Below are 288,358 nucleotides of genomic sequence, written 5' to 3' on the forward strand. Positions count from 1 at the left end.
GTTTATTCTGACATTCTCAGTTAACTTTCAACATGCACGTCCCTTCTTAATAGCTCCTCATAATGTTAAAGAAAAGATGTCAGAAGCACCACTGCATGACTATTTGATTGTTTTCATCTAGGTGTTTCCTTGGACCTCAGTAATCCTAAATTGCCAAATCTGGACCAATAATTAAATGTGAGAGATCTCATTTACACAGCTGAAAAGGATTGATCTCTTCAAGCAGTAGTGCAGTATGCACACCTGCAGCTACCCTTTCAGCAGGGAGCCAGATCTACACTTTAGACAGCTGAAAGAAGAGCTCGTGCCTAAATTCCGTGTGTAGGTAGTTCTGCTGTTCACAAAATTACTTTTTGACTGATGCTTTTATACCCGTTCCTTGCTGAAACAGGTATAAATCTAAACTCCTGATTGTCCTGGTGGGTATTACAGCCAGCAGCCTACATTGTCCACTTACATGGAGCAGCAGCGTGTCTGTGCCCAGGCTGTAACTGTTCGAAGTGGAAGATCTCCTCAGCACACCATCATGTGCTCCAAGTGCGTCCGGGTGCTTTGAACTGGGTATAATTTGCCTAAAGCAAGGAGACTGAGTTAGCAAAAAAAAAAAAAAAAAAGAAAAAAAGAAATGAAAGAAAAAAATAAAAAGAACTAAAAGCAAAAAGGCCCTTACATGACTGCCGCTATCACATATTGGACTTGAAAGTATAAAAAAAATCTTTATTGAAAAATGGTTGTTATTGACCTGCTTCATTGTCCCAGTGATTAATAATATCCCTTCCAAATTGGTACCCAGGGCAGACAAAGCGCTCATTTAATATGACACAGTCACACGAGGTAATGAACCTTGTCTGAGAAAAGTCAAGAGTTAAATCCAGTTAACATTTCAAAGGCGGGATTCTTGGCCTTCTGCCACCGCTACAGCTTTCTGCCATAGCAACTGGTCTCCAGATAGCAATAGCGTGATTCACTAGTAGCGAGAGGTGATTGTTGAATTTGAATATTTGCATTTATAGATCTACTCCAAGCGATGCATTTGCAATCTCGGTGATTTGTGTCCCTCTTCCTGTGGTCTCCCACTGCCCTTCTCATTTGGTGGCACGCTGTGCAGAGAGGGCTGCTGGGCTATTCGTGCCCGTGATTAGATGTGTAATAGATTATTGATTGCTTTATCCTGTAAGGTACTAAATCAAGTCTTCTGTATTGAACTGTTTACAGATTCTGTTGTTTACTTCTGTACATTTACAGCAGCTGGTTAAAATCAAAGACTCAAAGTCTGCCACAGAAATAATGTGTCAGTAATGTCCAATATAAGAGAAGAGAAACCTTTGTTCAACTTCACGCCTTTCTTAAACTGTAATCTGGGACAGTTAAAAATTACCTACCCCTCCTACTGCAAAACGGGGCGGGGGGGGGGGGGGGAAGCATAGAAAGAAGAAACCGAAGGTCTGTGGTGGCAGAACCAGAGCAGAAGACTAGGGAGGTGCAAAATTGGTCCCTCGGGGTTTTTATCGAAAGAAAGTAGTAACAATGACAGAGCCATCATGAGAGACCAAAAATAAATAGCTAAATGGGAGAGAACAAGTACTGAAGAAACAAAAATGACAGAGATATAATTCTGGTTCTTTTTTTAGTGTTACGTTGTGAACAGCAACCATTAAATACTAGATATCATTAAGGGATTATGTAATCTCCCATTAAATTGGGATTAAACAAGCAGGAGGCATTTTAAAAAGACCTTTAGTTGATAAAATCATCCTTCCCTGCACGTGGCATGGGAGCGCACTCCTCAGCATTCAGGTGGATGCTGACACACCATCACCTCTTTGATGAACACACAGACTATTGCAGAGTCGGCTTCACAAGGTGCTGTGGGACCTGAGCGTGCAAACAGGTACCAACGGCCCCGCTTGCCTTGCGATGGGCATTCTCCACCATGCTGGGACCATCTCAGCTTGGATGCAGCTGCCACCCCTGGGGCGCATCCCCGCCTGTGAGCCCTCAGACTGCGACGAGGATGCAGACAGAAACGCGGGCTCTGTTCTGGGCTGCCCTATCTCAGCCTCCCTGGCCCGTGGATCGCTGTGGGGAGCGGGGGGCCAACACCAGCTCCGGAGCATGGTGCAGCAACCCCTGCCTGGCAGCCAATCCAGCAGGTACAGCTCTCTGCAAAGCTGCTAGCTCGGAGCAGCATACCTGTAGCAGTACAGGATTGTGTCAGCAGTCAGAGCCCCGAAACCCGGCGTTTGCACAAACTAGAGCAGTTCCAAGAGGAGACACCGAGGCAAAGCCTCGCCGCAGCCTCTGCAGCCTGGGTCTGCATCAGCAAAAGATCTGACAGGAATTCGACTCGAGCTCCATCAAGTGACTGCTCTGTCTCCTCAGCTGCAGGCTAGGAAAGGTTTTACTCTCTCTCTCTTTTGCAGGTGGCAACACTGAACACCAGGAGAGGACCCACAACCAGAGGCCAGGGGCAGCAATAGCCAGCTCCCTTTTTTGGGGCCACTTAGCCACTTTTTCCCTCTCCTTTCCACTCCTGACTACTTTTCCCACTTGAATGGTTCTCAGGAGCGATAGCCTGCCCGTGGGAGACTTTTCACACACTCTCTGTGGCTGCAGATGGGACAGACCTTACTGATTCCCAGACTGCTTCTTGGGTACATCACCAGCCCTTGCTAGACGTTAGTGCCCCTGTCTGTCCTTTGAGCTGCTCGGGACAGTGCTCCCTCACCCAATCCAACCGTAAGGAGCTGGGGTAGGTTTAAGTGCTTAAAAAGCAGATTCCTGGCAACTCAGGAACCTGCTTTTTGACAGCACGTGTCCAGCGAGCGCTCCCGTGAGCAACCTGTCTGTCAGCTCTGAAGGCTTAATGAATATCTGGCAGCACAGCACCAGACAGCTGCAAGGGGGCAGGCAGGGGACGGGACCCCCAGCCCCATCCCAGCTGCTGCTAGAAGAGGACACACGGACAAGCTCCGGGAAATGGGCGCTGGGGTACGGAGCAGACCCTGCTGCAGCTGCACAGCCCATCCCGTTCCCCTTGGAGCGACGAAGCTGATACTGCACAGCCATTGGTTTTCCTTTGATCCCTGCCATGCTGCGAGCAGATGTGTTCCCCCACACTGCTAACCCCTTCGCCTGGAGAATGGGTTCTGCCGCCTTAGTCTTCACTTGCACTCCCTGACTGACGGCAGCCCCTGGCAGCAGCATCAGTAACAGCCTCTGAAAAAAAATTGCATCCGTCCTATTTCTTCAAAATCCTTATTTTCAGAGGATTCGCAAGCTCTGGGCAGTTGCTCCAACCACCTTCCTTTTGGCAATTAGAAACATCCAGGTACGGATCCGAGCAGGTATCAAGGGTCTCTCAACAAACAAGGCTGAATATTCCCCTCCTTACATTTCTTTCTCTGATGATTCAATAGATGCACTTGCAGACACAGGATAGCTGAGGGCCCCAACAGACAGGTTGTTTCCATTTTCCATCCCCACCATTTTAGTGCCTTTAATGACAGAGTGTTTGTTATTGCAAAACCTGTGTTGTTTAAATACAATATTTCATGGAATTATCACTCCAAGAAAAGCTTCAAAAATTATCTCCCTTCAGTGCTGCATTTTAGCCACCTCCACTCCTCTGCGAGGCATTTTCTTCACCACAATTTTAAAATCTCAGCACAAGACTCCCTGGGGTCCCCCGCATCGCTCCCATGGAGCAAGACCCCACGCTCGGTGATGTATTATCACAGCTTGATTTTGCTTTTCAGTACTAGCCAGAAATAACTCCAGCAAACTGCCCAAGATTTCTAACCTCACGAGAAAGCAGCACGCAGCCCTGGTGTTGATATGCTGGTGTAGCTTTAGCACTGTCCCTTTGTGCCCAGCAAACGGCGTAGGCTGAATTTTCCCGGTGGCTTTTTGGCAACTGCTAAAACCAGTTGCAAGCATCACCAGCAGGACACGTGGCCAACACGTGGAGGGATGCAGGGGACCATCAAACAGCCCAGCCTGGGGGCTGCCCTCGCTCACTGAGCCCTGGAGAGGGATGTATCTTCTGGGTTTTAAAAGCACAAAGAAGTTACCAATGCTCCCTAATGGGACAGGTGTTGCCCACCAGCCAGCATCGTTTGCTGGCCAGCGGGATTCCTGGCAGTAATTCAGGGGTGATTAATTAGAAGAAGACATTAGGATGACTCCTTTGCTTCCCTATACTTTGTTCTCTGCATGGCTGCTGCTGCTCCAGCGCTGGCCGGGAGGAGTTTCAGTGCCAATGATTCACCTTTGGATGAATCAGAGGTAGAAAGCAGTGACCCAGCCCTTGTCCCCCCTTGCAGGGAGAGCCCAGCTTTGGGAGCAACTGAATACACCTGGGGTCCCAGGCGGCTCCTCCTGCAGGTCACTCTCTGTAGATGTCTCTGATGGAGATCTCTAAGGTCACACGGAAACGTTACAACCCTAAATCCCAGGGGTTTTCAGGCCAGGCTTGGATGACTCTTTGGTTTTTGAAACCTTCCACTGACTTGCCACATCTCTGCAGCTTGCAAAATCTGGGCGTGTGAGGGTCTCCAGAGGACCCTGCAAGCATGGGGTACAGCCAGCCCGGCTCCCACAGCCGCGGCAAGGCTGACTTCACACCCCCCCGCAACAGGGAGACATTTTTGGGATCACTGGGGCCAAGTGGCCACGGTGCCCTCTGCCACAAGGCCTGAGCAGGTCCCACAGGGGCAAACTGAAGGGGTTCACGTGGCTGCAGCCACACGTGGCCGTCACCCCCGTGTTCAGGCTAAACAAAAATCCTGCTGGAGCCCCTGCCGCCACCCACGTCAACTCCCAGCACTGGCACGGTCAGTGACACCTCTAAGGAGGAGTTTAACAGGAGTCTGCTGGCAAAATAGCCTCCCAACACACATGGGAGCAATTACTTTTGCATTTTCCCCCAAAAATTTAGTAGTCCTTATACTCTATATAAATTTCATTAGCTGGATTTATGCGGTCACTAAACTGCTTGATACAGTATTATATTCACAGCGGGAGATGATCTGCCATTCTGGTGAAAATGAGCATTTCCGAGTTTTGTCAGCACAGAGAATCACATTATCAGGGAAATAATAACCAGCTGAACTGAAGGAGGGTTTCATTCATGGTAATTACTGACTAGATGCAGATTACTTTGTGGCTTTAATTCTTTGGTCTCCCGCTGTTTGCTTGCTAAAATTCTTAAAAAAAAAAAAAAAGGGAGCGAGCGTATGAGCGTTTTGTTTGTAAGGTAAATTACAGAACCTAATTTGTTGATTACATGAAAGGAAGCAGAGCTCTGCACAGACCGGGATGGCATCGGGAAGGAGCCGGCAGCGAGCCACGAGTGGGTCCATCGCTGCCTGCTGCCACTTCTGTGCTGCTCTTCAGCACCCAGTTCACATCCCCACAACTGCAGCCCTCACCTGCACTTGCGGCTGCCTTTACTGGGGTCGCAGCAGGGGCTGGGCCCAATAAAACACCCGTGAGCACAAGCGGGGGCATGTGGAGGTGGCTCCTTGCTCCTCCAGCTCACAGCCCCCTCAGTCTGCCCCTTTTCCGCTTTCACCCCCGTCCGTCAGATGGAGGTAAGTGGATGTATTGATTCATTTGTGCTCAAAATGCCCCTAAAAGCACTTCTTCCCATTAAGTGCAACAAAAGGTCCTTGCAAAGCTTCAGTTTTAACGAGCATCACGCTTTAAAACATTCAAAGCTGGTTAGCAAACCCCAGGCTGCCTTTGACAGAAAGGTATCAAAAAACTGAGCAGCGCATCGCCACTGTTTCTCAGCCACTCAAGCCTTTCCAAAACAGCTCTTCTCTTCTTTCCTACAGCAAACCTTCAGCAGACTCACAATCCCTGGAGACGAAACAGGCCTTTTGATCATATGTATTATTCTTAGCATTGCTGGAGTGAAATTTCAGCCCCTGCTCTCTCTGTAATGGAGAGATGGGGAGCCGGGCCGTGCTCCTGCTGTCCCCGGCTGCCTCCCTGCCTGGCTGGAGAGCACGGCCATCCCCATTGTGCCTGGGCAGCATGCTGACTGCTCGCTGCATTTATTCTTAAAATACATTTCTACACCCTCTTAAGTGAGAAGCAGGTTGCTGGGGTTTGCATCCAAAAATATCACCCTGTGTCGGAGCAGGCTCAGAAGCGTGGCCGGCGGCTCGGTGCTCCGCGTCTGCCACCGCTCCCACAGGTGCTGGCTGGGATCTTCCAGCTGCAATCACTTTATCTAATAGATGAAAGGGAGAGAGAGGGAAAGCGCTGTAATTATCAGCACAAATGACAGCCCTCTGCACCAGCCCTGCCTGCCCGTGGCCCCTGGGGAAGGCAGCACAGAGAAGCAGGGGCAAGCAGCACCCACCAAATCCATCAAGGATGGTTCAGGGTGGTACTTGCAGTGCATATGAGCATTGTCCCCATCATGGGATAGTGCAGGGCTGCATCCAGGCTCTGGGATGGAGGGTTGGCACCACCAGCACCCCATGGGAGCCTGCAGAAAAGCACTGTGTCCCCTTGGTCGGTACCAGCAATGGTGGCTCCCCCAGCCCGACCATAGGGCAATGCTGTACCTTCAGTCCACATTTTCGCCCTTGCTAGTAGAGATCCCCCTCCCAGATGCAAAATCAGATCCTCGGCTGTTCCCAAGTGCCCCAGCAGATGAAACACCCTGACTCCGTGCCCCACTCGCTGCAATGAGCAGCCCCACTCCTGGGAAGGTGTCTTCAGAACTGGTCCCCATTCCTGCCATAACGTCAGCGGGGATGTTTTAGCCTTTCTGTTTTGCACAGGGAGAGCTGAAGGCGGGCAGGTGGACCCACCAGCAGACTTTTACCTGCCTGTGCAGCATGGCCACCCTTTGGATTTCTGAACTTTTCCTTCTCCCTTTGCAGGTCATAAGCCTTTAGAAGAACGATATACGCCGCTTTGCACTGACCAGTAAGAGCTATTCATCGCCACATCTACCACCTTATTTCTCTGCCTTCCTTCGGTGCAAGAATAATAATTAAAATGTAATCATCATGAAATAAATATAATTAAAAATGCTGCTTTCCTTTTCGCTGTTTGCTATGGAAAGGCTGCTTCTTCCCTGTCTGCCGCTGTTGTTCCACTCACACCCACCATCAGATAACGTTGATCAGTCACTGTACATCAGCAGAATGCAGATCACGTACAATTTCTGTGCCGTTGGTGCCTGGAGACGGCGTGTGCGGCTTTGCTTTACCCCCGCGCTGGCTGCCCCCGCGGCCAACCATAAACCCCTCCAGGCCGTGCTGAAAGCCACCTGGGTGACGGTGTTTCCCACGCACCAAACAAACCCCGATGCCTCAAGCGCTCCCCCGATCCTTGCCGGGCGGCAGCCGCCGGAGCTGCGCCGGGAGGTGGCGGCGTCTCCCCGCGGTGCGGAGCCCGGCAGCGGCGGCGGCGGCGGCGGGGCCGGGCCGGGCAGAGCTGCCCCTCACCCAGCCCAAGTGCTCTTTTCAAGAGAAAAGAAGCAATTTGTATTACTTTTGCTTTCAAGGCCCACGTTTGGCGTCTCATACTTTCCATTCGCCACTTATTCCTATTTTTAGCTCTCCCCTTCTTTTCTTTCCCTTTTTTTTTCTTTATTTTTTTTTTAAAGACGGGAAGGAGATAAAAGAGGTAGCAAAACAGCAGCAAATTGCCTGCAGCAGCCGGAGCAGCATCCCAGGGTCTCACCCGAGCTGTGCTGGTCACCCCAGCCCCAGCGAACATGCACACCAAAGGAGAAGGCTCCCAAGTCACCCGTGTCACCTGTGGGATGCTCGCTGCAGGACCAGGGACCTGCCTGCTCGAGGGGATGGGGGCTGGATGCCCCAAGCGGGGGCTGTGGTGGGGGTCCCCCCAGCCTCCTGCCCACCTGGGGATGGGGGAACAAGCCCCGCAGGAGTCCTGCAAGAGCCCCCAAAGCGAGGGAGAAATCCCTGTCCTCTGGTCATCTTGGAAAGGGGAGGGGGCACTGCCACCACTCTGTGAGCAGCTCTGCGCCAAGGGTGGCACGAAGCCCAGGGGACCCCCGAGAAGGGACCCGCAGGGGGCTCAGCACAGCAATCAGACCCACATCCCCCAATCCATGCACCCCCCGGGCCCGCTGCAACGCAGGCTGGGGTGGGTGAACCTGCTTTGGTGGGGGGTTGAACTAGATGATCTCCAGAGGTTCCTTACAACCCAAACCATTCTGTGGGTGTCACAGCCCCGCCATCCCGGTCTCCTTCAACTACTGGGAAGGCCAGAAACCACAGGAAAAACAGTGAGAACGTAAATCCAGGCTGGTTCCTGTAACAAGAGCTCTCACCACCTTTCCTTTACAGGAGGCAGCAGCCTGATGTAGGAGTGACGCCCGTCTGCTCTTCCTTGATGCAGAGATATTGCTCCTTTGGGGGATTTAATCAATCAGCCCATGTCCTGTTATCTGCACAAAATGCTCCTAAACCCCAAAGCATTTCCTCACCCTCAAAGTGCCACCTTCAGCCTCCTGCAGGCCACAGATCAGTTCAGCTCCAAGGGATCCTGAGAGCACTTAAAAAAAAAAGCACCCAGATGACTTTGGATAACCTGAGATCTCTTTTCCAAAAGGAACCACAGCACTTTGGAGCCCAAGGGGTCATTGGGAACTGCCAGTGCCATTTCTGCTGGTGGGGCATAGCTGGTTAGAGAGTATTTCCTCTTGCTTGCAGAAAGTTCCTGAGTGGAAAACCACCCAGCTCTGCTGTGGGAAGGGGCACAAGCAGCCATGCTGCTACCCCACAGCCAAGGTCAGGTGTTGGTGGGCACTGGCCAAAGCCACTCTCCTCCAGCACCACTGAAAAACAATAGGAAACAGACTCGTCTCTTATTTCAAGAATCTTCTGAGACATTTCCAAAGGCTTTCATGAAAAACTGTGAACATGGCCCTTTTGGTAGACATAGCCCAGCACTGTTAATCTCTAGGATTCAGGTATTCATATTCCTATGAAGCCAGGTGGGGTGGTGCCAGCATTTAAATGCACAAGAGCAACAGAGCCAGAGGCCACACCTTGACGTAAACTGGTCAGAGAGCTGCTGGTCCCAGCAGAGCAGCCTTCAGGTACAGGAAAAGGCACTGGGAATTCACCCAAGTGCTAATTACTGAATAATGTAGATCGGCCAGAAACGGCAGAAGGCACGTGGTGTAGGGTAAGTGAGCTGTTCCCTGAGGTTGAGCGGAGCACTGCTCACACACAGCTACTCCTCTGCACCGAAATGGTGTATCTGCAGAGGCCCTTACCTGCCGTAAAGCTGTGACCTTCGCAGCACAGTCGAGGGGGCCTTAAGGAAGGTTTAATCCCAAATAGGTTGGTATCATCTTTTTATAAATACTTAAAGACAGGGTTTCCATCTCATGGAGTTTCACTTACACCTGGCAAGTAACATAATTGCCAGTCACACATTTGTGAATTCATTACATCCAGCCTTGCTGCGCAGGGCTTTACTTACACATCCTCACCATGGCCTCAGGTTGGTAGGGAAGCGAAGTGGGGGGGATGGCAGCCATCAGAGCTCACCTCCAAGTATGCATCTTTGCTAGGTATCAGGTGTTACGTAGAGCATACGTGTGCTGCACACACTTACACGCTCCTACCAACACGCGGATTGTTTTACGGTGTGCTGGATCGTTACCATCACATAAGTGTTTGTATTGGGGGCAGGAAATGGGATCCTGGTCCCCCACTGCATTAGGCACAACACAGCCATGAACAAAAATAGTCCTGCCTGGAGATATCCAAAGTGGAGCTCCTAGGTCCTAGTTTAAGCACATAAATAGAGGAGCTGATGATGTGACAAGCAGAATGCCAGCACCTCCCACAGATTTCAGAGGAGCAGCCTGGGAAATGGCTTTTATTTTCCTGTGGAAACGCTGGAAAGCAGGAAAGCTGGAAACACTTGCAATACTCAAGAAAACTAAAGTCTACAAATGAATTTTTGAATAACTGCTTCATCTGTAGGCAGGAGACATTGAAAGAAATCATGTCTTTTTAATCAGGTCTTTGAGGACAGGTGGGCTGCCATAGGGGCATTTCCCGAGAGCGTCACTCAGGTTAAAACAACGAGCATCCTACAGGCAAGCACACCAAGAAATCCACAGGCTTTTACTCATCACTGCCATACCCATCTCCTAACGCATGCCTGGGGCTGGGGAGGAGCATCCCGCACAGAGTGGCTCTTTCCACCGTGGGAAGGAGATGGGGAATGGCAGGGATGAAACCAAGACCTCTCTGCATCTCAGATTCTCAGGACAAGCCCCGACCTCCATCCAGGTGAAGCTGCTTGTCCGTGGTGACCGGCTCACAGAGGCACTTCCCCACGCGGAGCTGGGCACGTGGGCAGAATGGGCTATTTCACAGAAGGAAACCAGTGAGTGTGTATAAATTCGGAGCCTGCTGCCCCACAAGGCAGCCCACGTGCCGGTGTTACTCCCCAGTTTGTGCCTGTCCTGCCCCTTTCCGTGAACCAGGGCGAGCGGCAGCAGGGCTGAGCTGCAGCACGGGGCCGCGTGGCTGCAGCCGAGCAGGCGGCCTGCTCAGAAATAGACATGGCTGGCACGGCAAACAGCCCCCTGCGTCCCTCTAAACGGATTAACTGATCCCGCTCTCATAAACGTTTTCATGCAAACAGCAGCAGCCGTACCTTTGTCAGCAGCCGGATATTGAGGTATCGGTGCCTGTGATTTCGGCAGCTTGTTTGAGCACAGATTTTCCTTTTATGGGCTGCAATAGATCAGGCCGATGATGTTGGCTAAATTACTAGTTTTCTTTTGGCTGGTTGTCTGCGGATTAGAGTTTTACTGTCGCTGGTAACTGCACATATTCCTGTGTCACATACCTTTCTAACACGAACATTTTTAATAGTACGGAAAGAAAATGCTGTAAGAGTCTCCCCTCCCCTTCTTCTCAAGGCAAAGCCAACATGAAGAGCCAGCTATAAAGCGATAAGAACTCTTATTGCAATCACGTGGTTGTGCTAAACGTCTTTATTAACCTGATGTTCACAGAAAAGTAAATGCTCTGGGAAAATATCAACCAGGGTAACTGGGAAAATATCAACGAGGGTAACATATTTTATTTGGCAGCTGATCACACATGACCACTACGTGCTTTGCCGTGACCATTTTAAAGCCAGTTACCAATAGCACTGGGTACGTGCAGCAGAGATGGCACAGAGCGAGGGCATTACAGATGTGTGCTGACGGAAATGAAAGGCCAGCGAGTCGAGTCCATAACCCTAACCCAAACCCTGGCCATGGAGCAGGACCATGTATGAGGGACTTGGTCAACCTACTATTGCTGAGGACGCAACACTTGGAGTCCTGCGGCAAACCCGGCACTGTGAACCTTGTATCCAGCCGCACCCATGGCAGAAATGTCCTTTTCGGGTAACAGCCATGTCTGCGCAGGCACTTGCTGCCGCACGCTGCCCTGCCTGCCCCAGATCAAGTGTCTCCGTGACCCTCCTCACACCATTTCCACTGCCCAGGGACCCTTCTGCCTTTTCTTCCTTCATTCAGTACCTGCATCTCTTTGCCCAGTTTGTCCATGGGATGGTCCTGGGGCTCTCATGTCCTTAGAAAGGTGTACCCAAGTGATGCTGGTCTTAGTGAACTTACTCTGTCACACAGATCTTCTAAGCCATATAAAGGCTTTTACTCAACAATTATTTAGGGCAGTGAATGAGCAGGGTTTGGGGGGCGGGGGGTGATCTGTGCACCACACAGCTCTGTGGGTGTGGGACAGCATCTGGCTCCTGATCCTTATTCAAAATGTGTCCTGGCAGCATCCCTCAGAGGGTGCAGAAAACTGAATTCTTGGCTTTTCTTTAATTAACAAAGTTAGTTTACCTAATTCAAACTCAGCAGCATGAGCATCTGAACAGATTGCCTCCCCCCAGGTTTTCTATAGGGTTCTTTGTCGAAAGTTACTAGAATTTAGACAAATGTCTACTGTCATCACCAAGCTTATAGCTTTGACAAAGGCACCTATTGATTTTGTCTGATGTGATCTATCCCCTATGAACACATGCAGCTTCTCACTCGTCAGCTTGTTATTTGCTACATTATTACGTATTGATTCTCTTATTTACTTTGTATTTACCAGCTGCAGAAGTTGGTTGAGTTGTTTGGCAATTTTGGGGACCAACTTTCATGAAGACTCTCTGCTTTACTCTGGTTTTCTCATAGCAGAACTTTTCCAAAGTTTGTCAGAGGGATGGCATTATTTTCTGCTGGTTTCCACAGGTTCCCTGGATGGCTTGAGCAGAAAGGGAACCCTGTGATCCCTTAAGATCCTTCCTACCCTGACCTTTCTGTCAAAGCCATAAGGTCTGTCCTCTGAGGTTGCAGACACTGACTTGTGCACGTATGCACATGCACACCTACCTTAATTCTGCTGTCAGACACCATTACACTACAATTACCATTAATTAAAATTAATGGCTGTCTCCTAATGACATGGACTAGAATTTGACCCCATTTGTGCATCCACATCATTATGATTTAATTTGCAGTCCATAGTGCTATGCCAGCGGCTACAGGGCACGTACAACAGACCTGAGCATCTCAAGGAGATTTCCTTCCACCCCCTGCTATTTTTGCTAGCACCAGCCCCTGCTCACTGGAGGCCCTTCGCTCTGCCTGGCTCATACCGTATCAATGGGAAAGGCTCAGATTAGCAGCAGCGAACAGGGGCTGGCAGTCAGGTCCTAGGAGTTCACAGTGGTTCAATAACCCTTCCCTACTAGCAGTTGTAGGTAACTTGGAATAAAGAACACCTCCATGGAAATCACTTTACTTGGGACATTTTTCCTGGACTGTGATTTTTTTGTCACCAGTTTCCAAACCCAGGTTTAGCTAAAGAGGAAAGATGGTTTACTCCATAATCTTTTTGCACAGTGTCTCAAAGAATAGCGCTACATCTTGTACCTGCACATACAGCTGTCCTCAGACGACTTCAGTCATTTCTCTATAACAACTTGGAGGTCAGCTGGGTGTAATCATTATAGGAAATGTACCAAAGCACCTCCTACCATGAGGCAGTATTTATAGCACTCCCTCCTAGCAATGGGCTTGCAGGCAAGGAAGTCAAATAAAAGAAAACTTGATTTAAAAAGATGTGTATATATATATACACATGCAAACTCAGAGTTCAATGCTTGATTTAGAAGATGCTGACACTCTGCAGGAAATATTTTAGGGAAAAAGCCCGCTGTATTTACTCATAAACAATTCTGCTCGTACAGGCTCCATTTTGGTGTCTAGACATTGTATGAATCGGGAGAAGAATTGCTGGCCCTGGGAGGCCAGCAATACATAACAGAGTAATCACAAAGTCTGGCCTAAACAGAAGGTAGAGAACTGTAGCATCTGACTACCTGCTACTCAAGTAGTTGCAAACACCAAATTAAAGAAGTACATGTGACTATGACATACTAAATATGTGACATACTAAATGGCGTTGAAGAGACCTCAAGGGTTTATTCAACTTGTCACTCTGTGTGGAGACAGCCTTGTTCTCCCATGTTGTTCCGGTGGATGTTTGCGACTTGCTGTAAGAGGTTTCCAGTGATGGAGGTCCCCACAACCTCTTTACACAAATTGTTCCAGTGCTCCTTTGTGGCTGGCAATTTTCCAGTGTCAAGCCTGACCTTTCCTTGCTGTCATTTAAGCCCGTCATTCGTTGTTCTACAAACCGTGGATGCCGGATGCACAAGATTTCCTTCCACTCTTACAGCAGCTTGCACAGACTAGAGTTGCTCCCCTGACCCTTCACAAATGGTGAGTTGATGCTGTTGACCAAGCCCAGGTCATGATATTCCTCCATGTGTTTGCTACATGGCTGCTCACTCCCCATCCTGGATTTGCACTGCTGATTTTCCTGCTGAGCTGCTGTGCTCTCCTTTTTTTTCCCAGACTCTCTTTCAGACTTGATAAGATCATGTTGAACATCAAGTTGGTCCTCCAAGGTAACTGCAGCCCCTCCCAGCTGCCTGACAGCTACACACTGAGTAAGTACTGTCCCTGCTCCATCACCCGAGTCATTTATGAAAAAATTGAATCACACTTTGGCTGAGACAGATACCTGTGAGACATGACTCAGTACATGCTCCTGCTCGGGCAGCACACCTCCAGTGATTGCTCTCACAGGGGACTTTACAGCAAAATTTCACCAAACCACGCTCTCCTCCCTTGCCTATGGGACTAGCTCAATGCTCTTGAGATGTTATACAGAAGAATTAGGGTTTGTGTCAGGCTTTCTTCCTCCACCGTAGTTATGAAGGACATCTGTATAAAGCAGCTGTCATATTTGTAGAAAGAAAAAGAAACAAAATCAACTCAACAATGGGAGAAGAGGCACAAACAAGCAATAAAAATGCTCTCAGGCTCTGCAGATCCACTGGTAACGCTGCCTGCATCATCAGCTCCAAGTCTGCTTTATCTACAGACCTTAACAATTAAAAGCAGAAGAAGAGTAATACAAAACATAAAGGTTTCCACTGTGTGTCTCTACAAAGGAACATTTTCAAAAGTTAGAAACCACCACTATCGGGGTCACCACATAGAGGATCTTGTAGAAAGACAGACAATCGTCTATGATGTGACGGATGAGGTGTGCGAGCAGCTCTTCAAATGCAGCTTGATGGGAAACTGTGCTGAGCAATAGTTCTCTCTCCTTTGCTTGGGGTGAACTGGGGAGATGGACCCAGTTAACCACAGCACAGTGAGCACATCTCAGCCAATCGATAGCCCGAAGTGCTGGAACTGCCGAGAAGTTGTTGCTATGGATTTATATGGTTATAAATTTTAAAGGGAGGTCGCCTGAGAGTAATCTTAAGAAACAGGAGCAGCAACTTCTCTTCTATGTGGCAGCAAACAGAGGTGATACCGGGACAGACAAAGCTGTAAATGTCTTATTAAGGCACTTGGGGATGGAGCGAAGGGAAGCTGATGTAAAAGCTGGCTTAGGTTGTTTAAAAGATACTTTTATTGCCTGTGGGTGTTATGTTCAAGGAGGTAAAGTCTCTGCTTCTGATTAAGACAGCCAGCAAATTACAGACCGTGAATGGAGCCTCTATGACAGGCAGCAAGACAGAGTGAGCCATCCTCCCACCCCCGCTGCCTGCCCCTGCCCGCACTGGTGTCTCCGTGGGCAGGGAGTCCCTGAGCAGCACGGCACCAGCCACCAACCACCTCCTGCCCCAGACTCAGGGTTTGTGTCACCCAAGTGGGAGAGACAAGACACCCTCCTCCCCGAGGGACCTGTGGAAGGGCTTGTGGCAGAGCTGGCTGCCCGGAGATGGGTTACCCTCCCCGTCCTGCCCGATTTGCCCCCTCCCCTCTGCCTCCTGAAAAAGCAGCTGGGCAGCCGATTAATATTAAGAGGGAGCTGTCAGCAGAAGTGCTGCTACAAGGGGAGAGCATTTACCTCCACCAAAGGGTCTGACTGACCCCTCCAATATGTGCAAAAGCAGCTCGTGGTGTGTTTTTAGACCAACCTGAATGTGCCCGCGTGTTGGCTGTGCTCTGTAAGCAGGACTCCACGAGTTCACGTGCATTCATCTGTTCTGATCCTACCCTGGCACCTGGAAAAAATGATCCACAGGGCATTGCCCTGCCTATCACACCCCGAAGGCAGATCTTGAAGATCTCCTTCAGGTAGCCCAATGACACAGCATGCGCTTTAGGATTATCCTGGCCGCAAATCAGCATGTAACGGTGAGGCGGGCTAAGCCTTCAGTGCTTGCTCTGAAGACCTTAAGGATGTAACATGCTGGGTATTGTGCAAAATACCACTCCTGTTGTGTCTTTTCACCTCTGGTGGTAGGTGACTTTCAAGAGACAGAGAATAGACTCCACCAGTAACTTAGAGATCTTTCTGAGGAGCACTAGGAGACAAAGCAAGCTGCAGATCTGACAGTCTGGCATGTTTGTTTGCATCTTCGCCAGACTGGCCCACAGATTCCTCTCAGTTGCGGTTTTCCTGGGTGTAGCAAGAGTAGAAGCGGCACAGAAGTGTTAGAGGGAGCAGTCCCCTCCAAGGTGACATCCACCCAACTCCTTACACGTGAAACCCCTCCGAGAGAAGTGGTAGCACTATCCGAAAAGAGAGGAAAATGGAGATGAGTTTGAGGAAAGGTAGTTCATACTAAGAGCAGGAAACCTGACATTTTCACAGTGCCTTCAGGGAAGTGAGAAGGAAAGGCAACCTCTGGGACAGAAATGAAGGTGAAAGGGGTGTCAGAGCAAGAAGAGAGGGCAATAGGGATAACAGACACATCTGGATGCTCCCAAAATGGGAACAGAAGACGTGCATCCTATCCATGTATTGCACGCAAACACCTCATTCAAGGAGCAAAATGACTTTTCTGGTGTTCTTTGGTAGCTCCCAAGCAAATTTCACTGCTACGTCATTTTCTCATATCATCATTTTCTGCCTTGCACAAGAGGAGGATTACAAAGCACAGATTTTCATACAGGTATCCAGCTCTCACCTGTTACTATGCAAGGATGCTTCACAGAGTGGGATAAGACACCTTCCATGTCTTGAACTGTCCAGTGGTATGCCATACTCATGAGAAGCGGGGAGAACCCACAGCACCGAGTGCCACCAACACACTCCTCAGTTTGTGGTAGGGATAAAATGGGGACTGGGGGTCAGGGGGCTCGTGCCCTGCTCAGCACTGGCTGAGGCACCAGGGAATCACTGGAGAGGTGGAAACACAGCCACGTAGCTTGGCTGGCAAATGGGATAAGCAACTGGTTGGGCAGAATACCAGTTCTGCTGCCTGCATGATGGAGAAGTTGCATTGACGTTGCCAAGTCAAGAATCAGACACATTCAGCATGTTTCTGCCTGTTCAGAGTAACAAGTGCCCATTTCAGACCAAGCATGGCAGGATGAAAGAGTATTATTAGAAAGCTTTTATGGATCTGACCAATACTATGGACATGCTCCGGTTGGGTAAAAGGTCCCAGTTTTAATGATGATGAAGGCAGAGCCAGAGCCTTTCCTAACTTCTAAAAATGTCTTATGAAAGAAGAAAGTCAGAGATGTTCTCAGTGACACAATAAACGCTGCGTACTGCTAACGTAGTGCTGGGTTTCAGCAGATAAGCTAGCAGCCGGGGTACTTACCTAAATAGGGCTGGGAGAGTTGTGGTTCTTCACAGAGTCTTTATTTCCCGCAAATGCATCTCCTGTGGAACTGATGCTGTCTGACAGCACAGAACTACAGCAAAGTGTGCTAATCTCTCCAATTTCATTTCAAATGAACATATTGCAATTAGCTGTTCTCGTTCATGAGTAGGCAGCATCTGATTACTCTTAGGGCTCACTATTCCAGTGTTCTAAGCGAGGCCTCATGCAATGGATTGCTCTGCAAATGCCTGTCTCCCATGTGACGGTCTTTGACTGCCACGGAGCAGCTCAGATCCCCAGGACAAAGGAGTCCATCTTCAGCCATGTCAAGTTGGAAAGCTGCTCAAAGCCTTGGGTTTATGCTTGGCGCGCAGATCACACCTCATCCCCAAACTCTCCCCGCAAAAGGCTTTCTGGCGTGTTTATTTTGACAGCGTAATTCAATCAATCATCAACTTTATTATTTTCTTTGAGCCATTTATAGAGCAGCAAGTGTACAGAAAGATGGAGCCCGCAACTTATTTGTCTCCCATTTTCCGTATTTGCCACTGCACAATGACATTTAAAACCCAATACACCACTGCTTGGAAAAATGATAAACACTTTAGAAAAACCTAACTTCCTACTGATTAAGAAAAATCAGCACAGTATCAAAAGTCAGAGACTGATATTTGGAAGCAGCAATGTCCCCATATTTACTGATACATTCAATTTCCAACAGAAGAGACTTCTTTTGACAACATCTTAGTATTACCTAGATGCACTTCTTTCTATAAAATCAGCAACAACTAGAAGCGACAAATTATATCTGCCTGCAGGTATACAATCACATTATCTCACTGTGATGCAAAGGATAACGTGTCACTGAAGGTGATGATTAAAAAAAATCAGTCATTCAAAGTGTGTCATAGATCTAATTACATATTATAGGAGACTCAACCTTTATTTAAACTATCTCCATCTTGGAGAATGTTTCCAGAGCCTCTCCTTCTGCCTTGGTTTTAAATGTCATTATTAATCTGCATGCCATCATCTTGTCTGTGAGGAAATGAGTACTGATCCATACAAAATACATCGTATCTCAAAAAAAGACAGAAGGTTCAAGCTGATTTTTAAAATTTTTACAAACTTTCCCCCCAAAAATCTCAGTCTTTCAGTTAAGGTACAAACTGAAGCAACCACACAACAAGCAGGCCACTTGGAGAAAATATTTCCCAGGAAAAACAACTTTGTTTTAAACCAGCCAGGAGTTAGACAGTGAGTAGCAGGAAAAAAGCATGAGAATATTCCCCCAGCTCAGAATTTCTTTCCTTCCTCCAGAGCCAATTTGCCTCCTCCTGACCCCATCCAGCCCCTGTGCCTGAAGCATCGCAGCCAGCCTGCCCCTGCTGTCCCTTTGTCATTGAGCCAAAACGCTCTGTGTTAGAGAAACAAGTGTTTTCAACAGTGCTGATAAACCTTCGTTGTATAAAAAAACCCTCTCTGCCAATATCCTGGGCTCAGCCCCTTCCTCTGCTGGAGCAAATGTAAGCCTGTGGAAACACTGGCCAGCGCAGAGACAAAAACCCTGGATTGTTCTTATCCCACATGGTGTTCCCGTGCTTTCCTACCAAACGGAGCCATGTGGGAAACACAGGTGTAAGGGCACAGAGCTCCTCAGTCCCCACCAAGTTTAGGGGCAAAAAGCAGCTTCCCAGGCTGCTTGGGCTGTGGGAAAGCAAAGTACCCTGTGTACATGCTGCTGCTCGGCTATCATGGCAAGGAGGATAAAAATGTAAAGCAGCCGCTTGATTTGGTAGTTGTAGGTCCAGTCAGTAAGCAAGATTGCTGAGGGGCCCACCTTTAGGAATATGGGTGCTTAAGTCCTTTTCCTAATTCAGATCCTAAGCATCTAATTCTCACTTTTAAGTGCTGACACATCTTTAAAAATCTGCCATCATACGGATTTTACACACTAACCAAGGAAAATGAGGAATCCTCTTTCCTTTCTGAGTAAAGCTGGAGAGGTGGATAAACTCAGAATCAGAAGCTCAGTTCACACAGTATTGCTTCTTTTTCTTGATTACAGAACTGTAATTCCTATTTACTTACATATAAAGAAATGTATGTGTAGAGAAATACAGCTCCACTTGGAAAAAAGTTCCCTTAGCAGTTACTCAGATTTGCTGGTTCCATTCAACATCTTCTGTAATGCCTGTGGGCACCAGCAACTGGTAAAATCTGGGAACCAAAGTGCAGTCAAATGTTGGCAGATATTTTCCCAGGTATTTTCCTCATCAGCCAGGTTCTGACGCTGTGCCCAGCTGTGAGTAAGACTGAGCAAGCTCGTGTCATCTCACTCTGCTGTAGGAAACAGCACCTTCAGGAGATGCTCCAGTAACCGAAAGACGCACAACAAGGTGCAGCTTTCCGGAGACCTGGAGGCATGAACCAGAGCTTGTGTCAGGTAACACAGTAGTGCAGCGGTCCATTGGTGTGGGTGACATAAAGCACACGGAAAGACAAGGAAAAAACAGCAAACGAATAGGATGTAGAAAAGACATTGATGATGTCTTGGCTTCTGTACCATTAGGACATTATAATTTTTCTTTCTTTTTTTAATGGTTTTGGTCTTTTTCATGCGTCTAATGCACCATAACTGGATGCTAAATATTCCTGCTCTGGACCCAAACATGCATGATTGATAGAAACACAGGCTCCTTTGTTTGAAAATGAAGGAAAGCATGTGCTTTTTAAGGAAAACAGCAAGGAGCATGGAGTAACCGAGGCTGGCTGTGCTCAGGTGCAGGGGGCGATGGTGGGTGCAGCACCCAGCTCCCGCTCTGGTCCTGTCTGGGTGAAGAGAAAGCCGGTGCTGCAGGGGAAGGCGCAAGGGACAGTGCAAAGATGCTCTGACCCAGCACCTTGTGTCAGGGGCACAGAGGGCAGCAGGGGATGAAAGAGGCATGTTGGCTTGCAGCTAGAAGTTTAATTGTGTTCAAAAGTAGGGTGGGAAGGTGGATCTGGACTATCTTTTATTCCCTCACAAGGCTGTGCGGTAGGTTGGGCAGCTCAAGGGATCTGCCTGCACTTGCAGTTGTCCACCTGAGGGGTCTAGGATTGGTGATAACAAACCATACTGCAATGAAGAAATGTTTTAAGTCTTTTTTCTTGTGTGCAGCACCAATCCATTGCTGGAAGGGCGCAGCACATTCAGCTGATGTATCCGAGGTACCTGCTGGAGGAGCTGTTTCCATGTTGTGCCTGCCACCTTGAACCACTGCGCTCTTCCCCTAATGCAGTTATTTCTCTTGCTCTTTCTCTCCCACCACTTGTATTATGATGCCAACAAAGTGGAGTGATAAAAAAAGAATAGGATTCTGCTGGGAATCTGCTGGAAAACCCCCTTCACTATCCGGCTTTGCTGTAATGTGTGGACCCTGCACAGAGACCACACCGTTGCTTCAGCTCATAGAATCATAGAATGGTTTGGGTTGGAAGGGACCTTAAAGATCATCAGGTTCCAAACCCCCTGCCACAGGCAGGGACACCTTTCCACTAGACCAGGTTGCTCAGAGCCCCATCCAACCTGGCCTTGAACACTGCCAGAGAGGGGGCATCCACAGCTTCTCTGGGCAACCTGTGCCAGTGTCTCACCACCCTCACAGTAAAGAATTTCTTCCTAATATCTAATCTAAATCTACCCTCTTGCAGTTTAAAACCATTACCCCTCGTCCTATCACTACATGCCCTTGTAAAAAGTCCCTCTCCAGCTTTTCTGTAGGCCCCCTTCAGGTACTGGAAGGCTGCTAGAAGGTCTCCCCAGAGCTTTCTCTTCTCCGGGCTGAACAACCCCAACTCTCTCAGCCTGTCTTCATAGGAGAGGTGCTCCAGCCCGCTGATCATTTTCATGGCCCTCCTCTGGACTCGCTCCAACAGCTCCATGTCTTTCTTATGTTAGGGGCCCCAGAGCTGGATGCAGTACTCCAGGTAGGGTCTCACGAGAGCAGAGTAAAGGGGTAGAATCACCTCCCTCGACCTGCTGGCCATGCTGCTTTTGATGCAGCCCAGGATATGCTTGGCCTTCTGGGCTGCAAGTGCACACTGCCGGCTCATGTTGAGCTTCTCATCAACGATCACCCCCAAATCCTTCTCCTCAGGGCTGCTCTCAATCCATTCTCCACCCAGCCTGTATTTGTGCTTGGGATTGCCTCAACACAGGTGCAGGACCTTGCACTTGGCCTTGTTGAACTTCATGCGGTTCACACAGGCCCAGCTCCTGCTGCCTTCTGTCATTTCTTTGCGGCAGACGGAGCTGACACGAGCAGACCTGTCTCCGCTGAACCAGTTGCCCCATCTACTGTTAGTGCTGAGTCAGAGCTTACAGATCTCCAGGTGCCCCAGCAGCAGCTGGATTATTTCCATGCTGAGTTACTGCCCTCGATAAATGAAACCGCCCCTGGGGGAATGTTTTCCCTCGGAGAGCTTTCTGTAGTCAGAGGAAAGAGCTTAAACATCAAGTGGGCAGCGAAAGGCATGTCAGTTTTCTGCCCAGGGGAGTCGTATGTGGCACTCCTGAGCAAAACACAGCAGCTCAGGAGCTGCTCCATCAGCTTCCAGCTGCAGCAGGTCCCAGGGAGGAGTTCACTCTATAAGGACCAGGCAGTGGGGAGACACCTCACAACTCGGGAGCATCCCTCAAACAAGCAAACCCAGCAGGGGTTCAGGTGAGCTTCAGATGTGCTCATCCTCCACGCAGAGCTGAGTCTCACCCGCTCGGTCATTCCTTGCCCTCCGAGTCGTGTGTCTCCCTCATGAGAAGGAGAAAATACGTGTTTTTGTTTCCCCCTTGTCTTTTTTTCTTTTTAAATCACTACCACCAAAGCCAGCTGAAGAGCTTAGGAGCAGCTGCACTACCAGAAATTATTTTTGCCTCATTAAAAAAATTCACCCTTTTAAAATGAGAGCGGCAGAATGGAGATTAGAGCTTGTAGTGCTTCGCTGGGTGTTACTTAGTGCCTGTGGATCATTACATTGATAAAAATATGTACAGACTCACTTTTCAGGTTTAAAAGTGTTTTGTCCTTTTGTTTGCTTAGCTAAATAAAGAGGTTTTGTTTGACCTGTGATTTTGAATCCAGCTGGCTTTTTAATATACAGTGACTCATACAAAGCGGCCTGCGGGGTCGGTCTCGTTTCCACTGTTACACTACTGATTTCGGCAGAAACCCCACAGAAAATCAAGCAGGGGTGTAGGGGGGCTTTCAGCCCGGCTCCCGACCAGGCCTTCCTCGCCAGAGCTGTGCTCTTTGCTCTGTAATTGCCCCTGCCGAAATGAGGGAGCTCATCACAGAGAGAGGTACTTCACGCAAGCCGAATTGCCAGGATCCGGCTTTTCGAGGCCCTGCAAGTCCCGTAAGGTTTTCAAGGTTAGTAATAAACCCTCAGTTTCTAATGAAAATTGGAGCTGAGGCCAAGGACTTCCTGCCTCAAAATGGTAATTTTTTATAATGAGATACTGTCATTATCTTGGCTGATGTGCGATAGAGCATCACCGGCTTCAGTGGGAGCAGGCTGGGAGCTCTTTAGACCAAGACTGGCATTATTTTATCTACCTCAGAATAAGCCAAAGATTTTTTAAGGGTGGTAAAGCAGGAAATCTTATTTCTATTTTCAGTAAAGGCTACATGTAATATATCATTCCCAAACACCGGGCCTGATCCTTGCACCTAACTCAGTGTGTGTTTTCTCCCCTCACAGACTGCACCACTGGCGTGAGAACATAAGAGCCATTGAGCACATGGGCATGCAGGGACAACGAAAGATCCGTGCTCACCAGTGGTAATGGTAGTTTCTGTTGCAGTTCTGCAGTTCCTAGGCAGGCAAAGTTGCCCGTTGACTTTTGGAAATACAAGATCAGACACAGTACATGATTGTCCTCCTAGCTGGCCCCCCATTGGGACTGCATGGGCGTCACGGTGATGCACTACCCAGCGACTGGCAATGGGGCCTCCAGGAATTTTTGTCTTCCACAAATCATTCCATGACTAAGGTAAAAGTGTCATCGTCTGGCAACAGGAGGAGTTTGTGGGTCCAGATGCTGCAAATCTTACAACATTTTCTTAAATAAATATCTGCTGTTTCGATAAAAAACTCAGCAAGGAAAATATTAGCATCATGCTATACACTGTTCCTGGACTTCCTCTGTCAGGAACTGCAGCTCTTTTCCTAAAGTGAGATGTTATTTGGGGAGACAAGACATTGTGTAGCCTGCTTGATGTTATTCTGCTCAGGTATCCCTGCAGATCAGATCTCGCTTTGAAAATGAAAGGTCATATTATACTGCAAGTGGGTTGACATCAATTTCACTCTCAAGGCTAACCAAAAACCATCAAAATACTCTCTCCTCTTTTGCCTTAGTCTTTCCCAGAAATTGTGAGTCAGCAAAATCTTTCTGAATGTGGTATGTAGAAAAAAACCCACACATATATATTGTCCCAACAAAATGAATGGATAAGACCACTGTAACCCAGATTTTCTTCCTAGAAGAGGGGAAGAATGCTCAGAGAAATACCTTAAAAGTGTCGCATTTTTAACAGGAGAGATCCAGCTTTATTTTGTAGGTACACTAAATCACTGGGGAAAGTGCTAAACTGAAAATGCCGTCATACAGTAAAAAAAAAGAAACAAAGCAAGTAACATGTTGGGCTAAAAATGGAAAAGTAACTCGCCTAAGTCCTTTTCTCTCCTGGATTAAGTGGTTTACTACAGAAGTGGGATTCTATCCATCTAAGTTTTCTATATCTAACTTTTATACAGGCTGTCACTGCTTAATGAATTTATGCTGAAAATCCCTGATGCTCAGTTCCCAACAGAGTTATGGAGGGAGGTGGGCATCAGTGATGGTCTGTAGCAGACTTGGCCTCCCAAACTTCAGGGTCTAAAAGTAGACACGAGAAATTGCCCCTAGCAGCTTTTACAGCCCAAACTGGTCTTCAGAGCCTGTACAGGGCTCCCAGGAGCCCACTCAGTTCCTACTCAGCATCTCAGACCTGGGTGCAAGTTCAGTGCTGGGGTGTGAGGACCTGCGTCCCTCCATGGAGCGCTGCCTGCAGGAAACACTCAGTAAGGGAACCGAGGGCAATCCTGCCCTGCGGCTTTACTGCAGTTCACGCAGGAATGACAAAGATTTACAAGATAAGGCCTAGCAGATGGCAAGTTTTCCAGTTTTACCAGAAAGTTTTCACAGATTTCACCGGACAAGGCACTCGCTGGTCTTTTCTCTCAGCAGTTACTACTGTGGGTGATGCAGCCTCTTTGGCTGGGCCTTTGCAGGTTACTAGAGCAGGGCCAAGATGCTCCAGCCAGCAGTTTGGTCCCTGGCTTTGCAGGGGGAAAGGAGCTTAGGCATACTCTGTGCCACCTGACCACGGGGCTCGAGGGCAGGCCTTGCCCTCTTTTATTTACTAGCTTAGATGTAGTGTATGAGAGGAAAAATTCTCAGCTCGTACTGTTTCAGAGGGCTTAAAAGAGGGAAAAAAATAATCTTTCTCACTAGCAACTTTAGAGCTCTTAATCCGAGCAGCATTTTGACCTATCATAAGATCTGGTTTAAATCATATTTGTACCATCACTGCAACAGTACCCTGATGAATACCCACATGCCTGAAGGTATTAATCAATTACAACGTCACGTTTGTGATTATTAGAATTGATAAAAATTATGGGGCTACCAGAGTCTGGAATACAGTTTTCTGGTCAGATAGCACTTAAAATGAAATATCTTTGTATTATCAGTGAAATGATACTGGTTTTAATAATACTTGTACTCACATAAATACAGCATTACTGAGTCACAGCCTTGCTGAGTCTCGTTGGATCCTTGTGGCCCAAGCTGCTCCAGCAGGCAAATGCTTGATGCATTGCCCAGTCATAAGCTGGGAAACACGTTAGTCCAAACTTTTCATATGGTACTATGCACATGAAAGTCATCTGTTTCAGCCCTTAAATACAAATTGAAATGATAGTGATAAACTATAACATAACCAGAATGTAAATGTAGCATAGCTACAAGTAAACAAGCAGCAGCACTGCTTTTGAAATCTTCTCTGTGTGGTATTGCTCTAAATAAATCAGTCGCTGGTGAATCTGAACCTGAGTGAAGAAGTGTTTCTGAACTCTAAACAACATTGACCTCTGATGGGCACTTTGAAGCCACTAAACTGTGGGATTATCAGAAAACTGTATACTGCTCCGAGACCAGCAGACAGCAAAGATGCACTTAAATGATTTTTCTACAGCACACAGTCCAAAAAAAGGAACGGGGAGAAACAATTCAGGTTCCCCTCAGAACTGCAGATGATAAGGAAAGTCAATTTATTGTGGCATTTTACAGGCTTTTAGGAAAGAAGACTGTCAGTTTTTCTTTTTTTTCCCCTCCAGTGTTAGATTAAAAGAGGAAAAAAAAGAGCTGAGTTTAGAGCCTGATTTTTCCCCCCAGTCTGATTGATAACTTTTTAATGGAACATTATCATCAAGGGCTAACTTAAAACTTGAAGGTGAAAGGTACTGGAAACCTGGCGAATAACTGTAATTAGCAGCCTATTTGACTGGGCTTTTTGTTTCTTTGGTTGCTGGAGAAAGAAAAGGAGTTTGTGCTCTTCATTACTCTCTCTTTGCCAGAAGACAAAAGAAGAGTAAAGAAGAGAGCAAACAAACAAGCAAGCAAGAAGGTGCCTTTCTTGGTGCACTATTTCATCTCCATAGTGAATGATGATCTCTTTAGGCAGAATTACACGGGGAGATTTCAAAAGCAAACAAAGGGACTTTGCTCAATTGGCAAATTTGCCAGCTCTCTTATTTCTAAAAGCGTCTAAACACACAAACTTATGTTACATCTTAAATGTTTTTATTTGTATACAAAATGTTATAATTTATCAATATTGTGCAGCAAAGTATAGATACACACAGACAGACACACATACATACGTACATACATACCCCCCCCCGCAACACACACACACTTACAAATACAACACAAATACCACTTTCCTTCTCTCTGCCCTTCAGAAAGGCAACACTGTTTTGGCAGATCAGCAGCTAGAAATAAGGTGCTATAATTAAGCAGTATCGGAATGTCTTCACTTTACAAATGTGATGTGCAAATTTATATACAACCACTTTGTTGTTGTTGTTGTTGTCACGGAACCCAAAACTCCATACCCCAAACCACTTTCAGAGATACAAGCATGTATAAAGTGCTAATACTTAGGCATGTTTCCAAAGACTTCACGATGTAGTTTGAAGTTTAGAACAGGCACTGTAATAGTACACTGGGTAGATTGTCACTTGGTGTGGTACGACAGAGAGAAAAGTCCCTCAGACATCGCTGGGGGACCGGGAGCGAAAAGACACTTTAGACTGAAAGCAGCCACAGAGTAGCACCCACATGGACCTCTGGATTTCCTGGTTTCTGTAGGCGTAAATGATGGGGTTGATCATTGAGTTGTAGGTAGCAGGTAGAAGCGTGGCGTACGTGTACACGGAAGGGTAGTTGGGATCCCCCACTACACAGTAGATGGCAAAAGGCAGCCAGCTGGCCCCGAAAGTCCCCAGGATTATAGCGAGGGTAGAGACTCCCTTTTTGGTGGCGACATAGTGCGAAGCAGTCAGAAAGTGCTGCTGGAGAGCTATCTGGTGGGCATGTCTGCAAACGATCTTGCAGATCTCGATGTAGAGATGGAGCATGATGAGGAAAATGAGAAAGAAAGAGGCAGACAGCAGCGTCACGTTGCTCTTGGTCAAGGGTCTGACAACGCTGCAGGAGGCACGGTCATCGAGGCAGTTCCAGCCCAGGACGGGCAGCAGCCCCAGGCAGAGGGAGACCCCCCAGGCGCCCGCCAGCATGGTGTGGATGCAGAGAACTGTCCTCTCCGAGTAGTAGGTGAGGGCGTTGTAGAGGGAGAGGTAGCGATCGACCGTGATGGCCAGCAAGCTGCTCACGGAGGCGGCAAAGGAGGCGACGAGGAAGCCCACCGTGAGCAGGCTGACTGTCTCGGAGCGGATCACGTACTGGAAAACGAAGTTGAGGATGAGGCCGAGGCCGGCCAGGAGGTCGGCTGTGGCCAGGCTGCCCACCAGCACGAACATGGGGGTGCGCAGGGTGGGCGAGTAGCAGATGATGGCCACCACCAGGGCGTTCTCGCAGGCGATGGCGGTGCCGGAGACGCAGAGCATCACGTCCCAGGGGTTGAGGGCGGCGGGCGCGGGGGGCCGCGACGACAGCTCCAGCGAAGCGTTGCCGCCGCCGCCGGCCGGCAGCCGGGGGGCGACCGCCGCGCTCTCGTTCAGGGCCGCCGCTATTTCCATGGCCGCCCGGGACGCGGTGGCTGTGCGGGGGCAGAGGCGGTGAGCGGGGGCGGCGGGGCGGTGGGGCGGCGGGGCGCGCATACCGGGCGGCGGCGCCGCGCCCGCCCTGTCTGTGGTGCTGAACCCGCAGAAGTTTCCCGCCGGCCCGGCCGCCCTCCGGCCCCGCCCCGCCCCGCCCACCCCCGCCGCCCCGCCCCGCCCCGCCCGCTGCCCGGCTCGGCTTTGGCGGGAGCGGGCGGCCGCCGGGGGCGGGGTGGGCCGCGCGGCGCTGACGTCAGCGGCGGGCCGCCGCGGGAGGCAGGGCACGAGCTGCCGGCGAGGGGGGCGCGCAGGCCGCCGTGGGGCGGGGAGGGGGAGCCGGGGCGGGGGGTCTGCGGCGGGTTGGGCAGGGGCGGTGGGTTGTTCCATCGAGCTGAGGCAAGAGGGTCGCCACCGACCGGCGCTCCTCGCCCGTCTCCCGCTGTGCTCCGGGGCAAGCCCGGGGCGCAGCACGGCCCCGGAGCCGGCGGGTTTGCTCGGGGGCAGGAGCAGAGGAGCGAGCGAAGGCCCCTTGCAGGTGCCGGGCGGGGGGCGCGCTCGGCCGCCCCTCTCTCCTCTCCCGCTGCTGCTGTTCCCCGCCCTGCAGCAGGTTTTTCCGCTTCGGATGCCAACGGCGGCGCGTTTGTGGGGAGAATATGGCGAGTCTGGGGTTCGTACAGCGCTCGCTGTAGTGGCTGTGAGCGCAGCGGGGAGCTTGGTGCACCGCCGAGGGTGAAGGTTTCCAAGTAGCACTGTGAATTGCTGTGGAAAAGCCTGCTTCACACTTATCCTCTCCGAACAATGTGTACTCGAGGGTTAACAATCTGTTTACCAGCGAAAGCGCCTGTTTCCCGAGGTCCCCCAAACTGATAAGGTCAAACCAGAGAGGACCCAATCGCATGCGCATAAAAAATACCAGCTCTCTCCTTGTCTCACCCTCTGTGTCTCGCCATGAACCGGCAGCCGATGCATTTCCTCTCTAAAGCACGTGGATCGATGAAGCCAAGGAAAACTGCCGCATGACAATCACTACCAAACCCGGTATCAAACAGTCGCGGGCAGCAGGGAGTTTCCATCTGCAGCAACGTGGCTTTCCTGGCACTGAGGGGACAAGCCAAAAGGTGCCATCCCCAGTCTGGGAGAGCGCGTTTGCTCTGTAACTGCTGATCAAAAGAACGTGGAAATAAAATGACCTCTCAGTTATGGGAACAGCGTGCAAACCATTTAGACACAATTTAGAAAAATTCGTTAGAAGAAAATGTGTTCACTGTCTTGGACAGTAAATGACAAAGGCACGCAGGCCATGCCACGGTAAGAGGTGGGCACATTCAAAGGGAATTAGAGTGTCAGCGTTCATTACATCCATCCCCGTCCGTGTCCTGCAGGCTAAACACCATTATCAAGACAAGCTGCGGACACTTTGTATTTCTGTAAACAACCAAAGCCGTTGTTTCACAGGGTTTCTGAAGCACCATGTTCAGAACAGTTGAATTTGGAAGGGACCCATAGAGGTCAGGTCTGGGGCATCTCTCTGGTCCCACCACCGGCTCAGAGCAGGGACAGCATCAACTCTGCAAAGGTTTTCCTCAGGGTCTCGTTCAGTCAAGTCTGAGTATCTCCACAGAAGGAGATCGTACAGCCTCTTGGGGCAACCTGCACCTGTTCTTCATCCTCAACTGTAAAGATTTTTTCCCTTTTTTTCTAGTTGGACTTCCCTTCACTGCAACTTGTCCCCTCAGCCCCTTGTCCTGCGTGGTGCCCCACTGCCCATATATTCTCCCATGAGTATCCAGGCATTACAATAGCAATTATATCTGCAGCAAAACCAGTTGCAAGAAGGTTTAAGAAGGGTTTGCAAGTTGACATGGCTTAAGCACTTGGTCATGTACTCCCACTATAGTTCAGACAATGCAGTGTTATCTTATTCCCTTTGCCAAATAGAGAACGGCTTGGGTATGGTCCGCATTAACTTGGATTAAGACTAAGACTGAGACCACAAGAATCCCAATGCAGAAATGGGTGCTACAGACGAAGGCAAAAGAAGGTAAGGTAAAATCTAAGGTAAAGTTAAATTTTGGACTTCCCCAGAGGAAATCCTGCAATCTAGCTGCCAAACAGAGGTGGCTTATTTCAACATTAATTAAAATGGCTGTGACAGAATAAATTATTCCAAACATTTTTCAAAATGGATTAAAAATGGTGCCACTCAAATTTAGCAAGTCAGATTTACAAACATGAACGAGCTGGGCTTCACAATGAAACTGTAAGATCTGCAGTATTTTTGTGGCACCTATAAAGAGTGTAGAGAAACATGTAATTCGTCTGCTTTTCAGTAATGCAATGTGGTGTGAAAGGTCTCGATTGTGGGTGATTTGTCACATCTTTGACCAACCTGTTATCTCCAGGAAACAAGTATGTGGCAGGTCTTTTCTATAATAGCACGTATATCATAAGGCAATGTGTGCTTCTTATATTCTAGATATACATCATTTTAAACCTCTGTGTTCTTGAATACTTTTTCCTTAACTGAAAGCATTGAGATCCCATGCTGTCAAGGCAGAAGTCATCTCATTTGTGGTGAAACCTTGTGAGAGCATTAGGATCTCAGAGTAAGATACAGGAAGAGTTTTTAAGCTATGAGCCAGTCCAGTCTCATATCCCATACCTGTTGTCACGCATTTCACTCCGTCGTTAGAACAAGCTGATTGCTGTAGTACTAAAGTGAGCATCTGTGTACTAGTTATTTCTTGAGATGCAATTTATAAATTCGAATTACAAGCAGAAAGAATTGTTCAAGCATTGCAGTGTGTATCTGAGAGGGAGATGCATGTGTCCAGCTTGACTTTGCTCCTTGTTCTGAGTTCTTCTGGCTCTGTAGTCCCTGCATTTCCCTGGACTTTCACCCTTTCAAGAGCGGGATGCTCTTGCAGGTTCTTACTGTGCTCAGTGAGCAGCACTCTGCATCTCCCTCATCTCCCTCATGTTGCTGAGTATCAGTTGGCAGGGTTAGTGACCAAATCCACACTTATTAAAATGTTTAGACCTCCTTGGGAACTGTTGATATTTCCAGAACTATCGTTAAAGGCCTTTTATCTTCTTAGTACAGCTTCTTGCATCAGTCATTCCAACAAAAGGTGAGCCATTTCTCTTGATTTTAACTGATATTGTGGGAAAAAGAGGATTCAAAGAGTAGATGAAGCTGGCATCTGACAGCCACATTCATTTACCACGGCACCACAGGGAGCAGCAGAGGGAGAAGTCTGGCCAGACCTCCTGCACTGCCATCAAGATGTTTTCATCTTGGCTTCTTAGCTGAGACTGGATCCGCAGATCTCACAGGAGGACATAAAAATAAAAAGCTATGTATGTTTCAGCAGTGCATACCTAAGCACAGCATATGATATAGCTCAGTAATTATCTTAGCAAATTTCTGAAAATTAAGCAGCAACAAAATTAAAAAGTTGCTGAAATAAACGATCTGAAAACTCCCTGCCTGACTTCTCCATCTGTTCTGAATGCTGAGCAATATTGCTGTGTAATTTTAATATGAGATTACTTAATTTCGGTTAACTATGGATTATTTTGATAGATGGTATTCTTTAATGACTAATAAGTAGGCTGAGTAAATGTTAAGTATTATTAAATGTGCTTTACATAGCATGAGTTGGAACCAAAAAAAAAACCACTTCAAAATGTATCTATGTATCTTTACAATAACACGCCGAAAACATTGAAGAGTCATTTTTCTTCTGGCAACATAAAGAAGCCTTAAAATAAAGGCAGGAGGAGGGGAAGGGAGAGGGGGATAACACAGATGGTGAGCTAACCAGCGCTGACATTTCAGAGATTTCTATGCAGCTGGCGTGAAAAGATGTTTTAAACACTTAGCGATCCATTTAGGCGCCTCTTCAAGTTTATCATTTCCCTGACTTGGTGAACTCAGCCTTATCACTTGGTGTCACCGATGACTAGGTCCTCATTAACAATACCTCCTGGCTGATCCTTCTGATTTAGATAGGAATTCACCTGCAAACATGCTGTATTGCAAAACCTATTGATGACATAAACCTCAGAGGGGTTCGGGCGCCATTTAGAATTCCAATCGCATCCTACACAGTCCTGTTTCTCCGCCACACATTGTGTTTCCCACGCGGTCCTTGACTGTGCTTCTTGATGGAGCGCTCACGCTGCCATCAGTCCCCTTGGGATGAGTGTTCAGCTGCTTGGCTGCTCTGTCCCTCATGCAGATACAGTCCAGAAAACAGCCTGCACGCCTGTAAAATCTATTTTACTGGCACAGTAGTGCTATGTGTGAGCGCATAAACACATGAACACAGCTATCCCACTTTTTCTAGCACGTGCTTGGGATGAAAATCCTGGGTTACTCTGCTGCATTCACAAAGCTGCAATTCTCCAATGGATTTTATGGGTGCTTTGGAAAGCGGTACTATGTCTTATTTGGTCTCTGAATCACTAGCAGAAAGTACAGGAAGAAACTTCACATAAGCAGGTGAAAATCTGCTTTCAACAGTGTAACAAATACTTATCAGGGATGAATTCAGACTGAACCTTAGGTTGAAACCCACAGAACTTGAGCTATCATGCATTTCTGTTTCAGTGAGAAGAAAATGTAAATGCAGGTATGTACAGAAAAACAGACAAAAGCATAGCAAACACTATTTTGAGCTTTCACTTATGGCTCTCAAAGGACTTTGCAACAATTTAAAGTGAGAGCCTTCCTCCACCCCTTTTTCTTTGTGGGGTAGGATTCCCCCCCAGCCTCCCCTCTCCCTGCCCCATCCCATGTTTCAGCAGCTGCCAGTTCTGCCCGTGGCTGACAGTGGCACGGTCCCAGCATATGAGCCCTTCTCCTCCTACCGCTCTCACTTCAGATGGGATGAGTCTTTGATGCATCTTTGACCTCTTAAGCTTAGTCAGGCAGGGACTCTTGCCTGGGAAACACCTCTTCTGAGTGCTCACTACCCAGAGATGTTTATTTTTTTCAGGTGCTTGAGCTTTCACATCATCTTTTGGTAGGGACCCACAAGGGCGATCTATACATCTGCTTAGCAATCTCCACATCTGTCAGACCACTTCCACCAGCCAGCCAGACTAAGCCAGAGGACCTGGCTTAGCTTCCAAAGGAATAACATTTGCCAGCAATGCTTGGATGCTAAAAGAGCTGCACGTGGGTCTCTATAGAGTTCACTAGGAAAGGCACGGTCATTGCCTACCTTTATTAAAAAAGACAGCCTCTGTTTATTTCTAGAGATTACTGATGAATTTACTGAAGGTAAATACATGTATTTTGCAGCTTTTCCTTCCTTGCCCTGCTTGTTCTGTTGATGGAAAGAAATCAGCAGCAGCAAAGGTCATTCATCATTAGATGTGTCATCAAGTGCTATGGAACAAGGTTTTTTATTGTTTTCATTCTTTTAAACTTTTCCAAAACCTTTTTTGCTCAAGTTTTTAAATGGCTTTAAACTAGCCTTTAAATTGTTCAAGGGCTTTTCTGCACATCTAAGTGAGTAAGTCAGTCCTGACCAATGCCTTTTGCAGCTGTGTAAAAAGAAGCTGCATATTTATTTCACTAAAATATTTGTGTTGTTTCACGTGATCCTATAAGTTGCTGATTAGTTACTACACAGAAGGGTGTAGATATATTTTTTTTATTAAATCTGATGGTAAGTTTGAGAACAATTTTTCCAGATACTAGAAAGCAAGCTAAAAATAAATTCCATTGTGGAAAAAGCACCGTGCCCATCTTCCTGTCTGCAATTGCTCTCTAAGAAATTGCAAGAAGACAGCCCCATTGTCACCCACGAGCAATTTCCCTGCCTGCAACACAGAACTGGCTCTGCGGGCCAGTCCCTATAAAGGGCTTGGGGAACTACAATAAGGTACGTGCCTCCCACAAAATAGGAAAAAAATCTATTTCTAAGCCAGGAAACCCAATGCTGAGGATCGCTTGAGCAGGGAGAGCTCAGAATAGGATCCAAATGGAAAAAGCAATAAGCTCAGCCTTGACTTCTGTGGAGCTGGCCAGAGGGACTTGCTGAGGGAGCAGAGCTGCATCAGTGACCAAGAAGGCTCTGCACTAGAACTCTCTCCCCAAAACTGGTGGCCATGTCCTTGCTTTTAGAAACCTGAGCAGGGGTTATTCATCCATTTTTTTAAAATCTAGGACAGAATGTTAGTCCAGACACAGCCCTCTAGGTACTCACCTAATGACTGAACAAGTACCTGTGGAAATAAAGGGGGAGGTCTGATTCCCTATTCCACATCTCCCATGGGAATGAATTAACTACATGCCCTATGAAGAATTTGGGCTAACACCTATACGGCATTAAGCGGTCACTGTCTGTAATATAGAAACACCCTCTTTGAGACAGGACCAAAATCCCCATCTTCACTCACCCTATGAGGCTGTAGTCAGACTTTCTTCCCTGTGCTTGCTCCGGTCTGTCCCCACACAGCTTCAGCACAAAGTCAACTATACTTAAGCTATCCCTGATAGATGGGTTTCCAATTTGCCCTTAAAAACCCCTTTAAATTACGCTTCAAACTCCAGAGATGGAGTTATCTCATCTCTACAGGCAATCTCTTCTAGAGCTCAGCTAACCTCCATAATTACAAGGTGATAGCCAAGAAACACTGGATGGGCTTGGCTCACTAAACTATAAGAAATCATAGAATCATTTAGGTTGGAAAAGACCTTTAAGATCATCAAGTCCAACTGTTAACCTGGTACTGCCAAGTCCACCATTAAACCATGTCCCTAAGCACCACATCCACACATATTTTAAATACCTCCAGGGACGGTGACTCCACCACTTCCCTGGGCAGCCTGTTCCAATGCTTGACAAACCTTTCAGTGAAGACATTTTTCCTAATATCCAATCTAAACCTCCTCTGGTGCAACTTGAGGCCGTTTCCTCTCATCCTGTCACTTGTTACTTGGGAGAAGAGATCAACACCTGCCTCGCTACAACCTCCTTTCAGGTAGTTGTAGAGAGCGATAAGGTCTCCCCTGAACCTCCTTTTCTCCAGACTAAACAACCCCAGTTCCCTCAGCTGCTCCTCATAAGACTTGCTCTCTAGACCCTTCACAAGCTCCGTTGCCCTTCTTTGGACTCTCTCCAGCACCTCAATGTCTTTCTTGTAGTGAGGGACATCCTAGACATCAGAGAAGACTGCGTACTAAAAAGACACAGAAGAGAAGACAGGATCTTGTTTGTTACTGGTGAGAAAGTGGGTGAAGAGCTACTGCAAAGAGGAAGGCTATACCTTCAGTAGTGGGGAACAGCATGGAAAGAAAGCAAGCTCACTGCCCACCAGTGGGAATGCTGGGTATACATACATACATATACACACATATATGCTGGGTATATATATATACACATATATATATACCCTGATTATTATAACGGTTAGTGCTTTATGTATTTTATTTGAGTCTTCCGGGTATGAATATAGTTTCAGATTTCTTTACACGTCAGCTTGGCAACACTTAGCAAAGACATTTCTTCTAAGAGAACAAATTAAGGCAACTTCAAAACAAGCCTGTTATTGCTCCACGGCCTGGGTCCCTGCCAGCAAGAAAAAAATTGATGATTATTGAGCTGTGGCAGTAAAAGAGAATTGTAAATTCTCAGAAAACTTTTTTTTCTTTTTTTTTTTTTTCTGGTGGTGTCAGCTTTAATATAAAAGTAAACTGAAGGTAAATGTGGCAAGGTTGAAGTTATTAGCACCACAGGGTGCTTAGAGGTCAGAGCGTAGGGGCTGGGATGGTTACATCTCCCAAGACAGCAGGAAAGGCTGGGAAAAATCCACAGGCAGAGCAATGCTCAGGTGCCAGCAGCAAGCAAAGCCCATGGACCTCCCATGGGCACCCAGCCTGCTCCCCACCTCCTCGCCCCACAGGGGAGCACACGCTCGGCTCGGCAGCAGCAAGCACAGGGGCAGGGCCCAGTGGTGTAATATCCATGAGTCTGGACCCCCCCAGAAAAATGTTCATACTCGTGTAGGTCACAAATGAGTAGTTTTGCAGGCAGAAGGACGGTTGTTTAATCTCTGTATCCCTGCAGGGGGGCCTGTTTCCTGATGTGACGGCCAGAGTGACCTTTTAATATGCACTATCAGGTTTTCACTATTATTTCCAATAAGTCCTATGAGATAGCAGGATGGGTTTGAAACACAGTGCTAGAATATAGAGAGCTTTAAACCAAAAGTTTAGAAGTTCATGAAGAAATGAGGGAGTATGAAGAGCTGGGGGTAGCAAAGTGTTCTGGGGAGGGAGGGAAGGAGCAAAATGCGAGTTGAGTGTCAGTACTTTACTAAGCTGTTGATACATGTGCTAATTGCTAACATCCACTTTTTATCTAATCAAGGAAGTGTGTATATATGCCATAAAAAATAAAAATCGATTGCTCCCTGCTGTGGCCACAAACACAGTGGCACGGTGTGCAGCAGCTGAGCTGAGTCTTTGGTTCCTCTTCTTGGGAATCCTGGAGTAGGGGGGCAGCCTCCCTAAGAGACTGCTCCCCTCAAGAACATCAGTATTTCTACCAGGAGAAAACGCAGCAAACATCACTTCCCACCAATAATAATGGCTTTCAGTGTCTAAAAATATCAAGAAGGCCTTTTTTAATCCAGAAAGTGCTATATTCAGCTAGAGCTAATTTGATGGTAAATTACGTTCTTACAAAGAAGAGTTAATCACTGACCTCAAAATTAGCTGTTGCCTAGGTACCCCTGGTCAGGCTCTGTTGACATTTACTTTGTGCAAACAGAACGCAATGCCAAACACTCAAATGTATATTTCGGGCTTTAAAATGGTCAGTTTTCCAAAGTGTAATGCAATGGCTGGGAACATCAGTTTAATGGTGGACATGTTGATGCCACCTGGACATCGTACCAATCATTCTGTGGGTGCTCTTGCAGATACAGGTCCAGAAACGTTGTAAAAAGCTCAACCCCCACTCACCCCCCAATATGTTTTCTTGGGGAGAAGCCATCCTGGTTAAAAGAAGATGCACGAATAGCTCTATCAACTAAGTATTATATGCTGCAAACCCAGCTAACGTGGTTAGCGTGACTTCTCAGAAGGCAGCTCACATGACGCAACCTTTCCTTTCCCTCTGTGGTGGGATTAGACCCCCCTTTTGATGGAATAAATGCCTCTATGCCAAAAAATACACTTGGATTTCTCCAAAGTGTTTGACTTGGTACTGCATGACATTGTGATGTTAAATATTTGCATAATGTGGTGTTAACAAGGCATACGGCGTAGGGATTAAAACCTGACTCGCTGTCAGATGGCAGCAAGTAATGCAAAGTGGTGGGAGGAGGGAACCAAAGGCTCTTGCCTTCACTGATGTCTCCTAGTAATTATTATTTTTTCCTAAATAATCCAGTATCAACAAACCAGAAAATTAGTAAAAAAAACCCAACCATGACTGGTAAAGTTCAGAGACAGCACAAAGATTAGTGGTGGTGTAAGGAGCAAGAGGACAAGCTACCGCTCTGGGAAGAGCGGCATCCTCTGGTGGAAGGATTGCAACCTGAGCAGATGCGTTTCAGTTACGATTAAAGGCCAGGTGAGCCTTTTGGGAACAACTCCCAGAAAGTCGCCTGGAACGTGGAGCCCTGTCTACGAAAGCTGTGACTCAAAGGAAGAGCTGGCAGTTGAGATGGATAACCAGTCTTACATCTAACTTTTGAATCAGAAATTGCTTTGTTAAAATGGAAATCAGTAGTAATTATAAAGGTATGTGATAAGCCAGGCTCTGAGGAGCGTGGAGGGATGGGTAGGATTAAATTGGATGAGTGTGGCTGTCTGCATTGGGGTGGAGGGTCCTTCCAGCTCTTGAGTTGCTTCATGCCTTTCCTGCAGGGCTCTGTGTTTCTGCATTAGGGCAATGCTCTTCAGACCTCATGCTTTCAGGCTTCAGCTGCCTGCCTGCGAACGATACAGCAGGTTTCTTTCCTCCAAAACAGAGTCTTAAGGAATTGTTTTCCCTACTGCACAGCTGGCTTTTTTTTTTTAATTATTATAACTGTTAGCAAGGTGGTTTTTCACCTTCCTCTCAAGTATCTAAGCTATTGGCCAGCTGTGTCCTCTGAGGTGACATAGCAAAGGTCACCTTCTCTTCCTTTTCACCCCCAAAATGTGGTCCTGACCAGCAGCTCTGGTCTGGCACAGCCTCACAGCTGCTTGTAAGGAGGGATATGGTTCACATACTGGGTTCATCTTCCGTTGTCAATCCCCTGCCATTATAAGGGACCAAGGGACGTGTGGAGCTCGTGGAGGCCACCACCACTTACCTCTGCTGAGGGCTGAGCTCCTCAGGCTCACTATGGGGTGCAGCACACCGGGGAGCTCAGACTGCTGGTCCCTCCATGTCCAAAGTGCTATGGACATGAGAAAAAGCAAAGCAAAACAAAGCAAGATGGGAGCCAGAGGCGAAATGTGTCACACCTTGTTGGCCTGAGACTGACCCCGGGGTTAACTACATTTTGTGAGGTTTGTGGCCACACTATTGTTTCATTCATGTTACCTCTGCGTTCAAGCTGTTGGTTACCCCTGGAAGCATGCTCCTGGGGGGCTTGCAAGGCAAGGCTCTGTGCCAGCACAGTTGCTAAGGTTGTAAGGAGAGCAGTAAACCCAATGTGATGAAACAATTTTGAAAAGCAAGTGATGAAGTTTTGCAGTGGGTTCAATTACACTTTTTTTTAGCTGTTGACTCGATTTGATGCTATGAATGTATGTTTATTAATAACGAATTGTTCAAACGCAGCTTGCACTTACAAAGAGACGCTTGACACATTTGACATTTTTTATTTGCTTCCCTAAAACCCCTGAGCCTCTTCTGACCATGCTGGCTAATACCTTCTCAACACGCTGTAGCGGGGACAGGCAGAGCAGGGAAAACCCTTCAAAACAAAGCTGTCCCCGCAGATACCCCACAGCAGGCAGAGTGGTGGTCAGTGTCCCTGGCTCCATCTCAGGCTGCCTGTCTGAGGTGGGGGAGCTGCTTGCCAGACATGAGCTGCACAGTGCTCAGATTTGGACTAGAAATCAAAAGAAAGAAAAAAAAAGTCCTTCTTGTTAGAGGACTCATAGTCTTGCTGGGACCATGGAAGGGAAGAAAATGTCCCTGAGGTGACCTGCCCATCTCAGCACGAGGGCTATAAACCGTGCAGCACAGGGAGACAGCTGTATGGCCCTGCCAGTGGAGGTATGGGTGCTTTCTGTACTGCAAACGGGGCAGGAGGAAGCTGAGGTTGTTGCTGTGAGACCTCTCAGACCTTTTGGACCATGATGCCTCCAAAACGGTGCCCATCGGTGGGGGACAGTTGTGTGCACATTTGCCGTCCAGCGTGGGGACACTGATTTGAGAGCACCGATAGCCCAGGAGCAAACCCCGCCTGGTGTGGAGAAGCATGACTTTGGGATCCTTAGCCACCCTGCAAGCTTCTGCTCCTTGGGTGGCTTTTAGGGATGGGGTTTTTTCTACCCCAGCCTGATGAATCCCAGAGGTGTTGAAAGGGTAGATGCTTTGTGCTGCCTCCTCCTGCCAGCCTGCCAGCCCGCCACTCATCTCCTTGGAAACCAGCCCCAGGTGCAGGCTCGCATGCCAGCTGTGGCTTCCTAATATTAGGTGTGAAGACTGGTTCATTTGCAAGTTGGGAAAAGATCGCTGATTCCTGATTTGCACCTCCGTGCTTCAGGCACTCCAATACAATTTTTTCCCTGCTCTGCTTTGAAAAAGGAAACGTGTTAGAAGATAAGCCCAAAGATCTGCTCCCTTGTTGGCCTTATCACCTACCTCTGCTCTATATGCTTGATGCAATAGTAAGTGTGAGTTCCCATAGCAACAAGATGAATTCATTTAATGATATTATTAGGCTCTATCTATATGCATGCACACACACTCGCACACGTGCGCACTGTGCACACAGAGACATACACACACACAGAGGGAAATGAGCAAGTCGTACTCTTCAAGAAGATCCCTATGAGAAGTCAGTCCTGTACATGAGGTTCATGACGACCGCAAGATCCTGATTTTTTTTCACTACACAGGCGCGAACCCAAAAGCCGACCGACCAGCCAAAGTAAATTCATCAGCACAGCCCTATGACAATGGTGTCCAGCCCTGTGGCAGCGCTATAGCCGGGAGCGGAACCCCGTCAGCCGGAGCCTGGAGGAGCCCCCTCTCGCTGCCCACCCCGCGGTGCCACCTCTCCCCGTGCAGGTGGTGCCAGGCAGGAGGCAAAGCCCCGCTCTCCATGTGCTACCTGCGGAGGAGGGGATTAGCAGCAGCATTTCGGTCCCGTCCGAGTTTGCTCTGGAGGATGCTGAGTTCTGAGATTTGTAGTGTTTTGTCTACTTCATCCCAATGCCAGTGGCTTTTGGACAACCTTTGTATCATCAAACATGAGTCAGAGATTTCCATGAGCCCCAAAGCACTTCTTGTTTATTGCCCTTCTGCTATTCACCGTCTGTATTACCGGTTAGCCAAATAAACTTCAGGTAGAGCCCAGCCTCTTTATGCATGTTAAAACACTGAACATTACAATATCTCACAAGGAGCTATTCCTTGACACTAAGGACAACACCATTTACTCTCAGATACCTTCTCTGAGCAAATTGTTTGGTAAATTTGGTGTCTAAACAGAATGTCACAGAATCACAGAATGTTAGGGATTGGAAGGCACCTCGAAAGATCATCTAGTCCAATCCCCCTGCCGGAGCAGGATTACCTAGACCATATCACACAGGAACGCGTCCAGGCGGGTTTTGAATGTCTCCAGAGAAGGAGACTCCACAACCTCTCTGGGCAGCCTGTTCCAGTGTTCGGTCACCCTCACCGTAAAGAAGTTTTTCCTCATATTTATGTGGAACCTCCTGTGTTCCAGCTTGCACCCGTTGCCCCTTGTCCTGTCAAGGGATGTCACTGAGAAGAGCCTGGCTCCATCCTCATGACACTTGCCCTTTACATATTTATAAACATTAATGAGGTCACCCCTCAGTCTCTTCTTCTCCAAGCTAAAGAGACCCAGCTCCCTCAGCCTCTCCTCATAAGGGAGATGTTCCACCCCCTTAATCATCTTCGTGGCTCTGCGCTGGACTCTCTCTAGCAGTTCCCTGTCCTTCTTGAACTGAGGGGCCCAGAACTGGACACAATATTCCAGATGCGGCCTCACCAGGGCAGAGTAGAGGGGGAGGAGAACCTCTCTCGACCTGCTAACCATACCCCTTCTAATACACCCCAGGATGCCATTGGCCTTCTTGGCCACAAGGGCACACTGCTGGCTCATGGTCATCCTGCTGTCCACTAGGACCCCCAGGTCCCTTTCCCCTACACTGCTCTCCAACAGGTCTGCCCCCAACTTGTACTCATACATGGAGTTGTTCTTGCCCAGATGCAGGACTCTACACTTGCCCTTGTTATATTTCATTAAATTTCTCCCCGCCCAACGCTCCAGCCTGTCCAGGTCTCTCTGAATGGCTGCGCAGCCTTCCGGTGTGTCAGCCACTCCTCCCAGTTTTGTGTCATCAGCGAACTTGCTGACAGTGCACTCTATTCCCTCATCCAAGTCATTAATGAATATATTGAATAGTGCTGGTCCCAGTACCGACCCTTGAGGGACTCCGCTAGACACAGGCCTCCAACTGGACTCTGTCCCATTGACCACCACTCTCTGGCTTCTTTCCTTCAGCCAGTTCACAATCCACCTCACTACCCGATCATCCAGACCACACTTCCTCAGTTTAGCTGCGAGGATGCTGTGGGAGACCGTGTCAAACGCTTTACTGAAATCAAGATAGACCAAATCTACAGTTTTACCATCATCTATCCACCGGGTTACGTCCTCATAAAAGGCTATCAAGTTGGTTAAGCATTATTTCCCCTTGGTGAAGCCATGTTGACTGCCCCTAATGATCCCCCTATCCTTGATGTGCCTAGAGACAGCACCAAGAACAAGTTGTTCCATCACCTTTCCGGGGATGGAGGTGAGGCTGACCGGTCTATAGTTACCCGGGTCCTCCTTCTTGCCCTTTTTGAAGACTGGAGTGACATTTGCTTTCCTCCAGTCCTCAGGCACCTCTCCCGTTGCCCACAACTTAGCAAAGATGATGGAGAGTGGCCTAGCAATGACTTCCGCCAGCTCCCTCAGCACCCGCGGGTGCATCCCATCAGGGCCCATGGATTTATGGACGTCCAGATTGCTTAATTGGTCCCTGACCCAGCCCTCATCTACCAAGACAGATTCCTCCTCTATCCTGACTTCTTCTGGGGCCTCAGGGGTCCGGGGCTCCTCAGGACAGCCTCCAGCAGTATAGACAGAGGCAAAGAAGGCATTCAGTAACTCCGCCTTCTTTTTATCCTCTGTCTTCAGGGCCCCCACCTCATTCATCAGTGGGCCTACATTGCCTCTAGTGTTGGTTTTACCTGCAATGTATTTGAAGAAGCCCTTTCTGTTGTCCTTGACCTCTCTTGCAAGGTTTAATTCCAAGGAGGCCTTAGCTTTCCTAGTTGCCTCCCTACATCCTCTGACAACAGACTTCTATTCCTCCCAAGTGGCCAGCCCCTCCTTCCATGATCTGTACACCCTCTTCTTCCACTTGAGTTTGCCCAGCAGTTCCCTGTTCAACCATGCAGGTCTCCTGGTACCCTTCCTTGACTTCCTACCTGCTGGGATGCTCTGATCTTGAGCTCGGAAGAAGCAGTCCTTGAATGCTAACCAACTATCTTGGGCCCCCTTACCTTCTAGTACCCTGTCCCATGGGATTTCCCCTAGCAATTGCTTGAAAAGGCCAAAGTTGGCCCTACTGAAGTCCAGGGTTGTAATTCTGCTAGATATTCTGTTCCTGCCACATGAGATCCTGAACTCTACCATCTCATGGTCACTACAACCAAGGCTGCCCTCAACCTTCACCGCTTCAACCAGACCCTCCTTGTTAGTGAGGATAAGATCCAGCAGCGCTCCTCTCCTAGTTGGCTCATCCACCATTTGCATCAGAAAGTTATCATCAATGCACTGGAGGAACCTCCTGGACTGAGGATGGCTGGCTGAGTAGGCCTCCCAGCAAATATCAGGGTAGTTGAAATCCCCCATGACAGCCAGGCCCTGTAATTGCGAGACTGCTCTCAGCTGCCTGTAGAAGGCCTCATCACCCTCCTCATCCTGATCCGGTGGCCTGTAATAGACACCCACAACAGTATCACCCCTGCCAGCCTGCCCCTTAATTCGCACCCACAAACTCTCAACTCGCTCCTGATCCGCCCCTGGCCAGAACTCAATACATTCTAGCTGCTCACTCACATAAAGAGCAACTCCACCACCTCTCCTTAGTGGCCTGTCTTTCCTGAACAGGACATAGCCATCCATGACTACATTCCAGTCATGCGAGGCGTCCCACCAAGTCTCTGTAATTGCCACTAAATTGTTCAGAAAGCCTTGTTGTGAATTCCTAGTGGGAGTCAAAAGATACGAAAACCAGCTACTTTGTAAGAGCTCTCCAAAAATAATGCTTACCTATCTTTTTGACATTTAAAATGCTAACATGGCTTTCTTTGTGTTCATTGTCTGAGGGCATACAAATGTTTATTTTAAAGTGTCCAGAAGGTCAGAGCTCATCTCTAGTTAAAGACATTTGTAGATCATCAAGATCAGACAACTTTCTAAATTAGTTTGCACTCCCAAGGTGAAAAAAAAAATCTTCATTAATTTATCTGAAAGTATCCCAGTACAATTTTAGATATGAGCCCCTCCTGCATTCCCACACAACCCCGTGCCATGCCCAGCTGCTGCCCGACTATGGGAATGGGGTAGATTTCAGGTCTGGTTTGAAAAAGACGTAAAGTTCATTTTCAGGGAAGCATCCCTTAGTGTGTTTGTAATGACCTCCTTGTTGCTGGTTTTGAGTTCACGTGCACTGCCAAAATCAAGCACAAGTTTTTTTGTGTGTGTGTATGTGGCACTCATATACTTCTGACAGTGTTTTCTTTATTGGTTATCTCACATCTCTCTCCAACAATACTCAAAGTTAAAACACAATTTTTTTTACTCTACTCAATAAGTGATCTAATTGATCTGATCTCTGGTAGTGGGGATATGCACCTCTATTATGTATCTGAATATTATCAGAGTTGCTGGTCCATCGATGCTCTCATGGGTTGCATTAGATGCCTCCATTTCTAAGTGCCCAAATTTGCTTTTATTCCTTTCTTGTGCAGCACCAAGTACCTTTAAAAAGTACTGAAAGTGAGCAGTGGAGTGACTGGAGAGGGAAACACAGTTGCTGAGCAAGGGAAGGAATGTGATGCAAAGATGACTGGCACACAAAAACCTTCTGCTTCCTTGGGAATGTGTTCTTTTCCCCCCTCGGGCCTCTCCAACTGCAGGAGCTGCTGCTTGGCAGCCTGTTGCAGATGGACAACCAGTGCCAGAAGTACACAGGGATTTCATCCTTTGCTCATACCGCATTGCTTTTGTATGTACCAGAGGAGAGGAAAGAGCAACAGCAGCCACTGGATCTGGGGTTTTCTCCCCCACCGCCTTCGCCGTGGCAGGGGGAGCCTGTGCTGCCCCTGTGTTTTCAAGGAATTGCCTGAAATTCCTGTACGGGGGTGACTTGATCTCCACCCAGGTGGCAGCGAGCCGGGAGACAGCAACGCCCCCGCTAGCAGCTCTCGGCAGGGCAGAGGCAGGTAGATGACAAAAATTGCAGCTATAGCTGCAGTGAGTGGGATGGCAAGATAAGATGGGGAGGGTGCACGCCCTTTGCAAGCCTCTGGCCTGGTGGCTGAGATTTGGCACAAATAAGTCTGGGATTTTATTTGTAGGATGTAGTCTCATGGACAGAAGGGAGCACAGGAAGTTGATTTTTGCATTGAAATCTGTCTGGGTAGGTCCTTTCTCTGGATCACAGCCCCATGTCAGTGCACTAGCAACAGAGCTGGCATGCCTGTGGCTCGCATGTGTGACATGCAATGACTGATACCAAGAGAGATCGTAAATAAAGGGCATTTAACTGAGGGACTGGGCATTTCAGTGAACAAGACATGGCCTGGCAGGCTATAGCTCCCGACAAATGGCACTAACAAGCCAAAAATCCCTTGGCACTGGGCTGAGCGGAGGCAGACAGGGCTGGGCGCTGTGCTGGCCATGGCAGGCCTCCACCTGCAGAGCAGGCAGGCTGCGTCTCTCATGGCTGCAAGATGAGTTACAACAACGAGGAACAGCTCGCTCCTGCCCACGGAAAGTAAAATGCTGAGAAGAAAATGTGTGAGAAAGACCTCTCTGCACTTATGTCACTGGGAGGATTGTAAAGGAGGGCCCTATGGATTTTGGGTGCCCTACGATCTCTTTAAAACCACACCTCCCTGCAGCAGTGAGCTGCCCCAGTGCCCTGTGGTACCAGAGGACCCGGGTGGCAAAGGCAGTCCTCCCGTGCCTGCAGCAAAGGCAGCCCTTCCGCTGCCGCTCCCCACCTCGCGTGGCTCCCGAGGGTCACCGGGCTCCCATGGATCACTCCTCGGCTGTTCACAAAGCTCTGCAGAAGAGCAAGATTCGGAAGCTTTGCAGCTCAAGAAATCCAGATTATTTGTGATCACGTGGGGATCGTGGGAGAGGAAGGAGAGATGTGGGTGAATCTGAACGCCCAAGGGACTTCATAAAATAACTCTCTGCCGTACCAGTAGGACCCCACACAGGTACCATTGCCTTAATCATACTGTGATGGCGTGGAGTCTCAGTCTCTGAACCACTTAGGGTTTTAGAACTTCAGCCCCCCAATTGCAGACCAAGAAGCATGAGTAAACTCTGTGTCCCTGGTGAGTGGAAATAATGGTCATATATTTTTAAATGCAGAAGCAGACACAGGATCATCAGTCTTGTGGGTCTGCACCATGGATGCCAGCTATCCAAGCAACTACACGAAGGCACAGGGAATAGAGATTTGGGGCTGTAGCTATTCCAGTGCAGCTTTTCAGTGGGCTTGAGTCTTGCTGCATGATGTGGTCCCTGAGTAGGGCAGCACAGGCTGCACTGGGAGGAGAGAGCCACAAATCCTCACTCAACAGCACATGAGAAAAAGCAGCCTTCCCAGCCATGGCTGCTACACCCTTCTCTCGTGAGAGCAGGGAGTCAAGATGCTGAGGCAGAAAAGAAGGAACCATCTTCATCAAAGCAGCCAATATAAATTTGCCTTTATTTTGGTCACTTCCCCAGCCTGCTGTTATCGCTTTTGTCCTGTCTAAATTGAGATTTCATACTTGGAATTCATCCATGCTCCAAAAATATCCAGATACAGACAGAAAGGCACTGGATGAGTCACCAAAAATCCAAGCTGAAGAATTTAAGAAAGCATTTTAATTATGTTTAACATTAATTTAATGCTACCTACAATGCCTTTCATTACAAAGTCATTTATTTTTAGCACCAAAATGAAACAAAATATACTTCCCTTTATTTTGGAGTACTTGACTGTTAGCATATGCAAGATTCAAAAGGGAGACCCAACTGTAACCATCATGATATAGTTTATGATATTATCGTTTCCCAAATTCTGTTGGGTCTTGCAAGGTCACAGTTGGGACACTTGAAAACCCCAAACAATTACTTTGAAGAGTAATGGCAGAAAACAGCAAGGATTGAGGACGTCAATGCTCAGAAATGAACTTGGTTCCTCACCCTGCTGAATATGAGGCAGCATACAGAGAAAAGGCAAAGCTGCTGAGTTTTAAAAAGCTGTTTGCAGGTCACTTTTAAAAAGCAGCTCTGGTCATGCCTATTTCCAAAAATCTACTTTTGAACCTGATGGCTTAGCAAATAATCATCTTGTATCAAATATCCCTTTCAAAGCCTTAATGGTGGAACATGCAGTGCTGATATGGCTGAATATAAGCACTTAAATAAAGGTTATTATTTCCAGGTCTGTGGAAAAAAAATGCAGCAATCGGGCAGCTGTGTTCAAAAGATGCTGAATAAACTTATTAAATGCTGATTCGGGTCATCTGTTCCCCTCTATTAGATTGCTGCAAGTCCATGAATCACTCCCTGCTCCAACAGTGCTGACAGCACCTTCCTTGACGGCCCTTCAGAGGCAACCGTGCCCCATTCCCAGGGATGCCAGAGCACCCCATTCTCTGCTTAGAGTACCAGGACAGTGCTATAAGCACCCGGTGTCAAAACCCATTCACATAGTCAGCTCGGAGAAATCAAACTTTTGTGGTCTAGTCTCTCACTTCAATCATAGAATTGTAGAATTGTTTAGGTTGGAAAGGACCTTTAAGATCATTGAGCCCAATCATTAACATAACACTGCCAAGTCCACCACTAAACCATGTCCCTAAGGATAATGCAGATGTTTGATCCCCGATTAGGAAATAAAAAAAAAAAAAAGAAAAAGTCCTGATATTGTCCTTTTGTGTGTTCACTGCAGCAGAAGCAGCTGCAGAGGGTTTTTGATGCTTCTGTTGTTTCAAGCTATTGCTGTACACTGTACGTTGCATTAAACACCTTTGACATCTGCACATGGCAGGTCTCTTTTCTCTCTCTCTGTCTGGGAAATCACTCCCAGAAATACATGCGTGGTGTGCAGGGAACCCAACCCGTGCCTAACGCAGCTGCTGTGTGGCCTGGACATTTCTTCTGATGGCCAAATAGCCAAATTCCCTTCTTCCATCTAAACAAGATTCAAGGCAGGGTATGAAGAAAAAGGTATGTCCACTGGCCCAGTCATCAGGCCTGTAGTGTGGATCTTCAGGGTTCAGGTGGATTTTGGACTTCTCTGTAGTCATCTTCAAGTTACTTTCAGTCAGTTCATACCATAGCTCTTTACCTACCCTATGAATAATCTATGAGTGTATGCACTGCTTTTAGTCACGGCCACAGTCTGCTAAATATATGCCACAGAGCAGCCTACTCCATTGAAATCAATATAATTGCTAGGACGTAAAGATGGTCAGAGGAGGATAAAGGTGATAGAAGTCACCATTCAAGGTCTTCCCATTGCCTGTCAGTTGGTTTGGTTTCATTCTCTCCACTCCCTTGCTTTTTTTTAAATCGTAGTGACTGAAGGATATAGCTGAACCCCATTCCTCCCAGCGCCGTGCTTGGCAGAGTGGAGAGGGAGAGGGCTCAGCCTAGCAAGCTGCCAAGTGCTCTGGCCCTCCATCAGCAAAGCACTTAAGCACATGCTTGTTTGTGAGCATTTAAGCAGCGCTATTGACAGAAAACCCATAGCACAGAGCCCTCAGGATCCTAACCAAGGCTAAACGACACGTGCAAGATCTTAAAATGCCGGTTTTATTCTTCCCAGCGATGATGCAAGAATTGCCCAAATGAACAAATAAAACTGCCCTATTGAAAGGCTGCCCATCTGGCTCGGCTCCCAGGTGTGCCAGGGCAAACAATACGGCTTATCTGGTTTGGGTTATAATTATATAAATATATTATATAATTTATAATTATATAAATTATATCTTATCTTATCATATCATATCGTATCATATTATAATTACATTACAAGTAATATATAAATAATATATAGTATATAACATATAACATGTAATATATATAACATGTAACATATAACATATATCATACACTATATAATCTATAATCTATAATATGTAATACATAATATATACACAAAGAGTGGACCCTGTCTTCCTTGTAGCAGACAGTAACATACATCGAAGGGATGGCATGAAACCAACAGCAGCTCCAAGTTTCTTGCTGCCCTGCCATGAAAAATTTCAGCCTGAACAGTGAAGTTCAGCAAAGGCACAGCAACCAAAACCAGGATTCTGGAAATGGTCAGGGAAGCGTAGTGGACGTCACTGCCACCTATGCTGCCACTGCGAAGAAAAGGTGGAAACAGAACCACAGTCTGAGATGCACGTGCCTCTAAGTGTTCCATAAATGTGCACGATTCCTGGGATGCATTTCAGAGGAAAATGCATAGGGGCTGTGGCGGGTTGCATGCTCTGGTAATTACTATGCCTGTGCGCACCGTGTATGATGTACGATGGATAATGTGTCACAGATTCTGCAGGATAAACACTCTAAATTAGGCACATTTTCAACTCAAAAGAAGTGAAAGGTAAGCCAAACCACTCAAAATTCAAACCAAATGCAAGCCAGTGCTTTTCTATTGAGTAATCTGAAAAATAAATGTCATTTCTGTCATTAACTCTTGATGATTCATCCTTAACCTGGACTATTTCATCCTGGGTTTTACTGACATTTTCCACAATGGCCTTTGTCTGGTTGTGGCAAGGTCAACAATGCCTGTGTTCTTTGAAACTATTTGTTAAACTATTGACCAGACCCTGTCTTCTCTGTGATTTCAAAGTCACTAGAAGTGAATTTATCTAAGCAGACCGGCCTTCAGTGGTAATTGAACTAACTCCAGTTCAGAAAAATATTCCTCCTCTTTTCCTGAAGTTAATGATTTTCTTCTCAGATCACTGTATGGTTTATTGAACTCTCTGCTTTGAGAGCAAGTTAAGTTCCTTATTGCTTAAGCAGAAAGTTATTTATTTCATGCCTGATAAGACTGAGCCTTGACTCATTCAACTCAAAAAGTACAGTGTTCCTGTAGTGTTATAGTTAATGGTTGGGTGGGAAGAAATCAGAAATTCCTCTTGCAAATCCATCCTGGAGTCTCCATCAATCTAAATACACAAGCCATCAGCAATGGCCACCTAAACCTAAACCACCTAACTATGAGCCAGAGACCACGCTACTGGTCACCTTTCTCTGTGCCCTCTTACAGCCCAGATACGTCAGTGTGCCCCAACGTCTGCCTACCCTGCCAGCATGCCCCGGTGGGGGATACAAGGGCTGGCATCACTTCATTGAGTTGTAGAAAACAGCAGGGAGATGTTAGGACAAAAGACTCTGAATATGTGAGTGAAAGCAAGTGGGTTGTTAACAACAGGCAGATGGGAGGAAGCAGTGGTGAAAAGAGGATGGAGAGAACAATTACACCACATTCCCACCAGAACCAGAAATAAACACAGGATTCCCCAGACTTGTGCCAGAGGATATCAGGAAAACATCTATTTCACACTCTTCTTGTGGTTAGGTGGCACAGAAAGTCACAACTTGCAGCGCTGTTGGTTGCTGTGTGGTCTGAAGTGGTAAAGGCTGAGGCCGTGAATCCACTGACTCAGTGCTGGCCATGGACCACCTGAACAGCGTGTCAAAATTGCACTGTTTGAGAGTCGACAAAATTGTCAATTGAAGGAGAATGTGAGCAAAAGCACAGAACAAGAGCTGAGGTGTTTACAAGAGAAGCAGCAGGTGGGACTTTGGCCCACGTAGAAATCGGTGCACACCACCCACCTCCTGGCACTTGCAGGTCCCTAAGCAGTAACCCAAGGCATGCAGAAGTTGTCAGCTTCCTTATACATATGTGAATTAGTCCCCTACCATACACAGAGTCTTTCATACAGCGGGCAGTGGGCTGGGGTTTCCAGATGGCCAGGAGCACTGTAAAATGCTGTTTATTTCACAATAAAATGCTGCTTATCTCCACCAGCATTGCTGCAGGCTTGATGCTGTGCTACATCCCAACCATCATCATGAAAGGCAGCTTCTAGAGAGCTGCTTTGTACATGCACACAGAGCAGGATCCATGTTTCGTACCAGCAGACACTCCTTATTTATTTTTCCAGGTCATTTGCAGCCTCTTTGTACAAGCACTTACAGAGATTCCATCTTTTCCGCATGCCAAAACACTATTTACAAATGCGGAAATTTATACAAAGCAATTTTATCCATTCCTGTGAATCAGCCAGCATGGGCACTAAGAACCAGAGAGAGAAGATCCTCAAGTCCTGCCCCAGAACCATCGCTGGACCACACTGTGCCTGACAGGAATCCCAGCTCAATAAAACTGACATTAAAGTCTCCGTGTTGCCTACTGGCACTAAAATAAAATACTGGCTGAACACATAATAGATGCTGGAGCACTTTATCATATCAATAGGTAAGCAATGGTGCAGGCTTCATTTCATCCCCCATGAAATACAGTGCCTGCAAACACAGCACTGGGACTCTGGGCAACTGCTTTTGCTTCCCTCTGGTTCCCACACAGGCTTTCTTCCCTGCCTACATCCCACCTAGAAATGACGGCTTCATTATCTAGCCCTATGCTCTGCCCACAGGTGAGCGTAGCGAAGAAATCATTTTCAGATGGTGAGGTAGGAAGAGAGGAAGAACAAGGTGGGAAAAAGAACTGCACAGAAAGCAATTATGAGAGAGCCAGGGGTCTGGCCAGGGAAGAGTCCACTTCTTCTACAAAGACCTTTCCGAGGCAAATTGATTTTGTTGGTTGTATTTTCTAGAGTACTAAGTAAATGAAAGATAAGATTAACAATGTATTCTTTCAGTTATTCTTGCCTAACATAGGTTGAAAAATCAATGCTTTTACAGCCGACAAAAGACATCTATAGTCCGGGGAATCTGCAGGATGTCACTGGAGTTATGCCTCTGGTTAAACCGTAACCTCGCTGCTGTTAAATGTGGTGCTGCTGGGAATGTGAGGAAAATACTACCTGTATACAGTATCATTCTACCCATGGGCATAATTCTGCCCATGTACCACAGGTTTTAGAAGGTTTTTATGCTCACATTTTAGGGCTGATGCTGTTCCCACTGAATTCAAAGCAGTATTCCCACAAAGCTCCATGTGAGAAAGACTTAGCCCTAGATATCAATGTCCTTAAAAATGAGTTCTTATCAATGAAGCAGAGACAAAGCTACGTGTACACTTTCCTTCTACCATCCCGTTTCCAGAGTTGAAACACCACCATAGTCTTTGTAGCTGAAGCAACAACTGCCTCCCTTCATGTTGGTGTCATTTGAAATGATGTTTTGTCCAGACTGAAGTGCGAGCAACAGCTTTTAGGCACATTAAAGTGAGTAGCAAATCTCCAAAACCCCCTTGAGGTTATTGGAAGACTGTCTGAGGCAGAGTCCATGGAGTGTGGCATCCCAGCATGAATAAACCACTGCAAAGGAGAGGAGGGGAAAGGGAGAGAGCGAAGAAGAGAGCGTGAGAGGAAGCTTACCAGCCGTGTTGGCAAAGAGCAGACTGTCAGCAAAGAGGATGTTTACAGTCTGGAAGTTAGGGTTCAAAGAGCAAGTGCCTGGCATGAGTGTGCACTACAGCCCCTCGAAGCAGGCTAAGGCTGAGAACACAAAACCCTGGGACCAGTTCTTGGCATAGATGAGAACTGGAGACTTCCTACTTGTGCTCCCGGCCATACAGCTGTTGAGTTACAGCCAGGTCAATGTGCAAAATGACCCTAAGCCAAGTGCAAACGTGTGCTCTAAAATCACAGCACTTACAAGAAAAGCATTGGGGAATCTTTTTTTTCTGCCAGTAAAAAGAAAGGATCTGAGATAGAGAAATATTCATTACAGCCAAATATCAAAGCACATTAATTTCTTTATAGGGGTGCTTGTGATTGCTCCATAATTAGAAGCTGAAAAGCATCTTATGCTTATGAAGAATGTGTGTGTATCCTTCCCAAAGTCAGAGCACTTACATTGAGGATAAACATTTTTCAGAGGATTTGCAGACTGATCTAATAATCAGCTCAAGTTAAACGGTTCCTTTGAGAAAATTCATACTGTACCAAACACTTTGTAGTACTGATGGTGTTTTAATGATATTTTTATTTTGTACTGGAAAACTTATCCTCTAACAAAAACAACACCATTCAGCTTCAGGGGATTCTGTGGAAAAACCAACGCTCTTTCAAAATGCCTCCCGCCTCCTGCTGTGATCAAAACACAAGCCCGCCCAAGCTGGCCCTTCTCCGTTGCCTGTGCCCGCACACTGACATACAGCCATGCAGAGACCCAGCGATGCTCAGTGTGAACCACATTCATACAGTTGAGAAGACAGGTGGGATCTGGGAACGTTTTCATCTTCTGCAGTAGCGGACAAGCGGACCCACCTGTGTGTGCACCAAGGTGCAGAGCTGTCGGAGATCTCAGCTGGCAGTAGGAGAGAGCTGAGGCAATTGTGAGAGACGAGCCTTTGATGAAGTTCAAGTGGGAAAAGAGACATTTTGTGTTTATGTCTCCTCAGGCTTTTTCTGAATAGCCTATTCTCTTACGAGGATGTGATGAAGTGTCCCCAGAAGGGTATTTCGAGACCGCACCCTCGGCATTTGGACCATGCTGCAATTTCAGTCAGTGACAACCTGTTGAGAGCATGGAAAGGGTGCTACCTGCCTTTATGAACTGCAGCCTCTATTTCTCCAGGCACAGATAATAGCAAAATCACTGAGCTTCTGCTGAGGAAAAGAAAAAGTTAAACAGAAGGAAAATATTAGGGGATACAAAAAGAGACATCTAGTTCCAACTCAGCCCAAATCTGCAGTCCAGAAACAACAACAAAGAAGCAAACTAGTACCTAGAGTAAGAATTAGCAAGAAACACATTCTTAACTAAACTTCCCAGCTTCACATCTGCAACTACAGGCCTGGAAAGGTGAAGGGCACTTTTGTGATTGCTGGGAGCGAGAATTGTGACCCTGTGCTCAGACCCATGATACTTGAGATGTGCAGAAGGATTTATAAAATCAGCAATGGCAAAGATATGTAGAATGAAAGCAGGCAAAAAAAAGATGCCTGTAAGTCAGAAGCTGTAAGAAAAAAATGTAAAGGGCCCATCTGGGAAACAACTGAACCAATGCACTATTTGTGCTAACACAGAATGCTCTGCAGCCAACATTTACTAAATGGGAGCACAGAGGCGATGAGTGGTGATGATTAAAACAGACCAGCACATTCAGTGATCTGTTGGGCACATACAGTATTGAACATCTGAAAGCAGGGTACATGAAGTAGATGAGGGGTCAGGTAGCATTTGTATGACAGTTAAGTGAAGATTCCCAATTGTGACCAATTACTTCTGACCAAAAAAACAGGTAGCCTCATCTTCAGGCTGTGGACACTTCCCTGTGCTTTGGGCAGAGTGAAGCTTACCCAGGGGAGTGTGTGGCTTTTGCTCAGCAGGCTGAGGTGCAAACTAACGCTATCCAAACCCAGACTTTGGAGGAAAAGCATTTAATGAGTGGGAAGTGGATGGGTCTGTGGACTCTCTAATGGTATAAATGTTACTGGAAAAGCTGTTCCGTAATGTTCATCAGAGATCCAAGCCAAGGCAGCAGATGGAGAACACGCTGGCAGCAGGCAGTGGAGAAGCAGAGTTAAGCTTTGCAAGTCTCAGGGGAGTCAGGGAGAGCTGGTCCCTGGATGAGGCTCCTGGCATGGGCAGAGAGGTGACCACAATTGATCAGCGATGGAGACACAGACAAGTCCTGTTTTGGTCAAAGCTACTGATGATTGACAAGCTCTGCTGACCCTGAGCAGCCCATTCTCTGCTCTGGCTGGTGACAGATCAGAAGTCCCATCTACTCCTGACAACATGGGGTAGCCCTGAAGTGGCATATGCCCTTATTTTAGAGAAGCATTGTACCAGAGGTGTGCCTACTTGTGTCTGGAGTGGTTGAGACAGAGGTTAAAGCCAAAAAATCATTTTGTAAGGGACCCTTTGTGGACTGTAATGTTATAGCTCTGGTCACTTATCTCACAGCTTCGCCAGGTTTTATAAAGGCTACCAAGGGACTCATCTAACTTCAGTTTTTTTAAATGCAAGTGTCTTGGCTAAGCCAGTTGTGTAGGTTCCTCCGAGATGGCACAATGGGGAGAAATAAGCACTGGCAGAGCGGTGACTTATCCTACCTTAAGACAGGTGAGCTGACTTGCCTCTGGACGCCCTCCTCTCTGTTTACAGCCCACCTAGCTTTGATGCCACTTCTACCAGGTAAGATGGACTTCAATCAGGTGGTGCTACAGACCAACCTACACCTCCAGAGAGCTGCTCTATGGGTTTCATGCAACACCCAGCAAGATATGCCTGCTAGGTCAAAATCTGGTCACCTACATAGCATGTCTGGTACACAGCCCCCTTTCCTACAACACCCTTACACAGCCCCCTCTCCTACGACACCCCTCAAGCGGAGAGCAGAGTAGATGAGCCCGAGGCCTCGGTGGTAGCCCTGTGCCACACTGTTCGGTTACACAGCATGTCCTCAGGCCGCTGCACAGGACCAGCTGGAGACACTTGTTAATGAGAACGCTGGTACACCGAGAATGACAAATGTGACCTTTGGAAATTCAAATTAGTCTTGGCACATGTATCTTCCAAATGACTGCTGTGACTCCTGTCAGGGTTCATGTGGATATGGGGTATGTCTCAGCTGCAGGCTTGCTGCTTGTTTTACACGTGCTGCGACCCAGCCTCCTCCCCGCCACAGCAGCACCAGCCCTTCGCTGCACATGTCTCTGCGCGTGTTGGACCCACGCTCACACGCTCAGCTGGGGCTCGGTGGCACGGTGTGCTCCAGCTTTGTAATGTCAACCTACCCACTTGCCTGACAACATGAAAGCAAACGATGTGCATCTGCCCAGGCTCATGCACAGCTCTTCTGCAGTTCCTAGCAACTAAATTATGGCCTTCCCACCAATCTACTCTTCCCTGTACCTCAGCTTGCTTGTTCAAATACACCTCACTGGGGTCTAACCCTCTGTTTTCACCTGGACAACTCTAGCTCTTCCCTTATTTGCCTTTTTCCTTTTCCCCTTGCCTCACTGAGATGCATGCTAGCTCTTGCTCACCCATAGTATTAAGTCCACTGTAAGGGACTGTGATTTATGGGGAGAGAAGGGAGATCAAAAGGAAAAATACCTAAAAAGCTCACTTAGGCCCTTGCTGTGGAAAGGTTATGAGAGTTTTGGGGAAAAAGGATTCTTTACCAGATGACAGGCCTAACTCCTCCTTAAAATCCTGCCTCTGTTAGGAGAGGTTTCATGGAGTTGTCCCTCTCTTGCTGAGCAGGGAGTTCATGATCCTACAAAATGCTCTTGTAAGCTGTGGAGGAGGAAAACAAAACCTCTCAAAACAGAGTGCAGAGCCTTAAGCCCAGAATCAGGCTTCATAGCCTGGACTTGTGAGCGTCTGACTATTATCCAATAGTTCGATCAGGAAAAACCTGGGAAGAGAGTGGCACAAAACATTTATCGTTATTATGGGAGAAGTTATTATGGGGGAAGTTATTATGTGATTTCTGGGCTGTGGAGAATGTCTGCATGCAATGAAATGGGTTTAAGTTTGACTGACAGTCAAAATCTTACCATTTTCTTTAGTTTCTCCTTTTCCTTTCCCTTCCTTCTTACACTGTATTTCTAGGGAACTATGTGGAAAGCTAAACAAATTAAGAAAAATTAAACTGACTCATTGATGGCAACTCTGAATACATCAGTAATAAAATGAGCAAGACAAAGTATTAGAAATACAGACTAGACAAAAAATGTGCCTATACTGCTCTCTTAGCACCTTTGTCATACTATTAGAATAACACCGAGTTCGGTTTTTACCACAGTTGAATCATTGTGTTGGGCCACCTGAATCAGAAATCCCAGGAAAGGTGGAAAGGGCCTTTGTGGCACTTCAGATACCATCTGTTCCTAGGCTGGTGACAAAAAGCATGTCTGCTGTTAGAAACCTGCACCTATGTGTCCAGCATCCTGACCATGCCCATCTAACCTTTCTCCCATTCTGGGCTGCTAATGCTTGAGTTTTTCAGTTGTTGTTGTTGTTGGTTTTTTTTTTCAATCATGCAGAGAAAAATGCAAGATGGGCAAATTTTAGAATCATAGAATCGTTTGGGTTGGAAGGGACCTTAAAGAGAATCTAATTCCAACCCCCCTGCCACGGGCAGGGACACCTTTCCACTAGACCAGGTTGCTCAAAGCCTCATCCAGCCTGGCCTTAAACACTGCCAGGGAGGGGGCAGCCACAGCTTCTCTGGGCAACCTGTGCCAGTGTCTCACCACCCTCACAGTCAAGAATTTCTTCCTAATATCTAATCTAAATCTACCCTCTTGCAGTTTAAAACCGTTCCCCCTCATGCTATCACTACATGCCCTTGTAAAAAGTTCCTCTCCAGCTTTTCTGGAGGCCCCCTTCAGGTACTGGAAGGCTGCTAGAAGGTCTCCCCGAAGCCTTCTCTTCTCCAGGCTGAAGAGCCCCAACTCTCTCAGCCTGTCTTCATAGGAGAGGTGCTCCAGCCCTCTGATCATCTTTGTGGCCCTCCTCTGGACTCGTTCCAATAGCTCCATGTCCTTCTTATGTTGGGGCCCCCAGAGCTGGATGCAGTACTCCAGGTGGGGTCTCACAAGAGCAGAGTAGAAGGGCAGAATCACCTCCCTTGACCTGCTGGTCACGCTGCTTTTGATGCAGCCCAGGATATGATTTGCTTTCTGGGCTGCAAGTGCACATTGCCAGCTCATGTTGAGCTTCTCATCAACCATCATGTTGCCATGCTCTATTCTTACTCTTCATCTCTATAAGAACTGCTTAATCATCCTAGGAAGTCTGTAGCCCTGTCAGGGTTTTGGTTTGTTGTGGGTTTTTTCCCTGAAATTGAAGCACCAAGTGATGCTAGTACTTTGGACACAACAGGATTCTGCATCCTCTTCAAGTTTAAATTCTTGAACTCATCATTCTAGGCAACCTTGGTAGAAAATTTCCATATTTCTCAAGTTTGTTTTTCTAAAATTCCAACTGAATTGAACCCCTGACTTACTTAGCTGAAGTTTCCTATTACTTTTGCAAGGTTTTCTGTCACTAAAAATAAAACCAGCATATTTTGTTGTTATGATTTCACTGTTTGATAAAGGAATATTTTTTTTATCATATCAAGGAATGTGATTGGGATTGAGAGAGTGGGTATCATTAGGCAATGACATAATCAGCATTCGTTGTTTTCCTTCATTGAGAAACAACGGCATCTTCCCCCTGTGTAACCGGCACAGCCAGAAGGGCCGTCGTGGTGTGCAGGTGCGCAGGCCCCCCCCCGGCCCGGAGCTGTACGTGGTGCTGCGGGGGCAGAGCCCGCACTCGAGCTGATCCCTGCGGCCCAGTTAGTGCCGGTTTTAGCACAGTAACAGCCATAGGAGGCGGCAATGTGAGTCCCAGCTCTCTGCATCCCTGAGCCCATTGTTAATGCCGAGGGAGAGGCACTGGGAGTGAATAGAGGCATCAGAACTGAAAGGGTAAAAACCCCCAAGGGGCCTGAGCCAGGCTTGTCGCTGCAACATCTCTCACCGGACATGCCAGTGAACTTCGGCATGTGCCAACACCAGCTTACTCAAATGGGCTGGATCCACTTTCTTGGGAGTACGAGCAAAAAAATGCCTTCCTCCCCTGTGGACAATTCCACGCAGTAGGATGCAGAGTGCTGCTATAGCAAGACTAGAGACAATCAAAGGGGACCACTTTAAATGCTCTCCTACTTTCTTAATCACAGCTGAGCTGGACTTTCTCTAGAGGAAAATATTTTAAGTGCTGTCTACAATCTGTTCTAGCACTAACATCCTGTACCCAAGCACAGCACTTCTGAAGAATATGTTACCAAGTCCCAGAGAACCCAAGAGAGACAATACACACGTCTGTCGCCACCACAGGAGGCAGAAAATCAGGCAGGGCAGATGATGGCACAGCCTGCATCTACAAAAAGGAGAGAGATGGATTGCTGAAGAAAGCATTAAGGTTTTTCAATAAAAGGATAACATTTTCCAGAATTTTCCTACAAGAACTGAAAGCTCCAAAAGGATTTGGATATAGCGGGCAAACTGCAACTTGTGGCACAGTTCTGGGTAGGAGAAAGGATTCTGAATCACAGGTGGTGAAGAAAGGGGAAGGGAAATCAAACAAACTACCAAAAAATCAGAAAAAAAAGAAGGAAAAGAAGATAACAAAAGGTAATTCTTAACAAAAAAAAAAGGAGTACTTGAGCTGTCAGCGAATACAAAACAACAGTGCTCTGTCAAGGCCTAGGGATTTTGAGAGGATTTGGAGGTTGCAGTGTGCACACTATCTTGTACATGCTGCATGCTAAACATGGGAAGACGACCACAAATCCATACTCTGCAGCTATTGTAACACCTAAAAAACACACCGGGCTTTAGTGCCAGCAGCACAGCTACACCTAGAACAGGAAAATGCAAATGGACCATCCAAGATGGTTCCTGACATGCTGCTTGCCTGTTCTACCTTTGTTATGCTATGTCTTTATTCTTCATAGATGAATATATTCAAAAGCATGGAATTTAAATGTTATATGCAAACCTTGGATCAGCTATGGCAAAAAGCATGTATTGCTCCTCCAGAAACAGACAGTAATGCTAAACATTGTTTTCCATGCCTTTTGTCAGTACTCTTTTACTTGATTCTAGCAGACATCAGCAGCTGTAATGTTTTCTTTGTAGCATATAGATAGATTCAAGAAGTCCATTAGGGAACTGCTGAATATCAATATTTGCAAGGGTTGCAATTTCAATGTATGATTTTTTTTCATGAATATTTTCTAATGTATTGCACTAGTTCCACATTACTTTTAAATCACCATCAAAAGTGACAACTTTAATTAGATTTTTTAAATATATAGAAGACAGAGGGAGGCATCTGGGAGCCAAGCACATTGTATCTTCTCCATATCAGCCTCTAGGTGATCACTTGGATTCAAACCATGCCAGCAAATGGAACAACACCATATACATACCTCAACACCCATGCAACTGTTGATTTGCATATGCACCATTTTATCCTCAGTGAACTGGACTTGTATGTGTAATTATTCAGGGAGTACTGATAGGGTGAATCTCCTATAGAGAATGAAATGATCTCCCGAGTGAAGCTGGTATTTCCTCTTACTGTAAAGCATGACTATTTGACAGGTCACATGCTTTTTCAGGTTTACAGAAGTGAAGGCTGGCCTGAGTCTGTGAAAACCAACAGAACCTTCCTGGGATCCTGCACAAAAATCTCAAAAAACTCAGTAACAAAACAAAGAGGTGCCATAAATGTCATCCCAGAACTATGTACAGCTCTTTCACTTTCTCTCCTCTGGTAGCTGCAGCTGTGTGCACATTAAAAGGATCCTATTTCAGGGCCACACCTGAGTCTCTCTGGAAAGGAATGAGAGTGAGAGAACAAAAAGTCAGTGGGCTTTGCAAGCAGAAGCAAAACTCACAAGGAGGTGAAACTACCAATGAAAGTGTTGGGGAATAACTGCTCCTAAGGGCACCAGGATCACTCTGAAGAGCATCATAGAACAAAGCTTAAGCTGTTGGACTGGCATCAAAGAACTACTGGCTCAGAAATGACAGAGTCCTAATCCGATGTCCGTGCTTCCTGATTCCACAAGAAAAGAACCCAAAGCCATCATTCTCCAGGCGTACATTTTGGTATTGTATTTCAATGTAACCTTCAAACACACTGAAACAAGCTAAATATATTTTGGAGGAAAACCAACACATTTCTCATAAATATTTTATTTGTCCAAATCAAAAAGAGCACCATGTTAGTCTTCAGAGCCAACACAGCCCATTCTTTTTCTGTTTGTACTTATTTTACACACTTTTCCCTCAGCTTCTGAAAAGGAAATATATGCATCTATTCAGAACTTCTAACATGGTTGAGAACTGAACCTTATTATCACAAGAACAGAATAAAGTAGGTAGATACAGAGGCAGCATCTCTGGAGACCTTTGTACAACTGAACTTGTTAGATGGGTGATGAGCGTATTTTCTTTTTAAATTAACCCTTTACATGCATTAAGCAGGAGATCTATTCAGACTGTTGAAAGTTTATAATTCAGGTACTGTTAAGCTGCGAGTCTTGGTTTGTGCGTCGTTTTATTTTTTTAAACAAATGTAATAAGCAGTTGACATTAGCACCCTGAAGTATTCCTAGCAGCTGCTAAGAGTACGATGACAATAGACCATGCAAGCTGTCACCTGAATATTAACACCCAAGCATCTTACCATATGAAGTAATGCACATGGTTTAAACCCCTATAAGCAGCTATGAGAAACAAGCAGCAGTTATGCATACTAAAAGATGCACGAGGATGCCACAGCAGGACTGTCATGGCACACATTTAGAGAGACACTGAACAGCCTGGCATTATATCACAGATAATGGACTGAGATGTCATTCATCTCTCAGAACTGTAAAACCAAAATCCTCTAATCCCCTTTTCCTGAGGAGTGTGTTAATTACTGAAGGCTGAATATATTTTCTCTTGGAGCTGTAAAATTATTACAATTTTAAAAAAGGAAGCATCATCTTTTGCCTTATCTGTTGTTGAGTTGTACGCTTTCACGGCAACTTTTATCAATTACCAGTACCTATGAACAACAAAAGTATAAGGATTGTGATAGTCTAGAAAACATTCTTTGCAATGGTTTAAGGGCAGTAAGAAAAGCATGCATTTGCCTCATTTGGACAAGGACTCTAGCTCTACATTTTTCCAAAGCAAGCATTTATTCCTTCAAATTATTTTTCATATTGGACAAAAGAATTCAGTACAGGGTTTTTTTCCAAAGAAAAAACCATTGACAGTTGCAATGAAATATTATCTAAAGTGACATTTCATTCTTGCACGTCCTAAAATACATCCGTTTCTCTCAAAACTATTAATCAATCAACAAAAGCAAATGGACACCAAAATGTTTTGGTAGCTTGAGATACCATGTTCTTTCACCGACTGCATACAAGTCACTCCCTGAAAACACACAAACTTCTGTCACAAGAAACTTTCTATCTTTTCCCTTTACCAACTGCATCTTTTCTGACATTGAATTACTCATGAAAGTGCAACTTACTGCATAAAATATTCAAACATATTCAGAATATGTTTGCAGCATGCAGCCAAGAATCTGCAGTAGCTGCCTGCAAGTGATTTACTACAAACACAAACATGTTCTCTGTCTAGTACATGCAGCTGGCTGACATCCTCAAAACAGTTATTCAGTTATTCCAGAAAATTTGGAAATATGGTCTGTACAAGCTTGCAGAATAACATGGTTTGTCAAGGATGCTGCTGATACTGTCAGTATTCTTCAAGGCAAAAGGCTAGAAAGCAGTGTTGGGAATTTTAGTTTGTAATTAAGCTTCCCCCCCGCTTTTTTTTTTTTAATTTGAGAAATGTTTTAATCACAAGCCCAAATTAAGCAACCTATTTCAGATACCTGCTGCCTCTCTGTTCTTACCTAGCGCTGGGCATGATGTTCAGTCTCGCCTCACCCATCTACTGCTTCGTCTTGCATGACCACCCCAGCTGATCCAGTCCCTATATGTCACTTACTGATACTGATTTCTTGGGAGGCTGTAGGCTTGAACCTGAAAGCATCTCACAGGAGCACAAACACAGGGATGGAAAGAGTACGCTGCAAAAAGGATAATGCCTGTCATAAAGGAAAATGACAGGATGGTTTTGCACCCTCTGAGAGTCTAAACCCAGTAAAGTGAGGAGCATTCCTTCATTTGCAGACGCAGTCAGTAAGTGGTACAGCTCAGATTCCTACTAGAAGCCCATGGTAATTAGTCACAAGCCATTTTCACCCTGCATATGGCACAGATTCTGTAGCTACTTGCACCAGTGAGATTAGTTTTGACACAAATTAGGGTTACAAAGTTTGTTAGTCAATGTAAATTTTGATTTTGACATAAGCCATAGATTTTTCACTTTTGCTTAAGAAAGCAGCAAATTACAAGCAGTCATTTTAGCACTCAGTTTGCTAAAAATCTCAAGAAATATCAGAAAACATTCTGCTGTAAAAAGGATTGTTTGCTGTTATGGAACAAAGAGGAAGAAAACTATTCTCTTCTGATTCTTACGTATGAATCACTTCAGCTTTATGAGCAAACATAACAATGTAAGAAATTCATATAAAAACATAAAGATGCAATATTTTCTTTCCCATAAATTGCCGCATACTCTTCAGTGACTGTATGTGCTCTGATTATTCACTTAGACTCTTAAGATACACTTTCTCTTTCAGCAGAAGAGCAGATATTAAATAACTTTTTTCCTGTAAAGCACAATACTGTAAATGGAGAATAGTAAAGAATAATAACTAGAAATGTTAGATAATAAATTTATTACTGCAAAATAACAAAACTAGATTTCCTTTCTAAATTTATTTTTATGACCTATCAGTACAGTAGACTTGGCAGGAGAATCCAGCTTGTATTTACATGTATCTGTTTCGAATGTACTCTCTGTACATGAGGAAGTCATCTTTTCCCAGGGGCTGCATGTTTCCTCTTCCAGCCTGAATGTGGGCATGAAAAATCTCTATTGATTTCCTATCAGCTCTTGGAGGCTGGACTTCATAAATATTGTCTTGAGAAAAGGAGGAGATGGGTATTCTGGAAAAAAACAAACATGCAGAATATTTGGAACTTTAGGTAAAAATTTTCCACAGAGAGAGAAGAGTATTTTTTTTCCTTGAAATATATATGAGAGTCAATGAAAGGGCAACTTCCCACTCGATAATTCATTTACCTAGATTTTTATCACTACTGCAGACCTGAAAAGACCCAGCTTTCCAAGTAGGGTAATTAGGTAAGTTGTCACTAATCCCATTACAGAATACTTTCTCACTTCCCTCCACTCTGTCCTCATTTCTTCATCCTTCCTCAGATCTGCTACACTCAGTAAGTACCCAAGCTGAAACAGATCTGTGCCATGCATTATAGCAGATTATAGGAAAACTTTATTGAGCTATTCACTTAGTAGCAATTATAACAAGTGATTATACTTTGAACCAACATAAAGAAAGGATTTATTAGATAAGAAATTTCCATCTAATTATCAGGAAACTTACTACCAGCAACAGCACTCTGTACATTGAGACTGCTGATATTTTATGAAAATATTTTTTTAAATAGCTTCATACAATAAATACTATCTTTGAATCCTAATATTTAAAACTACTCATGAGAAATACATGAAGTTTGAAAGTTTACAAGAACCCGAGTTTGTCAGACCTTTTCTAAGCACTATTGTCAATCAGACTCACTCATAAGGTAGAAGCAGGTTTTTTAACTGTAACTCTTGAAAACTGCATAGCCAGCAGGTCAAGGAAAGTGATTGTTTCCCTCTATTCAGGGCTTGAGAGACCATATCTGGAGCATGGTGCCCACTTTTGGGCTCTCCACTACACAGCAGACAATGAAATACTTGGCTGAGTCCAGCAAAGGTCACCAGGATGATTACAGAGCTGAAGCACATGGCATACGAAGAGACACTGCAAGCGCTGGGTTTGGCCAGCCCGGAGAAGAGAGGCTAGAGGGGACCTTATTGCGATCTGCAACCACCTAACGGGAGGGTGTCTGTGTGGAGCCAGACTCTTCTTGGAGTGCGTGATGAAAGGACAGATTCCAAAAAGGGAATGCAAATTGCAACATGGGATATTCTGATCAGACACAAGGGAACTTTTTTCCACTGTGAGGGTTGTCAATCACTGTTGCTGCTCAGAGAGGCTGTGGAACCTCCCTCCCTAAGGATATTCACAGTCAAGTGTATGTAGCCCTGAGTAACCTCATCTAATTTGGTCCTCCTCTGAGCAGGGGACTGGATCAGATGACCTCCAGGGTCCTTTCCAGTGTTTAATATTCTACGGTTCTAAGCCAAACTCTTCAGTAGCAATGTGTTCTCCACAACCAACTGCAAGGAAGCAACAAAACTATTTATACTCCATACATAATAAATGAATAAACAGTAAAAGTACCTGTGTAGTAAGTAATTTTCATTTTAAAGCACTTCAGCTATTGTGAAAGCTGTATTCATAAATACACTATGTATATTTCCCAGCAATATTTTAGTAATTTATTTATAAAATACTCCCAGAGTTGAACAGTACAGATGTTTTACCTGTGTGATAGCAGATCAGTTTGGATTCCACAACAGAACATTCAATGACTAATACATTGCCATCTGAAGGTAACTATGCATTAACTTTTCCTTCTGTCAATACTATTTGATTTAGAGGAAATCAAAGTTTGAAATTAACTCCAAGAAAAAATACTGACAGAACTATGATTCTTATATGATTCTTCTATGATATGATCCACTGCTAACAGTGGATACAATGCACCTACAAATGCTAAACAGGAGAAATAAATTATTTCTCAGTTACGAAAAAAATGACATACATATTTTAAAGAGTTCTCTAAATCATCAGTTTCATACATTTTTAGCTCGTATTTCAGCTGGAGAAGCTAATTTACTTTCTAGATAGCTATTAAAATACTGCTGCTTCATAAATACTCTATATAAACAAAGCTGCCCAGGTATTCAGTATAACACAAAGATTCCAGTGCTGGCAGACTCACTTTCCTACCACCACATACACTGAACACTTTTCTACATCAGATCATTACTTACAGGTGGACCCAAAATTTCATGGGACCCAGTAGCCTGTCTCATGGAGTAACTAGCAGCAAAGTTTGAGGACAGATTATTAAAAGAGAACAGGTACTGAACGATCCCCTCTCCAGTATATCCTCCCGTATTCCAGAATCCAGGATTTAGGACCTACCCGATGCCAAATTTGAAACTGGACTACTGTTTCATGGAAACTGATTTCCATAGGTCTTCACTATTTTTTCTCATATCTCTGAGACCTACAGAATCCTGTGGGAATAAGTTCCATTCCTTAATTGTGTCTGACGTGACACTCCTTTCATCTGTTATCAGGGGCCTTGGTTGCTCATAATTCTTGCATTGGGAGAAATGGTGAACAGTCATTCTCTGTCTCCTCCACACCACTATCAGACAACCAAGTGCATTTCATTTCTCCTCACACACTAGTTATTTTCTGATCAGTCTTGTTACCTTGCCATTGATGCAGAGTTCCAAGGTCTACTCCATCCTCTTTGATAATGCAGTGAGGACTAAAACTGTGTTTCATACCTGAGATTTTTTTCACTAGCTTTTGATTCGTCATCTACTATTTTAGTGACTGAAGACAAATTTTCTAGATACTTTACGTAATAGCATATTGGAATAGTAGCCAGTGCCAGTGGCTGAAAAACAGTCAGAATGCTATTGTTAAATATTGTGTTGGCATATGCACATATTTTGGGGCTCAAAACTTCTCAGGTAAGAAATTACAGCAACAACTTACTGTCAAAGCTCACTATTTCCAAAAGTGAATATTGACCAGCCCAAATGCAATGAAGATTCGGATATTAGCATCGTTGCCATATTCCACAGAAGCCACAGTCATGATTCACTATCTGAGTGCTCTTCAAGAGACAAGAAGTTATTTTTAGGTCTATAATCTCCTCTCTTAAAGGGAAAAAACAAGGAAGAACTGCAACACTCAAACAATGGCAGAGCCCGTCTATAAATGAAACACAGTAAAAATCTTCTAGTTGCATTATAAGCACAAACTAATGTTTGACACTGCTTCTAAACCAGGATCTCTATTAAAACTGTCAAAAAACTTGCTCCCTCATTTTTTAGCCTTTTATTTTATTAAAATATGTTGGATTTTGGATGTTTCATCACGTAATGGTTCGTTAGTCTTATAAAATGCCTGCAATGTGTCATGTAGTATAGTATGCCTAATATTCCATTACAACTGGAATATGGTATAGAAAATAAGAAGGTTTCCACATTAAAGTAATATTTTTCAATTTCATATTTAAATTTTTATTTTTCCATTTTACATAGCAATAATTCAGTTAATTATACTTTTGACTGAAATTATAGAATTACTATACAGGTATACTATCGAATTTGAGACAATAAAATCACTGGTCACCCACCACTTAAAACCAAGTTACATTTTACCAGGATGTAGACAGAATTTGCCAGGTTATGTCATAGAAACATTTGGCCATTCTAGAATTAGAGAAAAAAGTAAAGCTAAAGAGTTTACAAAAAGTGAAGCCTTACCGCATAGAATATATTTTTATTTTTCTTTATTTTAGATTTTATTACAATTCCTGTTCAGGCTTCTTCACCTTAGAATTCGGTGGCACTACAGTGGAATGTAAACAAATACTAAAAATGTGGCAAGTTACCTGCCTGTATGATTAGGATAAAATTTCCAAAATGCTTGCCATTTTTCTGCTTTTCTTAAACCAAAACTCTTATTTCAAAAGAGTTGAAGCTCTTCTGAAAAGTCCAACCTCTGCTATTATGCTCTCACTAAATCAGCATTTTATTTTCACATTTTTTTTTGGTAAACTGTATGAATAATACTATGGAAATTCTATCATACTTAACCTTTTCTTTCTATTTTTTTCCCCAACAGAGCGATAGTTTCTTCTCATTATGACTTCTTCTAGTTTATTGTAAAACATTAAGGTGGGTGTTTTCAGAACTGGTACCAAATATTAGTATATCTAACTTTATATCTAGATGCTTTAAAAGTAGATTGCTTTTCAAGGCACGCGTAGCTTCTGCAGATACTTATTTATCTAGTTTAAAGCATTCAAGCTGAGACTCAAGCAATGGTATTTGACACTAGCACACTGTACTAAATTACCATTGTCACTATCTAACACCAAAAGATGTCACTTACTCAAATGTAGCTGGTCGGTCTAGTCCACTAGCAAGTGAACAATTAAGTAGAAGAACAAAACAAAGCCATAACATTAATTTGATGCCTTCTCTATTTATTGATTTGTTTCTAAAGACATGGCATTTCTGAAGCACTAATGAGTCAAAAGTCATTTCCTTAGGCACAATGGAAGCTGGAGAGCAAAGTGTATTTCATTTTGAGTACTTAGTAACTAAATCTAAATTTTCCACCTACTTGCTTCAACATGGTAAAAATATATTGAAAGAACCGCATGTTCATGCATGCCAATTTTGATTAATAACCCTGTATTAAGCTGTAACTATTTGTAGAGTGCTTGTATTATCCAGTCATTTAATTAAAGTCATTTCTCTAACACTATTCATGTAAAACTCTAACTTACTTAATAAGTTTAATATCCTACAATAGAGTCATGAAGGAGAGCACATTATTTATGACTTGGCTATCAGATATCCCTAGAGACCTGTAGCTCTATGGCCTTCCAGCGAAAATTCCATACAGAGGAACATAAACACAATGTCATGAAGACAGCACCTTGACATGCAAAGCGCAATTACTTTCATCCCACTTGTGAGCAGGCTTCATGGTGTTATGGTTTCACCAAGAGTAGCATTGTCTCTACAGTAGAAGAAGACACAGCTAAAATCTTCAGTTACAATGAGGATGTGCCGTACTTGGAAGGAAAAGTGCACGGTGATATGCTTAGCTCTCAGAAATACAGCAGTCACCAGAAAGCCACCACATTTGTTTCAACATTGATTAGTTCTCCTCAAGTCTCTAAAGTATATCTAAAGAAGGAGACAAAATGTACTCTGTTGTCTTGCTTGAATCCTAAGCAAATATATCTGACCCACAAAACCTGGGTAAATCACTGAATCACAAAATGGTTAGGGTTGGAAGGGACCTCTGGAGATCATCTAGTCCAACCCCCTGCCAAAGCAGGTCTCCCTAGAGCACGTTGCACAGGGTCACGTCCAAGCGGATTTTGAATGTCTCCAGAGACGGAGACTCCACAAGCTCCCTGGGCAGCCTGTTCCAGTGCTCTGTCACCCTCAAAGAATTTTTTCCTCATTTTCAGATGTTTTTGTTTGTTCCCCCCGCCTCTACCCCTAAATGGTATCCATTTAAATTGCTTGCTGTGCTCTCAAAAAAACCTTCGACAGAATTTTCCTTCCTTAGACACCAACACCTCCACACAACAAAGTTTCCGCCACATTCTTTGCGAGTGGAGAGGACTGAATAACAGGAAAGCTTCTCTGTCCAATAATACTGCAACTTGGGTCTTACAGAACCAACCAGCAGCAAAACCTGGACTGCATCCAGGTCCCACAACAATCACCTGAAACTCCAACTGCATGTACAATTTCAAAGGTTAGAGAAAGAAGAGACTCTCTTTACACAGGTATGCATCTAAATGAGCATTTTACAATCCAAATTAGAAGCAGCTTCTCTACAGCACAGACAGAAGGAATATGAGAAAAGGTCAGAACATCTGATACAGAAAGGTGATCTCTGAGGAAAAATAAATCTTTTAAGTGGGGATGATTTATGCTGACCACAAACTAATTCAAAATTTAAAGACCGAACACACAAAGGAACCTAGGGGTAGTACAGGACAAAACAAAACAAGTATCAAAAGAACTCACAAAAAAAAAAAAAGATGAATTTGCGTTTCTTTTTGGAAAGAAAAAGCTTAGACTTACTTTTTCAGATAGGATTACTTGAGGAATACAGTTCTCTTAAATTGATGAATAGAAATCTATCACTTCACAGAGAAGACAGAGGGACCGGTTGAAGAAGGGTCCCAAGAATTTTCACTAAAAAGTCTAAAAGTAGATGGGGTAAGGTGGTATATAGTTTAGTTCTTTCTAGTTTTCGCTAGAGACTGTTAATACTACAAAATCCCAAATTCAACAAAACCATAACATACAATATAGAAATAACTAGATTTACTGTCATATTTCACAGGAATTTGTTACGGTCACATTTTTAGAGGACATGATTTCAACGCTGCTGACGTTAGGATCAAAATGACATTTCATATGCAAAAGTTAAGAAATGCCAGCCCACTAACCTCAAAATAAAATTAAAAAAAAAAACCCCAAGCTTCAAGCCACAGAACTTCTGAAGCATTTTAACAGTGATCACTGTACTAATAGATACAATAGTTCTTTATTTAAAATTTGGAAAAAGGCAAATTTAATAGCAGAACAGAATGTATTTTGATACATTTAAAAAAAAAGAATCTAAGACCAGTTATAAAACTCAAAATTTTTTTTTTTCTAGCCTTGTGAGACTACTGCATTATCTTTTTAATACATGACACACAGAAATGCTAAACAAGGTGGACAGTAGATACAGATAATCTAAATTTTTATGTGTGCTGCAGTAACAACAAGGTCCCTGTCAAGACAGAATTGCGCTGAACTATTGTTTTATAGCTCAAAGTATTTTTTTCAGGTCAAAAAAAAGCCCTTGGGTTTTGAAAAATGATGGCTAAATTTCATCACAACTCATGTATCATTCTGAAGGTATGAATGCCACTGTTGCAGGCTTTTTTTTTACATCAATGGATGGTATGAGATTTGACATGCAGATTTTTATTCAGGATTCAGTGTAGATAGGAAGGAAATATGGAAGATCCAGAGATTCAGTGGAACATTCAGATATTAAAAACGTATTTTTTTAAAATTTGAAACAGACATCAATAAATATAAATTATTATCTAAATCAGTATGAGGCTGATAAATGCTAATAGTCTTATTGTTAAAATAACATTCAGCATCTCAGTTGACAACTCTATCAAAGATGCTAGGCACATGAGCTTTTTCATCTGAAAATCTCAGAGCTCAATATTGACAGAACAGATGAATGGGAAAAAGCTAATTCTTCCTGTACACATGGGGATGTGAATCACAAGGAGTTCAAACCATTTTCCCTAGATCCCTGGAAAAAGCTCATGCTCTGCTCCCCAATCTGTCATTAGGGTGTTATACAAGATGAGTGAACCAATCTAACAGACTCCCACCAGCCACATAAGAAAGTTCTGCTGAGTTTGACCCTGTGGCTCTGTCCCTTCTGTGCTGGCCCTGGTGATAACTGGGACCTTCACTGCTCTGAATAATCTCATTAATCTACCAGGAAACTATTTGCTTTTTTTGCTGAATTAGTTTGCCGCAGAGTGATGAGCTGAACTGATTTATGGAGCACTGTAAGAAGTAGCAAAGCTGCACAACTAACTGAAAAAGTATGTGATAAGGTAGGAGGGAAAGAGCAGGACCTCCCCCTTTTGGTGGCAAGGAGCTGTTAGAATTGCCTCAGCTATTTTGTTAACTTCTCCCATCAAATCCAGTCATGCTGTGACTTAAATCATAATACCAAATCACAGAATCACAGAATGGTTGGGGTTGGAAGGGACCTCTGGAGATCATCTAGTCCAACCCCCTGCCAAAGCAGGTTCCCCTAGAGCACATTGCACAGGTGGGTTTTGAATATCTCCAGAGACGGAGACTCCACAAGCTCCCTGGGCAGCCTGTTCCAGTGCTCTGTCACCCTCAAAGTAAAGAAGTTTCTCCTCATATTGAGATGGAACTTCTCATGTTTCAGTTCATGCCCATTGCCCCTTGTCCTGTCACTGGGCACCACTGAGAATAGTCTGGCCCCATCCTCTTGACACCTGCCCTTACATGGCACTCATCTCTCCTGTCAAACTTCAGTAGAGCATTTCATAAACCGTCACAACATGGACTTACTTATTTCTTTCAGTCCCCAGCCAGCTCTTTGCTGGAGAATCCTACAGCTCTGATCATACTATTACTTTTCCTCAGACCCTTCCCAGTAGTATTCTTTTAGAGATGTGTGACTGAAAATGAACAGAGCATTCAAGCCCCAAATGACAAAATAATTCCTTTTATGTGGTGTTGACTCCTGATACTCTTTTGTCTTTTCTAGCCAACATGAAGTACCAAGTACTTTCAGGGAAAGTGTCCACAGTGACTTTAAAAACACTTCCCCAGCATATAAAATGAAGTCAGCTTAGTCAAGCCATTTTGCAAGAGACAAGCTCTAAAGCCATTCAGAATCCCAATGAAGGGCAATCTTTCATCTTCAGACAGAAGACAAAATCCAGGTAATTTATAAACAGACTGACCAGTAAATTTCAAGAGAATTCTCACAGGCAACAAATGCTGGAGAATCATGGAAGTGCTTTGTTTAAAACACTGAGAGTCAGAAAAAGGAGATTCAAGTGAAGTAAGGAAGACTAATCCTTAAAGCTATTTTTAGAATACCAGAACAGTGGATATACGCAAGTCAAAAGAATAAGAGAAATTGAAGTTATTGTAACACATCTGCATTAACCCAAAGTGGTTAATTATCCTCATCTCTGCTCTGAATCAAGAGCTAATAGTGAGCTACATACTTTCATTTTATTTAGAGGTATACAGAGGTTTAGATCACATATGCTTCTTAATATACAGCTGTTAAAGAATATGAGATCCAGTACAGGACATCTCAAAGTAAAATAAATCCAAATAATCACCAAACAGGAAAGAATTTCATCCCATCATAGAGGCAAGGAGTTTTCAGTTAAGGAAGGAAGAAAGGTAGACGACTCCCAATTTAACACAGATATTTACATCTCCAAGGAGTTGAAGCAGTGCTTGTTTTAATTAAGAGGCATAGCTCTTGTGTTTCCAAGAAAAGGAAGAAATAAAACGAGTTGTAGGTAAAAACACAGTATCTATTAAGACCCTTCTGGGAGATTTCAAAGGGGAGACTAAGGATAAAAAGCTTTGCTGAAGACTAGATTCTGCTCTGACAAAGGGTTGTCTAGCAAGAAGGTGCTCTATTGAAGTGCAGAATATGTTGGTTTGTTTTGTTTTTTTTTAAAAAAAAGGAAACCCCAATTGCCACCTTATCAGGAGAAGACAGCAACTAGATAAGACACCTTTGTGATTTAAGCTGAGTGTAAACAGATGACAGAACATACACAATTTCTTCACCTATAATTTCCAGGAATATTCGAAACAATTCCCCATTTTGTGAATAAATGCTTTCATTCAAGTTTATCTAACTTTCTGATGTGAAGCAACATATTGGGGAGCACATTTGAAGCAAAAAGCATGCAAAAAAGCACTGCACTGTGAAACTAACATGCTTGAGAATCCAAGGTAACTTGTAATTTCCAAAGTTCCTTGTTGACTAATTATGACACCTTTTGATTCACTGTTTCCATAGCAGTATCAAGAAACTATTCAGATATTTTGCATGGGTTTAATGTAAAAAATAAATATTCTTAACACTCTAAACATCCTTTATTCATTTACTTCTGCCTTTCAACATAAGGAACCCCCCACAAACTCTAAGGATGTGAATACACAGAAAGATGACAAACTCAATACCAACCTTTTATTTAGTACAGTTATAAATGAGTGATAATGACATGTTTACAAATATAAAGCTATTTTTTAACTAATCCTCCAAGAAATAGATTTTATACTAACAGTGTCATATGGAAGCACTGAATGAACAAGAGAATTGCTCTAAACTGAGGTAACAGCTTTCAATAGTAACTAGGGTTGTAAAACACTTCACTAAATTAGAAAATGTACTGCTCTATTTTTACTTTTATATTTTAAAGTGGTATTATAGATTAAGAATACTCCAGTAGAGCATTTAACTAACAAAAATGGAAAATATAAGGTGCTCCATTGTTTGGTGAAATTTGCTTCATTACTTTTATCTTGGTGAGAAAATAATGTATATAACGTGCATATACACAGAAACAAACAATAAAAAAGCCTATATACTACTTGCACATATTTAGCTGCTAACTCGTAGATAGTTGCTACTCAATTTGAGTCACGTTTGATCAATACTTGGATGACAGGCAGAATCTAGGTAGTCTTGATTAAAAAAAAAATACACATTTAACATCAAGGGAACTTTTGAAAACATGGACTATATGATGTATCTCTGAAGACAGAGTATGTTTTTCAAATATTTAAGGAGAACATAGCCCTGGACCATGCTGCAGACGTCACTCACTAAAGTGTTCCTCCACTTCAAATGATCTGGCTTATCACTACAGGCCATTCTTGTACAACAATAATCAATCCATAATCACAAACAGTTAAATTCCTTATTTCAGTATAAATTAAATATATGTACCTATTGTAATTTTGGAGTCATTTTTCATATTAATGGAAAGCTACTCCATTCACAACAGAACACACAGAAGTTACTCCACATGGCAGATATCCCTGAGCAGCAATCTTCCTACCATCCCACCACAATTGTCTCTGTTGAATATGGCTCCCATACTAATCTTTTGGGATTAAAGTATTCAAGAAGTGTTTCATTGACAAGAAGCATTCAGAGCTTGATCTTCGTTTACAACCCACCATCACCTACTTACCTGTTTGAACAAGATGCAAAAATTATCTATTGTAACAAATGAACAGTTTAAAAAAATTGTCTCTTCAGCTCAAAGTATCCCTGACAAATGCAGACAACCAGTATGTAACAAAGACCAGGCAACCAAAGAATCCCAAGGAGATACTTCTGAGGAAAACGTAGCAGATTTTAATTGTTAATCTATGCAAGATTCAAGATGATCTTTTCTTCAGTTAAAACGCTCTGAATACTGATTAAAGCTAGCATAGATCCTCTGACTTCAGTGACACAGAAGGGCATTGAGTGCACAAAACAAAGCAGGAATCAGTCCCCACTTTACCCTACTCTCTCCATCACTCACGAGAAAAGTAAAAATATAAAAACATCCCGTTTGACCTCTCCAAGCTCCTCAAATGTCCACTAAAACAAATACAGTGCACTTGTAGCCTTCTTAGAACAAATAAGTTCAGATAACTGCACACTAAAGACTGAATTGCAACTTTGAATGTTTTTTTAACGAATTCGCAAGTCAACTGATCCCTTTAAAACTACCTCCTTCAAAAGTAATCACAGCAAAAAGAAATTGCCTTTTAAACTCAGTAGCTTCTGCACTTCGTGTTGTGATAATTCAGGATTGCTAAGAATTTTGAACACAAAAATCTTGGCACTACAAAAGCTAAAAAAAAAACCAACACCAAAACAAAAATCCAAAAATCAAAAAACCAAAACCAAAACAAAAAAACCAAACCAAATGAAAAAACAAAACACTCAAAAAAAACACAAACCAAAAACAAACAAGCAACAAAACCCACCCCTAACAAATCCCCCCAAACCCACAAAAACCCTAAAAAAAAAAAAAAAAGAAAAAGATACACTTTTTTCTAAGTTACAAGGGAGAAGTAGGAACCCAATTCGTCATGCTATGCATTGAATCCCCTTATGCAGTAAAAGCGACAGGAGTATGACTCTCAAACAATTTATCATCAAATTTACCTGATGATTTTCCAGGTCTAACGACAAAAGCAAACAAAGGCTAAAGAGAAAAAGAAAAAGAATACTTACAAATTTATAACCCTATCCAAGTGGTGTTTTGAGCAAAACTGCTGGCTGCTCTTGTCTTGTTTATGCTGACTCTGTCCCAGCTGAACAAACCTGTGAAAGGCAGTAGACAGGAGAATAAATCAAAGAAAGGAAAGAACTATCCCCCAAAAATTCAGCAAATGAAAAAAAAATACACCAAAAAATGAGTCTTTAAGTCATGTTATATATAAGTGACTGATCATGATCTACCTCTCTGGTAAACAAGAGGGATTTTTAAAACTTTACAGTGGGTGCATGTGAGAACTCAGCAGCTCCTTTTAGCCTGAAAAAGATTTGCCTATTACTTGGTGTCACCTGGTATGTCATGGGATAGAAACGGGCCTCCGCTTCTATGAAATAGGCAGCCTGATACAGTCAACTTCTATTGTCTTTTTCAAAGCACTCAGTCAGATGAATAGCCTATGGGAAAAATTAGCAGAAGAGACAGAAAGTCTCTCAAGTTTCAGACACTCCTCAGCCAAATTCAATCTATTTTATTCAGCTGAAATGCTGTTAGTCCAGATCCCTTATTTACAAGCACAACCTTTTGGGAGAATTCCCCCATCTCCAAATATTTGCTGGAAGTCACTGAAGATGGAAATAGTGTTATGGCTTTTCTTCTTGGCAATGAATTGGAGCAAAATTTTTAAAAAATGGTTAATCACTAATCTAATTCACTCAGTCTAAAAGGAAAAGTCAGAGGGCTTCAGAGATATGTATATGTAGTTATCCCACACTCAAACTCAATTTGTCCATTCTCCAACACATCTGTGCTACTGAAAACAGAAGTAAATGTTAGTTGTGATTTAATACTTTAATTTGCTGAGGCAGAGGGGTTTTCTTAATAGTTAGCTTCCATTTAGCTTAAAAATAGTCTTATCGGTCTATTTCAGAAATATTTACTACATTTTAACAGGGGACAATTAACAGTGCAAAAGCAATTGCATGGAAGAGTGTACAGAAGACAAAGGAACAATACATTCCTAAACAACTTATTGTGGCTTTTCTTTCTGCTCCATTCAGATTCTATACTGTGGAAACAAAAGCCTCAGAAACATGCAGCATCACTTTGGATGTTGAAGGAATAAACACTCTTATTTCTAAATAAGAGAACTGTAAGTGGAAATAAAGATAATTAAAATGATCTCGTGCAGGAGCTTGCTATTGAAAAAAGCTTTAAAAACAAATAAAGGCAAACTAAAGGTGTAAGTATTTTCATTAATTGCTTCAAAGTATCCAATATTCTGAAACAAACAAGGCCTAAATTAACAAAGCAAGTTACCGGACATCAGTAAGATACCATGCACAGTTGATCTGCAGTACACATCCTCAAATTATTTGAGGGACCTCCTGTCCCTTCCAACCTCAACCAATCTGTCCTTCCGTGATTTCTGTTTTGATAAGAATTAACACAAGTTATCCCATCCATCAGTGAAAATGGGCTGGACAAATTCAAATTACTTTTCATTTTTATTTGCATATAGACTTAATATAGATCAGTTGACATAAAGTAACTCAACCTGAAGTACTTTAAATCTGCGGGTCCCTGATGCTAATAAAGAAAAAAATACGTAACATGTCCAACGATGTCAAGTGGAGTCAGGACCTTACATCTCCATTTGCCTTATTACAATAATAGAAAAAGACTTGAACTAAGAACTATAATCATACTGTGAAATAAATTGCTGCTATTCTCAAATGATGTACATTGTAATAAAGGATGTCAGTAAAATCTGTACTTTCCACATAAATGAGCACATCAGACCATAAATAGCACTATGTCTTGTTAGTTAAAAGAGGTAAGGAATTTGTAATTGTTATATTTTTAAAACCTGCATTGCTGGAGGGAAATGAAATAAATGCAAGCTTTTTTTTTTGTCTTGAAAAGGATATGAATAGGGAGCTTCAAAGCCCCCACAGAGTTTACAGTGCTGCTGATAAAATGGGAAGTAGATCCAATTCTGGATGTTATCACAGAGTTGCTCATCTGCACAACGTGACTTGTTGTAGACAACAGCTCACACTAGGCCATTTCCAGAACAACAATAACTATCCAGTATACCAAAGGGTGATTGTCAAATTGGCATCCATTTTCTAGTGGTTAAAATAAAGAACCAAAGTTAGAGGCATAGGTGAAGTTAAAATTCCAGAAATAATGAGAAACATCCTCCTCAACCCTTTTCGCGTGTACTGTCTTCAAATTACTCAGCATGCAGGAAATAGGTAGAAATGAGAATTTCAAAGAACTACAGAGTGCAAGAGAAGTAGCTACCCCTAAAGAAAAATTAACAGAAAAAAGCCCTTTTAAATAAAAAGAAAAAAATTAACGCTTTGAGAGGATTAATGAACTAAGTCAGAATTAATCATCACATATCACCAAATGAAAAGATATCATAGTGAATTAAAATTTCCCTCACAAATTGAAGAGGTTTCAAATATAACAACATAATCACTGCTGTTACATATTAGAAAATAAAAACAAATGCACACAAGCCCATTTCAATGCATGCCTCACAGGTATCCACTTCAATGTACACACAGTGTTTTTCTGAGATGACGTGTAGTTTTCTTACACCCCTTTTCTCAAACTCCATTAATTCTACATTCTAAGCAGGTATTTGAAACGTTGGTTTATTAAGCTAATGTAATTGATTTGCACTCCTGGTGTCTTGCATAAGCAATCACTCTCTTGGCAACAGCATTATAAGTCTTTAGGAAATAAGAGGGTCTTCAATTTGGATCTAAATTTCTCCAACTGATCTCCAGTAATGAATTCCCATTATTCTGACTAGTTTTCAAAGAAAAAGATTGCAGTTTATGAAAGAATCTCCTCCAGCAGGCAACTAACTTACTTTTCAGTTCAGTTCTAGTTCATCTATAACTGAAACTATTCTAGTTCAGTTTCAGTTTGAGTTAACAAAATTTCAAAAAGCTCAAATAAATTTCTGATTTAAGAAAAAAGAAGAAGATTTGAACCAGTTTCTTTTTGGCTTCAGTGTTATACTGTGATATTGAGGAGAGAATTTGAGAAAAACAGCGTAAGTACACATTTTTTAACAATGGAAACACATAGCCAGCGGTGTATGTGGGGTTATGACAATGCAGAAACAGCATTCCTGACACAATGGAGTCACTGCCTTTCATTGGGGAAGCATACTATTAATTTGCTGATTGATCTTGGGGAGCTGGCAGTTCATGGCTCCTATAGGAGTGGTGACAACTGTCTCATACAGGATAAAGTCCAAGTTATCCTTGAATAAAAGCAGGAGTTTTTGTGTAGTTGGAGCTGGGAAGTGATACCTTGATGCTTGCCCATCAACTCTTACCTCCAACTGCTCTCAGTAAGCCAGCAGCTCCAGGCACCTGAGGAGAGCATGCAGGTGCTGGGCAGCGTGCTGCCTCACATTGGAGCAGTTTACCTCAAAGTGCAGGAACTGAGTGGGAACTTGCTGGGCCACCTAAGGAGCTGTATTCTGTCTTGCACCATGCTGTATCTTACTCATTTCCTGTATGTATGGTTTGAATTCACAAAACCATTTATTAAGAACAAGTGGCAGTATGATGCTGTTCAAAATGCAGTGTGTATGAGCACATTGTTACACACACTACGCTTAGTGCTGTGCATATATATACACACACATGTAAACCCACACACCACATATATTTGCATGTCATTACTTCATGAAACTCTGATAATGGCAAGGGCCAAACTGACTTCTCCCTCTCCTGAAACTTACAGTGCAAATATCTGCCACTTAGATATCCATGCTTCTACAGTGTGAGTTATTCTGACCACTTTTCTCAACTTTTCTCCTTGTAATCTATACCAGATTTAGCAATGGTCTCAAGGTCTCCCTATAAAGTCCACAATTTTTTATTTCAAGCTTAAAAGGCCAAGATGTTTCAAGAAAAAGACTGAATATTATTCAGAAAAACAATTTTTCTTGAACATCAAAAGTCACACAACTATTTACATTTAGGTAAAAGGTAACAGTTAACACATATCTCTACGAATAAGACATTATGTTAAAAAAAGACTTAGCTTTTGTTGGTTTGTACGCATTTTTATAGAAGAGCTATTTCACTTATGACTGATTTGAATTAGCATAATTCAACATTTGAAAAATGCAAAAATCACAGACTACATCACTTAGAACCATGGAACCACTCCTAATATGGAATTTGCTTATGAATTTCTAGGACTATATTAAGTAACAGGCATTTCTATTGAAGCATCTTTCATATTTTATTGAAGTTCCAAATTTTGCATTCAGAGACATCTGCATAAGTTCCACTGAAACCAGAGTTGATGCAGACATGTGAACACAGTTTGATTTTAAAAATATAATAGTATACATATCCAAGTATCTCCAAGATTTGTACTTTTAGGAGTTTAATCAAAGGCAGCACTTTGACAAGCTGTATTTAACTAGCTCCAATTATCTTTTACTGATGACCACTGGAAATTTATCTCACCTAGCGTATATTGTGAGGTCATCTTCTGAAAGAACATCTGAAAGATTGACTCCATACACATCTTTTGTTGATTGCACTACATTCTGGAACATAAGAAGAAAGATTCAGACTGAGGATACAGTAGCAACATCCAAAGGTAAGTTTTCTTTCAAGCACGGGACTGTTTCTAAACCTGAAAATAATTTCAAAAGTGCAGGCAAAAACCAAACAAGTTTCTCACATACATAGTAATCTTAGCTTGTGCATTTTTTTTTTAAATAAAAATAATTTATTAAAAATATTTTTCCTTTGTTCAACAAGCAAAGGAAAGGATTCTTGAAAGATAACATCAGATAAAACATCATATTAGGAGAATAAATTATATTTATAGGACATAAAATGATGTAGGTATTAAATTCTGTTCTGTGTTGAAATTCAATATAGATTAAATCATATGTGTTCAGAACATGCTTTCACATTTCCTGCTGTCAATTCTGAAATAATTACAAACTTCAGGTTGAACAAAACTATTTTTATTTTATACATTACACAATCATGTCAGTCAACTATAATAAGGAGCCAATGCAGGTGCCATACTTCACTAGGTCTAACGATTCAGTGTTAAACCGAAGGGGTTTACTGACAAGACATGCATGACTGTGAGTCAACTACAAAAACAAGATTTCTTTTAGTTCAAAAAGATCCAAAGTCAAAGAAGAACTTCAAAAAGATATGTCCTGACCAGAAGTATAACAGCATTTTACTATTAACTTCTGTGAGATGTGAATAGAAAGGAACTAGCTGTTTGGGTTCACCTCCTGAGAATGATACAATTTCTTTCTATTCTACAATTACTGATGTAAAAGATACCAAAATTCAAAACCCTCACCAAACATCCAATCATTCTGGAATAACAATATTTACTCAAGAATGCACCTAAAAATATAAGCTTACAAATATTAACTCTTTTACACACAAAAATACCCTACACTACTGTTTTTCACCCAGACTTCTACTATTTTTGAACAATACTATAGACAATTGATTTTCAGAAATGAGAAAACAGTAAAGTGCAGACTGACACTGGTTGGAGTGCTAGTAAGCTGTCAGTTTAGCTAACAGAGACATAAAATTGAATATTTGTAAGCTTAGTCTTTTAAGTACATTCTTCATTAAAGTTTTTTAAGCTTCACTTAAGAAAAAAAAAAAATGTATCTGAAACATTTCTGTGGTTTACCAGTTCTAGAAAATGGACGCTTATTTAATCAACTAGATAGATTATCACCTTTTTCCAGTCATAGCTGTTTTGTTCTTGTTACATTATTCAGTTTAGCCGTCAATTTTAAACCCCTCCATTACAGCCCTTTTTTTTTTTTTAGACTTTTTAACTGCATGCACAGACACAACGAATAATTGCCATTGCCAGAAAAATAATTCCAAAACATTTCTTGAAAAGCCTATACCTGATGCTCTGCTTAGCCTAGTAATGTAAAACAACACTTCACAAGCTAGATGAAAATCAGCTGGTGAACATGTTAAAATCTAACGTCTAACAGTCTTCAAGATTACTAATTTATATGATGGTTTCTGAACAGAAAGTTTCCATAAACATCATGCCCTCAAAAATAATGTATCTAAGAGAAGCTTTGTACTTTTGAAGAGAATAAACAAATTTACAACAGCAGGCAGACATTAATGATAACCCAAGATAATTGCTAACGTAGCAATTCACCAAAACTGATTAGGTAATCCTATTTTCAGCACTGCAATTTTAGTAAGCAATGACACAAATTAACAATACAAACTATGACTAAAATTCATAAAAAGGTGCTAATAAAATGGAAAATATTTCTTCAAGTGCATTACTAAAAGAATCAGAATAGCTCACCCAATTGTAAGCCATTAAAATTCAATACTATCTTAAATATTTTTGTGTTTACATGCATTTTTCATATAAGCATCTTAAAAATCTAAAAAAAAGATATCTTAGGTCTGAGTGTTGAAGTGTGTTCAATACACAGATGGAAAAAAAAATGAAGTGAGGTAATTTGTGCAATGGTAAGAATCAAGAATAAAATTTCAGGTTGGATTTCTGTTGTTAAAAAAACCCTCTAGAAACAATCTGACTTGCTGGAAAATAGGAACTCTATTATTCAGGGATAATGGAAAATTTTCTGGTAAAATACCTTACATAAACAGAAATAAATGCACTTGTATTGGCATAACAATCCAAATTGTCCAAAATTAATACCACACAACTTAATATTTTATTGAAAATGCTTCATTAAGGTTAGGAAGAAGATAGTGCTGTGCAGAAGGCTGAAAATCCATTATCTGAAAACACACAACCCTAGGCTAAAGACTGAATGGAAAGAAAATTTGAATTGTAGCCAAAAAAAAAAAAAAAGCAGTTTTATTGTCTGTTGCCTATCAGGCACTACATTTTATACTGACTAAGGTCATAAATACTGAAGTTTCTTCAAAAATGATAACATGTACAAGCACAACACTATAACCATTTAAATTAGCTGTGACTTTAAAAAAAAAACCAAACCAAACCCCCAAAAAAACCCAAAACAACATAAGTACTTTGCAAATTTGTATAATCTCCATTAGCATATCCTTTTGCTAAGGTATTTTCAGTGGTACCCAAAATTAATATCTACACGAAAGAATTTGAAGAAATGTTACATGAATTAATAAAATGGATATTTCCATAATACTTCATACAAATTAATATTTTCATTAAACTAGCACTCAAGGGATTTGAACAGAATTTGAGTTATGCTAGCAAGAAAAAGATTAATAGTCCACAACTGAGAATACACATTCTTTTCATATGACTGTGCATACACTATTTCACTATTATCCTGCCATTATCTTCAACCTTAGTTGTAGTAATAGCATAGGACCAATGTGACAAAATTATCATGCACATTTTTGGAGTTAATTTAATTGCATTTTTTTTTAAATGCCAGACCATATAATTATGAAACAGCAACTTAAAAATCTTCACATAAATCATGCTGAAATTTAGCCAGAGTGAACATTAATTTACAGTTATATCCACCTGAGCAAGTGGCATCATTCCAAAGGAATAGATTTGTAATTGAAAGATGTGGTACTCAGGACCTCAGACCCATACTACATATCTTTCAGGGGGTTTGCTCCACAGATTAGCTCCCGTGGACTAAATGTTGGTTAGGTAGGTAGATTGATCAGGTACATTCCTGGAGAAGCATCTCCCAGTTTAGTTTCATCCAAAAGGAACCCCATTTGCATGCTGCAAGACTACACTGTGATGCGAGCCAGAGCACGGTAAGGGATGTATTGCTCTAAATTAACACACTAACATAGATACATTTTATGGTTAATATTATGGACTACACCTGGCCTGAGTACCTTTCAAACGCCATAGGTTTCCAACGGTATTTTTCATTTTTTGAAAAAGTTATTTTCCGTTGTGTTTCACTGTTACACGAAAAGAATAATAGCAAAGTTTTATAACCAGTTTTGTTAGTATCTACCCAAAGAAAATACCCTGGAGACCCTTTTCACTTAATGTCTTAGTGCTTTACTTCTGACTGTTCTATAACATTTAATGGTTGTTTTAAGGAAATGTGAATTTTAAGTCCATGACTAGCCGTCTTGCCTGCCACAGTAATTTCTTACCTCCGTCATTTTTGTATTATCTCCTGTATCAGTCACCTTTACTGGAGTTGAACGTTGAGAAACAGCACCTTCATCTTCTTTGTCTGTCCCAGAATCATCTTCAGAACTACTTGACACTGCTTCCTCACTTGGGGGTGGTGGAGCACTAGCAGCTGTTTTGCGCTGCAGCACAGTTTCTTCTCTATTACTTTTGTTCCTATTATGAAAGGCAGTGTGTATTTATGAAATCATCAAGATATTAACAAGTATTTAAAATTCCTAATTTTTATTACAATCTTACTGGGGAAAATGAGTTCTATCCTCTGGAACAACTTATTACTCATCTTTTTAATCCCCCAATTGATTTACTTTTCATCAACCTCTTCTTATTCCAGAGCATTTAAAGAAAGCTCACAGGATTACGCCAGCTTTTCTCCACCACTCTTCTCTGACTCTTTACTTAAATCCCTCCCCCAGACTGAATGAATATAAAGGAATAAAAATTCATTGACACATAGCATCTTTGGTTTTGATCTAGGAAAAAGTTTCACTTTCTGTTTAACAACATTATCCACTCCACTTTCTTATTCTTGGGCCCAAAAATGTTAATCATGATGTCCCTTCCTTTTCCATAGCTCTCCCCTCAGTTTAGTTCTTTAATCAGCAACATTTCCTTACGTGGCATGTATTTCTTACTCTAGAAATTCTAGTAAATATAAAGAGGTGCTTTATTTGCAAGAATTGTTCAAGGTACAGCATCTATATTTTTGTAAGCTAACAGTGGGTGTAACCATACAAGCTCTGAAAGGTATACGTTACTTTACCCATCAGAAATTGTACCACCCTTACATCCTCTACATCCCTTCCTACTGGCCATAGAATGGTATGTGCTTGCAGTTTCCTCTCGGACACTGTCACAATCTTTCAGGGACTCTGGACGAAGAGGGACTGGAAGGCAGGTAATGAATACGTTTATAGACAAATCATTTCTGGAAACAGGGAAGCAAAATCTCCTCCTTGCTGAGGTGACTGTCCATACATACACTGACATTGTGTGTGACTTACCCTAAAGGAAGGCCTTAAAGGAAGACAACAGCATGCTAAGAGGCTTTGACAACAGCATGCAGCTTGGTGCAAATGCTATTTTGAGTTCCAGCTCTAGTGTTCTCATCGGCAAAGCCATGGAGTTGACCAGAATCACTTGAGCAATAATGGAGCACACCATGACTGCCACAAAGAGTTTTGCCTTTTGTAGTCAAACTCATATAACAATTTATCTCTTTAGTGAATTAGCTAACTTTATATGCTTTAGGTACACATATAAACAAGTAGGAGAGTCCTCCCAAATGTTCTTGCTCTAAGAGCATACCCCACCCCTAAGGACATTAATATAGCAGAATTCTTGCAGATGGAACAAATGCCTTGGGGGGAAAAACAACACAGGTAAGTTTAATTTCTGACTCAGCAGAAACTGACATCTCCTTAGACTGAAATTTACAGCAAGTTATGAAGACATCCTACATTCTTTTTAGAGAAAATTAAGGTTATCATCCCTACTTTTCTAAATGAGGTGAAGGTCACAAGAAAAGCAGTCCTTTCTGAAAGCTGAAGAATGGAGCAAGTAGCCAAACACTGATAAGAGTGATATCCCCACTCCCAACACATACTCAGAAGGTGGCCAAGATCTAATTGTCCTAGGGGTCCAGAACATTTACAGATGAAAACAGATCACCAAATCCTCCAGAAATGTCATAGTAGATCAAAAGATGATGACAAATGTGCAAGGCAAAGATACGACTTCTACCAAGAGCTAAATATGGGTAAGGTGGAAGACTGAAGCCACCTTTTACCCCACTACACAGTCAATGCATGGGAAGCCTTATAAGCAATACCCAGGGAGTCCTGGAATGTGGCTTTGATCCAGCTGATTCTCTATCTCATAACAATCCCTAAAAGTCACAGTGGAGAGCTTGAAGCAAAGCGCCTGGGAAAAATGTATAATGATCAAGGATTTAATGGAATATCTGGGCAGAAGTTAGTCCAAAATCTGACATTATACCAAAGTGAAGACTAAAGCTTATCCTGAAAAGTACCCATAAACTCACAATTCTTAGCAGAAGTAAACTGTATCACTGCTGAACAGTCTTTCTGCTTATTCCCATGGAACATCAGTAGCATGAAATCAGGTTCTACTAGTGATAAGCATAGTCTGCTCTCAACACTTATTGACAGTGAGTCCCTCAGTGTCAAGGCACAACGGATGTCATTTATGAGACAGTCAAATTTTGTAGCTTTCAACAGAACGGCAAGTTTTCAGAAGAACTTACAACGTTGTGACAGCACAGGTTTAGTCATTACTGACAAAAGGTTTCCTTAATACGAAGTATTGAAGAGAGAATGCAGTAGTTCAGGAAGAGTCCCCACAGCCCATGTGTGATACAGCAGATCAAACACAACAGTGGAATTAATAAAGTAATAAAGCAAGTCCAGGATGCAAAAGCAGCTAAACGAAACATTCATTTGTTCCAATAACTGTTGCTGAATTGTTTTATACAATGTTATGTATAAATATTTTTTAATCAAAAACTACACTGAAATCGGCACTTATTGCTGTTTCAGGATATATTCTATTTATTCAAAATTTATTCATTTTTTTTAAAAAATGACAACAATAATATATGTGTTTCTGTCATCTCCAATAGAGAATACAGTTGCCTCTAGTACGAAGAGATTATAAAATTTTAACAACCTCTGTATCTTTATTTTAGATAAAATTTTCTTGTGGGTTTCACTTCGAGAAGTAGAAGAAAACAGAAAAGATTAAACAAGTCTGAATAAGGAATTCCCAGTGTCAAATAACAATCACAAATTAGATATGATTTTCAAAGTGTACAATTCTACAGTATAACACCAATGATTTTTTTAATTTCCTACACAACAGAGAATATGCTACACAAACACACACACACAGAGTTTATACATTTGCATTACAATTTCACTATTATTAAACCAGAACAAAATTTCATATTTCAGACTTACCCCAACACTGATTTTCCAGTTTCATCAGGTTTACGAACAGTAAATGGACTTGGATCAATCCCCACATTCTTAGGCATAAAATCTCTGGTGAAACAGAAAGGAATAACTGTTCATGAGCAAAGTTCAACACATAAAGTTTTTAAATTTTCTGGAAGAATCACCTCTAACATCTACCTTTGAATTTAAAAAAAAATCATTATAAAAAGAAATATCAAGCTCTAACCATCATTATAAGTTAAAGTAATGTAAATACAAACCCTCTACGTATTTAAAAAGCTTTCAATTGCATTATTTAGTCCCATAAATCAGCTGCAAACATTACCACTTGCCAAGCAGGCTAGAGCAATGTGCTCCATTCCTGTGCTGAAGAGGCCCTGTAACTCAGCTACATTGTCTTCAAAATGCTGCCAAAACTCAAATTGGGTCAAAAAGCTGCATCAAACATAATCTGCCTGTAAGTCTTTAGGTAAAGCATGATTAAGATTATGCTTAGATATCCAGCCGATTGCTGCCAACAAAAAAATTATCTGGCCAGCTGTGAGAACTGAAGAAAACAACTGTAAAATGAAAGAAGAACAATTAGAAAACAATTGCTTTGAAGGTAGCCTCTGTGATCTAGTGAGTCCACGGAGAAATGCCCATTTCTCAGCATTCAAGTGCCCAAACATTTGGCAACCTATAACGCAAAATAATTGGAAATTCAATTGCTGTCTTAACAGATTTTTTGAGAGTAGCATTTCCATTTCACTATTGAGATTTAGTTTCTAGAAGTTTGCTAAATTTGAAGCTTAAAAAAAAACCAAACAAAACACAAACACCCCCCAAAACCTATCGTGTTACACAGATTTAACCAAATAAATCAAATGTACATTTAATTCACACCAAATCAAGTTCCAGTTAAGGATTTATAGTCCCAAAACATCCCAATATACCTTGTAGAATTGGTCATTGCCAAGCAGAAGGTCTCATCAAAACTGCTCAACTCATATGGCCGAAAAAACTCATTATGGATATCAATTTCCTCTTCATACTTGTGGAATTTCTTCACTGTCAACTTGTGTCTGTTTTCAGCACATGTCACTTGGGAAAAGAAAAAAGCAATCTTTTTACTAACAGTTACTGACTCTGAAGAAATCTAAACAAACACTACCTGCTTACCTAGCCACCCTACCAGGCAATTTTCTACAGCCATATCATCTCTAAGACAAGAAAATATGATACGAAGAAGATGCACAACATATCTTTAATAAATATGCATTATCAACCACCACAATTTGATTTCCCTTCCTGACAGCAATAAATAAAACATGCTCCACAGTATACCAGAGAAATAAGACACACTACTTATACCCTGTCATCTACAACAGGAATGTAACCACCAGCATAGACTATAAGTATATGTTAATAGGCAAGGAAAAAAAAAAAGAATGAAGTGTGCTCTGGCACATAAAGATATGGAGGTCAAGTTTTAGCCAATTAGGTCCCTCTTGCATACTGCAGTTGAAAAATCATAGCTCATTGGGGTGATGGGGGGGAAGTATTTCTTCATAATAATTATGGAAATGTTATTTTTTTCAGATTTGGGATCTAAAACAGTTAAAAAGCATTTGTGACTAAAACTTCTTTTTCAAGATACTCTGTAGGGCAAGGAGCAAATATAGTTCCTACCTTCATCAAAAGGAAGAGGTAAATGCTTTAGCACACCTGTGGTCCACCAGTAAGTATAGCTGTACAGGAAAAACAGACACGCAATTGATACAGAAGATTTGATCTTGCATCCAGTCTAAACATTTACACATAACAGTTACCCAACCATACAGTGTCACTTTAGTAAACATTTCTTTATAATTCAAGTGTGGAAGAAAGTAAAAAATTATCCTTGCATGTAGGATTTCAAGAGGCCCCTACCCTACTGCTTTGCTTTCAGACCATGAAATTTAAACACATGAAGCTCAATACAGGTATGGAGGAAGGAGTGGTTTTGTTCCATTAAACAAAATACATTTCAGATGCCTATCTCTACAATACTGAAAATTAAGGTCTTAGTACATATAAAAGGTATTTATGTATTTCTCTTTTTCTGGTCTTAAAAAAAACCAAAACAAACAAAAAACCACCCACCACTTGTTATTCGGATCCTAAAATTTAGGAAAAGGATATGAAGAAATGAAGGTCAACGATAATAAAATCGGAAGATTTTATTGCACTGTCAAAGCAGCTGACTTCTACACATAGAAATACATTTTGATGAGACAGCTGTCCTAAGTCTGAGAACTGTATGTTGGCATAGCTAACAGCAAAAACCAGACCCTGATGGAAGCTTATTCAGGATTTCTGAAAAACAACACAGGAAGTCAAGCAACATTCATAAAATACAGCATATTTTATCTTTCATTCATGTTTACATATTTTTCTCTTCCCAAATATACTTTAATTTCTTCTCTAAATTATTCTGATAATTCCTTCTATTTCGTTACTTGGGATGAAAAGAGATTTCATTGTTTTTTATTTCAAATATGTGTGTATTCACAACACTGTAAGGGCTGTAATCAGAGTATTAATGTGCTTATTTCCTACTCATGTCAATGTAGCCATCCCGAGCAGAAACAATGTGTGTATTCCCATGCCCAGAGATAGACTTGTTAGTGGGACTTAGCAAACAGTACGGAACAGGCAGGGCAACACACTTCAATTTCAAGAACTGTGTGTGTTCTAGACAGAAAGGAATGAGTTATGCCTGATGGTCACATCTCTTCTTGAAGTACTGCATCAGGCCATGGTAGCAAGCCATTTTCTCCAGTGCCTTCAGAAACTATGCAGACATACCCAGTTTTGCTGCTTGCGCAAATGATAAGTAACGTGGCAACAGAAAGTCTCCATTTCCATATTCACTGTCCTTTCATGTGAACCACAAATTATATAAAAGTATATATGAAATTCATTATGAAATCTCTTCTTTTGGATGGAGAGGCAAATACAATATAGGAAAAGCACAGATAGTCAAAAGTTAAGTTTCAATGACGGGAAACATCATCTTCCTTCTCTTCCTATATCCTTGATTTCATTATGAGTTTTCATCACTTCCTTTGCTGCTATGCCCAAGGAACCCAACAGAGGCACTGTACAGAGAGGCAGGAAGAAGTTATACGAAGAACTTGTCCAATAGTTTGACAGAAACAAAAAATTACTTGGAAGAGTTTTTTTCACCTAACTGCTTATTACATGTAGGCATCATTTTGTTCACATGAGAAAACATCTTGGTTGTATATTGTAAGTGCTCAGAAGACACCTTTCTAGCGGAAAGGTGTCCCTGCCTGTGGCAGGGGGGTTGGAACTAGATGATCTTTAAGGTCCCGTCCAACCCGAACCATTCTATGGTTCGATGATTCTATGAAGAAATTCTGGCCAGAATGAAAGGTAAAACTAACAAGTAAATGAAGAAAACCAACAATTTTTTTAAATGTTCCACCTCATTTGAGAACAGTATCTGTGACAAATAAGAGACAGTTGTTTAACAGGGTAATAGATGAAAGGGAGACAAGACATTCGTATATTTGTGATGTATCAGCTGAATTAATTTTTGACATACAATAATGTTCGGAATCAGCAGGCAATAAAATCAATGTTGCATGTTTCATGTGTGCCTGAAATAGCACTTGGTTGTACAGCTGATACGAGCTAGCATCAAGAGAAGCTTCAGGAGACAATACAAAAGGATTGAAATTTAGAAACAGTCATATCACATGCCAGCTGCCACGACGGGTTAATGGAATAAGCAGCCAACAGGGACTGAACACTGTTTAAACACTTGTAATTTTCCCCAGATAAAAAACTAAATGCAGATACTCAGATCTACCATTTGTGATACAGAGCTTTAAGACTCACAGAATGAACAAAGATACAAACAGCAGAATTCCTAGAAGAGATTGTTTAGTTAACAAGTCATGGAAAATTTTTTTTCTTTTTTTTTTTTTTTTTTTACACACCATATTTACAATCGTTAACAAAATCATTCCACATTGTGAAGCACTCTAAAATTACTTTAAATTTTTTATGCTTTAGCTCTATTATTTCTGTATATTACTGTGCAACTACAATAGAATGAAAGGGAAGAAAAAATAGTCTTCAAAATAGGCTAGACATGGCTGAAAGAAGGTAGAAAATCATGGGCTTCTTGGTATGTACAGCTGCAGACTACATGCATTACACAAAAAAAACAAATGTTATCCTCATCACCTAATCTCAAATACAACACTGACTTAATAGATCTGACTATCAAAAATACACGTGTATACTGCTTAATGAGAGAGTGGTAACTGTACTTCAGTAAAATAGTGAAGCATTTCACACTGCAAGATAGAATTTCATATGAAATGAAACATCTTTTTTCAGTACAACAGGAAAATAACATGCTAAAGCAAATCCTTCAAAACACCAACGTAAAACATTTTTGGTAATCTCTTGAAGGTTATTTAAGTTATTGTAAAGCCTTAAAAAAAAGTAAGCAAGTTTTTAACAGACTGACCAAATTATTTGGTTAACAGCATGTATTTTTAAAAATTTATTAGGGCAATACCAAACAAAAAAACAGAACAGCAAAATACCTTCGCCTGGTCTGTGACAGACTGAGGGTGTTCTTGTGATGCAAATAAAAATCAGTGGGAAGTTCCCAGAGATGAGGTTTTCCTTCTGTAGGCTTGAATACTCCCAGAAAGAGATTGATAGAATCTTGCCTGTCTGCATCTGTTAGACAAGAGGGACATTTAATGCCAGGAACATTGCAGAGCTCAAGCCCGTTCAGACATTTGCTTATTTATGTTTGCTCTTCACAGATAGAGTGTGTATGTCCTACAACTTCTACAGGGGCCTCTGGGCTTCAACCACCATAATGAAACTTCATTTAGACCTGACCTTCTGCCACACTGCAGTGCACATGGGGCTGGTATCAGTGCTGCCTCTTTCCTTGGCTTCTCTCACCGAGGAGCTGAGGCAGAAGCTCTGCTTAGAGGCTTTGCAGAAGTTAGGATCTCATGCTGCAGCTCTGTCTCCCACTTCTGCATACATGTGTATGCATGAAGCATGTGCATGTATTCATGCATGTGCCAGGGAATCTGACACATCATGAAGAATGAAGAAAGATTTAATGAAACTGAACAGTATCCATACAATACACACATTTCCCACATCACACACATTATGAATTCTTTGTGTTTTTCTAGCCAAAATGTAGTCAGTAAAATGATTAAACTTCATAAATAGCTTTCAATAATTTGGACTTTTTTTCTTGTTGGCTTAAATCATCAATTTCTTTTGCCACATCCTAAGCTTCACCAAACCAAATAAGGCAAGTGCAAAAATCCAGTAGTTACATACCACTGTAGATGAAGCATGACAAGAAACATTGCTGTTCACTTGCATCTTTAAAATCTCTCTTGCTACCTAGCTGCAAATAGGATGAGTTACAACAAATAGGAAGAAAAGCTGGAGTCAGATGAGGGCTTGAGGATGGTGAATGGTGATAAAGACAGCTTTGCAAGCAGAGTCGTAGGGGCAGAGGAAGGCTTATATGCAAACAATCTTCAGATATGGGGGAATATGTGGAGAGTTGAGCTCTATTTGTGCCCTGAGGAATTAGCATGTGGAAAGCTCGCATCTCCACTCTTGTTTGCACTTCAGTTATCATCAGACAAAGAATAGTTCAGACTGGTTCAATAAATAGTGTTACTCCTTCAGCCCTCTCCACATTTCAAAAAGAGTATTATGAGAGTTGAGTGTCCCTTTAGCAACACACTGCATCAAAAAGACAAACTTAAGTCTCAGTATACCAGAAAGCAGGTAAAAAAAACCAAACCAGAATCCACAAAGTGGTGGTATGACAGCAAGGACAAAGTTGGTTTCCAGCTACCACCAAAATTTCAGGCAATACCTCCCCTTCCCCCAGAATTCAAACACCTCTTCCCTCTGTGCAACACGTAATATTTTTTACAGGGAATTAAGACACACAAGCAGCTAACAAATGAAGTGCTATGTAGAAATTTGGTGACAACAGGATTATAGAAAAGTACAGTACTTTACAGAAGTGTGCATATGTGGAGGTCAACATTTGGAAGTGGGATCTTCTGTATAAACAGTCACATGGCGTAACAGGCCAAGGCATCAGGAAAAGGGAAAGAAAGGGGAAACCTCTTGATGTTGCTTGGCTCCCCTTCCCCACTAAGAGGGCCTTTCAATCTGGAATCTGGCTTTTTTCTTCCTTTTCTATCCACTCATACTCCCTCCAGATACTTTTACTGTCCCTTCAGAGCACTCTTCCAAAAAGATACTTATTTTGCCTTCTTTCTTGCTCATCACCTTCCCAATTTTCTTAAGAGGATCAACTTACAAACACTAACTCTTCTACACAGTAATACTCAAAAGCACATGTAGGCCCTTATGGTTTGCAGGCCATATTGTTTCTGCAAAAAAATTGCAAAACAGTTTAACCAAGACATAAGGATAGAATGAGGAAGGCCACGAACAGTGCAAGAAAGCTATGCAAAACTCAGTAAAAAGGTCTGAAGAAAAATAAACAAAAAACCCCTTGTTGAAGACACTGAAAATTGAAAAGAAAGGAACAGTCACAAGCAATAGCAGGTATTTTCTTCCTGATAAGTTATTTAGTCAGTGGTTTAAAGAAAGTGCTGAACAAAACCCAAGAAAGCTCTCAAAGTATAGAAACTGGAGGAGCCCTAAAGACAAAATTAATTAACATGAGCAAATAGATTAAAATTGGTGGTAATCTGTGAAAGCTAAAGGCAGAGATGAGCTTCCTTTGTTCATTTACCATTGTTTCACCTGCCAGGAACAGAAGGTATACTGAAACTGTTAACTAAATAATTGTAAAACAATTAGAGGAAAAGATAATTCAGTTAACAAACTATGTCCCTAGCTATATGACAGATGCTAAAATGAAATAAAACTAAATGAAATTTGTTCTGTGAAAAACAGCTTGAATTTAAACTCATACCAGCTGAATTAACCAATTCATTGTCTGAAATGGTCTACAGCAGCAGTTCATTAAAGCATTCTCACCTTTCTTCCATAGCAAAAAAAATTACTGCTGTTAAATGTTAAATTGCAAAAGGACTCAAACTCTCTTTTGCATTTACTGTTTCAGTTGTGCAGTTGTGTTTTAAACTTAACAGAAATACAGGACATTTATCAGAAAATGTCTTTCTACTGTCTTACTTCTCAACTTGTAATTTAAAAGTAGGTAAAAAACCATAACATTAAAGATTCTTTATGCATAAGTCTTCAAGCAGGCACAAACATATGCAAGTGACTGGGGAAGCAGACAGTTAACTTGAAAGGTGACAATCCTCCCCCCTGCCTTACTTTAAGGGTTGAACAATTTTATGACTTAATTTTGAACAAAAATAATGAAAGCTTTTGTCTTTCTTTGAAACACTGGCCAGAAAAAACAGGATATTGACCTTCTCAGATCAATTTTCTTACGTAGATAGAAAAATCTCTTTTCAAAAAGAAATAAGAATGTGTCAATGCACTGTGGAGCACAGACAAAAGAGCAAACAGGTTTTCTCGCTTCACTGTTAGCAGTGAATGTTATAATTCTGTACAAGCAAGTGGAAAGACTGTACTGATTTTTCAAAAGATACTGCAAAGTACGTGTATACTAGCACATTTTTAAGACCATTTGAGAAAACAGGGACTGAAGGGGCCATTTAATTGAATTAGCCTAAAATAATCTACTGCTCTCAATCTGAGTTTGCAACTGCACTACATGACAAATTACTAAATCATGAGATTCAACACAATTGGGACTATAACGTCCCACGACTAAAAGGTTAGAGTAATTAAGTTTACTTTCATACAACACTAAAAGGTAGTTTACTATGTCCAGTCCTGTTTGTGGATAAATAGATTATTCCAGATTCCAGAAGCTTATTATGCATGTTGCAACTCTAGCACTGAAGTCTGCAACGTCACATTACTTTCTAAGAGGCATAAACGCTGGAAGAATATTATTTGGAATACTATTTCCTAATTTTTCTGGCGATCACAAATGAAAGAAAAATGTTAGAATTCAACTAATCAGAATGCCTGCCAGAGAGGGGGTTGAAGGAACACCTAATTCTTAGCTGGATGATGTTTTTTTTCTGGTACAACTCACTTGCTTATAACCAGGGCACTTCAAACAGTTGAATTCTCAGACTACACTGCACCCTCTAGTTTTTTCAAATGCTAGAATTAAAAACGTGCATGCAAAAAAAGTTAGAATTTTTTCCTAAACCTGGAAGATTTTTTCAAGTTACTGAAAAAATCAATTGTCCCATATTTTTATGAGGAAAACTTGGTTTTCTTCTAAGCATCTGTCACTAACTTGATCCTGAGAACATTTTTTAAATTCTTCACTCTTCTATTATACAGGCAACATATTACAAATTTATAGGTACAGAAAATATATAGAAAAGCTAAGCCACATATCATGAACTAGGGTGAAACTGCATTCAAAGTTATCTTTCTTACAAGTCCAAGTCTTATCTACTGGATCAGTATCTCCAGGCAAGTCACTTAATCAATACATGTCTTACTTTTTCTCATCTGTACAATTCAATTAGTAATGATTATCCTAAGAGCTTTGAGGTCAACAGATGAAACCATTTTCTTAAAAGTGTAAATTATTTTTAGAGTCGTGTATTTTTCATGATAGACAAACAGAACAAGTGTGGCTAAGTGATTTATTTAGGAGGCACTGTTAGCAGGCCACTTGCAATCTTGTTCTGAATCTGATATACAGTATGACTTCAAGCAAATCATTAAAATTTTCTGTCTGTTTATTACTGGTACATAAAATTCATAAGCATTAAAAAAAAGTTTCTCAGATTAGAAACACGACGAAATGCTGGATCATGAACTGGCTAGCCCCCAGATTTCTATTTGTATTTTAAAGGATATATGATGGATAGTAACAATAGTAATTGCAGTATAGCAAATCAGAATCTTGTTCTAAAAACGCTTCCTTCATCTCTGTTTTTTGAGAAAACTTCAAGAATAAAATGATCTCTCTCAATGTGTCACATTAACAGGCTTGCAGATGTCACCTGAATAGGCAGCATTGGACAGTGAACCTTTAGATTTCAGTGAAATGAATCTTTTAACATTTCATACTAAAAATGCAGTAAATACAACATTGAATGCTATATTTCAGCAATGCCATCTTCAAACACATGGAATGCATAAAGCTTCAAAAATATTTGGCTCAAATAGGATCAAATACCAAAACCACAAGTAAATTGGGGAAATTGTGCAGCACCTTTTTGAAAGATTCATTTATCCAGTTGACTTCAGTAAATACTAACATCTGTTTGTGTCCTCAGCTACAAGTTCGCCCAGGTGACAAGATGGACTTTTTCATTCAGTATTCTTTTCGTAACATCTTTTTTTCAGAACAAATTATTTTACTACTAAAATGCATGCATATCTTGACTATTCTTGTAAGTAGACCACATCTCCAAATGTGGACCTAGAACTTTGCTCAAGCTTCCATCTAACCATTTAAGTGGCTGGCATAAAAGTGAACCGCTTCAGAGATTCGTTCCATCTTGTACTTATCCATACAGGTGATACTGCAAGCGTGCTTCCTTTTGCTCATAAGAATTGATGAAGCTATACCTTATTGCCACTGCAAACAATAAGAGACCATATAACTGAAATAAACAAGCTCTCCATTTCTCATTTAATTTGGGAAATATGATACACAAATTACATAAATTACATTCAGCAACAGTATTTTCAATGCTGTACTCTCACACTTGTTACATACACAGAATTGTCACTAACAAAAGCAGTAACTTCAGCCAAAGAAACAAGAGATTACTGAAGTATTTCTAGCCAGTGTCCAACTCACTGTTTTAAAATTCACATAGTTTCTAAATAATTGCAATCTACTTGAAAAACACTGCATCTTCCTTCTCTGGCTATGCAGCTTTTAACAGAGGACTGACACAATATTTAGAACATAGTAGCACTCAATGTTTGTCATCCTGACGTGTCTTAGACTGTTCTTTGATCATTCTTTTAGATCTTTCTCATGGCTTCTAAAAACACTAAGCATTTTTTCAGTTATTTTGCATAAGGTATGGCTCAGCATTTTTCAACGAGATTTTTTCTTAGCAACGCTGTCCAGAACAAAGCAGAACAGTATCAGTGACCGATATGAGCTAGTAAAGGAGTAAGCTAATATTTTACAACTTACTTTATCTTAAAAAAAAAGCTTATTTCCTTGGTATGTCTAGCTTTTTAAATTTAATTTTGTCTTTTCTACCACAGATTCAACAGTTAGTAGCTTCTATTCATGCAAGACAATCACATGCATCAGAGCTTGCTTTTTGTTTGAAGTCCCCAGGAACATCACAAGAAATACTCCACTTGAAGCCTTCTGCTTGTAGTTAGATTTAGATTTGCCAGTCTCCTTATATTTGTTGAAGCCATTCTGTCCATCATTTTAACAGCTCCATAACAGCTACCTGCTTCTCTATTGATATACAAATGTCACAGGCAGTTTCAGTGCTACCTGTGTATATTTTCTAAATACTTCTTACCTCAGTTCACTAACTTATCAAATAAGGCTCCATGATACAACATGCATTTGCATAGCATATGAGATAAAGACTTCATCAAATCAGAATACTCATTTGATATCCATCAGATTTTACTGAGTTATTTGGAAATTACAGTATAAAGGATCTCCGTCATAAAATCATAGTACTGATTATTGAAACATCACAAGTAAGATGTTTTTTAAATAACGGCTTAAAAGAAAGCACTTAAAACTAAATTTACCTGAGAAAGCATTACTATAGTATCTTGAGAGTGTTTGCATAATGTCTTTGGAATGCTGAGTCCATGGAGCTATCTTTCTGTAGGTTTTTACTCTGTGGACAAGCTGAGAACCTCCATATTGCAGAGAAAGTGTGTCTCCATGATCTTCATACAATTCTTCAAATAATCTGAAGGAAAAGTAAAATGTGACATCTATCAAACTGCTGAAAAGAGGTTTTAAGAGAAAAAATGATGAAGTATTATAATAACAAAGTCTTTCTTGTTTAGCAAGCAATATATTTTCTTCTCCTAAGTACTTCTGCCAGTTTACAAAAACAACATGCTATTAACTTATAAACATTAAAATTTAAAGCTATATCTCTATTCTTTAGTCAGATAAATATGTGAACACTTTATTCAGATATAATAATTACTCAGAAGGATTAGACTAAGATTTTCACTAATTAAAATATATCAGAATGCATTCACACTACAGCATACGCACTTCTGTAGATTCAGAGAGAAGATTAACATGTCCTACTAGCCCTCAGGGAGAATACAAACCATATACCTTTATGAAGTAAGGTATTTTAATTACACTAAATTGGACAGAACATGCCAATATCTCAAGGTTATGTTTTCCGCCAAGTCCACTGGGAATGAAGTTAACACAGCTTTCAAAAAATCTCCCTAGTTATGATAATGATGGCTCAAAGGTACAAAGAGAATAAACATGATTTGTAAGAAATGTGAAGGGCAGTCAGATACCATTTGCTGGGGCTAGAAAAACATGATGTAAGAAGGTAGAAAGAGTCAGCTGCTAAGATGAACAAGGATAGCTGGCTAAAAGCAATGCAGTCCTCTAGCATCAAGTAGTTGACAGTAGACTCCAAAATGAGAGCAGTCCAAATAACAAAAATTATCAAGAAGCACCCCATAAATAACAAAAAAAAGACAACAGTCTCAGAAAACAAGGCTAACCTAAGGAGATGATATCCAGTCTAAAGGATAACAGACTGAAAAGTGCTTCTCAGAAATGGAGACTATGGCCTTGCTTGAGCAAGACAATGACAAGGTTGACATCTTGCTACAAGATGCTGAAAGTGTAGTTAAGAGGCAAAAAAACAAAATAAAACAAAAAAAACACCCAACCACCAAACCTGTGGAAATGTATTTCACATCAGTATATCAAGACACAGTGACTCTGTACCTGCACATGATACACTGTAATATCTGAGAAGAAAGTCTTTAAGGAGTGGAGGGTAGAAACAAACAAACCAAAACAACAACAGCAACACCACAACCACCATAAAAAAAAAACAAACAACAAAAGCATTCCTTTGACAAAGTTTCCAATAAAGGGATAGTACTGCATAAGTAACCCAGCAATCATCTGACCGAAGTCCTCCTCAAAACATTCCGGATGAAGAACACTTATCTGAGCAGCAAATCTATTTCTGTAAAAACAAAACGGCTGTCCAGCAAATCTTCTGCCCAAAGTCAAGTACAAAAAGCTCCATTAGGGAAGAAACAGCTGCTTAGTAACTTAAAAAAACCCCAAGAAAACAAACAAAACCCCTAAAACCACTTGCCTCCACACAAATTGTTAAGAGCTCATAATGCCATGTATGAGAATCTTCTCTTTGTTCTTTGGTTTTCTTGTGCCTTTTTTTTAAAAAAAAGTGGAGAAGACAGCAATCCTGGCCAGCTAAAAGCTAAAAAACTGGTTGAAGACAACAGCTGGCAGTTAAAAAGATGATACCTCTCAGAAATTTCCCAGTCAACCATAGGGGATTGATCAACAGAGTTAAAATGACCCTGCAATAAAGGTTCACAGAAAGCAGACAACCTTAAATACTTGTAGAATTAAATTACCCTTCCACAGCCTCGAAATATTAAGCCTGCAGTCAAACAAAGATTAGTCTTCTGCAGAGAGAAAAGTAGTTAACTACATATGATAAAATAAGCTGCTAAGGTACACTTTCTCTAGGAAACTTCCTAGATAGGACAACAATTACACTAAAGGAATCACTAAGAAATATGGCTTGCAGAAATGGTCCTGTGCAACAGTCATTAAGAAGATTAATCTTGCTAGACACAAAATTGGACTGTTCAAGATGCATGGTTTCTTTTTCCTTCAGGATGGCCAACTGAAATAAAATGCTGACTTCAAAAATCTAGTTCAATAGAAATTCTGGATTGTAGCCAGCCAGTGAAACCATATGAGAAAAATCAGAAGTATAAGAAGGGCAGTCAAAGAACGCAACAAAGAAAAGTTAGTATTTCAGACACATTAGCTAAATTAAGGAAGACAGACCGCTACAGAACACCCTTTTGGTCAATTAGAAGAGTGTAAATGAAGAGGCAGAGTATGCATGAAGCAGATACTTGATGTAAGACAATGCAGCGAACAAGATACAGGAGGTCAAAGTGAAAGACCACACAACAGAGAGACAGTATAGCACATGCCTGTCTTCGGAATTTGCTGCATTATGAAGAAGGTTTTTTTAATTATTCTGAATACAGTAATTCAGAAACAAGTCTTAACAGATGACAAAATCAGACAGGCATATATCTAGTGCAACGGAGAAGAAAAAAATAAGTAACATGTGGCCAGATAAAAGTAATGTTTTATGCCAGACTAATAGCTACATTTCAGAGAGATAATGAGAAATAAAGTATGAGGAAAATCAGAGACAAAGCAACTACAATCATCTATTAAGATCATAGTAAGAGATGGAAATTTGTGTGGTTGGGTCATAGAGAGGGTACAGGAGGGACAGAAGAAGATAGACATGGGACACTTGGAGCAGAAAGCAACAGAGAAAATTTGGGAGAGGGAGAGGAAGGGGAAAGACGGTGAAGCTTAAGGAAAGAAAGTAAAATGCCACCTGAAGTGCTGAAATAAGTGGTAACTGTAGAGACTTGTCCATCTCCTGATCCTCTCTAGTTAGAACCCAACAGTCCCGATCGCTGAGTCCCCAGGAACAGGTATTTGCAGCAGCAGTTGCTTGTTCCCAGGGGTAAGCATGCAGCACCTAGCAGCTGGGACATGGTGGATGAGAGGCATTGCTAGCACACTGAGGAAGCCAGCAAGCGGGTGCTCATCCTGGATGTCAGGTAGAGGCCAGAAGCCACCCCTCACACAGTGAGCCAACATGCTGCAAGTGAGATGGATTCTGTGTACCTGCTCTCAGCACCAGGCAAGTGCTCAAAGCTAATGGGAGAACAGAGAGGAGCTGAAGGTACGTCTCAAGTCAAGGAGCAGGGAGACTGAGTAGTTTGTCTTTTTTGAAATACAAGTTAATATCTCCACGTGCTAAAACTAACAAGCCACTAGTCAAAACCAGCAAGGAAGACATAAGTTTCACAGTCACAACAGGTATAAGGACTAAAAACAAATCAGCTCAAAGACTCTCACAATTTCTGAAGCATATTCACAAGTTAAGTAGCTTAGTTCCCCCTGACCCCCAGAGCTTTTCAATTTAAATGCTGGGTTTTCTTAAATGGTTTGAGGATGCTTGAACAAGTATCGCTGATACTTGATCTGAGAGAACAACTTTGCTGAAAACTTTTCTTCAATAAATCAAAAAGCACAAAAATTTTCCAAAGGCAAAGTAGGAAATAGCAAGGTAAGATGTACTTCTATACAAGTAAGTGTAAAAGACTGGGGTGGGGTTTTTGTTACATTTACTTAAAAGGGAAACTCTTTGCTTTAAGTTTAGGCATATAAAGAGAATGAAGTCAAGCAGTTATCTTGTAAGAAGCCTGACTAACATACTTTTCCAGAAAAGCAAATTTTCAGCATGACTGGATTTTCTCAAGAAAATTGCAAGTATGGATGATTTTTTAAACTTGCATGAATAAACATTGTTAAATCATTCCAGAAGAAAGAATTGCACTCTTCTTCTATATAGACATACTTTTCCTAAATCTCTTGACACATCATTAAGAAATAAAATCATGACACACTTTATTAATATGTCTTACCTAACAGCATCCGTATCAAATTGTAAATTAGGTTTATCAATCAATCCCAACGAATAGAGTTGGTATGCCAAAGCACATTTTCCCACCATAAACTGTGCTGTGTTAGTGCGATCCAAACAGTCCACACAATTGGTTCGGAGAACTCCAGTCTGGTAAAGCAATCCAAATAAGAGACTTTTTTAAATTAACAAATTACTACACTTATGATTTTTTTCTTCCTACTATCCCAAGACTTGTCAGATCTCAAATACTGAATTTTATGTCAGTTCTCAAAAATTCAAGAAAAGACATTTTAAAAAAATTTTTAAAACGCAAAAATTACTTACTAGAAAAACTAGATTTTTATCTCTAGTAAGCTACATTAGACTGCCGTACGCCCTGCTTTCAAGCTATTCTTGCTTCTATCATCACACAAACGGCATCTCTCCTTCAACGTACAAAGAGCCTTAAAGATTTACCCTAAAAAGAAAGGCTGTCTTATTTCAGTGAAGAAGGTCTTATTTTCAAGTATGCCATAATACTGCAAAAAATAAAGCACGCTTTCAGCCTGCTACTTTTCTCCTGTGACAGTGCTTTTATTTTAGGCTTTCCATATCTGGAGCAAACACATGAACATTTTGTTGAAGGTCACAGTCATGCACATATTCTTTTATGCTGCTTGCACCACCATTTTTCAATTCTGTAATGCACATGAAGTTGTTTTATAAAATGAAAAGCTGCAATAATCATATTTTAGAACAACAGCATGAGGGATTCTTCTGCTCAAATATATGTGGCTACATACAAGCTAGCCAGCTAAACTTTTATTGTATTAGTAAAGAAGCACTTTTTGTGTGGGACACACAAGACATCTATTCCAAGACAAGATGAACTGTGATCCGAATGTTTACATAGTATGTCTATGGTGACTACCTCAAATGATTAAGTTGAAAGATAGATAAAATAATCATACCCCTAGTACAGGTAAACCTGTAAGACTAATATTTTAAAAATCTAGCTAGCATTGATATGGTTTATTTTAAAACAGATCAAATTCTATCTACTCCACTGTTTATCTGCCCTCAAGAAACACATCCCAGTGATCAGCTAGTAAAGGAATGGTCACATGCTTTCCAACTTACATGAACCACAAAATTATGAATGGCAAGTCAAAAGCAACTAATGCTTCTTAAGAATACACACCTGTGTTTAGAGTATGCAATCATAACATTCAGGTATAAATCTATTACCCTATAGTTTAGTTAGCACTTTCCTGACCTTAAAGCAACAGTGTTTCTAGTAGTATTTTCTTTTAGTCATGGAAATTACAACAATGCACAGAGTATTCAGCAGTGGTGAAAATGCTTTTAATAACCCATTTTCACGTATATGAATATGTCACCAGACTTAAGTATGTTTATTCCTCATCTCTTCTATCTAACACTGCATTATGCCATTTGTTAAAATGCTGCTGCTGTTAGCTGTACTACAGCTACAGTGTAGCAGCACTGGTAGCACTACAGACTAAGTAGTAATGGAAATTAGTTTAAAATATGAGCATTGCTCAGACTACCTCCAGCAAAAACACAGTTTCGACAGCATAAGGTTTTGTGGTACCAACCAAGAACTTTTTCCCTGTTTCCCAATTGAGTTTCTGGGATGGACTGCAATAATGCTGTTTACTATAAATATTAATTTAAGAGCAATCTTTGAATCAGCAATTGGGCATTTAAGTGAAATGGTTCACTGGTGCTTTGGGAGTGCTGACCTACATCACCATAACTATGAATTAATAAAGTATATTTTAGTACCTGCAAGCGACCAGTGGAAACAACATAACCTCCCAGTTCATTCCACCTGCAAGGGAAACAAAACAGAATTACTTACAAACCTTTAAAAAAAAAAAACAAAACAAAACCAGATTATACCATGTATTGATCTGCTTAGTGAAAAAGGGTCACAATTAAAAATCTGCCACAAAGCAAATTTGATATCCCAAAAGAGCAGAAAGCAGACAAAGCTCTACGCAATAGGAAGGTTTTTATTTAAACTGCATTGCAAAAAGATCTAGCCTTAAAGTAGAAATATTCCAAAGCCATACAAAATATTTTCTTTGCTCCCCTCCATAAAACAGAGTTAGATCAACACAAACGTTGCTAGACCGGGTCTTGAGTATGTAAAAATTGCAGCAGGTACAATGCCAATGTAGAGGCATAACATATACTGCAGCACAAGCTGGTTGATGTAAACCTTACCCTCATACTGATTCTAGGCATACATGCAGAATACATACATACATATCACCCAGGTCTTGCAATTCTATACAGGCCTTAGCTGTACTCCACAGCTAGAGAACATGAATCAGAAATTAATGACATTTTGAGGTAGAGGAGCAGTTACGCTTGGTGCACATAAACCCTGAACTACCGAATATTTTCAAGTTAGTAGGGTTACCTAGCCTGACTGGAGCACTGCTGGCATTTGAGACTCACCAGACTATCTCTACAGAACATAGCATTGCATGGATGTGTTGATCTTGTTCATGCTAGTTTGCAGTCGGCACGTTTGCTGCAGTACATGGCAGAGAAAAGCTCTTAAGAGAGCCTATGAGAGTTTTAGCTCAGACTGTTTCTAAATGAAGATAAGCTAAAAAGGCAAGGATGCTCTTAATGTAAAATATGAATGCCCATTTAGGTAGTGATGAATTAGGTCCCTAACATGAGAACTTGAATCAAAAACTTATTGAACTTTTAATATGGAAGTTATTTTACTTCTGGATTTTCAGGACTTGAGAGAATTCAGCTAATTAAATCATGGTACTTCTGCAGCAGCCTAAGCAAATACAGTTTGTATTTTTTAAAAAAGTTAAAATTTTGTATGTATGAACACCATAAAATCTTTCGGAAAACACCAGACTCAGTAACATTTAGATGACAGTTATCATTAGTATGCCTCAAAAGAAGCCATTTATTAAATTCCAAATGGTGTTTGCTTTGTAAAATTTACCCCCAGATTTAAGATTCCTTTGGTTAAAGTGAAAAAAAAACCACCCAAAACTATATATAAACAGACATGGCACAGATTACAAGTTACAAATAACGGTTTGAAGTAAGAGTGCATTATAAGTAGAACAGCAGCAGCATAATTGTACCCTATAGATTTTTCAGTGTATTAGTATTTCTTAGCACATGCCTCTGACTGCAATCATTTTAGCTATAACTTCATAACGAGTTATATTCTTTCATATTAATTTAAGCCTTAGAATAAGAAATAATGTAATAGACATAGAAATTCCAGACAGCTCTCCAAGGAATAGATGTTATTCATTATGCATCAATTAAATTATACGTACTTTTCATCTGGCCGCAAGATACTGCAATAGGAATCAGGTCGATTTACAAAAAATCCAGTCTTCTTTACTACACTTTCTGCAATCACATTCAGTCTATCAAGGACATTGCAAAGTTTGCTGAGGACAGGGAAAAAAAAATACACAGTCAAGATCCATTAATACAAAAAAAAAATTTCACTGCTTGGAAAGTCTTTTAATAACTAAAATGATTTAAAAGACTACTCACATCACAGCTTTATTTATCCAACAGTATTATGTCTATGGTTTTCTTAGATTTTACAGACTTAGGAAACAGACACTGACGGTATCTGAGCAAGTTTATTTATTAATAAAACATACTGCATAAACTAGAAGTGGAAGACCTCAAAAATCTAAAACTCTTGGCTTTTGTATCGCACTAATTTTCCTCTACCAAACTTTGTGATTCACAAAATAAGAATGAGGCAGAAAAGGATATATGATTATGCTAAATCATATTCCCTCATTTTGTTTGCAAGGTGCTGTTTTGTTCAGTAACATTTGTTTCTGTGTGTGGCCTTCACAATGTCCTGCACCTCCTGCTCAGATCAGGGCATCCACCTGTTCATTGTTGGGGACTTCAACTTCTGTTTACTAATAATTTTATCTTCAAAGTTTTTATTACAGTGTTTACATTTCAAGTAACAAAAAAAATTATTTATTTTTTAAAGATTGCTTATACTGAGATGGAAGCAATATTTTTGAACATTTGCACTGGTACTACTTTCCAGAAAACTTACTTCAAAACTATACGTTAAAGCAAATGCATTCTCAGTATTCCTGAAACTGTCAATTCTTTAGGCAGACATATACATTATCTTCCATTCTGAAATATCTCTTGCTTGCATAAATAATTCATATTGTTCAAAGTCCTCAGGTATTTTTTATATCTGTACTAGGGTGGATATATATATAATTATACCTCAAGCTTAAAGGTAGAAGGGGAATCCTTTGATCACCTAGTATCCTCCATATAGGACAGACCACTAAGCTTCATCAGCATCACTCCATGTGAAACCCAAGAACTTGCATCTAATAGCTTCTGAAAGGAAATCTAGCCTTATTTTGAGATTTGCTATTTAATCATAACACAAACATTTGCATATACACCTAACTGTACACAATGCCATTTTAGAATAAAAATGTAGTGTGAAACCACATCAAATTTTAAAGTAAGAGTTTCACATCCACGTGATCAACCATATCAACCAACTTGTAATCTCAAATAGCAAATAAGGATTGTTTTCCAAAGCTTTTTTCATAAAATTTTATTGACAAAAATTAATTATGTTCCTGCCCTTTGAACCATATCAGTTTGTCCATTGTTACCGATATAGTACCAGACACCTGAAAGTTGATCCAACAATTCTTCTAGAATTTTTGGCATTATAAAATACAGTAGACATATGCAGGTCAGAGAACTTTACAACCAAGTTGTGCGTTACTTAAGAACAGCAATCTATACCTGTAGATTTAAAATGTTTGTGTCTTGTAAATATTTCTACATTTAGGAAAACATTCATCCTTTTCACAGGATACTAGTACAACATTCTATTGACCAAAATCATAGAAGAAAAATTTCCAGAATACATTTGCCTTTCTAAGATACATGCTTCTAATAATCTAAATGTTTTATAACATCGAAATTAATGCCCTCATTTCCTTGTGGAAGAGGAAATGGAAAAGACTGACTGAAATGAAACCTCTTGTTTTTGTAACTCAATAAATTCAATGACTGAAATGGAGCAGCTGACAAAATGCAGTATTCTGACTAATTCAAAATGAAAAGAAGGTTGATGGCTTTTTTGTGTCTTTTCTCTAAAATTTTCCTTTGCAGAGAATTTCAAAGTTTTCAGGCCTTGCTCCGCTTTGGTAAGAAACCACAGAAAACATTAAAAATCCTTCAAAAAGCTGAGGTTTTACTCTGTCCATAGATCCTAACAAAATTCTCCCATCATTCCTAACCTACATTCAACTGAAGAGAGGCACTCAGTAGCATACAGTTATTTGTATTGTGGCTAAGGGCACTAGTACAAAGACGGATCTTTTCTACCTTTTAGTGTATTTGGCCATATCCCAGGGTATATATATAATTGCATGCTCTGGGGGTAAAAACTGGTTGAGATATGTCACAGCAGCAACAAGTTCTTCACTAAGAATCCTTTCGTGCTTTCTTTTTTCACGTTCCTTTAGCAAGAAGAAAAGGAAGTTAACGTTGTAATTTTCATTAACAAATGTATGTAACCTGCATACATACACATGTATGTATATAAAGAGAAATTAAAAGTGGAAGTTCTAAGAACAGTGGGCAGTTCTTTATAATTAGTACAATTAAATTAAGAACAGAAGAGACAAAAATCTACATGTTCTGGGTTTTTAACAATTGATCTGTATTAGTAGTAAAAGTCACCCATCTCAACTGTGCATAATCACTGGCTGAAAAATGGAACCCTATAAAAGCAAAGAGCACAAGGAAACAAAAGTGGTAATATGGAGGAAATGGACAAGGACAGAAAAGAAGGAAAAAGACAGGCAGAAAGGAAAGTATCCCATTCAGTTTTGGAGTACAAGAGGACCCAGGCAAATTCTTCTGCCTTGCTGACAGGAGATGGGTAACCACAGCTCCCATCTCCCAGCCTGGCAGTGATTTTGAAAAATTAGAATTATGATATATTCAGAGAATGGCAAGGTATGTTTTGGCACTCTACATTTTAGTATGGCTTTCCTCTCAACTTCATCCAAAACTAAAACCTATAGCAACCTTAAGTTATAGAAACTGCTTTAAATACATAACAGCAGACATAAATAAACAAACCCAAAGGAAGCCTAATGCATTCATTACTAGTTAACGAGTTTCTAGGATACACAGATAAAGGAGGACACAGATTTATGTTTCATCAACATTTAAGAAATCAAATAATAAAAGTACTGGAGATAGAAACACTTAGCATTCATGTAAAAGCAACAGCAACATCCCAAAAAAGGTATTCAGGTTTGGGGACTTTTCCCCCCAGGTTTTTTTTTTAAGCGGTACATAAAGTAATACATGGAACATGAATTTTAGCATCTTAATATTGAGCATCTACAGAGAGGGAAATAAAGAGATGCGTTTTCAGCCACCGTATCAAAAGCCCTGTGAATAAAAACATATAATGATTCACGTGTCAAGCTCATGTGAGCCTAGACTCACACTAGAACAATGGCTTTTGAAAGCTGTGGCTGCAAGAGATAAAATAATTTTCTTGCCAACAAATGCTATCCTAAGTTGATTTCACAGACTCTTGGAGAGTCTTAAAAGCACTCCTACACAGGAAAGGTTATAGAAATAGAAAATAGGTTATCTAGTTGCCATCTATTACAACTTAAGAGTTTTAAAAGCCTTCCTTTTGTATTTTCCCTATTTTTATACTAGGAACAGATCCTACTGCACATAAAAGATCCTTTTTTCCTACTGAATACAGTTCTACAACATGATAAATTAAATATGATTCAAGCAAAACAAATTAATATATTAAATTCAAATGTGGAAACAGACGCCACCACAGAAAATGGCTGGATCAGAACAGAAAAAATAAAACAAAACAAAAAATCTCAACAGAAATACAAGATGTAATAACTAAAATTACAGTGCCACCCAGAATCCAGGCTTTGTACCACAAGCTCTCACACAGCAGTAAACTACATTATAGCAGCAATCATGAAGCTCCCCCCATTAGTCCAACCCTGCTGCCACTGGCACTGCCCATTAGCATCAGATGCTTCAATTTTCTCTCCCGCTTGTACTTCCATGATTGTACCAGACAGAGCAAACAACAGAAGATAAGTCTTTATCATAATATTTCAAATAACTTAGCCATCTGTGTCAAGAAGCCTACACACCTCACTTTGCATGGAACCATACTATTTTAGCATTTTTTTTTTGTGCTAAATTAAGTTCAATGATAAACTTATTTGGACTTGCTCACATCTAAGGGGTAATAGCAAAAACCTGAAAAAAACAGTGAAAGGATACTAGAAGAAGTTTATCAACGTGGGAAACTTCTTTTTTTGAAGGGCCGTAGTGGAAGCAATTAGAGTTATGTACTATCCAGTGTAGGATGAGATTTATAAAGAAAATATGCCATTTATAAGCGAGTACTAGTTTAGAGCACAATCAAAATTACACAGTGACTGTACAGAAATAAGCATCATATTAAAAATTAGAAAACATAGAACATATTCAAAATATTGTACCTTCACAAGATTCAAAATAATAATGGGAGAGCCAAATCTCTGAAGCATTTGGTCAAAGTGAAGGGCAGCAACATGTGCAAAAGGATCTGCTTGGTCCACTGAAACAAATGCATATATTCAGGACTATATTAAGCAAGCTGTAGTCACTTAAATAATTTTCCCTTAAAAGTACTCTTCACAAAATACATACTAATTCTCTAACAGTAATGATACCCTTACATACTCTCCTCTCTTTTCATGCAAAAGCTGTTAAAAAAATCTTCCCTTTTCCAAATTGGAAGTGACTTCTTAACCAAAACTTGCATGAGATGCTTACAAAGCGCAGTTATTCTGGCCCCATGAAACTTAGCCCAGACATTTTCCACCACTTTCAAAATTGTTCAAAATTGTCTCCACAATACTAAGAGAAACGTAGGTAACTTTGTATACAAAATAATAAGCACAAAGAAAGGGGACATCTTCAAACGGAAGTTTTTTGTATTCCATTTCTGAATGTGAAGTCTAAGATGGACTTGAATTTGATTTCTATTCAATTTCATCAAATGCAGCTTTTATTACGGTTGAATGTTTGTATGTCATATTTATTATAAAGAATATTGGTTTCCCTTAAATTATAGCTTCCCGAAGAATAAATGCATAGACAATTTGTCAATTTTTGCAAATTTAGTTTTCACTTACTCTCTCAGGTGTTTCTTTAGGACACAGTGCTAACCATAAACTACCACAAGAATAATTTGTACATACACGTTATGGGCGGCTTAGGCATCATAGTTGAAATATCTTGAGACCAGTACAGAGGGACAGATCCTCGAACCTGAACGTAGGAAGAATAACTCCCTGCAGAAAATGACATAACTGAAGCATCATAAAGTATTTGTTCAGTTTCCACTTCATTAGCAACATCTCCCTAAAACAAACAAAAATACACGTATGATGTAGACACGACACATCAGAGCTGCAGGCATTATAGAGAACTGGTCATTACAAACAGTGTACAATTAAACTGTAAAACACAAAATCATAGTAGTGAGAACTCCACTGAAGGTTAAATTCCCATTTGTCCCTAAATGTATATTATCAGATTTTTTTTTTCTTTATTTGGGAAATAACATTATCTCTAAGTGCGAAAAAAAACCCTGCCAGTTAAGACTTATTATTTTAACAACAGCTTTATTATCTTAATTAAAAATGTAATGATAGCCCTGATAACATCAACTAATAGCATTATTTACAACAAAAGCCCTATCAACCCTCTGAAACATTTCAGCTCTCCAGTCAGTCAAGCTCAAGCTTTCATAATGTTGGGGGGCAGAGAGGAACCCCTAAAATCACATTTAATTTACCTCACAGTTTGCTCCTCGTTTCAGAAAACGCGTTCCAGCAAATTTGCTTGATCTTCTGGCTATCAGAGTGACATATATAGGGCGACCATATATTAATAGTTCTTGAAAGAGATGTTAAGGTTTACACGTTATGTGCAATTTTTCATTCACTTACTTCATGCAAGCAAAAATAAATTCTAAAAAAGGTGTACGAAAGCGAAACACCTGATTTACTAAAATCTCCTTAGAGACATGAGTATGGTTTCGAAATTTCTTCTGCAGCTGGGAGAGAGCATTGCCCTTTTCAACAATTGTTCTGAAGAACTTTGAAAAGGGAATATACATTACAATACATCAATCACTTTTCACAACATAGGGAAGAGAAGTACTTCTATTTTATGAAGTGACAATGGAGGTGAAATAGGTACAAGATTCACCTTGGGCTGCAAATACTGCTTTTGTGAATACTGGGATCAAAGCCTGGGAGCTTCTATTTTCAGATCAGGCATATTAGTCACCCTCTAATTATTTGTCTGGAAAAGCAGATAAATTTGCAACTACTTAAGTAATATCAACTGAAAGCCAGAGGCAAACAGCTACGGATGCAGTGGTGGCTTTCTGTTAGGCTTTCTTTTTTTTATTATTAAAACCAAAAAGGATAGAATTAGGTGTCTAGCGTGACTATCACTGCTTCCTTAGCAGAAGGGAGGCACAAGAAAGAGGGAAAAAGACATTTGCTCATCAAATGTCTAGAGCAAAGACTATTGTCACTCACAAAGAAGTAGCAGGCATAATGCTGGTGGTAGATACACAGCTACCACTTTGATTAACTAAGACCCCAGATGAAACAGTGGTATATAAAAACAGATCTAGCTTTCTGTCTGAGGACCAAGCTAATGACCAGCAGCCTTACAATCATGAAAAAACAAAATTCAGTTTTGCAAAGACCCCACTAACCTTAACTTCATAACTGTATTTGCTTCCCCAGATATTTTGTTGACGGGCTTTTGAACTAACATGATACTGTTGATGATTAAAATATAGTGTCTGTAATATACTAAATTCTTATCAACTAAGATGTTGAGATGGCATTTCTTCGGAGCGTGATATGCATTTGGGCTTTTTCTCCTATTATTACAATGTACATAGACCCATTTACCCATTTCAAATAACATATAGCCAGGAAAAGAGATTTTCGGATGTTCTACTGTTTACTTAACTCTCTGCACACAGTAGGCATGAGGTTCTATCATCTTCAACAGAAACAGAATTTCTGCAAATCTGAGTTACTAAAAAAATGTTTAAACGAGATTAGTACGAAAACATTTCTATGTCAGCAATTCAGTTCTCTGTAGCTTTTCTCCCATTCCTCAAATATCAGTGAGAAATACAGCTGAGCCTTAAAATCCTCTCAACTTCTTTATTACTAAAGCCCACACTTACAAACAGTGCCTCACTGAGAATGCAGTCTACCTGTGTCAGAACCCTGTAACAAGAACATAACTGTATTTCCTGTTTAGCCATAAAACCTAGCAAAGCAATGAAAATAAAAGCCAACAAATAATTCTAAAATTTATAAGTATTTACATTACGAAGAAATAATTCAATGTATTTCACACCTTCAAACTTTTTAAAAGTCAATAAACTAATATTTGTTACAACAATAAAAGGATACTTGATTGCCCACAGAATCCATGAATAATGTACAGCAGCCAGTCACGATGAACAGTATTTTTTACTGCCTCCAGAAGCTTGCCATTCCACACATACTTTTCGTAAGGCTTACTGCAAACCCCAAATACACCTAGGAAGTTGTTACAATGAAAATGCATTAGCAATTAAGAAACAAGCTTACCTGCACTGAACTGTTTCAAAATCCAGGTCATTGGACCTTTCTTTCGATTTTCCCTTGACTGCAACTCAGCGTATCATTTACTCGCATCCTTCAAGTTTGACAAACACAGATAACTTCAGGCACATGCTAAAGTTCAGCATTTACAAAGATTTCCAACTTTTCTATGGTTGCCAGTCACTGTAGTATTTGAGTGCCTTCATGCAGAATTTTCTGATACTTCCAGTACTGAAAGGAGACCTCTGCATGTCAGCAGCAGCAGATTTGATAATACAGGAATAAACCAAGTTGTGAATTCCAGTTAAGGCAAAAATACTCTCACAGGAGGACTTTATAAGCTTTTCAGTTCTAGGTCACCTCTGGAATTACCTGTTAGGCTCTGGAAGATCATTACAAAAAGCACGACAATCCCTTTCTCACATAATTTAGCCTGGTTTTCCTAATTTGCACTGACACCAAGAAATGTAGTTATTGTAGATCTGCAAATTAAAATCCCTTTTCTGATATATCTGGAATCTGAGCCTTTTTCTGTTTCAAAAATCAGGACCAAGATGACAACTGGCACTAAAAGGTGGTGAAGGGAAGTGAATGAGTCTGAATTTTAAAGAGAAGGAAAAGGACAAGAACTCTATTAGCCACATTTTTTGTCTATTTTTTTCAGAGGAAGCTTCTGGCAGGATGAGTTATATTGTAGCAGTATGTATGTCAATTAGAGCAGCCAAATGTTCTTCTGGGAGAAAAACATGAGTTCTCCCAACAGAGAAGATGAAAATGCAGCTGTTGAACAAACTTGCTACCTAGTAACCCAAGTTACCACGGAAAATCGATATAACCTCGGTGAAGGAGTGTATACATTCAGCAGAACCTGGCCACAAACACTCGATCAGCTCTTCCTCATTTCTATTAGCATTACTTTGTTGAGAATTTGTTCTTGAATGACAGGTGGCTATTTCTTACATATATTCTATCATATGAACAGATATGTTGCTGATACCTACTGGAAATGGAGTTATGTGTGTTATCAGCATGCTGCTGATGGGGTCAAGGTTATGGCATCTTCATCTCCCCATGTTTTCACAAAGACATTGAAGAGATGATGCCATTGTATGTATTCCTGAGGGATTTTGCAGGTTAGAGTCTTTACAGAGGAGGAATAATTGCTCTCTCCACTCTTCATGTTAATTTCTGTCACTGTACTATTTTACAATCAATTTCTGATATCCTGATATATATGACCATGTTACTAATATCTTGGGGTGGGGGTACAGAGACGTGGGGGGCTCTCTTTTGTTTAAAAGAAAATATATTATTTGATTATCTTTCAATTTTTCCATAGATTTAGGGCATACTGTATACAGCATTAATTTTTACTTTTAAATTTTTATGTGACAGTATGATAGATGTTTACAACTATTTAACATAGTAAGTTCCAGTATCAAAGATGATTAGTTACTTACCTAACATTCATTACCATTCTTTGACTTGTAGTCAGTGTAGGTCTATTCTAGGCTGTCAAAAATGAACGGGTGGACAGCGTACAAGTTTGTCTTGCATAAATTTGGGTCGGGGGTTGTTTCAGGCACGTTATAAGACCACTGATCAATACAGAAGACCCAAGTGTTTCTCAAAAGTAAACTTAAGTAGAACATATTCTAAATGTACTCATGACTAACAGCATTAGTTTAATTAGACATATTGGCTTACCACTTCCACCCTGTGTTGAAAGTCCTTCATCTTCAAATATATCAAAACTTTCTTGTCGTGTCTGAGTTGTTTCAGTTTTTAATGTCTCAAGTGGCATTCTCAGAACAGTAAGATTATACTGAAGGGAGTGAGATAGATCATAGCTGTAACTGATAGACAGTTATCATTTATTAATAATTGTACATGCACAGGACTTTTCTGAAAGCCCTTACTCTCCATCTGTACTTATTTTAACACAGTACTATTTTATCCATTAAAAAAAAAAACTTTTAAACAAGATACACAGATTCTGATTCTTTAACGGCAAATGATACAAATGATTTCCAAAAGAAGCTTTACAAACATAGAAACTGTTTACAGTACAATAGCTGAAATACCCATATACATAGACAACCTCATTTTTCTTAGATTTAAGTACTACTCTCTAACTACTACCTGAACTCAAAACAGCCAAAAATTTGGTCCACAAAAACTGTATCTGTCTTCAAATTTGTGATAGCAGCATAGATGCATCCTAAGACAGTGGCTGCTGAATAAGCAAAAGGCGAGTTTTTTAATTAGTTCCATAATACTAACAAATTCTGCATCTCACGTCTTTTATACTGACAACACTCTACACTAATTGCTAATTCTATAAGCCACTAGGATTCACCTCCCCAAGGAGAAACCAAATTTACACGACACTTGAATCAGAAATACAAACAGATTTCCAAAGATTTTCCTAAGATGGCATCAGTGATTACTGGTGCCCCAGTAACTTCTAGATATTCATTGGTGATCTAAAAAAAATTATTTAAACATTGGACATTTAGATTTATTGCTAACGATAACAAAGTCTAACCCATGTATTCACCACATTTCCATAACAATGACCTGACATGCTTAGTTAGCTGTTAGAAAAAAAACCCAAAAGTTTGTTACATGCTCAGGCTGCATATAACAGAACCTTTAAACAATATCCCAGTAAAAGACTTGTTCAGGCTATTCCTTCGTTTTTCCCTTAGACCAAATGTTTTCGTATAACTAACTTCTAATTCTATTCAGGATTTATATGAAAACCATGCAGAAGAATATGCTATGATTTCAGCCAAGAACAATTTAAATTAAGCTGATAAATGTGTTTATCAGAGTTTTAATAAGAACCTTCACCTTTCCCCTCTATGCACGATCACAGAAACAGTATACCTCCATCGTCTCCAAGAAGAAAAAAACCTGGAAGTTGTATAATGTTAGAGCTGGGAGACAAAGCACGGAAGAAAATGCAGGTTTTATACTGTGAAAAAGCCTGTCCATGCAAAACCACAAAACAGACATGAAACTTTGGTAGGTTTCATCTTCACGGATACAGTTGTGACAAAAAGCCTTTATTTTCCAAGAAGGAGTATGTTCTAGACTGATATACCTTTTGCTACTTGCAAGAGGGTTTTTTTGCTTTGTTTCTTAAGTCTTGAAGTCTTCTAACTATTATTTCCAGGTTTATCACCACATTTCCCCCATTTTTCTGCTGTCCCAAAAATCTCATGTGTAATAGTAGCTGGGACACAGAAGGTTGTCTCAGGTATGGCATTTATGAAGCAGTAAGCAAGAGAACTGGTAATGCCTAGAAGGCCCTATGAAAGATGTACCCTACACAGGGTATATCTTAGATGAGGACCTATTTCTGTATCTTTGTTTCTGAATCAAAGCAAAGCTTTATTTCTGGAAAATGAGATCAAGAAAGAAAAACTGACAGGACAAGCAAAACCCTTGAAATACACTACTTTTCTAAAGAAAGAGCTTCCGCATAATCTGACAAAGGTGAACAGTCAGTGGAAACACTGATTTTAGTGTCTACCTTCCACCACGTCACTAATATTTCTACAGTTTTTCAACTTCATGGAGCCTGCATTCCTAATCAATTCGTTGAAGGAGAAAGCAGGTTCAAAAGACACAGATGAAAACGGACAAGCAGTGTGATCATATGTCTTATTTCCCCAGAACACCAAGAGCAGAATCTTATAGAAAGTCTAAGTATACAATTTTTTAAAGGAATTAGTAATGAATACTTACCTAAAATAGAAGTTGCTAGAAAGGTCCACATTTTGAAAGATTCTCAGATACCTAGCAAAATAATTCAAATTAAAGGGAAAGTTATCACTTTAACCAGACAGACCCCAAGAAGTCATTCAGAGGATCTCAAAAATTAAACTACATATAAATATTGACTTTTGCCATAAGTTCTCTAGCTATCTTACTGTAATTGTTTTGACAGTTAATTCCACTGGAATGTCAGCATCTGGATTAAATAAATCAAATAGCCTTTTTTTAATCCAGTATCTACTCGTGTACATACCCTGTTTCTTTAGGCAGTTGTAGATACAGTTGAGTTCTATTTTCCGCATACGTGGGTCAAAATCTCTAGGACTTACACAAGTAAACTCACAACAGTACTATACGAGAATTAAATATTTTCACAGTTATTCTCAAATAAATGAACAAGAAATACCTACTTCAACATGTCACGCACTTGCGAATTCTTAGAAGAAACCATAACACTATGAAAGACAAAATGGCTAACACCATAAATATACAGGTTAGATAATATGGTCTCCTGCGTTCTGAGAGGGGAGACTGAGGTTTACGATCAGTGAAAATTTTTTTAATAGTTACCATTGGCTTGATTTATGACCTGACATCAGTTTATCATAATCCGTCGCAACTTTTAGAGTATTCACACTTGGTACAGACTGAAAAGCAGTTTCGTGATATAATCTGCCTGGTATCTCATAGAAGTAGTTACCCTGCCCTGATAAAAACACCACCAGGTCGTACTTGTACATTTCACACAAGATGCCCTGCTGATCAAAGGCCCAAATTTCTTTCTTTAGAAAGAAGTCACACAAAGGAAAAAAGAAGCTAAACTTACAAATGGGTCAGTTTATCACACTTCACAACACCAACACTCACAAGATTCTGACAGCACAGAATCACTAAATTAAATAATTTACTCAGCACTTCTTGAAAGATCTCTTTAGATGAGATTAACATGATGCTAGAGCTACTCACAAAAGAACAGTACTCCAAACAGTATAAACCAGTATTAGCATTACTTTACCCTTGTAAGAACAGTGTTTATATATTGGATGCTTCCTGGTGCACATTTGCTAGGATGTAGCTCTGACACGTAGGTGACATGGAGGTGCAAACAAAAAGCTCTGAAAGACTGTAACAGTTGTATTTACCTGCCAGGTTAGACGCCACAGAACTTGTGGCCCACTCTCCATTCTTCCACACTAATTTATCAACTAAGATAAAATGGTTAAATGATATACTAACAGAAGGAATTCTATGGCCAAAATTTCTAGTTGCAGTTCACCATTGCTTAGAAAAAATTCAAAACGTACACACTATTTACCACCATTATTTACCTGGCTTCATCAGGATGAGTGACTCTTACAGAGTCATTTGGAATGTAGATCATATTTGTATCTTCTATTTTATATATTGCATGACCTCCAATATCTGCCATTTTTCTTCTTTTTGTTATTAACACAATGTAGTAGCCTTCTAAAAACCTGACAAAACCTGTTAAAACAGCATTAAAATGCTATTAGTTGGATGTTTGTGTTGATTTGATCAAACATATTTAGAAAAACAGTATCAGGATTGTTTCAAGACTTCACAGAATTTTTTTTGTTCTTAATGTTATATATATAATGTGCATATATATACACATACAAAAATATACATATACATAGACACAGTCTCTTACAAATCACCCCCAGTAAGTGTTAATCAATGAAGTACATAGCTTTCACTTTTTTTCCCTTCCACTGTGCATATTTTTAATATTAGACAGCAGAGTTAAGACACTGAAAATTCAGAATAAGCTGCTGTCCAAAGATACTTGTATTTGCTTTTTATAGGACACTCATTGTTCAGAGAAAGGCTTCTTAGGGTATTGTTCAGAATACCCTAATTACTTCAGATACCAAAAGGCTGATTTTCCAGGGCAAGGAGGAATCCCAATCTCCAATTTTCCTTTCCAGTTTATGTATTCTCTACTGGGGAGGGGCACAGAACAGCAAAAGGAGTTGAGGGTACTACACCACCTTTGTGCTCTCTCTCCTTAACAGCAAGGAATTAAATTCCCTGTCTACAGCAGCATCTCCCCCAAATTAGCCATTCAGAGCATCAGGGGTAATCCTTTCTTTCTATTTCCTCTCTCAGAGACAAACACTGAAGTCCAGAGGTCTAAGGAGGTAGAACAGGCAGTGTTTGGCTTTACTGCTTATAAAAAGGCAGCTTCTGGAGCCTCCACCCTCTCATTGCTTAATGCTACAGGGCATAGCCATGCTTTTTCACTGAGTTGCTTCTTTGGATGTCATATCATCAGGAAAAAGCATAACAAACCTTTAAATACAATACAAATGTATAAATTCAAATTAAAAATAGAATTTCTAGAACGTAACCACCCCTGAACCCCAATTTGTTTCTAATACAGTATAGGCAGTGATATAGCAGTACTAACTTTTAATAACTAATAAATTACATGGATTAGCTCTTGGAGGTAGCTGCTTTGATGGGTTGCTGCTAGTAAAGAGCCTGAATCTCAGTCACTGCTGCGCTGTCAACAAATATATTAGCTGAGAGGAAAAAAAAACCCTCACAATTCACATTTTCACTTGTATTTATATTCAGTTCTTTCAGCTTTGCATTATAAATTAAAGAAGAAGGATGAGCAAAGCACACATCTTTCTCCCTGTCACTGCTGGAGGCTGCAACATGATCGAATGAACTGCAATTCTTTGCTTCCGCCTTATTAGCTCCCCTTGGAAAAATGCTCTCACCTGCACAAGGAGAGGAGACCCTGCTGACAATAAGAAACAAAGTCTTCCATTTGAAGCAGTCAGACTATTGAATTTCAGTTGTTTAATAGCAGTCAAAGTTTTTCCTGTATCCTCCAGGTACTGAAATCACTTATGTGAACAGTCTCTACCCTTTGAATTTCACCAAATGTTACATCAAAGTCTGATAAGGAACCCAGCCTTTCCCCTTGGCCTGGTTCTCTCTATTGAAAAGCAATTTCTACTTTTAAACACTATACAGCAAACCAGAATTTATTCTATCAGCACCCCCATTCTGAATACACTGAAAGCACTATCTCTGGTTAACGAAATAACCACAGAACAGAACAAAGCTGTCCTTTCTAATTCTACAAAAAAATAGCCCTGTCCTCCTGACCTGAGACAGAAGGCAGAAATAAATGACCAGTTACATTCCCTCAAATTACATGTTTATACACATATGATGAGATAGGATCAAGATGGAAGACATCCAAAGTATATACTTTAAAAGTGCAAGATGATCTGAAGATCACGAAGACAGCATGTTAGTTCTAAAAAATTAATCTAGAAATAGTACGCCATATCTGATAAGCAATACATTTGTCCAGCTACAGAATAGAAACTCTCATGTTATGAAGAATACATAAACAAACATACAATAGGGATGCAAAATTTTCATTGAACAGATCTACTTTCCAACCAAACATATTATCACTTATTTAGACAGTGAGCATTCATGGCTTGTGCAAAAAAAGCCAATGCTGCAAGACTGTTAGAAGGTTCTTTAGGTTTACCCAGATTATTAATACTCTCAAATTAATATGGAACATAAACCTCATCTGAGGAACTTCTGAAATGTGGATCCATTGATAAGTTCCAAAATGCTTCATGGGCAAAAAGAATACAAAAGAAAGTTTTCTTAATCTGACACTTCAGATTAGAATACTAATAATATTTTCTTATGTTTTGGTTGTTATGCAAAATTCAGGATCTTCTTTTAAAGTAATTGCATTCTTCACCTCCGCTGCCACTTTGGATTTAGATGTTCAGGTGTGTATTGATACAAATAAAGCACAAAGTATTCTTGGGGGCTGTCAGAGCACATATTAAAATTTACTTTGGATATATCACCCATCAATATATCAATCTCAGTATTTGACAATAAGGAGGAAAGTAGTGACTTTCAGATGAAGTTAGAAGCTACTAAATCCTTGAAGCAATTCTCTAGGATTATGGACAGCTGATCAGCATTTAAAATTTAGTTGACGTACTAGTCAGTCATACTTGTTCAAACATGAAAAAGAAATATTTAAACATGTCACTGCAAAAAGTTAACCAAAAAGAAAATTAAGTCATCTTTCTGAATAGTGTGTGATGAAGAAATAAAACCTAATAAAGGATGTCAACTTTTGTTTTCTTTTTAAAAAAGCATTGTGTGAGCTCTGGAATTCAGGAGGCCAGGTTCCACGCGATTTGCATCGTACGATCATTTGCGCTTGGTGAGATCTTCAACCAAGACTCTACATTTTGGCTGCTTCCTAGATCTCTCCCTTAGTGACAAAGAAGAGACAAGTTATGGCACAACTCTCTCCCCTGTCCTGGCCACCTGTTTTCACAAAATACATAGAAACTTATCTGTCTTTGAGAATGAAATTTCTCAATCCTCTTCAGTTAAAAAAAAAAAAAAGAAAAATCAAGGGGAGACAAACTTATTCAGCATGACACAGTAAGCCTCACCTCCTTAAGAAATAAAAGATTTTATAAAACCAAACAAAACACTTACCTACTACACCAAAAGCAGAGACAGCTCGAGATAACCCAGAAGAGCCCTTCTGCCCAATCTTTGTTCTGTTTCCCAGGTCTAAACGGCCAAGAAGTTCCCTCACCTCTTGTTGCGTATACACATGCTTTAAAATAAAAAGTCACTTAAGTTACTGCTTTGGTAGTTAAATGTTATTTCATATCAGAGAATAGTAGAATTTACTTAATATACAATAAACCAAATGTCTGCTCTACATCCTCTGTCTCTTGTTTCAGTCCTACCAATAAGTACAAGAAGTCTTTTTTATGCACAAAACTTGCCGTTCACTGCGATAGAAATAGTCATGGTCACATGTGAATTCAAACATTTCTAAATCTTAAGTGTCAAGCTTTTAAACGGTAAAATTCCTGGACAGGAATCAAATCTTATTCTATTGTGTACATTAAAACTCTTGTTGCTGCTGTTTATTTTGCTTCAGATGTGATAGATCAGAAACACTAAAAATTTGGCTAGATAGTAATTAAATGTATTTTGCACTTAGAACAACATAGCTGAACATAAGAAAACCATTGGGAGCATACACGTAATAAACTGAAAAATTTGGGAAAATTTCATTAAAGTGAATGTGCTGTTTGGAGATCTTGTGGCCCCTCCCATACTATGACTACTCGGTATCATGCTAATACCATATGCATCTGACGTACAAGGACAGGCTGAGAGAGTTGGGATTGATCAGCCTGCAGAAGAGAAAGCTCAGAGGGGATCTTGTCAATGTGTATAAATGCCTGGTACAAGGGAATAAAGAAGTGTGAGGCAGACTCTTCTCGGTGGTATGGGCAATGGGCACAAACTGAAATACAGGAAATTCTATTTGAACATAAGAAAAAGCTTTTTTACTGTGAGGATGGTTGAACACTGGAACAGGTTACACAGAGACGTGGCATCTCCATCCATATCCAAAATTCAACTGGGCATAGCCCTGAGTGATCTGATCTAGTTGACACTGCTCTGAGCATGGGTGTAGGACTAGACAATCTCCAGAGATCCCCTCCAACCTCAATTGTTGTATGACTCTATGATTCTGTAACGTACCTTTGTTGAAACAGATTAAATCTGTAATATTTAAATTCAGCTCAATATAGACAGTATCATTTGGAATAACTGAAAAAACCCTAAATAGAGAGGCACTCACCTTATCATCGATTATAACCAAATCCTTTGGTTCAGTGCGATCTATTTTCAAAACACGGTATTTGGTTTCTGCGGGATTACTTCCAACGAGAAAATACCGCTGCATTTAAAAAAAAAAAAAAAAAGTCAGAATATTACACAAGATAAGGCAACCAAAGCCCATTGTAACACAAGACATCAACAATGACATTTATATAGTTTCTAGAGTAGATTCATTTCAATTAACATAAAATATAGAATATTCCATATGGACTGTTAATAAACTGTTTTAGATATCAGTACCTTAGGTAGGTACATTTGTATACAATCAACCTTTAGAACTCATTCTATCCATTGTACAAGGAGGGAAAAAAATAAAAATTGAAGAAAGGTGAAAATCTCTTCAGAGAGGAAAAAATGCAGCTTATACCAGCCACTGACCAACTATGCCCTGCCCCAGCCGTTATTGTCTTCCCATCTGCTTTGTGAAATTTAGCAGAAGCTTATGTACATGAGTTTGTAACTTCTCATGATCTAAAACTACTGTTGCTATATTGTAGTCCATTGCTATTTCTGCCAACTAGTCTTTCCTAATCCATAACAAACACAGAAAAATTGTAAGTACTTCAGTACTGCAAGTTTTCTTCATTTTTCATTTATATTTGCTATGATAAACTTCTCAGCCGTGTTTTCCCACAACACTCGAGTTTAATTTAACCAGCTATGCTGGTTAAAAGTATTAGTTTTTTTAAAAAGACTAGCTTTATTTCTCATTTAAACTATGAAAGAAAGACACAGACAAACATATAATGTGTCCATGTCTCATTTAAGGGAATCAAACTATAAATGCATTTTTACATTTAAAGGAATTAACAGTAAGCACAGGTTGCAGGACTGACTTGCTATAAGCAGATCTCATTTTACTAATCCATTTAATCAGTGTGGTGCTATCACACAGCAAGGTGTAGCTCATTAATAATGCTCAGCCTAGTAGGAAAGCATGGCAAATTCATGTGGATCTACGCACCCAGCTCTTGACTTTAAAAGTCACATGGATTTAAGATGTGGGAGAAGAAATCAATAATAACTTTCACACAAAACTAAGAATTTCATAATTTATGCCAATTAGATGTTAAGAAACATCTTTAATGTCAAAATACTTAAGGTGAAAGAAGAACTTAAAGCCCTCTTCAGCTTCCTTGAAATCACAAAAACGTCTAGATAGTCAGTAAGCTCTAAAAAAGAAAATAAAATACTCAACTTTAAGAGCTACAAAAGAAAACACCACCAACTCCTGGTTCCACCTTGTACACTGACATTACAGTGGTTACCAAGTGGCAAGTTTTGATGTTCACTCCTAAATGACAGTAAAGAAGGCCCTTCAAAGTCATACGCCATCGCGGCACTGCCTCACTGAAGCCTTTGAGGCAGCACTTTGGCACAGGAAAACTGTTCCCTACTGTTTTTTTAGCAGCAACGTGATGCTGTGCACAGCCCAGGCTCCCCAGCCTGCACCCCTCAGAGTACCCTCCGCAGGAGATCCCTTAGTGCCAAGATCTGCACTTCCCAGGAGGGAAATCATAAGGACAGGGAGTGGGTGGGAGCCTCCACCGCGTGACACTGAATGGCGCAAAGGTGGAGGATGGAGCTCTTCTACTGGTATCACCCACCAGCAAGAAACACCAAACCACCAAGACAGACACTTGCTCAGACCATGCCATCATACCACCTTCTTCTTCATGCAGTAGAAGGTGAAAGGGCAGAAGGAAATATCATATTCATTTGTAATACACAGATGATAAGTTAGTTCGCATTTTAAGAGTGCTGGTTCTCTATTTGTAAAAAATTTTTAGTTAATTAAAACTAAACAATTTTAAGTAGTCCATAATACTGCAATACAGCTCAGCGATCTCCCCCCATGCCCAGCTCATTAAATGAGCGCACTTTCTTCCCAAAGTGACGCTTATGGTCACTGACAAACCATCTTGAATACAAATAGAGCAGTACAACGTTAAGACACTTGTCCAAACAGCAGTTTGGACCAAAGACCACATTTAAATTTGGAACATGGCACATGACGCACAGGAAGAGAGAGAAAGAGAGAGATGGATATGGAGTTGCAAATGCGATTACTATGGAAGTTCAGCTGGATACTTGTCTATTTCCATTTTAATAGACCGATAAAACATAAGGAAGCGCTATGAGGAATGCATCACTCACATCACCTCGGCAGCTGCTCTAGTGAGCTACGCACAGCTACAGTGCCAGCTTTAAGTGCTGCTGCTTAGAACAGCACCAGAGTTAGATTAGATGAGAAGCAATTGTATCTGCAGACTACGGTAGCAACCACCATAATAAATGGTACTTAACAAGCTCTCTTTGAAGTCCTTTAAGGACTAATTTAGGGGTTTTGTTTTAAGTTAGAAAGCTAGGCTGTGTAATGTGTTAAGGAAGGTCTGTTGAGAACAGCATCAAAACCCAGTATCAATGGACTTAAAGAAGCCACCTTCTTAATAAGCCAGGCAATGGGAAATCTCTGTTTAGCAAACGGGAATTTTACCCACTGCACGTTAGAGGATATTCTTGTGGAAGTAATAAAGGAGGAAACACCTGCAAAAACTTTTGAATTTGGATTAGTCCTCAAAACTAGGAACCCAAAATTAGACTTCTACTTGGGAAGTTTTCAGAACTGGCTAACAATGAACAACCCCAGAATTACTTGAAACCCATCATGATATGCCAGCTCATACTCAACCTTCAAGATATGAAAACAAAGATGATGTGAAAACTAACAATGCAAAAATGAAACAAAAAAAAAAGACATTTCAGCACTAGCTGCTTCTGCTACCTAATTTATGCATCTAATGAATAAATAAGTCGGTCTTACTGGATGATTACGGAGCACAAACAAAACCATATCAGTGACATGTACCGTAATTAAATTTGCCATCACACGAACAGTAGGAAAGAATAAAGAAAAATACCAAACCAACATAACACTGAGCATGTAACATCAAATAAATTAATTTCTGAGACTGTAATATAATTGTAAAATTAATCAAAGCTAAAATGCGCTGTACTGTTTACAACTATTTTGATTAACAGAAATCATTACAGTAAAAGAAATGAGAATCCACAGGTAAGCTATACAGAAACCTTTCTGGGAGTTTCTATCCTTATTCTCTTATTCCGTTTATTACTAAGTTGAATGGAATAAATTGAAGCATTTTCCAAATGCCTCAAACAATTCCACTCTACAGCAAAGCCACCGCATTTAGATAAATGGACAACCCTGACCCACAAAGTACTTTCTCAACAGAACAGTACACAAGAAGAAACTGTGCAGACTTCCTCATACCGCTCTGCGAAAGTCCTTCAAACATCACCTGAGATGAAACATGCTATTTCCAGGTTTAGTCTGCCCTTGGCCTTTGCTGAAACTTGTTAGCAAGTGCACTTTGCCAACCACAGCAGTACACCATGCAGCTATGAGATCTGGACTGAAGCTTAATTTATTGCACAATTATCACCAAGCAACCACAAGATAGGAATAATCATTAGTCATTTCCACCTGGGACTGAATTTTAAGCAAAGCAATCTCATTGAAAGGCTTTACACCCTCTTTTATCAATCTTTTGATTCAGCCAAACCAATAAAAATAGCTTATTCTAAAAGGAGCCTAAACAAAATAAAAAACTTCTTACCGCAAATTGTTGTTTATAATGGTAGGATAATAGTTCTGAAATCAAACATTCTGCCCACATTTTTTTTTCTTTAAGATTACTTCTTAGAACTCCTGGTCTAAAACTATGATTTGCTTCTTTGTATGGGCTAATTATCATTAAGAAATGTTAGCACTGTAAAGAACTTATTTCACTCATCAGTTAAAAAGCAACACACAGCTTAAGCAGCAGGAAAAAAAAGTGAAAAGACACTAAAAGTTACTTGAAAAACATGGCAGTGCACTAATATAGCCAATTTTTAAACCTGCAAAAAGCATAAAGAAAACACTTAAGAACTTTTCCAAAATGCTTGCAGAAGATACCTGTTGAGTGCATGGATATGTCTAAAAACACAAAGCCCTAAGGAAGCATGGTAGGTTGATCCTGGCCAGCTATCAAACCCCCACCCAGACACTCAGTCCCCCTCCTCAACAGGACAGGCAGAGAAAATAAGTTGGAAAAGGTGATGTGTCAAGGTAAGGACAGGGAGATTGCCCAACATTTACTGTCACAGGCAAAACAGACTTGACTTGCAGAAAACTAATGTAATTTATTGACAATTAAAATAGGCTCTAATAGCGAGAAACGAAGATAAATTAAAATACCTTTCCCCCCCACCCTCCCTTCTTCCCAGGCACAGCTTCACTCCCAACTCCTCCACCTTCCCCCTGCCCTGAGCAGCGCAGGCGGGTGGGGAATGGCAGGCTGCGGTCAGTTCGTAACAGTTCCTCTCTGCTGCTCTCTCCACCTCACGCTTTTCCCTGCTCCAGCGCGGGGTCCTCTCCACAGGCTGCAGCTCCTTCACGAAACATCCCCCTGGCTCCAGCGCAGTCCACCCCAGGGGCTGCAGGGGGTCTCTGCTCTGGCGCCTGGAGACCTCCTCCTTCACCGACCTTGGTGTCTGCAGGGCTGTTTCTCTCAGTTTTCCTCACTCCTCTCTCTCACAGCTGCCACGTAGCATTTTTTACTCTTTCTCAAATATGTTATCGCAGAGGCACCACCATTTTGTCTGTGGGGCTCAGCCGTGCCCTGCGGTGGGTCGGTTGGAGCTGGCCATGTACAGCGTGGGGCAGCTCCAGCCTCTCCTCACAGAGGCCACCCTGCAGCCCCCCACCAGCACCCGAGCACCCGCACCCAGTACAGGAAGGTATTTACGCACTAGTCACACTTTCTGTCAGACTAAAGAAACACACTGAGTTGCCAGAAGAGGAACCTTCATGTGAATGCTGACTTTCGATCAGCATGTTGTTATCTACTTTTATTTATGCTTAACTGGGCAGTGCAATGGTAACTGTCACCTGCCATCACACCTCCACCCTCCTTCACAACAGGCACAAAGCTATGCAAGAAAAAGCTTCTTCCTCAGATTTCTGTGGTAGTTTTAATATGTACTGAACTTGCTTGTATATCAGAAATCTTCAAGGCATAAACAAGATACTAAAAAGGGTTAAAAAAGGTATAGGTTCAGCCTTTTTTCTATACTACACCAAAGAAGGGGAGAAAAATACTTACACCTACATGTAAGGTACAGCAAAAACTCTACTACGTTTTTTCTTTCTATAGAACCTACAGCAGTTCAGGGAGTATCTGTCTTTCACCTCTCATAGAAACTGGCAGAATGACATGAAGAAAGGAAGAGGTGATAAGGGGCAAAGAGAGGTACCTGAAAATAGCAAAAATTCAGTTGCCATGCTGTCTGCTTCTGTAATCTGTTGAAACTCTTCAAAAGAAGCTCTTTCAAGATGAGAAATTTTAAGAACGTACCCGGCCAAGCACCACTCTCAGAGCATGTAGGAATGGCTACCCACTCTGCATCCACCAGCCACAGCATGCCATAATGCCCTTTTCTCCCAAGGCAACCAAAGCTCTTTTGTCCCAAACAAGAGTTTGCTCTTGCTGCTCCACTGAGGGGTTCCTCAAGATTCTCCCTTCTAATTTTCAGCTAAATCTATTAATCATCAATTTATACATTTTCCTTTAGCCAAATATTTCTCCTCTCTTTAGCATCTATTCTGCTGGAATGCTTTCAGAGACATACGTAACTGGATTTCTTTTCAGCACTCACTTCAATAGACTAAAGAAATCTTGCTGTCCTTTTGTTCCTCCCAAGACAAGTCTAGCATCTATGTTACCTCACTGGACCTTCACTGGACCTGTTCCTGGTTGAATTCTTATTTCTTAAATTAATATGGACAGAAAGTATACACAATATACCATACAAGGCCTCATTATAGAGATACATTAGTATTTCGCATTAACAACCATATCACAAAAGACCACATCTGCCTTTTTCAGAGTTGTACTTCATCATCGGCTCAACCTCCCACCCCTTCTTAAGATAAAACACCCAGATCCTCCTCCTCCCCGCTACTGCTTCTGAATTGATAAACCCTGAACAAACTTTTATTGGTGTGTAATCTATCCTAAGGTGCATGAAGTTTCATAGTATACCATTCTATTTCAAATTACTTCCTTTATCTACTCCTGAGGGTCACTATAATTTCTTGCTATCTTGTGCTCTGATTATCCTAATTATTTGCAGTATTTCAAAACTCTAATCAGAGCTGACCCACATTTTGGGCTAATAACATTACTGAAAATGCTGAAGCATATTGGTCCTAAAACCACTGAAAAAAAATCAACCCTATGAGATGATTCCTTATTCACTCCACGCTAACTTCTCTACTAACCTCCCTCCTTTTAGCAAAGCCAGAGATTTTCCTTGTGGCACTGCACCTCCACAGAGCATTTGGTTTAAATACATAAGGCCATCTAATTTTTAGATGAAGACCTGCAAAACAACCAGGTTAATCTGATAGCATCTTTGTAAGTCTAGACTGCATTTCATGTCATTTACCTCGATTTTCAATTATTTTCCTACAGAAAATTATGTACAGGACTTCACAATGGATTAAATATTCCATTTGTCATGTTCCAGTCACAGCACCACCCTTGTCTTGAACAACTTGAAAATATTTAGTCATTTCACTGTTTAGTATGCCTACATCTATCAAATTTGCATGTTGAATAGATTTAATTTTATTTCTACCCCAACACTGTTTCCTTTTTCGAAACCTCATTCTTGTCACTCATTTTATCTTCACCCCTTGTTCAGTACACTTGTACTCATGAAGTAAATTCTTAATGTAAACAAGGAAAAAGACTCATTTAGTTTTAGGGCCATAACAAACTTTGTTTTGAAAATAAAAAGTAGCGACAGAAAATAGCTATACTTCTTCATCCTTCTGTTACATTTAAATACATCAATTTGTGATCATTTATCCACAAACCCCTCATCACCATTCCATCTAGAAAAGTGGATTCACAACAAAACCAGATCTGTAAGAGTATCTCTCTCCTAGATCTAGTGACTACACGATGACACCCAGGACAACATGGGACAAACTAAATAAAACATGTGTCGCCAAAACAACTTAGGCAGATGTTTGAAGGCACATCTTTCACATGCAGTGTGGTGCTACCGCTTTTGAACTTTATTTTTGTTCTGCCTGAATAGCATATACCCTTAAAAACATGTGGTGTTCTCATCACTGCTATTCCACCAAGTACCTGCCATACTCATAAATGGTCTCAGATCCCACATATATCAGTTGATTAAGTTTCTCTATTTTATTGCCCATATATCTGGCAGTATATCAAGACATTTAAGACAGAAACAGTGCTTTCCTGAGTTTCACACAACTCCCTTTCTTGTCCCAACTCCATCCGCTGCTCCATTACATCATCACCATTTCTGGAATGCCACTGCAGAGGGAATAGGACAGTCATCCGAGAGGGGCTGTCTTCTGCTAACGAAACCATTCCAGAGAGATCAAATTTCACAGCCACTTCTAGCTAGAAAATTATGATAACTAATGGTTGGCCAGTAGATTGTTCACTACTTCCAACATTTTTTAAATGCATCAGATAACCATCTATATAAATCAGTTTGCTTCACAGTTCAGTAAAAATTCTCTAGCTTTTTCTCTGAAATCATCTTCTACATTAAGGTTTCCCCAATTTGACCACAGACTAACTTCAGCATTAAATAAGCACACCTTGTTTTTGTTAATATAAAAACGTTCAAATTATTTTTAGAAGAAATGAAATTTTTAAAAAAAACAAACCCACATAGTTTTCCCTGGGGAAAAGGGAAGAAAAATCTACAGGTAATTATGCTAGTCACATTGCTTAATAAGCTTGTGCAAGTCATTTGGATACCGTGGAGATGGAGACTGTAGAAGAACCTGATTAGAATAAAATAATATTAATTAAGCCTCATAATATCCTGAAAGATAGGCAAGTGATACACCTTTATACAGATGGCACAAATTGACTTGTTCCACGTCACACTGCCTCAGGGGAATGATAATTTCCAATGAACTAACCTACAGCTTTCAGGTGGGCTTCATTTGGGGGATGCACAGAAGTTCCATCTTCTCCTGAAGAAGAGAGGAAAATATCTTTTGTTTCTTATTAGTCATATTGCTGACATATCTTTACTGCCCCCTGCCGTGTAAATATATGCATAAAATGAAAGATAATTGGCATTGATCTGAGTAACACTGTTCCAGTTCATTTTTCTGACTACTTCTAAACAAGTCTTCAACTTCCCAAGACAAACAGGAGATACAACTCACATCTCCACAGTATTTATTGACCCAAAGCATCAGTTTAAAAGGTAGGTCTCAGCAACCACCCCATATATAAACGTTAATAGAAAATATAGAATTTTGCTCTCTGTTCCTTCAATTGACACTGTGAATTCAGCTCTCCTCACCTCTAGGAGTCTTTCTTGTTTGACTCCAATAACACTACCAGAGTCTTTCCTGTTTGACTTAAATAATGCTACTGTATTCATAACTCAAAAAAAATCAACTAAAAAACTCTTCCCTAAACCATTTCCACTTTTTCATCCATGTCATCTCTTCCTGCTTTAACACAGAGGGGTTTTACAGGAATAAGCAGTATGATCAGCGTAAACTCCACTGTTTCTCCCACTGCTGACAACTTAAGTCATCCCTTCCTTACCCACTCCCAGGTCTCCATGAGGAATCTTAGGATACAGTTTCATGTTACCCTTTATCTGATATAACTCCAGGTCCCCCGTGCTTACATTGTATCTAGCAAGCGTATGGTCTTAGGAAAATCGGAAAAGTAACCTGAACCAGGAGAAAGTTATTCAATTTTGTGTCTGGGTGATGCTTCCGTCACATCAGTGACTGTCACAGCCGGCGACTGCATGATTGTGAGATTTTATGCAAAGGAGGATGCGCGAGGGGTACCTCAGGGAGAAGAAGTGGGAACTTTTGTCAGCAGCCCAACGTGACACTGAATCAGCTGTAACAGCAACTCTCCCTCTAAAATTATTCTCTGTGACCTGATCAAGTCTGAAGTCCAGTTTTGGGCTCCCCAGTACAAGACAGACATGACATACCAGAATGAGTCCAGCAGAGAGCCACCAAGATGATGAGGAGCACATGAGAGCACATGATGCATTGGGAGAGACTGAGAGAACTGGGTTTGTTCAGCCTTCAGAAAGCTTTGGCAGGATCTTACTGCTGTCTAAAACTATCTAACGAGAACGTGTAGATAAGATAGAGCCAAACTCTTATGAGGGGTGAACAGTGGATGGACAAGGTACAACAGATACAAGTTGAAATATGCAAAATTACAACTTAATATAAGGAATTTCTCCCCTCTTTCTTTTTTTTAAACCACAAGGATGGTCAAGCACTAGAACATATTGTCTGCAGAGGCTGTAAAATCTACATATTTGGAGGTATTCAAAACTCAGCTGTACACAGCCCTGAGCACTGTGCTCTTGTTGAAGCTCCTTTGAGCAGGGGGCTGGACTAGATGATCTCCAGAAGTCCCTTCTAACCTACATTAGTTTCTGAGTTTATTAAGTGCATCAATCCTTTTCAGATAATTACACCAAAATGAATCCTATAGTGTTTTTTCTTTTGAAAAAAAGGAGTAGAATTTGAGTATCAAAACTCAAAGCGCTGCAATTTGCACTTTTTTCTAAGTACGAACATAACCACATTCAGGGATAATACTCCATTTTCATCACCCACAAGAAGTGACTGAAGAAACAGCTTTGAGACATCATTACTCAGCTGAGGCATTTCAAATGGCACGTGCTAATCCACAAACCACCGCCTTTCATAGCTGATCAAAACTGTCTTGCAGCATGGAGTGCTCAGGACTGCCAGATCTGCCCCTTCCTGAATTCTGAACACAGCAAAGCATGGGCAAACCCATCCGTTCCAGCAGGTACTGCCAGCTACCACTAGCTAGATGTAAAAGACTCCAGTTCCTGAACTAACAGGATCAACTTGAGAGGCATGGAGAATTGTAGCTCACTCACAGAACCCTAAAGCATAATACTGTCCCTGTACATAGCACGTTGTCTCTCAGCAACTGACCCTTACAGCTCAGAGAGAAGCCAGCCAGATATCCAGGCACGCCAGTCACAAAAAGCCAAATCTCAGCTATCTGAAATTGATATGAGTTGTGAGCCAAGAACAACTAAATTCAGTAATTCAGGACCTGATTCAGAAATCGTATTTCCCCATTGCACTCCTCCCATACAGCAATAATTTAGCTGAAAATAAAACAACAAAGCATTTTCCAGTAATGCTGAGAAAAATTATTAAAGCAGCCATCAAAATCCCTTTAGGCATAGGAAAAAACTAACATTCTGGAAAGCAAGAGTAACCTCAATTTTTTTCATTTACTGGTACCAATAATTCTGCGTGCTTTCATCCGCCTCCTCTGTTTCACAGGCTGTGTAATGGGGAATTAGCCAGAAGCACACAGCTACTTCTGACAGACCCAAAGCTGGAAGTCAGATTCTTCTTTATATTGGGACCATTCACGCAGGCCAAACTGCACTCCCTTCAGCCTACATGTGCCATTTTGGTAAGCTTTCAAGAGGCTATGCTGACTTCAGTGTATAAACTATCTTTCTATTATCGCTGCGGGTAACATCCGAACTTAGAACTAGAGCTAACTGTTGCATTTAAAGACATGGTACCTAATTCTATCCAAAACTACCTCAAGTGAAAAAAACAACATACTATGAAACAAGAGAAACTACACAAAGAAATGATTGGGAGCTAAAGGATGATAAACACAGCGGTATTATCCCAGGTTATTTACACCAAGAATCAGATTTTGAGTCACACACGGTGCTCATCACGTGGCTAAAGAAGCAATTACCATTCAAACCTCCAATCCACTTTGCCCATGGCAAAAAGTCCTGTGAATGGCACATCCCTACAGTTTCTGCAACAGAATATTAAGGAATGCTAAGAATCTCCAACAGCTGACTTCCAGAGGTCAGACTGAAAACTCTGGAGCTTGCTCTACAAGCCATTCAGATGATGAGAACTAAATCTCTCACAAGCAGTAAGCAGGCAGGTGCGGGTGGTAACCAGTTCAGCCGTCCTGTTTAAATTCTTAATTCAAGTCTTAATTCTTTAATTCCAGTTTTAATTCCCCACGGCATAAGTCAGCACCGTGAGCCCAGCTGAGCGACAACAGCCGCACACCAAAACCAGCAGGCAGCTGCGCAAAGGCCAACGCGGGGCCTACACTTCCCACCCTCGGAGCCTGCCCGGCAGCGCCGGGGCTGGAGCCTACAGCACGGCACAGCCCCGACTCCAGACTCGCCTACGCTAACAGCGCTCAGGTCAGAAACCAGCTCTTCGTTTAAGTCACAAGGCAGAGACACGGTGAAGACAGAATTTCAAAAACTTTTTTTTAGTTATTCGTATGTTTTGCATGTGTAACCAAAAATAAAAAGAAAACCCAACAGAAGAAGAGACAGGTAAGGATCAGTTTTCTGACAAGCTGCAGGCCAAAGGGAGCAGCCCCGGGCAGGGCCAAGCCAGCACGGCAGGGGAGCAGGGACATCCTCCCGCCCTGCCCCACGCCCGGAGAGGCAGCCGCCATCGCGGGGGCCGTCAGGCGGGGCTCCTCCCGCCCCCCGGGAGCGGCGGGGCAGACGCTACTTACAGCCCTGGTCTCGTACAGCACCAGCTTCTGCACTGAGCTGATCATGGGGGCGGCGGCGCCTGCCGCCGGCATGGCGGCCGCGCCGGGCTCGAGCCTTGCCCCGGCCCCAAGGCACGGCGGGGGAGCAGGGGGCTGCCCGCCAGCAGCCGAGGGACAAGCCGAGCTCCTGCCGGAGTGGGGAGGGGGGGAACACGACGGGGCTAGGGCCCGGGCACCAGCCCCTACCGCCCGTTGCCGGGACTGGTGGAAGCCGGAAGCGCCGGCACGCCACCGCGCAAGCGCACCCACCGGCGGGCGAGAGAGAGCGCCTGCGCCGCCGCCTGAGGGGACGGTGGGGCCGCATCATGCGTGGCCCCTCGGCAGCGCGGCTCCCGGCGCGGCGGGGCAGGGTCGCCGGGGCAGGCCAGGCGAGGAGAGGCGGCGGCGTCAGCCGCTGTTCCAGCCGGGCCCCGCTCGTTGCGGGTCTGCCCGCAGGGTCAGCACCAGGAACAGCTCCGGAGCCCCGTCCCCTGCCGCCCTGCGCGGAGGGGGAGGGTGTGCCTCCACCTCCATCCTCCTTCCGAGGGAGCGGGGCGAAGGGCAGGGGGGCGGTGCTCCTCGGTTGCCTGGTTACGGGGGCGCACGGGCTGCTGGCGGCGGGCTGCGCGCGGCGGCTTTTGCGCCCTCACTCTGCCCCTTCCCTCCGCGCTTCGCTCAACGTGAGTGGCACCCCCCCAGCCCCGTCCCGCCCTGCCCCGTCCCGGCCCTGAGGAGCGCCGGGCGCGGGGGTCGGCGCTGCGCTGCCGGTCGGGGAGTGCTGGCGGGGCGGGGCGGGGGAACAAGGCCCCGCCAGGCTGTTAGTCGGGCGGGGAGGCTGGTTTGTTCCTTTGGTTTGGTTGGGGTGGGTTTTGTAATTAGGAAATTGCCCCTTAGTTGTAAAGGTTTGGGAAGGAGTGAAAGTGCTGGGAAAGGCAGGTAAAGTTCAGCGAGGGAGTTTCCATGAGAGAAACGGAGGGTTGGTTTGTATGTGGAATTTTTTTTAATATTACAACACTGTCCCTGTCATTCAGAAGGTCTTATTCTGAAAGTGTCAGAATGTTTCAGTTTGACGTTTCAAAACAAACTTTTTCAGATTTTCATCCTGAAGTAGAATTTTTTTAATTTCAAAAATGACTGGGGTGGGTGGGGGGGGGTTGAGGCTTAAGTGGCCCTCTAAAGAAAGCGAGGTTCTGTCTTGCCTTCTTCAAACATGCTTCATCAAGCTCCTCTCATTTTTGGACTCCGTTTGAGAGGCCCACACAAATTTTGCTCCAGCTCACCTTAATTAGAAACTTGTTTCTGTTTTGCTTTGTTGTGTGGTGCTGGGTGTGCGATCTCTTACAGTCCTGGAAGAGCGGGGATTTATGAGAGGATTACAGAACGGATCGTGAACCGTGATTTAATTCTGCAAAGCCTTATTCATGTCCTTAGCTGAGGACACAGCGAATAGTTCCATTGACCACGATGGGGCTCTTCTGTGTCCGAAGCTCACAAGCAAAGGTCTTAGCACGGCCATGATCCATTTCAGGAACCAGAGAGAAGTTACAACTGTGTGGTAATTGAAACAGGAAGGAAAAGACAATGAAACAACTACATGCTGTTTAAAAAAGAGCAACAGGCAGTTTGAGAGTCAGGAAGAAGTCATTATCAACAACCATATAGTTGCAGCTGGGGATTGGGGGTGGTTCTGACAATCCCTTATTTTTCAGAAGCAGCTCTGCTCTTAGTAATGGGTGCATTGTGTGTGTTCTCTAAATGCTTCTTCTTATAACAGCTTTTGTTACAAAGCAATTTGCCTTGTATCACATTATTATTCAGTTCCATTTTTAAGTATGTCTCATTTTACACATATGTAAACTACTGTATTTTATAACAAGCTTTTTTTTCCCCTCCCAGTCTTAGACAATATATGGCTTCACAAGAGGAAAAACAAGCTCAGCCCTTTGCAGACATCTTCGATGAAGATGAAGCTGAAAAATCCTTTCTATTGTCCAAGCCCACTTGCTTAATTATTCTTGGAAAGCCAGTAAGATGTCTGATAGAAGTTTTTTCTTCAGATATTCTGCTAACTATTTTACTTTTTCTTTCAAAACATTAGTTTAGTGATGCTACCAAAAAGATCAAAGACCTACTTTTTTTCTCTTCTCCACTTTGCAAATCCTGCAGAGTGTGGCAAAGATTCTGATCTCATTTAATGAAGCCAATTTTTGGCCTGAGTGACCAGCCAATTACAATTAAAAGTATTATTACTGTTACTTAAAAATCACATGTTGGTCAAAAAGTTTCTTCTCTTTTCACAGTGGCAACTGGATTGTTTTTATGTTATTTTGGTATTCTAATTTTTAAAAAGCTTGATAGATTAAAGACATAAATAGGCATAAAAGAACCTTTGGGTTACTGTACTGACTTACAGACATGAATGAGATATTAAATATTTTAACTTTAGTATTAAAACTTTGATGTAATTATATGTCACATATTTGGGAGTAACTGAAATCCACCAATGTGTCCTGATAAGGAGATTAGTACTATATTTTAACTATAATTCAAGGTCTTCCTTTTTCTCAAATAATTTGTGACCTCTTTTTTTTACTTAGGAAAATTTGATGTTTTGTGTTCCTAGGCTTCTCAGATTTCTTTTTCCCAAATGCAGGAGACTCTACGGGTGGTTTTAAATTAGTGCCTTAGCTTGCTGAAGGGAGTTCTTTTTTCGTGCAAGTTTGCTTTATGTCTATAGTGAATCTAGTATGCACTGAAACACACCGCTGGTGCCCTGAAAGCTGCTTTCCTCTTGAATGTTGCAGTTGCCCATGAAAGGTGCCTTCAGGGCACCCCACTTCCAGTGTGAACACAAGGTCCTCTAGCAGTTCGCCCTCTGCATTTGTGTGTGGTTCTGTTAGGTACCACAAAAGAGCCTGAAATGACCATACGGAAATCTGCTTTGCGCTGCCTGGCAAGTAGAGAGATAAATGGTGTGCACCTAGAACTGGCAACCAACCCAAACTTCAATGCGAGTTGACCCACCAAATCAAGCCCCAGTCCCTCTCTGCACCACACCACATACTAACGTAGAGCCATCATACGTGGTGCAGTGTGCCAGCACACAGTCACATGACGGTGGCAGATTGTATCATGGGAAATAGGCATAGTGCTACCATGTGGCTACGTTTCCTTTCTTCAAAGACCTCCATCAGGCCGGAAGGCTCCTGGTCCCTAGTGTTTGCACAGGTCTGCATCCTTTCTTACTCCTTGGCTCCAGTTGCTGGGTAATGCTTGACTGCAAATCTTTACACCTGACTAAACTGAGAAAGGTGGCAGGGTGGTGTTCTGCAAGGGGATGAGATGCAAACATCACAGTGAGACTGTATAAGATGATAGCCAACAAGTGTGCCTTATGGTCAGCATGAGACTTGGAAGTGCATTCAGCTCCATAGAAAACTACAGCGAACTGGCTCGCCTAGTTTAAAACAAATGTCAAATTTCTAACTTTACATGAAAAAGGTAATTTTATGTTTTTATAGACCAAACCAGCATAATATTCTCATTGAAAGACAATGCAAAAAACATACAAGAAATTTATATTCTTGTCTGAAATCATTGCCTTCAGGAGATGCTTGATATTAATGCAAATTTTAAGGAAGTGTTAAAATTGCACAGGCCTGGCCAAGAGGACAGCGAATTAAATATTCTATTTTTATGATAATATCTTTTATTTATATGGCTGATGTGTAGACCATCTATCTTATTTAAGATACTTCTTTTAAGCTAAAAGCATAGTGCCATTAAAGCAAAACCAAATACATACATTCTCATCATACCTATAACATGTAAGGTGTGACTAGGCTGGAGTGTTTGTTGATACACTGTTAACTGGGAGTGTGATTTATTTGTGGTTTTTACTATTTTTTAATCACAAAATCTATCTAGGCCAGTCTGTCAGAAAAGGTCTTTCTGTATGCCCTTGAAAAAAGGTCATAATCCTAAGGGTGAAAGATGGTGAGTTTTGCACAATCCCATTCAAGTAGCTGTACTCTTAAAGGCCTCATTACTCTTGGTTATGTTGGTTATTCAGCATTCATGTAAGTGACAAAATAAAGATTTTGTCAGTATCTAAAGCAGGTTTGTGGACTAACAGGGCAGTTTTTATATATGTATTGTTTTAGTCAAAGAATACTATCCCTATGTATCTTACTCAGAAACAGTTTGCGTCATAATTTGCTTTGAGATTGAAGATAATAAATTTCAGCCCTAAAGAGTTTCTCGTAGGAATTTATGGGCAAATCATAGCTGAGTTTTAGATAGAGTTACTCAGAAACAAGGTCAGTATAATTACTTTTGAAATAATTAACTGCAAAGGACAGTAACAGTATATTAGCAATGCCAGGCAGTATAAAATAGAGGATCGTATTAAAAAGAGTGTTTGTGTTTGCCCAGTGCATAACTCAGAGGCCCTAATCCTGATGGTAGCTTTTAATTGCTTTTATCATATGAATATATATTATTTATTGTTTAATATGTTTGGTTTTTTTTACCATCTGTCTGTTTTTCTTTTAAATGTGTATTTTTCATTTTAAGGGTTCTGGAAAGAAAACATTAGCTAGAAAACTAGCACAAATATGGAAATGCATTTTCATAGAAGGTAAACACACACTATATTTGGAATATTGCATTGGCTTCATAATATGTTTTGGTTTACAATACCCTCCCTGTTTGCTGTAATTCAAAATGACGTGTTTCCAATTGCAGTAAAAACTACTGATAAGGACCAAGTAACCATTTTGCCAGAAATGCAATTGCTGAAAAATGGCCTTTTAGTTATACAGAGAGTCTTAGAAAATCACTTTTTTCTTTTTTTGCAGAAGGGGATAGATGTAACACATAATAATCAAGCTCTATTACCAGTCCTATAAGGTGATTCATGTGACCCTTCTTGCTCACATGGAGGCAACTCATTCAACTCCAGAGAGCACAGAGATTTTCCAATACAGACCACTAAAAAATAGGAGGATCTTTCCTTTCTGATTGTGCAGTGCCTAATACAAGGGGGGAAACAGAAGTGTAGCTTTTGTATTAGTATAAGTAATAATGGAAGGAATGGGAGCTGGCCCTTTCAAATTTCTAAAACAAAAATATCTGATGGCTTATTTCAGAAGATGTAGTTAATTTCTCCCACCATGCATTTACCAGAATACAAGATATCATTTCATTTTCTAAGCTATCCAGCTGCATTTCTGACAGTTCCTCTCATCAAAGATTTTTAAAGATCTGTAGAGTAAAACCTGTTGCTTACAACATTATCTTATTCCCTATCAACACATCGCTAGAGATTTTTTTCTCATTTTGAGGCATCTCAGCAAGAAAGTAGGTTCCTACAAAAAATAATTAAGTCTCTGGCAGTTTTCTTTTGTACTAATTTTGTCAGCAGTTACTAAAAAAAAATTTTTAATTTTTTTAAAGCCCTGGTAATATTTTTGTATCCGTGACATTGTAATTCACAAATCTTGATTCATTCACTTAAGTTCTGTGAAAAAAGAAAACTTTTCCACCAGATTTGTCCTACTGGTTTGAAGGCTAGTATCTTTTTAAGTAGAAGAAAAGCAAGCACATAGTAACCTTAACTATGAAGCAATTTCTTGAGTGCCTCTTTGGGGACACCAAATTATAAATCTGATTTTATGATATATATGTGTGTAGTTGTTCTGATTATGAACTAACTCTCTAGATATCAATTTTCCTTACATTTTTTCTTTTCAATGTGCCCCCTACTATTTTTTATCGTTCTCATAAAAGCCCTCTAGTGGACAGTGTAACACTTCATATTCCTGTGAATACACAGGCTTATTTATCAAATGAAGTAGCTTTATCTTATTTTAAAGATTTGGAATTATAATATGGTAAAATTCAGTTTTAATAAAGTGCTTTTTTTGACTAATGTAAATATAGAATTTTTAATTCATAGGATTGTCTAGCAAAAAATTAATACCTGGTCAAAAACATAGATCAGACCAAAATCGGAAGGGACATTAGGAATGTACTTAAGCCATTCCACACTGTTTGAATGCATTTAAACCATTTCTAACAAATGTCTATATCAAATTTGTTTTTAAAAATCTCTAGGCAGCCTATGTCTGTACCACAGTCTTTGCCATTAGAAAGTTTTTCTTAATGACTGATGTAAATCTCATTTACTGCATTTTTATGCCTTATTTCTAGTAGATTCAGAGAATTATTATTCTTTTTCTCATGATACTTCTTTTATACTTTTTTTGTCTAGTGTACCCACACATGTGTACACACACATTCTTTCAACTTTTGCTAATAGTTTCTTCCATTTTCCGCATCAAAAAAGAAAGAAACAAAGAAATTCAACATACAGAAACATTAATAATATAGCTCAGAAAGGACCTTCCATTCAAAGCAGGGTCAGCTAGAGAAGGTTGCTCAGGGCTGTGTGCAGTTGAGTCTGGAATAACTCCAAGGATGGAGACTTCATCACCTCTCTGGGCAACAAATTCCAATGTTTGACCTCCTTCATGATGCAAAATTGCTTCCTAATTACCCCATTGGAATTTCTCATGTTCCTACTTGTGTCTGTTGTTTCCTGTCCTATCTCCACTTCTGTGAAGACAGTGGTTCTGTCTTTGTGCCTTCCCATTAAGTAGTTTTAGACAGCAATAAGAGCTGTCCTGTTTTCTCCAGGCTGAACAAGGCCAGTTCTTTTGGCTTCTCTTAGTACATTCAACACTTTTAATCACCTTGGTGCCCTCCACTGGGCTCACTCCAGTGTATCAATGTCTGTCCTGTAATGTGTTATTTATTTAAAAATAATCAAAGTTAGAGAATTATTAAATAGGAAAGGTGTTCACAGTCTTTTTAATTTGACAAAATACTTTCTATCCATTTATCCAAGGAATAGGTCAATACTCATAAATAGAACAAGTCCGGGGTACACACATAGCGCTGATTTTCAGTTGTCTGTGTTGTTTGTTAATACATTCCCTGTCTCAGTTTTGGCCCATGGCAAATAATTCTCTCTCGAGCACACCCATTCATAGTATGAAGGATAGTATGTGTGACAGTCATCAGTACTAGTAGGAGCAGTTTGAAAACAGCCACTATGTTCTGGGGAGAAAGATTTTAGCTGTGTAGGCATGAGCCACCTGGCTTCAGGACCTTTCCATGGGCTGGTTTATTAATAATACAGATGTAGCCTTAAGGGTCGTTCTTGAAAACTTTCATGATTGTCTGCTTATTTCAATGGTATAGAAGTGTGATAGACTTCTAGGATCATTCTGGTATTGTCACCAAAATCAGCCGTCTGGTATCAGTATGATGGCACTGTCCACAGAGTCAGAGGGCAAACCTTTGAATTTGATGGGTGTCAAATTTAGTATTTATTTAATTTTAGATAATTAGACTATATAAGGAGTAGGTTTTTAAGGGCTTTTTAAAAAGCCCTTGATGGCCTTTTTTTTAAAAGCCCATTAGACACACAACTATTTTTGTGTGTCAAACAGTTCTTTTTCTAAAACTTGCTTTTAAAATCCGGGAAGTGTTTAAGCTCAAATACTCATCTCTGGATTACACGGTAGTAATGCTACTTTAATATAAATCAGTAGTTAAAATAATCCTGCAAGGCTGCTGTTATGCATTGGTCTGTAGCATATCTAGGGCTAAACTGTAGGGAAAAACATCTACCGAGACATTGCCAGAAGGCACCAAGTTCTAGATGGACGAAATATAATAATGGCCCTAAATATAATGGCTGTTCATACAAAAATAGTCTGGTTGCTTGGAGCACACATACATACTCGTATGTGTGTGTGTGAATGTATGTATCTCTGCATGTGCATGTCTGTATATAAAATATTTTTTATTAATTATTTTCATTTTATTCTGTCTGATGTGCTTTCTCAGCTTTGGAAGTAATTCAAACAAATATTAATGAAGAAACAGAATATGGGCTTAAGGTAAATGTCTAATCTTCTAGTAAGTTTTGTCACATTCTTGATAAATACATATTACATAAGATTATGTTTTGCATTTTACCTTAGTGTCAAGAACTGCTTTTTAAAGGTCAAAGTATTCCTGAAGAACTGGTTACAAAAATGATTCTGAAAAAGATTGAGTCACCAGAAGTTGCTCATTTTGGTAAGTATATTTATAGCTTAAACTGCTTAGAATGAGCTAGCTGTAATTTTGACACACTTTGCATCCATTACTGCTCAAATGTAATTTATTTTGTATTAGACGGTAGCATCTTTTCTTGTGATCCTCAGGTTGTGGAATATCTCTAAACTGAGAGTATATTTAGGGATTAATTTAGCAATATGAGAGATTAGAAAGTGTTATACCAATCCTATGTTGTGTTAATTTTGAGAAAATGAATTTGCCCCAAATTTTAAGTGTTGCTATGACTCTCATTTGACAATATTATCTGGTTAGAAATGTTTCAGGATTTAAAATACAGATTTTTTTTTTCTTCAATAATTCCATAACAACAACAACAACAAAACCCACCAGCAAAAATATTTTAAACATTTAAAATAATGAAAAAGAAGGAAAACATTATTTAAAATGCAAAGTTAGATGGTCTTTTTTTTCTTAAAACATTGTTTATTCTCTTTGCATTTTGTCAGTGAGAGTAAGTTAGATGAGAACAGTATTGGTAGTGGTAATAATTCTTCTTTTTGAGGAAAGATTGTGTTAATTGAGGCTGTTCAGACTAGTGCTGCAGATCTTGCTAGAGTCTGAACCTGCTTTCCTGAAAACAAATATACTGCTCAGTGGAAAGAAAGTAAAAGAAAATGTAGTTCCTCTTCTGGTGTTGACTTCTATTTGAAATTTCCATTATACGAGAGATATAGGTTTCTACTGCCAAGAAATTGTTAGGTTTCTACTGCTCTGAAAACTAGCACACTTCTATAAGTTTTCAGCTGCAAAGGTTTTTGTTCATTCTCTAGTCCAAGACTCAACAGTTTTGCAGAAGATGCAGCCTTACCTGGTGAAACCAGGCGTTTAAAACAGTAGGCAAAAGACAGAGAAATAAGGAAGAAATAAAAAAAAGGAGATAATAAGGAAACAAAAATTTGAGGGAAGAAGTAGCAGCAGAAATGCCGGTCTCTTAATCCATATGTCAGGACTTTAATGAAAGCCTGAAGAGATGTCTGTGTTATCTGAGTTCCCCTCTTTGAGTCAGTCTGATGATGAATGACTAAGATGTGTGTATCACAGAGGACCACAGAGATCCTAGGGGCTGTAAACATGACTATAAAGTTGATAAAAGTTTGGTTCTTGTAGCCAAACTATTTTCTGTATTACAGATGCCCAAAAGTAGCAAGGAATAGAATAACCTGTATCTTCACTATTTTTCTTACCAACTAGAACACATCTCCAAGACCAATTTTTGTTAAGTATTTTCTAGTTCTAATCACTTTTTGTTTAGCAACTATCTTAATATAATCCTTGGAAAGCTTAAGTATGCTTTCAGCAGGAACTAATCACTCAATTGGCTATTAATTGTTCATTAAAGATTTTAGAAACAGTGTTGTATGAGAGGCTGAATTTTTTACTTTTAACTTTTGTTTTTAACATTGTAAAATACAAGTTTCTAAACAGTACACACAATAAGGGATTCTTTTCAATGATATTCTTCCGACTTAAATAATAAACACGTATTATGTTGGAGATTGATGGCATCAGAGCTATTCAGAAGTGCTAAACCAAATTATAATATTTAAAACTTGTAAGTCATTAAAAATAGATTTTTTTTTTTTTACTTCTGAAGGAGGTCAGATATGAAGTTTCTAAGCTATTTCTTGAAATAAGCAGTATGTCTTTTAAAATAACATAAGCACTGAAGGACTGGGAAATAACACGCATAGCTGTATTTTAGCATATTGTAGGTAAGAAAACACAGAATTATAACCTCTGTGTAGCTGATATGCTTGTTTTTTTGGTTTTTTTTTTAAATAGAACAAGAAAACAAACAGAAGTTCATATCATGTTAACCTAAATGATATTTTCAAAGGAAAAATCTATGTCATTATCACAGGGGAAAACTGCTGAATTAGCATGATTTAAATCAAATCAGGACCAAAGTTGTTTATTGATTTATTAATGGCAAGTAATTAACTGGCAATCAGTGAACTGGCGGTCAGTGAAGAGGTTCAGTATCAGCACTAGGCACTTGCCAAATATTAATAAGCACCAACAATTTTCTAAACACCCTCCTAAAACTAATTCCAAAGAGTATACTCAAACTTGCATGGTTACGCATGCAAACCCCCTCTCAAAGATGGGTGGAAGTTACAAGCACACATTCCCTTTTCTGAGAATGCATGTTCACCTATTTAAGCACGCTTTCTGTTGGAAGTGTGGGTGCTCTAGCCTTGTCTGTGTGTTCCATTTCCTACAGTCTACTAATCCACACACCAGTGAGAAAGCTCCCCATAAGCTCACATACACACACTCAAGGTGTGGGCCACTCTGTGCTTAACCCTGTTCTGTCAGTCCAGTAGTTGAAATGCAGGTTACTCCCAGCATCCAACAGGGAGGGTGCTCTGTCAGGCCTTAGACAGAAGATTGTAGTGCTGGCACATCAAACCTGGTTAGGCTGCTCTTCTTCTACCTTGTTTCTCACTCTAGCATTTCTTTCCCCAGTCACAAATTTTAATGCTTCTTTTCCAGGTGGCTCCTTCTCTCCTCAAAAGTCTCTTGGTAATCCCCTGGTTACTATGTGATCTGGTTTGTGGTTGCCTTAGGTAAACTTCATCATTGTTAGTCTCCCCACAACATTATCCGTTTGAGGGCAAACACCCTCTCAGAGAACAAACAGTTTGGGATAACATTTTCCCATGCTGCACTCCCATTCCTCTCACATCAGCTGTTGTTACCCAGGATGTGTTGATAAGCAGAGGCTGGGCAGACTCCCCACGTGTCACTGCCAGTTAGAATTCTCTGAAGGTGTCAACAACTCAGAATCCAGGATTTTCATTTCCTAGAGGAACGACTATACATTATGCTCTCTCTTGCTTATCCTCTTCTATAAATTTTGCATCTATGGATAGCAGCTCCCCAAAGAAGGATGAGTCTTCAGTCCTAACACCTCTTGCAAAGACTGCTGCTATGTTTTTGTGCTGCATAGACTTGCATTTAAATGTTATCACAGAAAATTTTAAGCATTTGGAGCATGCACCATTTCCCTAAGGAAATATTCTCATTATTAGGCTAAAAAATCCACCTGATTCTTGTTTAGTCTCTCATTCTGGCCTCATGAATATTGAGTTCCTTGTTACACAGTAGTTCTTACTGCACTGTATGCAGCCATTAGTAGTTACAGTACTCTCCTAGGAACTTGAAGCCACAAGTTCATCTGTGTGGCTGAGCACTTTAATACTAGGAAAAGGGTATTATTACCACCATGCTTGTCATATATAGTCAGTGTCTGTTTGCCAAAGAGGACTCAGCATTGTGAATCCCGAGTGAACGGATACTTATCAAGTTAGGTGCCTCAGTATGCGTACTGTGTGCATAGTGCCTCCGTTTGAGAGGATTTAACAATCAGGAGCACTATGTATCCCAGACAGGAGTTCAGGCTCCTTTTAAGGTCCATAGAAGTGAAGACCTTTAAAGGCTGTATGAAAAGCCTAGACTCCTAGTTTAAATGCTTTGTATCATAAGGTGGCTACTTTTTGCAATGCCTTTTGCAAAGTCTTTTAGTGGCAAAAAGGGTCTCTAAAAGCTTGTTACATTTTAGGCACTACAATGTCTGACCTAGGCAGATGAAGCAGGTGATCTGAGTATAATCTTTAACATCTACATGTTTCTTGTACTTCTTAACTGAGTTAACAAACTTTGAGAGTCCTATATTAAGTTGAAAACACACTTTTTTCTGTATTTCATCTGAAATTTTTTAAATAGCGTTATGTACATATTTAGATGTATTGTTTAAAGGAAATGAGTATAACTAATCCTATATTTGACATAACCTTCTAAATGATATATTTAATAAAATGTATTTGGCAGGTTATATTCTCAGTGGATTTCCTTCTCTCTCAGAGGAATACATGACTGTTTCACAGCAAATAGAGAAAATAAAAAATCTAAAATTAAAACCGGATTTCCTGATTAACATTAAGGTAATGTCATCTTCAGTAACTTGCTAGTCATTTTCCTAATTATTAGTAGACTCATATGCTGCTCAAAAGATAATATTTTCCCCTGTGCATTTGACTATAGTATTTATTGAGGAATAATAATTGTTCTATTTTATATTGGAATGGAATTTCACTAGTTTGTTCTAGCATAAGCATTGCTCCTATAAAATAATGAACATTTCCTGAAACTTCAGTAGCAGTTACAGTCCTTGCATGTCTACCAATTAGAAGATACAGGTTTTCAAGAAAAGAAAACTTTGAGTAATGTCATTATTATGGGATTTTGCATACATGCACATCTGCCATTCATGTATTTCAGGAAGAAACTTCACATACGGAAGTTAGAAAGCAAATTGTTTTATTTTTTACTCGCTAATTGTGAAACTGCTTCTTAATCATTATTAATTCATCTCGTTTACAAATCTCAGTTTCTTCATGATTAGTAATGTGACATACCAGATACTTTACAAAAGTGACTCTGATATAACCAGAGAAACATAAATCATTGTTAGTGTAGGATTAAGACGACTTTCTCAACGTAACTTAAAAGAATGGACTTGCTGGCTATGTCCCTATTAGTAAATAAAACAAAGCAAGAGCAACTCTTCAGACATCAGGCCAACTGGTTTGGCAGAACACAGCTAACCTGTCTTGTTAGTCAGAATGGGGTGGCCGTGCCCAACTGCCCACTGGGAAAGGCTCTAGGCCTGTGCTGTTCTCCAGATTGTGCCCAGCTATTCACCAGGGAAAATACTGGCTGGCCCACACCAAACTTTCCCAGGCTCCACGCAAAGTAACGGCATGTACAATCATGATCAAGGGTTCAGGCTCTTCCTCTTGCAATGTTTTATTTATCAGCTAGATTATTTCCATCTTTTACTCTGAATGTGCAGAATGAGCTACCGAGGCAACTCTGAATAATCAGCCTCTGATGTCATGCTCCATTCTCATTGGGATTTTGATTCTAGTTGTCTACGTGGTTTGTCAGATGCTAAGCTTCAGTGCGTGGACCAAGTCTTTCACTTTGCCAGATTTAAGTCCGTATTCATTTTAATTCCATACTTTTGAGACTTAATTTGTTTGACCATGCATAATGAAACTTTGTGAATGCCTATTCAAACCTTTTTTTCTATGCTCATGGAAAGATCTTAAAACATCAGAGAAACATATTTTTGTGCTGCTTTTCAGGCAGTTTTGATCTTTTCAGCTACAGAAAGTCAATCTTTGCTTTAATACCAGGTAGTGAGAAATTTCAGTTCTTGAGAATATATGTTGTATAGTTTCATGTGCAACAGTATACATAGAAGAGTGATACTAACTACACTTGAAAGAAAACAGAATTCTTGACTTCATGTAGTTACATCATCTCCTCTGGGAAGAAGACTGAGACTGAATGCTCATTAAAAATCCTTGCCCCAAAATCAAAGGAATAATTTTGCCTTTGATTTCAGTGGGCTTAGGCTATTTTCACAGATATCTAAGAATTGTAACCATTTTCATTATATCAAAAAGAAAGGAAGAAGGGAGATTCTAGATAACTCTGGGAATAATGAAATACTGTTATTAGCAGACCGATTTACAGAAATTTTGTCTCTCCAAGAAAAAGGACAGAAGATGTATCAGAAAAGAACCATATCTGATCAAATTTCTCCTTCCCTATTTCAAAACGTGCTATGTCACATAGCAGTCATGTCAACTGTATGACTCACCATAGAAATACAGAAATATCCTAAAGTATTGTAATACTTCAAGGGATACCTCAGGAAATGAGTGTAGTGTGCCTGTTGCTAGTAATGCAATTGCAAAAGCTCTGTATTTTCTGTAGAAATCAATTCTCTGTTTCTGTAACAATTTGATGTTTACAACTGCAATATTTTCTTGTTATCTCAGGTTTTTCATATATGTTTGAAGGGGAGGTGTTAGTGATTTAGAAAGGAAGAATGATTATTGTTTGTTGTGCCCCACCTCCAATTCCACAGTATAATTTTAAGATACCCTTGTTAAGACCTGTCGGAGATCTGGGGACTCCAAGTGCATATTAATGCAAGTACAATTTAGGACAGGTCAGATAGATAGAAGCTTCATTAACTATGATCATAGCGAGCAAACGTTCAGACAGCATCTCCCCCTCTGCTCCCCTGTTCTCTGCTAAGTGATTGCAGGGACCCAACCAGCTTTTTGTTTTGGGAAAGAAAAAAAGAGTGAGCTGAGGAAAAACAATCCTTTCAATGTTATCAAAGTCAGGTATCCTTCCCTGGAATAGGTGGACTCATTAAGTAGCTTGCTAACAAACAGCCACAATTCTAAGAAGGAATCAAACAGTATATAATGTGACAATGTAGAACGAAGGCTCTCTTCTTTCTACAGGAAATAGCCTATAGGAGCCTATAGGAGTGGCACACCCAGTATTGTCTTAACTCAGAACTGGGGAGGTGGAAACAGTCATAGACTGTTAGAATCATAGAATCATTCAGGTTGGAAAAGACCTCTAAGATCAAGTCATGTTAGCTTTTAGTTGAAAGGAATGTTCTTTTAGTTAGGATAATCTTCTTAGCCAGACCTTTCAAATCTTAAATATTAATAATTTTACCACCACAGATGACACCTAGATTTATCTGTGTTTAACATTAGACTGAATTTGTGTCTGCAGGGCTTTTTATGGAAAGACCGTTGCTTACTCTTCCAGAGCTCCAAACTTCTAAACTCCTTTAGCCTCTCAGACAACGGCACTATGCTTTTGGGTAACAGTAGAGCTCTTGAGAGATCAGAGGTACCTAGTAAAATTGACTTAATCTTAGAATCATACAATTATTTAGGTTGGAAAAGACCCAAGATCATCGAGTCCAGCCATAAACTTAACATTGCCAAGTCCACCACTAAACCATATCCCTAAGCACCACGTCTACTCATCTTTTAAATACCTCCAGGGATGGTGACTCCACCACTTCCCTGGGCAGCCTGTTCCAATGCTTGATAACCCTTTCAATCAAGAAATTTTTCCTAATATCCAATCTAAACCTCCCCTGGTGCAATTTGAGGCTGTTTCCTCTCGTCCTATCACTTGTTACCTGGGAGAAGAGACTGACACCCACCTCTCTACCACCTCCTTTCAGATAGTTGTAGAGCGCGATAAGGTCTCCCCTCAGCCTCCTATTCTCCAGGCTAAACAACCGCAGTTCCCTCAGCTGCTCCTCATAAGACTTGTTCTCCATACCCTTCACCAGCTTCATTGCCCTTCTTTGGACTCGCTCCAGCACCTCAATGTCTTTCTTGTAGTGAGGGACCCAAAACTGAACACAGTATTAGAGGTGCAGCCTCACCAGTGCCGAGGGCAGGGGAACAAACACTTCTGTAGTCCTGCTGGCCACACTATTTCTGATACAAGCCAGGATGCTGTTGGCCTTCTTGGCCACCTGGGCACGCTGCTGGCTCATGTTCAGCTGGCTGCTGACCAACAGCCCCAGGTCCTTTTCCACCAGGCAGCTTTCCAGCCATTCTTCCCTAGGCCTGTAGCATTGCATGGGGTTGTTGTGCCCCAAGTGCAGCACCCAGCACTTGACCTTGTTGAACCTCACACAGTTGGCTTCAGTCCATTGATCCAGCCTGTCCAGGTCCCTCTGCAGAGCCTTCCTACCCTCCAGCAGATCAACACTCCCGCCCAACTTGGTATTGTCTGCGAACTTACTGAGCGTGCACTCGATCCCCTTGTCCAAATCATTGATAAAGATATTAAAGAGAAATGGCCCCAATACTGAGCCCTGGTGAACACCACTTGTGACCGGCTGCCAACTGGATTTAACTCCATTCACCACAACTCTTTGAGTCCAGCCATCCAGTTTTTTACCCAGCAAAGAGTACGCCCATCCAAGCCATGGGCAGACAGTTTCTCCAGGAGAATGCTGTGGGAAACAGTGTCAAAGGCCTTACTGAAGTCTAGGTAGACAATATCCACAGCCTTTCGCTCATCCAGTAAGCAGGTCACGTTGTCATAGAAGGAGATCAGGTTAGTCAAGCAGGACTTGCCTTTCATAAACCCATGCTGACTGGGCCTGATTGCCTGGTTGTCCTGTATGTGCCGTGTGATGGCACTCAAGATGATCTGCTCCATAACCTTCCCCAGCACCAAGGTCAGATTGACAGGCCTGTAGATCCCTGGATCCTCATTCCAACCCTTCTTTTAGATGGGCATCACATTTGCTAACCTCCAGTCAACTGGGACCTCTTGCTCAAGTCCAAAATACTTTGACATTAATTGCAAGAGCAATCACAAGCTTGTCTGCAAACTACTTTTATCCATAAACTACACCTACACTTGTTATAGTACAAGGTATAACTTGCATGGTAAAATGTGCTCAAGTAGTGGCTACGCTCCTGATATGGAATGTAAAATGCTGAATGGGAAAAACTATGCAAGCATTCAAGTCTCTCTTTAATATTCGCTGCTTTGGAAAATTTTGTGTTTACTCAGAGTGTTGTTGGAGAAGAAGTTTATGAATTCAAATATTTGCCAAACAGACTCCTATACCCCATTCTGCAGTTTCAGGAAAAATTATTATAGCAGTACAATAAACACATTATTTCCTTTTAATTGTTCCTTGCTAGTGTTCAGACTATGACTTATGCCAAAGAATATCAGGACAAAGGCAACACCCTGATTCAGGGCAGGTATATCAGAGGAACCAGTGGGATCCTAACGTTATTGAAAAGCATAAGAAAGAGAAAGATCAGCATCAAGAGGAGAATGAAGAAGGTGATGAAGAGCAGGAGGAAGAAGAGGTAAATATTGCTAATTTCTAAACAGTGCAAAGTATTATAATGTACTCTAGACAAAGCAGAACAAATTCCGATATTCCGAAATACCACCATACTACATTATGAATTAATTTTGCTGAACTCTAATCTTCATTGAGTTTCTGTTCTGGTTTAAGAGATGTGGGATAATACTTAAATGGTAGGTTTAAATGACAGCAAAAGGCGATTATTGTATAGCTTGACCTGATTCAGTCTCTAAGTCACTGAACTGTTTCTTGCCATAAGTTAAAGAGTGTATCAGGAGAATGGTGACTCTATACTGTCTGTTTCTTGGTCTAAGCAAATAAAAGCATTCTTAGTTTTTGTTTATCGTAGCAAGTTTTACTAGTATTAGCATGATCTTAGCTTGTTTTCTGTTTTAGTGTTAGACTACTACAAATGGATTTTTTTTTTTTTCATGAAGGTATTAATTTTGAATTCAGGTTGAATTGTTCTGGTTTACAATGCTGGCCAAAGACTTATCAATGCAAGTTCCCCTCAATTTGCAGAAACTACACTTCGTCAGGATAGGATCACGGTCAACAATCACTGGGCTAATACTCATTGCAATATTCTGGAAAGCTACTTTATTTACCTTTGAGTAAAGACAAAATTTAGTTTAGTACATTATTTTATTTCTGTGTCTTGAAATATTTAACTTTTCATTCTGCAGACTGAAGAAGATCCACTTATGATGTCAAAATTTTTGCATGAATTAGTGCAGAGGCCTGAAGATATTCTTGAAAATGCAGAGGAAAGAGTTGGAATGTATAAGGATATAATGCTTCGTCCTTTGGAAGTAAGAAAAAGCAAAATAATATGATTATGCATAACAAAAGACTTTTTAAAATATCTTGCACTATTTTTTTTTTTTAAAGTTTGAGGATTATTGTATGGAGGTGGGCACAAGGCATGCTACAACATATCCCCAAGTTCTGAAATTCATACTGAAATCAATTATAGAAAGTTGTCATCTGTAGGTGTTGTTTCTACTCTGGAGTCGAGATAAAATAATCCACTTTGAGTTTTAAAAGTGAAACCATACCTGCCACCACAGACGCTTCCTTAATCTAGGAAGTGAAGTATTTGAAGAGCCCAGTGTATCATCACCATTACCAGAGACCATTCTAGCAAATTGTTACTGCTGTGAAGGGGAAAGCAAAAAATGTTTTATGTTTAATCCTTATACTATCTCACATGGATTTCTCGTAGGCAAACTAATGGAAAGATGTTTAGATTAAATTACTTTAGAATGTACACGAAACTTCAATGTTTTCAACACGTTTCACTAGTTGGTAGGTCTTACTTAGGCTTCGCTAATTATGAATGCATTAGTGAACATATTTAGTGGTCCATTAATACATTAAAAGAACATAGAGGTCTATCATTGGCCCAGGTAGAGGTTGAGATGATGAAACTGAAAAAACATTTTATAAGACGCGCAATTTGCACTGAACTGGGATAGGTAGAAAGAACTTTGGAGAACAGACTTCGATTTCTTGATAAGTTGTTAGGATGAAATTGAGTAGAAATAAGTGTGAAATGTTACAGTTAGAGAGGAAACCTAATGAACAACTACAACATGTGAAATAATTGGATAGACCTCAGTCCTGCAGGCAGTCTGCAATCTGTGGGGTTTTAGTCAGTCATACGCTGAGTCAATAAATGTGATGCTATTGTACAAAAGCAAATATTATGGATGTACTAATAAGACCTTTGTATATAAGAGAAATGCGAACTATTATCTTCTCTGTAGAACAGTATTAGAAAGAAGTAATTAGTTCTTATCTATGTCTACCAAAGGTAGGATAAATAATTTAATTTATAATATAGAAGACTTAGAATAGATGCAAGGAAATGAACTCTGACCATAAGTGTAGTGAAGAACTGGAATAGATAACCTAGAAAGCTGTAAAGTCACCTTCACTAGGCTTTTTCAGGGCTGGGGTTAGACCAACATCTGTCAGGAACAGAGTGAGTATTCTCAGTCCTCAAACAGAGACATTAACAATGGACATGGGATGTCTCTTTTAGTCTAATATCTTATTTAACTAATGGGAAAATTGAAAATAAGAAAAATCAAATATATTGGGCAAATTTTACAGAAATTGAGAGTCAGGACCAAAATGAAAACATTGGTCTCATGGCTGGTATTTCCAAGAAATCTGTTAATTGACTTTGTCACCATTTTCCAGCAGATACTTATGATGGTTAGACAATTAGAAGTTGAATTCATACACAAAACATTACTGTGTCTTGATTCTTTGTAGCTCTCTTGCATTTGAGCTAGGATATCTAATCTGTTTTCTGTACCAATTGTAACTCCAATTTTGGAATTCTCTCTGTATTTATCCATCACCAAATAACAGTTTCTCTCCAGAAGATTTTCTAAGTCATTAGTACAATGAATCTTGTTTTTGCTGGAGTCCACAGGAGTCCAGCCTTTGATATGTATAAGAACAGTATGAGCTTCAATGTCATTATCTGGTTAACTACACTCAATTGATGAGTATGTCTTTGTTCTTTAACAGGACTTGATGGCTGAACAGCATTGTCAATATCTTATTGAACTGGATGGAAATCAGCGACCTGATGATCTCTGTGTAGTAAGTAATCTATGCACCAACTTAATTAACCTCCACTAGAAAATAATTTCTCAATTCTGTGGATTGTTTTCTTTATTAAGGTGTTGGCAAAATTTTAAATTGTGTATAAAACTCATTTAATTGCTATTAGAAAACACGACCTTTTTACCAGTAGTCCTATAGGAAAAAAACCCACTAATTTTACAGAGTTGGAACATAAAATTTCTTCATTTATGATCTGTTTGTGAACATTACAACAGAAGATTTCTAGTAATGGCAATCAAGTTGTATAATGATTCCAACTATTTTACCTATAAATAAGCAAAGACCTATTAGGAAACTAGTCCAAACATAACAAAATTTGCTTTTACATTTAAAGAACACTTGCATTCAAGCAAGATTAGACTCAGGAAATACTTTAATTAAATTTAGTATCATCTGATTCTCATTGGTAGACATCTGGTTTAAGTACCTTTTTAAATAAATTACCCAAAACTGTATTACTTCCAAGTGTGCATAATCTGATCTCCTAAAGAGATTTTCCTCCTTTTCCAATTTGACCTCATCTGAATACTTCCACTGCTTTGTGGGAAAGAATCCTTCACAGCCTATTCCTTTAGAAGGCTTGGGATTCACAGCATAATGAGGAGATACAAAGGCCATGATTCAGCATTTTGCACTGCCTGTATCTACCAAATACCTCGTTAAAACTCAGCCGAATAACTAGCTTGACTCCAAGCTAGAAATTGGGCCTTGATGTATATGTAGCCATTATATAAGTAATAAGTTACAATTTTAAAAATACTTTGGGGGTCCCTTTGGATCACAAAAGCAATTTTGATTGGTACTAAGTCAAGAGTTATTTTCTCTTCAGTCAGTGGTCATTCAGCTTCAATCTCTGGGTGTTCGAAATGGAGCTCCTATAACTAGACTTCAAAGTCAGCAAGAAGAAATGCTGGAGGGACTGGAAAATGTAAGTGTGCTTTTCTAAAATGTGACTGACTGTAATAATTATAAAAATATTTTTTATTTTCTGCTGTAAGCTTATATTGTAACATCTTTGTTTCACAGCAACGTTTGTTTTAATATGTAATAAGGGCATTTTTGAGCCTTGATTTTCCAGAAATGTGAATTTAAGATAATTATGGGACTGAAATCCACTGCAAAGAGTATGAAAAGAAAAAAGTCTGTCATTAAAAAAAAAAAAAAGTTAGGTGATTATAATAAGATTTTGAATAAAATGTTTGTTTTAGCAATAGAGGAAGAATTAATTCCTTCCAAGAAAATAAAGCAACTTTAGCCAAAGGATAACAATCTCAGCAGCTGACTCTTAGCTCAGTCTTTACTCTTTCCTGAATGAGAAACAGCATGCTAATACAAATTTAGCAACATCCTGCATAGCTGAAATCACATACATTGTAATGTACATCACATCCTGTAATTAATTAGAACATGACAAGTTAGTGCTGATTTTTTCTGAATCGTGATGATTATAATTTGTGTCCCTTCCAAATAAAACTGAAAAACAGAAGTCTTTGTATAAATGTCTTCACCTACATTCACTTGCAGTCATCTTTCCTATTTCTTAAACAGTACTTTGAAAATATGGATGGTACTGTGACTGAGAGAGTCCACTATACATTTTCAGAGAAACACCCCTCCCTTCCATCTTCTGTTTTCTCAGTCCCTGACAAATTCACAAGTGAAGGACTTTCTGTTTTGGAGGTCATATGTATTTATCATTTAGTTAGTCTGTGTGTTTGTGTTAGTCTGTGTATAAGCTTTTAGCATCCACAGTATTTGGAGCAAGGAGTTCTGTAGCTTAACTGGACTTATACACAGAATTGCTTTCCTTTGTGTTGAACCTGCCACCTTTTAGCTCAGTGCCCTCTAGTTGTTGATATGCAAAAGTCAGTGAATAGTTTTGTTCTCTGTATCTGCCCTCTAATAACTCATGATTTCAGACTTCTAACCTGTTCTTATGTAGCTGTCTTGTTCCTGGACTGAAGAGTTCCAGTCTACTTAATCTTATTTCTTCTTACATGAAAATCTTTTTGTGTGATCAGTCATATTGCCTTTTTCTGAAACTTTTCCAGTTCTACTGCATACTTTTTGAGATTAGGGTAGCAGAATGCACATACCAGTAAAAATAAGGGCAGGATTTATATAATAAAAAAAACCCCACCTTTATCTTCTATTCTCTCTTTGCTAAACATTCCTAACATTCCGGTTGGTTTTCTGACTGCTCTTGGGCATTGACCAGATATTTTCATGGAAGTAGGTATTATAATTCCAAGATCTGGTCCTGAGCAGTGACAGTCAATGACAACTTACTGTTTTCTGTGTAAAACTGCTATTTTAATGCCTGGATTCCTAGATTCTGAAGGTCCTTCTTGAGCTCTTAACAGCCAGCACTTGTCTGTACTATTCTGAATAATTTAGAGTCACCATAAACTTTTAAGATTCACTCACTATTCACCTTCTGTAAAAGGTCTATTAAACTTACTCCTATCACATGACATTTCTGCATGCCCAAAAGAGATATTTCAGCCTTGCTATTTCCCCACACAGACCATGGTCCTTTCTTCATCCCCTTCAGAAGAAATCTTGGCCATTTTCTATCATCTTTAATAAATGGCTGATTTGTACCTCTTTATCATTTTAAACTTCTGAAAACAATAAATGAAGCCTATGAGAACTATTTTAAGTACTATTTTTATTAAATAAAATGGAAAAACTAAATAATTTCTCCTTAAAATTGTCCTACAGTTCTGAAACATGTAATTTTTAAAAAATATTCTAAAAAGTCTGATGTGGTTTTCTTTCTACGTTTGCTTATTTTCCAATACAATATTTCAAAAAAGGCTAAGAACAAGGCATATGTAGCTTCAGACAAAAATGATATATGCTGTTATTGCTGTTTTAATAAACAGGATGAACTTTTCCGGGTTCTGTCATCTTGCAAACAAATAGCACACGGATATCGATGGTGTCGAAGCAGGTGGGGGAAAGCATGTCCTGTGGCTCTAAAGGAAGGTGATATTGTACTGGGAAACCCAGACTTGGCTGTCAGGTTAGTGGAATTTGACACTTTTTATTTTTATCTTATTTCTATTTTATATAGACAGTTATGTCTGTATCTGTTAGCTTCTGTTCTGTTTTAAGTTTTCTAGGTAAAATGTACGTACTGTCATCCCCAGAGGCATTGAAAACATTTATGTTGAATCCACGGCCTTACCTGTTACCACCAATGCCGCTTCCTCCTTGTAAAGTACTTGTATTTGGTCCTCCATTCTCCGGAAGAACAACTATTTGTAACCTAATTGCACACAAATATAAAGGAAAGGTAGGTTTATAAATGCCTTATGTAACAAGGGTATCAGCTGACGCTTGGCCATCAGTTAAGCACATTCTTATTCCTGCTGTATTATTAACATAGACATTGCAAACATATGGATTACAGAGGAAACATAGTAATGTAGTGAAATTCTTCTATATAAAAGCAGCTAAATTTCAAAAATATTTTTATTTACCCTCTATGTAAGACAAATATTTACGTGTCAGTTATTTGTCTTGGCATAAGAATATTATAACTTTTGTATCTAAGATAATTAAATGTAAATGCAAATTAGAAATTATTTTTTCCACAAAAAAAACCTGCCCTTGAATTATATGTAAATTTTTCTGAAATTTGCAGAGCTTTTCCAAATTCATTTCATTGTATAGAAGTTGGATCAGATGCTATATTTCTCTTCTGTGATATTTTTATTTTTTCAAATCATTTCACTAGGTTCTTGATATGGCCAAACTCATTCAATCCCATATAGAAGAATCAAGAGAAAACATTGAGCAAGTGCGAAGGGATACAGTCGAAAAGGCTATAACAGCAGTGAAAAACAGGTTGGAATTAGAAAAACAGTCAAGAGAATCAGGTGAATAAGGGGTTCCATGGTCTTTGAAGCTATCTTATTTGCTTTAGGTTATTTAACTGAAGCAATTGCTGTCACTTCAACTTACAAAATATTACAGAAGTTGTTATGGTTGTTGTGCATTAAATATGAACTAAAAGAACATGCAGTGAAGGGAACAGCTGAGTAGAATTCAGTATTTTTGATACTATATATAAATCCTCTGAAGTTGAGGGCCACAAGTACGTAAGAAAGAGTTTTCTGAGCTCTTTTTGAAAGAAGAAATTGGTTCTCACTGATACTGGTTGGAAACTTTCCATTTGAATGACTTTCTGACAAATATCTGCAAAATTGAAATTTTCTTCAAGAAAGCAACTTGTCAGTTAGGCTGATGTGAACTCACAATCTACAGATTTTCCACTTTGGAGCATCCTTCCAAGTATCCTGTCCGAGATGGCACATTCACAAGATTCTCCAGCTCTGGTCACATTTAGACTTCTTAAGCTGCCCAGGTTTTTGCAGCTCAATTAAGTCAGAAAATATTTTGAAAAGGTGAACATAACATGTTCTTTTAATATCTTTTAAAGAAAATTTGGGGTTTCTTTCTGTAGGAAATTTAGTGAGGTTTTTCCAAAATTATTTCTTTTGAAATTAAAATTTTCTATTGAATTGGATTTGCCTTTTCCAGTTAGCTCTAGTTTTGGTTCAAATGGACAAACAGGCCGTTTTGCCTTATTCAACTAAGCAAGGAATCACTGTATTTGACTTACTTGTGGGTAGATACATACCTACGAGAAGTCAGTATATTCCTCTGGTGCTGCAAAACATACAAGCTGATAGTGATACAAAAACCATTGGTGTTGCAGTAAGAATAATGGTGAACTATGACACCAAAATTAAAAACATTAAACAGTGTTATGTTCCAGATTCCTGGCTATATAAATACTTTTGAGGACAGGTATGTGAAATCATATTAGAATTAATTAGAACTTAATCCTAATTAATAACTTTAGAGAGCTCTAGCAATTTTATTGCAAAACAGAACTACAAACAGATGAAGGATGTAAATTGTCATAGAAAATAAAAAAGCTTCAGAAGGGGAAATTAAATATTTTTGGAAACTTGAATGTAGATCTAGAGGTAACTATCCCAGAAAATATTTCCTATTCCTAATGAAATTATTTAGTTAATTATCTAGTAAATTCTGACTTTTGAGAGAATTACAGAGAATCACTAAAAAATTATGCAAAAGACATGTATCAGTTTCATTAGTTAAATAGCCCCCTGACTGTCCGGAGTGCTCCCAGGTCCAGTTCAGGTATAGGCAGTGAGGCTGTGAAACTCCACTGAAGCCCCCAGAGTTTCTGTCTACTGTCAGAGTAGGTCAGGAAATTGAAGCGGTTGGTGCTAGGGACTCAATATCCATGTCATGCACAGAGGACTTTCAGACCAGCTGTATTGTGATCTCATGGGCTGATCACATGGGTTTCTGCATAGTAAATGTGCATCTCGAAGGAATCAATTAGTTTGCATGTTCCAAGACTGCTTTGCCATGTGTACCAAAGCATGGGAAGGATCAGGAGGTTCACTTAAAGCATACTCTTCTCATTCAAACTAAAAAGATAACATACACGTACTCAGAGGGTCCCACTCTGTTAATGTGCTCAGAAGACATCCAGCTCAAACAGAACCACATTGTTCTGTTTGGGGGGAAAACAGGGGAGGGTATTAAATCTGTTGAACTGAAGAAATGTTCAGGACTTGTGTGTTTTTAAATTCTTCTCTGGCTTTTGTCATATTTCTGACCTCTCCTTTTAAGGGGAGAAACAGGCAGATAAAAACTGGTACTGCTAGAGAGCCATTTGTGTCTCACAGGCTGACAGGTACTAGTCTTGCCTTCGTGAGGGCTGCAAAAGTGCTTGTGATTCCTAGGAGGTGTGTTGGGGGATTCCACAGATTGGGAGGCTGCAGATGAAGAGAAGGCTGACATGTAACTGATTTAGTCAGATGGATTTTGTGGTGAAGAATTTGCATAAAAGGGTTTTCTACTGATCTAGTTTTCAGTGCATTTAGTACAACTTCATAACTATAGGAGACTTGCAAGAACATAGTAGTGTCAAAGAAGCAGACGATTCTGAAGAACCCGCTAAAACCAGAGAGGAAATAAACTTGGGAGACGGGACTACTATAAAATCTGCCATCATCCAAAAAAGTAAAAAGTAAATCTTAGCTATTTTAAGCATGTCGTTCCATGACTTCAGTGTTTCTTGCAAATTAAAAGGTGAAAGATAATTTTTTTTTTCCTCATTTACACTTGTAGGACTATTATAAATCTTTTCCTTGTTGCTGATATTGTCGTTTTGAGAAACCTAAAATGAAATAATTCATGTTGTCATTGAAAGTTATTAACCCATTAATACCACATTAGCGTACAGGGGGAAAAACTCCCACTGACCTTTGTAGGAGCTAAGCATGTATTTTGATGAAAAGTTTGGTATTTTCACTTGCATATCTTTTTATAGCATAAGACTGTTTCAGGATTTTTTAATAGAGAAGGAGAACAGGTGTTAATTCACACACAAACAAAAAAATAAGTGAGGAGAGGATCTGAATTCAGGAGTAGGAGTTTTTGCCACTTGAATGTGAGAAACTTAAAAGTATGCTAAGTTTTAATTAACCTGTTGAAATATACTTAAACAAATGAAATATGTCTGTGAGCCTGACATGGTTTACAAATAGTAGTATTTTTTTCATACAGAAGAGACTGATATTTCATCTCAACCAAGGAAGACAGATTATTAGGTAGATCCAATTAATGGACATTAATTAAATATAAGGCTCTAAAATGGAAATTAAATAAAGGTGGATTGTGAGGTAGTTTTTACAAATTTCTTTGTCTTTTTAAAGAAAAGCATTTGTTCCTTCAGTTATATTCTTTCTTTCATTTATGACATTCTATACCAGCAAAAGATGGTTGAGAGAGCACTAAAGAAAGATCTTTTTCTTGAACTGGAGAGGTACAATATAATATCTTTAGATATAATAACTGTAAAGTCTGTTTGGTTTTGAGTTTGGGTTGGGTTGAGTTATTTTGCAGAGTGGAAACACTTAGTAAGATATTGTCCCTTTCCCAGGGAGCTTGTAACTTAGCAAAAATAACCTGATAATGTGTAAATTTGTGCATGTAAAAAGTATCAACACAATCAGTGAAAAATCTTGGCACAATTACAGAAAGTAAATATGGCATTTTTTCCAAATTTTACTCTTCACGTAGTAGATATTGCAGTTGTTTAAAACAGTTCTTCACCAAATTTTATCCAATTAGTATTTAAACAGTGAACTAACTCTGAGTGTTCCTTAAAAAATTTTTAAACAATTACAGTCCATTGTGTCAGCAATTAATAACAAAATATGGATCCAATATGAACATTTTGTGCATCTTAGGGGAATGCAGACTTCTTGATTGTTGACAATATACTGCTTGATCTATGATTTGTATGGATTTTTAAATCAATCTGGTCAACCTTTTGATTTAGGAATCAAAGAGAATAAAATCAAAGGAAATTCTCAGGTGCTGCAGGTACCTGATTGTTCTAGTACACAAATGTCATTCCATTCGTATTGAAACAATATTTCACTTAATGGTAGAAAATACTGTACAGTTTAAAAGGGTGTTTTTTTGTAATGAGAGAGCAAACCAAGATCTTAAAACTTATCTTTATGAAATACCCTCTAGAACTGCATTCAGAAGAACTGGTATTTGATTCTTTCTCAGTATGATTGTATAATATTGCTTAAAATAACTGCTGCACTGTAATTATGAAATGGTGGGATTTAATTGCCTAGCGGTTATTCCTGACCAGAGGAAATAAGTATTTCAGAATTTTGTGAAGTGCTTTAAAAAATCTATATTGTTAGGAATGTCAGAGATAACTGCTGACCACCCAGAAGTTCAAGCAATGGTAGAAGAAGCCATAAAAAGTGCATCAGTCTCTGAAGTTACACTGTCACCTGAAATACATGCTGAAGTACTGGAGAGAGCTATCGCAGAGGTAAAACTACAAGTACTGTATAGCAAAGCACTTTTTTTCTAAGAGCAACCTGTAACTGTTTATACATTATCAATATCTGCTCTTAATTTTTCTGTTTGAAAGATCAGTTTAGTTCATATCACACAGTCTGAAAGCTTACATAGGATTGAGGAGAGACTGAGCAAGATCATAAAAGACAAATCTATTGAGGACTATTATATATATGTAAAAATTATTTCCATCTTGCAAAGTACCCGGGCTACAAATTGTTAAAGGCTGGGAGAATTATCTGAGGGAAGTATCACCGTATTCTTGCCCTATTCTTATACTCTTAGTCACTATTAAAGAGCTCAACACCAGATACAAGTGTTTGAAAAGCTTTGTATATGACGGTTTATCCAAGTATCTTCAATTGTTTTGAATTTGTTCACTGGTTTGTAACTACTGAAACTGGAATCTAAATTCTTTATAGGGAACCTTAAAAAATCACTAGCACATTAATCTCTTCTTGTTTAAAATGCTTTTATTTCATTCAGACATATAAAGTTATAAATGTCTTACTTTTTATTGACCTGAAATGACAATAGGGAAAAATCATAACATTTAGAAAATCATTTTGTGTTGTGTAGTCTTTTTGAACAGCTCACAGACTATTTAAGTCTTATGTTACTGAACCTGACATTTTATAACAGCTTATGAAGAAGAACAAAGACAGGTTTCCTGGTGCTCCAGCAAAAGGAGGATGGGTAGTGGATAACTACCCTCTATCAGTAGATCACTGGTCAGCTTTATCAGAAAAAGGACTTTTACCTGACACTGTTGTCTGTCTGAAGGATACAGAAAAGGACGGTTAGTAAATGCACGCTAATGAAATTTAATCTTTTCTTTTTTTCTGTGTTGATATCTGTATATAAAGTACACTTATAAGAAAAACTAGTAGTTATGTCCCATTTATAGTTTCAGGGGTCTAGAGAAGGAGGAACCCAGTGAATCAACAAGGGTACCCCAAATTTCTTACAATTTGGATTAAGGGAATTATACAGAAATGGAAACAGGAATGCTTTACAAACGCAGTAAAGAAAATTGTTCCTATGTATCACAGAATCATAGAATGATAGAATGGTTTGGGTTGGAAGGGACCTTAAAGATCATCTTGCTCCAACAGCTCCATGTCCTTCTTATGTTGGGGGCCCCACAGCTGGATGCAGTACCGTAGGTGGGGTCTCACGAGAGCGGAGTAGAGGGGGAGAATCACCTCCCTCAACCTGCTGGCCACACTGCTTTTGATGCAGCCCAGGATACGGTTGGCTTTCAGGGCTGCAAGCACACATTGCCGGCTCATGTCGAGCTTCTTGTCAACCATCACCCCCAAGTCCTTCTCCTCAGGGCTGCTCTCAATCCATTCTCCAACCAGCCTGTATTTGTGCTTGGGATTGCCCCGACCCACGTGCAGGACCTTGCAGTTGGCCTTGTTGATCTTCATGTGGTTCGCACAGGCCCACGTCTCAAGCCTATCAAGGTCCCTCTGGATGGCATCCCTTCCCTCCAGCGTGTCGGCTGCATCGCACAACTTGGTGTTGTCGGCAAACTTGCTGAGGGTGCGCTCAATCCCACTGTCCATGTCGCCGACAAAGATGTTAATATAATCCTATTTTCAACTTCCTCCTATTTACAATCAGCCGTAAATGCCACTGGGCTCTTGCAGTTCCAGACTTTTGTATTCTGTGCCTAGTTGGCTCCAGCTTGTGATGTGGCTCTTAGTCAAATTTCCCTGCCTGTGCATTGGTTTCCCCACTTACAAAATCAGGTTACAGATATGAACTTTCTCTGCTTGAGTGAAAAGGGGAGGAGAAATACCTGTATGCAGGTGTATCCTGTTCCCCATCCTAGGGTCAAAAAAAGTTGAGCAACTTCTTATCCAGATTGATACAAAGGCTTAGTACCCCTGAATTCAGAGGAAGGGATTTTTACTTTATTGTTTCAAGCAGGAAGGAAGGTTGGTACCAGGTATAAAAAACTGAACAGATTCATACACTGTTAAAAGTTTTGCCTGCCAAATCATGTTTTAATGGATTATGCTTGCCTGATTTATACCACACCACAAGTTTCATTGCCCTGTGGCAATGTCTGATCATTACCTGTTCAACCTAGACCATTATCAAAAGGTAGCAGAAACTTCCTTTCAAGAAAAGAATGATAGGTCTATTCATACTTCATTCAAGAAAGCTCAGTAACTGTCCAATATCAGAATCAGTCCAGAAGGCTTTTCAAACCCTTGTCCCTGAATATAAAAATCAACCTCAGCAAATCAAGGTTACAGAGTTTACTCAGAACAGATTTCCTATTTAAAAAAAAAAAAAAAGTTTTTCAGAAGCATGTCATCTGGTCAGCTAATCATCCTCACAACTCAAGCTACAGTACCTAAACTACTTAGTCACATAGCTTTGTGAAATTCTGTAACACCTTAAACATCTTAACTAAAAGTCTTTCAGCATGGCTGGAGCTCGTATACAGAGTAAATACAGAACTTTCTGTGAGAAAGTTCTATATCCAGTGTTTGTCAGAAAATCATATTTGCTGTTCCTGTCATTCAAGAAGACCTCATCTCGGGTATTTCCAGAAAGAATTTAAGGACAAATTGCTTTTCCATGACTCATCTTTGCTTCCCAGACATTTCAAGCATATTGAAATGTTCATGAACCTAGTTTCTGGGACACAGTGCACTGTCTTTTCTTACAACCACATAAAGCACCTTATTCATGTAGTTGGCATGCAGTAATGTAATGTTAATACAGTGTACTAAATAACAAACAGCAGGAGTCAAGCTCTAGCCTTTTCTGCAGGGAGAGGACTGAGGTGGGAGAGATGCTTTAAGAATTATGTTAACTTTCTCTTCACTTCTCAGAATTTAACAAATTAGTGAATTAACTGGATGAAAGAAAATGTTGTCTTATCATCCCTGAAAGGCTCTATTCTAAATCAGAGACTTTGGGAATAGATAATTCTTAATAGGAATCATGTTGAAAACTGGTCAATAGTAACTGCCCCATTTTTTTCTTTCAGGGAGGGAAGAACTTGGGAGTCCATAGCAGAGGCTTTCAAATGAAGACCTCTAGGGCTTTCCAATTATGTGCTTCCTTCCTGCAATGTACACCTTTGTGCCATTCCAACTAGTTCTCAAAAACTAGCTCTCAACTACTTGTTCTAATCTGAACAATCTATTTTATACTCACAGAATCACAGAATCACAGAATGTTAGAGATGGCTATTCTCGGTAGCCATCTCTTCCACACAATCATCTTCTGTTTCTTTAGTCTGATAGATAGCAGATTCTTTAAAGCATAAGTGTAAGCCTTTCCTAGAAGTTAGAGAGGTCCTTCATGAAACTTAAATTTTGTGCTCACAGCCATGATGGTACCTCTGTTTGAACTAACACTGTTCCAGTCTTTACATCAAATAGCGAAAAAGACTGCTTTCTTAATTACAACCCATTTGGCCCTATGTATAAGTAGATTTCGGGCTTGGAAGGAAATCCACCATTCCCATTTTTAATGTATTTGAGATGATAATGAATCTGTACCCTAATTTTATCCCTGGAGCTGTATCAGGCTTTCATATGAATCAATGACAACTTAGAAACTTTTCTTCAGTTTCATTCACTGGTGGGAAGAAATAAATTAACATACTTTAAATGATAAAGCATGTATTTTTACTGTCTCAGCTTGAAACAAGTCATGTGCAAATTGAATACAAGTCATACTATTTGTAGCCTATTATAACAAATTGAAGTGAAATATAATACTGGCATAGAAATTTGCTTAACAGACTTCCAGTTGCACTAAAACAGGACATTGCAAGAACATTGTTCTTTCAACTAGAATCAGCTGAGCTACCTACAGACCTGCTCCATTAGCAAGCTAGCTTATTTCTGATTAATACCAGTAGCAGATATTCTCAGGTCAGCCACTTAGGACTTCGATAATTTATTATTCATTATTCTAAAGGCTTATAGGTCACTTGCTCAATTTAGTCAAGTAATACTGAAATCTTTCATCAGATGAAACAATATTGAATCCTTTGCATGAGAAACACATGTAGTGGTACCCAAGGAAGAAAGAATGATTAGTTGTAGTATAGTAACTGTGATTCTTCTGGATGCCGTGCATATGATAATTCTGTAATTAAAGCTGCTTCACTTCAGTTCAATGTCATTTGAACTCTGAATAATGAAGTAAATTAATGCTCTTTGGCATTGCTGCTTTTCATAATACTGTGAGAAAACACAAAGATGGGAAAGTGCATGCTTGGGCCACCAGGCAAAGCCTCTGAAAACTCTCTACAACTTTTTTGCAGAAGAATACCAAGACATAATTATCTAAAGATGAATTTACAAACTAAATTTTTAAAAAATTCCCTTCACTCACCCTCCCTTTTTCAAAAATACATTTAATTGAAAGTATTGGTTTAAAATATAAACCGTACACACAAAGTTATCATCTGCTTCAAATCAATACCAATGTTCCTAACCGTTAAGTAACATGTTTCTCACAGTTCAAATTTAGATAAAAATACATTTTCTGTTAGTTGATGATAACTAGGCCAATGGCATCCTGGCCTCTATTAAGAATAGTGTAGCCAGCCGGTCTAGGGAAGCGATCGTCCCTCTGTACTCAGCACTGGTGAGGCCGCACCTTGAATACTGTGTCCAGTTCTGGGCCCCGCACTTCAAGAAAGATGTTGAGGTGTTGGAGCGAGTCCAGAGGAGGGCAACCAAGCTGATGAAGGGTCTGGAGGGTCTGACCTACGAGGAATGGCTGAGGGAGCTGGGGTTGTTTAGCCTGGAGAAGAGGAGGCTCAGAGGTGACCTTATTGCAGTCTACAACTACCTGAAGGGAGGTTGTAGTGAAGTGGGAGTCGGCCTCTTCTCCCGGGCAACTAGCGATAGGACAAGAGGGCACAGCCTCAAGCTTCGCCAGGGGAGGTTCAGGTTGGACATTAGGAAGAATTTCTTTTCAGAAAGGGTTATTAGACATTGGAACGGGCTGCCCAGGGAGGTGGTGGAGTCACCATCTCTGGATGTGTTTAAGAAAAGACTGGACATGGCACTCAGTGCCATGGTCTAGTTGACAGGGTGGTGTCAGGGCAATGGTTGGACTCGATGATCCCAGAGGTCTCTTCCAACCTGATTGATTCTGTGATTCTGTGATTCTGTGATAGTGATCACATGAGATATGGGAGGAAGAAGTATGAGTAAAGTGAGGTGAAAGATACAAGATCGTAATGTCTGCTATACAGTTTGGCTAAAAGTGTAGCATTTTGCTTATGGATATTTTTCCTTGATTTTAGCTATTTTGCTTCATTTTGTTCTTTTTTTTTTTTTCATTTGCGCAATTGTGTTAATCCTTTATTTAATTCCCACTAATTTCTGTCACTTCAATAATAATGTAGTTGTGAAGTTCACATTTTCACAGCATTTTGGGTCATTACTTTGTAAGCTATTCCCTGAACTAGACTAAACTGGCATAACTCCACTGATGGAAATCGATTGCAGCCCCACAGTCATATATCGTGTATCTATTTGCTGAAGTAAACAAGTCAGTAAAGTTCCTAGTAGGAACAGCATATTCTTCATTTCTGTCAACCAGCTGTAGTAGTATAGGTATGTACATTCTTTATATTTTTATTTGAATGTTTTTCATTTGTTTCATCATAGTTTTCTTTGTACACGTACAAACAAAATAAATGCCACAGTAATGCATGATATAAAAAAATATAAGATAAATCCTTTCAGTGCTGTCTCCCCTTATAGCCTTCATCATAACTTTCCCATATCCCAGACTCAGTTTATTAGGTGCTTGAAATTGAAAACAAAGTCTAACGGCTTAGAAAGCAACAGTATAACATTTCAGTGGTGTATATGCCTTTTCTTGGCTTTAAAAAGAAGTAGTAAAGTTGTCTATCATTTATTAAATAATTTTGCTAACTCAACTTTAGTTTTATACAGATGCATAAAACTCATTACTGTTGTGTAATTGTACTGCAGGAGTCTGTATACTGCGCAGAACATACTTAGCAAATAGGGATGAAATTAATTCTAAGATTTTGAAAAGACTAACAGATGAAGCATTAAAAAAGAAAGAAGAAGAAGAAGAAGTAAGGTAAAATATTCCGAATATCTGAACATATAAAATGAGCACAAGAAAATTCAAGCCTTACTTTGTGTTAAAGGTATCAGTGCATTTATCAACACAAATGTACTAAAACAGTACTCTAAGACTAGTTGTGATGTATTCAGAATAATCCAATACATGTTAACTTTGAGGAATATCTCATTTAGATCAGTAAATATGGTGGCAGAAGATTTCTCTTGGTAAATCCATTTTCATTAGCCTTTCATTAGTCGAGACTTTTGATGCAATGAGACAATAACATTTTAGATGATAAAATATATTTGATTTTTATTTTGCGCAACCCAAATTATATTTCAATTCCCAACATTATATTTCCACATCTTTACATTTAATATACCTGCAACTTGCTCCAGTAGAATTTATGTAAGTCTTAAGATGAATAATCTTTTACTTACAGAAGAGATACGCAAGAAATACTGACATCAGAGGAAGATCAATCTCTAAACGCTGTGGAGAAGAAAGGTGAAAGTGTGTATCATTTGACTTCTATTTTATCTAATTATGTGTTTCAAATCATTTAGCAATTTGTTTTTTAAGCAGATTTTACAGTTTTGATCTCCTTTTTACATTCAACATCTAGAAAAATGACTTTATATTACTATCTTTGCTTTCTTCACTGATTCAGGCACTCATTTCTATGTGCCATTCTTAATGGATGTTACAGAATAGAGATGTGTATTAAATCAGCCAGCACAGTTACGGTTTTCAATAAATCCAAAGGACAGGACTCTCTGTCTCCTCTAGTAACTTTTCTAAGTGGGTTATTAACTCTATTGAAACTTCCTACTCATCAAACAATCTGTTAGAAAACATTGTTAGAACTTAGCCAATAGCTAAGAAGATTGCAAAACTCTCTGATTTTCTGTTCTTCCCCCAAGAAGCTCAGCCTGAAGCAATTAAAGGGGAATGGAAATTATTTCAGTAGTGGCTCTCTTAACATGCATTAAGAATTGCTGAATTTGGTAGCAACATACATTATGAATTGCTGAATCCAGTAGCCCAGTAGAGGCAAGGCTGCTGCACATCCATGTCCCCAGGAGCATGCAGTAATGAGTCTGAGCACGTATTCCCATTTCCCCTTTCATCCTCTTCTTACTCTGTTATCCCTGCTTGTTCCTCCCCAAGCCACTTTGATCCCTCCTTCTCCTTGCCTTTGGTCCTTCTCAGAAATGCCTCATAATATTATAAGTCTCTCACAATCCCAAACTGCTTTTCCTGGCATTCCCTAATGAATCTCATACCCTGTAGGCAGTAATCCCCCTCAGCCAGAGAGAGCCTCTCTGGCTGACTCATCTCAATAGATCTCACACCCAGACAATGCCTTCCTCATCCTCTTTTAATGACCCTGAGGGGAGCCAAGTCAAGGTTATGTTTCTTCTGATACTAGGTTACTGGGGTTCCCCCACCTATCATTTTTCCTCCCCTCCTTTGTGCTTATGGAGATTAGCCTTTAATAGCATAACCTAACAACATAAAAAACAACGGAATTATGTGTATTACATAAGGTTTCCCCTCTAATAACAATATTAATAAAACATTTTGTGTAAAGACTTTCTCACTTTGCTTCTTTCTGTGTTCACAGAACTGCATATTATTTTTGTTTAGCCACTCTTTATTTCCTGTAAAAATCCTACTTTTATATCAGAATTGTGCTATACTTTGTTTCCAGCAATGAAAATATAGTTGTCCTGGGCAGGAGCAAATAATCTGTGAGGAGTGAGATTCTGAGGGCAAGCCAACTGTCACAAATAGGCTGGATTTTTGCACCTCGTACAATTCTGTCAGTCGGGTCGAGGTTTAAAATTAATTCCAGTTTCAACGTTTTTGAATCTCAACAGTCAAAAAAGATGCAGGCTTGTACTTTCCTTTTTGCTTTCTTTAATCACTGCCTACTTTCTTAGAAGAATGTTGCTGTCTGATTTGGATCTGCTGTCAAGATGATGTACCATGGGACATACCCTGTAGGCAGTAATCCCCCTCAGTCAGAGACAGCCTCTCTGGTTGACTAGTCTCAATAGATCTCACACCCAGACATTGCCTTCCTCATCCTCTTTTAATGACCCTGGGATCTCAAGGTTTCTCCATCATAGCCTAAATTATCACCTAAGGCCTGGAGCTGAAACTAAAAATTGAAACGCATTAATTCACCCCCCCCCTTTTTTTTTCTCTCAGCAGTGGTGGCTTAGACTGCCAGTACTGTCTTCCTTTCAAACATAACATACTGGTTTCTGTAGAAAAATATTATAGCCAAGCTTAAGTTCTGTATTGCCAATATGTCTCACATACACTTTCTTTCATTATCCAGCCTGGTGTTTAGTTTACCAATCTAACAAGGCCAAAGTCATAAAGGTAGTGTAAGATAGACTGAGTTTGATAACATGCTTTTAATTTTTAATTAGGTAAGATTTCATTTACTCTCTGAAAAAAAATACTCTAGCTTTGTAGGGTTCTTTAAATTACACATAAACTTTTTAAAAATACTACATTATAACTTTTTATAGTTTCTAATAAAACACATAGGTCTTCTCCAAAGTGAATGAGTTGTAAAGGATTAAATACAAAGGGTTCTACACAGATACTTTATTATCTCTGTCTCAAACAACAAAAGTTCATCTTAGTTTTGAATATTTAACTTTTTGATCTGAGTACATCAAAACAACAATTATTAATGATAGAAGTAATAATGTCATATACACACTTGTGCTTATAACACGTGATAAGTCCTTGTTCAGAGAAAATAATGTTTCCCTACGCCTATATTTGATTTCAGTAATCAAACACTGACTCACCAAAACACTTCAGTCATGCTGCTCTTAGCCTGACATCTGTTTTATTTCGCATGTAGTGCCATCAGCACATTGACTGCAGCTTTTCTCCCATGTGACATGTCTTTACAAAAATATAAATGAATCATATGTTCACAGTTTTGAGGTTTTTTTAATATAGCCATTATGGTATAAAAATGAAAACTCAAAAAAATACTCCAGGGCCCCAATCATGCTCTTTTGATGTCTCATATATCATATCATATGGGAATGGTTCAAAGCTGCACCAGGGGAGGTTAGACTGGTCATTAGCAAGCATTTGTTCGCCGAGAGGGTAGTCAAACACTGGAACAGGGTTCCTAGAGAGGTGGCTGACACCCCAAGCCTGTCAGTGTTTAAGAGGCATTTGGACAATGCCCTTAATGACATGCTTTGACTTTGTCAATCCTGAATTGGCCAGGCAGTTGGACTAGATGATCATTGTAGGTCCCTTCCAATTGAAATAGTCCTGTTCTATTCTATTCTATTCTATTCTATTCTATTCTATTCTATTCTATTCTATTCTATTCTATTCTATATAAATAAATGTTCATTTCAGTAATTGCAATGTTGGTAACCTCAGTGGGACATTGAAGTAACTGGGGTTGCTTCAGGACTGAACATAAGAAAATTTATAATATCATTTGTGTTTAAAAGGAAAAAATGGTTCCAGTAATTAGCAAGGTACTTACACGTGTATTAATGAGAGTGAAAGTAAATGGAGTAGGAGACTTTGGGCAAATTTAACAAATGTATTTAAGTGAGTTAGGAAGCTAAGTTCAATGCTGAAAAGTCTGTTGAAGGTACACAAAACAATTTATGTGGTAACTCTTGCTTGTAGTGTCTTGCTGAAAATTATAGACCTACATCTTTTTCATGTCCCTTGACACAATTATTCTGAGCTTAAATTATTTTCAGGAATTTCCTATTGTATTTAAGCATTTTTACAGCAGCTTTGCATGAATATGGAATTATTTGTACTAGGAGACAGATATATGACTTCATGAGAATATATTTCAGGCACACATATGCCATATATATAGAAGAGTTATACAGCTTCAGGTAGATCTGTGGGTTCATTCCAATCTTCTTGAAGTAAAACTTGGCATATTTCTCTCCTACCACATTTCGGCAATAAAATATCCCATGCAATTGATCTTATCCACTGAAGCAAACAGTTGTCATGGTTTAAGACTTTATTTTCTGTACTTTATTTGTCAGTCCTGCTTTTCTGCCAGAAATTGCCCCCTTCATATAGCAAACTCAACTGAAGCACATGTATGCCTATGCCTCAGTCACCGTAGCTCAGGGTGGTGTGTTAGTACAACCCCGTCTTCACTGATGACTCTTCTGCTACCCTTGCTATTTGGGCAGAAGCTCTTGCAATAAATAAATGGGTAGCTGGAGCTGGTAATTCCAGCTGTCGCTTCCTGTGTTTGTCCTTCACAGCTGTTAATATCAATATTTGTTATAAACTCTTTAATATCGATCCCAACACACCCCTTTCTCATATTACAGATGGTGGAGGGTTGAATCAATACCCATCTCTTTAGCTTTTACTTTATATTCTTGCTTTCTTGTTTTTATCATCGTGTTAAATACAGTAAGATATTTTAAACAATGCCAAAAAATAAATATAATAGTTAAACCTGTACATGTTAGGACATTTGCTCTTTAGTCTTTGAAGAGAAATGCTTTTTGGAATCAACTGTAATTATAACATTAACCAGGAAGCTGATCTGTGCTCAGTCCTACAGCCTCTAAATATATTTCCTTTGTTTTTCTTGGCTGGCTTGCATCCTGATTTGTTTTTTTTCTACCTCTAACTGGAGGCTTTTCAGTGAGACAGTTTGAACAAGGACAGTTTATTAATCTGAAGACAAGGGATAGCTAATTACTTGTACTGCAAACTTCAAAGCAAGCTGTAGTGATATTAACTTCACAGTTTGTTCAGTCTTTGAGCAAAACTGCATGAGCTTCAAAGCCACTTTCTGCCCTCCTTCATAAGCCAGATATGTTAATTACATTCTAATACTGGTAATCACATCATTTTAGGAAGACAAATTTCAAAATTTGAAACAGAAAGGTTATGAACAACTTTCTCAATTAGATCCCAAATACCTTCAGTTCTTAAATTCTTTTAGTCTCTCATTCAGAGGCTAAAGGCTAAGGGATATTGGTTTAGTACAGCTATGCATTCCTTTGCAGAAAAAAAGAACAAAAGCCTGTGATTGGAGCTATCTGCCTCTCTGAAAGCTCTTGTCACTTTCTGAACATCTATAAGAAAAAGGACATCTTCTTAATTTACTTTGTTTAATGTCTGTCCATCTGTCTTCCTTGACCCTATCCAGTACCAGTCTTGTAAATGAAATCTCTTAAGTGTTTAGACACACTGTGAAAATTTAGACATGCTTAGCTTCTGTGCCACAGCTATTTCCACTGAAGCCTCTAGGACTGTCTGTGATTAAGTTATGTATGCATGTGAGAATTTGCATGTTGACAGCCTTAACAGTGTCTTCCATTTTGCACATATTTTTCTGCATGTCTTTTTCCTCTTTGTGTATATTATGAACACTTGATTTATTTATTACAGAGCATCAAAACTCATTTTGCTTGACTGCATTCCTGTATATATAAAAAGGAAATAAGGAAGTAGAATAAGTGAAGAATTTTCTCAATTTGACACATGCTAAAGGTTGTGGGTTTTTTGTCTGCTAACCATATAAGAAGATGATGCTTGTTTATGAGATAAAGTTTCCTGATTTTTCATAAATCAGAAATTCAATGTTTCCAACCTGTTTTTCACGATGTTTGTGGTTTCTTTGCCAAAAGAGAGATGTACATGAAAACAAATGCCAGATTTTCAGATTTTAAAATACATTCTTGTTTAATATGATTTGAATGTTGGGTAATCATAACATGTTGAAATGTACTAGTGGTGTTTTATTGCTCTAACAATGGTCTAAGGATATAAGCAAAACAAAGCTTGCAGGAAAAAGTAATATTCTTTATTGACCAACTGATACAGTTGGAAAAATTACACCAGCCTTCAGGCGCACAAGCGCTTCTTCAAGTCAGAAGCACTTCTGCCCAATAGGAGCTGTTCCGTAGAACACCAAGTGCCCTCTTTTGCAAGGTCTTGTTTTTGAGCATAGTTTGAGCACAGAACACATAGATTATAATGAATGAAAAATATCCTTACTTGAAAGCACTGAATTAAATAAAGTACTTCTCCATTTTATTCACAGTCATGTGGCATCTGATACATGGTCTGCCTTTGCCCACAGATCAGGTAGCTGATCTTAAAATGTTTTGGTCAGTGTGCAATACCTGAGCATTAAAGTGACTAACTCCTTTTTTGCAGGTGATCAAATAAGTTTTGCAGTGTGATCCAAAAATATCTTTATTTCTATAGTGCCTCCATCACCCCTCAATGGGTTTGTTAAAGTTAGTAATGATTTTATTTCTACCAACAGAATTTGAGGACAAGGATGAACAGCTTCCACCTGAAACTGAAGAAATGCCCCAGGAACAGTCCAGTGACCCTGCAGGTTATAAAGAAGAATCTAAACCTACAGGTTGGCCTTGTAGCACATATAATCTCTCTTACTTGCTAGTGTCAAGAATTGTATGCCTTCCTTTTTTGCAAACTTTTACTATATTTGAAAATTGGCTGTAAATGGCATTCCTTACCATAACTTTTTTCTTTTAAAGAAGTTTATAATGGAATAGTCAGGTTCAAGTTATTTAAACACTTATAAATGCAATTAAAGGCACGTTATTTCCTGTTAAAAATAATGCACCAGCTATTTGCACTTTGAAAAACAACAAAATCCCACTATTGCCTCTCCTGCCTAGATACCAAATTAATAAATGTGTACAGAGATCTATGGAAATAACAAATAAAGTGAGCATTGCTAAAAATACAGGTTGATATAACCTCTTGTATTCAGAAATCCATGAGCACTCTACAGGATGAAGTGATAAGAGAGGGAAATCAGAGGAAAAAAAACTTTAGAAAGTCACTCTCATGGACTGTGACCCCAAAAAAAGGTAGAAAGAGGAAAATACTAGGAAAAATGGGGGAAAAAAGAAAACGGGAAATAATCAAATTGCAGTATTCACAAACAACTACATGTGATTTTAACAAAACCCGGTTCTACAGACCATTTTAAAAAAAGTATTATATCCACATTAATCAGAAATTGCTAGTCCATTCCCTGTGTCATGGGATCTTTGGAAAAATGGAAATGGACGAATTTTAACTTTGGATGTGAATGATCAAAATATGTCCTGTATTTTCCTTAGTCATCCTCTGTCCTGCTAACAGCTTGCTAGATTTCACATGGAGTCAAGTTTTCTTCTTTTTGGTATCAGGTAAAATTCTGCAGCACATAGAACTCCATAGAACCATAAGCTAATGAAAAGATATACAAAATCCTATAGTAGCCTTCTCGCAAAAAACACTTTGAAGGCAACTCATCTTTAATGGGAAAGGTCTGGTTTCATTTTTAAAAATTCATTTTAGCTTTTATCTACTAGAATTTTTAGAATATGTTAAAGTCCAAAAGAGAAATAAATCCAACATAAAACATTTTAACAAGTTGTAAATATACACGTTTTCATGCATTAGAAAGAATCAACTTAATCTGTAAACTGAACTGCTTTTTTTTTCCAAACACCATAAGTCAGTACACACAATATAAGTTTGTCTACTAAGTACATTTCACTGTAATATGCTGAAAATCATTTGGCAGCATATACTTATAAGTAAATAATGAAAAGCCTGTATAAACAAACTACATAGTCTGTTTCAAAAAGACAAACGAAAATATGTTCATAATGAAATACGTATCAGTTCCAAGGAATGGAAGTGTCACCGTTATCCTACATTTTGCCTTTCTGTTTATTTTAATAGTTAATCTCTAATGAAGAAGACATGCTGGCTCATGTCTTCTGTCTCAGCTTTGGCAAGGTTTGAGAGGGGAGGAAAGGAAGATTTTTTCATCTTTTTTGTTGCTGAATATAGACCGAGGGCAGAACAAGTCATATCTAATACTAGCAGAACACTGGGAAAAAAGATATTAAAGCCTTTCCTTCCCCAGCAACTCACTTGGAGATCATGGGGGCAGAAAGCCTTTGAGGATTGTTTGTCTCTATGGTAACTATGCTCAGTAAAGGCAAAGAAGACACAGAGCAAAAGAATATGAGAGATTGCCATATAAGCATTCCCTGTGAAAGCTCCAGATTTAGGGCTGGCGAGGATTGTTTCCTATCACCTCTGTGATAAGGAAAATAAATTAAGAACAGCACTGTTAGGTAGACCACCACCTCCTCTGAAGGAAACTTGTTTGCATTTTTAGATCCATTTATTTTTAAACCATTACTGTCTTTTCAAGTATTTTTGACTACGTTTCCTATTTCTTTAAAAATATCTTCTCACTCTAAATCACCTCTGCAAGCAGAATTATTATATCTAATGGCAAATGTACAGCTGCCTTACTTACTTTAAAACATTTTCAGTATTTTTGGTCCCTGAGACCCAGTCTGAAACAAACCAAATGCCAGGGAGGCAATATTTTTGGCATAATAAGGTTCAAATACCTGAACCAAAACCAAATAATGTTTGGGTTGTCCAATTTTTGCATTGTCCCTTTTGCCTAGGAATGTAATCCCTTTTTCTTTTGCTACTTCTCCCCTTTTTCCAGCGGAAAGTTTCTCTGCTTAGGCCTATGTAATCTATTTTAAAGCTCCATAAGTATGCAATAATTACTGCTGGATAAGTTTCCTTAAGCAAGAAACTCTCAGATAGAGGTAATCTAATGGAATGACATGCCTAGAGTAGACAGTCAAAGCTGGAACACATGCTGGTTCATCATTTGCTAAATATGGCCTATCAGGAGAGGCGTAACATGAATTGTGTTTCTGAGATTAAGGTTCATATGGGAAGCACTCTATTGAATGGATTTGTTACCATGTTCAATATTCTGTCTCAGATGATGTAAAATATATTAATTTAAATCAATTATTCTGCCTGTATATTTCCAAAGTTTAATGACCTGCTCAGAACAGAGAGCTTTTTAAAGTGCAGGACTATAAAAGATAATCTATTGAAGGCTAGATCCAGACAGCACACATTACCATCTTCAATACGTTATTGCTTTGAATAGGGCTGCGGTTCACAAGGCAGCACATGTGATTTCTACAGTGTGAATGTGCCAGGAATAACACGTGCAACAAGCACTTAGCGTAACCTAGTTATTAATGTATCCTTTGCTTATTTTCTTAAAATCTGTGCTCCTAATGGAATCATCATTACATAATGCATTAGAGCTGCCCAAATTTAAGCAGGTTTTACCTGGCTACATCTCTGTCTCATCTGGAATACATCACTGCAGAATGCAACATAATTAATTGTACATTTACACAACATCTTTTACTGTACATAAAAAGGAAGGTATTTTCATGTTCCTATTTAGAATCACGGCAAGAGACAGCAATGCACTGGTGAGGCCGCACCTTGAACACTGTGTGCAGTTCTGGGCCCCGCACTTCAAGAAAGATGTTGAGGTGTTGGAGCGAGTCCAGAGGAGGGTGACCAAGCTGGTGAAGGGTCTGGAGGGTATGACCTATGAGGAACGGCTGAGGGAGCTGGGGTTGTCTAGCCTGGAGAAGAAGAGGCTCAGAGGTGACCTTATTGCAGTCTACAACTACCTGAAGGGAGGTTGTAGTGGAGTGGGAGTCGGCCTCTTCTCCCAGGCAACTAGCGATAGGACAAGAGGACATAGCCTCAAGCTTTGCCAGGGGAGGTTCAGGTTGGACATTAGGAAGCATTTCTTCTCAGAAAGGGTCATTAGACATTGGAATGGGCTGCCCAGGGAGGTGGTGGAGTCACCATCCCTGAATGTGTTTAAGAAAAAACTGGACATGGCACTCAGTGCCATGGTCTAGTTGACAGGGTGGTGTCAGGGCAATGGTTGGACTCGATGATCCCAGAGGTCTCTTCCAACCTGATTGATTCTGTGATTCTGTGTGGAATAACTAATGTAATGACATATATAGAATGAATGTGAAGTTTAGTAAAATGCAAATGTTTATAAACATTTTCAAGAAAAAATTAATTTAATTCAAGATCAGGCTATTTGAAATCTGCAAGGTGTTTCTACTTAATGATATGCCCTTTTGCACTTTCAGTTTATGTTCAGACTAATAATCATTCAAATAGAGGGAAGGTTAGCCATTGAGGTGTGAGTCTAATAGCTGTGGTGTTCAAAGCTATAAAAAAAAGAGGGGAAATGCATTAAGTATTCTTTGTTATAAAAGATCACAAAAATGCTTGCCAAAATGCTTATTTGTTAACCTATTATTTAAAAGTGGCTCAATTAAAATAAAGTTTTGCAGTTCATCTTGGGGACCGCATGTCAGGACACCGTGAGGGCCAGCTGCTCCCAAAGGAACAGGGAGCTGGCAGCACAGTGTGGTAACATGGACATGAGGACAGGGCCCGGCAGCCAGAGCCAGTCCCACCACCCCAGCCAGGAGCAGGGCAGCTCCAGCCCTGGGCACTGGGCACCTCCCTGGGGACAGGGATGAGCTGAGGCCGGGCTGGGATGTTGGCCCATGGGTGGGCCCAGCTCAGCAGAGCCCATGGCCAGGCAGGGCTGTGGGGAGCTGGGGACCGACCCTGCTGTGTCATTGCTGGGGCAGGGACTGATGGCCCCAGGGGGCTGACATGGGGTCCCAGGCCGTGGGCAGGTGGGGAGAGCCCTGGGGGGCCGGGCAGGGACAGCCAGGGCTCAGGGTGCCCTCAGATCCCTGAGCCAGCATATGAATTGCCATAGAGGGCCTGATATATTTCAAATCTCAGTTTATTATATATATAGTACAGGTAAATGGGGGTATAGAGAGAATAAAAGTTTCAGCCTCCTAAGTGGAATAATAAAATTCTTCAAAGCACCTAAGTATCTAGAAATTTACTATGTTTCTAGAGGACTACACGTTAAGACCCTGAGCCATAAGGAGATGTAGACATTGCAGTGCCCAAAACTGCCATACTAACTTTTAAGTGCCTGGCTCTATATATGGAATTAAGGGTTGTAGATATAGGCACAAGCAGCAAACTAGCAAGGGGCCAACCTTAGTGAGCCATGAAGGAATGTCAAAAGGAGGCATGTATTTGAAACCCTGCATCTTTTTAAATTTGGCCGATGACAAAAGAACAGCAGTCCCTAACTCTAGGTCTTTGGCAATTAACTCACTAGAGGCAGGGCACTGGCTTGCTTTTTTCTAGAACACAGTAGTGGCACTGACCTTTGATATAATAGCTTCATAGGTAGCTTAGCCATCCAAGTCAGAAAAATTTGTTAGATGTGTTCCTTGTCCTGCAGGCGCTCACATATCCCAGCTGCTATTGACACTTCCAGGCAATACTTTCGTTGGTAGCATGTTAGACAAAAGTTAGGCAGTATCTCTACTCTGACCATTATGTTTAGACCTGTTTCCTGCCAAACCTTACTGGTACCTAATCACTGAAATCCACCTACATTGTACTTAGTATTTTTTGATCAGGCTCTATTTCGGAAAATTAAATGTAATGTTTGTGGATTTCTTCGACAATCCACAAGAGAAGATTGAGAGACATTCAGTTCTGGGAAGAAATACTAGTTCTTAAAGAAGAAAACTGTAACAGGGCAGTCTAACTTTCCATGAGTTCACTTTCTTTGATCTTCCTGGCTGACATACCTGTAGAAGCCCTTCTTATTATTCTTTGCAAGCCTTGCCAAGTTCAGCCCCATCTGCACCTTGGCCTTCCTGACCCCATCCCTACACAACCGGGCAGTGTCCCTATACTTTTCCCAGGATACCTGTCCCTGCTTCCACTGCCTGTGCATTTCCTTCTTGCCCTTTAGTTTGACCAGCAGGTCTAGACTCAGCAATGCCAGTCTCTTGCATTCCTTGCCTGATGTCTTACACCTGGGGTTCGAGAGCTCTTGCGCTCTGTGGAAAGCATGCTTAAAGATCTGCCAGCTCTGTTCTGCTCCCTTGTCCCTGAGAGCAGCTTCCCAGGGGGTCCTATTGACTAACTCCTTGAACAGCTGGAATTTTGCTTTCCTAAAACTCAGGGTCCTGACTTTACTTTTCGCCTGACCCATATCCCTCAGGATTGCGAACTCCATCAGTGCATGATCACTGCAGCCAAGGCTGCCTTCAATCTTGACATCACCAATTAGCTCACTTGCATTGGTGACCATCAGGTCCAGTATTGCATCCCCTGTGGTAGGGCTGTCTATTATCTGGCTTAAGAAGTTATCCTCAATGTACTCCAGGAGTCTCCTGGATTGCCTACAGCTCACCTGCTACTTTTCCAGCAGATGTCGGGGTGGTTGAAGTCCCCCAGCAGGACGAGAGCCTGCGAGCACGATGCCTCCTGTAGATGGAGTAAGAAGGCTTCGTCCATAGGCTCCCCTTGATTGGGCAGCCTGTAGCAGACACCAGCCACAAGTTCCCTTTGTTGCCTCAGTCTCTAATTCTTACCCATGAGCTTTTAACCTGCTCATGGCTATTCTTCAGAGACAGCTCTCCACACTCTATTTCTTGATGTAGAGGGCAACGCCTCCACCCCTCCTTCCTCTCCTGTCCCTTCTGAACAGCTTGTAGCCATCAATAGCTGCACTCCAGTCATGGGATTCGTCCCACCAAGTTTCAGTAATGGCAACTAGGTCGTAGCTTTCTAGCAGCACAGTGGCTTCCAGCTCCTCCTGTTTGTTGCCCATGCTGCATGCATTGGTGTAAAGGCACTTCAGCTGGGCTGTTGGCTGTGTCACCTTCTTAGAGGAACATCCTTTAATTCCTTTGAGGTATTTCACTGGTGTTTCCCTGTTGGCTCCTATTACCTCAGGAGCCCCTGGCTCATGTCTGTAACACAAGTGTGCTCCAGTGTAGCCAGCATGTCTCAGAGCAATAGGCTGCAGGCCCTCGCTAGCACCCTGTCCCTCTAACCTTGGCGTGTCATCCCACAGCTTGTCACAGACAAGCCTTCTCCTTCAATTCTGGTTTAAAACTCTGTCAACGAGCCCTGCTAACTCGTGAGCAAAGACCCTCTTTCCCCTTTGAGAAAGGTGAATCCCATCTGACGCCAGCAAGCCTGGTGCCATGTAGGCCATCCCATTATTGAAAAACGCAAAATTGTGGCAGTGACACCAGCCACCAAGCCATGTATTGATAGACTGGGTGCATCTGTTTCTTCCAGTGTTGCTGCTCGCAACTGGAAGGAGAGAGGAAAAAATAACCTGTGCTCCAGATTTCCTTACCACCCGTCCCAAGGCTCTGAAGCCTGTTTTGATTGCCCTTGGACTATGCGTTGCGGCTTCATCACCACCCACATGGAAGAGCATTAATGGGTAATAGTCTGAGGGCTGTACCAAGCTAGGGAGTTTCCTAGTGGTGTTCTCAACCCAGGCCCCAGGGAGGCAGCAGGCTTCCCTAAGAGGAGGGTCTGTCCGGCATATTGGCCCCTCTGTTCCCATCAGAAAGGAATTGCCTACAACTATAAACTGTCTTTTCTTCCTCATAGAGGTGGTCACGATACAGGGAGTGGGCCTTTCTAATCCTGGCAACACCTCTGGTGTAGATGGACTGTCATCCACATCATCCATTGACTGGCCTTCAACATCCCAAGCCTCATACCTATTGTACAGAGGCACCTGAGAAGGCAAAGTGGGCAAGGAGTGGGCTCACCTGCTGTCCCGAGCATGGACTTGCCTCCATTCACTCCTTTAAGCTACTGTCTTCAGCCTGGCAGGGGGAGGATACAAGATCTTGTTTTTTTTCTAGTGGTTGTTCCTGTTTCTGTCTCAAGAAGGGGACAGCATGGGTTCACCAGTATATCTCTCTCTTAGCTTCCCTGATGCTCCTTAGCCTTTCTACTTCCTCTCGTAGCTCTGCCATCAGGCTGAGCAGATCGTCCACCTCACACAGCTGTTCCCACTACTGCCATCCATTCCCAGTGAAAGGCTCTGGCACGCCGCGCAGCCTGAGACCTGGATGGTTGTGTGTTTTCGTGGGAGCTCTGTCTGGTTGCCACATCCATTCTGGCGAGCGCAGAGGACATAGCTTTCTGCCGGGTGGATACCATAGCTAAGCTCTTTCTGAGAGGGTGATGACCACCAACTGAGCTCACTTCTTGAGCTGGTAGGGTGACTGTGCTCTTCCTGCGTGCCCTTCTGTGCAAACTGCCGCGCCATGCCCTGGCTGACGCACCACGCTCCGTTTGCCGGCTCTGTTTGCAGCACTCCTGGTCTCTTGTGTCCCCTAGGCTGCTTTTTGTACATGTGTCTTGCCTCATTGTTAGTTATGGCTAGAGGCATCAGTTGTAATTTGTTTAAGGACTCTTATATTGCATGGTTTAGTGTTTTAGCTCACTGCTTTGCCTTTATCAATTTAGGATTTCAGTCTTCGATACCATCCCTCATATCCTTGATATTTACACTGAAATGGACTTCTCTGTTTAGTCCCTTCTTTTTCCTTTCTCCCTTAAATCTTCTATTTTCTCTGCAATTTTGCCATCTTGATCTTTATATATCTATGTGCCTTTGTTTGAGTAAATGAAGGTTTAATTAATTAACATCTGTATATTGAGATCTTATGCCAAAGAGGAAAAACACCTAGTAGTATGCATTATATTTCTATTCATGTAAAGAGAACATCCTCCACTTGAAAAAGAACAGATACCTAACATGCAACCTGAGCACTCCACAACAGCTTCAGTAACTGAACCTGAACCAGGTCAGAACACGAAGTTGCTTCTTTGCAGTGTATGCTACTTTTCCTACTCTTTATTTCTTCCTATACTGGCATGTTCCATATGAGGCATGACCATATGGATAGCCTGTCAAAAACTGTTCATCATTAAAGCATAATTTTTAAATTAATGTATATTCCTCATATTTCTTTGCAGAATGAGTCATTATATTTATTTGTGTGCTGAGTTAAATAACCATATGCAAATTTAGTTAAGTAATTTGACCTTGTTTATTTTCCTGGAGAAGCATCAGTCTATACTATATCAACATAATGAATTTGGCATTTTGAAAGTGTCTTTGTAAACCAGTAATATAATAATTCATAATTACAGGGAGGGAAGGAAACAGCATTAAAAAAAATGCCACCATATTGGAGGAAAGAAAAAAGAATGAATATAATTTTTAAATGCAAAAAATTTTAGAGAAACATTGCCTTCTATATACTATTTGATTTTCAGAAATCGTACTACCCGAGTTTGGAGAGGATGATTTTCCAGATATACCAGAAATGGAAATAATTAAAAGGAAGATTGACCTTTTCATGCATGACTGGCAAACAGTGGAGTCAGAAATCAAGCAGTCATCTCTAGTTCAGGTTGTTATTTTAGAGATTGCTGAGCAAACTCCAGAAAGTCTCCTTAATCAAACTGTGCTGGTTATGGAAAGTAAGTAATACTGTTTATGTGTATTACAGTTAACCTACCAAGAGGGATTTTGGAGAGCTTGTATGATGAATATATACTCAGTTCTGTCTCACTCACATGAAGTGAGAACAGGACAGGCTGTGTTCTGGGCGTGAGCTGAAAAGCACACTAGCAGCCTTTAAGACATAGGAAGAGCGGGGAGTATATATATATATATATTTGAAAAGTATATATATGGCTATACAAATAGGTACATAATAGCTCCCTAAACATTCTGACAACGCATTTCCCCAGTTACTTGCTCTGTCTGTTCATGTCGGGATATTGGTTTGAGTAATGGACGGATAACAAAGGTTCACTAATATACAATATTCATTGAAGTCAATGAGACTTTCAGGATGTGCAATAATCTAATCTACCCACCTGCACAGATTGTATTTCAAGACTGGATTTTTACAGTATTGATATTTTTTGGCAAATTACCTGTCCTCGCTTGTGTGCTCAAATCTCTAACAATTTTGAGTACTGGGTAAATAATATTAATACTACATTTTTCCCATCATTACTACAATGCAAGTGTTTTATTAACCAAAACATCTATTGTGCTAGATTTATAATCAAATAAAATTTTACTTATAATTTTCCCCAATGAACAATAGGAAAATACTGTTGCAAACAGTAATGGCACTATCTGTGTATGTTTGTATAATACTTTTGTACTACAAGTTCCCATTGAAAATACCAATTTACTTCAACCAAAAAACAACCAGTAGAATTTCCATTTTTGGAGGAAGCAATATATTAATTCCTACATCCAGGGAGAACATTTTGTTCTATGAGTAGGAGAAATGCAATATACAGTTGGCATGATTTGCTTTCACATATATGCTTACTTTTATGGACAAAGAGAATATATTCTGGCATAGCCAAATGAAAAATATTGAAACAGAAAACAAAACAACCCTTTTCAGAACCTTTTAAATATCATGGTTGGGAATTATCTACTGAAGACTTAGATGAGGAAGCAGAAGATCTGGCTGCTGAAGGGGAAGATGAAGAAGAAGAAGCTGAAGAAGACGAAAATGAAGATGAAGAAGTAAGCATGTTGGCTTTGTCTATTTATGCTTTTATTTTAACTCATTTATTTTCAGTTTGAACATAACCCCAGAGAAGTCAGATTTTGCATCTGATTTTCTATGATCCAGTTTCAGCCTTCTTACAGAATAAATATCAGCATATGCTTCAAGAACACTTTCATTGTATTCCTATTCTGGCTGATAGTAGTTTTACTCCATCGAGAAGCACAAATACCCCACACTAACAGAGAGAATGAATGTACCTAGTTTTGCCAGATGGCAAAGAGAGGTTTTATTAAAGAAACAAATGTGAACTTTGATTTCTGTCAATTAACAATGATTCTGTGAGCCATCATGTAAACATCAGAAGATGCAGAGTCCTAATATGCAATCCTCTATTTCATCTCAGCTATTGATGATTTTCAAACACCCATTCTAATGAAATTAAAGGTCTAGCTTCGCCTTTCTTTTTCTGTATTTTCATCCTATATTGGAAGATTCCCATCCCGAAATTTAACAGTACAGGATATCCATACGCTGTACTGGAGCAGCATTGAATAGATTTTTTAGAAATTAATTTTATTGGATAAGTAACCTGATTTCATAATGCCAGCTCTCATTGCCTTTTCTGAAGAGGTCTACTTCTGCACATTTAGAAGCAACAAGAAGAAAGTTTTAAGAACACAGCAGGAAAATATTTTATCATAGATACCTCTAGCCTGATTTTGGTCTTCAACAGCTAACTATGATATTATCATTTCAAATTTTAAATGGTCATTCTTTTCTCAATAATTCTCTTACTAGATTGGACAGTTTGTTTTCTGACTCTGAATCTAAAAAGCATGTATTTTCATAGATTTATATTCAGATTACAAACTGTCTTGAGAATACCATTCTCATTCAATGCTCAGTGGATGTATTTGACATTACTTAATCTGATCTACTTGACCTACTTAATCTAAGTGAACTACTGAATTCAAACAGTTTTTGAAAATTTTCATAATATTTTCAGGATGAAGAAAAAACTAAGGAAAAGAAAAGGCACATGGGAGACACAAAACACTTTTGTCCAGTCAGTCTGAAAGAGAACTTTGTACTTTACCCAGGACTCCATGAACATGCAGCTAAATATCAAGAAAAGTTCTATTACTTTTCAACTTCTGAGTACAGAGATAAATTTTTGAAGAACCCTGAGGAGTATGTGGCTCACAATGAACCAATAGAAGTAAGAATCTTCAAAATTGTTTAAAGCAAATAGTAACAGATTAAAATCACTATTTTCCATTCCTGTTTATAATTGTTTATTATTTCTGATTTTTTCTAGGTAATAATAAATATATCAGGCAAGTTCTTGAAATAAATAAAACACATTGCTTCCCTAGTGACTTTTTAGTGTACACTCAAATTAAGACATTGAATTAATGATGCAAATAAAGCAGAAAAGAGAGGAAGATTATAAAGGCTTACAATAATCATAAAATGTGATTAACAAATCACACATATTGGGGATTTTAATATCTTTAAGTCTTTTTTTTTGTAAGTGGAAGAAGGGTAAAAGAAGGGAAGATTTACCAGAATTGTCTAATGAAGTTTCATTTTTACCTACTGGCATCAACTGCCATAGTGTATTTGTTCAGTATTTCCAGAGAGCAGGTAGTCTGTTTGCAGCAGCAATAGAAAGCCTGGAAAAATAAAAATGCAAAATTATGTGACTGTTCTTGATGCAATTTTTCTAATGATATTTTGGAAGTGAAAAACAGTAGGGGCTGCACTGTAGACTCCAAATTGTTACAAAATATTCCAATTTTTTCCTATAGGCTCCTCCTTTACGGGTGTGCTTACTTGGGACTCATGGAGCAGGTAAAACTACTTGTGCACGACAGATAGCAAACAAATTAGGCATTTTTCATATTCAGTTTGAAGAATATCTACAGGAATTGATCTTACCCAAAACTAAAGAGAAAGTTGGGGCCCATTTTGACGACGAACTTGAAGATGACAATAAAATGAGAATTCTATCACAGGAACTGGAAGAATCCTCTCAGACCATGGCTAAAACTGAGACTGAAAAAAGCAAACAGGTAATAATCTGATCTTCTTTATGTCCATACACAAAATAACCATTTTCAGACCAGAATAGAAATTTCCTATAAAATTCTAGCTTGCTAAAAATGACTTATGTTAAATTATTTACTTGATGAAATTTGGAAATAATAGTTCTTGACAATGTTTTCTTATGAATGCCAGCAACATTCTTCAAAACATTTCCAATAATTATGTATACTTTTTTTCTAAATAGTAGAGACAGATAGACGCTAAAAAAAAAATGAAGGTCAGAATAATAATGGAAGGTATAATTTCCTTTACATATTTATAATATGCAAGTTCAGTTTGGTGCATATGCTCCAATTGCACAGGCGTTTAGAAATGTTCACCAGCAGTGCTCTCTGCATTCTCTCGGGGCAAAAGAATAGAATGCCTCTATGAGCCCTTCAGTCTGATCATCCTTTGTCAAAAAATCAGAAATATTTCAGTGTTCATAACAGGATAAGCTAGTATTTTTTTAATACGGTAAGTTTTATAATCTGGATTGTAGGTTGTTTTTGCCTATTGGCACAGAGTTTCAGACTAGAAAAAACTCTTAGGTAGCATAAAATATGCCTTGTAGTTAAAAAGCTGTTTCATATAGCTGGATATTCACGATACTGGTAAAATAATTAACGAATGATAGTTTCCAGAAAATTAGTTCTTAATCAGATTGAATACTGGTTCAAAACTGTTATAAATACACATTTTAAACCCCACTTCTTACAGGGTGTAATTTCCCTGAACAATAAACATTTACATAAATGTTTATCAGGAGAGAATGATTTCTTTTATTAGACAGTGATATATTGGGAAAAACAGGCAAGGTTTCAACACAACTGAATTCTTCTTTAGACAGCAATGGATATGATAAAAGCCTTTATTGTGTGGAGAAGTCTCAACACAGGTACAACGTATATAAATCTTCAAAAAAATGCATAGTACAAAGAAATTGAAAATCTACCTCTGAGACAATACAAATAAGGGTTTATCCGACTCTCAAAGCTTCAGGAAGAAACAAGTTTCTGCTTCACATTCTTAGAATGTGCTCCTGATACCTGCCATGTTCCTTCAAGTTACTAGTCATCAAAGACCTTCAAAGACTTCCTACTACAGGATCTAAGGAAGCATGCAGGAGAGGAAGCAGGCCACAGAGGAGGCACACAGAAACAACATCCAGGCACAGTATTAGGAAGATAAGCTCTCAATGGAAGTGGAAACTAGTGAGGGATCTGAAGGGTAGGAAGAATTTCTACAGGAATGACAGTAGCAAAAGGAAGACCTACAAAATATGAGTCTGCCACTGAGTGGGGCAGGTGACTGTTTGAAGAAAGACACTGAAAAGGCTGGGATGCTCAGTGCCTTCTTTACCGTGGTCTCTACAAGTACAGTCTGGTCTGTGGCCTTCTAGGTCTCTGTGCCTAATAGGAAAGCATGGGTAAAGAGTGGTACTACTCACAGCAGAAAAGGATCAAATTTGGGATGGTTTATGTAATCTGGACATATACAAGTCAATGGGGTGCATTCACCGGTGCTGAGGAAGCTGCCAAAGGTGCATTTAAGGCCACTCTCTATTGTCTTGAAAAGCAGGGGAGGTCCCTGATAACTGGAAGGTAGTGTTCCTGATGAAATAATACAAGAGCAGGTAATATTGGAAGCTTGAACACAGATGGAGTACAGACCAAAATCATGGATGTCAGAACAAAAATTCAGGTTTTCATCAGTTAAATCTAAGAGGAGGTTCTTTTGGCAAGTCAGTTTACTACTTGGTCGTCAGAGCCAAATATATGGCAAGTGTTCCTGGCACGGATGGTTATGGCTGGTTCTCACTCAGCTTTATTTTTTTGGCATCAATACATGTCTTACACAAAGGCACTTATGTTAGTATCTTTTCCTCATCATCTTTTTATCTGCTGGTAAACAATCTTCTTCTACCTTAGTATTTTTTTCTCGCACTTCTTGTAAAGCACTTTATCTGATGGCATGACCAAAGCACAGCTGATGCAATTGCAGTTTCAGTTTAGAAACCTATTCATTGGTCCATACACAAAACTCTAAAGGATAAAGTTATGGACTCCCTAAGCATTTCTCTGAGTATCCTTCTTAGGTATCTGTTATACCATACTAATATCTCTTAATATATATGCTGTGTGAGGCACTAGACAAAATATTACTTACACACATACTACATTAGACCCGTGGCTTCCATCATATTCTCAAATTCTTTTGGCTACATTATCAGAATAGATGTCAGGCATAGGAATTCTTATTCAGACCTTGCAGCAAGCAGCTCCCTACCATCATTTTGAGGGTTCCTAAATCACTTTGGATCCTTTTGTTGAAAAGGGTTATTCCTTTATTTTCTGACAGGTTATGCTAACAAATTCTTGAACAATTTGGGTTAATATGACCACTACAGGAGCAAAGGACAACAGAACTTTGTAATGAATTCACAAAAGTATCTCAGGGGACAACTTAAATCCATATGCTGAGAGGGACAGGATAATACCTAGCTGCATATTAAGTTTTCTCTCCAAGTGAGTTTGGATACAACTTAGGTGCATGTTTGATGGCCACTGTCGTTTGAAAAACACACTCTTTTGGTGATGTATATCTAGTCGTCTTAAAGAAATATAGGTGACTTTTTACAAACAAGACCTTTATAAGGTATGGCAGAAAAAGTTTTGAACTCTTTAAAGGATACCAGATACATTTCTCTTACAAACTTTGCCATTCTGTTTTTAGGGAAAAAAAAAAAAGTCAAATAGCTAGAAAATAGTATTTTCTTCTGTGAATATTACCATGAAAAATTAACACAGCAGGTCAGGAACAGTGGTATTTTCTGACTTGTAAAGTTGTCTCTTATCTGGTATACATGTAAGAACATGTATTTTGATATTGTGACTGATGTAAACTAATCCAGAATCACCAATCTGTACTCTCTTTTCATTCTTTTTTACTGCAGTTTGTGTCAGGACGCCATTCTATGAGAAGCGCATCCTCAGCCATATCAATCTCACAGTGTTACAAATTCTGAAAAAACAGTTTTTCACAAGAACTTAACAGCTAGATTTGGTATTTGAATGCTCTGCATTTGACTAGTCATTAATAGTACTACTGCTCTGTAGAACTATGCCATCTTTCCGATTCTGGTCATGTGCCTATACCCAGTAACCTTACATATCTTTCTTTGACATCTTTCTTTGGATTGCATCAAAAGATAAAAGTTGCTTTTAAAAAGTGAAAAAACATTCTGATGTAGAGCAGATAGTCTTCCAGCATGGGAACATGTATAACTAAGTGGAAAATTTCTTGTAGGCAATTAGGAGAAACTGTGATCATTTCCATTTCTATTCCTCTCAACTGAGCATATATATAATTAAATACTTAACATTGTGCTTGGTTTTAGGTTTCATTAAAACTCATACAGCAGCAATTGTACTAGGGAAGTACTCAACCCCAAGCATGTGGAAAATATCCCAAAATGTATAATGTAGTACAGTGAAATGTGGCAAATGAGTTTACTTTGTTTCTGCTGGTTTAAATCAAATGAAGACAGTACCTTACTTAGTCAAAAAATAATAAATGTTTCAGGTAGATCTTTCTTTGCTTCTGGGTTTTTTTTGTAATTTTTTTGTGAATTTTCTTTGTATAAAGGAAGTGGAGTTAACTGATGAGGAAGAAGCAATCAAAGCAAATCTAATGGATAATAAGGCACTGCCTCCGGAAGTCCTTGATAACATTGTTCTTGACTGGTGGAGGAAAGAACCATTCCGGTAACTGTAATTAGATTCTCTCTTTCTTTAATTAATCTTAGGAAGTATATCATCCATTGTGCCCACAATTACAAATAACTATTGCAGAGATTATTTCAGTGCTCTTGTACTTCTTATGAATCATGACCTACCTCTCAGTCTTGGTTTTGTTGCTCCATTTTGATTGATATTTTGACAGTAACATAATGTCTCATGCGCTCTACACAGGACTGGACAAAAGTACTTAGTGCACTTGAATTGGACTAAATCTCCTGAATAGCCAGGTAGTTTTCGTGGGCTTACAGGATAGATATGTAAATAAACCTTTTATGTTTTCATTAAATCAATAAACATGGAGAGCGGGAATCCAGCTGTAACTATTGGTTTCCATATATTATAAATATTGTGTGGAAAGCAAAAACAAAGTATCAGTGGTCTCCAAAATACCACAGAATCAGATTATCTTGTGCATTCATCACAATCTGCACTCCAGTGATGTATTCACAACAGACTTCCTTTCATATCAGAAAGTACATCCATAACACTGTGATAAATGTGGATAGTTGTTGGATAAATAAATAAGATCATCAACTCCTAGAAAGCAGACTGGCTTTTTAGGATGTAATTTCATCAGGGAAAATCCCTTTTTCCATGTCCTATCTATTCCATTCATTTCCATCCAGATCACAGCTGCTGGCAGCTTGACCATGAGGTTTCAATTCCTAACAATACGAGAAATGCCTTAAAAAGAATAAACAAGATCCTCAAATAAACTTTTATCCTGTCAGCCCACAGACAGGGGACAACATTCTCTTAATGGTGTAAAAATAGGGAGATCAGTTCTGGAAAAAAAAGAATGTACCAAGACAAAAAATTACCCAGCATTACACATAATGTTGTGATATTATATTATATAAATTCAGTTTCATCAGGGACTGTATAGCAGAAGAGAACGTTCATCACGATACATATCATGATCGATATTCTCCCCCCAACTTTTTCCCACATTATCCAGGTCCACCTGTTCTTCCATCCACACCCACTCCTTGTAGCGTCTTTGGTTTTCTGCAGTTTTATACTGTATCCTATTAAGGTCTAAAGTGATAAAGAGAAATATTAACTTATTAACACAATATTCAGTTTTACAAAACTACTCATCTAATTTGGGATTGTAAGAGCTCCAACGAGCCATAGAGTTTTCCAGACATATATCTGACCTGTTTTTACTATCTGCAGGAAAGGAGACGTAGGTCATGCTGAGTGGCAAAATTCTCATCCTACACTAGAGAAGAAATTGTCGGCATTTCTGAAAAATAAATTTTCAGGCGACAAGCTTTCTGTGGCAGACGTTACCAAAATAATGTTGGGGGCACCTTCTATTTTTTTGAGAGCAGTGGCTAAGAAGTACTGTTTTTAGAGTCACACAAGCAATACTGAGGACACAATTTATTTGGGTTTAATTATTTTTAAATAATTAATCTCTGCACGTGAAACCTCAAAAGAAATACATTTGTTAGTATATCAATTAAAATACATAGTGAAGTATCAGTTTTATATTGTCAAAAGATAATACCTGAAAGTATTTTAAGTTTACTCTTAACATATACATTTAAAAAGTGAGTTTAATTTTTTTTTTTCAAATTAATTGCATTTTCACTGTGTTGCACTTTAACCTACATTGTGTAATGATAAATATCTTATTTTCCAATTAGGTCCACGGGATTTATACTGGATGGTTTCCCTCGTACTTTAGATGAAGCTCGGTATTTGTCAGAACGAGGACTCTGTCCTGATGTTGCAGTTTATATTCAAGTAGAAGAAAGAGACGTTCTTGACCGTCTTTTTCCTCCACGTCTGAAAAAATGGAAGGAAAAACAGTATAAAAAAATGCAAAACAAAAAGAAACTGAAAGACCTGAAAGCAAAAATAAGGGTAAGTATTCAGTCCTGTCTACTTTTCTGTAATTTCAGCAACACAGATCTGAACACAGATTCTAAAACTCTCAAAGCAGTGAAGAGCACACAGAGAAACAGATATGGGAACCAGGAGACATAGCCCCACACATTCACAACATTCCTAAATTTACCATAGGAACGAAAAAGAATTTAGGGCTCCTTTCCTCCTCTATGCAATTAATTCATGCAGGAGTTTAGATATCTCGCAGCCCAAGAAAAGTGTCTGACAGAATGCCAGACATCTGGAAAGTCCTGGACAAATGGCAACTGGATGGAGAGACAGAATACGGCCATAAAAAATCAAATACACAGCTCATGCACAGTACTGTTGTTGCACCCTGGATTCCCTGAGCATGGACTGTTGAGTTGAACTGCATCTCCCATAGGCTGGCTTCATAGGTACTGTATGGTGTATGTGTCTGTGTTTCCAACTATGATACTCTGCACAGAAATGTAATAGCAATAACCCACATTCTCAGTGCTGTTGCAGCTGTACAGTCTCCCATTTGAACAAAGCAGTGCCTACTACTGAACGGGTCACAAGTTACTTGAAGTAACCTGAAACCTCTATGTAGACATTTACAATCAGCACATGCAATATATTCAAAGTTCCTAACTTTCTATAAAAGTGAGATAAAGTACTTCACATGTACTATCAGAAAAGGTCTGAGCATAAGTTACTACAGAGCAGCTGACACACAGGAAGTTAGTACAACAGAATTTGGGACAAGGCTCATACAATACCAGTAAGTTTTCTGAACTGCTTGTGCCAGAGGTTGGCTCTGAGAATGCATTTAATCTAGGAGAGTTAAAGTATTTTTTTTATTTAGGCCTTCCTGATGCAAGTTGGAAATCTTGCTGGAAAAGGTGTATTCTAGTTACCAGCCTACCTTGCTGTATTAAGCTCACCCTGTAAGCAGTTACTCTGATAATTCAAGTAGCAAATACCTGTGCTACTGATCCTAGGGTCCAAACTTCTAATGAGCAGTGTAGGCATCAATGTGGCTCCTGATAACAAAGGAAAATAACAGGTTCCTATGTAAAATACATACACGAAACAGTAATACAAATTGATAAAGGCATTAAGAAGTAAGGAAAGATCAGAATCAGGATTTCCTGAGTAACAGGAATTTGGTTTTTTTGCTTATGTGTATTGCAATATAGTTTTTATTTACACTTCGAGTATTTTTCCATAGCATCCAGTTGGTGAGCAAGTCCGATGGTGCTATGAGAATGCAGCTCTGCTGGTTGTACTGTTATCCCTTCTTTTGTTACTAAAGCTGGAGGGCACAGAGAGTCTGGGAAAAGCAGATAAGACCAATTGAACACTACCCGAAAGTTTCCTTCTCCACTGAAAGAAGCTGGCAACAGGATACTGAAAGCAATGACTACACCTGCAGTGCCATGTCGTTAAGGAACACCAGAGTTTAATCACAAGAGCAGAGAAAATTAGTCTGTGCAGAGTTTCTTGCTGCTTTGCTTAGAATGCTCTGGTATCCAGGCCAGTTTACTTGGAGTTAACATGGATTTCTAAAATTGCACTATTGCCGGTGTGTTGACATACTCAGTTTTTCTGATCTCAGTTCAGGTGACAGCATTACAGTATGCAAGAACAGCAATTACAGGTTGAATCCCCATCAACCCCACTGGCCTTAAGTAGAATGCTTCTGTGTATTACTTCTGAGTTAGCCATCAGCTATTTGACACATATCTGCTGAGTATTTATGGGGGGACTATATCTCAAATGCTTATAACTTGGTCAAACTTGGGCAGTTTTAAACAGGCATAGGGAACAGCACACATTTACTACTATGCTCAGTCACCCCTGTGCCAAATGGCAGAAACCACCTGTAAGTTTAGAAACTCTGTAGCTTACCAATAAAAATATTATAATATTATAATATTTTCACTGTGATCAGAATCACAGTCTTTTTTCCCTGCTAATCTCAGTCTCAGAAGTTGCCAAATTAGTTTTACTAAAATTTACTTACACATTCACCTAGTAGAGAGGTATATCTGGACAGCAAAAGTTCAAGCTGCACAGGTAGTATTTTTTAACATTAGAAGCAACTCGAAACAGAGTTTTAAGGTGGAAAGAACAACATTAATTCTAGGTCATGTTACCAATTCTCAGAGGAGAGCTTTCATTTGCAAATATCATTGTTGTCCTGTATCTTTTTTTCACTAACAGGATGAGAGGATTGCTAGAAGAAGGGAAGAACTTTTAGCAGAACAAAACCAAAAGAGACAGGAGGTAAGAAAACAAGCTAATAAAAAGATCTTAAATATGTTTGCATTCATATCTTAGAAATTTCTAGAGCTTTTAGTCAGAGAGTTTTCAGGGCAATGTAGAACAGGAAAAATGTGATAGATTGTCAGAAACTTCTACTTAGAAAAATAATTTGTCATGATGTTTAAATTGTTTTAGAAACTATTGACTCAATTTTACAAGAATTCTCAATATGTGTTCCAGTTCAGCAAAATACTTACGAATGTGTTTAATATATCTAATTTGTAAGCATAAGAATAGCTCCACTAATTGCAATTAGGCATGGGGTTTAAGTCCCTGTCAAATCCATGGTTAATCTAGAATAGGACTGTACCAGGATTTCTGTCCAAACTCAAATACAAAGTATATTTATAAATGCCTTAATGTACTACTCGACTGCTCATGAAATTCTGTCAACTACACTTTCAGCTTTCAAGCTTGTTTACAACAAAGTCCTGCCAAACTACAATATCATGCATGAAAAAAATACTCCTCTTATCAAAACTCAGTGCAGCACTTCAGTCTTTTAAGCACTCTTGGAACTGGTACAATGCTTCACTGTATTCCCTATGCAATACCTCTGTATTTTCTTCTGAAATATGATACTAGAATTTACTAGATTTTTGCTTATGATAAAGGATACCCCAAAATGGGGTTTTGTTGAATTAATGATTTTTCTGACTAAAAAGAGACAAGAATACCATATGTTCCTTCAAAACATCTGTATCATAGACATGAAACAATAAAATATTTTACCTTTATAGGCTTTAGAAAATAAAGGACAGGATGAAGACACTGTGGAGGAAGATAAGAATGAAAATGATGATGTTGAAGCTATACTTAAAGAAGAATTTTTAGAAGAAGAAGAAGAAGAGGCTGAAGAAGAACAGGAGACTGATGCTGTTGACCGCATACAAAATGAAATTGCAGAACAGTTTGATGCAGAAATAGATGGTTTACAAGATGTACAGGTACCTATTCCACTGCTTATTTTGTTAAATTATATGATCACATGATGCAAGGAATTTTCAGTTTTATTTGTCAAATTTAAAAGTTATAGTGCTTAAACAATCGTGCTGCTGTACTCATGATCTAAATGTGAGCAAGATGAAGGCTGTAGTGAGAAGGTATATACTTTAAAAAGTATATAATTTATAAGACTAATATTGTGGGGGGAAAAAAAACAAAGGAAACTTTTCGGTAGACTTACCCAGTCTTGGGGTCCTTATTTCCTTTTTGATAGGTCAGTTGATGAAGGCAACCAAACTAGAGAGTCATAAATATATGAACAGTATTTCAAAATAATTTTTAAGGCGAAATTCTTATTAGACAACTCTAATTTTTTATACAGTTCTTAGGAACATAATTTTATTGAAATCAGTGCAATTACCTACAGCAAGGTAACCTCATCTAACTTTGGATTAACTTTAGATGTAAGGTTTGCAAAATGAATCCAACCTTTACCAACACCATAACTGTGGCTGATTCAAGGGTCACTTTATTTTAATAGTTAATGGATTAAATGTCAGGTGAATTCAGAATAAACTCCTAACATTCTTTGCACTACAAGGAAGCATAAGCTGTGTGGAAAAGATAAATATTTTGTGCTCAGAGATTCACCTTTCCATTAATTTTGGAAGAAGGTGAATTGAAAGTACATTCAACTTTCAAAAGTGACAGTAAAATGTCATAATGTTATTGAACTAGTCAATGCATATAATAACGTATCCCAATGATAATCACAAAAATAATTTTAGGGGTTCTGAATGAAGCTTGTGGCTAATTTCACTTCTGTGAGTATTAACTAAATTTGCAAAATAGAATTGGAAAGAATTTAGGATAAGGCCCAGAAGAGACAATAAACAAGAAAACCCAGTAGCAGCCTTAGCTCTTTTCTTGAACAATACAACGTTTCAAGTTAAAGCTAGTGGAATACTATAGTTCTTGGAGCATTTTTCTCTCTGTCATTTGGGAGCATATAATTTGTTGCATTAGTAAACTGATGAAAAATTTGATCAGAAAAGGAACAACCAATTAAGAGAGTCAGCAACTTCTGTTTCCCTCAAGAAGTACATAAATCTCAGCGACAAGAGATGACTAGCATTTTAGAATTCATTATTATATTGACTTCTGCTTACGACAGTAAAAGGAAAGATCCAAGACTGTGGATCTATGTAGATACTATATGTAAGTTAAGCAATTACACAGAAGTAGTATCATATACTAGAATTACATATTGGGACTAGCTACTACTAATATCCCCTAGTTACAAGTTACTCAGTATTTTTCCCATTATTTTTTTAATTCCAAGAATATTTATGACTTTATAACTAAGTAACCTAGTATTTCTGATTCATTATTCAAGACTCTTCTTTATTGTTTTCTGATTCTTTAATTGTTGATCCTCTGACATTGTGGAATCTTGACCTTTTATGGTAAACTAAATGATGACATTAAAACACAGTAACACTTGTGAAAGTCTTAGGTTGCTAGAAAAAACTCTGCAGAAAATGGATTGGGTTTATAATTTACTTGTATAAGCTGGGGAATAATAAGTCACCAGAGAGCAGCAATATTTTTAGAGAGTAACTAAATAAGCCATCCTAAATTGTTTGGAGTAGGGAAAGAATGATATTTTATTTTTTTAATAAAAGATGCTTCTCAGGCTTTAGCTTTATCATAGTAGATTCCTCAAAGTTAACTGTCAGATTGTCCTTTTTTTTTTTAAATAGTGTGATACTTAATATAGGCTGGGTAATTTAAACTTCAGTGGGCAGGAAAACCAATTCTCATCTCAAATCAAATTTTGCCGATTTACGGTGACTGAGAACATGCTCAAGAAATCCTTGATAGTTCACAGAAAATCTTGCTGTCAGTCATTATTAAAAATGTGATCGTGTTTATGATTCTAATATTTCATTATGTTTTCATTAACCAGGAAGAACTTGAAAAATTGTTAATACCACAAATTGAGATCAATGGAGGACGGAAGCCTCACATCGTATGCTACCAAATATACAGCAAGCTGAATTCTCTAATGGAAAATCGTGGAAGCATTTTTGAGAAATGTTACCCAATAAGTTTGCCACTTGCACATAAGATGCTATTTTTCTCATATAAATTTCCAAGTTCTTATGGTCAGTGGGATCCAATCAAGGTAATGTTCTTAAATAGCTGAAGAATATTTTAAAGAAGTAATACTTTTAAAAAATATAATTCAGATAAAAAAAATTCTATAAGACAGTAGCAACTAATACCAGAAATATTTAATGAGAACTACATTACTGAATCAAAACTACACCACTGAATATACACAAGATACAGCAAGCATTGATAATAAAAGGTGTTAAGTCTTTTCAGTGTTGCAGCTAATTTAAGGCTGCAAGGCATTTAGTAAAATCTGTTACATTAGCATTAGCGACACAATAAAAGGTGGCAGCGAATCAGAAAGAAATGCCTAATTCTTAATGATGATCCACAAGCCACAGGACAACAGAGAAGGTCTTAAAGCCTTCCAGAAGCAGTAAGAACAAACTGAAAGGATTTGGGGTTTTAATTTGTAAGAAGCCACACAGGTGGCCACCAACCCTAGCAGTGGCAAAAAAGTAAACCAAGAAATGTTAAATATATGTAATACATCAGCAATAATTCTTTGTTGTCAAAATTTACAAATTTTGGAAAGCAACAAATCTAATTCCATAGTATTTTACTAGAGATCTGGAAAGCCGAGGTCAGAAAGCACTCATGTCTGTCCTCAAAAGTGGGCTGATACAATTTTCTGGGTAGCAAGTGAAATGTTAGTGGATAAATTTTTGGTTTTAATGCTAGAAATAAAAGCAGGCTGGACTGTGAGTAAATCAGAAATAAAAAGGAGGATTGATTAAAAAAGAAACAGTGAACAAGATGCAGAAAACAGGAAGTTCCTGAAGGAAACATACTTTGGCCTTCAGTTTACTATGCTAATTAATCAAGTAAGTTTTATTCCCTTTTGTATAGTCATCATGTTGGGTCTTCACCTGTTCCAGATCACGTTTATCTTTCTTTCACCTTGGCAATCAGAACTGTATACAGATCAGCTCTTATTACAGCTCTATATAATCAAAATACTTAAAATGTTTTAGGATCTGAATTGCCTTTGCCATGGCTGCATCAAATTGGCATCTAGTAATCTAGGGACATATTAACAGAAGTAGGTATTTCTTCTCTTCTGTCATTTCCAATTACTGAACCCCAGCTTATATGTGAAATTCTTATTAGTCCCTACACGCTAGACCTTGCACTTTGTTCCATTAGATTTCACTACATTTTTGTCATTCCATTTCTCCAATTCATTCATTTCTGCTGTATAGTGTCTTTTTACCAACCAAAAAGTACAATTCAGTTAGAAGAAAGAAGTTATAGAAAGCTATTAGATAAAATCAGAGTGGTGTGCCGACAGGGGAAATGTACTTGCTGACAACAATGAAAGGGAAATAGGATCATATTGAGGGTATTTTAGGATATAATTGAAATTATGAAATTGATTAAGGACCAGAGTTTTTTTTTGTAGAAATGCAGATAGAGTATATGCCAATTACTTTTAGATTAAATTCGGGGGCAGGGGGCAGGGGGAAGTAGTTATGCAACTGATTAGATAAGCAGAGAATAAAAATGATGAGCTGAGGGAGGAATGGGAACACATATGCAGTAGAACAGACTCCTGACATCTTATAAATTGAGGGCAAGCACCCTGAAATGACTTGATGCAGGAATAGGAACCTAAGAATCAGAGAAGGGTCTGACAAGGTAATGCCACACAGTAGAACAGTCCCATCCCTTACTGTAACTAGATCAACTTATCTATACATTTACTGACTCCTTCAAAGAATACTAATAGATTTGTGGGGTATGATTTCCCTCTACAAGAAGCTGAGCTGTTTTTTTGCCATTATTTCATATGTATGCCTGTAACTACTAGTTTTTTCCTTAATATATTTCAATTTGCTCAGTACAGGATCAGATTTACGGGGCTATGTTTGCCAGGATCCATCCTGGAGGCCTTTTCAAAAAATGGTCACTTTCTCCACCTTCCTTTTTTGTGGAAGCAAGGCCAACATAAGCAATAGGTTACACATTAGTCAGTAACAATTTCACTTCTGAGTCCCTTTAGAACTATAAGGTGAATGCCATCTGGTTTGGGCAATTTTTTCTACAGATGTCAACAGTTTGTTCTAAAACATCTTTTATTGACACTTTAAGGCAGTTCCTCCAAGAAGGGCTGCAACAGGGACATGAATAAGTTCTTCCATAGTGAACAGTGGTGCAAGGAATTCATTGAGCATTTCTGCAATGACCATTTCTGCCATTAGTGCTCCTCTTACATCCCAATGATCCACCAACACTAGACTTCCTAGTGGGCTGTCCGATGTGTTTGAAAAGATTTCATCAGCAGTGTATGTATTTTACCAAAAGCCTTTTTGGCTTGCCTTGTTGTGGTTTTACACTTCACCACAATATAAGTGTTGATAGTCTTTTCTGTTTTCTTCATTTGTACATGACTTCAGCTGAATACAATATTCTCAGAATATCTTCTACTGTCAGGCAGATAAGTGGTTTTAATTCACAGAGGAATAAAATTATTTTCTTTATTCTTTGAAAATCAAAAAAAGTACAGTGTTATACCTCTCTGACTACACTCTCTTGAGGGACAGAAAGTGTTACAGTACCACCTACTGGAAACAGTGAATATTCTTTCTCTCTTCAATGTTTACTTCATCTTTTTGTACAAGAATAGCATATGTATGGAAGTTCCTCAGACTCAGACAATTTATTATGTCCATATGTATGAATTTCAGAATGCTTTGATGGTTTGTTTCATACAGTTGGTACTCCTCTACCTGCCTATAAAGCCACTTTTGTATGGATGGAGGGAGAGGAGGCTTTGTCAAACCTAATCAGCTGCTTCCCATTTTATATATGCTACAGCTAAGTGAAGGAGAGGTAATCAAGCCACAACAAAGCCATGAAAACAGAGTCTTCCCTGTAATCCATCGACAATATATTTATTTCTTTTCAAGTAAAGAAAATAAAGAAACATTTATGAAAAATCCCATCAAATATATTCGTCAGCCAAAACCTAAACCAGCTGTGCCAGTTAAGATTGCAATCGTGGGACCTCCAAAATCTGGAAAGACCACAGGTAGGAGCCAGTATTATTTATAAAGCAAAGCCTTATCTAATGACTGAAGCTGTATCTGTCACTACTGCTATAAAAAAATCATAAACCATTAATATTGTTGGTCTTCCTGCTTTTCTTGCTGGGCATAGAATCTTTTAGTTACATTCTCTAGTGTCTCATTTTACAGTCAGATACTTATGTATTGTCCATCTGAATTTTATCCCAGCTTCTTAAGAAGTTAGTGACCTGGACTGGCACTTAGAAAATCTGGACTTACACTATTTATACCCCTTGTATTATTTCTGATTATTTTCTAATTGTTTCTTATTTCTTTCAGTCAATGTGATCTAATGTAAAATGAAGAAATATTCCTAGGATCAAGGACCAGAACCCAAACCTCCACATTCCCCAGTCCTCAGGTCTCTGCCTTTAGCTGGAGGAGCAGAAAATTCAGCTTACACCATAGCTTAATGATTAGAATAGGGTGTTAGAAAAAGAAGAGATGGGTTCAAATTATCTCATATTAAAGTATTTTCCATTTTCTGGATAAATGATCTAACTGCTAGGCTGTTCTGTAAAAGAGGCAGGAATGGAAGCATATTTTCTAAAATATTTTGTAATAATATCGACTACTGCTGCTGAGGTTTGTGCTGAATTGAATGCTGTTTGTGCACTGGGCATGCTCTGCACATATGCAAAGTTTTGGGCCCTTTAGGGGCCTAAGCAGGGTTAGGTCCCCACTTACCAAGATTATGCATTGGAAATGACGCAGGGAATGAGCTGAGCAGTTATCTTCTAAGCCTAAGGACATACTTTAACAGACTGCTAGGTTGTGATGTTGCTTATGTAAAAGTTGTGTGTTGAAATCAAGATATTTTGCAGTTGCCAAGAAATTTGCAAGTGTATACGGGTTACTGCGCCTGAGTATGGGAGACGCCATACGGGTCGTGTTAAACAATCAGCCAGAGAGTGAGTTGGCACTTACGCTAAAGTGGCATCTTCACAAAGGACTGACCGTACCTGATGAACTGGCCATCCAGGCTCTAGATGTGGCTCTGATGAATCACGTGTGTAATACCACTGGGTAAGAGTCTTGTTAGGGTTTTGGGGTTTTTTTCAAGACATGCTAGTCCCTTCATAGGCAGTGATTCCCATGTTATCACTGTAAAACAATTTCACTAAAACACATCAGTGGTTTATGCATTAAGAAAATAATCCCTCCAAAATTACATTCTTCACATTACTCTGGGAAACCAGACTGAAGCATAATTTTCTGCAATTTTCAAGTAAGTGTATTACAGTAAATTCAAGTAATATGCTTTATGAAAGTTACCTTTTTTTAGTCAATAAGCCAATATTTTCTATTATCCTTTGAGAACGACCATTTTCTCTCTCTTACACCAACTCCAGTATCAACTTGGTCATGCAGGCTGGTTCACCACTCAAGGTTTTTTCTGGTTTTGTTAATAACTGAAGTTATTAAGGAGAAACTGCAACCAGTGAGTCTTTCCACCTCATTCATATGGGATCCCGATTTCCTAGGCAATTTCTCCACCACTGAAACACCTTCCAAAGACTTAAAACACTTCATCATCATGATTTCGTGACCTTCAACTCCTCTCCCCAAAAAGGAGAACTGTCACAGGGAAAGGCAATTCTGGAATAATCTCTGAAAATTATTTGAGCTTGAGATCAGAATTCTTTCAACTTTTCTTTCATGTTAAATACTGGAATATTGTTTCAATATATTTTGCCCCAGTATTGCCTAATATGTGAAAAACATTTTTTCTTCAAGATTATTTTAAAAACTCTTCAAATACTGTAAATAATTTTATTTTTCACTTTGAAAACTACTCCTCCCAATCCATATGGAGATTGCCCATAGTTAAGATTACATTTCTGAATGACTGATGTGTCAGAATTTTAAAGTCCACCATTTTTATAAGTCAGAGTCATCCACCTACATTCCTATACCTTTTGCCCTTTGTGTATTTCCTTACTCTTTACTAATTCTATCTACTTTATTTTTTTTTTTAATTTGACTGTAAATTCTTAGGAGTGAGGACTATGTCTATCAAGTCAGGGCAGTGATGACTTCATGGCATGGATGTAGACTTTTGTCTCTATTGAGAACGTACTAGAAATATACATAGTCTTAATGGTTAATTAGAAACTCACTTCTTAGGAAAACTGTCTTTCTGTTTCTGTTTGTATGCAGATTTGTAATTGATGGATATCCTGTAACAAGAAAACAAGTAAACCTCTTGGAATCAGCTAGGATAATTCTAGTGAAAATCTTTGAATTAGATATGGATGCAAAGGAAGTGTTCAGAAGAGCACTGTTGGATAAGGAAAGCACGAACAGGTAGTGATGCTCCCTCATAGCAATATTTTTATCCACGATGCTGTCATTTCTCTATTTATATGCCTCAGTGCTGTACCCAGAGAGGCTGTATCTAAGCTGGTGCGTAACCCAGCTGTCTCCGAACTCCACATATGAAAAGCCTTGGGCACTGGTCCCTCTACATTCTAATGCTTTGATTTCCATAGGCCAGAAACGGAGACATAAAAGGCCAGAGGAATTTGTGGCATGCTCTGGCCAGATCCCCCGATTGCATGATTGAGGTCACAGATGTGCAATGCTGTGCACCCACTGCTTAGTTTAATTGGTTTTAACGAAACCATACATCAGAAATGTTACTAGTTCACTCTGCTGCTGAAGTTTATTATTCACTGATTCAATTATTATCAATATAAGGGAAATTGATATTTCATCTAATAAGCTCCCCTTTAAGTTTTAATTGAAGTTCTTTTCAAAAGATGGAAACAATGTATATTTTAATAATGTATACAGTTCATGAGTTACTCGTCTAAACCTTTCAATTCAGCTTGCTCCCTTCTTTGTTTTTCTAAGGAGATAAATACTCTGTTTAATGAGCTGTTGGTTGTTTTTGAGGAAGAGCAGTAAGTAGTTTATAAACGGACAGAGAATTAAAAAGAACAGAACATTCACCTTAAAATTAAATTTTACAAGAACCTGGTTCTCATTAGAGGAGGTGTTTCTAAGAAGTCCCAGATAGCTTAGAGCATTATTGCATGCCTCTTTCATTTTGCCTCTTACTTTTTATCAAGTAATCAGTACAATGCTTAATTGTTTACTGAAAGCCTAAAGACAATTTGCATTGCAAGAAATTAAATTAATGCTGTCTTTTTGAAAGTATTTACTTTAAACTTTTCATTTTAAATACCAAACTAATGACATTACACAGGCTTAAATACAAATCAAATGTGCAGTATCAGATATTTCTGAAAGGTACAACTTACAGAGAAATTCATCCTATTAAAACAGAAGTTTATCCTTTTTTTTTGCATCATTTAAATTAAGAATCAGAACAGGAAAAGCTTCTATGTTCTAGCCAAAATAGCTCTTCTGATCTTGCATAATATTTTTAGAGGTCAGATAATTTTCATTTATGTATACGTAAATATGACAGACAGTTTTCAAAATACAGCCAAGGATTATGGCTACTTCTTGATTTCAAACAACAGCATACTTCAAAATTAAGCCTTTTTTTCCATGAACAATTGACTTCCATTTTAAAAGTCTCATCGCATTTTGTCTCGGGTACCATTTAATGGTGTATTGGTAGTGTGTGTCAGTTAATATGTGCTGATACATTCCAAATCCTTTACAAAGTTATTGAGTTGTATTTGGGACATAAATAGCAAAAGTTTTGTTCTTTGTTTCTGAACATAACTGTCTCATCAGAAGTATGCTGCTTTTCATATGTAACTGCTAATATTCTTAGTAAGAAAGCTGTATTTCTCAAATATGTTCTACAGTTCCAAATAAGCAGAATTTTGTAAAAAGGACTTAAAGAGAACTCTAGAATATACACCTGAAATTGAATTATATGATCTGATCTTCAGACTCATATTAAATCAGTGTTATTTTTCATTGTTTTCAGACCTCCCTACCCTGAACATGACAGCTCACAGATTCTAGCTATTAAAAATTCCTGCTATAAGCAGCACATTGATGCAATTAGGACTTACTATAAGAAGGAACATCAGAACTGGTGTGTGATTGATGCCTTTCAGAGCAAGTGGTGGATCTGGAACAAAGTACTGCAGGAAGTTCAAGTGGTTGTTAAAGAAATCCAGATATACCTGGAAAGAATAAGAGAAGGTAAAAGAAAAACAAAGATTCTCAGAATAATATTCATTTCTTTAAGAAGCTGCAATGTAATGAGTGCATTTCAACTTGCTTTGGATGAAGCTAATTCTTGGGCACATACATACCCTCAAATTCTTCGATCTCATCTGCAGAGATCTTGAAGAGATCTCAAAGAGATCTCTTAAAGAGAGCAAAGACAAAACCAACTACATGACGGTCTGAGGCCATCCTCCAAAGAACAGGGCAACAGAATACAGCTGAAAGAAGTCAGAGGTTTCATGGACCATGGCAGATTCCTCAACACTGGGTGACAGACAAATCACAGAGAGTACCCCGGAGTATACAAGGGGAACTGTGACTTGCAGCTTCACTTAAGTGTCAGTGGAGGAAGAGGAAAGGAGGGGGGAAATGTTAATTATTAAGTTCAGAATTAAGATTAAACATGCCATCTGAGTTAACTTCTGTGCTGTGGGAGGAAAACCACTTTAGTCTAAAATGATACAGTTCCCACTTGAATTTTTGTGTGTCATCATTGGTCAGGATTAGATATGCCTTTTAAATATGCCTGTACAGTTTAACTAGAATTCCTCTGAAGGACAAACAGACTTCCTTATTGTATATCCACCTTTTGGTTCTACCTTTTACAGCTCTGTGGCTGCACCCTTCTTAAAAATTGCAGTCATAAGCCAAAAAAAATCTAAAATACATTTAACTTTTTCACATCAAGCTTGAAAAGCACAATTTTTAAATAGTTTGGGTTTTATAAGACATTTTATTCAAGATTTTGAATATATTTCATCCATTTGCAAGACATGGATGAATAAAGGGGAGGCTTTCATCACACCCTGTACTCTTTTTCACCAATGTAAACAAATAAAATAATAGCTGAAATGTTCCTTAGCAACACAAAGGAGTAAAACAAGAAATCATAAATAAAACTGTCTCAGGGAAAACAGACTAGTAAGTTAAGCATGCAGAGTATTCCACATCACTAATAATTATTATATTTCTTAAGTAAGTGCTAGAAAAATGTTACTAAAATTAATTGGTAAAATGGGTTGCAACTTCATTTTAATATCAATCTACAAAAATTGCTATTTTAATTCTCATTATTTCCTATCGTCACGATTAATTATAATATCTTCTAAACTGTAACATTTCTGAATAGAAATGTTTGATGTTTCTATGCCTGTCACTAATAAAACATGATCATTAACTGCTTTTATTAACAGGAAAAGCAGCCAGCATTGCTGATTTATGCATCACTCCCGAAGAGCTGCAGTGTCGGCTGGGGGAGTTTGGACAGTACTGTCCCGTCAGCCTTGCAGAACAGGGTGAACTGGTCGACTGCTCTGTAACGTCATCACTGCAGTTTGCTGCAGAATTTCGAGGACACTATTACAAAATGGCTTCACAGGAAGAACTGGATGTAAGTGTCAAAAAGCAGCTCAGGAGGGGATTACGGGAAGAGGGAACATTGTTGCTTAAATTCATTGACTCCATACAGAAACAAGCAATGTGTAATCTGAATTAGACTAGTGTTGTTAGTATTCAAGCTCTTGTTCTGTATACTTCAGCTATCAAATGTCTAGGCAGACAAAATGCAGCAGAGAGTCCATTCAAACCAAAGCTCCTCTTACAAATTGTCATAGATCAAACACTCATTTTAAAACAACCATTTCCTCCTTTCTCCATCTGTTTTGGGGAGACTGGGGGTAGAGAGTGGCTCATGATAGCAAGATAGGGATGGATGGGGTGGGCGGATAGTGATAACTTCAACTGAGAGTGGGTTGGAAAAGAAACTACTTACCCGAGAGCAGCAGCAGCACCAGCACATGAAGAGAGGTGATGTAGAAGAAACAAGTATCTAAATTGCATGAGCCAGTCCTCTGGGGTTTGACTAACAGTCTTACAGTCCTTCTTTCATTATAAACATTTAATTTCTTTTTCTACAGAAATTCTTGAGCAGACCAGAGGTTTATGTGCCACCACTGGCACCTCACCCTCTCCCACCCCCAGATATGCTACCAAAGAAACTGACTGCAGCAGAAGTGAAGGCCTTGTTCCCTCTAAGTGCTGAAATGCAGGGATACTGTCCAGTCACCTACCTAGATGGAAAACAGAGGTACATCACTGCAGTTTTCATAATCTGAATTACAGACTATGTGTCCTATATTAACACATTAATTAGGAAGTACTTTCAAAGTACTTTTTAATAGTGTTCAGGGTTTTGACAGGAAAAGCAATTACAATTCTCTATATTGTGCCTGTGGCTTTGGAAATCAATGTAAAATCACCTTTTGAAACTCATACGGCTACAGGTTCTACAAGGATCTGTGTTGGCTTACTGTCTTTTGTGATGAAGACTGATCGGATATCGTTTGAGTTTTCTCTATCATAAGCCTTCAAAAGTTCAAAGAAATCTCACAAAACCTTAGCAGATGCAACACTAGCTGTTACGATTTTTATGAGATTCATAAAGCTCCACCATAAAGTCCCACTGATTTCCTCAGTGTGCAGGAATTTCTCATCAAGGTAGAACTGTAATAGCCAATTCTATGCTGTCCCTTCTTAATCTCCTGAACAACTACGCTTGGCATTTTAACTAGAGGAGCTCTAAAGAAGCACTATAAAAGCCCCTTAATAAGCAGATTTTGAGGCAGAGAGTCTCTCAGATTTTGAGCCTTGTAACTGTCAGTCATGTGGTGGAAACTTGGATGATCCAATTGCTACTTTTTTGTAGTTCCTATACTTGCTAAATTACCAGAAGGCTCCCAGTAGCTCATGAGTTTACATCGCACAAATGATGTTTCATATTTCTTGTGAATTAATAGTCTTTCTTGCTCCATCTTTTAAGATATGAAGCTTTGGTGCCTGGCAACATCGAGTATGCAGCAAAATACCAAGATAAGGTATATATTTTTGAAAGTGAAGAAAAACAACTGAAGTTTATGAGGTGAATATATTAACTGCATTTTAATCTTTAATCATGTCACAGTTTATACATCTTGAAAGTGCTTACTTTTATCTGGTTAGGTTACCAGAGAAGTACCGGAATCTGAAGCTTCCACGTAAACTCCCTCCAATAAAGGAGCCAATACTGCTCACTGCACTTCCCTTGGCTGGATACCTTGAACAGGCTAGTTTTTGCTTTTCTATTTCAAAACATGATTTTGCAATGTATAGTATATCCCACTCAGTTTATTTCATTTTTAATGTGAGTCTTATGGGATTCACGGGATTATATTAAATTGAAAATTGTGTACTTACAATTGAGAGGAATTTTTAAAAGCTTTAAAGTAATGATATTTGTAGCTTTAATGGAAAAAATACAAGTAAGACCATCAGAGGGGAATAATAAACCACAATATTATATGATGGATTTTCTAATTCTTTTGTTTGTCATACCTTGTAACATTATATTTTGCTTTGATTTTTAACACCGAGATAGACACAAGCCTATCTGGAATCATTTAAGGACAGTTGGTTAGATTTTGAGACATGAATATGAAATAAAAAATGATTCACGGTCACTTCCTTCCCTATTTTATACTATTTGTTATCTTCTACAATTCACTAACTTAGGTATCATATTGTTAGATTTGCATGACAACAGGATCAGGGTTTGCACATATTTTTGTTCTAGATTTCTGTAATGGTCTTCTAAAACTGTTTTCTTTCTTCAGGGAGTAGCAACTTCTCTCATAAAAGCTCTGAATGAAGTAGGCTGCTTAAAGCCAAAGTTTCCATTCCTAAGTGTAAAGAAAACTGCTCTGCTGTTTGTCGCCTGCCATTTAAAAGGTAGTGTATAAAATAATATGCTATAAAAATAATGAATTATATAAATGCAGTAAATCATCTGATACAACATTGATAACCTATTTGTGTAGTTTTCTTACATGCAACTTGATAAAATACTATTATATACTGATCTAAGTACACACTGCCAAGTTTCTTGGAAATGTGCAGGGACCAGGGAGGAAAATTAGGTTAATAGGATCAGTAGATAGGTAACTCATCTCTAACAGATCATGAGACTTTAATGACATTTTATCACATTTCTAACATTTATAATCTAAATTCTAAATTTTATAATCTAGGTGGTACTACATTTTAAACTAGTCATAGACAACCTGAATTGTCTTAAAAATTGACTAAAATTACTGTAATAAAAGGCTGCCGAAATACCATCTATCTGAGGAATGGTTTAGGTGCCTGGATGCTTGCCTTTTGTCAACTGTATCAGCTGGTCAAATAAAACTCATCAAGAAACCTTGTCTTGCAGATAACCTGAAGACAACCTTCTGATCATAAACATCTCCAACAACACATCATCTAAATATGTATATGAACAGCCTAATTGTATTGAAAAACAGCTTAAATGCACATAGAACATCTGTCATTTTCAAGAAAAGCCCTTCTTTTGCACGGGCTCAGTACCGATATACTAAATTACACAGTACGAAAGACTAGATATCCATGCAGACTTAATTAGATTTTTAAGTTTTTAGCACAGGGAAATGAAATGTTATTTATCAGTCTGCTTATCTGTGAAATTATCTGGGAAGATCTCAATATTAATGCGATTCGGAGTATTGGTATGTTGATTATTTTTAACTTCTTTTTTTTATTTATTCAACAGTCCAAGCGACCACCTTACTTTTTCATAACAAAGATAATGAGTCCAAAATTAAAATTAGGTGATTTGTACTCAGCCCACAAAATAGTGATTAAATATAACATCTCATGGAGCTACCAGAGGTTAGGACTACTCCTTCACTGAGGAAAGTCATTCAAGCTTTTTCTCCTGTGTTCATATCTGCTATTTTTTAGAATTTTTGTTTCTTGGTTTTTTGTAGTCCAAAATAGCAGTTGCAGCTAATAATCTTTTAATAGTTTGCAATCAGCCCAAATAGTGCCAACTCTCAGGACTTGGACAGCCTAGTCTGCAGCTCTGCTGTAGCTTTGGTCTGGTTTCCAGTACTGCTAGAGATTTCTGCAGCGACTGACACTTCTTCAACCATCAGTTTTGCTTTTTATAAGCTACCCTGTTCAGTGGGTGACCTTTACCTTGCCTTTTGTCATTTAAAATTTTTACTTATCCTTTTAGATAAGAGCAATCTTTATTATTTGTCTAAAGTTCTTCACCTGTTTCCTCATGCAGCTTCCAGAGCCCTCCAGAATTTTCTGGGACTATCACAGATTTTTGCTAGCATAGCTTTGTTAAGGAACACCACTGAACAGTGTGGGCACACGATCAGCCCCTGTATAAATGTACAGTTCTTAAGCCAGCAAAACTGCTTTTATACTGTAGTTTGTTTCATCCACAAAGGCCGTTTTCATTCTATTGTTAGCACAGGTTTGCTAACATAATGATGTCCAGGCTAGGAATGCTTTGCTCATATATTGCATCATTAAATCATTATTAGCACTGGATGATGAACTGGAAAGGTTATGAAACTGCACAAATCATTTCCTCTCCTCACGCAGTGACAGTTTGACCATAGGAATCCAGAAAAACAAGTTATCTTATCTTCTAATACTGGATAGAACTGCTTCCAACTTTAAGATACAGCATTCCAGTACACTGAAAAAACGCTTCTGCAAGTACAGTATTATTTATGGCTGTGTGTCTCTGAAGAGCAGTCATGCTGTCCTTGATCAAAAACTTGATCTAAGTGCTTCATCTTGTCGTCCCTTGGAAATTTTTTACATCCTATTTCGGTCTGAAGCAAGACCTTCTCATCTTCAACTTACGTGACTCACTAGTGTCACATTTAAATAGCGGACAAGAAACAGTGGTTTAGGTGCTCCTGCAGCTTCTCTAACAACAATACTGGATTGCTTTGAGTATCTGAGAAGATACAGGTGAACAATCATAAATGCAGAGAGACTTACTCCTGGAAAAAAAGAATAGGAAACCATACATCACTAGAGTGATTTAGTGCTCTTCAAACTGGACTCCTGTAAGAGCTCTACGTACAGCTGTGCTTGAGAAATCGCTCAGAAGCTGTTAAATGCAGTTTAAAGCTAGTGGGCTGAAGTATCTCATAGCATAGTTCTTCAGGCTGTCCAGTTTTTGTAGTGAAATATGAAGTACCATCTACAGGAAAAAAATGGTTATTATTTGTCTGCCTTAAATCACTCCTTGCCCTTTGCCTCGTAGTAACAATTAAAATAATAAAGAATACTCTGAGGACTGGCACTCAATAATAATGTACACCAAAATACGGCTTAGGGCAGAGAGGTAAGAAAGAAAAGAAACAATATTATCATCTTCTTTGTAAAGTTCTTGGCCTTGCCATTTCCTTCCTCCTCTGAAACATCGGTCAGCTCTTGGTGTTTTATGGGCAAAGCATTTAGGTCACAGAACAGCTGTGCCAAGGACGCAGCGGCCCAGCGCCAGCCATGCCATGCCGGGGCTATCCCCGCACAGCGCCGTTTCAGGGTATGTGCCGCATTATCCAAATTTGTCATTGCCTGGAGTCTCACTGGCCCCTCACGGCCGGAGGAGTGGGAACTCCATGGCAGCTGAGCATCCGCTTGTTGTTTCTTTGTTTACAAAAGCCTTGATTTTTCTGAGTATTGTTACCTTTTTAGAGTTAGGAACTTCTGAAATGCCAGACTTGATTTTTTGTTGGTTTGGCATCAACAGACACGGCCTACGGCAGCTTTATCTGTACTAAGAATAAAAATACCATGTGTAGAGTTGTTCCCTTTTAAAATTTCTGTAACGTAATTCCACCAAGTTAACAGTGGACGCTAAGATACCATTTAACCTCTTGCAGCGCACAACCCCAGGAGGTCGGAGCCGGCACGGCAGATGTACCAGAGGAAGCTGGCGCGGTTCGTGGAGCACTGCGAGCTCGTCCCCTACCTGGGGGCGGCCATGGCGGGCCCGTACCGGGAGCCGCGGCGCAGGCCCCCCGGCTTTGACAGCAGGCTGCGGGCTTTCCTCTCCCTCAAGGACGCCAGCCCCGGCCTCGTGTAGCGCGGGCCGCGCGCTGCCCCATCGCCACCCGCGGAGCGCTCCCGTCAGCCGCCGGTGAACAACATCACCCTTTCCAGGGCCAGCTCCTTAGTAAAGAAACCTTAAAATTAAATGTCCTTGTCCTAAGTCACGCCTCGTTTAACGCTCGTTGCGGCAGCCCACGAGCGACGAACCGCACACCGCGCGGACCGTGGGCGGCGCCGTGCGCTGCACTTACGTTATGACGCAAGGCGCGCCGCTGCCGCCCGGGCCGGAACTGCGGCGGCGCTTGCGCAGAGTGGGGGTTGGCGGCGGAGCGGTGAGTGCCGGGCGCCGCTGGGAGAGACGCCCCCGTGCCCCCCGCAAGCGCCGCCGGGGCCCGGGGCAGGGCAGCAGCCAGGCCGCGAGAACCTGGGGCAGCGTCACGGCCCGGCACCGCGGAGTTGAGCCGCGGGCGCCGCTTTCTCCCCTGGCACCGCCTCGCCCCGCTGAGGGGGCGAGCGGCCTTCCCTGGGGGGCGGCCAAAACCTGCGGGACTGAGTTGCGGAGCTTGGGGCTTAAATGGGGCTCTGCCCGGCGGCGGCGGGGGTTGTGGTGCCGCCGGTCGTCGCTCCGCTCCCCGCCACGCGTATTCTGGCTTCGCCCCTGCGCCGTGCGGCGTGCTCCGCCGGCCGCCCCCTTCCCGCCCGCGAGCCGAGCGGGGCCTGCCGGGGCTGCTCGTGTCGAGGAGCGGTGCGGGGCCGTGCTCTGTCACTCGGGGTCGGCCCCCAAAACGCGCGTGTTGCACACGAGCCCCTTCACCGCTCGTCGGCAGAGGGAGCGGAGCGTGTCTGTCCGCACCGCTGGCAGCGCGGGTACCCTCCCCTTATGTCCCCTCATTCTAGAGTTACTGGGGGTTTTTTTTCAGGTGAGCCTGCTCGTTTGGATTTTGCATCGAATACCAAAGTCCTTCGTGTGGTAAAACCCACAAAACACCTACCCCCCCTGCCTGAGGTACGTGTGGGTGCTGGGGAATGCATGCAGGCAGAGCTGGCAGCAGCTCTTCAGGAGTTCCTGTAATGTCCTGTAAGGCAGAGTTGGGTCAGACCTACAGCCACGTTTTAGGGTGCTCCAGCAACATCAGGCTCACATCCTTCAGAAATTAAGGATCGCAGATACGCAATTTGGCTCCAGCATGACCTGTTTGGTAGCTGAATGGGGCTAAAGAATCGCTCGTTGGCCACCTCAGTAGCATTTAGGTATCATGTATGTAGTCTGTTGTTTCTTACAGCTTTCCTTCAGTAATCAGAACTGTTACGCTCACTGATTGCTATGTTTAAATATGTATTTGTATTTTAAATGACAGCTCTAGGACAGCAGGTAGCTAATCTGTTTCACGTTTGGCTCAGCTGATCCTCTTGAAATGGACATTTTTGGCACATCTCTTCCATGGTGTTATTTGGTGGATTCCTCTGAAATTGCTGGATTATATTTTTGTTGCTTGTTTTTAATGTTTGCATATTTGCAATTGAAGAAGCTTAGCAAGCCAGATTGGTGGTTAATAGTTAGCGTAGTCGACCCTATTTTAGACAGAGCTCTTAAAAAAAGCTGCTGTTTTTCTGCTTTTTTTGCCCACCTCCATAGGATGAAGCTTAGCAGATGAGTGTTCTGAAAGACGGATTTTCAGTAGGATAGAAATGGATAAAAGAAGGCATGGAGCCCTGCCACACTGATGCCAGTGAAGTTTTATCATTGATTACAGGATTTCGTAGCCTTGTCCTTGAATAATCTGAAATGTGGCATCTGCAGGGACGGAGCTGCAGCTGACTTTTTTTTCATTATTTGTTTCCACTTAGGAGCTGTGAACAGGGTTCTTTTTGTTGGATTGTTTTAGCTGTGAACGGAGTTTTCAGAAGGGGTAGCCATTTTTTTAGATGCTGTACAGTTCACAGTGCACCAGAGATAAACAAATGAAATAATAGTAATCCTGGTCTAAGAAGAAACCATCTGTAGCCATTTCTTAGGATTTAAAAACACTTTTTGAAGAAAGTCTGTGTCAGCATTAGTGTTGATTTTTTTAAAGAAAGTTCAGAGGCTTCAGAATTGCTTTAGAAACTGTTGAACTCTGTTGAATGGCAAACAAAATGATACTTGGTGTGTTATAATGCAGACTTCTACAATATTTCTTAATTAAAGCTATTCTGTTCTTGTAGGCGCTTCCTTTCATATGCGCAATAAAAATGGCAGAAACAGCTCCTGATGCTTCTGAGAAGCTGGTTGTCATCCACTCCAAAGCGCACAAAGATACCATTCTAGCTAATTTTGAAGAACAAAGGAAAAAGGATTTTCTTTGTGACATTACCCTAATAGTGGAGAATGTGCAATTCAGAGCCCACAAAGCTTTGCTTGCTGCCAGCAGTGAATACTTCTCCATGATGTTTGTAGATGAGGGTGAAATAGGGCAGTCAATTTACATGTTAGAGGGAATGGTTGCAGACACCTTTGGATCACTGCTGGAATTTATCTACACTGGTTGCCTCCGTGCCAGTGAAAAAAACACAGAACAAATTCTGGCTACTGCACAGCTGCTGAAAGTGAACGACTTGGTAGGGGCCTGTACAGACTATCAGGCCAGCCGTAGCCCAAGTAACGCGTTACCAGCTCCGGCTAACGGTGGAGCCTCTGTAGCCGTTATTGCAAGCGAGAGGAAAAATGAAGATTCACCAAAGCGAAAACGGGGGCGACCGAGGAAAGTCAAGAATGTCCAAGATGAAAAATCACCCGCAAATTCTGCCGAAGATGTGCAGCTGAGAGAGAACAACTCCATGCAAAACAAGCAAAATTTTATGAAAAAAGACACTGCAGAAGAAGAAACAGTTGTCAGCGAACAGGCTTCAGTGAGGAAAGATGCAGAAGAAACTGAACCTACTTGTGTCTCGGAAGCTGCTGTCAATCTGTCAGCTGAGAAGGATGAGAATTATGATCCCCAATCTGAAGGAACACCAAGCACTCAGAGCCGTTATAGCAAACGTAGAATAAGGAGATCAATCAAACTAAGAGATTATAAACTTCTCGGTGATGAGGATGAAAAAGGACTAGCAAAGAGAACTGATGGAAAAAGAAAACGTGCAGGTTCTGAAGCCCGCTGTAAAGACTGTGGCAAAGTATTTAAATATAATCACTTCTTGGCTATTCATCAGCGGAGTCATACAGGTAGGCATCAAGAGACTGCTGCATTTCGGTTAGAGTTTAGTGACTTGTTGCTAAATGCGAGGTGGTGAAGTGTGGGCTGTTGTCTACAGCAAGAACTGTCCCAAATAGCATGCTGACCCAAATTATTGTGTGTGTCTTTGAGGCTGTGTTCGCTGTTTTAGACTTGTCAGCAGATCTTGTAGCCTTTATGTCTTACCTTGATTGCAGTTTAGTTAATCATTTCTCTGTTTAAATGTTGAATTATATGGCAGTACTTAAAGAATTATGTTACTGCTATGTGAAGCTTGTCTCCTAATTTGCCTTATCACTACTTAAAAGTCATTTTTTAGTAGCTAATACATTGCAACGCAGCTCACTATCAGCTTAGAATATTTAGCGAGAAATAAGGCATCTGGACTTAGAAATGTCATCTTTTGCTTTTAGGGGAGCGTCCTTTTAAGTGCAGTGAGTGTGGCAAAGGCTTTTCCCAGAAGCATTCCCTTCAAGTCCATGAGCGGATGCACACTGGAGAACGGCCATACACATGCACCGTCTGCAGTAAGGCTCTGACGACAAAGCATTCTCTTCTGGAGCATATGAGCCTACATACAGGTAAGTATTTCAAGGCAAATGTAACCTCTCTTTCCTGAGAGTTTGTCTTTCTGAAAAAAAAGGGGATTTCTGCTCTCTCTTGTGTGTGCTGGTTTGTTTGTTTATTCATTTTTAATAAGTTATTTTCTTTACAGGGCAGAAGGCTTTTACATGCGATCAGTGTGGGAAATACTTCAGCCAAAAGAGACAGCTCAAGAGCCACTATCGAGTACACACAGGTATAAGAAATTTGGGTGGAAGAGCTGGCTTACAGTCCGTGCTGATTTGTCCTCATAATGGTTGACTAAGGCTGAAAATTCTTCAGTGATGTGTTTAGGTTCTGCTACCCTGATGTGTGGTATCTTGACGTTATCAGTGAGTAGGGTGAAAACGACAAAATGGTGTGTAATAAATGGAATATGTAGAAAAATAATTAATTGAGAAGGACTTTTGACATACAACTTGATTATTTTAGCTCTGCTGTCTGTGTTACATAGAAGGTAGGAATTGTATAAACAATTGTGTCCGCTGCCTTCGTGCAAATTGCTTGTAGTTTCCTACTACTTTGGACTAGCAATGGCAAACAAGCATTAAGAAGTGTCCTACTCACTTCTGGAGCAGGGTGGAGATTAAGCCACACACAGAGGAAGCGGTGGAAAAAATCAGAATTTACACAGCTTCAAGAGAAAGTGTGTTTGGGGGGCAGCAGGTGTCAGTCCCCTCTTTTCCCATGATAATATCGAATAGAGAAATAGGGGTGTGACAGTTAAGGTAGGGAGGAGGCAGTAAATCACCTTTTGTTTTATCTCTATATTATATCAAAGTGGTTATTTTACAGGAAAGTGCTTTAACAAAGATCACTGAAGAGATACAGGGGATCACTTATGCACTGACACTTTTTTTATTATTACGACAAGGCCATTCACTGCCGGAATGTAACCAGTGTCTTCGCAAATTCATGGACACAGCTCAGTTAAAGAAACATCTAAGAACACATACAGGTAATATTGTCTGTCATGTTTTGTTGTGGTTTGGGGGGGGGGGGGGTTTGTTGTTTTGTTTTTTTTTCTTGAAGTAACACAGACAAAACTGTTAGGCAAATGACACTTGTCTCTGTGGGATGAACTTCTGCTCTACTTGTACATAATGATGCCTGTATCGCTAATGAAGGGATTTGACATCAGGAATTCAAGAGCACAAAAAAAGCTTGTATTACAGCAGCACAGAAGCGGTGCCTATTAAAGGAAGAGCTTTTTTTCCCCATTCTTGTAAAGCCTGCTGCAGAAAATGCCAGATAGAATCCTGGACTGGGAATTCAGTTTATCAGGAGAGCCACATCCAGCATGTATGGGGCTTGAAGTGAGTTAAGTAGTAACAGAAAGTGTATGTCCTGAATGAGTTGGGCACCCCTCTCTGTGAGGGATGGGTGCTTATGAGAAATGCTGCTGACCAGAAAAAGAATTATTTCGATTTATCTTTTTATTACACTACAGTAAACCAGATGTTCGCAGGAGATGGGACGGGAGGGATGATTTAATGCAAGTGCGTCAGGGGGTGTTTTAAGAGATTTGGAAGGCAAGGTGATACTTGAATGGCTGGATAACGGGGATAACAATGTTGATCTACCATCTCATGATAACAAGGCATAAGTTCCTTAAAATAGTTTTCTTTGAAGGGTAAGTTCATAAGATGACTTGTAAGTATTTTTTTCTTTTAAAATATGTATGCATGTGTACAAAAAAACAGTGGCAATCGTTTCTTCCCCAAGTCAAATTATTCTTAAGTATGTTGCCCATGGTTGTAAAGTATGCACAAGATCAAGTTATGTATCTCATTCATTTCCTTTTCTTTCTCAGTGAAAGTAACAGCTGTAAGTTCCTTGGGACAGGATGAGGTCAGAACTTGTGCCTTTGGGAGTTTTTGGTATATCCAGAATAGCGTTAACTTGTGATACTTATAAATACTGCATTTTCTATTGAGGAGAACATAGTGTTTGTTGACAAACACAGCAGTTTTGTATCTGAAGCTTATACAGCTCTATAAATGTAGTGGGAAATGAGGAAGCATAGTAGCAAGGTAAGTTGCAAAAATGGATCAATTAAGATGCGTTCTAGCAGAAACTGGCTTTGCGATGCATTTTGCTTCCAGCAAAGACAGGCCAGATACCAGTGTTAATGGTGCAGAAATAAATACCAGTGTTAATGGTGCAGAAATAAAAATTGATCTGTCCCATCTCAAAAGCAAGAAGTAAAATTCTAAGGAGTTTGGGGACAGATGTTAACATTGATACGACTGTTCTGCTGTGGCAGAAGAATGTCATAAGAATACAGCCTACTTGGGAAGTTACTCCTGTTTTCAGTAGGAGGCTGCCACTAGATGGTGAGAGGTCCCTTCTGACGGATGTTTTTTGTTCTCTCATACTTTGCCCCTGCCCTCCGAAGCCATATGAAAGCTGATAAGCGTTGCAGTTCTATACTGAATGTGAAGCTTCCTTGGGAACTGGCTGCTACCCCATCCCCAGTTTAGTGTGGTGTGAATTACCACCGTGGTCGTGCGGATTCTCATGTCTAGCGTCTTGAAGCTCAATGCAACAAGGATATGCTATGGTGTGAATTAGGATTTGCTTGTTGGGTAGTATCTGTTTCCTGGGAACCTTTTTGTTACTTAATTTGGCTTCTCTGCTTTTACTTAATTAGACACGAATTCCAAATGCAGTTAACAACAAACCCACAATTTATTCAATCCACCATAATTTAATTTTTCTCCAACTGGTGTTCCCAGGATATTGTAGGCCTAGGACTGAGCCTTATAGGAAGCCAGCCGACTTGTTAAGATAATGGATTCACTTTTCAGGTTTGGAAATACGGGCTTACTCATCTGCATGGTGCTGCACGTGAGCTGAGCATCAATGCCTGCTAGTTCAGGATCAGCCTTTTCAAACTTGTCTGTTCCCTGTGGAACACCTGCATCCGTATCATAGGTACATTTTTTGTTGCTCTGAGGGCTTGGGTCACCTACTTTTTTATCTTCAAGGGGGAGAAATGTCCGAGATGCATATTTAAAATACTCTACCCTTATTTAACTAGTGAGTTCATTCAGTTTCAGATATCTGTCCTGACCCATGGCAGAAGCGTGAGGATTTGACAGTGCACACTTGATACTGTGTATGGTAAAATATAAAATGTTTTTTAATATATTGATGGGAAGTGCTATATAAAAAGTGATGTTAAATTTCTTTTTGATAGGGGAGAAACCCTTCACTTGTGAAATTTGTGGCAAATCATTTACAGCTAAAAGTTCTCTTCAGACTCACATCAGAATTCACAGGTAGAGTATGTCTCATTTTCATTACGTTCTTTAAAAATGTAACTTCTAATCTGATACCTGTGTGTAGTGCTTGTTCAATTATAGAATGGTCAGGGCTTGTTTGCATTTTGAATGGAAGGTGTAAAGGTTGACACTTTTGTTAAATCTACTTAAAGAAATAATTGGGAGTAGAAAGTACTGCACTGTTAAATACTGGTGTGCCAAGACATTGTGAGATTCTTTTGTGTATTGTGTCTGTTTAATGACAATGTACTTACTGCTATATTACTTATGTGAAAACTTTACTGTGAATTTTTGTTTAACAGTAGCCATGGTGTAACAAGGTTACTGGAGCATTGTCCTGTTTCCCTGTAGTCTATCATGGCTCTTTAATAGTATTAGTTATCTTTTACCCATGTCAGTCTGATGTATTGCATAAAGGCATGCAAGATTTTAAATCATTGGAGAACTGTTGTTGGCCTTATGTCAAAGAAAACATTTCCAGTAAAATTCCTTGTCCCTTTGAGTCAGGCAGCAAGTTAGGATTTGGACCCTTCTTTTTGTTTTAAAGCCCACACTGTTAATAAACGTTCTTTAAATGGTCAGTGCTTACAGTTGTGCAAAGTAAGTTGTTGCATTCTTGTCAAGGTCTAGCAGCGCAGAATTTGTACCTCTGGTATTATGATAGGAGGGCAGTTATGTTATCTCTGTAGCTCTGGAGTATATGCTAATAAAAGTACAGTTTGTGAAGTCAAATAGAAATAATTAGGGAGTCAAATAAAGGACATTTTTAATGCCACTATTGTTAAGTGCTTATGATTTAACAAAACAAAATAATAAGCTTTTTATTCTATAGTAAGTTGCAGAAAGCAGCACTGTCAACGTGAATATTTTAATGAGATCAAATACATTCTTTTGCAGAGGAGAAAAGCCATATTCTTGTGGTATATGCGGAAAATCCTTCTCCGATTCCAGTGCTAAGAGAAGACACTGTATCTTACACACAGGCAAAAAGCCTTTCTCCTGCCCAGAATGCAGTTTGCAGTTTGCTCGTCTGGACAACCTGAAGTCTCATTTGAAAATTCATAGCAAGGAAAAGCAGTTTCAGGAAGCCAGCGCTGCTCCAAGCACCAACACTAATTCAGAAGTGAGAAACATTCTTCAGCTGCAGCAGTATCAACTTGCCACCTCTGGAGGGCAGGAAATTCAGCTCCTGGTTACAGATGCTGTACATAATATAAACTTCATGCCTAGTCATAATCAAGGCATAAGTATTGTTACTGCAGAAAATGCCCCAACTATGACAACAGAGCAGGCTGCTAACCTCACGCTGCTTGCTCAGCCACCACAGCAGTTGCAAAACTTGCTGCTTTCAGCTCAGCAGGAGCAAGCGGAACAAATCCAAAGTATCAATATGATTGCAAACCAAATAGAGACTGCCCAACCTGAACAAATGCATGTCATCACTCTTTCCAAGGAAGCACTAGAACATCTCCATGCTCATCAAGGACAAAATGAAGAAATCAACAGGATCTTCACGTCCAGCTCAGCACGTGCAGTTGACTCAGGATTCAAGTCAACAGTCTCACTCTAGCCAAGATACGGTTCCTTCCCATCAAATCAGTGAAGAACAGAATCAAAACGTACATGTTTCTGTATCTAATCAGCAGTCTCTCTCAGTAAATGAGTCATCTCATGAGCATCCTATTCAAGGACAGGCTTTCTGAAATGCTTATTTGTCGTCAGAGGGCTAGGCTATAGCATGCTTCTCATCCGGGCAGTGATTACACGTATTTTTCCAGATCGGTATTTCTCTACCACTTAGTCCGTACCTCACAAGCAGTGTGTTTTTTTGTGTCTCATACACATCCATGCCTACAGAGGAGATATTTGGCCCCTTATTTGCATTTCTGTGTGAATCTGCAGAGAAGTGTACCTTGCAGCGTTTAAGATGTCTGCTGATCAGAAAATACGACTTCTCTGAAGTCAACATTACCTGAACTACTGTCAAGCTTAAGATAATCAGTTCTTTTTGCAAAGCTAACACCATGTGTCTTACATTTAAGGAGCTTTTTCTCTGCAGGTTAATGTGTAATTTTCTATGTGATCATTCCCTTAAGTGCATTTTGATTTATTGACTGCCAAATTTGTTTGGTTTGGGTTGAAATTGTTGCAGCCTCCAACTGGCCCTGGATCACCCCTTCTGTTTACTGTACGCTGTACAAGTTTTGCTCCTCAGAAATGCTTTAGCCATTGCACTTGAATAGTGGCAATGGATGCGGTGGTTACACTGGATAACTGAAAAGCCCAGATTCTGCTCTGTTAGTTGTACCACTCACTCTCTGTGTGACTGGCCGAGGTAGTTGACCTCTGTGCCTTAGTTTCATCATCTGGTAAGTGGTGATAGTGTTCACACGCTCTGCCAAGCACTTTGAAAAGCTCTAGATGTTGAAGGCACTGTCTATTGAAGTGCAAAACTCTCTTCCTGACAGGAGTCAGTCTAAGCTTAGGAGCCAGTGTATATTTAAAGTGTTATTTTTTGTACTTTAGAGAGCAGAATGTAATGTTACTTTTAATATATGTTAAAGCTGGTAATTGTTTTTGTGGGAACTTAAACAATGAATAGAATCACTTCAGAGTATAATGAGCTATATAAATGGGGTGTATCACGTTGAAGTTGTACAGCTATTTTTGCTGACTAGATTAGATGTGTACAGATTGTTTTCAATGACTGACTGACTGCTAACAAAAATGCTATGCCAGAATACGTGCTTTGCATTTTCACGTTCGGCTACTGGTAACGTCTCACACAGCATACTAGCGTGTTAAAATCCAGATGAAATGCCACTGGCCCTTAAAGCAACATGCTTAATCATCAGTTCAGTTTTAAAATGTCATACTTGCGATTTTCACTGATATTTTATGTTTTAACAAGTGAAAAATGTAAACATTAAGGAATTAGCAGGTGAATTGAAAAGCAAAAGATCTTTGTACGTGCTTGGTTTATATGACTGCCCAGAGAGAGTCACTGGCGTAAAAGCCCAGTGCACAGAAGGACAGAATAAGGTGGAAGGGACTTCCAGAAGCCGTCTGGTCCATCACCTTCCTCAAAGCAGGTGCACCTAGATCATGTCGCTGTTGTCTGGTTGAGTTTTGGATGCTTCCAGGGATCGAAATCCACAACCTCTCTAGGCCACCAGTTCCAGCGTTTGACCATATTCACAGTGAAAAAAAATGTTTCCTATGTTTAATGGGAATTTCCCATGTTCCGGTTTGCGTGCACTGCCTCTTGTCCTACCACTGCGCCTCCAAAGAGCGTCCGGCTCTGTCTTTTCTACACCCTCCCATTAGATAGTTGAAGACAGCAATAAGGTCTTCCCAAAGTCTTCCTTCTCCTCTTAAGGCCTTGAACAAACCCATCTCTCTCAGCCTTTTCCATCGTGTGCTCCAGCTCTTTAATCACCTTGGCAGCCTTCTGCTGCCCTCCATCCAGTACGTCAATTCTGTCTTGTTCTGGGGAGCACAAATTCTTGATGGCATTCGTCGTTCAAGCCTAGACTACTCAGCGGGATCCCGACTGCACGCTGCTGGAGTTTGGGTAAGTATTTCCATTTTGTCAAAGTACTAGATCAGTTTTTATAGAAATGGATCATGAAAAGGGTAGACAGTGTGAATAAATCAATGTGAAAAAAAAGTCCCACAGCAAAACTCTAGTTAGGCTTTTCATCTTTTGTTTTTTCCTCTCGGAAGGGAGAATTACAGTTCGTATACTTCTGCCACCAAAAAGAACCAGCATGTTCTGCAGTTGAACTTCAGAAGCTTGAAGTTTTGATGCTGCAAGAACCGACGAAAAAATAGAAGTGAAGCTTGTTATGACATCTATGAAAATCTTACTGATTAATTGTATAAATTTAAGTTTATTATAAATATTACGGAGGGTTCATCCCAACAACTTTGATTTCATCTAAAATACTGTAATGTGCAGCCATAATACAGTCTGGTCGTAAGTTTACAGGAGCTTGCACTGCGTTCCTTCTCTGCCATATACGTATGAATCCTGAAATGCTTAAAATCTGGTTACAAGCTAAATTCTAAGACTACCAGTAAAATAGCTTAAATACTTTCCTTTTTTTTGAACTTTGATTTGTTCATTAGGAAGTTCTTTCAGGATTAAGTATGATTCTGCAGTTATGCTTGAACCACTATTGCAAAGTGATTGCTTGATAAAAAGAATGAAGTTTTGGTTTTGGAGTTTTCTTATGCTTTTTTACCAAATTACCATTGAAAAAATGAGCTGCTGTGGATAGCACGCAGTGACTCGTCTTGCACCCTGCATTGCTTAAGCTGTCAGCACACATTGTAGCTTGCACTGGAGAAACGTGTGGTTTCTCACCTCAAACGTTGCTCTTTTGACACCATTTGCTTCCTTTCTAGTGAATGCATTTCTATTAAAGATGAAAATAAATCCCTCTTCTGTGTGTGCATTTTTAAGGCTGCAACTGAAGCCTAGGATTGCTTTGAAGGTGAAAGGAAACCCCTTCAGCTTTGCTGTTCAGTCCAGCTGCCACTAAACTACATAGCAAAAAAACGCGTGCCTTAAAAACTACATTTCAAAGCAGCTCTTTAAAGATTTTTTCTCCTTAGCCAGTAAACACCTTAACTTCTTATTTTCTCACACAGAGTAATCTTAGCAAATCCATCTCACTGCTTACTATGTTAAAATGGGATTAGGATTTCAGACATAAATGCAGGAAAATAAGTAGACTACAGAAAGAGCCATTTTTGTGAGCAATTAACACCATTGTGTGTTTCTTCTACTCCGTTTGTAAGTTACCCTGTGTAGCTGAACTCTAAAAGGATTTTACTATTCTTTTTTCAAATGCAAGCGTTTGAAATTTTGGCTTTTTCTGAAGATTTTGGCTGATTCTCCAGGTGACAGTTGTAACAAGTGCTGAAGGAGTAGAGCAAACACACTGTGTTAAGTGTGTATTTGACTGTTGTGCATACGCTTAACTCTGCTTGCTGGTTATATTCACGGTTTAGCTGTAAACAGCATTTCTTGACCTCGGCACTGGAAAGTTCAAGGGAGTTTGCTGTTCTGTGCATGCAAGCCGAGATGCTGGCAGTGTGGGTTAAACTGGTGGGCCTTCCAGGCCAGCATCTCGTTTTTGATAGATTAATATCAGATTCTTTCATATGAGCTGTGAAATCAAATTATCCTGCCAGCAGGAGAAGCTTCACCCGAGCATGTGTTACTTTGCAAGGTGGGTTTGTTGTTTGTTTTTTTTTTTTTTAAATACCTGTTCTATGCTCTCTTTTCTGCTCAGAGGGACTGAAAAAGCACTACTAGTGGTTTTACAGCGATTACCTCCTGGTGTCTAAGTGGAAGAAGAGATGACTGCTTCACCATGAACTCTCGCAAACTGAATGCTTATTCATAGGTTAAGGTAGGGGTGTTGAGCCTGGCATCGATCTTGCCAGTCATTCAGTAAAGAGATTTGCTTGCTTCTCTTTACTTGTAAAATACTTGTTTTACAATCTCAACTGGTTAGTCATCGTGATCGAGTTCATGGTTGGTGTTTGCTAATACCTATCCTAGTGTGCTGGGTTTGTTTTTTTTTTAGTCTTTTCCCACTTCACCTTAGTGAATCATAGAACCGTTTTAATTGGAAAGGACCTTTAAGATCATTGAGTCCAACCATTAACCTAGCACTGCCAAGTCTACCACTAAACCATGTCCCTAAGCACCATATCTACTCGTCTTTTAAATACCTCCAGGGATGGTGACTCCACCACTTCCCTGGGCAGCCTGTCCCAATGTTTGATAACCCTTTCAGTGAAGAAATTTTTCCTGATATCCAGCCTAAACCTCCCCTGGCACAACTTGAGGCCATTTCCTTTTGTCCTATCATTTGTTACTTGGGAGAAGAGACCAACACCCTCCTCGCTACAGCCTCCTTACGGGTAGTTGTAGAGAGCGATAAGGTCTCCCCTGAGCCTCCTTTTCTCCAGACTAAACAACCCCAGTTCCCTCAGCTGCTCCTCATAAGACTTGTTCTCCAGACCCTTCACTAGCTTCGTTGCCCTTCTTTGGACTCACTCCAGCACCTCAATGTCTTTCTTGTAGTGAGGGGCCCAAAACTGAACACAGTATTCGAGGTGCGGCCTCACCAGTGCCGAGTACAGAGGGACGATCACTTCCCTAGTCCGGCTGGCCACACTATTTCTGATACAAGCCAGGATGCTGTTGGCCTTTTTGGCCACCTGGGCACACTGCTGGCTGATATTCAGCCGGCCATCGATCAACACCCCCAGGTCCTTCAAATGAAAGTTAGCATGGGGTTCGTTCCTAATCATTGATCCAATGCCCATGTGAGCATAGCAGCCTGGTACATTTTCAATCTATCTCCCCACATCCTCCATCTCTGCAGCAGACCATCTCACTGACTGTATAAGTGTCCACATCCAGGAGAAGCTGAGTCCAACTTGGGAGTGGCTGGGAGGAGGCCGGTTTGCAAAGCAGGTGTGACCCAGACTCCGGGCAGCAGCCAAGGGTGCTTCCTGGATACGCTTATCTTCCCGTGGTCAGAAGTCCATCTGTGCAGGCTTTTTCCCCATCCTACTGCTACTGCACGTTCTCTTTAAGAGTGGAGAAGGAACTGACAATGCTGTATTTGCCATAGCTATGGTTTCAGGACCTCTTTTATCTATTTATTGGAGGCACTAAAGAGTCTGCTTCTTGCAGACCTGCAGTCCTGTGAGCTATGACATTCCTGTATGCTCTATCCCTTTTCAGATACTCTATAAAACATGGTGAACAATGAATGGTTTTCTACACCAGATGGACTGCTGTTCATCTCTGGCCCAAGCAATTCTTCTGAATGGAAAAAACCATCCAGGCATATTCTAGGTGAACCAGCATCTCACTGTAGTATGCTTACTGCTCATTTCTGGCTAATATTTTAATCCTACCTAATTGAACGTATCTTTGGAATAGCAGGCTGCAAAGCTTTGCTTTAGTTAGCAACTCCTCACTCCCTATCCTGCCAGTTTTTCTAACAACTGCAACTGTAGCCCACTGTGCATTCCTGAAGGGGACCGATTCTCGGATGTGTTCCCTTCAAGCCACTGGATCCTCCTAGCCCTTGAAGGCAGCATGCCTTGTGGCTATTACAGCAGTCCCCTGGAGAACTTCAGCTTGTTGTGAACAGCCCCATTAGTACATTGCCATCTTCAAAATCAGGTTATCCCTTTGGCTTTGCTTTGAATTTCTTGGTAAAGCGATGTCAGTTTCTGCCTTCCACCTGGATGACTAAGTTTATGGAGGTCTTCCTTCTTTCTGGAGCTGAATCTGTCCTTCATTCCCTGGCAGTAGGAAGACATTTCCTGTGTTCTTTGTTTCGACTGCTGGATGATCTAACAGCTGCATAGTATCTGTCAGAAAGGACTTATGGCAGCACAAGGACCTGGAGCAAAACAGTGGTGGTGGCCCCACCCCTAGTCATCACAGCACACTGTTGTCGTTCAGCAGCTTCAGCAGATAAGCTGTGTAATGTTTCCTCTCCAGGTATTTGCTGTGAAGTTATTTGGCATTTGCGTCTTCAACAAGCATAGCTTTGTTCTTTATGCAGCTTTCAGCAGGGCGATGCTGTAGTCATTTGATTCACCCTTCACCAAAATGTCACTGGGTGACCCCTATCAGCTCTCCTGACAGAGGACCCTCACATGGGGGCTTTCTCTCAATTATAGGATTTATTTAATTAATCCAGTCTACCTTTCTGTTCTCTTTCTCAGTCTCTTTCAGATGCTGTCTTGGACAGAAAGGAACTGAAATGGCCACAGCTGCAGGAAGTGGAGAGGTCTGGAGTGAGGAAACCCTCTGACAATCCCGCAGAAGTAAAACTCTGGGATCTTGTGTCGGGGCATGTGTACACATTTCAAAGGACTTCACGGTTCCAAGAACATTAGCTGCCTGGCTTTTGAAGCGGTTTCGGTATCATAATTTAAATGTGCTGTACCACTTCTTGTGCTTTCCATACTTTTCTTCACGGTAATCATCTCTCCAATGCGAATGCAGCACGGCACATCTGCCGCAGCTGGCGGAGCACAGCAGTGCCAGCACCTCTCCCCTCTAACTCTTAACACCAACAAAACATTTCTGCTCATCTAAGAAATATGAATAAGCTTGCAGAAGAACATCATATTGTCATAAACAGGTAGCAGAAAGAGGCTGAAATGAATAACAATCATCCAGCTTAAGATTTTGACATATATAATTTTGATAATTGGCAACCTGATTAATAGATTTTAATGCACCCGAATTACAAAATGATGCAAAAAGAAGGGGAGAAATAAGAGCCAGAATGGGTGGAGACAGCAAATAATCGGTGGCTCTTGGATTGCTGTTTTTTTTAAAAAAAAGCCCATCATAAATTTGCAGAAAAAAGTCCCGTACAGCTAGTGATGCTACCAGCTTCTTGGCTAATAATGTTAAGCTTGTTTGGCTAATTGTTGCTTTTCTTCTTGACTTTGACTATTAGTTGACTATTAGCAGGACATTTATAGTCAATTCCCTTTCTTGCCCACAATGACAGTAAGAATTTCCATGCCTAGAAATTATAAGTGGGAAAAAAAATTCCACTTAAATTTTTTTTTTTTTTAAAGAAAAAGGAATAACAGGAGTGAGTCATATGTATGTGCAGAATTAAATTTCAGGCACAGAATTTGTGTGTAAATTTAAGCACATTTACAAAATGCAGACATCAATCTTCTTTTGAAAATACCATGCAGTAGATTGCTCTGGTTTTAAAACTTACATTTTGTAGTACAAAAAGGAGGAAAGAGACATTTTAAAAGGCCCAATAAACTTCAGTTGCATTAATCCATATCAAGCTAAAAATATGGATGTAGAGAAAAATAGGTAGCGAAGAGAATATTTTCTGAAGCATTACTGATGCTATATTTGACTCTGGGTACGCTGCTTCTCTTCTTGACTTTACACAAGGCTGCTATAGACTTTTTTTGGCTATAGCAGAAGCCATGTGGTCTGGCTACTAAAATTCGGTTCTGCTTGTTGCAGCCCGGTGGTCGTTGTGCCGGCCCTCGGGACGAGGAAGGAAAGGGCTTCCCTTTGCACCCCTCAGTCACTGCCTACGAAACGCAGCTGCAGGTGCACACGCAGCTTGCTGCAGTTAGCCACCATCACCCCCCAGCTTGTCTGCTGCCACCCTGTACCTGTGCCTCGTCCACAGGATTTTGATACGGCCCCTTGTCCAAAACTGTTTCATCTCCCTCAATTTTCTGCGTTTTTTCAGCAGGACAACATCATAACATGAAATGATGACATCTTGTGCAGGGGTCTTTCAGGCCAAGGGAGCAGCTATGGTAGATAAACCTTCAGAATCTGATCATCTTCACCGTCTTTGATACTGTGAGGATGGAGCTCTTCAGTTCCAACATTGCTGCAAATCCCAACAAAACAGCTATGGAAGTGTGACCCTGATGTAAGACAATATCCCTGAGCCACACACGGACCAGAGAAACTTCAGGGCTACATGGGGGAGCCCTTCTGCAACTTGTGATTTCTTTCTCAGTCTGATTTTTTCACAGGCAATGGGTAGTTCAGAAACATCTGACTATGAGGCTATCAGCTTTTTGGTTCAGACTCTGTGGTTATGTACAAATTTATCACTTTATAAGCCATTTGGATATATAATTGAAAAAAAAAGTGCACATTGTTATTAAGATGAGAAATTAATATAATTTTCATTGTATTTAACATCGGTTTGTTCTGCAGAACATCTTTTCCACATGAAAATCACAACTGTCTCATCTGCAATAGGATTTTGACATATTTTTCCTGGGGATGTGATGATTGTTGCGTTGCTCCATGATGTCATGAAAAGTTATGCGAGAGAGAGAGAGAGAGAGAGTCTGTGTGTGTGTGTGTGTGTGTGTGTTGGTGTCCGGCGTTGCCATGGAGCCGGCATCTGTTGACAGACTCGGACTCGTGGTGGCCAGGTCGCCATGGGCCCGCGGCGGGTGCCAGTGGCGGTGACGGTGGTGGGGCTGCTCCGGGACCCGGCTTTCCACGTGGCCAAATGCTCAGCAGAGGTAACCCCCAGGGTTCAATCCCAGCGCCGAGTTGGGAGCAGCGGGGAGCAGTGCGGGCTGGAAGTAAATAAGCAGAGGAATGCCTGCGCCCGGTAGCGGCTCTTAGGAAGAAAATGTTCTGAATTTCAGGTTTCTGCTCTTCAGCACTGCCAGGCACAGGCACTGAGGCTTTACAGACTCCCAGCTCGGCACTGCTCAGGGAGGGGGGTCTCCGTTGCAGCATCCTCACCTTCTTGTTCCTACATCTCCAAATTTTACATCTGTGCAATGCTGCATAAGATGTCGTGCCGATCACAGCTCTGCCAGACTTGCTAGGCAGCATATGACAAGTCCCTTAATGCAGCTCTCTTGGTGCAAATGGGAAAGCAAAAAGCTGCAAACCTCACGGGGCTTTGCAGACTTCTCACAAGGAGCTCGGCTGTGCGGCAGATGCACAGCACGCAGCCCACCGTGGGGTGCGCAATGCTGACCTTTATGCCCTCCCCGCCCGTAAGAGTTTATCTGCCAGGCTTGTTCCCCAGAATTATTTACAGCTGACAAAGCTCTGCCATCTATCAGCAGCCCTCAGGACAAGCCAGGCTGATAGCTGCAGGGGGTGTGCGTCTCTTGGCTTTTTTCCTTTTCTTTTTCCAGCCACCATCCCAACGACAGCAACTGTGAGCTGAATAGAAAGTCACTTCTTCGCTTTATACTTTTTAAGGCCAGCTCAGCTGGCTCTAAGCTACAGCTTGTGGCACTTGTTGCCACAGCCCCCATGGAGATGAGGCTAAATGGATGGACAGGAATGTCCCGTATCTAAATAGCGGTGTGCTCCTGAGGCAATGGTACAAGCAACAGGGACTGGAAAACGTTCACCTTGCAGCCTTCACCAAGCCACTCGCTTGCCCCAAGGCCCTGGGCCCAATCTCCCGGGACAGCAGAGGACTGTGACGACCCGTGCATGCAAAAAAGCATGCAAAAAATGCAGTTGATGATACTCAGCAACATCTTTGAGTATCTCACCGCTTGTATCCATCTCACGTGGGAAGGAGGGGCGGGGGAGTACCAGTATAATTCCATAATATTTGTGAAGCAGCCCTTCATCGAAAACAAGAGACCCAGTACATCCGCGAACAGGGACTTAGAGCAATTTGCACGTACTTCTGCAAGTGTCGGGAATTACGCCAGAGACATGAGGGGTGCAGTGCAGTAACTGGATTAGAACGTGGCTTAGTTTGTAATTCATAAGGGAAATACAAGCTGTGATAGGATAGGGTGTGGGAGGGTATTAAACTGCTTGTAAGCAAATTTTTTTCCTTACCTTGAAAATATAGGCTCTGAAGCTGAAGTTTCCAAACAAGTTTGCAGATCCTGTAATACAGCCTTTAGTAGAATTTGCATGGCATGAATATTTACAGGAGAAAAAGAAGGTAACTCTTGCGGCCTCAGGTTGTTTCGGGCATGAGTCCTCTCCCCGGGGCTGCAGCCTCTCCCAGCTCAGTGCCAACCACGGATTTCGGATGTGAGCTTTTCCACCCCAATTTACTTAACGTTCTCAGAGACCGTCAAGGCAGGATGGGGCTCTCCAGGTGCTTTTCCTGTTCAGTCTGAGCTGCCCTCAAAGTGACACCCAGATGACTTGTCATGATAATGTCCCATAGCAGCAGGATCCAGACCTTTAGGACACATAACTGCATGCAATGTCAGTGCACCTCACCGAAAGCTGCTGCCCAATCCCTTCCAGTTGGCGGGATTTGTGGTTTTAAAAGTAGTAAAGGCATAAAAATACCACAGGCCACCTTACCTGTGGTGGATATTACTGATTGCTTCTTCACTAAGTGCGTAATTGATCTCTGGAGGCTTTATTGTCCCTCTGAAATGCAGGAACTGAGAGGTGAGGTGTGGGCGTATGCCTCTTCGGTGATGTGCTTCATTGATGGCCAGCTGCTGGGGGACGAGAAGGAGCTGCTCAAGTGGTCTTACCATGAGTGGGACTATCGTGACTTCAAGCCTGAGGCACTTTACCAAGCGATTGCTGAGGATTTCTACGCCAAATATCTGAGAAACAGCCAGGCAAGTAGCACTGTTTTACACAAAGGGTACAACGTCTGTAAGTGGCTGGAGAGGTTGTCTGATGAAAGGGCAGGTACCACGAGGAGGAAGGAGAGCGAGCACAGCCGTGGCAGTTTCTTGGTTTCTGCCCCACGATGTACCATGCTGCAACTATGCTGCTCCAAAATCCCCAAACCGCCCAGCCCTTGGGTACCAAAAGTCTTGGGTACCTTTATTCTCGGGTACCAAAAGCCCAACTGCCAAACCTCTCCTTTTGCAGCCAAGACCCCCTGAAATGCCACGGTGTCATGAGATGCGGCGCTGCCAGCGCTGACACGGTATTGAGAGCAGGGAAAAATAAAATGTCATACCAGAATGAATACCACAGAAGATGGAGCATCGATTGCACGCAGATTTGAGGCTGGCTGGGACGAGTGAGAAATGTCGGTTTTGGTGGGATGGCTGGTATTCCTGCACAGTCGTTTATTCCTGCAGATTCATTTATTCCCACCTGTATTGTGTGGGCTGCAATAGGCATATTGCAATAGGCATATTGCAAATAAATAAATGCAAGATGAAGAAGCAGCCCCTGCCCAGTAGTTTGCTTTTAACACACTGTTGGGATAATTGCTGCCCAGAATGAAGAAATGAAACATCCTCTACTTCTTTATTTAAACAAAACTGTAGAAATGCTCTTGTGCATTGACAATCCCGCAGACGTTTTCTGAGACCATTCGCGCCGGGCAGCTGGACCCTGGCCTGCATTAGGAAGCGAGTGCAGCGCGGAGAGTCGGCCTTTCCCTCACTGCATTTGTTTTTCTGCTTTAAACAGCACATGTTTGTGTACCTGGAGATAGCCATTGAGGAACAGCCCGTCGGGAGGCTGCTCTTTGAGGTATGTTACAGAAGTAAAAAGCAAAAGTGAGGAACAAGCACACCCAGCATGGTGGTTTCACCTGCCAAAGGAGGGGGGACAGGAATCTGGTCAGTGGACATTAGCTAGGAGTTTCACACGTTGTCAGCTATGAATTTCACACGTGTTTTCCTCTTCTTGCTTTTGCAGCTCTTTTCGGACGCGTGTCCCAAGACCTGTGAGAATTTCCGCGTCCTGTGCGCCGGAGGAGCAAAGTCTCTCTGCGACGGCCGAGAGCTCACCTACAAAAACTCCCTTTTTCATCGCCTCGTGAAAAACGGGTGGATCCAAGGAGGAGGTACACTTCCAGGTGTCCGGAGTAAATCTGAGTTACAGCGCAAGGGGGGTGGGATGATCTGCATGAATAACAGTCTTCATCCATGGAGAAGTAGCTGAACTCCAGGACAAAGCTAATCTCCCAGAAAACATTTTCTCTTTTAGCCATCTCACTTTCTAAACATAGGAGAAGTTTGGATAATTTGTTCTTTGGGTTATCCAAGACCTTTTCAAAAGAATTTAGGAACCTAATTGAAAAAGTTAAAACTTTTCCATGAAGTTCTTTGGTAAGTAATTAGGAAACTAATTGGAAACATGAAAACACTAAGAATACCCAAATTAAAACATATTACTTGTTTTATGGAGAGATTAACTTACGGAGGCATTTAGCCAAGTGTCAGAGCCCTTCCAAACATGCTGGTGAGTTGTTTGAACCCCAGCGCTATGCCTGGAGTTTGGCACTGACGAGAAAGGCACCACGAACGATGGGTCACGCAGCCTGCCCAACATCCCCAGGGAAACCAAGATAGTTAGGTGTATCAGAAGGCATTTCCTTCATTACTCCCTTTTGGTCTATCACCCATCTTACCTGCGTTTGCCTTGCCTGCTCCAAATGTGAGTGCTTAAATCCATTTTAAGTTTATACTTTGAAGATACACCTCCTACTTGCCATGAAGAACTATGCAGATATCTATGTAGTCCATAAAAGCAACCTAAAATTACAAGCTTGCTGCTGTAGAGGACTAACCATAACCTGACTGGTGTAAGACAATGTCTAAATAAAGTAACAAAACCAGACTTCTTTAAAAAAAAGAATTAAAAAATAGACGCATCAGGCTTCTTTAGTGCCTCACCCATCAGAAATCTGATTCAATAGGAATTTCTCTCTTATCAAACCTCTTTTCTTAGACAAGTTAGTGGTCTTAACTTACCATAATACCACAGCTGCATTTTCATCTTTCTTCTTTCATCTCATCTTCTTCATCTTTCAGAGAGATCTGGACAGGCTGGAGAGTTGGGCGGGGAGAAATTTAATGAAATATAACAAGGGCAAGTGTAGAGTCCTGCATCTGGGCAAGAACAACCCCATGTACCAGTACAAGTTGGGGGCAGAGCTGTTGGAGACCAGCGTAGGGGAAAGGGACCTGGGGGTCCTAGTGGACAGCAGGATGACCATGAGCCAGCAATGTGCCCTTGTGGCCAAGAAGGCCAATGGCATCCTGGGGTGTATTAGAAGGGGTGTGGTTAGTAGGTCGAGAGAGGTTCTCCTCCCCCTCTACTCTGCCCTGGTGAGGCCGCATCTGGAGTATTGTGTCCAGTTCTGGGCCCCTCAGTTCAAGAAGGACAGGGAACTGCTAGAGAGAGTCCAGCGCAGAGCCACGAAGATGATTAAGGGAGTGGAACATCTCCCTTATGAGGAGAGGCTGAGGGAGCTGGGTCTCTTTAGCTTAGAGAAGAGGAGAATGATGGGTGACCTCATCAATGTTTATAAATATGTAAAGGCCAAGTGTCAAGAGGATGGAGCCAGGCTCTTCTCAGTGACATCCCTTGACAGGACAAGGGGCAATGGGTGCAAGCTGGAACACAGGAGGTTCCACTTAAATTTGAGGAAAAACTTCTTTACGGTGAGGGTGACTGAACACTGGAACAGGCTGCCCAGAGAGGTTGTGGAGTCTCCTTCTCTGGAGACATTCAAAAGCCGCCTGGACGCGTTCCTGTGTGATATGGTCTAGGCAATCCTGCCCCGGCAGGGGGATTGGACTAGATGATCTTTCGAGGTCCCTTCCAATCCCTAACATTCTGTGATTCTGTGATTCTGTGATTCTAACCCTACTCTCTCCGTCAGACGTCCTTCTCCGGGACACCCCTTCCTCGGCTGCGCGCTGCCACCACAGGAGATCTCCCAGAAGGGGAGATGCTGTATTCTCACTTGAGATACGAGCTTCAGAGGGGCAGTGATTAAATGCACCGCATGAAATAGTTCTCCATAGAGAGACCGTCTCTTGGGATGGAAGCAGAGGCTCTTCCCAAAGGGCTGTTAAAATTTCAGTAGTAAAACAGAAAGATGGATGAGGTTGTTCCCCGAGGGCGATGCGCAACCCACGTCTCTGACCTCAGCTGAGCTGCCCATTGACAACCCCCAGTAAGGCCTGTGATAAACCTGGTCTCTGACTGTTACTTTTATCTACCCTGCAGACATCATAACCGGAAAGGGAGATGAAGGAGAGTCAATTTATGGTCCCACCTTTGAAGGTATGTTTCCTCAGCTATCCTACTGCACAAATTTCTGCAAAAATCAAGTTGTTGATCTGACCTTATTCACAGAATAACCTGGGAATTTCCTTTCATCTCCCTAAAGCAAAAGGGTTTGCTTTTCAGTCAGAATTATTATCTGCTTGTATTAGCATGAGCTAATACAAGGACACCTTTTGATCTGTAACCTTGTCCCCCTCCTCTGGTGTCCCCCATGCGAAGCAAGGCTCCACCAGCCACCCGGAGAACCCCGCCTAAATGAGGGCTGATGGTCGCCCACTGCCTGCTTCAAACTGGAATACTCACCATTGTGGACAGGACCTTAGAAATGCAGAAGTGGATTAGCTATGGATCTCCAGGCACCCGATACCACTTGTTTAAAGGCATTTAAAGCAATGGAAGTAAATCAGCTTTAACTCCAGATTTCCTGGACCCCAGGCAGCTTTTCAGGCTTGGTCACACCGCAGGCATCACTGCCAGCAGGTCCGTGACTCTGTGGATGCAAGGGGAGTTACTTCTCAATCTCACACAAAACCGTGAAAGTCGAGAAATGACAACATGAGCTAAGTTTAACAAAAAATGTTCCCCCATACTGGTATAAAGTAATAAAATGTAAAGAGAAAAGAACATTGTAACATGCAATATTTAAGAAAAACAACCTATATAATTAACATAGACATTTGGGATTTTCTGTTTAGATTAAATGCTCCCCATAAAGATGTTTACATGACAGTTAAAGCACTTTTCAAACTGATTTATGTTCCCTTATATAAAAGCTTTCCCACTGCCAATGGTGCAAACGATGTGACATTTGAGCAGGCTGGGCAGCAGCCAACAGTGAGATCAGAAATGCCAAGTGTAGCTGAAAACTTTCTTTCCCAAGACGCTGAAGAGCCCGCTCGCGAGGAGAAGCCACTCTCACCTCGAGGCCCCGGGATGGACGGAGCAAAAGCTGGCTGGAGGCGGGTCACTAGTCCACTCTCCCCGGCTGAGTCGCAGCACTGGCGGGCAGGAAAGCTGCTGGAAGTGGAAGCCCAGCGTGCAGGGTTTAAGGCAGCAAATGCTATGGGTTGCCTTCTTTGATGCTGGAGCTCCTGAAATAGCAGCAAGCCTGGACTCTTGGGACACGCACATCTCAGAACACAAGCTCGTATTGGAAAAAATAGGACTGTCTGTTAAATTGTTTGCAAGGCAGATGTCACTGAGGATTTAAAAGTTTATGAATCCTCTTTTCCAGCAATGGCACCCAATAGATTTGTGCTAGTGCACATCTCGCACCCTTTGCACTTTCTGTTCAGGCAGAAATTGTCCATGGAGGAAAACGAGCACCCGGTGTTTTGGTCCCGGCTCCATCCTCCTCCAGGCAGAGCTTGTGCTTTCCCGGTGCTACCCAGGAAAGAAGCTGCTATGCCATGTGGGAAGGTGACAATGCATCAAAAATCACTTAAGTAATTTTAAGGTGGATTTAATTTGGAATCTGTCAGCCTTGAAAGTGTCCCTGGAAGAGTTTTATTACTCATATTGCACATACGCCACGTGTTGATGTATTAAAGGAGAGGATTGCTAATTCTTCCCCTCCCTCTTTTTAATTAAAAGTTGCTTTTCATCCTTGAGTAAGGCGTTCACTTGGGTACGCCTTTCTATTTTAAGATTGCTTTCCCAGTACTTCCCGCCAAACTGTTTTACACTGAGGGCAAATATCTTTGATATCTGAAAAGGGTGAGAGATGCCTCTGTCAGCCGGTAGTGTTCTGGGAGACTCTGCACTTGGCACGCGTCCGGGCACTGCAACGCTTGCTGAAATTAATGGGACACAACTGCATTTTACTGTAATGAGCTGAAAGGACTGAGGTAATTACAGAGAATCACTCAGATTGGAGCATCATGTCATAGGACAAAGCATCCTACTCCAGAATTAGACTGCTGAAGTCATTTTGCAAACCGCAAGGCAGCGGTCAGGGAGTAACTGTTCCGTTAAAATTTAATTACCATTTTTATGAATCAGTTTCTGAGAAGGGCACTCCAACAGGGTAAAAAGAATTTTAGAAAAAATCAGAGAACAATAAAATCTAAACATTTCTACAGTTTCCTTCAAGCTTGTTGAGAGCTCGATGGGGCTCTTGACTGCTCCGTGTGATCAGGTCAGAGACAGGTGAGGGAGGAGGCTAGGATCAGTGCACCCCCTGCTCCCTACCTCGTAGCTGGGCTCCCATCCATGGAGGAGAAGGAATCAGGTTCTTGCCATCATCCCCCAAACCCAAGCATGCCTTATGCCTCTCCTTCCCCAGTCAGCCCTCTTGAGAGCCGTTTCTTCTCTCCCTAACCATTCCCTCCTCAGCCATCACGGAGGATCTTCTTCACCTCCTCACAGCTCTCGCTAGCTCTTGCCTTGCGTCTCCCATCGCCTGCCTCCTCTCCTTGCCACAGCTGCTGAATAAAGCTCCTGCTCTGGGAGCACCCTGACTGGCTTAAGCACTAGGCAGTAATGGGAAGCTCTTTTTAGGAAGGACATCATTGATTCAAACCAGACTTTGCTCACATGAGACTCAATGAGACCTTTGGGGGAAAAGGAGAAGGGAAAGAGAGCAGGGAAGATGGAAAGGGGGAGCTTGCGGGATCTGGCCAAAGGAAGCTCTACGGTGAATAGCAGCAAAGGAAGCAACACAACTGCAGCCTTTCATCCCAAAACTCTTTCCCTAGATGAAAGCTTCTCCGTCCGTCACAAGGGAAGAGGGGTCCTCGGGATGGCCAACAAAGGACGCCACAGCAATGGCTCGCAGTTCTACATCACCCTCCAGCCAGCTCCCTACCTGGACAAAAAATACGTGGCTTTTGGGTACGTACACACAAGCTTGCCAACACTGCAGTGTGCGGGAGGTCGCCCTGGCCCCGCAGGACATTGCTGCCCAGGAGGAAGCGTCCATGAAATCCCTCCAGCAGCTGCAACATAGATGCCTCTGGCCAGGGGGAGGATGGATAAGTCAGATTTGACACCCATCCCTCCCTTTCTCTGCACTGGCCTGGCTTGCTCAAGCTGGAAAACCCTACAGCAAAGCTAAGGCAGGTGCTGGGGCCTCTGCGGGATGAAGGCTACGAATCCATGCTGCATAGCTCGGGGTCAGCCAAGGGTGGGCCCTGACGGACAGGGGGTGTTGAGCAAAGCCTCCAGGCTCCTCTCTGCGCTCACAAGCTGAAAGAAATTATCTTAGTGAATGCGTGCTGAGAGTTTGTTCTCAGTAGGTCAGTGTATAGGGCTGGCCCTGTTAAGATTTTTAGGTTTTCAGGAATGTAATAAGGAAGATTATTGCTCTGAGCAGTTTGCTTGATGCAAAACATGTAAGTATTACCATAGAGAGAGAAATTCACAGTGCAGTTTCCATGTAACCACATCATGGAGGAAGACAGCATTTTTAAAGGAAGCTAAAAGCATAACTGTCTCACCTACAAAGGGAATAAACCAAAAGTGCTTGCTGGCTGGATATACTTATAACCAGCGGTGTTCACCTCAGGTTTCTGCCTTGCCACCAGCTCTGTGTAATCTGAAAGGTGCAGGATCCATGGTCGTACAGCCAGGCCCTCTTAAATATGAGTGGGAGTTTAATCCTGAGGGAACAAAAAGCAGCCACAGCATACAACGAGGACAGCCGGGCACTCTGCAGCTCTGTGCTGGCTCAGTCCTTCTGATGTCCCTGCTTGGGCAAGGGCTGCCTGCAATGTCCTCCCTGCTTGGTACCACTGTGCTGGATGGGATGGGGTGGGGTGGGATATGGTGTGAAGCTTTCCGGAGCACTGCTGGCATTAATCACTGTGCCGGTGCCTGCAGGAGGGAGCAGGACAGGCTGAAAATCATAAAGATTGCAAAATGTTGGACTGTTTTCAGGATACAGATTGGTGCTGTGAAGGAAGGAAACAAAAGGTATTTCTCAGGGAGTCACCTCTAATACTGTCACTTCTGTCAGCATGTCTCTTGACTCCTTCTTCCTCAAAAGTAATGGCCATTTGTAGCTGGGGCACATGGTACAATGCTTATTTCTTTAAATAAATGTAGCTGCATAAAGCCATAGTATTTTCACCTCCCCTAAAATGCTAACTAGGGGCTACTTAATCCAGAACTGATGGCGTTTGTCACTCCATTGCAAGGAATGACTCTTTAAAGAGCAGTGTGGGTGCAGCCTGTCAGCAGGAAACCAGTGCCTGGGTTTGTTATGGCCTCCTACAAGCGGAGGCTTCGGAGCTGGCTCTGGATGGAGGCAGATCATATGTGTGCTTTCTCCACCCCCATAGGCAGCTGATCGAGGGCACGGAGGTCCTCCAGAGACTGGAAGCCGTACCTACGTATAATGAAAGGCCTACAGTAGCCTGCAAGATTGTTAACTGTGGGACCTTCGAGCCGTAATCGTCAGCTGGTTTTCCTGCCTGCTGTAAGGTAGAACACTATTTTCCGCTCAGCTTTTACAGACCTTGATGGCTTTCTCTTAAGGGAAAAATAAAAGCACTTCTTGCACATGAGAATGGCTTGGAATCATTCTTTTGGCTTAAAAAAATTGTTCATAAGCTGTTAAAAAGCACTTTTACAGAAGTATAGAAAAAGACTTAACATATCCCAGTGCCAGCCTACAGTTTATAAGAAATGGTGTTAACATGGTTATATAGTGACAAGCAGACACGATAAAATGCATATATGGCTAAAGCACAAGTGGACAGATGGACACACGCCTATAGGGATAAAGCTAACTGTTCCTGGCTAAATTCTGCCTCTGCCACAACCCCCACAGCACAATTGCCCTGACAGGTTTGCCCCGTATAGCTCAGATACCAGATATAGTCGGCATATGGTAACTCAGGCATCTCATATGGTAACTCAGGCATCTCGGAGCAAAGGAGAAAAAGAAGTGTTTGCAGAACTGCAGCCTCTCTGGATGCCAGACATCTGATCCTGCAGACTACTACAAACTAAAAGTAACACCCTTGAAATCAGCTTGGGATGCATCAGGCTAAAAGCAGGAAATGGTAGAGCAGGCGTGAGCTTTAAGTCATTATATTTGGAAGATGGTCTCAAATAACAAAAATGTGACTATTGCCACTTAAACAGAGAAAAATATAGTTTATAAAGTTACTGAAAAGCAGGAAAGTTTAAGGTTACGTGTGGATGCAAATATATAATACACAATGATTGCTAGTGTCAGGGATTTCTTACATGCAAGATCTCTGATGTACAGTGCAGAGCTCGGGCATGGGTGCCTTCAGCAGAGGGTGGCAGGTAAGCATGGAAAGATGTGTGGAAAACCAAAATGCAGCCTGAAAAGAGAGGCCATAACCAAGTGCATTGGAAGTCCAAAGGAAAGAGCATTCGTCAGGCTTGGATGCAGCTACAAGGCTGAACCAGCCCTGCTGTGCCAGGGCTACACGGGCACCGTCAGCGTGCAGCTCTCTCACCTCTATTTCCAGTGCTATGAAGAGCGCTGTGCTGAGCGACCTTTGCTCTCAGGCTCCCTGTACGAGCCGCTAAACCCCACCAAACAGCGCCAGATGGGAAAGGCTGAATTACAGGAGTATTAGGAGAGACCTAATTTTGTTAAGGCCATGGATTTCGTGAGAAGTAACATGCTTAAGTGTATTTGCCAAATGGGAATGAATTTAATGAATCAGCAAATGTTTAACTGAATGCCTGAAGAGGGCACAGACCTAGAGTGATATCCACATGCTCTGAGTGGGTACAGAGATTGTCTTAATTTTAGCAAGGGGAGTTATGTTTTTCTTTACTTATGGCACAAAACAGAAAGATTCTTTAATCTAAAATATCTGTATATGTCTGTAGGTAGCTAAGGAGCCTTTAACACATTTTGTCCTTTTATTTTCTAAAGCATTCTGCAATCTATACAGAACTAAGTATTCTGTAGGAACATTTCAAATCAATTAAACTGCCTAGAGAATAATTATTTGCACTTCATATTTCTGTGCCAAAGATGAAAATACGGTGTATTTTTTTCATAAAATAACACATTTCCTGACAAATTGCTTTTCATAAGTAATAGAGACTATTGCTGTGAAAGGATATGGCTTCGAAACCCAGCAGTGGGATGGAGGTTAGCGGCTCTTATTTCTTGCAAGGATTTTAAGTTGTATTCAAATGTGTAAAGATAAAAGTCAGAAAACCAATTTTAGTTCTGCAGGTTACAGAGGACAATGCTAAAAGATCAATTAATCGATTTTTTTATGTACTGTTGAGTTGGTCGCCCACAGCAGGTCTGCTCTGTAGCACGGCTGCACCCCGGTGTCCCCAGCATCCCCATGAGGGACTGAGCCAGAGCATAGCAAGTCCAAACAACCTGATCCGAGCAGCAATCAGCACAGAAACTCATGCTCTGGCAATGAGCAGTGTTCAGGATCCCTCAGGGCAGACAAACGCCTGATCGTGTCAAGCATCAGAAAGCTGATCCTGTGCCAGAAGTCACAGACCTGGTAACAGCTATGATGGCTGGATGTACGACATACAGGGTGCCGTATGCTCGGGATCCAGGAAAGCCACATGGAGTGACTGGGCAGGGAACAACTGGTTGAAGTTACTCCACATGGTAAATGTTATAGCGAGAAGAGGAGAGTACAACCAGGAAATGTTTTGAATTTCAGGCATAATGATCCTTCAGGCAAGCCACAATTACTGTATTTGCGTTGGTCGTGACAGGACACTCTGACAGAAAAAATGTGGTAAAATCTTTCATCCAGTATTAAGGAGGTCACCTAAAAGAAAGAGTGTGTCTTTCAACCCTGGTTCCCCAGTGCCTGCAAGTTGAATATGCTTACAGAGCCCAAGGCGATGAACAATGAAACAGGAAAGGAAGAATCGTCTTAAACTCAATCCAAAATGATATTTTGTGCCATATTTTCTCCAGTAACCTAAATCTCTGATCAAGTCACTAGGAATGCATTGCCTCCTCTGAGGGAGCCAGACCAGAGAAGTGGCGTGCACAAACATCTGGAGGACGCACAAGCCCAGAAGCAAGCCATGGGATCTCCAAAAGGCTGGGTAATTCAGGGGCTGTCTGCAGACAGGGAGGTGAAGACTTCCATTGCCAGCTGCTGGTTTTGGAGAAGTTCCCTTCCCCAGCAACCATAAACAAAAAATCCCTCTATAAAGGGCAGATGGCAGGAACCTGCATCCTGAGAAAACTAGTACCTTACCGGATTACAGAGTGGTTTGTTTATGCAATGTGTCACTGCTGCAGGAAGAACTGGTGTCTTTCAAGTTTTGCTTTATTAGAGTTTTATGCTGGGCTTCTTCCTCCAGCAAAACACTCTTTTAGAAACTGCTCTAAATGAAAAGTGATGAAAGAAGCTCTCAGACTACATACTAAGTTATTTTCTTCGTACAGGCATATGTGTTAAAATCGCAAGGCCAGCGTGCTAATAAACCATGGACAGTAGGCTCCAGTCAATACCCCTTACCAATTCAAACACTGATCAGAGCAAAGCTGGAGCATGAAGTCATTAACTACAATGTAGTTCACCTACTCTGAGGTCAGAGGGTTTCTGAATCTGACTGAGGAAGGCTGCTAAGGTCAACAGAAATTGTTAGGTGGCCCTTCAGCTATGTAGGTAGTCCACACTGATCTGGGGAAGTCCTGCGATCTCTGAAGTATATGTTCATTTTAATTGCACCAGACAACATATTTCATCCTCCTACAGACCAGCCTCACTTTCCTTTTTAGACCGTCATGGCTACAGCTCTCTGCTATTGCCCTTTGTATACTTATTGCCTGGGATACACTTAACAAAACCACTGTTGACCCCCAGCCATAAGTCAGAGACAAGAGAGTTCCTGCCACCAATTCCAGGGAGAAAAAAGGTACTCCAAAGGACTGCTTTTGAAAGAACTTTACTGAAAATATCAACTATGCAGCATATCAAATGGATCAGAATGATGCGATACAGCTATTGCACGAAGAAAATGGGTCAGTGTAATGATTTTACAAACTTAATAGAAAGAATCTTGACACTGTAATTCTGATAAGGTTGAGGATGTTAAGGAGCAGCAGTGAGTAGACAGCTCAACAGAGCTCAATCGTGCTCCTACCTCAGATGCTGTGAGGGGAGAAGCACTGGTCTGGGCTGTCAGGACATAGCGAGAGCCGGAGGGCCAGGTCAATGGTCCCCAAGGCCAGGCACAGGCAGGGCTATGACATCCCTGGGGATGCAGCTCGGGCAGGGGGCAGATGCAAGAGCCTCAGCCTAAAAGCATCTCCCGAGAAAAAGTGGGGGAGCCCCTGCTGAGGTTCCTTCATTAGGTGAAATGACAATTTGGAAATGAACACAGATGTTTACAAATTGAACCAAATATCTGTTCCCTTCAGTTTAACTACTTAAAATTCTTTTCATTCATTGCCACCACCCCAAACTGCAGTACACTCCTCTGGAACCTCTTCAAAAGCCCCGTTATCACATCTTGCCCAGCACCAACTGATACAACACAATCTGACACAATTCCTGGGCATTTATTACATTTAAAATGTGCTTCCCTAAAATGGACATCTGCAGACCCTTAGCTTTCACCCATTTTTGCCAAGAACTTTACATAAATTTCCAGTAATGCAGTGTTTGGAATTCCTCATAGATTCAAAACAGAGGTAAACGCCTGGCTAACCACTAAGTATATAACAGCGCAACGAAAAATGAAGAGAGTGATGAATGTGATGTTTTAAATCCAACAACAACAACCCAGACTGCCACGATCCTGCTGACTGTATGCTACAACAAAGTCCCGAGATGCTGACTTTGAGAAAAAACAGACAAACCACATTTATCATTCACTTGGATTCCCACCAGCCCCCTGGATTACATGATAGACATGTTTTCACTTGCTTGTAGAGATGAGCTGTAGCCGTAATTCTTGCCCTGCTGGTAATCTTAGTTCTATCATCTATTTTATTTTCTCTTAGTTTTTCCATATATATGTATACATACTCATTAGGGTCTCGTCTTTCATCAATCCCATTTAACATATATCCTATTTGCTTTCATTCTAAAAAGGAGAGATTTTTAGCATGTAGTCCTCCTGAAATGCAGATTGCAGCAACCATGACACTTCATGTGTCCAGCACATCAAAGAACTGCCACTGCATCCCTCATAAAACACTATGATAACCGCTGGAGATACATTTAATATCATAACCCACAAGAACTGCAAAAAGGAAAACCTGAGTTCAAATAATGCCAGATATCTAGTGAAATCACAAGAGATCCTGTGAATCAAGCCCTGATCCCAGTAGGAGACCCTTGGTCCTTGTCCCAGAAGACGTCAAAATCTCTGCAGGCATGGCCAGGAGGGATGAGTGGAAGCCATAGGAAACTCCCATATTCAATGCTCAGTGCAGTTTCAGTTAGGTTGCAATATATATTTATGCTGCTCCTCAATTTATTTCACATGCTGCTTATTTAAAGTTAGAAGAGAAACACAGTATTTTCATAAGGAATGTGAAAATTATTTCTTCTCATTGAAGAGACAGCAACTTTAATCAAATTGCTGGAATAACTGAACTATTTTAACACTAACACTCCAGTAACAAGTACACGAAGAATGAAAGATAACTAAAGCAAGCGTGTGACTTGAGTCACCTTATCACTTTTCAGAAATAAATTCAGATGTCACTGACATTTACATCCAACAAAACATGTTTGGTCATTTCACTGCAGCTGCTACAAGGTTCCTGTCCATATTGCAATATTAATTCTCTGCGGTTTTCTTTGCAGCCCTTTTTTTATATTTTCACTCTAAGACTCCTTTGCGGGAAGGCAAAGCATTAGCCATCCTGCCCACTAGCGAAGCACCACAATATACAACAGTACAGAAGCTTGTCAGAAAGCTCTATACCCAAATTACGTATTACCAACAGTCCCACAGACCTTTCTGGAGCTCGCGCAGTAATCACGATAGGTAGCTTGCCTTAAAGTTTCTGAATTTGTGTTGGTCTCTTGGCTCATGGCAATAAAACACCTTCAGGAAAGAAAGTAAAATGGAAGATTAAGCTAGAGATTTATTTGGCAGTTTCCTCTCTACTGCCCAAGTCCAGCTCACACTTAGGAGAAAGAGGGGAGACTTTTCCTGGTTATAACTCTCCTTTTTTATATGCCTTTTCATTATGATAGTGCCTCTCTCAAATCAGGACCATACTAAAATTTGCTTTATCGCTCTAGCTTGGCTCTCCTTTATTACAAGCAGGCATAAATGTTTGTCTTGGTTTCCCAACATTTGCCTGTGTTGGCATTGCACAAAACGTTGAGGCAGATTTATGCTAACAAATATTTATTTGCGGAGTCCACTGCTGACAGCATACATTGACTCAAGTTGCATTAGGGAAAAACAAAGGACAGAGATGGGGAAAAAAATAGGCAGAGGGGGAATTCTCCTCTGTGACGGGATCCCCAAACACCCTTTTCCAGGGTGCATAGCTCTCTAGAGCAGAGCTGGACGTGACAGGAGTGAAGATGAAGGCGACAATTTTTACCATGCCTCCTCTCCAGTACTACAGACATTTCGTTATGGACTCCCAGCATGTTGCTCCTACCTGCGATGGCACTAGCGCTGACTGGAGCACAGTTGGGACAACAACGTGCAACTGTTGCACGCTGTTAAGCTTCATGTGTGATCATTATTAATATTTATTTGAACTACTATTACGTACAATTCTCTAAGTTTTTTCAGGGTAGAAAAGAGCTCGTGGAAGAAGTGAACCTCACACCAGCTAAAATCTCTCTGTGAGAAATCCACCGCAAAAAACTGTACTGGAGTTGGCAGGGGCGCAAGAGCTGGAGCCCGAGGTGCCGTGACAGCAGGGTGACAGGGCGGGAGTTCTGCCTCAGCAGCTCCAGGGAAAGTCGCCGCAGCCCACACGGCAGCCTGCAGGGGTGTGAGCCAGCCACGGGCTGCGGAGCGGCGACCGGCTGGCCCCCGGCCTCCCCCAGGCCAGAGTAAGCCAGGCCTGGGCAACACGGGGATCTCAAACCCCTTTGCCGCGAGCTCCCTCCGCCTCCTCCCGCACCGCCACACCGCTGGGGCGGCCGGAGGGCGCGGGCCGCCATGGCCAGCGGCCGCCCCGCAGGGGAGCGAGAGGCGCCACGCCGCGACCGGCCCTCCCCGGGCGGCTCGTATCTGCCGGTGGGAGCGTCTCGTTCCCCGCCACTCGGTGCGAGCCCCCCAACCGGCCGTTCGCCCGCGCTAGCTCCCAGAGCAGCGGCAAAGAGGAACGGCCGCCAGCCACCCCACGCCCTCCTCCCCTCACGCACGGCGCCCGCGGGGGGGGGAGGCCCCCCGCGCCCTGTCCCCGCCCCCCGCGCCCTGTCCCCGCCCCTCGCCTCGACCCCAGCCAATGAGCTGCCGCTGCTCCGCGGACCCAGCGGGGGGCGTGGCCTCCGTGGGGGTGGTGAGGCGGTAGGGCAGCACGTGACGGGCGGGAAATGCTCCCCCGGGGCGGCGGGGTCACGTGGGGAAGGGACGCCGCGCTACGTTGGGGACCGTTCCATTACTCGCCGAATGGGGGGAGGGGAAGGCTAGACGGAACCACTCCACCGCCCCGGTCGCTGCGGCCGGCCCGCGCGCGGGAGAGGGCGGGGCCAGCTCGAGGTGGTGCCGCTCACGTGACGCCGAGGGGCGGGGTGACGGCGCTCAGAGGGTGCGCGGAGGCAGCGGGAGCGGAGCGGGGCGAAGGGAAGCGCTTACGAGCGGGAGCCGCCACCCCTCGCTTCACCGCCGCCGTACCGCCGCCATGGGCTGGAGACCCGCGCTCCCCCTCGCCGCCCTCTGGCTGGCCTGCCTCTGCGGGCTGGCCGCGGGGGCCGCGCAGAGCCGCTGGGCGCGCGCGGCCGGCAGCGGCACCGCGACCGTTGGTGAGTGCCTCGCGACCCCCCTCCCTCCCCCGGCAGTTTGCTGACGGGGCAGCCCCTCCCCCTCCCGCGCTCGCGCCCCGCCCGTTGTCCGGCGCTGCGCGGGGAGCGGGGCGGGCTCCGCGCACCGAGCCCGGCCGGGCGGCCCGCCGACCGACCCCCTGCGCCCGCCGGGCGGGCGGGGAGCACCGCGGTGGATGGGGGCCGCCTGGCGGGGGAGCCGCCCTGCGCTCCCTCGCAGCTCGGCCGCCACCGCTTCCGCGCGGCGGCAGCGCTGCCGCCCTCAGCGCTCCGGCGGCAGCCCGCCCAGCTTTTTGCCCGCTTCCCTCTGGCTCCTCTCCTCTCGCTTTCGTTTTTTCCCTCGCTGCGGAGTATTTGGGTGCGTGCGGCGTGAAATCCGTTACCGCCGTTTGACGCCACCTCCAGTATCCCCCCTTCGTATGCAGCAAAGGACTAGCAGCGGGTAGCTTTGCGTCCAGTAAAACGTGCGCGGCGCGTTTGTTTCTAGCAAACTTAATATAGGTCAAATTGCGGGAGTTACTCGTGTAAGCAGTGTTGTTCCGTCACTGCAGCTGGTTCTTCGTTACCCTGATGTTAGCCTCGTTATTCGTCCTGTGGGCTTGTCTAATCTTTCTGGCTCTGTGAGCTATTTGCTAAAGTGTTTACGTGGCCAGGAACCATAAAATGTGCCGCGTGCCCCAAGAAAGCTAAGGAAAGAAGTTGTTCTGGAAGCGCTTTAATGTTCTCTGGCCTCATTGCATAGTGGTGCTGGGTGCAGCGAAGTGTGAAGCTGTCCCATAACCTCTGCTTCAGCCCTTCTAGATTTCCTCTTCAGCCCTGCCACCGTCGACGTGATGTAGGCTAATATCGGGCACCCTGTCGGAACCGTGAGCTGCTTGAGGACTGCGGAGAGCCAGAGGTTAACGACCTCTCCGGTGCGGCGGGAGAGGGCAGTGTTGGGCCAGCAGGACAGACTTCTTTTACCGTTCCCACATTTCCTCCTCAAGTGTAAGGGGAATATCTGAATTTTCCCTGTGTAGGAGCCAGTACAACAGAGAGGTTTATCTTGGGAGCAAACGTGAGCTTTCCTACGCTTAAGAGCCGAGTTCATGGTACCAGCGTCATTTTTTCAGTGAAGAGCAGGCATCTGCTGATGAGGAGAGCTGGGGAGCTAGCTGTTACCCCATATAAAGACCCTAAGAGAGCCTTTCACAGCAGGAGTAGCATTGGGAGAACATCTGACCCTAAGAGAGCCTTTCACAGCAGGAGTAGCATTGGGAGAACATCTGACAGCCTCATTCTGAAGCTAACAGCTCATTCTTGACACCATTTGCTGTGATAAAAACGTCTCCTGATCCTTTACCCTTGCAGATCTGTTCCTCTTCCGTGCTAGTCGGGGAAGGCTGTTTTGAAAGTAAACTAAAAGCCGTAGCGCACCTGGTATTAGCTGGCTGCACTGACTGTCCTCCTGTCTCTACAGATGTACTGTGCTAAATTTTCTATGTACTAGTGGGGAATTTACAAAAGTGAACGTTGTTCATTTGTCAGAAGTGAGTGTTATGCATGCCGTGATCGTTCTTCAGGTGTATACCCAGAATAATAAATGACTTGGGTTTTGTTTTTCTGAAATCTGTCATCCAGAAACTGTCATATAGCTCTTAAACCACTTCAAGTACCTTATTTCTGAAGGGAACAGGGCAAGTCTCTTGCATACCTCACTGATGCAAACCAAAAAAGATCTTTTCATATCTTCTTCTGTTTCTTGGAAGTGAAGAAATAGTGGCAATATTTCTAGCCTGATCTGACCGTAACCAAGAGGAAGGCCAGGTGGATTCAGGCTTAATTCAAATTATGAGAATACTGAAATTAGTTAATGCATTTGTAGTTGTTATCTTGAGATGTAAATTACCGTGCTGATTGCCAAGGATCTGTGAATAGCAGTGTTGCCTTCACTAGGGAGCAGAGCGGAGAAAAGTGAAAGGTCATCCAAAGGTGCCTGGAGTAGGTGGATATGAAGTGAAATGTGCTGGAGAGTATGCGATGTAAGGAGTTGTGGGTTGTATGTGGGTTTTCTGAGTATGATGGCTGTATGAGTAAGTCTTAATTAAAACTAATGCAGTAAAATTATAGATTGGGAGAAGATCTTATTTGATCCAGACAGTGGATGTGTTGTCACTGTGGTTTTAAGGCAACAGTGTTTGAGATAGAAATAAAAAGCAGCTGGACTGGTTAGGTTGCTGGCTTCTGCTGTGATTAAAATATGAATAGAGATTTACTTTCTTTCTGCTCTCTATATGCTTTTGTGTATGAAGCCCTCTAGGTTCTTGTCTTTATTTCCCATGCTTTGTCTGCTTTCTAGTGTAGGGTTGTTAATAGCTTACATAAAGGAAAAATGTAATAAAAAGGAGCAAAGCTCTTACCATCGGAGGTTTCAATGAACTTCTGCAAAATTAATTTGGTGGATTTCACTATTATCTGAGTTTACTATAGTTAGAGGTTGCATGAGGCATAATCTTGGTGTACATGTGGGGTCTGGTTTCACAGTATCAGTAGTGTCTGGAGGGAAATGTATTTGTGGCTTGTCAAATGGATTCCTAAGTTGTAGCTTTCAGTTGTAGTTAGTTGAGTGAGAAGGATTGTGCCTTAACGTGGGAGATGTTCTGTGGGTGAAGTTGCTCTTTTGACAGGGGTAATTTTGTCCTAATTGATGCATTTCTATTTTTTTTTTAGGCATCTGTGAAAGCCTTTCTAACTGCAGTTCGTGTATTGGTAATGAAGAAAATGTAACGGGCTGCAAGTGGATCAGATGTGAAAGTAAGGAGGACTATGCAGTGCGGATCCTTACTGTGCCATGTGGAATCTTAAACCCAACTAGGCCTACTTCATCTATATTAATGTTCATTACACACATACACTGTTCTGTTTGATAACCTAATGGAGCATTAACTCCTAAGTTGTATCTGTTGTTAAACATTTCAAGTTCTTATGTGGAGACAGCTGAGCATGTTCAAAATAATCCCAGATTTTTAAGCCTTCTGATGTAAATCTGTGCTGTTGTTAAGCTAATGTTTTCCAGATGGTTCAGAATGTTTTTAGAATAAACTAGTCACTTGTGTTTGCTGTTAAGGAGTCATGAATGGATTCTGACACGCAGGCATATCCCTGTGCTTCAGTCCCTTTTGAGGTTTTGCCATGGACTTGGTCACAACTATTACTCCTGAACTGAAGTGTAATAAGGGAGAGGAGTCCATTAAATAAGATAGTTAAGAGTAGTGTTCCTAAAACTAAGAATTACAACCCACTGAAGGGAACATGACAGAGCCAAAGAAGCATTAGCTGGTCTCATTCAGCGCCTTGTTTTTCCCATTGTAGGAGAGAGTTGGATGTAACTACATTTCGGTGACCTCTAGTACTCAGTCCTGGAGGAGATGAGGTTGCTGTTGACAGAGTCATACAAAGGCTACATAAAGTAGTCCTCAGGTGGATTAGTGGTACTTCTTGTGTGAGGTGGGAACAGAATAAGAGGAGAGAGTGGCGTGACTGTAATAATAGTATTGTAGATGACCAAGAAAGGTTATATATGAAGGCTAAGATGCTTCAGAACCAATGAAAAGGATTCTGGGTGTAACTTGCCCAGTACAAGAGTGTCCTTCAGGAAGCTCTCTTTCTGAATTCTGCATGTGTTGTCTGACCAACAGGCACATACTGCAAACAGCCAAGAGATCTGTGTAACTTCTTTGAGGGAGAGGTTGAAATCTGAGTAAAGGGAGAAAGGTGTGCAGGCAGAGAATAAGAAACATGTCTTCGGCAATTTCAAGGTCGAGGATCTGTTTGAAAAGCTGGAACTAAGTTTTGCTTGCATGTAGAATTTTTTTAACACAGATTTTTTTTTTTTGTGATGCTACCATGGAGATGCAAAATGTGTAACTTGAAAAATGCCACAAACAGTAGAAATGCCGTCTAATTTTATAGGCTATAAAGAAAAAAATACGAAGCTATACTGTGACTGCAGAATGGTGCATAACCATTTATAGGTATTGCTTAAGTGTTGATTTGAGTGGTAGAGTAACTGTAGTGAAAGAAAATACTAGAACTTCTGTAATTTCTCATTATTAATATAATAATGAAGTCCTGCATATTGAAGTGGCTTTAATGTTATCCTGGCTAGAAGATGGTGTTTAGTTTGTCCTACGAACCATTTATTGGTATTGAGGAGCAACGTCTTCAACACTTTAAAGTTCTGCTGCTGTAAATATTCTTGTCTCTTCTTTTCTGACAGGTGACATGTGTGTAAATGAAACAGAAGTAGATTTGAAATATAAAAGCTGTACAGTTGAAGAACAGTGTTCTTGTAAGTATTAAGATACTCAGCTTTCACATTGTTTAACGTGAAACAGTTGTGTTTACAACTCCTTCATCTGTTGACCTTTAATATGCCTTCTACAATTCACATAAGGATGTACAACTATATAAATAAGCCCTTTGCTTCCAGCTTAAACCTATGATATGTGATACTAAAATACACAATTTTGTTGTGCATTCAGTTAACTGCTTACTGTTGCTGTTTCAAGAAGCCTGACATATTTTATTAGACACGTCTCTGGCTACTGCCTTGGTTTCTTAGATTAAAATGAGTGACCTTTCCTATTAGATGCAGCATATCCTAAGGAACTTGTCAGCATCCTCAAGACAGTAGGCTTCATATTCAACAAAAAAAGTTTGAACTGCGAAGTCCATTGCTTCATCTGAGATGCAGTAAATAGGAAAAACTTACAAATGTTCCAGTTTTAACTGTTAACTAGCCCAGCTCTTCATGCACCCCTGAAGTGCAGGGTCTGGGTTATAGAAGTGCGTAAGATAAGTCCTTCATGCTAGGAACGTGCACAGTTGCATATCTGCTTCAGTGTTTTCATTCATTTGTGCTTGCTGTGCAAGGCAGATTTGCAGGATATGAATAACTTAGATTAAATCTTGAATTACACTTTTGTGAAAGCCCCTCAGTTTTAGTTTTTCTGAAAGCTGACAAGAAATGGACTTTAAAATAGGATTTTCTGGTTTTAAGATCTGGAACAGCAAATGAAGATTGTTAATACTCTTGTCTAGCTGAGTTCAACAGTGCTGCTAAAGAGGCTTGCTCACACCAATAGAGATGAAGCTTCCACGCTGCTATGGGCTATCTTGTGTTGGTGGCAGCCAGTAAGAAATAATTCCGCTTGACTTGAGCTTCTGTGTTGTTTCTAAAATTGTAACAATCACCTCTTAATCAGGAGTGTTAAAAGTACCATTTTTCAGTGCTTTCCAAAGAGAGCATGCTGTTACAATGCCTTGTTCTGTATCTAAGATTAGAATTTCTACAATCTCTTCCTGTTAAACTTGTAGTGATGCTATCAGGATGTTATGTTTTAGCTTTTGCATATTCAAGGAAACTTAATTGTCACCTTTAGTAGAGGGAGGAACCTGTATACCTAGCAGCTCTCCCGGTGTCATGGCTCAGCACTACAGTTGGGGATTGACATGGAAAAATGTTAAGGTGGACCTAAACTGACTTGATGCAGGTGGGACCTTAGAGAATGTAGATTCTGACATATCCAGCCTATCTCTGTAGAAACAGTTGGCTCTTGTTTCCCACCATGCTGAATTGTTTCAAGGTAAATAACCATATTTAAAAGACCCTGAGCCTTAAAGGCTTCTGGTCATATTGGTATTTCAGCAGGAAGCTTGCCTATGTATCTGTGTATGATTAACCAACAGCTTAGATAAGCTGTCCGTGTGGGATTAACTCAGTTAATACAGTAAATTGCAGAAGGCTTCGTGGGTTTTTTTACAGCACATGCTGAAGCTGAGAGCACCTGCAACCAGCAACAGCTCTCAGAACAGAAAGCTTTAGCTAAACTTTCAAAATCTTGAGGATGTCTTGGTTTTTCCCCCATACTTCTTCAGCTGTCTAACCACTCTGATTTCTAGTTGAACTTGATAGGTCAGGTCCAGTGTTAGTTGCAGTGAGGTTGGGAAGCAGTACTGAATACCTAGTTGCCTATTGTGTAAAGCATGCATAGTTTATGCTTGTACAATAGGACTCTTCTCCCTTCTGTTCACTTTGAGGAATCTTGAGTTGCTAGTTGAACGCTGGCTTCATTGGGCTGCCTGTGACAAGGTTTTTCATATATTCACTCATGCAGCTTTTGCTGTTAGTGTGGTGAATTGAACATCCAGCTGCTTTGTAATGCCAAACCAAAACTACAATAGAACTTGGTGCTATATGAATTCCCTAAAACTCAGCCTGCTGCTGTTCTGTTTGTTTTTTTTTTTTAAGTTAAATACTGTCATTAATCTCTTTAATGTAACTCTTTATTCTTTCATAGCTCCTACAGTTGTTCCTCTTTCCAATACTACCGCAGCGTCTTCCAATACTACCACAGCATCCTCCAATACTACGACAGCGTCTTCCAATACTACCACAGCCAGTTCTGCTACCACAGCTCATACTACTATAGGTAATATAGTACCACTGAACATAGAATGGCAGTAAACTAGGAACTGGTGAATAAAATAAAGGACAAGGGCTTTTTCCACAGGTCGCTATAGTAGCATGACTACTGAACACCTTATGTGTGGAATACATAAATGGTCCTATGGTTTGGGAGAAGTGGACTTTCTAAAACTCTTAACAGAGAAAATGCTTCTTTCCAATCTAATTAAGAATTGGGTCAGTGGTAATTGTTTGAATTAGATTAGTCATTTCTGCTAATCATGAGTTCTTATGCGTTTGTATTTTTTTTGGTTGCCCAGTTCAAAAATTTCTGTTCTTACAGGTGCTGCCATCTTAACAGTGAAGTTCTTAAAAAAAAAAAAAAAAAAAACCAAAAACAAAACAACAACAACAAAAAAACACACACAAAAAAACCCCACACCACCCAAAAAGCAAAATCTCATCTTTAAAAGCATCTGCTGCTTAAGGCAGCTGGGAGGTATTGAGTTGTACTTGATTAGGCTCAGAACAGCCTCATGTACAGTTGGGTGACGTGTAGCTTTGAGTAAACCTACAAATGTTGGCACTTGTTGCTGGCACATAGTGGAATACTGATTAATTTTTGGTAATACAAATCTGGGGGAGGTGGTCAGAGACCCAGTGTTCTGGCTTGATAATGGAAGAGCTTTTAGGAGACAGTCTAGCTACAGGGGAGTTTGCTTACTCCACTGATGTCATTCATAGTTAGTGTTTTGGGGATGGGGAGAAAGAGGAAGTTTTGCTATTCTGAAAGTGTTTATCTCCTATCTTGAGATATTACATTAAGTACTTTTTTAGTATAATAAATACTGATTCTAAGGGCTGTTTAATCAAAGTCCTTTGCCTTGATGCAGTTTCTCAGTTGTCTTGAAGCAGCTGTCTGGATTCTTGTTCTAATATCAGCATTTATATTAGTGCTTGAAAGAAAAGTGGTTTTGTCTGAATGAAGAATCACTGTCTGATCTGTGGAGAACCTTGAAATACTTGGATAACGGTATGCAAGTTTAAAAAAAAAAAATCCCTATTGCAGAAACTTGGCTTAATGCCATGCAGCTGAACATCTAAATTGTGTGGGGTACAGTCTGAGGTCAAAGCTTATCCTTGCTTAAGCAAAACAAGACAAATCATTTACATGAGAACTTCAGTGCTTGCAAACTTCACTCTTGAAGCTTATGGTATGTACATACTGTCTTCTCTCAAACAGCTAACATCACCAATGTAACTACACATGCTCCTCTACCTACAACTGCCATTACTTCAGCTGCCACAACAACCAGTATTCCAGGTAACTGCTACTACTAGCATAATTAAAGCATAAAATATTTAGAAATTAGTGTTGCTTTAGAAGCGTTATCTTGAAAGACTTACCAGGTGACAACATTAAAGTAGTATTGGTATATCTGCTGTTGTCACTGCTAACTTTATGGCATGTCTAATTTTGTCAAGGTGATGCATGTATGTAGCAAGGTAATACCGTGAGAAACAGAGCTAGTTGGTGAGATATTAAAAGTCAGAAACATGTTGGTCAAACAAAATCAGCTGGCCGCTCTTAATAGTGTGGCTGGAAGTCACTTGTTAACTCACTCATTTTTGGGAGGTGGCATTTTGTTTTTCACTTGCAGTGTAATAGTGGGATACCTATTTAAAAAAAATTGGGCTACAGTGAAGGGAATAAGATGAAGTGTTTTATTTCAACATCAGTCCTGAATATGCTACTTTATGAAAAGCTCTCATGAAGTAAAGCTCTTTAAAACAAGCTGTCAGCAGATGGCTGTTACTTCCAGATTCATGTGTTGTGGCTTCGGCTGATTTCTTTAAGTGTAACTCTTGGGTTAAAGTACAGTAGATAGAAGATAATAATTTAATTTGAATTTAAGCAAAAAAACTGGAGCAAGCAGCAAAGATTGGAAAATGTGTTTTGAATGTGAGCATATCATTAATATACTTCCATGTAAAGGAGGAAAGCTTTGGCTTTTTGGAGTACAAATAAAGTCCAGCTGGGACTTGCTCAGTATTGAGGTCCAGAGCAGTTTGGCTATAAATAGCTCTAGCCTTGTACAAACAGTTTAATCAGAATTTCAGTATCACTAATCTAAATGCAGCTGCTGACATGTTTTTACTTTTGATTATTTTTTGTTTTCTTACTGTTGTTTGGATGTTTTGAGTCATCTTAAGACAAGGAAGCCAATACTAAATTCTGTAAAACTATTGTGAGCATTGTGCACTCACAAACTCTCATGTGGTGTTCAACAGGTACAAATGCTACTGTGACTCCTGCACCTTCTCCACGCAAATCTACATTTGATGCTGCGAGTTTCATAGGCGGAATTGTCCTTGTGCTGGGTGTGCAGGCTGTTGTTTTCTTTCTGTACAAGTTCTGCAAGTCGAAAGACCGAAACTATCACACACTTTAGGACCTGCCACTTCATAATGGACTAGTAGCCCAACACCTGTAGTTTACTGAACCAAAATATTTTCTGTTGCTTGTGGAAGACAGCAGTTCCTACTATCCTTTAAATCTCTAAAAGAAGACTTTAAAAGAATATTTTTGCAACATTATACTTGGCGAGAGTTGATATGAATCTCTACAACAGGATTACTTGCAATATGCTGCATGGGTTCTAATGGCTGTCTTATTTCCTTTAGTGGCTGCTGCTGTGGGACTTTTTTTGATATGCCAAATGTAGACATTCAGAGATTCTTATTCAGTGGCAGCACTGTCTTGAGTAGACAATCTCATGATGACTTATTGTAAAGGCTAATTTAATCAACATCTGATACAGTATCCCTTCAGTTTTATCAAGATGTGAATTATTGGTGACTGACCAGGGAGTGAAATACTGTTTATACTAGCTTATGGCTCTTACAGCATGCTGCTAGAAAGATGAACAAAATTGTAGTAGATATGGTCTTAACAGAATAACATAACCCATAATTTTTTTTACACAAGAGTAAAGGTTGCCTGATGAAATACTGCATTCCAAACAGAAATCTTGTGCCCTTTCCAATTAATGTTGAGGGTGCAGAGGGGATGTAGGGATAATCCTTCTAAAGGGGGAACGAAGATTAGTGCCTTAAAAGACAAAATCAGTAGGCTGCATTCCCACCTATCTCAAAGATAAACAAAACTATTAAGTATTAGCTTTATATTGGAGAATGGAATACATGTGACCTGAGCATTCCAGTTTAAAAACTTCTTACACTAAATCACTGTCCCTTATTGACCTTGTTTAAGGGTGAGGGAGCATGGTACAGTAATGTTCAGCTACAAACAGAAGCTTTGTTTACCTTTTATTCTGGCCTACAAAGACTAACCATAAAACTAGTGATAAAATTCAGTTCACTCCCTGTACAAAAAGGCAATGACTTGCATTTATACTTGAAATACTGGTGTTTGGGAAATCCTGAGGTTTTTCTTATTCAAATGGTTCTTGTTGCCATTAATTTCAGGGTTTTTTCTTTTTTACTCTCTGGTACATATGCTTGCTGAAGGAGCAGTTAAGGGTAGTTCAGAGGATCTGCTGATTTGATTCTAGTAGGATTGCTGTAGTCCTGGTGCTGCCAGACCTACACCTTTTTTCTTTTCCCTCCCCCGTTCCTGGCATCAGGTTTGTGTTACCCTGCAGTAGACTGGTTAAGGAAATCTATTTGGCCGAATGGTTTTGTTTTGGTTTGGTTTTTTCCTTGGCCAGGTCAGCCACACGATCTGAATATCAAAGGTACGTCATCTCCAATGTAGATTGACTTGAGCACCTGTGAAAATAAACCCACAGGAAAAATAGAAGTAAAGATAAAATCGAGTGGTGGATGTAGCACATAATACATAGCTTTTGGTGATATCCCTTGATCATCAATTTCAGGATAATCCATAGTACTATCTTACTAGCTCTGACTTGACTGGAATTTGGCACCGGATACAAAATTATAGCATTAATGCAGGTAATAGTCATGTCAGTGGAACTGAAATATGAAGCAAATGAAGTGCACTTCAGTTGGAAACTTACAGTGCACAGTATTGCTTTCTTGTGTTCTTCTAGTTTGAATGGCATTGTTTCTATTGTGCTGCATCGAAAACTCAAATTGCTACAAAATACAGAAGTTACTCACCAGTACTGTATCCTTGAGTTCATTAGCTTTTTGCTCTCTAAACAAAGCTAAGACAATCAGCTCAGGTTTATTAAAACAGCAGAGTGAGCAGCCAGTTTCTAGCAACAGTATGTGTGTGGGTTAGATGGTATATCCTTGGCCTTATTGTGAAATCACTTAATCTGTCCTTTCCCTATCTCAGAACTATTTTATTACATTAATTTGTTTAAAAAGATATCCATGAGCTTGTATTCTGTGCTTTGAAGTGAGCAAAAGTGTGAAAGTTCTCCTTCAGCTCAGCAAAGCAAACTATATGCCTAGTATATAACTTTCGGGGCTTCAAAGGGCTGTCTTCTGGGAAACTTGCAAAAAAAGTGCTACAGAACACTTCACAGCATGTAAGACATTGCCACAAAAAAGTTGTTGCTCTGTAAAATGTTGCTAAAATGCTTATTCATGAGCTATGCTGATCCTGATTTAGGTTGCTGATAAAGTGTGCTGGTAAAGCAAACTAAAATAATTTTTAAAGTGCCTTAAAGTTGCTTAATCTTTTGCCTCAAATTTTGTTTAAAAGGGTAGAAGGGATACCTTGCCTTAGTTACTAAATTTTTCTTGGTGCCAGCAATTGCTACTTTCCAAGACTTAAGAAAACTAGGACCTCTGACATGTACAGCTGCCAATCTGAAAAACTCAAGCTTGTACTCTATCAGTTGTTCTGGAAGGCCTGCACTACGTACTGCTTGCTCATTAGCCTTGCCAACAAGGTATAATCCACAGTTTACAGAGTTGTGGTTGGGATTGTTTCCCTTTGTTGTTTGGGGGGAGGGGAGGCTGGGTTATACATCTTCACCGTGTACTTGGCTGCCTCACTGTAGAAAGTAATTACTGCTTTGTGAAATGGCAGTATCAGCTGAACTGTGCTGTGTACTAGCAAAAAACCTGAAGTAACAACTCGCAGTTTTTCTTGGCCTTGTGTTTTGAAGTGGAAGGTAGCTCATAGATCTGTAGTTGTATTTGCCCCTAAATCAGTTTTTAGGCACTGAACTGTAGTGACTCTTCAAGTTATTTGGCTTTTTCTTGAAGCCAACTTGTGCAAATATCAAGCTGTTGTCTTATGAATGTTCTCTGCAAGTGTTGCTGTAAAAGTTTGTATTTTGTCTTCAGTGGAAGAAAACTGAAACAGTTGTAATCACAAAACCAAACCGATAAATAAAAATCTGTTGAATGGAATTTTATTTGTAAGCTTTCTTTAATGTGAGTAATCTCAGAGGGGGCTGTCTGCTGATTTTCTGGAGGTAAGAGCTGTTTTCCATAGGAATTGGGAAACACTGCAGAGAAAGAGGGAGAATGAAAGGTTTGAAGAGTTTAGTTAGCTCTCCTAAATACAGTATTGAACTTTGCATTTGGTATGTGCAATGGTACTGATTCATATTTAGAATCGTCTGCAAAAGAATTCTCATTTAGGTCATGTTTTCCATGTGAGTTTAACCCTGTTCTCTTCTTAAAGCCAAAGAACAGAAAGGCATTTATTAAGTGTTCCACTTGCAACAACCTGTAAGGTGCAATGCTCCTCTTTCCAAGAGGAGAGCTTATAATACTGGATGTCAGCCTATAAGGTGGAAGAGGGACTGCAGTCTGTGGTCTGCAGTCCTCAGGTGCCTGAGGACTGGAGGAAAGCGAATGTCACTCCAGTCTTCAAAAAGGGCAAGAAGGAGGACCCGGGTAACTATAGACCAGTCAGCCTCACCTCCATCCCCGGAAAGGTGATGGAACAACTTGTTCTTGATGCTGTCTCTAGGCACATCAAGGATAGGGGGATCATTAGGGGCACTCAGCATGGATTCACCAAGGGGAAGTCATGCTCAACCAACTTGATAGCCTTTTATGAGGATGTAACCCGGTGGATAGACCACATCCACAGCTTTACCATCATCTATCTCGATTTCAGTAAAGCGTTTGACACGGTCTCCCACAGCATCCTCACAGCTAAACTGAGGAAGTGTGGTCTGGATGATCGGGTAGTGAGGTGGATTGTGAACTGGCTGAAGGAAAGAAGCCAGAGAGTGGTGGTCAATGGGACAGAGTCCAGTTGGAGGCCTGTGTCTAGCGGAGTCCCTCAAGGGTCGGTACTGGGACCAGTACTATTCAATATATTCATTAATGACTTGGATGAGGGATTAGAGTGCGCTGTCAGCAAGTTCGCTGATGACACAAAACTGGAAGGAGTGGCTGACACACCGGAAGGCTGCGCAGCCATTCAGAGAGACCTGGACAGGCTGGAGAGCTGGGCGGGGAGAAATTTAATGAAATATAACAAGGGCAAGTGTAGAGTCCTGCATCTGGGCCAGAATAACCCCATGTACCAGTACAAGTTGGGGACAGAGCTGTTGGAGAGCGGCGTAGGGGAAAGGGACCTGGGGGTCCTAGTGGACAGCAGGATGACCATGAGCCAGCAGTGTGCCCTTGTGGCCAAGAAGGCCAATGGCATCCTGGGGTGTATTAGAAGGGGTGTGGTCAGCAGGTCAAGAGAGGTTCTCCTCCCCCTCTGCTCTGCCCTGGTGAGGCCGCATCTGGAGTATTGTGTCCAGTTCTGGGCCCCTCAGTTCAAGAAGGACAGGGAACTGCTAGAGTCCAGCGCAGAGCCACGAAGATGATTAAGGGAGTGGAACATCTCCCTTATGAGGAGAGGCTGAGGGAGCTGGGTCTCTTTAGCTTGGAGAAGAGGAGACTGAGGGGTGACCTCATTAATGTTTATAAATATGTAAAGGCCAAGTGTCATGAGGATGGAGCCAGGCTCTTCTCAGTGACATCCCTTGACAGGACAAGGGGCAACGGGTGCAAGCTGGAACACAGGAGGTTCCACTTAAATATGAGGAAAAACTTCTTTACGGTGAGGGTGACCGAACACTGGAACAGGCTACCCAGAGAGGTTGTGGAGTCTCCTTCTCTGGAGACATTCAAAACCCGCCTGGACGCGTTCCTGTGTGACATGATCTAGGTAATCCTGCTCCGTCAGGGGGATTGGACTAGATGATCTTTCGAGGTCCCTTCCAATCCCTAACATTCTGTGATTCTGTTCCAGGGAGAGTGTTAATAACCCCTATATTGTAGCATCTTTTCGCATTAAGATCTTTAACCTTCATGAAAAAGGTGTTGCTCTGAGCCTTATTTCTTTCCTGATTGCATGAGAAAGAAGAAGATATTTGTTAGGGAATAACTGTCAGTATGCTTGATCAAGGGAACAGAGGGTGTGCAATTCTGTTGCAGACTAACTAAAATGATAATCAGCTCTGAGTGAAATAACCTCATAGCTTCACATCATGACCTTGATGCTGTTGTGGGTAGTGAAGTGTGAATGTGTCACTAGATGATATTGACATAACCATTCTCATATTATGGGAAATTACAAAAACTTTAGTGTTTCTGGAAAGGCTGTATGGAAATGGAGGAAACCTAGGGCTTCCTGGTGTGCTTAAAAATGCTATGCCTTCCAGAAAATCATCCATTGACTGCATGCAGTCAAGGACTGAGTTAAGTTTTTGTTACAATGCAGCACTGAAATCCTATGCACAATTGTTTATCCCTATAGTACCAGTCTTTTGTTACTGCTGTTCTTTGAAGGTAGTCTTCTGTAGGTATAGCTTTCATTCAAAAATCATCTTTGAATTTTGCTGTATTAAGTTCAGCAATACTTGAAGTATTTTATCAAGAAACTGTAATTAGCCTGAGATGGCCCTTTCCTTTTTACTGCTGCAGTGGCACATAAGCGCTTCATACTGATGATACTGTTCTACTTCCAAACTGGCATCTGGTTCCGGGAATGTGCTTGAATCACATTTGATGGCTTCTCTAGTGACAGCTGACCTTGGATAGTTATCAGTCACCTTGTCATTCATTTAAGGCATACCTTAAAAAGAACTCATGTCATTTGATAACTGTTTCCACAGCATTCTGCGTATATTGTGACTTGTTTTGACGTAGCAGCAAGCTTGAATGAAATAAAGCTTGTTTCAGTAATGGTCAAGGATGTCAGTCTTATTCAAGGAATCCTCTGTCTCTAAATACTGCAGCATTTCTAACAGAAGTTAGTGTTCCTTTACTCAGTGTTTAACCAATACAACACTCTGAAGGGTTGCCTGAATTTAATTCTAGGTCTTAGTTATTTATAAAAAGAGTACTGAGGTATTTGATTATTCATGTTCACAAGCATCCAAGGATGGGGATGATGCTAAAAGGCACACGGATTAGTACTCTTAACTCATCAAAAGCTGCAATACAATTTGACACATCTCTGAAAGACAACTTTTGAGTACTTTATTGGCTAGGCTGTGAAAGCAAGCTTTTTTCCATGCAAGAAAAATGACAATAAATTTATGCTTTTTTTTTTTTTTTCCTTGTTTCCGTCTAGTTAGTGTAGCCCTGTGCAAGGAGCTGCCCTTCTTCCCCTTCCTCTGGGGAGGGCAGAGAAGGTGCTACAGAAGGTGGAGATGCTGACACTTGATGAGTCATCTCTTAAACAGGCATGAAAGGTTCAGTGTACAGGCAGCAACCTCTGGGGGTGAGTGTACGGCATGGGGCAGGATGTGTGGTGGTCAGGGGTTGCAACAGGAAAGTAGTTAAAAAAGAAAAAAAAAAACACAATAAAAAAACCCAAAAAAACCCCCATACACCAGACCCAATGCTTTTGCTCTAAGCACTTTGCACCACCATGTTCCAAGGTTAACACAATAAAAGGAAGCTTTTTAGTTTTGACTGATACCCTTGCCTTTCTCTACTGTGCTGTATTGTCTGTGAAGGGAGGACATGCAGTACTGCTCTTGCTCAGGGAGATCTGCATCACCCAGTACCTAAAATGGATTAGCAGATTAACTGCTGGAGCTGGTATTGAATGCTGCATCCAGATATGTTGAAGTACATATGCACAGCACTGGAGTATTACTGCCTTGCATTGATTTGTATATAAATTGTTCTTCTTTTACTTCAAGGTTGCCAGTTCAGTGGCATTTTCTAAAATGCCCTGGACTGATTAAAAATACATTTAGGTTTACTTCTGGACCAACATTTTTTTTTTATGTAGCTGCATGAAGACAGTGGGAAGAGACTTTTCGTTTAGGTGTGGTAGCAGCCTATCTGCCATTCTCTCCTTCCATCTGTTAGGCACGTGAAAGCATAAGTAACATATAAAAAGAGTCACCAACCATGGCATGGTACTCAAAAAAAAAAAAAAAAAAAATAAAAAATCTTTCCTAGACCATTGCTAACTAAATACCGCCCTCCTGCCCCCTTACCTTAGTCAGTTTTTGGAACTTTTTTTTCCTATTTGCTAGCCATACACACCTTGCTCTTAAAGATAAATCTTCAAAGGGATTTGACTTGCTGTCCAGATGAAACCTTCCTGGGTATATATACAGCTTGCAGACTAGCGAAGAAGTTGCTCATTTTGCAGCCATATCATCTTACTTACTGCCTCTGGTCTTTGCGTGTTTCCTCCTGTTCCATTGCTGCTTCTTGGGTCAGAATTCAAAGGATGCTGCTGGTAATCACCATGCTGAGTAGATGGTGAAAGCTTGTTACTCTGGACCTGAGCTGTAGAACCTGGAGTGTTATCAACAAAGACTTAAAGCAGAACTCAAGTAAATGCAAAAGTTGTTGTTTCTGACCTCGCGCAGAACATTAGGGTGGAAAAAAAAAATACCCACAACCCAAAACAAGTTGTGAACACTCAGCATAGTACTAATAGAGTAATAGATTGCTTAGTCTGGAAAAAGTGGTTCATGGATGATCTTGACACAAAGTAGAACAAAAACTATTTGCAGATAGTTGCAAGTGTTTGCAAAAACTATTTGCAACTACGTGCAATTTTTGCAGATCACCCCACACCCTGTTCATTCATAGTAATGAGTGTATCAGCATTCATTCCTCTAGCAGGAGACGTCTCAGTGAACCAGAAAATTCTTACTGCCCAAGTCTAGTTCATTATACGTGACTGTTTCCCCCACAACTGTCTTTCCTGGTCCTGTTGAAAGCCAAGATTAAAAGCCGGGGGGGGGGGTGTTAATGATCTGTTCCCAGTGACACTACGTTCCCTTCATGTTTGTAGAATTCCAGTCTTCATCTTTGTAGACTTCTGAAAAGCAGAGATGTAGCAACTTAATGACGACCCTTCAGCCACTAAAAAAATCCCCACTGAATCAAATGCTGTGCTGCTATCAGCCATAATGTGATTTAACCCTGATTTGTATCTGTATATGTGGTGTTGCTATACTACTTCTTAACCCTGTGTTAACTTTTCCCACTAACTTTAGGTAAAAAGGTGAGGGTATTTTTGCTGTGTAGCTGTAACCCTGTACTTGTTAATTGAGACAGTGTTTCTCCTTCTTCTCAGATATGATCCAAGGTGTTTCAGACCACATTGCTTTGCTGTTTCTGGCATTATTTCAGGGTGTGTGTCTAAGGGACTCTGGCCTCCTGCTGAAGGAGCAGGAGAGCAGCTGGCAACTGCCCAGAGTGCACAACTACCCAGTCTGGTCAGACTGCGTTCTGGGTGCATGTGTCCTGAAGCAGGGGCTTGAGAGGACTGACTACACAAGCGTCACATGAACCCAGAAAGAAGTGCAGCAACTGTTTTACATTCCTGAGACAGGCCATGGCTCAGTGCATTTGAGAGGGAAGAAGATGTGAAGATGGAGGAGAAGGAATGGAGAATAATAGAGGGCATGGCTCAGACGGCTAATCTACAGATTATTCTTACAAACTGGCTGAAGTCTTAGTCTATATGGGCAATTCCTGGAGTTGACATGACCTGTTTCAAAAACACCTTTGTGTTACAGTCAAAACAGGGCTATTGCAAGTAACAGTTGCCACCCCTATACAAGTAGGTCTGGTCAAACGCTATAGGTCTGGAGTCAGGTTAGTGTCAGAGTGCAACTGATAATAGAAAAGACAAATCTACGTGATCTAAGTCTGGATTGCCTTATGAGAAGTACTAGTATTAATGCATCAAAAATTTTAGCTACTTAATATTGACATATTACCTGGAAAATGACTTCTTATACTGCTTCTACTATGGGACAACAGCTCTGCAGTCTTCTTTCTACCTTTTTGAAATGAAAAAAAAAACCAAACTACCACCAAACCTCACAACATCCATCTGCTATTACAGACATAGGAATAAAAAAAATCACAAGTAAAAAGGTAGCTTTAATAAATTGCAGAGTTTTAACACATTTCAGACTAGGTGTCTATAGTTCGATAGAGCTCCTGTGTTGAGTATAGAGAAATCCAAGCTCCGAAGCCAATTTTTCCAGCTCTCCATCATGTTTAACAATGGTAACTCACTGCAGGAAAAATAATTCATCTCCTTTCTGTCACAGCTGCTATCCTTGTGGTCAGTAGCATCAATGTGACTTAACAAGTTTTGCGCCAACTTTCCCCCGAACTTGATTGGTTTAAAGCCAGAGAAACCAAGTATATTTGTGCATTAATTAAAGATACCTCCCTGTTATTTATTTCCCCACGTTTGGTTCATGTCTTGTCTTCAGCAGTGTGCTAATGAGCATTTCTCAGTTTCATTTGGCAGGAATAACCAACATTTTCCTGCAAAGGAAACTATAATTAGATTTGTAGTACTTTGTATTCTTCATGGCATAGAAATGCACCTTGAAAGATCATTGGAGTTTTTTCCTGTTTACTTAATTTACTAGGAATTTAGGTATCACCCATCAATTTTTCTGCATGAGTTTTTCAAGCTGACAGTAGGATTTTGATATCACTGAGAAAAGCAGCAACTTCAGGCGGGTAGGAGTAGAAATCCCTAATCAAGCTTGTTAAGCTGCATGAATTACATAAGCATTGCATTAAAAAGTTACCTAACAAACAGCTGAGAAGAAAGATTTTTGTTGAAGGTTTAAGATTCAGGTTAATGCAGTTTAGGGCTAGAAAGCTCTCACTGCTGTTGTGAGATCCTCTAAAGATAGCTGCAATCATAGGCATGTATCTAATCAAATTAGAAGGGTAGAGTCTTGTTTGGTTGTCCCACATGATTTGTAAATAAGCTGTTCCAAGAGAGAGCCACTGATGAAGCCTAATTTCCTACCACTTGGGATCCTTTGTTTCCTAATTGCCTCCTCCCCTAAATGCAGTTCCCCTCATATTTCCCATGATACCCCTACAAAGCAAAGACAACACAAGTTATGGTTTAAAGTTACTAATTTGGGAGTCAATGTTTCTTGTGCTGCTTGAGCAGCTGCTGTGTAAGAAGACATTTGGCTTTTGAGTTCTCTGACTTTTCCTTAAGACTGTTTTAGGTCTTCCTCTACCTAAATGCTTTCATTACAGAGGAGGTCTTCTCCTCTCTCATATTTGGCTTAACTTGCCTATTGCTTCAAAGGTTAAGGAGGGTTTCAGAGACCTGGACACATAGCTCATAAGATTTATTTCCCCAAGAAAGCAGTTTACAACACACAGCCTGTCTTTACCTGCAGTTGAATTCCTCTGGGAAGCTGCAGCTTCCAGGTCATAAACTTGACACTGCAGTTCATCAACCTGCTGGAAGGCCTCCCATTTTAAACTGCACTCTTGGGTTAACTGGCTTCTTACCTAAAAGGTGGTAAAAGGATTAATGACAGCAACACAAATTAATCATCTGACAGCTCTGCCTCAAAGCGGGGACCTAGATTTAAAGAAAAAGATGTTGTTGCCCTGTGCACTCTTGTGAATGAGAGGCCATCCCTTCTTGCTGGTTGAAATAATCCATAATTACAGCTTTGCTAAACATATCCATAATGCCTCTGAATGCAAAATATAGCACAAATAGTGCAAATTGACATTCTTATTGTTTTTTAATAGGCATCTGCATTTCAGGCATTGCTGGGGGAAGATAAAAACAATGTTACTTAGACAAGACCCTACCTCCATTTTCAGGGCAGAAGTATGTGGAAAAAACAGTAGCTCTTCCCTCATCTCTCCCACAGACTCTGTAATTTGCTAAGTTTAAATGTAGAGTTTGTTAGTGTTAATGACCACATAGGTGCTAGCTTGCAGCTGGGACTGTTGTGTGGCAATAAAAATCTCCACACCGCAGTTGCCATTTTCATTCCTGCTCTCCTTAAAGGCTGATCCAGATGTTGACATCTCTGATCTCTTGAAGGGTTGTTTTGCAAACACAGCAAATCAGATTGGAGCCGGATACCAATGAAATCAGTGGTCTTATGTGTCTGCACCAACTGCTTTGGCTGTGTAAAAGTCTCTCATATGATATTGGTTAGAAAACATGCCAGCAGCCTGAGAAATTATTCCCATCAGAATGGCATTTGTCATCCTGACTCTGGAAAACAAACAGCCTGTGCTTTCACCTTGACGCTTTGGAAGACAGAAGACAGAATATACTTCGCTTGGTTTACAGGAGAGGCATTCAGATACATTTACAAAGCTTTTTTCTCTCTAGACCAAGAAAGCAAGGGCAAGAAGACTTCAGTGGCAACAAGGGTGTCAGTTAGTAGATGGATTCATCTAGTTAAAGTCTAATCAAGTGGTTTCCAAACAACATTTTGTTCTGCAGGCTACACTACAAAAGAAGCACTGCTCATATCACAGCCAAGACCACTCTACCAGCTGTGCTAAACACAGAGATTGTATTTACTTGGCCAAATCAGTTTTTAAATCAAAGTAGTTAAATCTGTTTTACAAGAAGATAATCTTAAAAATTAATCTGGTTACTCAGTTACACTAAATCAATGATTAGTGATGCAGTAACAGATTTAAACTCAATACATCAGTTCAGTACAATGGCATCAGTTTAGTGAAGACTAACACCTTTTCTGTGGCCAGACTGGATTAAAGCAGTTCCCTTCCCAATACATTCATTTGGTAGTGCAGAATTTGGGAAACCGTGGTATAATGTACGTAAAACTGTAAGGGCAGAGGGTTTATGTCAAATACAGAGTAAAGCAAAAGGACAGCAGTTTGTCAGCTCTGCAGCACAGGTGTCAAGGTAGCAAAGCCCTGCCTGGGAAATGTCACAGGGAGAGCCAGGAAAGCGACAGGCACTGCAGACCCAGAAACGTGGCCTCAGCAGGGAGGCAAAGCCTGAGTGAGGCTCCAAAGCTCCATGTTCGGTCTGGTGACAAGGAAGGCGGTTACAGCAGAGGCCTGGGGCACACTGCTGGGGACATCACAGCAGGGGATGCACAGCTGGCCAAAGCCTCCAGCACCACTGAGCCCAGACGCTTGTTGCTCTGGCTGCTGGTACTGCTTGATCCCCCCAGGGGTGCAAACATGTTCTGTCAAGCACTGCACACCCATTCCTGGTGCACCATCGCCTTACGCGAACTCTCAGGCAGTTTCTCTCTCAAATAAGGAGAATATTACTTGCTTTCTAGAGCAAAGATACTGAACCAGGCTCAACAGGAAGGTCCTGAGAAGCACCAGAAACACAAGATGCCACTGAAAAGTGGAACATGACCCTAAGCCCCCAGCAGGCAGGGCCCAGCGCAGTGCCAAGGCTCATGCTGCAAGACCCTCGTCCAGAGCACCTGGAGGGCTGCAGTGAAGCTCTGTCAAGTTCAGACACTTGAAGGGATACACTCAGATGTGGTCACACAGTGTTAAAACTTGAGATATCTCTCCAGAAATGCTACTGTTTCTATTTTTCAACTCCGGCTGCATGTCTTTATTTGACCCCTTTTTGATGAAGATGGCATATTTTAGAAGATTTTTCAGATTCCTTGTTAAACATTTCACACTCTGCTCTTTTTCTTCCATCTCTTCAATCATCTTCTCTGTTTTCAGCTTTCATCACACTGAGTATTTGTCTTCTTGTGTCTTGCTCTGTACTACTTCCAACAGCATTTGTTTCTACAACATGCAATCATGAAAGCTTCAGACTTGCATTACTTTCTCCCCAGTTCCCATACACACCTTTTTAGATTTCCTTTTAAACCCTGATGACCAGTCCTTGGATGTCAAGCCCAGCTGAGCTAAATGAGGAGAGACCCAATCCCACATGGCTTGGTACTGAAGATAATGAAATGCTGGTAAACAAATCTGAATTATCCTCTGGTCTTATGAAAGGACCCAAAAGAAAATCTGGGTTTTGGGAACGGGGAGCGCAAGGGAAGGGTAAGGGGGACTGGGAAGAGAATGCTGTATTTACGTTGTTGCTTGTTAGAGAGAGAAGCCTCAGAACAACATTGATGTGTAGAACTCATTCAATTGCAAATATACAGCAAGGCAGTTGCTTCCAATTTCCTCAGTCTGCTGTAATTTGCTTTCTGCAACCAGCCTCTGGTCCTCGTGTGGAACTTGTTTTTAAAGCAACATATAAACAAGGAATGAGGGGGGGGGAATGAGCACAGCTTTTTCAAACATTGCTGTTTATACACGGTTTGCAGAGACAGCCAGTAAGTATGGCTACATTTTAGAATCTGTACCACAATTGAATGCAATGGTATTACAAGCCATGCATATCAGGTCAAACCCTCCTATACAGCCAAGGGTTGTGGAATGGAGTCTGCTATTTGTAGACACCATCAACACTATCTGTACCAAGGAAAGAAATTAGGAAGAAGAGGAAGAACCAGAAGCTGATGACAGAAACCAAACAAAAACAAAACAACAAAAACAGCTGCTAGAAAGATGGTAGATGCAGTAGGTCTCTTGGAAGTAAATTGACAGCTTGTCAGTGAAGACAACTGATTTATCAGCCAAAGGCAACTCCACACTGGTGAAAAATCTGAACACAAATATCTAAAAGCAGTCACAGCCCAAACGTTTTCCATTAGGGAGCTCTCTAAGCCTTACTAAGGTTGGTGTTTCATAGACCAATAAGCTCAGAATGGAGCAATCGAGCCATCAGATGTGACTTTTTAATATCACGTTTACGTCAGTTACCCCTGTACTGGAATGAGCAAGTTGGTTTGGCTACACTGTATTTCCCAGAAAGGCATCCGGTCTTGGCTTGAGGATGCTCTGTCAGACATACTGTCATTTCCACCGTTAATCACATTTTGAAAACATTGTTTCTGATTTCTCATTTTCGGTTTGTCTGGCCTCAATTTCTAGGCACCGCCTCTTGTTCTACCTTTCCCTAAGAACCCTTTAACTCTGCTGTTCTCTCACAACAAAAATATCTGTAGACTGTAATCAAGTCACTCTTCTTTCAGATAGGCTAAACAGACTGAGCCTCTTAAGAGCCCTCTGCTAGAAAGCATTTCCTACAGCCCTCAAATAATTTTTGTAATGCTTCTCTGCACTCTCTCATTTTTTTCTTCACCTTTTTAAAGTAGTACACCCTGGAACCAGCAGCAATATTTCAGTGTGTTGAGCTACAAACCCATTTTTAATGTGCCTATCTGCACTATTCCCCTTTTTATAACCTAAAAGATTGCAGCATCCATCCTTTCCGGTAGCACACTACATGGCCAGTCATCTGTCTCGTACGATGCCTGTCCTGTCTGGGGATGCAGTCACCCTGTTCTGTAGGAGTCCTGCTTTCTTCTTGTTATTCATCTACTCAGGCACTACAATACATCTCAGAGGGATAACCAAGTTACCGAGGTATCTGTATGATTCTGTACTCCTGCTCTGCCCACATTGTTGTTCACTAGATGTGCCTTATCAAATTCACTAATATTCCTCCCCAAATATGTCATTGGTAAACTTTATAATCTATAGTTTTATATTTATTTCCAAGACACTGACAAAAATGTTGAATACTGATAGTTCTTCTGCCAACCCCTGTAGAAATCCATCAGAGATCATCTTCACTTAATGAAAATAACACATTTTTATATGTCAAAAAATCTAGCTCTCAATCCATTTAGCATTTTTATTGATATTGTATAATACTAAAATTTAAAATACAAAAGTTATGTGCTGCTAACCCAAGTGTTACAAGGCCCTTCCAAATACATATTACATCTCTAGCATTATGTTTATCTATCTAACTTGTAATCTTATCAGCAGAATTAAACGAGGCTGGTTTGACAAGACTTATTTTCCATACAATCATGTTGCTTGGCATTAAGTATATTGCAAGTGAAGGGTGTGCTTTTCAGTTTGACTTTGAGGAATGGGCCATTTTAGCCTGTGTAGCCATCTGTAGAGGTGAAAGGGAGCTTGCTGTGGCAGTGATATATCCATGAAGGTGTTCATGTGAAAAAAAAAAAATGTAATGAACTTGTTCTGGATTTAATGACAACATCCTTGAATGTTTCCTTGAAATTTAATGATTGGGTAGACGGTTAATAGCTTCAAGATCTGTAATTTAATTTTTTTTTATCTGTGGAATAAAATATTAACAGTGTTTTTTACTCTTCTAAAACGTACATCCAGCACTGTTGATGGCATACATAAACGTGGTGCCTGTAGCTGTCATTTTGGTACGTGACTCAAACTCTATCCAAGATGCTACGGTTTTTTCCCTAGTTCTCTCTATACCTGCAATGGTGAAAACACTCAGACAGACAGATTGTTTGAATGCTATCAAATACACATCCAGCTTCAGTAACTGTATTATGCAGTTAGTTTTGAATCCATTTCTCTCCTAGAATAACAGTAGGCAAAATCCTCATTAAAGCAAGTGAGATGGAGAGGAGAATTCAACTTGTTGCGCTGATGAATCCGGACGTGTTGAATTCACACACCTGTTTATGTAGCTGTTTCTTTGGCTTGTCATTGTCTGCCTGAGATTTTGCAAGAGCTTTCCTTACAGACATGAGCTGACCCTGAAATGAAGTCACCTCTTGTTCTGCTGTCATCTTAGCATTCAGACACTCTTTTGTTCTGAAGAGCTTCCTGTAAACAGAAAGTACATAACAGAAACAATGATGAGAGCAGTGATTTTCTCTCTTTCATATAGCAGTGGGTTTCTTGAAAGGTAAATCTCTCAGAGATTTTTAGTAAAGTGAAATTGAATTGTTCCTGTTTTCTAAAACAGGCTGGACCTTTTTTTAAGGCAAAATGGGGTACAGGATGGACAAGACGGGTCCTCTAAAGGGGAAAATGTAAGATAATCTTTCGTATGGGTACAACTGCACATGTTTAATTATATCCACATGTCAACAATTCAAGTTCTTGTGTGCAAACAAGCTCAGAGCAATGCAAAACTTGATCTTTCTTATGCATTAGAAAGACCTGTCCATCTATTAAACTGTTTATTCCTTCGTTATCTGTAAAGTAAAAATGTGTGTGATGAAGCTTGTTTTCCTTCTGGGCAGGTCGTATAAATATGTATATACATGTCACTGTATCAGGCACAGATTTAGCAGCCCTCTCTCCTTTCCCTGACATTTAAACTGGACAAAGCAAGGTCCATGATCCTCTGCACTTGGAGTGGAGGACAGTGAAATGCAAGTTCTTAGATCTTCAGGATCATTCTGAGGTCAGACACAAGAAAGCTCCGTCTGAGCAAGATGAGCTAGTTTCTAATTTTAAAAAGCCAATTTTTCCCATTTATTTTTCTCAGTTTCAGACTTTTATTTTAAATCTTGTGACGATAGCTCTTATTTAAATTCACAAATTTGCAATCATTCAATCCATCTTTGACTGATCTGTTTAATAAAATATTCTAATGATTTAGCATCTCCCTGATATAACTGAACTAAATGTATGCACATCCAGTTTTATTTGGGTTTAAAATTAACAGGCACACAAACCCCATTTTGTTTTCACTCTTTTTAAGTTAACAAATATGATCCATTCTGCCTTTCCTTTGCTTGACATGTGCAGCTGATTAACCTATATAACAATCAATAACCTGTTTGTTCCATTCTAATCAGCCTCATTTAAATCAGTGAGGCACTTTTCTTTCCATCCATCTTCACTTTAGTTCAATTTAGTAATTTTTGTGCTTCATCTTGTATTTCTGTAATTAAATTTATAAACCTCATGCTGTGTTCTGCTTTGTTTAAGCAGATACCAATTAAAAAAAACCAACTCAGCCACCTCCCAAGCCAACAATCCAGTTCATTTTCACTTCATGTCTGCCTGTCTTCTTTTTCATATGTTTTGGTCAGTTGTGAAATAGTTGATTTTGATACAATGTCATAATTAAGTCTTCTGAGTCAACAACAGAATTAGGAATACTGTAGGCTACTCATACTTCCTAGACTCTTGCTTCAAGCAGGCATCAGGGATTTGTTTCACGCTCTTTACGTTTGAAGACAACCCTTATACCTATAATATAGAGAAGAAAAAAGTTTAGAATTTTTACCTAAAATCTGCAATTACCATGAGATCCTTTCAACTCACTGAGTAATAGTGAACCTGCCCAACCTGACCATTAGTTTTGCAGTTTTCTGCATTAGTTTTGCAGAAAATTAGACACTAATAACAGATCAAATGGTAGGGAAATATCACCTTCTCAGCATCTCTAAGCTTTGCAGAGAGCTGTGCCTTCTGAGTGGTTTGCTTCCAACAGTTCAGAGAATTTAGCTTACAAACCAGCTTGCTTAGCCTGATATTTTCATCCCACAAGAGCTGCAGCTGTTCCTGCTGAAGAAGACATTGGTAAGAGTAGACCTGCAAAGATTACTTTCCCCGGGAATAAACGTGGGGTTTGGAAGTAAATACAACTCTAAAAGCATGCAACTATTTGTATTTCATTTTAATTTTCAAATGCTCAAACTTTGCAGTTTGAAACAGTGCAGCCTTTGGCAATAAATTTCCATTACTGTGTCTCCAGGGAAACAGGAAATGTAACATTGCCCAGAAACTGGGAAGAAAAAGGGAGAAATTTAATCGAAAACAGCAAGCAGGTAAACCCCTCCGAAATGAAGTACTGTTAATGGTGATAAACAATATTACGCCAAATGGGCATTCTGGTTTATACCATAGTCAGTAACCTGATTCACCCTAATTACAATGTCCTTAATAAGAACAAAATTAGTGGATTTATGAAAAGTATAGTTATCAGGTTTTCTTCTTCTTTATTCAAAATAGCAGAATTCCTCCTGAAAACTGTTCTTACAGTGGAGGAAAGAAGTTTCATTATGCAAAAATCATAGAAACAAGGGTTAGAGAGGACTGCTGGAGGTCCTGGCCCTCCTGGCAGAGGTGTCTCTGCACAGAAACTCTACCACTCAGTGTCAACTCACCTTCTTACCCTTTGTGTCCTGTATTAGTTTTATCTGCAGCCAGGCTTTGGCCTTCCTAATTCCATTGCTATGGGTCTGCACTCTGATACTCTACCTTTGTTGCCTGTCCATGTTTCCACTACTTGCAATCTTTCTTTTTGTATTTTAGTCCTTTAAGAAGCTCCTTGCTAAGGCAAGCAAGGCCACATTTCTGTTAAACTCCCTGGTCTTCTTGCATAACAGGGTAGTTGGTTTTGAAATCTCTTTTTCTTTAAAAATCAACTAGCTTTCCTCGGCACTTTTCCCCTCTTGGCAGTTTCCCAGGGATTCTGCCTAGCAATTCCCTTAATAAGTCACAGTCTGCTCTCCTGAAATCCCAAGTCCTAGCTCTGCAGCATAATTTTGCAACCTTTCTCCTGATCCTGAAATCATTTCATAGTCGCTGCAGCCTCAAATGACACTCGCCACCAGTTTTTGCCTGTTTGTAAGCAGCAGACGTAGGGATTTACCGTGGTTGTCTCCTCTAGCATTTGTTTTTAAGATATACTCACTCCTCTGTCTAGGAATTGCCTAGGCTTTCACAGTGCTGTGTTCCCCTTCCAGTAGATTTCCAGATGGATAAAACCTCCATGAACACCAAGGCCTCAAATCAAAAACTCTTTTCTTAGCCCTCTATAGACAGGCCCATCCAATTTATCCTCTTGACCATGCAGTCTCTAATGTACTCCCCACCACAGTCATTAATCATCACTGATGTTCCTCCCTCCTCTGACCTTGACTCATAGGCTTTCAATAGTACATCTCCACATTCATACACAAGCTCTGTACAGGGAATGAACTCCTTCCACGGAGTGCAATTCTCGTTCCTCTTCTTCCCTGCTGATCCTTCTTAAACACCCTGTAACCACCCATGACCATGGTGTGCACCAGCCCACCCGCTCCCATGAATCTGTGCAAACCACAGCTCTTTGACTGCACATGAGCTTCCCACTCTTCTTGTTCACTGCCTCTGCACACTGTCCTTTCCAAGTTGGGATGTAGAAGTCTCCCTGCAGCCTTCTCACACACAGACCTCCTCCATTTCCATTGGTTCCTCATTTACTTCTGGGTGTCCCTATCCCCCAGGTTCATTGGGGGTGTTGAAAGCCCTTCTCACTCTGTTGGCATTACAGTTATATCCTGCTTCGCAAGCTTCTCTGCTTGAGAGATCTACAGGCATGTTTGCTTTAGACAGAAGTATTTAGCCATTATCCATTTGATCTCATTTGTATTCACTGACTGACTACCATAATTTTAGTACAAATTGAACTTTGCTGAGGAGGAATATGTTTGACTAGAAAAGGGATTGATTTGGAAGTTGTAACCTGGAAGTTACTTCCCAGGCTTTAGCTTATATCTCCCAGAACATCAGTTTTGGGGGCATTTTTTCAAAACATAAAGCTGAATCTATTTTTGCTTCTAAGTAACCTCAAGTGGAAAAAAGGATTCTGTCCCCATTCTTTTACATGACAAGCTTGCATGACAAGAAGCTAAAACTCCCATCAACACATTTATCAGGGTCACCGAAACATCACGTTCTCTTTCCCCTGCCCAAAAAAGGGACAATGACAACGCATGACAATGCTGACGTAAGACTGAATGTGAGTTCACATTTATACTTCTTCAGATCCAAGTTCAGCCTCTCTGATGTTCACCTGTGTAGAAAGCATGGTGTTAGTTTCACTCAGAGCAGACTGAAAGTAGGGTTCCTAAGTTTAGAACCAAATTCAGTTCAAATACATGCAGTTGTTCAGGGTCTAAGGGCTGAGTCTGGCCCAAAATTTCTGCACTTGGAGCATAAATACACAGTCAAAGACGATTGACTCATGACAGCCTGACAAATGAGTAGCCATTAACAGAGTCTAGTAATGGACCACCTCCATGCTCTTCACCCAACTGATGTCCCAGATAGAATGCAATAACTTAAGCCTTCTTCAGTAAGTTTAACCAGGATATTAGCCTTGTGTTTGTTTACTGACACACATATATTTCCTTACTTTAGACAGATGTTCTTTCAAGTCACCATTATTTTTAGTGGAGCCAAACTTTTTCTTCAGATCAATCATATTGTCAACTCCTTCTCTTCTCACTTCACTGATGATTTCAAACACTCGTTGCTCAATGCTAAGGTGACAGACATCCAACTTTCCCTGCAATTACAAACAGAACCCATAAGAGATGAATATATGTGCACATATGGGAAAGCAACATTCAGAAGGTTTCAGAAGCCTCTCAACTACAACCAGATGGCCTTTCTTCATAATTATTTTCCTAGAATCAATGTATCAGGAAGACAGAGCAATATTCTTCTTGCATTCAGACACTACAAGAAGTGGAATTTCAGTTGTATCATTTGCAGGCAGTCTATTGGCAATCTTGGGATGTATGTATTTAATGGAAGTAGCAGCACCATGCTGAAAAAATAAGCTTTCTGGTGAAAACTAGACTCACCTTCAGGATTGCAAAAGAAATCACAATATTCCTAAAGTCACTGTTGCCCCCCATTAGTGGGCTTGTGGACCATCAATCAAAACCTTGGGGATCTGATGCAGATAGTTCCTCTATAATACATATGGTCACAATCAGGTCAGTTTTTACAGGCTCGATTGGGGTATCTTAATTTGGTAAGTAATGACATATGTCACCCCAAAGAAATCACTGGACTACTTGAAAACAAAAGCATTGTTAGAGTGAGAAATACAATTATGCAGTGGACATAAAGTTTCCAAGAAAAATTATGCAGAATATTACAAACTGAAGTATTATATCCAAAAAGTTCCCTCCACTGTGAGTAAAAAGAGCTTCCATCACTCTCTCTAATGTGGTACCTGTTCCATCGAGAATACGCCTCCTCTCTTGGAAAAGGTACACTATTTTTCTACCAGACGTTTTTACAAGATGCTTCTAGCAGCAGGAGATAAATGATTCACCCATTCATCCACCTGGCACACTGCAGCAATTTATTCCTTTGAGGATTGCACTTGTTGGCAAATTATAGAGCAGCACAAAAAAGATCAATCGAGGACCCCCTCTTATTCTGTACCTACTTTTAGATGGACACAAGACACAAATAGGTTCCACACTAACGATTCATATTCTTCCCGTACTTCTTTTCTAATCTTCTGTTTGAGACCAAGATTTTCTTCCTCTAAGTCAGTGAGCTGGGCTCTGAGAGCAGTTATTTCCGTAATCATCCCATGGCACAGCCCCACAGTCTATCAGCAGAGAAAGTGAATGAGCAAAGCTAGGGATGAGTGAACACCATAGCCTAGGAGTAAACAATCCAGAGCTCTGAATATATTGTGTGATACCTAATTAAATAGAGCAAGAATATCTTCCTGAGTGGCCTGATGAACATAATCCATTGATGATATGGAATAATCCATTTTGTACATCTCTCTTGGTTTTAGAAACATTTCTTCCCTGGAAACAATAGGAAAAATTGTGGCAGTTCACGACCGATATTTCAAGGGGGCTAATGCAGAAGTTTCATACATAACTTTAAAATGTCTGTTTCCGATCATCAGGAAAGAAAGATCTCCTCGATAATAGGTATGAGAACTGACAGAAGGAAATGTGTGCAGAGGACAGAGGAGCAGAAAGATTGGTGAGCAGGATCAGGGAACCTGATTTTAGGAGAAATCCTGTGCACGACTCTGCTGTGTCGGTGAGCCTGGCTTCCCATAGCATAATCTCCCCTGCCTCCAAAGCAAAAGTCAGAAGAACTGTGACCAGGCTTTATTCAGTAAGCTGTGAGGTAATGCATTTATCAGAGCAAATATGCTGTCTGCTGATAAGCTTGTACATACAGACCATTTAATATATGATAAAAACAATTATGTGTTCCCTTTGTTGATATTTGATAGTTAACATACCCTCCGAAAGGGCATGTGGGTTAGCACAAATAGGAAGGTACGTGATAGAACTTAAACAGATTTAAATGACAGAATTTAAATTTCACATAGGTAGGTCATTGCTAGGTATAAATGTTTGGTCATTTTCTTACCACCGAACAGCATTTGCAACCAAATGAACACAACGCAGGAAAGCTAAAAATCGTTCTTAGCATTTTACATTATTCAGATAAGAATTAGGCACAACTGCAGATTGTAGGCACAGCCAACAGCACAGTCTGCTTTCAAGGTTGCCTGGCACCTCCGCATGCCAGATCTAAGTAGTAAATGCTAATAACTTCACTGGTTTCTCATCAAAATTTTCTGTGTCAATTTTTTTGTCTTACAGCAAACATTACCGAGAGACTTCTGAAAAAGAATGTTGGGGAAAAATACACGTATTTTAGCCCTGCTGAAAAATTCTGGTGATCTTTATTCAGAGCAGCACTATTATTTCCTCTGTTTTGAATGTCTTCTTTGTAAAATCAGAAAAAAGTTGGTCAAATCCTAAGACTTTGTTGGAGGAAAAAAAAATAACACATGTGGTTCTCGTATGTTCCATAGAGACTTTTTAATTTTTAAACCATCTGCCATCCCATTTTGGCTGATCATGCCTGAACCTTTCTCATGGTTTCTCACACCTCCACTGAGCCACCGAGCTTGCTCTTCAGACTTGGAATAGCCTCTGTTAATTGCTTTAGGCTAGTGAGAAGAGAAGTGGAACTGGGAGCAGGAAGTCTCTTCTGAGGTTGAAGCAGAGCCCAGAGACAGTAGGCAGCTGCCCAGGGTGGCCAGTCACAAGAGATGAGCTGTGTTGTACTCGAAGGAAATGGAAGATGAGACAGGGATTTGGTGGCGATGGGCTAGCAAAGCGAAGGGAGGGAGAGACTCCACTGCCCATAGGCTCCTGGAAAGTCCTGCTGACTCCTCCTGTGTCTTTCCACCCAGCTGAAACCTCACACGTGTTTCTCGTTTTCTCTCTCACTCCAGCCTTCCCAACCATATGGACAGGATAGTGAAATCAGGGAAGAAAGGAGGTTGCTTCTGTACAAGACACTGTACGGAAAAGGATATAGGGGCAGAAAAATGGAAAGAGCATGAGAAAGTGGGGCAAGAAACTGATAAGAAGCCCAGAGAAGAACTGAAATCTTGTAGTCAGTGATGAGGACAGATGAGAAAGGGAGCTCAGGAATGAAATCCAAAATGCAAGTGTTCCAACACTGATGTGCAGACATCCCTGAAACCCAAGTAGTCTTCTCCATACTGTAGGTTTCTGTAGAAGCTGACATGCCTCTAGCAGTGGAGTTTGTGTTGATGGTGCCAAGCCTCCTAGTCAGCTAATAGATTACATGGATATCACAGGATTCCACAAGATGGCATTTCTGATTTATTGGCTGGGTTTACTTTGAAAAATTCCACCCACACATACCAGCTATCCTAAAAAACACAGCTGAAGCTGCAAAGTCAAGTACTCAGAACTTAAGAGGAGTTGGTTACACAGCCATGCTGTAGCATACCTGGTACCCACATGCAGTACAGCCTTTGTGCCTGACCCACTTCTATTTCCTATCTCACTCAATGCACAGGATTGAATCGCCATGGGCAAATGCCTTCTGTAGGAAGAGAGACCCATCAGTAGCAGTTTAAGGTAGAAGGTTACCAGTGTATCATCCATTGTGAACATGAACCACAGAACAGCAGGCCACTACCTTTGCCTTCAGGTTACCTTTATTTTAAAAGTTCTTTCTGGCATGACTTCTGGCATTGAGCACAGAAACAGCAGCCCCAGCGCCACCCTACCTTTCTTCTCACAGACTGTCACCATGTGTCTGTACAGTGGGTCTCTGTCCCAAATGAGACCACTAAGTACTACCAATTGATAGACCATCATCACCAACCTGTGTCAGAGCCATATCGCTTTGATTGCCACCTTCTTCCACTGTGTGCAACTCCTGAAGCAAAGCACAAAGATGCACGGTGACTATGCGTGTGTGGCCCAACTCTGCTTCAACAACTTCCCAGCCTGACAGCTTGACTTTATTTTTTACTTAGCAACTGCCTCCCACCCAGAGAAACCACCTTCCCCTGTTCTTCACGAATAGAATCAACACTCTGAATAATAGAATCAACATGTTCTTTTTGGTAAAGTAGATGCTGCTGCTGGAGAATATTTTCATAAAACATAGAGTAGGTCTCAAAGTTGCTGCTCTCTCTGGCCATGATGTCACAGCTCAGTACAGTGAGACACTGTTGTAAATGGCTTTTTTAAAAAGTAACCTAGGAAAGCAAAATAAGAAACCTTGCACGTAGCCTGAGTCACAAGAGTTGCTATATACAGTATATGTCAAAATGAAACATAGTCACCTTATTATAAATTAAATGCTTCTGTGATATCAAAATGAAGCAAAAATAAAATTATTCAATGTAAGTGGTTTTGCCCAATCTACAATTTCATTGAACTGGTGGAAAACAGATTTGTTAGGTTTTGACTGGTTCTAGCTGCAACTATATAATGTATTTTTTTCCATCTGAAGCTAAAAGAGAATTTTCAGTAGAGAAATGAAATCACCAGCTCAGCGACTGCCTAGACTGCAGTTGCGCCCCAGCATCCTTTCTCTCAAAAAAACACATTTTGTGTTTTTTAACCAGAAGTGGTCATATTTTCATAAATATTTTCTTTAAATGTCACTAAAAAAACCCCCTAATACTGCTTCCTAACATCGTGCTGGACCTCTGATTTAGCAATGACTCAGGAAGAATTCTCACTCCTGAATCCATGAAAGTCCTGCAATCCTGCATTGCGGTTGCATATAAACCTCCAACCTTAACTCATCTTCACATTATTACAGTCCTGAGACCTGAAATAAACCTGTCAGAAGGCAGTAGGGCAATACACAGGTTTGCTGCCAACACTGCTATTACAAACCAACATAATGTGAATCTAAGCTCATAAGCGTAAGAAATGTGTTTCTTTTAGGTCACTGATTGACAAGAGCTTTAATAAATAAAGCTGTAAACATGATTTAGCTGTAAATAGAAATGCAGAATATGTACCTCTGTGTCTGATTCTTGGTAGTTTTCCATCAGCCTTTGCACAAATGTTTCAACTGTCTGTGGTCCTACAACTGAGAAATTTTCTTGCATTACCCTGTGTTTCCAGAGCTCTGCAGGAACAGAGGGAGAAAAAAATAAAAAACAGAACAAACCCACACATCAGTGGGTATCACTGTCACAAAATATTGATCCTTCAGAAATCCCTGGGATTTGACACTGGGTACGCTTTATAGCTTAGGGTTTCTCAGCTTTCTTAAAATGTTTACAACAAAAATTAAATGTCATTGCAAACAGATTGCGAAGCCTGTGTTGAGCAGCAATATCAAATTTGTTCTGGTATCAAAGCCAAAATGCAATTTCAGTACGGACCAGTTCTGTCAATAATGACCTGGCCCACAATTGTGTATTGGAGTTTTCTGTAAATATTGAGTAACGAATATGGCTTTTCTGTGAAACTGAACATTTCTGTGCACTAATTATTGCTGCCTGCAACCACGGCCAGTGGCAGTAAGGCATATTTTTCTTCCCTTTTATTTCCACTTTTTCTTTATTTTACTATTTGTGCCTGTGAATACCCAAATTGCCCACACCCATGCAGTAATTATACCAAGTAAACACCTATCACACCGAACAGTCTGGCATTTAAATTTCACTGCTAGGCCTAAAATATTAACCCTCCAACACAGAGGAGTAGAGAAGTAATTTCTTATCAGTCTGTTTCAGGCTGCCCGGAAACTCCAGAATAGTTAGTGTTCAGCCTTGTTTGCACAATTGTCTTTGCAATGATTATGGCTAAACATTGACTTTATAAAGAGAAAGTGAACTCTTAGATTTAGGGAATTTGAGTCTGTTGAACAGACAGAATAAATAGGTCCATGCAGAAAGGCGTACGGTATCTCAGTACACCATTCTTCACAGCTTCCCGCTAGATGTATTTCTGGAATTTCTCACAATGGGCCCTCCAAAACAGAGGAGAGTTTCCTGAGGGTAAGACGTTTTTCATCAGAGATACCTTCCCCACCATTCAACTGGTCCTGGGCCTCCAAATGGGCACACGGGGAAGTGGGGAGCTGAGAGCAAAGGTACTCTCCTGTCCACATGCTGCCTTTATGCATGAAGGCTACTTTTCCCACTCAAGACTGGGGCTCCCGTATTTCCCAGGAAGGGTGTTTTAATTCTTACCAGTGGGGAGACTGCTCTCTTGTCTGTCTCTTTCAGATATCACTGGAGTTATCTCCTCCTTAATTCTCTTCTGTGCATCATGGATAATGTGCATTTCTAGGCTTTCTAGAAGCTTTTGAAGCTAGAATCAAGTTTAATACCTAGCTCTTACTAAATCTCTATACTGCTTATAAAGCAACTTGGCAACTAACAAAAACTAGCAGACTAAACCAAAGCAATTCTCTTTCCATTCTTCTCTAAAATACAGTACTTTCAGATACGGTGTCAAGGTTAATATCATTTGGGGGTGACTGTATGCCTAGTCCTGTGCCACAAATACTCTGGATAGAGGCAGATTCCCCTGTTGCTTTGGGCTCTCCCAGAACCCACACCTGGCTCCACACAGCAGAGGTGCCATTGCAGAGCCTCTCGAGTCACCCGCATCTGCCCAGCTTCCCCCCATGACAGCCTCCACTGCCCCCACTGGACTTCACTTATCAGAAATCACAGGAAAACATGCCGCTGTGTGGTCTCCCCGCAATGCCCCACTAATAATCCTCCCCTTACCTGGCACACTTTCAATTTCTGATGCTCCTCTGTGGGGAGTATCAAGTATCTGCTGAGTGCTTGTAATGGGCTCTCCAAGCTCCTCCTCTGTGCCCGTTTGCTTGACTATGGTTTTCATGGGTGGGTACAGGATATCTGCGCTAGAATAATCAAGACATGGGTATTTCACATATTCTCTCTCAAAATTACTGCATTTGTGTTTACTGACCTTGGACCTCAACTTTCCTTTTTCTTCCCCTGCCCCGGTTCCTAACGCATGCAGAATATGATTAAGTCTCAGCTCACTGCATTAGCCCCACTCGGCCTACAAGCAGGGCAGGACAGTCTCTTTTCCACTGGCCCTGCCTTATTACATAGTTCCATAATTTCTCCCAGTTTATAATAATGCAGAACTAAAACCGAGGGGAAGGAACAAGGGGTCAACCAGAGAAAGCAGGGAAATCTGGTCGCCAGTAAGAACTTGTCTATCACCGTCGTGCAAATAGAGCAAGAAAATCCCTCCACTCCCTCTCCCTGCTCTTCTTATCTCTGATCCTGGGTTTGCTAAGTGCCTCTGAGTGCTAAGTGCCAAGGCAGCCATGCACTTTGCTCTCAGAAGCAGGGGAGCTGTTAGCAAGGCATATATAACTCATTACATTTTATTGCTTTAATCATCATGCTGCCTTTTAAACGCTTGATGACATAACAGGAAGGTTAGCACAGAGCTCAGAGAGGGAAGCAGGAAGTTCTCGTCTATGGCAGGGGAAGGGTGGAGACATGGAGAAGGGAAACAGTGGGATTTTTGGGTACGGTATGTCCCAGGTGCTTTGAAACAGTCCCATCCTTACTGCAGGCAGATCTCCTGCTACGAAAGAGCTGTTACAGGTGCCGCTACAGAATCTCCTCCTGCTCAAAGGCCAGTGTAAGCAAAGCTGGGGCTGGGAACTCGCCTCTCCTCCCGGGAGGCAATAACTGCCAAGCCCCATCTCAGGCATTGCCACAAGAGAGCTGTGGGTGCGGAGGGGCTGGGAGCCGCTGAGGCCGGGGCTCTTCTGCAGCTGCCCATCCCCATGGTGGAAGCACAAGCTGTTGCTCGCTCTGCACGGAGAACTCCTGCCCCTGACTCCCAGCCCTCCTGCGACTCAGTTCTGCTCTGCCTCGGAGCTGCTGCTCTGGCACAGTTTATAAATTAATTGGAGGCAAAGACCGTGGGCTGACAGCACTGGACTGTGCCCCCTCTGATTCAGTGGTGATGCATGGGAAGTAACACTGGGATACAGGTAAATGGAGACCAGAATGGAGCAGATCTGATGCCAGCTCTTTACACACACAAATTTTCTGTGACAGATTGAGACTTGTCAATCTAAAAAGCCTTGGCCTTGTAGGGACAGGCCCACTGAGCATCGCTTCCTCCGTGCTCCATTGCATGACAACGGTGTTTTCCAGTGCCTTCATGCACAGATCTCACCCTTACTGTGCCATCTTGCTCTTTCACTTCCTTTCTTGTGGTTTCCGGGGACGAGGCTTTTTAAAAAGTGATGTTCCATTTTCTACTTTCAGAAGGGCCTCTCTGATGGAAACCTTCCAATTTTCTATTCTTGACGGCTCATAGCTGAGCCAAGTAGGAGGGTTAGGAAGAATTCTGCTACGATTCATCTAACAGGCTTCCAAAATTTCCATTTATTCAAGTACTGTATTTAACATTGTTTATGGAGCCTGAAATACAGAGGCGGGTCACATGACTGAGAAGAATGCACTTGGAAAACATCATCAGCAAACAGTCTGAATAGGCATTGAAAGAGGGGAAAAACCAACCGTATTGAAACAAAGAAACAAAAGGTAGCTCAAGCCTTTAGAGAAAAGCGAAAGTACTAGGTTAATTATAAGCAAAAATAAAGGTAGAAATAAAAAACAAAAGCAAGTGAAAGAGGGGGACAGGAGGAAAATGGATGGAGAAGGAAGAGACTTTTCTCACTTTTCATCTTTTCAGTCACTCAGGAATATTCTTGCATCCAAGGTAACTTACCCATATTGCTCACAAAACTCTTTGTAGAGAGCAACTGTATTGATATCCTCAGTCCTCAGCTTGAGGCGGCCCTATTCTGCCTTTAATATTTCTAGTTGCTTCCACAGTATCAGAAAAGATCTCCGCAAGTGAAGTGATACAACCAGATCATGATGCCTCAGCAAAAGTTTGCATGTCTTTTTGCTGTTCTGCAACCAATTAGCACTTGAGTCAACCGTTTCTGCCAAAATCTGCTGGAAGTCACAGGGAAATGTTTTGCTTCAAAAAGCCATGACAAGCTTTTCACATGCTTTTCTTTGCTTCATAGCATCTCAAGAAATACACAGCGAGAGGAGACATGCGACAGGCTGTTGCGCAATCAGAAGTTGCAATGGGGCCTTACACCAGTGTCCCTCAGAGCATGGTACAGGAAAAAAAAGGGCTACTTTTTAATTGCAATGAGTACTTACATACAGCAGAGATGAGGATAAAATTGCACAGAAGTTAAATCCTTTGTTTTATTGCTGCTTTCCTCAAGTGAATCGCTTCAACAGCATCACACTGTGCTTGGTCTCTACTAAAAGTACTGTTACAGAAATCAAACTCTTAGGTCAGATCTTGAAGGAAGCAGACCTTAAAATAACTAAATTTGTCCTTTCCATTCTTTTTACCTTACAAATTGATCCGTATATCTGTTTTCCATCACAAACTGTTTGTATCTCTCCCTGTTCCTTGAACCAAATATTTGTGTAGTTTCTGACAGGCTTTAGGAGCCTCCAGCATACAGGTCCACAATGCAAGTACTCGGGGAAGTACAGCCTGAAAGTACCTTGCCTCTCCTGGACTAGATTTGGTTTTATACAGAGGCCAGGCTGTTCCTTTCCCCTTTGCACAGAGTAGCTCTTGATAAAGAAAGAGCTGGACATTCGGTGGGGTGTGGGGAGAAGTCAGGACAGTCTGTTTTCTCCAGAAGTCTGGCAATAGCAACAGACCCTCAAGAGGCATCTACCACTAGGGCTTCTCTCAAGACCACTCAGGATTTATAGGAGACAACATTGTTCCCTTTGCTTCTTACCAGATGGCCAGGAATAGGTGAGGTTATTACAGCATACCTCAGGTCTACGTCGCTTATGTTCACAGACATTTGGTTGCAAAAAATGATGGGAGTCCTACATAGAACCTGTACAGTCCCAAACAGACTGAGTTGTCAGACGTACCTGCTTGCTCTTAGCTAATGAGCCTTGACAGTCAGCGTGATCTTCCACAGCACAGCTGTAGCTGTTCTGCAGTACATCCTCCATTAGAAACTGCATTGCCACCAGCTCCCCATGAGCGACTCTTTGGTCTGCATCACTCAGGCTGCACAGGCACAGCTGGAGAGGAAGGGAGAGTCTCTGAAGGTCTGCTGCACAGAGCTTAACTAGTAACAGCAAATCTCAGATAACTGGCAGCACTGGGTTTTTTGTGTTATAAACACAAGTGGATTTTAAGCTTTTAGCACCATGGTCCTAAAACACATATGCCTGTGCATAAAAATTATGTGATTCTCTAGTTCTAGCACACTAGGAAAATGATAAGTATAGGTTCATTATCAATAAAAATGCTCTGCTCTACCAGAAGAAAGATCAAACATGAACTAAATGGTAAAATGGGCTTTTGGACAGAAAAGGGGGAGATGTTTTTTGTTCACTTCTGTTCTTTAAAAAACAAAGACAGGAAACGAGATAGTATTAGTTTGTTCTCCTGCATCACAGATTCATCTTGTCTTTATGTCTTTGGACATAAGCACAAGGCTGCTGTCTCACTGTACCTGCATGTTGTAATTTATATTAATTGTGTTGTTGATAATGACTGGAAACAATCCTCCATCCATTAGGAATGTCCTCCAAGGAAAATGCATGAGTGTCTAAAACAATAGAGATGACTGTTCATAAATAAGAACAACATTCAATTAGTTATGAGAGTTTCATCTAATCTGATCAGGAAAAGGCAACTCAGAGGCCAAGCTGCTATTTGATATGTGATACATTCTCCTCTGACTTTGAAAGTAGGCCATGTATTAGAAGAGAGAACCATCTATTATCAGTCCTTGGGAAAGAAGCAATAAGATTCATTCCAGAATACATTTCCCAGCAAGATGCTGTGCTACTTCTGCCTCCATAGAATAGCTCCCATGTCCTTACCTACTGTTAATCATTTATTGATGGTCCTATCTCAGAGGCATCAGGACATCTTATTCATTAAAGATGTCCACATTTTGCATGCCAGTACCAATCCTGTTTCTCAGTTATGCTAAGGAGGTCCTATGTGTCATTGTCACCTAAATCAAGGCAGGGGTGGCAGAAAATTGTATTCCTATAACTCACTGTTTGGGAAAGGCATTATTAAAGGTGAAACAATACTGGATAATTAGCAAGATGGCATTAAAATGAGGAAAGATGAAGTTAGAATGGTTATTTAAAACTGCCTATTACCTTGGAATATGCTAATATCACCAGCAAGACTCATCTTTACTTTCTCTAACAAGACATCAGCTTTTTCTGCCAGTGTCATTCAAGGTGCCTCTTGAGCACATAGGTGTGTAATTTGGCATTATGTAACTCTGTGTGATGCTATAGCTAAGAAAACCACTAGACATAAGTATCTTGCACACAACCATGACAGACACATTGGGTAATCAACACTGCTGCCAGGTGATGAGAGAGTTCAGAAGGGTAATTACCCAAAACTGAAAGTTAGTAGAATCACCAACATCTATCATGCAGAATAATTCCATTTTGGTGACATCAGTGTGATTACATTCCATCTCAAATTTATTATTCACTTCTGTAGAGAGCATCTTCTAGAACTCCTAGTAGTGAATCAAGTTAATAAGCTGTGATCACAGGATTTTTTTAATTAGCTATTAGTGGCTAGGTTCTTTGTACCATGGTACGGAAGGAGTAAGCACACCAGCAAGAAGCACAGGGGACTTTGTTCTTCAAGGAGCTCAGTGCAAACGGAGGAGGAGTGCCCTCTGACTCACCCTGCAGCTTGGAGGATCCAGAAGCTGTGGGAGCCTTAGCTGTGAAGCAAATGCACTCTGAATCATAGAGTTACTCAATGGAGGCAGGGCGTGGTATATCCTGTCTGTAACACTCCGGTAGGCCGAAACATTCCCTGAGGACAAAAATGTCTCTCTGTAAAAGAACAAAAATGTTTGTATTAAAAAAGAAGTAAGATGACTTCAAAATTCTCCAAATGATCTGTAACAAAATTACTTGCACCTCATTATAATCCAACGTGGCAGCAACTGATAGGCATAGTGGCAGACACGTTGATTAACAGAAGTTAATGACGTAGATGCATGTGTGAAAGTGCCTCTGACTGGGGACATTTACAGCAAAACATATGTCTATGCTAACGGAGAGGGATGCTCAGACAGCTAATAGACTGGATAATAATTCAGGGGCTCTACTGCCTCCTATTCCTGATATTAGTATGATTTCTTATACAGAGTGGGAGAGCCACTAAAGCTTTTCAAAGAAGTTTTCAAAAGTGCTTGTGAAGCTTTGGAACCTAAATTATAGGATACTTGGAGTCCAGAGCTAGGTTTAGCCACAACACTCCCCAGTTTTCCATGAGACCTGGTCTCACCTAGCAAACGCACCTGGTCTCACACAGCAAATGCTGGGCCGTGCAGACACACCAGAGCCCAGCTGCGCAGCAGGAGCTGCTACACCAGCAAAGTGCTATTCCAACACAGGTGTACAGCGCTTCTGGGACCCAGCTGGCTCCTCATGCTTGGATTGCATTGTGCTGTGCAATCACACACATAAAGCTGCCGTTTACTACACTCTATGCATCGTGTAAATATATTACCCAACCAAGCTTAGACTTTGTCATTTCATTGCAGCCTCTTTGTCACATCCAATTCTCCTGTACTTCATTCACGTGCTTTTAAAACAAAGAGCCCGTGTTCAACTGGTTCTTGCAATATAAGAAACAATCTAGACTGCAACTCCTTCTGTAGCTGCACATCCTCCTTCGAACAGCAACTCTAAGACAAGGATCTTGTTCTTTTGTTTTTGTCAAATACACAGAAATGCTTTTAAAAATGACATGGACTTTGTATCAGTTGCAGGACAAACAAAGGAATTACAGGGACAAATAATAGCTTCCGGGATGAAACTTGGCAGAGAAGTTCGTAAGAGATTAAATGGGATTTAGGGTCACACTGTAAGCCCTGGGGTGGAGAAAATGGAAACTAATTGCACTGGCAATAAGGAACAAGAAAGACGAAGCATCTGATATACTGCGTTTCTTCTTACTTCCTGTTAACACACAATCCCTTCTCCGAGGAAAATGTTTCTTCACCAGTTGCACCTACAGTATTTTAATGAGGAAAAAATAGAAATAAAAGTACAAGGTAGTTTTATCTTCTTGTGAGTCACCAGAAAAATCTTTAGTCTACAAATATGTACAATCACAACTCCCCTGGATGGCACGAGAGTGGTCATACTGGGTCAGAGCAAAGGTCCATCCAGCTCAGAGTCCTGTCTCCCACAGTGATCAAAAGTGGATTCATGAGAAGATTACAAAAATCTCCAGAACAAGCATGTGCTGATATTTCCCACAGATATTCTTATGGCCTCCAAGAATTTGTAGCTCAGGCATTTCCTCAGCCAGAGGTGATTGCTAAATGTTTAATAACCCTTGGTAGATTTGTCTTCCATGAGCCTGTGCAGTCTCCCTCCGAGTCCTATGAACTTTTACCACCCACTGCATCCCGCAGCAAGAAATCCCACGGCCTAATTACAAGCCATGTGCAAGAACTGCTATTTTTTTTTGTTCAGAGCTGGCTACCTGCTGTTCATCTGGGATGCACCTTATGCTGGAAAAGACTGTGAGCAGACACTCCTTGCTTATCCCCTGCATTCGACTGATGGTTTTACAGAGCTCCCTCCCAGCTGTACTGCTTGTTCCACTCAGCAACCTTTCATGATCCATGTGGCTCCTTTGGGAACCTTTCCAAGTTCACCGTCCTGTCTCAGGTGGCGACCAGAACTGCGTAGGCTCGTCAACACAGATTTATTCAGTGGTATATTGGTGTTCTTAGTTTTACTCTCCTAAAGGGAATCAATTTGCTCTTTTTTTTTGTTTTTAATCTGTCATAACTCTGAGATTTCATTACTGTATGGTAATGGTCAAGCCTGTCATTTTATAGACTGGGATTGTTTTTTTTTTTCCCCAGGTGCATCATTTTACTGACACACTGAACTCCATATGCTGTTTTATTTTGCAGTCACTGTTTTACCAGCCAGCCCTTGCCCTTGGTATCTCGGGCATCTCAGTACATCACGTACACACTGTACCACCTCAGCTTCTGTCCCTTCTCCATGTCATCTATGAGCACCTGAACAGCTCAGGAGGAAGCTTAAACTCCTGCAGGAAGCCACTGGTATCCTTCCTTACCCACTGCAAAAGTTGCCCATTTACAGCCTTCTCCTTCCTTAATCTCAACAAATTATTTACAAATGTGACCATCTCCTCACATATCCAGTGGCTGTTTAGACGACACAAGAGCATCTCTTGAGGCTATTAAAGCTTTCAGGGAATCCAGTCAGACTGTATCAACCCTTTATCCATGTTTGTTAACACCTTCAGAGAACCCCAATATGTTTGTAAGGCATGACCGCACTTTCCAAAAGCAGTGTGGACTCTTCCCAAATACGTCAGACTTGTCCATGCATCCACTTCATTACAGTTTCTGCTAATTTGAACACTATGGATATCGGGTTTATCAGCCTGTGATTACCCAGATCGCCCTTGTAATTCTTTTTAAAAACTGGCAGCACATCAGCCAGTCTTCGTGTATCAAGGCAGTGTTAAGCAAGAACCTACACAGCATAGCTAATACTTTGACTTCCTTTTAAAAAAAAGTAATCCTTGAGTTCTTTCAGAATTCTTGAACATTGTCTCATCTTGGCAATCTTCATTTCAGTCCACTTGTCCCATCCCTTTCCCTGGCAACACTTCCACTTGCAGCAGCTCCTCTCATGCATCTCCCACAAAGACAGGTTTTGGTGTGGGAACCTCCTCAAGCTCTTCCACAGGGAATGCAGAAATAAACAAACCACTTCTTAAAATGTGTGCTATTGACTTATCGTCACTGAACACTCTGATCATCTACTGGCCCTACAGACTCTCTGGCAGGTTTGCTGCTCCTGGTATATTTGAAACAAGATTTATTATTAGTCTTGATGCCTTCAGCAAAATTGTTCCTTAAAATCGTTGCTGGGCTGTCTTGAATTCTTTTACATGTATCCTGTCACAGTTTATAGTCCTTTCTGTTTTCGTCATCTGAATGAAAGTTCAGCTTTTTGAAGGATGCCTTTTTGCTTTAATAATCTGTTTAATCCTGCTATTTAGCCATGCCAGCATCCCCTTGCCCTTTCTTAAGTCTTTCTTTGCACGTGGTATGCATTTCTTGAGTGCCTCCAGTATGTCCCCAAAGAGTCTCCATGCCATCTGCAAGGATTTAACTCCCCTAGCTAATCCTTCTAGGTTTTTTTCAGCAAGTATTCCCATTTTTATGTAGTTTCCCATTCTGAAGCTGAGCTTAGCTATGCTGATATTTATTTGGCTTTCACTGT

At 40.8% G+C, this 288,358-nt stretch overlaps 7 protein-coding genes and 1 long non-coding RNA gene across 10 annotated transcripts; 4 read left to right on the top strand and 4 right to left on the bottom strand.

Moving 5' to 3' along the window:
- Window positions 1-26,532: 26,532 nt before the first annotated feature.
- On the bottom strand, window positions 26,533-27,528 carry GPR6 (G protein-coupled receptor 6). The gene has a single exon (XM_068410688.1). It carries the CDS (start codon window positions 27,520-27,522, stop codon window positions 26,533-26,535), a length of 990 nt encoding a protein of 329 aa, XP_068266789.1. The 5' UTR covers window positions 27,523-27,528.
- Window positions 27,529-59,982: 32,454 nt separating this feature from the next.
- Window positions 59,983-132,669, bottom strand: FIG4 (FIG4 phosphoinositide 5-phosphatase). 2 transcript variants are annotated; one of them, XM_068416936.1, is made up of 23 exons: window positions 132,454-132,669; window positions 120,729-120,827; window positions 119,558-119,681; window positions 116,356-116,512; window positions 114,998-115,048; window positions 112,949-113,097; window positions 111,068-111,196; window positions 109,414-109,514; window positions 108,815-108,977; window positions 108,071-108,168; window positions 105,891-106,024; window positions 103,820-103,936; window positions 102,279-102,324; window positions 100,489-100,637; window positions 96,520-96,686; window positions 90,282-90,420; window positions 87,346-87,404; window positions 86,610-86,757; window positions 85,678-85,761; window positions 82,660-82,855; window positions 79,009-79,091; window positions 74,515-74,604; window positions 59,983-62,869 (listed from the first exon to the last, which is right to left on the bottom strand). In XM_068416936.1, exons 1-23 carry the CDS (start codon window positions 132,523-132,525, stop codon window positions 62,692-62,694), a joined length of 2,733 nt encoding a protein of 910 aa, XP_068273037.1. In that variant the 5' UTR covers window positions 132,526-132,669; the 3' UTR covers window positions 59,983-62,691. The 2 variants fall into 2 exon arrangements, with proteins under 2 accessions (XP_068273037.1, XP_068273027.1); XM_068416926.1 differs by lacking the exons at window positions 59,983-62,869; window positions 74,515-74,604 and adding an exon at window positions 76,589-76,626 and having other exon boundaries at window positions 132,454-132,595.
- AK9 (adenylate kinase 9) lies at window positions 132,165-209,959 on the top strand. Its single transcript, XM_068416950.1, has 37 exons — window positions 132,165-132,265; window positions 134,368-134,497; window positions 137,047-137,110; window positions 140,389-140,441; window positions 140,526-140,622; window positions 144,499-144,611; window positions 149,232-149,405; window positions 150,094-150,219; window positions 151,952-152,026; window positions 152,880-152,978; window positions 154,939-155,078; window positions 155,171-155,351; window positions 155,796-155,937; window positions 159,832-159,965; window positions 160,637-160,793; window positions 165,988-166,102; window positions 166,533-166,603; window positions 172,416-172,517; window positions 181,199-181,405; window positions 182,356-182,480; window positions 183,473-183,685; window positions 184,278-184,541; window positions 188,203-188,321; window positions 190,013-190,232; window positions 192,447-192,509; window positions 193,289-193,495; window positions 195,463-195,681; window positions 198,489-198,702; window positions 199,564-199,765; window positions 200,900-201,046; window positions 202,650-202,870; window positions 204,091-204,287; window positions 204,814-204,983; window positions 205,716-205,814; window positions 205,895-205,997; window positions 206,545-206,659; window positions 209,647-209,959. The coding sequence occupies exons 2-37, from the start codon at window positions 134,381-134,383 to the stop codon at window positions 209,847-209,849; spliced, it is 5,268 nt and encodes a 1,755-aa protein (XP_068273051.1). The 5' UTR covers window positions 132,165-132,265; window positions 134,368-134,380; the 3' UTR covers window positions 209,850-209,959.
- On the bottom strand, window positions 189,672-210,048 carry LOC137672608 (uncharacterized). 2 transcript variants are annotated; one of them, XR_011049602.1, is made up of 7 exons: window positions 209,736-210,048; window positions 202,738-202,851; window positions 199,702-199,843; window positions 193,735-193,790; window positions 193,281-193,319; window positions 191,204-191,263; window positions 189,672-190,154 (listed from the first exon to the last, which is right to left on the bottom strand). It is a non-coding gene; the product is annotated as an uncharacterized lncRNA (long non-coding RNA). The 2 variants fall into 2 exon arrangements; XR_011049601.1 differs by lacking the exon at window positions 199,702-199,843.
- Window positions 210,049-210,740: 692 nt separating this feature from the next.
- Window positions 210,741-218,603, top strand: ZBTB24 (zinc finger and BTB domain containing 24). Its single transcript, XM_068402784.1, has 7 exons — window positions 210,741-210,821; window positions 212,021-213,020; window positions 213,444-213,611; window positions 213,746-213,829; window positions 214,508-214,591; window positions 216,836-216,917; window positions 217,818-218,603. The coding sequence occupies exons 2-7, from the start codon at window positions 212,048-212,050 to the stop codon at window positions 218,488-218,490; spliced, it is 2,064 nt and encodes a 687-aa protein (XP_068258885.1). The 5' UTR covers window positions 210,741-210,821; window positions 212,021-212,047; the 3' UTR covers window positions 218,491-218,603.
- Window positions 218,604-226,922: 8,319 nt separating this feature from the next.
- On the top strand, window positions 226,923-236,877 carry PPIL6 (peptidylprolyl isomerase like 6). Its single transcript, XM_068412471.1, has 8 exons — window positions 226,923-227,009; window positions 228,323-228,418; window positions 228,873-229,061; window positions 229,873-229,935; window positions 230,104-230,251; window positions 232,426-232,482; window positions 235,182-235,317; window positions 236,766-236,877. The coding sequence occupies exons 1-8, from the start codon at window positions 226,923-226,925 to the stop codon at window positions 236,875-236,877; spliced, it is 888 nt and encodes a 295-aa protein (XP_068268572.1).
- Window positions 236,878-244,060: 7,183 nt separating this feature from the next.
- Window positions 244,061-256,182, top strand: CD164 (CD164 molecule). The gene is made up of 6 exons (XM_068401415.1): window positions 244,061-244,361; window positions 247,089-247,172; window positions 248,638-248,709; window positions 250,721-250,852; window positions 252,071-252,151; window positions 253,120-256,182. The coding sequence occupies exons 1-6, from the start codon at window positions 244,241-244,243 to the stop codon at window positions 253,278-253,280; spliced, it is 651 nt and encodes a 216-aa protein (XP_068257516.1). The 5' UTR covers window positions 244,061-244,240; the 3' UTR covers window positions 253,281-256,182.
- On the bottom strand, window positions 254,560-283,036 carry LOC137660997 (coiled-coil domain-containing protein 162-like). The gene is given in 11 exon segments (XM_068396272.1): window positions 254,560-254,619; window positions 260,417-260,547; window positions 263,430-263,550; window positions 268,596-268,746; window positions 270,757-270,818; window positions 273,062-273,214; window positions 274,112-274,279; window positions 277,037-277,234; window positions 278,012-278,121; window positions 279,194-279,314; window positions 282,941-283,036. Coding segments are annotated over 11 exon segments (1,371 nt in total).
- Window positions 283,037-288,358: the final 5,322 nt, after the last annotated feature.

The sequence above is a fragment of the Nyctibius grandis genome, chromosome 1, assembly GCF_013368605.1.
Source record: "Nyctibius grandis isolate bNycGra1 chromosome 1, bNycGra1.pri, whole genome shotgun sequence".
Taxonomy (NCBI): domain Eukaryota; kingdom Metazoa; phylum Chordata; class Aves; order Nyctibiiformes; family Nyctibiidae; genus Nyctibius; species Nyctibius grandis.

What these genes read in the sequence shown, in the direction of transcription:
- GPR6 (XM_068410688.1), bottom strand. Translation starts at nt 27,522, where the DNA reads ATGGAAATAGCGGCGGCCCTGAACGAGAGCGCGGCGGTCGCCCCCCGG.
- FIG4 (XM_068416936.1), bottom strand. Translation starts at nt 132,525, where the DNA reads ATGCCGGCGGCAGGCGCCGCCGCCCCCATGATCAGCTCAGTGCAGAAG. An exon ending in ATCTTGCGGCCAGATGAAAA is followed by an intron (nt 102,325 to 103,819) that starts GTACGTATAATT and finishes TTTCCCTTGCAG; the next exon opens with GTGGAATGAACTGGGAGGTT. An exon ending in TTTGATACGGATGCTGTTAG is followed by an intron (nt 96,687 to 100,488) that starts GTAAGACATATT and finishes CTTTTCCTTCAG; the next exon opens with ATTATTTGAAGAATTGTATG.
- AK9 (XM_068416950.1), top strand. Translation starts at nt 134,381, where the DNA reads ATGGCTTCACAAGAGGAAAAACAAGCTCAGCCCTTTGCAGACATCTTC. An exon ending in AAAACCAAAAGAGACAGGAG is followed by an intron (nt 192,510 to 193,288) that starts GTAAGAAAACAA and finishes TTACCTTTATAG; the next exon opens with GCTTTAGAAAATAAAGGACA. An exon ending in GATAAGGAAAGCACGAACAG is followed by an intron (nt 201,047 to 202,649) that starts GTAGTGATGCTC and finishes CATTGTTTTCAG; the next exon opens with ACCTCCCTACCCTGAACATG.
- ZBTB24 (XM_068402784.1), top strand. Translation starts at nt 212,048, where the DNA reads ATGGCAGAAACAGCTCCTGATGCTTCTGAGAAGCTGGTTGTCATCCAC. An exon ending in CCACTATCGAGTACACACAG is followed by an intron (nt 213,830 to 214,507) that starts GTATAAGAAATT and finishes TATTACGACAAG; the next exon opens with GCCATTCACTGCCGGAATGT. An exon ending in ACTCACATCAGAATTCACAG is followed by an intron (nt 216,918 to 217,817) that starts GTAGAGTATGTC and finishes ATTCTTTTGCAG; the next exon opens with AGGAGAAAAGCCATATTCTT.
- PPIL6 (XM_068412471.1), top strand. Translation starts at nt 226,923, where the DNA reads ATGGGCCCGCGGCGGGTGCCAGTGGCGGTGACGGTGGTGGGGCTGCTC. An exon ending in TGGCCAAATGCTCAGCAGAG is followed by an intron (nt 227,010 to 228,322) that starts GTAACCCCCAGG and finishes TTGAAAATATAG; the next exon opens with GCTCTGAAGCTGAAGTTTCC. An exon ending in ATTTACAGGAGAAAAAGAAG is followed by an intron (nt 228,419 to 228,872) that starts GTAACTCTTGCG and finishes TCTGAAATGCAG; the next exon opens with GAACTGAGAGGTGAGGTGTG.
- CD164 (XM_068401415.1), top strand. Translation starts at nt 244,241, where the DNA reads ATGGGCTGGAGACCCGCGCTCCCCCTCGCCGCCCTCTGGCTGGCCTGC. An exon ending in AGTTGAAGAACAGTGTTCTT is followed by an intron (nt 248,710 to 250,720) that starts GTAAGTATTAAG and finishes ATTCTTTCATAG; the next exon opens with CTCCTACAGTTGTTCCTCTT. An exon ending in CACAACAACCAGTATTCCAG is followed by an intron (nt 252,152 to 253,119) that starts GTAACTGCTACT and finishes GGTGTTCAACAG; the next exon opens with GTACAAATGCTACTGTGACT.